At 45.1% G+C, this 288358-nt stretch overlaps 2 protein-coding genes across 2 annotated transcripts in view; one reads left to right on the top strand and one right to left on the bottom strand.

Annotated features, from left to right (window-relative positions):
* Positions 1 to 63681, top strand: part of LOC135898411 (uncharacterized) — a 379518-nt gene extending 315837 nt beyond the window's left edge. Inside the window, exons 3-4 of the mRNA XM_065427330.2 lie at positions 15720 to 15796; positions 63482 to 63681. Of these exons, the coding sequence (XP_065283402.1) occupies positions 15720 to 15796; positions 63482 to 63623 (219 nt within the window). The 3' untranslated portion in view covers positions 63624 to 63681. The remainder of the gene's footprint in view (positions 1 to 15719; positions 15797 to 63481) is intronic.
* A 97930-nt stretch (positions 63682 to 161611) lies between these two features.
* On the bottom strand, positions 161612 to 260165 carry LOC135898344 (uncharacterized). The gene is made up of 6 exons (XM_065427228.1): positions 259111 to 260165; positions 177879 to 178244; positions 168937 to 169362; positions 166162 to 166179; positions 163088 to 163192; positions 161612 to 162197 (listed from the first exon to the last, which is right to left on the bottom strand). Exons 1-5 carry the CDS (start codon positions 259172 to 259174, stop codon positions 163101 to 163103), a joined length of 966 nt encoding a protein of 321 aa, XP_065283300.1. The 5' UTR covers positions 259175 to 260165; the 3' UTR covers positions 161612 to 162197; positions 163088 to 163100.
* Positions 260166 to 288358: the final 28193 nt, after the last annotated feature.

The following is a 288358-nucleotide window of genomic DNA, read 5'->3' as shown; positions in this document are numbered from 1 at the left end:
CAGATGTGGCAAAAAGCAGTCAGCGCATAAACAAGACAGATGCGAGCAACGCACTTCTAGATACACGAGAAGGCGCGCACGAAGCTGTTCCGATACGCCGTTCTTCTAACAAGTATAGGATGCACGTTCCTTTCAATTTTCGTTGCTCTCGATGTCAAATTTCCGCTCGCTCGTAGCACTCAAAAGAAGCGCAATGGTTTCCACATTCGCTCTGTGTAGCTCGTCTTTCTCCAGCAAATGGCTTTTCTGCTATCGCTGCTTTTGGGCGCAAGTGCTGCTTCCTCGTTCACATAAGTTTCAGAAAAGAAAGTCATCTTTCCACGCTGCGAAGAAAAAAATGGCCTCAGGGTAATGCATTCCAGCACGAAGTTTCTCCTGCTACATTAAGACAACCTCTTCGTGACGACAAAAAAATATGAATACAAAAAGCGATAAATTATTGTGCGTGAGTGACGTCTTGCATACTTCTCATCTAACTTTAATTCTGGTTCGAGTAGTTTGCGCCAGAAGTTTCTAGACATTAGAAATTGTCATCTGCGAAGTTATTGCCTTGCCAGAATGGTGCTGAACGCGGTTGCTTGCGTATGCAAGCTACAGTACAGCTGTATTCGTTGCCTTCCGTAGGTGACCTTTCCTATATGAACCACTTTATGTATTATTTCCTTTATTTCAAATCATCTGTCACTTCCACATTTCTCTTAAAGTAATCCCCACGAAGCTAAGAACAGAGAACTTACCAGAGATAGTCATCCTCCAGTTACCAATGAGTTATGACACTAAAATATCTAGAGGTAGCCTTCATAATAAAGCATTGCGGCAACATTATCTAGAAGAATACAATCGTTTAAAAGTATTTTCATAGTGGTAACAGTGCGAAAGAAGATAACACTACGGTTAGAACAGACGCGTGACAAATATGACCGTTGGTAATTCGAAAAGCCCATGAAGAAGCATCATTATGTTGTGAAATGCTGCAGGATCTCATGCCAGCAGTGTTGTTTTTCACGACTACTGCAACAGAGCATGCGCAGGCTTTCTCGGAGCTATAATTTTATTTCTATTGTAAGTGGCGTGGAACTTACAGCACCACTATAGGAGAGTGGTATCAGTTCTTTTAGGTCCAATAAATAATTATTCGCATAAACTTCATGCAGTGGAGATAACAACGAATGAAAGTCGCTGAAGATGGCCTTCTTCGGGTTTTTTTTTTCGATCTTGGGGAGCCTTCTTCATTGACTTGAACTGCAGCATTTTGCGTGCAATATTTTCAGCGCCCTTGTTGCCTGCTGCTCTGATCTAGCAAAAGATTTACAATCATGTTCCCACTGGAGCACTATAGTAAATCTGATTCCCTGTAATCGTAAGCGCAGCGGCGTCCGTGATACCATCTTTCAATATCTCCTGAATGTCTCGTGGACTGTCAGGCTTGACCGCGTCGTGTCTTCTACAGCATGGGAAAGTGCCGCCAGTGCAGATGCCTTGCGGAAACTGAATTCCTGTCAACCTCAGTCCGTTGTCTTTTCAAACAGGAAGGCTGTGCTACAGCAAATAATACGCGGATTCCTCTTAGACAAGTGCATTTAGCGTGTATTACATGTGTTGTTTTCCTTACTGATGCTTTCTTTTTGTTACGCATTATTATGCTGCAACTTCTCAACTTATAGTTTCAAGTAGCTGGTTACATTCTGACGAAAGTGGCTGAATTTCGTTGTGTCGCAGCAAAGTACAAACGTCAATCTTAATTTAAGAAAGAAAGTATTACATGCAGTGAAACCTGGGGCGCCTTTACATGCGTAACGGCTGTCGCACTTGTCCAGGCGGCGCCAAACCAAACTCAATAACACGAGAATCAGATTGTTTGCACAAGGCCACTCGCATAGATCCCCTGTCAGGGAATACCGACCGCTTGTTTCGATTACACGCGAAGCGAACGAAGGTAGCCCACCAACAGAAGCGTGTGTCCTTCTACTCGGAAAGAGAACAAAACGGAGGCACACCTCTCGCATACAGCGCTATGTCATCCTGTAGGCACACAGACCTTTCATCTACAACGGCAGCCGTACATTATGGCGCGCCCTACATCCGCTTTTCTGTCTGACTTGCGTGTCTTCTCCTTGCATGACGGCATCCGTATACGTACCGCTTATTTGCGTAGGCACATTGCGCTTGGGTCGATATACCGGCTGCGCTGATCCTTGAAGAGATGCGCGTTACGCGTATGCTGAAGCGATGGAATATCGTGCCGGACCTGCCCGCCGTGCTTACCTCACGTATTTACAGTGGGGATTGGCTTTCAGACAAGAGGCGAGACGCCGTAAGAAGACGTGGCCGCTGCCGCCGCCTCATAATCCATGAGCTTGCACGCCCAAGGGTCATTGTTCGGCACATGCAGCAACCAATCAGGCCACGCCACGGAAGAGGATTTCTCGCTTGTCTCTCGACATACATGTGAAGAAAGTATAGCACGCTTACGTGAATAGCCCCTCCTAAAGAAGGACAGGGCGGCTGCTGCACTCATAAAGACTTGATATAACCATCGAAGCCTATACAGTGTATGCGTACATGCGCACAATGTGCCAAGTAGTATACAACAGATTCCAAACACGAATATAGGCCAAGGAGAAGTCAGAAATGAACAAGGAATCTTTAAATGGGATGTAATCTGCATGTCGTTACAATGCAGTCTGCTGCGGCTCATAAGGCATCCAAAATTCAGCGCTCCCTCATATTTCCGTTTATTTGTTGAGATAAATTACTTGTGAAGTTCTCTACGAGCCGTTTCCTCAGCCAAGAAACGCATGCACCATTAAGACGTGCAATCGAAATATGTTGTTCCCAGAACGCTACATTACGAACACGGTGTTAACTTATCAATAATGGTGTCGCAGATATCTTTAGGCATTATAATTTCATCTGTGAAAGCAATCACTACGTACGTGTGTCCTGAAAGCAATCACTAGGGTGGCGCTTGCAAAAAAGATAATGACGAAGAATATTGTATGTCTTTAAGTTCGCTGCAAGTAATGCATTTGTACTATTCGTTACAAACATTCTAAAATGCTTATTTTAGAACGAAGCCGCATAAAAGCAGCTACCCACTTATGTTGGGATGCAGCAGGCCATCGTCACCGTTGTCCCATTGTGCCAACCATGTCTATAGAAGAACAATAATTGAGATAAAAACTATTATTCATTAGTTAAGTTGCACTACGCTGCAGATGTTTTCTCCTGCGGTATAAGCGATAGAGCTTTTAGAACGCATGCACGAAACAACGCAAGCGAAGCGCTCTACCTTTGCGAATACGTACACCTCTTGAAGTGACATGTCTAATAACAGGCACCGTTCGCGTTAATAGTACTTGCGCAACGTGAAGCCGAGATGGTGTCTTTAAGCAGTGGTGAATTGTAAACTGACATGTAGCACTGTGGAATCTGTTGTCGCAACACGAAGTGATCTGGTATTTCTCAGGCTCAGCCTCACGAACAGACGCTTTCGAGGCACATTACATAGGTGATGGCGAGGTGGTTGGTCCGTATTCGTTTACTGTCGACCTTCCTAAATAAAATCAGTGTTGAAGCTCTGCACTTCAGGCTCTGCTGCGTGTAAGTACAGTGCGAAACACAGCCCCCACTGGTGGAAGCTCCTCAGGTATTGATTGTTACAATATGAATTCCACATTTAATTTGAAGAGACCACTATGCAGTGTATTTTAAATTTTTTTCGTTATTTATAGGCGGGCTACCTTAATGCATATACAAAACTGTAAAACGAATGTAACCCTACATACTGCAGGAAGTCCCTATAACTCCGTAATCACCGTTATCTTGAATCTAGACCATAAGACGCTAAGCGCTATTGGTACGTTCAAACCAACAGACAAATTGGATGCAAAAAAAGGTGCCATTTCGGTTATTTTATCTATAGAAGATTTGTTCCATAAAATAAATAGTGTTCATTAGTTTGCGCGTGTTTGCTTGAGAGAAGAGTATATAGAAAGAGGACAGCAAGAAACGTGCGGAATTCTTGATACGCGAGAGTACAAAAAACAACAAATATCAACAAGGGAGCTGGGACGAGGAAGAAGATACAAGCCAATGCGAGGTCTATTTAACGCTATTCTTTCAGTGAAAAGAGAAAGGCGGTGGCATTATTAAGCAAAAGGTCAACATGCATCTGACGGAATATGTCAATGTTCTCACAGATTTTTGAAGTCGCAGGATATACTGGGTGCAGTGATGACAATCCATGAGTAGGAAAGTTTCCACATGCAAGCAGCCCTTGTTCGCAAAAGGTTAAAGGGCATCGAAATATCGGCTTCGTTACGGTTCGCTTCCATCGGACATCTGGCACGTGCAAATGCGTGAGACATTTATTGTATTTTTTTTAAATCGTGCGCGAGTTCTACTTTCCCTATAGTGGTGATACACTCTCTCTTCTTTCACACGTTATCCCATTTCTCACTCCCACATTTTCGGATAACTAACCGAATTCGTACATCTTGTTAACCTACGTGTTTCTTTGTTGTGGTTGGTTTTTTTTTTCTTTTGCCGTGCACTTGTATAACCCCAATTTTTTTTTTCAATGATAACTGTTATGGGCTTGCTTCCCTGGTCACTTTGACGTTCGTCGCTGTCTTCACTGAAATCCCAAAATCTTTTGCGACAATATTAAAAGAAAGAAAACAAAGAAAGAAGTCTTGTTGTGCTGCAAGCTGCATCAGGTGCATAAACTGACTGAAATATACATTTCAGGGAGCTACTGTTACTACATTTCAGTCTTGTGTAGGAGTATTTTATAAGCTATGCAATCCTGGCAGCAAAAACATATAAAGTAGTACGTGGTCACATTGTACAATATATCGGAGACTGTGAGAGTTAGGATGAAATTCTTGCTGCAAAGTTTTGCTGAGCAGCTCCAAGAACAAAACGGCAACTTCAATGTTATTGAAGCAGCGTTCGATAGTTTCAGACTCACTACAAAGGTGAGAGTCAACAGACGAAATGAAAATACCCTTTATCCAAGTCCATGTTCTAAGTGGCAAGTTTTTGGTGTCGAGAAAAACAAGAACAACGTGAAAGCCGGAGCCAACGTGATGCCAAGTGGAGTTGTCCTTTTCAAGGCGACCTTGTTCTCGTTTTGCTCATCGTCTTGAATGTCCATCTCCCGCCTTCCCCGTGTTTTTCCCAAGGTTTTGATGTTTAATTTGCAAGAGAAATTTTTGTAGAACGCGAAGCTGAACTTTTGCGAAGTTTCGCAACGGTACAATATGAACTAGTAGTCCGATAGGTATTGATCGATACAACGGCGACGTCAGCAGCGTCGATAATATACCTTTGTAAAAAGATTTGGCCACACAGGGAACCAGGAATCGTTTCGCAAAATGGACAATCAGAAAAGCCACTGAAAGATAAACCTCGCCCACGAACCCCCACGAAGAAGCTTGAGAGACGAAATGGGAAAACGCCACGTAATCTGGCATGGCCAGATTAATCTACAGTAAAGCTCGCAATATCAGAAATTAACCATATTTCGGAGAAACGAAGAAGCTTGCAACTAACTGCCTCACATGCGAAAGTACAAAAAACCAAGCCCTCCATCACTATCTGCTCAGAAACGTTGTCGCGTTATGCCCGTGCTACAGCAATGGAGAAAACGGATCCTGGGGAGCGAGTTCGCCCCGGCCCCTGCCATGATTTGCCTTACGCTGTCTCCACATCTCTGCACTATATATATAGCAGGCGCCCACGCATTGTTCGTGTTTTAGTGCATTGCCTTCGCAGATACGCAGACAATGCTACATTAAATTTTTAATTTACACGTTATGAAAATAACTGAGCGTGTATGCTTCGTCTTCATTAGTCTTCACTCGCCGCGCTGGCCTAGTGGCTATGGCGTTACGCTGCTATGGCCAAGGACGGGCGAAATGCAGAAAACGCCCGTGTACTGGGTGTACGTTAAAGATCCCCTGGTGATCAAAATTAATCCGGAGTTCCTCACTACGGCGTGCCTCATAATCAGATCATGCTTTCGGGGCGTAAAATACCAGTATTCAATTGAATATAAATATATTAGTCTTCTTCTAGCGCTTGGCTTCTTGTCATGCTTACTGGATGGCACTGACATCGTCTTGTTTTCTTGAAGGATAACGTGAGGCCTATAGATAGGGTATCCCTAATATAGATTTGTGAAAATCTGAATGAATCCATCAGTAAAAGAACTAAAGGGCTGTTTTCGTAGAAACCATTGGCTAAATCTCGGTATTTCAGAGGAGGAAGCAAAGCCAAGCCTTTCCACTTGCACAACCGGAAGGTGCAAGTTCCACAAACAGTTACAACTAACACTTTTACTTCTCGAAAAGAGATTGCTTGCTCGCACTTGCGAATGTTCCCTCCAACACACACTAAAAGAAACAATTTAAGGCTTATACTGCGCATTATATTTCACCATCTGTCGCGTCACTGGTTCGCGTTACGGGCGAAACTCTCATTTTTCGTTGGTTTGTCGTGCACTCCAGAGATTATCGAATTGTGGCGAAATTAACAAACTCCCTTGTGTGCTGTGACTAGGGCTGTTTATCTCGAGGTATGTATGTTTTTTTTAATACGTTAACATTAGGAGTGTTAATGTGGGAATAAGTGTATGTGAAGGGGCAGAAGCCGGTTACGTGGTAGATAGATATATATCATATGAACAAAATGAAAGGGGATTAACCAAGGGGCCTGGTTTTTATTTCTCATATCATAAGATGCCAACAAACAAAGACACCAAGGACAAGACAATGGAAATTACTTGTGCTCCCTAAATGAATTAAAGAAACGATAAATAATGGAAATGAGAGAGGATGAGAAGACGACTTTCCGCAGGTGGGAAACGATCCCACGTCTTCGCATTACGCAGACGATGGGCATTACGCAGACGAGGGCTACCGCGGCGCCGTTTTTCCCATCCACTTTCTGGGGTATTTATACGTTATATTACAGCTAACCATGGGAGTGTTGGCCAGCGCCACCAGTCACAAACTTTGGTGGTGGTGCGGAAAGCAAGATAGTTGACGTCAACAACGTTTTGTCAATGACATGCCCTGGGGAGATACCACAATGTCCTCAGGACGCCATAATTAGGCGTGACTCCGCTCAATATCAATGCAGGAGATGCAGCGCTAGCCTCCGCGCTCGCGTGCAACAGCAGGAACTGTCCAGGGAGTACGCAGGGAAAATATTGAAGAGGATGTAAAGAGAGAGGAGGCAGGGAATGGGTACAAACGGATCCCGTACCGACGCGATCAGGAAACGGATGATTAACATTAACCCCTCTTAGCTCGGGGCAGTTCACCTAACATGACATGAGAGAAAAAAAAATGCATCGTCAGAAAGGATTGCTCATTTGGGCTCTCTTCAGTGTGTTCTGTGTACTACGTGGCCAAACTCTATTACTGCAGGCAAGGTAACGTTTAAATTTACATCACGACTGTCGTATGCCGTCAACAACATCGCAAATACGTCAATGAGCACAAACAGCCCAGAAAGCTTCGCTGACATCGATTTCCACAGTGCGTGGGATCTGCATATTTTTTAAAGGTTGTCCTCTGCAAAATTAAGTCCCTAGAGGCGAGGCATTTCCTAGTGATCAATCACAGCAATGTTAGACAAGTTAGTAAGCTTGCCGGAGGCAATGAAAAGTACAGAAAAAGAAATCACGAACTATTCTCAGTGAGTGAGCGACCTAACGACAACATGCAACCATGCAGAAGGGATGTGTGGCCAAAGAACAAAGCGTTGAAAGTGAAGCTTCTGATAGCCGAAGCTGTTTAAACTTGCATAGCAGGACAGAGCAATGACTCCTGAAACCTGGAGGTTCATTAGCATTGATGTCTCTTTGAATTGTTGGTTTGTCATCTAAAATGCGTTCAATGTAATCCGACTAGCACACAGAGACGCAATGAGAACAAAGCATGCATGCTGCGCTGTTTGTTTTTGTGTGAGCGCATGCGCCACAATAACATTTGCAAAGCCTAGGTAGTCGCCCTTGCCTGCAGGTCCAGTCCACGACTGAGGACATGAAAATCTTATCAACACTCTTTCTCTCTACATATGATTCGTAAGGGTTCATAACACTTTAGTCCGCACATGTATAAATTGTGCAGTTTCAACAAACACCGAGATGCGCAGTTTGTCGAAAACGAGTGCGCGCTGATTACAGTGATTTGCTTTCTCTGAGAAACTGCATTGAGAAGCTAATAAATCTCTCGGGGGGTCCAGGACCGACGAATTTATGCCTTTAAGCTACTCACAGAAATGACGGTGTCACCTGTGGCGCGTGCTAACGCCGCCTTCTATGGTGTGCGTTTTGGACTTAGCAACTGCGCGTTATGGACATGTATATGTGCGAAGCACTTTGCGCGAGAGCTTATCATGCTGGTGTTCTTGCTCGAAAGAAAGATCAGATCAGCTGACTAAAGTTTGATTACGGTCGAAGGAGACACAGAGAAAACGACATGGCATTTTTTTTGCTTGTGCAAACGCGATGCAAACGGAACAAATGACTGCTTAGTTCACATGTAAACCACTGCTGAAACCATAGGCCATATCCATTTCGCGTCAGGCACACAACAGTCTACAATAACAAATGTGAGAAAAGAAACCGTGAGAAAGGATCCGATGACACCTATACTCACGGAGAACCTTTTGTGGAAACGAAAGGAAAGCTACGGGCACGTGGCTGCTGCACAGTGTGTTACGCCGCCAAGTAGTCCGCCAGCGTTTGACAGCGCTTTTGGTTGTTTGAAGCATAAACTGAATCGACGCAACTTCGCTCAAGACGGTTTCGCGTTTGCCCACACGTGGAAGGGAAAGGCAGCAAAATAAGTAAACTTTTTCATTCAGTGGCGTGATTTATGTTATTCAACTGTTGCTAATTAAGTGTTTGTGTTTTCTGTTGCCCGGCGTAATCTGACGTGGACGAAAACGCAGGACTCTTTCCAGAAGCGCTCTCACTCGTGCGTGCTTTGCCTCTGTAGCTTTCCCTTCATTGCCACAGAAAGTTGTCCGCGAGGTTTTTTTCTTGTTTGTTAATGGGTGGCGGAGCAAGGATGGCGTTGTACCTTGAGACTGGCTAACGCTCCAGCCGCACCGCATGCCTGCCGCGCGCGTGCGGTCATGCTGTAGAAACTACATATCTCGCACGCTGGTGCCCAAATTTCGGTTTACGCTCCAGGCTCAGACCCAGTGTAAACGAAAATTTAATAAAATCGCCCTTCCCGCTGCTGGTGCGAGCGTTCTGCTCTCGCAAACTGTAAGCGCACTAACGCGTAGCAAATTTTTATAAACTGCCATTTTTTTTTAGAACGTAGACGTTTCCTGATAGCGCTGATACTGAACTCGCTGGAGCAAAATTCTTCTACGCAGATCTGTAATCCTACCGGAGAAACAAGAAACGACATGGCTGGTGGTTCAAGAAGAACTGGAACTATTGCAGCTGGCGCATAAGCACCAAAGCCACGAAACATTACAAGAAATAAGTGATGAGCATACAGGGAAGCAAGCGTCGAGAAGCGTCATACAGGGAAGCAAGCGCCGGCTTCTCTACGTGCCTGCAGTGTTGTTCAGGCATTGCTGTTTGCTTACTTATTCATTGGCAGCCCCTGCTCAGCGCTGGCTCAAACTTCATAATTAAGCTTTCGCTTGCGCAGGAACTGATATAATACTGTTGTTTAGACGAGAACGCACCTTCCTCACAAATAAAAAAAGCAAAAATGCGACCGGTGGACGGATGAAGTTCCGGCTGCATCTAAACCGTCTTTCGCATGTCGGGGACCTCTAAGGCGCAGCCGCAAATTTTGGTAACTTCTGCTTGTCGTTTGCATTTGTACGTGTTTGTCTACCGTAACAATGCCATAGGAAGTTGCGACTACTTCGTAGAATAATAAATATTTCACGAATGTGCTCTTGTGAAATCAGCTTTATATTGCGTGTTTTGCGGCTAAACCGGGCAGAATACTCGTGGTCACGCCGAGTGGCGTGAAGCACTTCCTCACGCACAATTCATTCAGCATTTAGTGCCTTCCATAGAAAGCTATAATTGCAGATGCTGTACGAATACTTCGTACAGTACACCTTCTCCCGGTCTTCTAGCCCGCGTGACAGTCTGAGATTGTGATGTTTGCCACCTCATAATTCCGCGCGCCAATTAAGCTTTTCTTGCTCATTCTTTCTCTTTTGCCATCGTTTGAAATGTGTCTTCTCTATATTCCTGTGAAGGGTAGCAAACTAGACTTTTTCTGGTCAAACTACTTTTTCCTTTTCTTTGTTTCTCTCTCTGACTGATTGTCTTTTTTTCCTTTTACACAGGCATATATAGTTCTCGTGCGGCCTATTACAAATTTATATCCTGCAAATTTCTCCTCCATGTTCATTCAAGAAGCGCGTTAATGATTTTCTTGCACATTACCCACGAAAATTTCGGGGTTGACGTCTACGTTTCCCCTTTTCTTATGCGAACTGAATTTCGAAAACATGGTCGGTCGGTCGGTCGGTCGGTCGGTCGGTCGGTCGGTCGGTCGGTCGGTCGGTCGGTCGGTCGGTCGGTCGGTCGGTCGGTCGGTCGGTCGGTCGGTCGGTCGGTCGGTCGGTCGGTCGGTCGGTCGGTCGGTCGGTCGGTCGGTCGGTCGGTCGGTCGGTCGGTCGGTCGGTCGGTCGGTCGGTCGGTCGGTCGGTCGGTCGGTCGGTCGGTCGGTCGGACGGACGGACGGACGGACGGACGGACGGACGGACGGACGGACGGACGGTAGATCGGACGGGCGGACGGACGGACGGTCGGTAGATCGGACGGACGGTAAGAAAATGCCTAGAGTGGGCAAAGAATGCTGATCGCATTCAAAAGAGGACCTTCGTCTTCATAATAGCGTCCTTTATTATGCGATATTCCCCTATGCATTCGAGTAAATAGATTTCTTTAACTGCACACGCTCGATGTCCAGAGGTAATTTTAGAAAGTCTGGAGGTTCGCCATAGCTTCTTCAGCAGTCGACATTGTGCCGCCTTCCGCAGGTGCACTGCATCGTTTTAGGGCACTTATTTCAAACTGATATGACATAAAAAAAGCATTTTCATTTTAAAATTATCACTTCCAGAGAAAAAAAAACATATTTTGAAGAGCGTCCTACTAAAACTCCTCAATATTTGCTGGTCGCCGCATGGGTTCAGGATTTCATTAGCCTGCTTGCTAAACCCCCCAAATATTTCGTACTTGCTCTTCAAAGGTACATTCGTAAATCGATCGCGACTTTGCGAGAACGTTTCTTTCAACATGCCTCGTACGACTGAAATGGCAAAAACAGGCTTATAATAAGGTGAACTCCGCGCGCGGTGCCCAACGGCGCATGCGTCTTATACTTCCTTTAAATCCTTCTAATGCTCTCATAGCATCTGTTCAACTTGTATTGCCACATTTCCGTCTCCTCATTCTGCATTTAATCTGTTCGGTTCACCGACCCTCCTAATAATCTCTTCACTTTGATCACCCGTACTTCTGTTTTCGACTACTTGATTCGATCGTTGTGCTGCAGACCATAATAGTAGACGTTGTCCTCAGCGCGGGAAACAGACAAGAGCTCTGCTGCTGAAGTGAGCGCTCTCTCTCGGCTTTTCGAAGCACCCGAGACATCTCGGCTAGTAATTGGCCTCCAGCATAGTTTTCCATCTTATTATTGGTGCAAGGACATCATATAAACAGCCACCAGGATATATCGAATCACTGCGTCCCCATATGTTTCCTGGAGAATGTCGGCAATAGGACGACTCTATTATTGTTTTTTGAACTCTTTCTCCTCGACCTACGTTTTGTCGTCTTGGAAGACAAATAAATGTAGGTATGTTTGTTCGTGCTGTGCATCTCAACTCTCAGACTTATTGACTACAGTACTTGCAACCGTAAAGAGTTTATGCTGGTTGTTTGGAAAGGCCTACGCAATCGCTGCTTTTACACTTGCATGTACTCTTGAAAGGGTTTATTCTTTGTGTTAGAGAAAGCCTATCTAAATATTGTTTTCCATGGCAACCTATAATTGTATTAATCTTTCTAACGCCATAGATAACTGCATATATCGGCTTAATAAATGAGGACGTGCACTTTGACCTTTTAATCAAATGCCGTGAGGCTCCAAATCTGAGTTATTCTAAGTACTGTACGGCAGTGCGTTCCCAGTACTCTTCACAAGGTATATCATGAAACAAACAGGCAATGTTTGTTGTGCCTAAATATTCTGAGGGCGAAATGTAACAGAGCCAACCAAGGTGGTCTTTCGAAAGCGGAGAGAAACATATATATATATATATATATATATATATATATATATATATATATATATATATATATATATATACACATCAGCCTGGCTACGCCCACTGCAGGGCGAAGGCCTCTCCCATACTTCTCCAATCCCCGGTCATGGCCTAATTGTGGCCGTCTTGTCCGTGCAAATTGTGTCCACCTACCGTTCTGCCGCCCCCCGCTACGCTTCCCTTCTCCTGGAATCCAGTCCGTAACCTTTAATGACCATCGGTTACCTTCCCTCCTCATTACATGTCCTGTCCATGCCTATTGATTTTTCTTGAATTCAACTAAGATGTCATTAACTCGCGTTTGTTCCCTCACCCAATCTGCTCTTTTCTTATCCCTTAACGTTACATCCATCATTCTTCTTTCCATAGCTCATTGCGTCGTCCTCAATTTAGGTAGAACCCTTTCCGTAAGCCTCCAGGTTTCTGCCCCGTAGGTGAGTACTGGTAAGACACAGCTGTTATACACTTTTGTTTTGAGGGATAATGCCAACCTGCTGTTCATGATCTGAGAATGCCTGCCGAACGCACACCAGCCCATTCGTATTCTGCTTATTTCAGTATCATGATCCGGATCAGCAGTCACTACCTGCCCTAAGTAGATGTATTCCCTTACCACTTCCGATGCCTCGCTACCTGTCGTAAACTGCTGTTCTCTTCCGACACTGTTACACATTACTTTAGTTTTCTGCAGATTAATTTTTAGACCCACCCTCCTGCTTCGCCTCTCCAGGTGAGTGAGCATGCATTGCAATTGATCTCCTGAGTTACTAAGCAAAGCAGTATCACCAGCCAATCGCAAGTTACTAAGGTATTCTTCATTAGCTCTTATCCCCAATTCTTCCCAATCCAAGTCTCTGAATAGCTCCTGTAAGCACGCTGGGAATAGCATTGGAGAGATCGTATCTCCCTGCCTGACGCTCTTTATTGCGATTTTGTTGCTTTCTTTATGGAGGACTACGGTGGCTGTGGAGCCGCTTGCAAGAACCAGTCTCTTATGTAGACGGCATTTTCATTCGTAAGACTTTCGTCTCGTCGCGGCGACGCAGTTTTCGGTCGACCAAACAAAGCTTGGGAGAGCACGTTGTTGGGCGAGTCGGTCGTACATACTTAAAGAAGGGAATTGCGCTAAAAAAGACACGGACGAGACACGGTCGTCCATGTCCTTACTCGTCCGTGTCTTTTTTAGCGCAATTACCTTCTTTAAGTAAAAACAAAGCTTGCCTCGTCGGATCGAGCAGCAACACGTGCTGATTACGACAACAACGTAGATCACCGTCACGCTCAAAAACACTTTTTTCCCGTAGCGTCATGCTAGGAAACAAATTTTCTGTCGCCGCTGTGATCCGCACAATAACGAGGTAGGAAGGTTTCAAGTCGGATAACGGGATTCCACGCGTAATATTTCAGCGCCAGTTCGTTGCTTCACTAAGCATGGTATTAAAAATGGCTAACGAGAAAGAAAGTGAATACGATTGAAGCTGTGGTGATCACAGAAAAGACATCCCATCAAGCAGATGTGTCCCTAGAAGAGCAGTGTTTCACTTCTCGTCGTGACGCAGATGCACAAACAGAACATGTAAGAGTGCGAACACAGTTCGGAGATTGCAGAGCGTTCAGGTACTCTATCAATTTCTCTCACCTCAGCATTCAGACACTCTCTCATTTCATGACGCGCACTTGCACTTAATTGTACAGATCCTTCACGCTTTCATACGTACACTTCGCGATATATTTCTTTCATGCTAACGCGAGGAAGACTTTCCTGCGGTTCTCATTACGGTGACGGTGTGGCGGGGTGGCGAACTTTACCCTCGTTGCTCTCATCAGCGCGTAATGATATGCCGAAAGTACAGCGTGGGCGGATTAACACAGCAAGCAGCTTTTGAAGGGGTGCTTTTCACTTAAACTTTCTGCCTCCCGACTACGCGCAGAGGTCTTTGCCGCTTGAACAGTAGGGGGCGCTTCCGCCAAGTCGTTAGCGAAATTCGCTCATGCGTGTGCGCGATTATTGGTCCCCGCTTCACTTTGAACATGTGGAGTGCATGGGGCACGTGTCTTGAGAACCACGATGCTCGCTTGAGAAGTACGCGCTTAAAATTACGCATGAGAAATCCGCCCACCTCGACTCTGAGTGGCACTCGCTCACAAATCTAGGGCTAGATCTAGTAAGCATATAACTACATAACTATATAACTACTATACTATATAACTAGTAAGCTATAACAGTAAGTATCCGAGTTAGTGGACGAAATCACAGCGGTCGCCGTAACACAGCTGGTAGTGTAACGCACGCGTAATGCGGAAGGTTGTGGGTTCGGCTCCCCCCAGCGACAAGTTATCTTTTCGTCCACTTTCATTTCACTTCTCTTCACTATTTTTTACATTTCAATTAAAACCATAGTTAATTTCCCCGATGTTTCCTTGGCTTCATCGTCTGTTGACGTTACGCAGTCGCACGCATTCTGTGGGACAAGAAGTTCTGCTGCTTGAATGCAGGGAATGTGCTCATGGAGAGAGATTGTTTGGGCGTGTGTTTGCGCGGGCGTCACATGCTGAAAATACAGATATTTATACGTATATGCCTGCAATATATGGCAAAGCGCATAGCAAATATTTCCCGTTCACCATTTTTTCGCAAGACGCAGAAATCTTAGCTGGAACACTAACGTATTTGGTCGCACTTATGAATGTGTATTTCTTGAAAGCGGTGCGAGCACAAGATCTTTAGAAAACAGGTATCATTTCCGTGCCAATGGCTTAAATTTTGCAATGAACAGATGTTCTCTCATACCGACGAATAAAAAGATTAATTGTAGCCTTTCATAAAATATTTTTCTGTTGTAAAGATATTCTACATGGATCATGATGTCCGAAGTAATCAATGCCCTTATACCTGCTATATTCTTTTCTTATTCTAATTACCATCTTCCTAACCAACACAGTAAAGTTCTGCATATATACAGTGTGTTCTTTTTAGTATATACAGATTTTTTGTAAAGCGTAATAAGCGCAGCGAAGGTGGGCCCTTTGCAGACAAGTTCCTAGGCGAGGTGGATATACTTCGCCACTAATAACATGAGCTTCAGGAGAACAGTTAATAAAATTTAATTAACTTTCGTATAGCTGCCTTGGGAGGAGTGGCCCAAATGGAAAATTTGGAAGCAGTGACATTTTCAGGCACACCCCTTTTAAAAAAAACACCGCCCAAGCACTCCGTACAGATGGTTAAACAATGAAGCTGAAACGTGCGGCACTGGTGTTTATCACTGGGTTAATCCCAACGGTTAATTAAACTATGGTATGGTAGGCTGCCAGATTCTCGGTACGCAGTTGCTGCTTGTGCTCAGTTGCACGAGCTTGTTCTTGTTCTCGGGTTGCAGCATCGGCATGGCGTAGACGAGCTCGTTCCCGGTTCTGCTGGCGGCGTTGCTGATCGAGAGCTACCTGCTGCTCAAAAGTACGTATGACGCGTGCCTTACCCATTTTGGAGCCGGAGAGAAACTGCTGCGCGCGCGCTCGGCTGCGACGCAGAGCAACGACGTCACTACAGGCGCAGCTAATCCAGCGCCACCTAAATAGCAAAAAGGCCTTTTCACTTCGATCCAGACGTCATGTTACCTGGCCCGACTGGCACAGAATCTAATGTGGATGCCCCCGACTAGGCCAGAGTAATTTTGACGTCACCGCTGTGATCACGTCAGCCTTGTCAATGGAAATTTTGGGCCGGGTAGCGTGACGTCATGGATCAGTGTAAACAGGCCTTGCGCTATATATGTCGTGTTGGATAATCGCGTGTCTCTCTAGCTCTCTCTTCCTTTTCGCGCATGCGCATGGGGCTGCGCCGGAGGAGTCCTTTAGTTTACTAAGATCGTTCTTGATGAATACATACATCAGTACAAGCCCCAACGATGTCAATTTCCCTAGTTGTTCTCTGCGAAACTTAGAACTGCTATAAACCATTAAGAAGCGTGCCCAATAAAAGGCAAAAATCTTCAGTCTCACAAATGAATTGGATGATTCCACCTCTTGTGCTCCCTCTGTAATCACCGGTATAAGTAGTATTCCAAGTCTACCATTGAGTCACTGGATAAGACCGTCTCTAACTGGCTGGCGGTGTTTTGGCGACACTTTGGTATGCGCTCCAGCAAACAAGGACGTCGTATCCGGGTGCTCCGCTCCTAGTGGTGGAGCCGGATAAGTGCAAGCAAGCAATCGTTCATTTTTTCGCTGGACATTTCTCCTCTGCATTTGAACCGTCCCCTGATAGCACTATCCACCAGGCGCGCTCTTTTGCTGAAACTTCCTGCTCCTCGACGAGAATCTCATCTGCGAATGCCTTAAGCGTCTGAGTTAATCTTTGACTTATGGCCAAGATAGCATCCCAGTCGCTATTATCAACGCCTGCAGTAGTGCGGTAGTATCTAAGCGCCTGTGGTGACATCAATCATTAATAACTCTGAATAATTCCTGCGTGCCTGAAAAGTCACTCGCACCTTAAACCCGGCGGCAAAACTGATGTCGCAAACTATCCATGTCGCAAACTGAATGTCGCAAAACGGATGTCGCAAACTGTTGTCCAATTTTTCTTCTCCCTGCCATATCCAACCTTTCGAATTGGCTGTTCACAGTGTATTGTCCTTCAGTGTAAAAATGGTCTCGTCGCAAATCAGCATAGATTTGTTTCAGGTCGGTCAAGGACCACCAACCCTGACACCCTTCTCAGGCAGGTTTCCATGCCCATCACGCAAAGGAGGCAAGTTGATGCTCCATACTGCGCCCTCGGCAAAACCTTTAACGTAGCCAATTAATCATCCCCTACTGCTCCAGAAGCTTGCTCACTATGGTCTTGAAGCTTCTATAGTAGCTAAACTATACGTAGCAATCTCCACGATAGGTCCTGCTTCGTGAGCGTCAATGATCAATCGTCTGTTATCTATACTGTATGCAGTGGTGAGCCCGAAGGTTCCATGTTATATCTGCTGCTCTTCCTAATTTTCATGAATGACGTTTTCACAGCAATCCAGAAGTGTTAATTTCTTCTTTGTGCTGACATGCATCAAAATATTTAAGGGGATACACAATATTGAGGACTGCCGCGCTCTGCATTCCGACCTATCCTTATTCTCCGAATGGGGCCCAGTATACGGGCTCAATCTAAATTCATCTAAAACCAGGCTTATGACATGTTCGCTTAAAACTAAAAAAATTTTCGTCCAATATATTGCGAGGTACCAGACACCTTCCAACACATGGTGTTGGTGTGCCCACCACGCGAGAACAACAGTCAAGATGATGCCTCAGAACCGCTTCAAGCGATCGAAGAAACGTGGGAGGCAATGTTAAAGGCACAGAGCCTGGAAGATCAGCGAAGTCTGGTGGACCGTGCCCGGGCTGCGGCATTAGCCAACGGCTTTCTGGACTAAGAGAGCCGCCCACCTATGGCGCAGAAAGAATACTTTCTCGCTGTTTCACCCAATAAACGTTCATTCCTCCTGCTCCTCCTCCTCCAATATTTTGTTGATCGTACAGTGCGAACTAGAGTTGTTTAATTAAGCGATCTCGATATGCTTTTTTGACAGCACGTATAAAGCTTCTCCGCCCACTCTCAGCGCGTAGCATCACGAGGTGTGCACAAGCGTGGTTCCATCTGCAGACTTCCATAAAAGTTTCGAACCCCACTTGCCTTCCTCAAATTGATCGCATCCGTGTGTATTTTATTACTCAGTGGTGCGGAATGCCACAAGCAATTCTAATAGCATAATAAACGAGCATGTGCCACAAAAGTTCATGAATATGTGTAATGATCATTTTCTCAGTTCGCGCACCACGACCAACTTTCGATATCCTACACTGCCGTCACTTAGCTGGAGGCGTAGTTCGCTTTCTATACAACATCACCTATGCATAAAAGCATGACATGTTCGAATCCAGTAGCTTCTGTTTCACTGTGGCAAAACACTACCAGGAAAAATAGTTTTCCATGTTCCTTGCTTTTTCAGCAAACAATTATCAGTCCACATAATGGAAAGTCTGAATAACTTTAATTTTCTCCGTTTTGATGTCTTTCAAAGCCTGCAGTCTCTTTTCCTTTCCGAGCTCCACACATTCTCTCGAGCCTTGTATCTAGATGTACCTTTCTCCTGACTTCACATAGTTTCTCTCGCCTTGCGCATGTGTACTCCGTCCCCCAATTGTGTGTTATTGCTGTATTGTTGCATATTATATAACTGTTTATGGCAGTTGTTCTTGGTTTTTGTTTTTCGTCCAATTTCTGTATCTCATAACATTGTTTAGTTGTTTTACATTTGTACAGTTTTTCTTTCACTGTGTACCAGCACTCAGACCACACTGCTGTTCCCGGGCACGTTAATTGATTGATTGATTTATACAATTTGTTCTCCATAGTGCGAAAAATTATCTGACACGTCCTATATAAGAAAATAAAGGCGTATTGTTTCGACTACTATGAAAATATAATCGCTGAAGGAGCCTGTGTTGTCACCTTAAGCAGAATAAGTTGTCCCACCGCTTGAAAAAAAAAAATGGCCGGGAAATGAGAAACCTGGGTCTTCGCACAAATGCGGCACGCATGTGATGTGCTGTGAACTTTGCTCGCACATAATAAACCATCACGGCAACCAAGCCAAAAAGTACCCATACTGTAAGCAAGTGAGCAAGTTGACACAGCCATTACTAAGCATAAACATAAAGTGCTTCTACGGATTAAGGGCGTGAAAAGAGTGCGGGAAAATGTACTCGTGATGTTGTTGTCTGATTTTACTTTACGCGTATAGTGCTGTGACGCCTTCTTTTTTTTACCATATAGGAGAGAAAACTAACGGCAACACTATAATAAATCGACGGATAGACTGCGCAAGAATAAAATTAGTTTCCACCAAAAATAGATATTGCAAATGACATTCAGGCGCAACCAAGAGAGTCTATTTCGGGAAAAATAAGCTGCAGTGTTCTATTTCCACTTGTCTTTTTTAAATTTCTTCTAACTCATCGTATACGTACACTGTGTTCCTCAACAAACATATCTGATTTTCTGCTCTCTATGGATATTCTTACCTCTGTTTTATAAAATCCGTAAAATCGCACCTTAGGCCACTTTTGAGCTTCCTTATTGCTTCTCCAGACGAGTATAGACCGAGGATACTGAAGGAAAAACTTAACACGGAAAGCAAAAAAAGGGGTGCCAGAATGTAACAAAATGATATTTTTTCGGCGACATTCAAAAGCCTTCTTCCATTCCATCCTCAGGCACGCTATTCGCATGCATTGCAATCCACGCACGTAAATGCGCACGCCAGGAAATTTCCAGCGGTGAAGCGTGCAAGTGTGCCGTGGGGTAGTAGACAGAGACGCGCTCAGGCTATAGAAAAAAGGAGACAAAACAAAGCAGAAAGGCACGAAGATGCAGCCAAGCGTTTTGGCTTTGAAACTCCAAAGCTGAATGCCTGCTCGCGCAAGCAGATAAACGTAGGCGGAGGAAAGGACATGCTATAGCTGGAGCAAACACAGACCGTACTCTTTTCGCCGGTGGAGCGTTCCAATCTTCTTCCCGGGCTCTATTATATTCCAGCTGTCGGAAGGGCACCGACTACTGGCCCAGCGGTTTTCTGTCCTTACAACGCATTTTCTTTCTTTTCACGGGAGAAAAAGTTGCGTATACCAATCGGTATTTTTTCACTCCTGGCTCTTTGCTGGCTGTCAAATACGCTATGATCCAGAAACCACACTTGCTCCATGGTTGCCAAGAGCAATGGAATGAGTAAGGTGCACTTTTGCTATTAGGGCAAAAGCCTTAGATGGCTCATGGGTAGAAAATTTGACGGTTCATGGCTATGGCGCCAAAATTCAATGGCGCCAAAATTGGAGGTCGAACACTCGACCTGTGGTGGGAGTCGAGCCCACAACACTTGGTGTACCAAAATTCAATGGCTCCAGAGTTGGGGTTCAAAACCTTAACCATTGGCTGGAGTTGCACCCATGACCTGTGGTGTTAATTAGGGCGAATTAAGGCATAGGTAATTAGGATAGAATTAAGTTACTCGAACCCACGACATTTGGTCGAAGTCGAACCCCCAACGTTTGCTGGGAGGCGAACCCACGTAATAGGATGTAACGCATTCGAATGACAATGTCAACTAATTTAATGAATGTCTGGCGAGTACACAGGCTTTCGCCTGCATCGGCTTTAACGTATGCTAAAGTGACTCAATTTTATTTCGTCGAAGATTGCTTCCTGAATGAACAAGTGACCAATACGTGGTGAGAAAAAAGAGAACAGACGATTTTTAAAAAATTTCTTTTCATCTTTCTTGCACACTCTTTGCAGTGCGAGTTTATTTCATTTTAGCGATGTTAATACACTACTAAACAATGCGCAAAAGATATCATATGCCAAGCTTTGTTGGCTGGTCCTAAACACCTTCTCACTAATAATAAATTATGGGTAATTTTCACTATATATTTACCTAGTATGTTATATAGTTGGTCAGATTACGCCTGTGAATATTTATCGTATTGATGTCGCTAGAAGACTAGTGTTGACGAAAACTGATTAGTAAACTATTTTAGTATCGAAGATACACTTGGAAATTGACGATTAATTTAGGTATTTCTTATTTGCGTGTGTTCCGAAGACTTATAGGGCAGTCGAGTGAAATGATGGGCAATGCGTAGACTTTTGGCGGCCTCAAAGCGCTTGCACTCCTGGATGATGGGATCGGCGGTGTCGCAGTCTTTGCAGATTAGCAGGTTGAAGGCATTATCTGCTAGCACTAGAATTCAAGTTTACATGTAGTGATCTGTCATTGGTGTTCTCATGTACCACCTTAAAATTGTGTTGTTCAAGCACACCTATTAGTGCGGCTATAGGGAAATTCAACTGTCGTTCAGGAGTCAGCCTTCGGGCTGTCTGCTTACTTCATTTTGTTCTTTTTCGCACTGTTCTGTTTGTTTCTTTTTTCGCAAACTTATTCTTAAAAATATAATCTTCAGCACGAAGTCTTCAATTAGTGAATATGACCGAGTGGTCAATGACATTAATAGAAGAAAGCAAATAAAATGTGGCTGTGTGGCTCTGCCTCTTTCTTCTTTTCTTCCCTGTCACTTGCTTTGTTTTCAAGAGAACCGAAAGCCTCTGCAACAAAAAATTGCGTCAAGCACGCCCGTGGAATCACTTGACAGAAGCATGGCAGGTCATTGGCTTTTCATTAAGGGGATGTCGCAAGAGAGCTGCGCATCGGCGTCGTCGATAAATAACTCACTGGCCGAATGTTGGCGGCTACGCAGCGCTGCTGTTCGGAGAGTGGTGCAAGGATAAATCTAGTTTCCGATTCTGAGCTCCTCTGAGAGACGCACGCAAACAGTGCAACGAACCACTGGTGGGCGCTGATGCTTTGCTTGAGGTACTCAGTGCGTGGTGAGGCTTCGTCATCCGGCTGCTCCCAGCTCATTACTTATGTGAGGGTCTCCCGAGAGCATTACTGACGTCACGCTTGCCCGCGAAGCCTGCTCCGATTCGGATCGATGTTCATCCCGTCTCCTCACCTATTCTCGAGCAGTTATTTATTTCTTGGTTTCCATAGTCACTGTAGCAGATATGAATTTCTTCATACTCTTCATCGGGTTTCTTCTTGTGCTTTCTTTCGCACCCACGCCGTTTGTTAGCTTTCCGTGCCTCCTTGATGCCATCTGTACTTTGCATCGGTATACTCGGCATGCGGTGAGGCCTAAGGAGGAAAGACGGTATGCATATGCGTGTTTCATAAAGATTGAGTCGACCGTCTTTGTGAATGGCAATTTCTTGTTGCCCGAATGCTTTCTGTGGGAAAGAAAATGCGGGTTCCTGTGGAAAGAAATGCGTGAAAATACCGGTTATTTTTATTTGTGCGAAAATAACACATGAAGTACTTTTCACTTCGTACATAAAGTTCGACAAAGTTTACGTAAGTTTATTCGTAGAGCGAGTTGAGGTGTTCTGTGAACAAACTAAAAAGAAAACTAAACCCAAGTGTAACTAAGATTCGAAAAATGCCACGTGGCTCATATGATCACATGGCGCCAAGGTCAATGAAGGAAGCTGCGTATACAACAGCGTGTGTGCATATATATATATATATATATATATATATATATATATATATATATATATATATATATATATATATATATATATATATATATATATATATATATATATATATATATATATATATATATGTCTGTTAGGCTGCGGTGTGTAGGTGTTGTGACAACAGTGTGCAGGGAACTAAGCTATTATTGTGCAGCTAGGAGTTAAGAGGCAAGAAACTCCAGTGTATGCCCTTACATTTCCCTTACGGCATTTTCTATCTATCCGAAAATGTATTGAGTGCAAAGGAAAGTGAACAAACAACATCCATAATTCTTAAATCAAGACTGCAAGGAGCTGTTTACAAAGTGCGGCCTGCAGAACTTTTGGCTGTTTACACAGCAAAAACACTATTTCAAAGCTTCATGTTGACGGCTCGCTCAGAGATACAATATTTGCGTTGGCCTTCCATCGGTGCAAGCTAAATAAATCCTTGTGGCGAGTCCGATATGTCTCCACTGCCACTGACTGTAAACATCTTAGCAGCGAACATAAGGATAGAAAATAAATCTTGATATTTCGTTTGTGGCTCTGAAGAAAACCATTTTCCCCACTCAGAACACTTTGGAAGATGCGTACCTGTGTAAAGATCAGACGGTTCTGTTGAATCTGTGGGCATTCAAGCAGCAAGATGAACCAGTGAAATAAAGGAATTGTCTCGCTGAATGAAAAATAGCAAATACTGGGCGCGCGGAAGGCTGTTGACGGTGTCTTAGGCTTTGAAAAGAGTTACGAGTCTAAATGTGCGCTGTTCGCTATTGATTCGGTACGCTTGCTTTCAAGACTTGTTCATCTGCTTAGCCCCCACATACGTTGGGTTGTCAACAAAGCTTGGTACGCGTATCTGAAGAAGCATGCGCACGCAAAAGGGATAGGTACGACTGGTGCTCTTATAGTAGACAAAAATAGACAAGAGTAAATAACTGCTGCTACTGCCTATTCGGTTCTTTTACCCAACATTCATGTTTCGAAGAATAAAGACAGTTCTCAATGTTCCTGTCAAAGGGACTAGTTCTCATTTTCACGAGCGCGAAATCACACTAGGCGTCGCATCCATTGACAATGTAAGCTTAGGCAATCGATTGAAGCCTACATGAACTACTTTGACGCCCATCCTTCCTGAATAATAAGGTATATACTGTCCTTCCTCTCCATTTAAAACTTGACAGAGGAAATCGAAAATTAATTCACACTACTTCAACAAAATATCCACCATTGTCATTTCAAGAATAAGTTCTCTAACTTTATGAGTTTGCCTTAATTTAGATTCGACGTGACAACGGGCGATTACGTATACGTCCCAAAAGCAATTTTTTTGTCTATGCCTTCTAGAAACACATGCGACCCTAAATGGATATGGGTTACGAGAAACACTGTATCAATTTATGTTGTTGAAGCATTCTCTCAAAGGTTATTTTTGCTTCAACTGCGCTGTAAAATATTCGCCATCAGAAGAGAAAATAAAGGAGAAACCTTTATTCTTTTACTATTGTGCCGAAACACCAGCACTGGCATTGGCGTCACTGATATCAGTGTACATCATGGTATCAATTGGGTTATTGTGGCTCGCTAAATCTCGTTAAAACTTCCTGATAACTGTGTTACGCTCCCTAAATTCGAATGCGATGCATTCTAGTTTCACCAATTGGGCCCAAGCAGAAGGCACCAAAATCCATGATGTCACAAAGAGCTAATGCGGCAACTTCAACGCTGTGTCGCATGTACCGGTCTTTCGCTTTTCAGCATTTTCTGGCTCATTAAGCCTTCCCTGATGGTAGCAGTGTCGTTATTCTTTTTTCCGTTGAAGAATGATAATTTCTTAACGCAAATCAACCGATTTTTTTTCTACTTCCAGTCTCTGCAACTATCATGGAGCTAATAATAATCCAATTTGTTGCTACGTTGCATGCGACCACTGATGGCATGGTCGTGGGTTTTCTACAACCCGTGAGCGAGCTGGAATGTTAGGCCGTTGCCTTCTACATAGAAGCGGGCCTGAACGCTCTCGTTGGGAGGTCGGCCATCATTTATTGTGCCACTGAAAGTTATGGTTACCAAGGAACTCAACCATTTCAAGATTCCCTCCCGTCTCGGATCGAAACATTGCGTAATGGTTCCATGCAGGCAGCACTGTCATTTAGGAAAGGTATTACATAAAACTAAAACTAAAGTAAAGTAAAACTAAAGCGAAACTGAAAGTAAAACTTAAGTAAAACTTAATTTAGCCATTAGTTAATTGTTCCCGAAGTTAAGATAGATGTTCGGCTTTCTGTTGTGGAAAAGATGACGCTGCCGAGTAGTTGGCAACAGTGGACTTTCTTGTGGCCGCTCATGCGTGATAGAGTCACGAGCGGGGCAAACCGTTTCATTAAATCTTTTGTGCAGGATTTGGTAGCTTCAAAGTTCTATGGCACTACGTCATGGAATGACATGAAAAAAATTGAAACTCTCAGAACTGCATTTTCTACAAGTCATGTGCGATAGCACAGCCCATTTCAGCTCTTATGACAGCGAATTACTGAACCCACCATTACATTCCCTATCTCACCATTGCTTTGCAAACAAGTTTTCCATGGGGAGTGTTAACCCTTGTACTTTTTGACGCGCACAGTCTAGTAATTTCATGCGCATCCAAAAACTTCTTGCTAGGTCAATTCGTTTGATATGATTACGAGAAGCGTACTAAGGCAAGAAAAATAGTAATACCATCGCCATGTAAGAAATAAAATTTTGTCTTGTTCTTCTTATCCTTTGCTTTTGTTATAACGTGTGGCTGTGGTTATTTGCCGTGCAAGACCTCATTTTCAAGAGCGGGTGCAAAAATTGTCTCTACACAGCCCTTTAGTTACGACTCACACCTCTCTCTGCGAAGCCAGCTTAGCTTTTTCTCTCCATTTTCATTCGAGGCGGAAACTCGAGTGGTGTAATTTCCGGCCCCTTTCACAAGGATATATCTGATTGCAGCCATCATCATCATCGTCGTCGTCGTCATCGTCGTCGTCGTCGTCGTCGTTGTCATCGTCGTCTTTGATTAATTCATTATTTTGTGGAGTTTAACGTCTCAAAGCTACATATAGGGCGATGAGCGACGCCGTGTCTGAGGATGCCGGATAATTTTCACGAGCTGGAGATGGTTAACGGGCACCTTAGTTGAAGTATACGAGAGTTTTCGCATTCCACTCCCGTAGTAATGGGGCGGCCATGGCGGGGAACTCAAGCTCCGCCCTCTTCTGCAGCCACAGATACTACATTTGGTCTTAGCCGCAGAATGCCGTATACATTTACCGAGGCCGTGATGGCTGGCAGTCGTCATCGTCATCGTCATCTTAAACATAATCATTTTTTCTATTTCTTCTCCACGTCCTCTGTGCCCAACACTAAGCGATAAATTAGCTCAGAACGTAGTACGAGTATACCAGGCACCACCTCAGTAAATGAGACCTATCTGTAACTTCCATCTACAGCGTGTTTCCTGTGTTGCCCGATGAGAAGCCATGTCTACGTAACTTAAGCTTTGAATTTCGGTGAGAATACGGAGGCAAATCATTCTTTTTTACGCGATGTTCAGAAAACTCCTAATTTTGGCTATGTCTTGCGTAATCGTTTCAGATCTTCCCCCATTGCCTTCTACCTTCAGCGAAGGCATTTTTGTTGTTATGGGGGTACGCTTTGCAGCTTTTGCTTTTGTTCGCCGTCCGTAGCACAAGCGGTAAGCGCGGCCAGGTTATTGAGTGGAGGGGGCTTACATCCATTCATTCTGTATAACACGGAGAGGGGCTAATTGGGCGTGCCTTTCGAAAGCCGGGAGCTGTGGCGCAAGAGGACATAGTGGCCAAAAAAAGGGTCTTGAGTAACACTGTGTCATGCAAAAATGTGTGCATGTTAAGCATATATCTAGGAAAAAGGACATGCTCCTGCGTTTATTGCGTATGCGTAGAGAAGTCACCCCCGCAGCAACATCGTGCTACATGTTTGCCTTGCCCAGCTTAGTTTTATGTACAAGACCTCCCGGGTAGGATTAAGGCACTCCACCTCCTCGTCGACGCGTGTGCGTGATATGGCGTGCGCGTTATCCTGCTGCTATTGGAAACGACTCGTTAATGTTGCAGAGTTGGCCAGGGCCTGGGAGAAGGGCAAGGCGGGTGATTAGGAGCGCCGAGCTCAATTAATTACGCAAAACGGATTATAATGTCCGTGTCATGACATGTGGGTGGCGTTGCTGAGGCAATTAACGTGGGAAGATTTGTTACTACCTTCGTCATTGGCATGCATTAGCGCTGCCGAAATCTCGGCAAGCGCTATTCTTAATCGTTGTCGAACCTTGGACACAAATTTGTCATTTCTTGATGAAACGCAATATGACGTAAGCAAATTTCGTTGGTTGATGACACAGCTATAGTATTTAATAATCATTCCGACAAAGAAAATAAAAATATCGGTCGTAATGACCTCTAACTTACACCGATGCAAGAGTAGCTAATCTTTGATTTGTAGAATCGCTCTTATCGATTCCGATACTTTGATGTTAATATGGTCAAAATCTTTAGATGGGTACCTGCTGTCGTTCGTACTGTAATAAGAATGTTTGAGAAATGCACAAAGGGACTTTCCCTGTTTCAGTCAACTTTTCAGTGACTTTCTCATCAGTCAAAATGAAACGGTAGTGTGCGGTCTTAAGCCTGTCGATTTGTCTAAATCGCAATTTATGTCATCCTGGCATAACAGCCTTTTGAACAAAGCTGCTATCATCGTGACAATATATAGGCCACAGAAACATATGTCACTGCAGCAAAAATTCATGATGCACTGGGAGCGAGGCCATTACTTCTCATGTCAGCTGTCCAAACTCCGAACTGTGAAGTTGATGTGGGAGCGAATGTTGTACGAAAATATAACTTTCTTGTTCCTGAAATGAAGGTGCGCTACACAATTTGGAAGAATGCCTATGCATCACACGAGTGCATCGTCCACCCACTCAAAGCGATATCTAATAAAGGGAAAACTAGACATCCACCCGTGCGTAGCAATTGCTACAAAGCAAACCCATACGGGTTCCTCAAAAGAAAAGCCTCACAGTTGAAGAAAAATTCGTCCTTGTCCGGGACTCGAATCCTGGACCACCGCCTTTCCGGAGCATCCGCTCTACCATCGGAGCTAACCAGGCGGCTAGCAGTTGGTAGGGCGAAATCGAGTTTGTCGACAACGCGAAGCAAAGGCAAGAGAGTGACGTAACTGATCTGCGGAAACCCGCAAGGTGGATATATTACACGTGGAAAATATACGCGTGGATAAATTGATGGCGTCTCAGATTTTATTTGCCTTCTCCCAAATGCACTTAAAGCAAACAATCTAGGGTGCGCTGACTATTGCCAAGATGACCAAATGAACACTTAGAAATTGCAGTTTCGCCCATTTCGGTACGAGCGGGTCGATGTCTGATTTTTCCTTTATTAATTACTTCTCTCCATCTTGCGGGTGTCCGCAGAACTATTACGTCAAAGCGATATCTACCACCAATGCTTGTTATAAATGCTTTTGCCTTGAGAGTCGTAAAATGCGCGATTGAAGTGCATTCCCCCTTCTAGCTGATAGCCTCCACTGCGTGCAACCCTTGTGCAACCGCTGAATTTTGTTTTTGCTCATGAAAAACCTATTTAGACCCTTTCTTTAATTCTGAGTAACTACAAGCAAAACAAGCTGCGGCAGATTTAGGATCTGTGGTGATAAGGGGCGTGGTGCCTTTTATGTGTCACCTATGAACAGGGAAAGACCACAAAATGAGAGAAGCTTACGTAAAATGTGGTCTGTATCTTGCGCCGGTAAATATGGCATTGCTCTCTTCGAGCGCGATGATGCCAATAACTACGACAATCATTCTGATTCTGGGAGACATAAATGGTGTGTGGGCTGGTATTCATTTGTTGAATGATTTGATCGGGCAATTAAGGTAACAGGCAAACAGTGTACCTCATCGTTTTAGAAAAACTGCCGACAGCAACCATGTTTTCGACCAAATGGTCTTGCGCTTTCTTCGCGTGCTGTACAATGTAAGCCTTGCAAGGCCGCATAAGGATTAAGTCGAATATAAAGCGAAAGGACGGATGGAAGGCTTTGTTTCTCAATATTTTGTACACGTGAATAAATTGATGGCGTGTAAGATTTTATTCGCCTTCTCCTAACTGCACTTCAAGCAGCCTTGGGTGCGCTGACTATTGCCAAGATTACCAAATGAACCCTTAGAAATTGCAGTTTCGGCCATAATGCGAAGCACCAACGCCATAGCTGGCGTAATATTATACGCAGTAAGTCTTCCACTCTCTTCTACTCCCAGTCGTAGTCAACATTCGCAGATGTAAGTGATCAAATTGTGTTTATGAACAAGGAAACGTTCTCCAGTGTCGATGGTAGTTTGCCGCAATGAGCTTGTTCAGATCTTCGAATGCCCTTCGTACTTCCTCGCAAACATGATCCAGCCCATTAGTCAGGCACGAGACATGTAGCATTTGTGGGTAGAAAACTTTTCAGAAGTGGGGCCACCTTAATTGCGTACCTAAAGTGTCGCAACAGTGTACAGAAGCTGCCAGTATAGTTGCCGTTATAAATTCAAGATTGATAAAGCAATTTCAACGAGGAGTTGATAAATTACACCATTCTTTGTCTGTTTTCTCTATACACTCACAGCTAACAAAAAAGGTCTAATTCTTTTCGTCTTCGACAAAGGTAAACCCCCACAAAAGAGGGAAAGGGACATTCGTAGGCCTGGAAATTGAAGTTAAGCGCGAAAGCTGAAATAAGCACTGATAGGCTCCAACCGGTTAGAATGATTTAATTCGTGCGTATACCTATATCAACTAAGCATGATAATAACGTAACAATAAAATGACTCTTTCCTAATCTGGCCTCTAGTTTTGATACTTCCTTTTTCTCGCTTCAAGACATTCTTTAGTTCCTTCAGGGACTTTCCTCTTTCTCTAATCGTATTAGGATGCAAAAGCTTCCTATCCGTCCATGCCTCGACGCACTGCACACTCCTTTGTGGAGCGTGAAGTCCCCTCACGTCTGTTTCTCTGGAACTCACTCTGGAGCGTTCACTGTAAACTATTGCACGCTGAAGCATTGTTCTCGTGGTTTATTTTGTGGTTCATTTTCCCCTATACCTTCTAGTCGACTTGAGATGCGCGCTACGAGTCTAGCTTATAAACAAGCCCTCTTTCCCTTGCCAAAACATTTCTTTCCCCTTAGTGTCTCAACACGCGTGTAGCCGGCCTGTTTGTTATGCCAAATTTGAACACTTTAGTGTCACTGACTTACTATTCCAGGTTCTTGCAATTCTGCTCACCATGGCAACCTTCACGTCCAATTGTGTCAGCTCCTTGTTCCCTTTTCCGTAGAAAATAAAGTCTCTGTAGCAGTCATTCTTCATGTTGTTTTCGATGAAGCGGTCGCCTATATAGTGCTGCACTTGGTTATGGGGTTCGCCAACTTCGTGTGGGAAAGGACGCGTTCTTCTTTTTCTTTTCTTTACCTTAGCATGTTTGCATTTGCCCCACCTGTTCCATAGAAAGAAGCAAGGCTCCGCTGTAGGATAAACGCAAGCCTGTTTTCGCATTGAGACGACGAGAGGCGCGGGTTTATTTGCATTTCTTGAGTGTCTCAGCTGAGATAACTAGGAGCGCGTTTCACACAGACCATCAATACTGTGGGAATAAATTCACATTAGTCTACCAAACTCTTGTATGTTACGAGATTCCTGTTCTTCTTTCTGGATGAACACAATGTAGCAACGCTAAAATGAAAGACTGTGTGGAACGTGTGTAAATAAGTTTCGCAACTGCGCAAATTTGTGCGCTTCAGCATATCATATCAAGTCAGATTTTTATTCCTATCTGGGACCTGTAAGCTTCTTCTTGAGGACCAGCAAGCAAGTGTTCGTAATTCTAGTGCTTCGAATTAGTGCCTTATATATTTCAAAGGCAATTTACACACTAAAGATATATGCTTCTTACTACTTCCTCGCATTAGAGCAATGATGTAATGTGTACCTGTAAACTAAACTAATGCCTGCAAGTACTTTGGAAAACATTATTTGAACTAATGCTTTTATTTGATTCCATTTTATCGTGATATGCACGTTATACGTCCCCACAGTGTCCAAAGAATTTTATTTCCAAGGTGAGGTACCGTTATTACAACTTTATTTTAGCTACTATTTGTCGACAAATATAATTTTATTTCTTTATTCTTTATCCGGCCAAAATTTTTCGTTTGCTACTAATGTCGCTGCTCGTGCCAAACTATCAATAGTTCGACCTCTCGAATTAAGTATCCGGTAAAAGCCTGGTGGCTTACAGGTAGAGCACAATTTGGTTCCCAAAATCAATTCGTTTTTCTTTTTGTTTCTGAGCTCACTAGCGTTGCGTTCTTACCCATAATTTTACAAGGCCGGTACAAAGGAGAGGTCACGTGAAAAGAAAATATAAAAAACATCATGATTGCCCCTGTGAGGTGTAATCCCCATTAATCCTTCATATGTGTCAGAAAGAAATCAACGAAATGAACTTCAATATTATCTTTTTTTTAATGCACGTACTTATAGAGAGCTCCGGTAGAAAAAAAACGTAAGCTGTTTATCACAGCGCGTTTGATATCACGTGTATTTGCCAAAATAGAATAGCGCGTCAGTCGTCCTAGGCGCATCCAAGTTGTTTATACGTAATCGTCGCGGCGGTGTTATAAAGCAAAAAAATAAAAATAAAAAATGGCAAGATTTTTTTTTGGCACCGGCCGAGCGAGAGAGAGAGAGAGGGAGAGACAACTTTATTCGTCAGATGTGGGAGCTAACTCATGGGCTCGTCAGGAAGGCCAGATGGGCGTCAGGCGATGCGTGGCGGGGACCTCTCCGGCTCGCTCAACGGCTCGAAGTTGCACGTCCGGGTTGGAGCTAAGCAGCACTTCCTCCCACGATGAACGTGAGGGAGAGGCCAGGAGATCGAGGGGAGGGGGCCCTCCTCGCAGTCCCAAAGGATGTGAGTGAGTAGAGGTAGCTCGCCACACAGGTGACAGCATGGACTTACTCTGTCCGGGTAAATGTGGGAGTACACGTAGAGGTTCGGGCATGAGTGTGTCTGTAACATGCGACAGGTGATCGCGTGAAGCTTGTTTAGCTTATCGTGTGGTGCGGGCCTAGTGTGCCGTGTAAGACGGTAATACTGGCTTATGTCGTGATATCAGTGTAGGACTTCGTTTGAGGCCTCCGGTTCCGACAGGCCCTCCGCTCGACTGACAAATCTTCGAGAATATTGGTGGGTCGCTTCGTTCCCTGGATTCGCCGCGTGAGCATGGACCCCATATCAATTTTATCGAGCGTGGTTCCCTTCTGTTGTATAGTGAATGCACGAGCTTTGGTGTGGTGTATGCTGCTAGTCATCGCGTAAACTTTGTTATGGCGGTTCTGGAGTTGCTCATAACTATACAGGCGTCTATCAAGGCCGAGGTCAACGCAATGGCAGCTTCTTCTGCTTCGGTGAGGGTGGCAGTGCGTAGAGAGCTCGAAGCTCTCTGTGCCTTGGGTTCTGGGGCTGGAACAGCACAAATGGCGTACGTGTGGGGTCGATCAGAGTACTGGTTTGCATAAACGCACATCACGACGGAGTTGGTCCCGTACGTTTTGAGTAGGGCCTGGGCCCTGGCTCTTCTTCTGCCATCGTGGTGGGCGGCGAGTGTGTTTAGGGCAACAGTTTGATGACGAATATGCTCCTTATGTGAGCTTAGCCGGCTTACATTCCGGCGAACGAACCTACAACTATATCAGGTCGTTTGTCACACACAGGATGGTCGAGCTCGCGGTCCAGGACCTGCGCTCTCCTGTAACCCGGCTCGGGGACAGAGGCACGCCGCAAGGCGCAGTCTTGTCACCATTTCTATTCGACCTAGCAATGCTCACCCTGCCTCCTAAACTGAATGAAGTCCCGGGACTCAGACACACGCTATACGCCGGTGACATCACACTCTGGACGTGTGAAGGGACGGACGGTACAGTTGTAGAAACGCTCCAACATGCCAGCGACATCGTCGTGCAACACGTGAACGCAGTGGCACTAGAGGGCTCCCAGCACAAGTAGGAATCCCTCCTGATCCGGCCGCCCAATCGAAGCAAGCACAAGTCACCCTAACCTCCCATTACCATACGCACAAACCAGCACACACACGTCGAGGCATGCGAGTACTAGGCATCATACTACAGCAGAGACGATGGAATGGCCTCGGCATTGACCGGCTCCAGATGACGGTTAACCAGACCACGAGACTGCTACACAGAGTGAGCACGCGCAAGCGAGGCATGAATGAGAAGGACCTGCTCCAACTCGTCCAGGCCAGTCTCACCTATGCACTACCATACCTACCGTTACAGAAGACAGAATGAGGCAGCCTCGACTGCGTTGTACGACACGTATGCAAGATAGCCCTCAGCTTACCAAGGCACACATCCACCGATAAGCTTCTTGAACTGGGAGTTCACAACATCATCGATGAGCTCATTGAAGCACACCGCACATCACAGATTCACTGTCACCACACTCTTAGCACGGCATCATTTAATAAAGGGAATATTCTCAGAAAATTGTGCACCTATATATATAAATGACGTAGTAATTTTGACTCAAGTAACGTTTAATACAGGGACATCTTCTCGCAACTTTGTGCACCTATATATTAAACGTTCTATAGTACCTTTTAGTATAGGTACAGGCAGTTTTTTTATGGCAATCGTTCGTATAAGCATACAGCCTTGGAACTCTTCACCTGCGCGTCATTATGCGCATACCCATGAATTTAGGAGAACTGGCTCTTCCACCATCCGTCAAACTTCACCGCAATGCAGAAGCCTAACTCACTGAGCAGAACTTTCTAAAAGCTATATTTCAAAGGATCAGCCGAATTTCAACAACTTTCAGTTAGCAACGTCAGAAGGATACTCTCCTGAAAATATAGGCATTTAAGCCTTATACTCGCAAGTACGACTAAGTGCCGTTAAAGCGTATGTTATCAGAAAAAAGTATCTTTTCGACGCAGGTAAGGGAAAGTTCTTGATCTTCGGCTGACCTTCTGAAATACCATTGTTCGGAAGCATTCCTCAATGAGTTGCACTAGTGCACTGCAGTGAAGTTCAATGGATGGCCGAAGGAATCATGTACAGGATTAATGGACATGCGCAGAAGTACCCGCGTGTGAAAACGTGCAAGACTCTATGCCTACACAAAGGATAAAAAAAAAGGTTGACAAAAATGGCCGGAGGGGCTATGGCCAAGAATCTTGGACATGATGCTGTCTAAAATTAATGAATATTCATGTCTGAAGACAACATGATATTTTATTGATGTGAAAGCTTCATAGCGGCAACAGATATCCGAATTTGAGCGATAGACAATGGAGTTATTCAGGGATAAAATTTTACGAATTCGTTAGTTTTTTTTTTCATTTCTTTAGGAGACATGCCACAGCATATTGAAGGCAGCCAGTACCGAAAGCATACCAATCCGCCATAAATTGTGCCTGAAACGAGTTTCCAGAAATTGAAGGCCAGAATCTGCAGTAAAGTGTGTTGCTGTTTCAGTTATTGTTTCTGCACACCTTGCAGCAACATCCTGTGCATAAATATCTCAACTGAAACAGTAATACATATTATGGCACGTATGCGGTATGTGTTATTGAGACTATTTTGCGGCAGAATTCGTCCAGCAACCCGATATGGAGCGCTCATTGAACAGCTTTGCCGTTAACGACAACTGGTTATTTACATGATAATCAGTGAGATATTGGTAACGTTTGTACTAACGATTATTTCGGAAATTCTGTTGCGATTGCTATAAAACCTGTTCAGCAGAAATCAACATTTCAACTAAATTATCTATTTTTGATATTGAAAGACAGTCCAGATCACAGCGTATAAGTCACATTTGCGGCCTTGTTATTTTTTCAGCACAGGTAATTTACAGAAGGCAGCTTGCAGCAATTATTATAGAAGGCACGATGTACAAATGGAGAGCACATCTGGAAAGGTGGCACGTTTCAGAATCACTACGCATTTCTGCATGCAACATTGCCTGTATCAAAACGAAATTGATGGAGGTATGAGGCGGAAACATCCACATTATGCAAATGATGTGTGTAGCAGCTGTGAGAAGAGAAGCTGACACAAGATATTTAATGAAAATGTCATGATTACTTTAATTGCATAGACAAAAAAGGCAACTCAAAGTTTTCCTATCACAGGCGAAAATGCATATTTCCTTGCTCTGTTGTTTTTTTTTCTTAATAAGCAATAATGAAAATACCTTCGAGCACAGCGCTGCGTGGCAGCACAAATTTCTACAGCAGCACCAGGAATAGTGCAAAAAGATATATATGTTTGAGGTTCATATACAAGCTTTACACTATCATAAGGAAGACGATCTCATCCATGTTGCGAGCATATTCATGTCTGTTTGCGGCTAGTTTGTCAGTTGCTAATTCTCCGATCTCCTTGCTAAGCAGTGGAGCCTACAAGGAGAGAATAGTAATCTTACAATCTTATTGTTACTTGTTTAAGTCGTAGTGAGCTAATGGCATGTAATAAAAGGGGAATAAATGTACTGTAAACCTATAAAAAATTACCACCGAACATATAATCAAACTCACAACATTTGAGTATGCACTTATGTCTAAAAAATTGCAGTAACAATAAAAGTTCTAGATTATTAATTTTTAAAAATATTATTAAATGCAAACTAATAAACGTCAATTCCCATGTCAGTTCGTACTCCACTCAACCACAAAAAGACAACACCACAAAAATGGAATAGTTTAACAGTAAAACGCAATATAAAGTGAATGCGAACTGAATTACTGCAATTAATAAGTTTCAAGTATAGCTTACAATTCATTTGTAAGCGTATGACCCTATCAGCACAAAACACCAGTTCCGTGCATGAGGTCTGATGCTGTGCGTACACACAAAAGTGCTAAATATACTCGTGCTTTAAGGATAACCGACATGGTTACTGATAGAGATAAAAAAACTGTGTTTATGAAGGGCGAAAGTAGCTCGCTTCAATAAAACTAACTAGCGTAAGCGTCAGCATAAATTGACGGAGAAGTATACGACTCACCAGCAAATAAATAATTGAACAAGAAGCATTGCTTACCTAGATCACATCTATTGCTGTCTTCGGAATTTGTTACGGCAGTCTTAACATAAGCGATGCTCATCACTCTCACGTAAGCGAAGAACGTCTACCATTGTCAATCGGCAATGCGTCTCGTCGCAGCGGCCACGCAGCGCACCTAGCATGTTCGTGCTTCATGGCGTCATGGCTTCTTTTCAGCGGCTTGCGCAACTTTACGAGTCTTTCTGGTAACTGTATACGACGCATCCCGAAGGACTCAGGCACACAACACGCTTCTTAAGCGCACGCTACTAAATCGAGAGCGTTCAAGCGTGCTTAAAGCGATGAAACAAAGCGCGACACGACCACTACAAAAAAAAAAATACCGCACCGGCGATATTCTTCCCGGCATGGTTCTAGAGAGCTACACAACACAGAGGACATGTGGCTGCACTGATGTTTGACTGAAGCGCGTTTGATTATGGCATCCATCTGCAGAACGCAACTAAAACTAATAATCAAAATACAGTTTCCTCAAAGTGACACATAATTCTATATCAATATTCTAATAATCTATAGTTTACAGATGTTACTGTTTGTTTGTATTTGTACATTTTCTCACTCCTCATGGTGGCCTCACAGCGTGAGCACCCGTTCATCTCTCTGCGAGATTTTACTAGAGCGGCTGTCGCTCTTTTCATGTGAAGTGTAGCTGCGTCTTTTTCGCGTGTTAGTGAGCGGGCAAAAGTGGTGCGTGTCTGGCGTTCTCTAAGGAACCCGAAGTTTACTACAATTTAGGAACCACTCCCTCTTACGCGTCAAAAATGCACAAACACATGCACGCACACACAGCGGCATTTTACATTCCGCTGCAGTGTACAGTAACCCCGTATTCGGAAGTTCACCTTAACTTGAAGCCCACGCTTGACTTGATTTAAATGACGCCTGTCGTGAACGCACCAAACGAAACGCAATGAGCGTCCTGTGCGCGTTCACAGCAGGCGTCATTTATATCAAGTCAAGCATGGGCTTCAAGTTAATATGCATTTCTGAATACAGGGGTAAGTCTTATTACAATGCGTCTTTTCTCGCCTACAGAATTGTTATTTGGCCTGCTCGGCATTTTTATTCTGTCGGTCGTAGAGTTTTCACAGTACTCCAGTACGCAACTACCTGTGCCCTTCAATGCGCGTTTGCTGTCAAAGGGTGTCGCGATTCAGAAGATGCAACAAACGCGACTAAAGGAAGCATTGCTAGACAAGGAAATAAAAAATGGCTGTGGCTTAGGTAAGGTTAAGCCCAGGATGCGAAGCATACTAGCCTTTATTTTAGTTGTTGAACCACTGTTTAGCCTGGTGAACTGCTGTTGCTTGGCTATATTTGGTTCGGCTAGACGAAGAAACAACTCATGCATTACTTCTTCGCCTTCAAGAGTGGAACGCGACAGCGTTCCCGTCGACCAGCCAAGGGGTGTAAGACAATGGGCTGCAGGGCAGCGACTACGGGCCCCGCATTGGACGCGGTGAGCGTCGAGCAAAGCAGCGTTCGGCGCGGCAACGAAATGTGCGCCTGAGCAAGAGACGCACGCCTTAGAAACAGCTCGTTTCTAAGGCAACACCGCATTCACTAGAGGCGTTTTGTACCGCTTTGAAGCATCGTACTCGTGGCTCAGTGGTAGCGTCTCCGTCCCACACTCCGGAGACCGTGGTTCGATTCCCACCCAGCCCGTCTTGCAAGAGTTGAGCCAAAGCCACTTCTCCTCTGTCGTGACGTCACGGTGTCACGTGATTTCACGGCGACACCGCCGCGCCTGAGGAGCTGGGTTGAGCTCTCGTAATATGCTTCGCATAAAAGAAATTATTGGGTACACATGTGTATTCAATCACTATAATGCATCCGCGTTTAGTTTTCGTGCACGTAGGTTTTATACCACAGCCTAAAATGCCTGCAGTGGTAGCGGGGGGTTTTCCTACCACACTGAACCGTAGTTATACTATACGCCACAATATTCTCCGCTGTACGTTCATTGTTTCTGTGGCTTGCTTTCAGATTATTATGACACGTATGCAGTATAGATCATTCACCAGTCAATTGCTGCTTGTTGAAGTGAGCATGCGCTCGTGCCAGATATAAGCTTCTGTTTTCTTTTTTTATGCGAAGCATATTACGAGGGCTCAACCCAGCTCCTCAGGCGCGGCGGTGACCATGAAATCACGTGACACCGTGACGTCACGACAGAGGAGAAGTGGCTTTGGCTCAACTCTTGCAAGACGGGCTGGGTGGGAATCGAACCAGGGTCTCCGGAGTGTGGGACGGAGACGCTACCACTGAGCCACGAGTACAACGCTTCAAAGCGGTACAAAAGCGCCTCTAGTGAATGCGGTGTTGCCTTAGAAACGCGCTGTTTCTAAGGCGTGCGTCTCTTGCTCAGGCGCACATTTCGTTGCCGCGCCGAACGCTGCTTTGCTCGACGCTCACCGCGTCCAATGCGGGGCGCGTAGTCGCTGCCCTGTAGCCCATTGTCTTACACCCCTTGGCGGGTCGACGGGAACGCTGTCGCGTTCCACTCTTGAAGGCGAAGAAGTAATGCATGAGTTGTTTCTTCGTCTAGCCGAACCAAATATAGCCAAGCAACAGCAGTTCACCAGGCTAAACAGTGGTTCAACAACTAAAATAAAGGCTAGTATGCTTCGCATCCTGGGCTTAACCTTACCTAAGCCACAGCCATTTTTTTACATTGCGAAAGTAAACGTTCAGAATGGCACCAATAAAATGTTAATTTAGTCTAACCTGCCTCCGTCCCCAGGCCATACACCATATTTTACATGTTAGTGTGCGTACATTTTTGACATATATCATCAAAGCCATGAAAAGGGACATAACATAATCTTTCAGTGGCTTCCAGGACATTGTAACATCAGCGGGAATGACCACGCCGACGAAGCCGCCCGATCTGCGCATGAAAGTGGTCAACGAGCCTTCATTCCGCTTTCGCGAACAGACGCCGCGGCTGGGCTGCGATTGATGTCCCGTGACTGTACTTTGCCCCTGTGGGACTCAAATGTTTTCACCATGTGTCGGTTGCGTTCGTTGTCTCCGAACATACGGATTCACCTCCCACCTGGGTTACCACGACGTAAACAGACCATGCTCTACCGTCTGTGGCTAGGCGTTGCCTTTACTAACTCATATGCTTTCCTCATTGGAATGGCCAACAGCCCCACGTGTGACACATGCAACATCGACGAGACACTCGCACATATTATCTGTGTCTGCCCGCGTTATAGTGCTCAGAGACAAGTGATGTGCAGAGTACTGGACCAGTTGGACAATCGTCCACTATCAGAACTAAAAGCTTTAGGTCAATGCTCCGAAAAAACATCCGCGTTGAAGGCCTTACTCGCGTTATTAAGGTTCCTGCAGTCTACGGGGCTTCACGACAGACTCTAAGAATGCCGCCCCCCACCGCTCTTTACTGCACGCGCTTTGTTCGTGCTTGTCTCTCTTTCTTTCTATCTTCCTCTTCCGCTATGTTTCTCTTTTTATCCCCTTTAACCCGACCCCTGCGCAGGGTAGCCAACCAGAACTACCTCTGGTTAACCTCCCTGCCTTTCTCTGCATTATCTTATCTCTCTCTCTCTAGTGCTGGCTGAAAACATCATATCAGGATCGCAATAAGACACAATATTCAGCAAACTTCCAATCCATACAATAGGTCCCTTGAGCCACGAATTACAACTTTTTATAGGTTACAGTCTAAACGTTACAAAACATTAATGTTGCAGTAACCTTTAAAGTAGCTACTTCGACACACGTAACCTCTAGCCGTGACGGAAATGAACAAAAACACAAATATCAAGTTGTTTTAGTAACCCAGTAACCTTTATGTTATGGGTTACTTGCAACTATTGGTAAACTTAAATGTTACCGTGCTAAGAGTAGCAAGACCGGCCGCTGGATCCTCGCTCGAATGGGCCTCAGAGCGTGCCCGACAGCCACTGACCCCGCCACTATCCCAGCTGAGCAAAGCTCTTTGCTGTTGGTCTTACTGCAATAACTATTCTGTTTTCACAATGACTAACCATTCAAAATAAGCACTGATACAGTCACCGAGATAAAAAACAAACTAACTGTTGAAACCCAAACTCGTTCGTTGACGACAGAGAAGTGAAAGCTCGTAGAACCGTGCTTTACTGCGACATCGTGTGTATTTCTACTACTTCCTCTCCGTATGGATGGCGTCCCAATGTGCCTTTCTATCAAAATATTGCTTCTTGCTGTTCACGGAAGAGAAACAATGTTGAATGTGGCATCCCGCTTCTGGAGCACGCACCGAGATAGCGTGTCAGCCATCCGTGGCCAACGCACGCCGGCACATCATGGCTCGAGAGCACGACATCGGACATTTCCGTACGCCGACGAAAGAAAAGGAGCGAAAGAAAGGGCCGGCGCAAAGACCGAGCCTCTCATCACAAACGTTTCCATTACCCGACATTCCGGAACAAATGCGCAACAACTCCCCCATTGCGGGCTCCACGTTTGCGTGGACTGCGTCGCTCTAGTTTCGTGCAAGATCGCTTCCCGCGCTGCCGGGGACAGAGACGAACGTTCGAGAAGCGGAGGCCCGTGGAAAGTACACCTCGTCAGGCTCCTTGACCTTGCGCTTCTTTCAGCATCTCTTTCATGTTAGTTTGCTGTACCGAATGAATCTTTTCGCTGGCAAACTATGGAACAACATGGGCACCAACGAGTTCCACGAACAACGTTGCTGCACTGCCGTGTTCTCCCAACGCGGGAAAGGAGCGGCCGTACGTTTTCCAGCGCTGTTCTGCACTGTATCAAAAAAGGACGGTGCGAGGTCACACGGTTAGAGCCAGCTTTTTTCGCGCAAGCCAAAGATTCCATTGTGTCCTCTTTCGGTCGCTTATTTGCTCGGCGTGTCAGCGCCTGCGCTGCGTGTGGCTGTATATATTCGCGTGTGGCCTTCAGCTTATAGCGCTCTTTTGTTTCCGTGTTACAAGCTCCTTTCATACTTGCCCGTTCTTCGTCGTTATCGCCAAGTAAAACAGCTGACGGCGCGGCCGCTTTTGTCCGCCTGGTGCTTGGAAGATCAAAGTTCCCCGTTAATCGTCTCTTCCTTTTTTTCGCCCGTGCTCGTCTTTTCAGACGCCCGCCGCGTGCGCCAAGCCACATCGAGGCAATAATGCGCCCTCGCGAGACCCATAACCGAGCTCTCTCTGCTCGTTGCATTCCGGGCATCGCCTAACTTTCGTTGCACGCTTCTGTCTCTGTTTGTTCCGTGTGGCTTCCACAACCCATGTGACTCACCCTCTTCGCTCGTGTTAGCCACCACTGCGTCGCCTTTGCGGAGTAGGGTGTCACGTGCGCAGAGCCTCCATCAGGCGGCCATGCTGCGGACAGTCTGGGTAACTTTGGTTGCCCTTTGAGGCCAACATTCTGGCAGCGTTTGCGTCCAGTCCGGCCGTTAATTGCGTCCTCTTCGTTTTCTATCGATTCTTTTTCTTTTCCATCCTCCGCATATTGCCCTGGCAGCCGGAACCACTTTGTATGTTTGCACGAAATGCGCAAGCACGTTGATTTAAACATTGAGCTTAACGTGTCTCACAATATGCCTCACAAAAGTGCCTCACAAAATTTTCACATAGTTTTGTTCTGGTGTGCACACACAGGGGCAGCCTTTGAGTGTCAACACTGCGGTCGCTGGAACTGTACAGGTGATGAGACATTAACATCAGGCCGAGTAATATTGCAATTCGCAAATTATATTGTTGCATACCTTTGCAAAAACAAGATTAGTGAGTCTATGAGATTCATGCATTTTGCTCTTCAATATTTTTTTTCTGTGCTCCGCTCTGCAATTCGTGTATTTTAAAGACGTATAGCCTAAATTCAATTAGTTGCTTAACATAGAGAAACTTAAGCTGGTGCACTTTTTAGTGGATTGCAAACCTCTGTAGAGTCGGCAGTCAGCACCACGTGAAAGTCCTTCTTCCACGTGATGGCAGGCAAGTCGATATTTAGGAGGATGAATTGATGTGTGTTGGATCTGGGTACCACTGGGTAGAACATTCCATCCCTCGCCGAAGAAAGAAGCTTGTCAAGCAAATGAGCTTGCCATTGTTTTTTTCATCTACATTGCTTTACTATGTTGTGGCCATCCACATCGCCAGCGGGAGAATAAAGAGAAGACGACGAGGTTAGCCGGAGAAATGAAGCAATAAATGGGTTCCACTGGCAGTACTCTCATGAAATCTTTACATTGGTGCAGTCGAAAACTGGAACCTGGGGAGAAGATGAACGTAGCGTTCAATGAAGGACGAACCACTCTGGAAGGCTACAAAGCAAGTGACGAAAGACATGCCGGGCCGCTGGGTATGTCACCACACCTGATGTTTTGTGGAGCGTTCCAAGTGCCTCTAGGTTTACGGCTGACGACACAGTCACTAAAAGCACTATTCCTGCTTCCAATAAACAAGAAGAGCCTGAAACTTGTTTTAAAGGAACCCTCTTTACTTATGAAACTCAGCAAGCTGTAACACCGTAAGATAGTGATATAACTTTTCTGAACGTACTGCTTGACCTTGAGAAATGCCAGTTGAAGTAACAGCAGCAGCTGGTAGACCTTCTTGTTAGGCTGTCAAGATCTGGAAACAAGAGAGAACAGCCTTTCGTAAAACAAGACATATTTGATGGCAAGTCATCCGGTGTACATACCTGGCTTCATTTTTATGAGTATGCTTGCTCCACGAACCAATGGTTGAGTGACGCGGATCGCATACAAAACATGCAGGAATTTCTGCGTGGCAACGCACGGATATGCTACGATCTTCGGTTAAGCTCGCAGTTGCATGAACTGTGGAATGAGTGGAGAAAGAGTTTCTCTGGATCATTCAAAAAGAATCCTGTGGAACGTTGGAATAATGCCAAATTATACAGGCAGAAAGCAATAAACATCAGATAGTATGAGTTGGAAAAGTTGCATTTAATTTGGGCAGCCGAGCCGAAACTTCCAGATTCGTCAAATGTCGCCCTCGTTATACACTGTATGACAAGAGAGTGCCAGAAACAAGTTCTAGCTAGGTCGCCAAGCACAATGGACCAACTGCTTCTGTCAATAGCGCACGTCATGACGACAGATTTTAATGTGCCATCAAAAGAGACAAGAGTCACAACTCTAGACCGAGCGACAAATCCACGTGAGGCTCTGTACTTCACAACCAGCCATACCTCCAAAAGTCCAGGCCCTACAGAATCTCACCAAATGCTGAAGAATTGGTGTTCCTTGTTAAATCAGGCGTTGTGACAGTGCCGATGCTTGTAAACAACCGAAACATGTCAGCATTAATTGACACTGGTGCTTCCGTGAGCCTAATTAATGAAACTATAGTTGAGTCAACAAGCATCATATCCGGAAAGCCTATTCGTGTGTGTAGCTACGATGGTTCATCTCAAGATTACCATAAATGGACAACGGCAGCTCTTCAGTTTGAAGGTCATAAGTTCAAGGTGGAAGCGCTCGTCGTGTCAACGGTGAACTTCGCCTTTCTTTTACGCGACCTTACATGAAGAATATGAAGACCAACCTGCTATGGAATGACGAGGTGACTATTGAAAAAACTGAGCAAGAGATGTGTTTGACCGGAAAACCCGACGAACAAAAGCCATCATGCGCAGAAGACGTGCCGCTGAAGTTCCCCGAGTTAATCTGCATTGGCCATATCCCGAACCCACAACCACGATTGAGGTGCCATTCTTGCTGCGCGACAGCACAGTCGTCTGAAGAAAGCCGTATAGTCTCAGTCATGAAAGGAAACTATGGCTAAGACAAGAACTTCAAGGCATGTTATAAGTTGGGATCATAAGGCCATCGACATCCTGTTTTGCTTCCCCTATTGCCATTGTACCAAAGGACGATGGATCATTCCGACTGTGCACTGATTACTGAATGATAAGCAAGCAGACCAATCTTTTTCCGTCCCCGATGCCTAGGATAGATGACATCATTTACGAGGCTGGAGGATGCGAATGGTTTTCACGTGTAGACTTACGCAAGGGGTACTGGCAAGTACCGCTGAAAGAGGAGACTCAAAAGTTTACGGCATTTGTCACGCCATTCGACATCTACGAGTATAGTCGGTTACCATTTGCTGAAAGGATTCTGGGTTGTGGTTCCAGATGATGATGAAACAAACGTTGAGCAAATTCATTGGAAAATGTTGCAATGCATATGTGGATGATATCATTGTCTTCTCCAGGACAAGGGAAAAAACCACGAGGCACATTTCTGTAATGTGCTTAAGGCACTAAGCACCGCACGACTTAAAATTATTATGAAGAAAAGTTAGTGTTTTTTTTTTAATAAGGTGGTTTTCCTCGGGAGGGTGTTTGATGGTGAAACGAAAAGCACCAAGGAAGAAAGTGTTCAACGCATCAATAAACTGGTGAAAACGCATGATGTTCGTTCCCTCGAAGTTTTTTTGGCACTGGCGGGCCATTTACGTGCATTCATAAGAGACTATGCCAGAAAAACCAAATGCCTCACCGCACTGACCCAAAAGGGCATGCCATTTATGTGGTCAGAAGAGTGTGAGAATAGCTACACTTAGCTTGTCCGCATCATTTAATCGGACCTTGTATTAATAACCCCCGGCTTCAAGCTGCCCTTTGAGCTCTATAACGATGTATCTTATTATGGAGTAGGCGCCATACTCTACCAACGCGATGCTACAAAGAAAAGACGCAGAGGGTAGTGGGTTACTGCTCTTCCACTTTTAAGAAGACACAAGAAAATTATGCAACTATGGAGAAGGAAGCACTAGTGGTGGGTATTAGCCTTGCGATATTTCATAAGCTACCTAGAAGGCAACCACTTTAAGCTCTTCACAGACAACCAGGCATTGACGTACCTGTTAGAGCTATCGAAGCTGAAGGGCAGAATAGCTCGATGGGTTAGTGAAGTACAATTCAGTTTTGACGTCATACATCGCCCGGCACAGAAACATCAAGATGCCGATGCGCTATCTCGACTCCAAGTGCCGCATGAAGCCCCAACTAGAAATATAAACCTGTTACAGCTTTGGGAAGGCGCGCAGGAAATGGAAGTGAACAATGGCAAAATTTACATTCCAGAGACCAACGTGCCAACAGTCCTGAAGCTTTACCACACTAGTCCAGAGTCAGGAGGAGATGACGGATTCTGGAAGACATACCATAATATAGCCCAGCGCTTCACTTGCAGCAACATAAAGAAGACATCAGAAATTATATGAAAACTTGTCATGACTGTCAGCTTGTTAAAGCCAAATACAAGTCTAGAGGCAACAGGGTGGTGTTGCCAGAGTATTGCGATATCCCCATCGAGGTTGTGCATCTTGATTGCGCTGAGATCAAGAAGGGTGAGGAAGTTAGGAGGACGCAAGCATTCCTTGTCGCCTTGGACGAGTGCGCACGTTTTGTAGCTGCCAAAGCTGGAAAGGAGGATGCGAACTGCGTGATATTATTACTGGAACGAGAACTTTTCAAGAACGTCAGATTCGTCGTCGCAGACAGTGCCCCAGCCTTTAAAAGCAAGAACTACGACTGTGGGCTGAGAAAAATATCGCCCTTCGCTTCCCAGCACCTTACCATCCGGAAGCGAATTCCGTTGCAGAGCGAGTGATAAGTGACTTTGATAAGGGCATTGATAAGGGACAATGCAAAGGCGGGTGGAAATGCGCCTGGGAAGCCGCTGTTGCACGTCACCACATACAGCAGGCCTGGGATGCAGCCCCCATTTTGCGGCATTTGGAACAATCTCATGGCTGCCAGCGGACCACGAATTGTGCTTAGTGAAACAAATTGATTTAAAGAAACATCCCAAGACTTCTCATCAGCTACAAAAATATAGAGCGACAACGAAAAAGAATTTTGACCGCAGACACTGCACGAAGATGCCGGAGATTGGCGGATTCGGGCCCGAAAGCGACTTGATTCGAAAACGCCGTTTACAGGACCTTACTACGTCATCAGGACAGCTAGACAACAACGACTGCTGAAGACAATATCGTATGGAATGACGAGGTGACTATTGAAAAACCTGAGCAAGATATGTGTTTGACGGGAAAACCCGACGAACGAAAGCCATCATGCGCGGAAGACGTGGCGCTGAAGTTCTCCGAGTTAATCTGCGTTGGGCCATATCCCATATCCCGTTGGGCCATATTTTATGGAAATTAACTTTTAAACATCTTCTACGCACATTGTAAGTGCAATAGACAGAGTAGCACGGTTACATGAGACAAATAAAGCAGTCACAAGCGATGAGCGTATATATACAGTATATATGCACACACACACACACACACACACACACACGCGCGCGCACACGCACGCACACACACACACACACACACACACACACGCACACACACGCACACACACGCACACACACGCACACACACACACACACGCACGCACGCACGCACGCACACACACACACACACACACACACACACACACACACACACACATGCACAAACGTACACACACACAGGCACACACGTACACACACACACGCACACACGCACACGCACGCGCGCACACGCGCACACGCGCACGCACACGCACAGGTAAGCAGCAAGCCAGCTATTTTGCGCCTTTTCTGTTCCTTTTTATTGCATGGCTTCTGCTTGCATAGATACCGCTGGTTTATTGCCTGCATAAGAAAACATGAGCGAGTATAACAGTTAGCTACAGTGTCACCTTACGAAAATATGTCTTAAGAGAAGGCATGTGCTGACGTGTTCAGACAGCTTCAAAGAAGGTGGGAAACATTCAGAGAAGAGCAATAAGCCTACAGGGGTGACCTGTAGTTGTTACCTGTTTTACTAATCTAATGTTGTAAATGATGATGAAACCTTCGCGCGCTTTTATTAATTTGTGGTGATCTTGTTAACTTGCACAATTATATGTGATTGTGATCACGTGCGCTAGGTTATATTTCATGCTCCTTTTTAATAAACGCCTGTTGAATGTTAGCGCTTGTCCTTGTCGCTTCTCTTTGTATTTTGTTTTACTGTCGTGCTGGTCATATCATGATGGAATACCAACTAGCCCGGTTTCACACCTTGCTTCAGTCATGAAACCCTCATTAAGAAAACGTAATTATGCAAACATGCAACTTGATGCTGTTTCGTGTTTCTTTTTTTTTTCGTTACGTGCTCATTATATTAAAACACAGCGTAATCTGCGTACGCTTACACCTTCACTCTCACTTGACACGAACGAAAAGAAATTCACAACTTGTTTTGCAAACGGTCACGCAACTTCGCTTAAACAACGGAAGAATGAAAAACAATTAAAGTATAAAATCCGTCATTTCTCCGTGTATTTGAATTCGTTGTATTTTTATTTTTCAGCGATTAGATGCCACATCGGTTTTTAATGTTTTAAATTATGAAGCAACGTCTTCCTGGCACTGGGTTTATAAGATCTGTGAAACTCATCAGCAGCTTTCTGAGGCTTCACCTGCTTTAGGTGCTCAGAGCAGACGCAAGGATGAAAAATAATTCTGTGAAATAATGTACCTCGCAAAGCACAAAAGCAGGCTTCTCGCCAGCGAGATCAGGCGATCAGCCTATAGTATTCATTCAATTTCTTTCATAATATCCTTTAGCTGAATAGCAATCCAAATAAAATGTAAATACATAGAACTGTTTAACAGATTCACCTATAGCAAACATTTTATTCTATATGTAGGCTCCTTTTTCATGTAACAGAGCTCACTTCCGTGTCAATCTACTAAATACAAAAGCCGTCGCCTTCATTATTCTCGTCTTTTCAACCGTAAGCCCAAAGTCGCCCAACCTAGCCTGCTTTCCTTTAAAGTCTAAAGGGTAACTTAGGCTTCCTGACTCGACAGAGCGGTAAGAAACATTAAAGTGAGCTCTATTGAGCAAGAAGCCGAGCATTATCTTCTCCACGCTCGAAGGGCTCCACAGATGAGCGGAAGAAGAAGACGAAGATGAAAACTCGAATTAAAATAGTGGCCGAAGTTTTGTGGACTATACGTTATTTAGGTGGAAGTAGTATGTCTCTACTGGATAACGGTTAGGTAGCTGCCTTTTCGCCTAAGCTTACCAGTGATATCAGAACTGCGTCAATGAGTGTAAGCGGGCTCATCTGAATAAAATTCTAAATGCATTACACATAAACAAGTGTAAGAAGTACCTGTCGCAAATTGTTTGTTCCTTGAATGGGCAGAAAGAAATGAAAAGAAATTTAAGTTTAATTAAGTTTAACTGAATTTCACGTAAATTGTGATTGCTCGATTATAGAAAGTAAGCTTCCACACCATATAAAGGTACGTTCGAGCGACTTCGTCGAAGCTGTGTCGTCGTCTGTAAATCAAGCGTCCACGACCCAGTATGCAGAAGCTGAAGGTGACTGTCGACCGCGCTATGTTGACATGCCCGAACACCACAAGTGCTAATCTCATCAACGCAACGCTGCTGGCAGGCCGTTTGCGTTGTTATGCGAGCCTGCAACTCATTTACTTGAGTGCATGGTTCCCCGTGTGAAGTGGTGCTGTTGCGGAGTTCTGTGTTTGCTCCATCGCGTTCCAATCAACACAACCCACGTGGACGAACCGTCGTCGTCCCTTCGCTTTCGCAATTAGGCCAGCCGATAATGTAAATAAACACGAGTGAATGAGCAGCTCGCTGCCCAAACTAGCTTCTTCGTGGAAACAGCGGAGTCCACGAGTAGCCTGCGTTTGGGATGAGTTTGGCTTTCTTTAAAACGGACGCTAATTAGGCCTGTCACACTTCGACTAACTGCTAGCTCAATATTTCGAGAACTCGATAGTATTCGGACAAGGGACCATTCCATCATAAAAACACAAAAGAAAAGGTACATTACAAGTTACAATTTGCGATTTTCAGTGCAACAAACCACGATATGAATATGAGGCACGCCGTAGTGGGGCACGCCGTAATAATGAATATGAATATGAGGCACGCCGTAATTTTGATCCCCGCGGCTATTGTGGACCAAATAAAGTTGTTTCGCTCGCTCGCTCGCTGACTGACTCACTCACTCACTCACTCACTCACTCACTCACTCACTCACTCACTCACTCACTCACTCACTCACTCACTCACTCACTCACTCACTCACTCACTCACTCACTCACTCACTCACTCACTCACTCACTCACTCACTCACTCACTCACTCACTCACTCACTCACTCACTCACTCACTCACTCACTCACTCACTCACTCACTCACTCACTCACTCACTCACTAACGCACCGTGCACGTGGGTTTTTGTATTTCACCCCCGTCGCGATGTGGCCCCGGTTGCCAGGATGGGATTCTGCGCTCTCCCGCTAAGCAGCGCAACGCCAAAGCCACTATGTCACCTCAGCGGGCCACGAACAAAATTTACAGGGCTCCAGTATTTTTCAGCTTTTGTCTTTCTCTTGCTGCTGCACATTATCAGCGTTTATGTTAGTATGATGTTGCGATGCACTACCTTAATACTGCGAAACATGCTCAACAATGCTCCAGAATATGCCAAAATAAGGTCTTCCTAATGTAGGTGAGTTCCTACAGCCTGTAATTCGTTCAACATCTAGGTGTACTGGTGAAGTATTCTGTAAGAGTCCACCTAGTGGACAAGTCCATTTCGTTTGCTGTTGAAGTACTTGCTGATTGGCTGGAGCACCTGCCTCCTTCTGGCGCGTACCCCAGCCCAGCCAATCAACACTGCAGCAAACGAAACGGACATGTCCACTAGGTGGACGCTTACAGAGTACCCCCCTAGCAAAGGCTTTCGTAACTACACAGCTCTGTGAACATTTTGCTATAGACGCACCATAATTTGCAACCCAGAATTAACAAACTATCCTCACTGTGGAGCCTTAATGTACTTCATGATACCACAAATGCCTTTTTTAATGTTTTGGTATTAAGGTTATCAACAAGGATAAGGTATCTCAGAAAGGCTGGCCAACGTTTCTATAGGAGGACCTATCTTCGTCAAAGGTTCATAATACATGGTGCAGCTATTTTGTTTCATTCGAATTTCGAGGCAGTGGCGGCTACATTAAGGACGATATTGCGTGGTGTAAGCCTCAGACTGCTTTTGACAGTGTTGTTTACATAATATAATGTCAGCACCTCTTAAAAAATCTGCACCAAAAGACCAGGCTCTCACGTTCTTCCCCTTCTCTGTGCTTTCTCTTTCTTATTACAGTCGGCACGTTTTACAAGTTTTCACGTCGCTGATACTTTACTAATACCTTCCACAGCCTCCCTTTTCCCCTCCCCCGGTACAGGGTAGCCAACCGGAGATAATCTCCGATTAACCTCCCTGTCTTTCCTTTGCATTTCTCTCTCTCTCTTCCACAGCATAGCGTGCGTCCAACCACTGCTGCTGAAAAATTCTGCTGCTATATCATTCGTGGTTTCTGGATGTCCTGGTTTTGTAATTTCTAAGTTTTGGCAGGTAGATCTTTGAAAGATTTGCTTACAAATACGTAGCTTACGGGGGGGGGGGGGGGTATAGTAAGCCATTTACAGGACGCCAAGTATTTTAGTGATTTTCTCAGTTTTCTCGGAACTTGAATTTATAAAATATTGCGATCCTTAGCCAATGCAGTTGTCATTATTGATACCAAGTCACATCTAAATATTGAGATCTGTAGGATTTATAAGCTTTCATATTTATACATTTTTGTACATTATTGAATGAACTTCGCATAAGTATATGATGCAATTAGACCGTTTACACTTCTGTCAAATATTGCTCACAGAGTGAGCTTTTGACTGAACTAAAATAACAACATTACCATTGTTATTTCGCTTCAAAATATAATTTTAGAAATTGACATTCACCTACAAGGACAACTTGGCAAGGACTTTTGTTTTATTAAGTAGAATTGTCTCGACTTAACATGACTGTTTTACTTCAGTATATGCGTCAAACAAAAAGCAATTGGATGAAAGCTCGCTCTAAGAAATTTGTTTATGTGTTTAGTCGTAAACCATTGAGAAAAAATTCACCAGGGACATAATTTCTCACTTCATTTAACTTCATTTAGTGAAGTTAGGAGCCCATTTAGTCTGGGCTCCTGGGCACGCCTGTCTCCATGGTAATGAACGCGCTAATGCAGTAGCCCGAGAGCTTGCTAACCGGGCTCCATTGGAAGAGCCGTCCAACCCAGACGACGCAGCACCAGAACCACTGAACTACACTGAAACTCTACAATATTACAGAGATGCCAGGAGACACTTCCCTCCACCACATAATTGCCTTAACCGAGAAGGAGCCGTCGTGTGGTGGCAGCTTCAAACTAATTCATTTCCCTGCCTCTTTTATCTTCGCCCCTTTCACCCCACACAATATCCCTCTATTGTGGAGCAAAGCCCACAGTATATCATTGCACCTGGGAGTGCCCACACCCTCCAGGTTACTCCCCTATTCCTTCACCTTCACCTTCCTCCCGGGAGACTGCGCTGACCAGCTCAGACCCGCAAGAGCAGCGACGGCTGATCCAGCGGGCACGCGGAGTGGCGCAAGTCAATGGGGCCCGGAACTAAGGGCTGTACCCTAGCAGGATGTCAATGTTTTCTCTCTCCGTTTCTCTCTCTCTCTTGTCATGTACTCTTGAACCCTGTATGTTGTAGGCTAGACCCATTCAAGCGCTAAGGAATAGCCGACGCCTTAAATGAAAAAGCAAGGCATTGTATCCCACGTCACAAGCCAGGCAATGGGGAATTTGAGAACATCACCAAAACCTTAAAGTTGAAAGAGAGTTGACCGGTAGTTTCCAGTTTCCTCCCATCTCGAAAAGCAAGGCGCACGAACAGTACGAAATGCTTAAGAGTCTCTCACAGCATGAAGAGAGTGTGCATTTGTCAAGCTCGCGAAGAACCATCTTGACAATCGTGCCAGCTCGCAAGCTCAGCGAGAATGCTTTTTTGTTTTGCTGAAAAGTCATTCTGACACGCCGGGAAGACTTGACGAAGGTGCACCGAAGAACGTAGAAGCAAAGAAAACGATGGATAGCTGCGCAGATGTGACATCATTCCGGCCACGGTAATCCTTGGGCAAATCCGCTGGCCACCCTCGTGCTCACGTTGGCCTGATACCGGCCGTACATTAGTGACTCGCGGATTTTCTCTGGTGTATTGGAATTAGCTAGGGCGAATCCGGGAATGGGGGTGGCGTAAATGGGTGCCTGACGGCGGCCGCCAATTGTCACGTCACCGCTGAAAGATGGGCTAAGGACTTAACAACGCTTCAACGTGGTCCACCAAGGCAACAGCGTCTGCTGCCGTAATCCTGGCGCTACGACGCAAGGTGGGGGGATGTGTTTCGTACGTCTTTTTTGGCGCTGAGATACAATTTGGATCGACTCTTTTCCCCATTATATACGTTACTTTTGCCGTGACATCAAACCTTCGCCGGGAGTGACGCCACTGTCTGCAGCGCCAACGCAATAAAGCTTGGCGTACCGCACAGGGCGAAAGCCCAGTTTGTCATGGCGCTTTAAGCAATTCTTGATTTCTTGTTTAAAGATACATCTTGGAACATATGTAAACCATAAACATGCAGACAAGTAATAGGAATGCAGATATTACATTTAGAAGCTATATACATTCAAATATTACATTCAGGGGTGAAAAAACTGTCGGTATTAAAGGCGCGATTACTTTCCATTAGCTTATTCTGTTTAACGTCTTTAACAAAAGACGAAGGAAACGTAAGGTGTTCCTATGCACTGCTTGTTTCGAAGAAGATTTTGACGTTCCTGCAGTTATCAACATGGCAGACCAACGCATGCGCGGGCGATCTGAGAATATCATTATTTCCCTCTCCAAAGAATCAAGGCTGAAGGTTTCATATTGTGGCTTCCTCTTCGTCGTCTCGCCAGGTACATTTTGGAACTAAGATGCCTGTGGAGCGAGGATTTCGAAAGAGGCTTTGGAGGATTAGACTTAACATGCCATCTGTAAGCAACAGATACAATACTGCCAGAAATAGAATGTCACGAAAATAAAATGGAGAGGAATGAACTATAGGGACAGCACTTTATTAATGCTAAATATCAGAAAATATATTTAGATTTGATATGTCATTTTTTTTCTTACTCGATAATTCTTTCATAAATCCGCAGATAGCCAAATAGGTTGTCGTTGAAAATTTTTGTGATCTACCGAATCTGTACGGCGTGTTAAAATGTAAGAAGAGCCGTAAGCGTTCACGAAGAGATCTTGACAACAGAAAATGAACTTCATCAAAAGCCGAGTAATGTGCTGCATGATTATAGCTCAGTTGTTGCAGTCTATAAAAATGATTACATTCGTAAAAAAGCATATGGTGCTCAAGCAAGTAAGCAAAATAATAGTTTTACGCTGCTAGCTGTTCTAAGTCTGCAACAATTAATCGAAAGCTAAGGCAGGTAGGCATCGTAGAGCCTAAGTAATAGAGAAGTACGTTATGTACGCGCTATTTATTTCCAGAAAAGGCGAAAAACATTTTTGCGCAAGCTTATGTACCATCTCTGTACTCGACACGTCGTCATCCGACATCCGAACGTAACGGGTTTATGACAGACCACACCATCAACGGCCATCGATGGAACGCAATAAGAACTTGTTAAGAAAGCCTCTTCTAATGCGTAGAAAACTTGTCTGATGACGCTCGATATGCTGTAGTAATGAACTCATCGTCAAAGCTAACGATTACAAAGGACCGATACTCAAATAATCACAATTTTGATTCCCTTTAAGGAGCCGATAGAAGCCTTCAGCGAAACTTGTTGCAGGCCACATGTTACATGCTAAGTAGCAGTGCGAATGAGCGACGAGTTAGGAATGCGTTGATGCAAACACTAGCTTTTTTCGCACAACAATTGTTTATACGTTGATGGTGACGTCGGACGTGTAATAACGAATATTGCTAGTAAATATAATGCATCTAACCAGGCACACACCATTATTTCTTTCGAAGCTATCGATGCGGTAGCGTGCAATTGGAATAGAGCATAATCCTTAAATGAGGAAACCGTTTATTTCAGTGGAAGAAATGCTGCAGTTAGTTGGGCTTGTGCTTTTAGTGGCGAAAATCTACCAGTATAACAAAAACGCCAGACAAGAAATAATATTTTTCTGGCATATTGAGGAGGAATAGAAGAATTGGTGTTAATGTAGTGGAATGCATGCGGCAAGTCCCAATAGCCACGAATGCAATCAGTCTGCCATGCAGTATTCTGTCTGACGCAACGTAAATTACGTGATAAACAGATAAAGTGATTATTATTATTATTATTATTATTATTATTATTATTATTATTATTATTATTATTATTATTATTATTATTATTATTATTATTATTATTATTATTATTAGATGAGTGGCCTTAAGCAGTAGAAATAAGAAATGTTAATGACCAAGTCACGACATTCATGAATATCATTCCCGATGGAATGAACAACTTTACACCACTAAAAGGTGCTAAATGCTCCAAACTTTCCCCCTGGTTTTCTGTTGAACGAAAGACAGCCTTGAAGCTTAAAGACCACGCTCACAGGAAGGCAAAGCGTATGCATCGGGAACACTGACATATAAATTTTAAAATGTACAGGCAGTACATCATTCCATCGATATAGCACATGTGGAAGCTAGTACTTCTAAAGATTTACATTTTTTATGAAGACACGTTCTTGAATAGTCATCCAACTATACAAAACAAGCTTTCTCTCTACTTAGAGGCGACAGCAAGCCTGTTCCAGATGTCGCAGGCGCCTTGGCTCTACACTTCGGGTCTGTAAATGGGGAAGGGTACATTGACGGAGTTAATGAGCTCCCCAATCACCCTTCCCTTGACTCAAGTCTATCGGTTCCAGAACAACTCGTTTTTTAAGAGAATCAGACACTTAAAACCGTCCTTTTTGTGCGCTCCTGATGACATCCCAGCTGATTTGATTAAGTCGTACCGGGCCTTGTTCGTTCTAGTGCTTACTTCTATTTTTAATTCTGCTTTAAAGATGAACAGACTCCCACAGGCGTGGAAAACAGCGCGGGTTGTTCCGGTCTGTAAGAAACTGTTGCGAGTAACTACAGGCCTATTTAACTCCTATGCATAGCATGCAAATTATTCGAGTCAACTCTGCACTCAGTAATTTCACCTTCTATTAAAGGTACTTTCATTCATCAACAGCATGGTTTCATATCGGGACGCCCCACAACTACCAACCTGGGTAGCTTCATGCATGGTGCATGCCTCTAAGCAGTGTATCAGACAATACGCTGGATGTCATTTATTTTGAGCTCAGTATAGCGTTTAATGTTGTATGCCACAAAATACTACTTCCAAAGTTGACACACCTTGATCTGCAGCACTCTGTCACGACGCTAATAAGAAGCTACCCGCGCGGACCAGTACTGCTACGTTAGCATAAATGGTCAGTCGTTAGAACTTAAAACAGTGATAAGTGGAGTTCCTAAAGGGTCTGTCCTGGGTTCTTTTCTTTTCTCGCTGTTTGTTAACGACATTTTGGCAGTCTATCAAAACGCTACAATTTTGTTAAATGCTGATGAGGCGAAAAATTTGAAAGCAGTAAAAAATTTTATTGATTACGCCGATCTTCAGAAGGACATTGCGAATTTTGCGCCGTGGTGCGTTGGAAATAAGCTGGTCATAAATGCATCAAAAATGAAAATTGTAAGCTTCACGCGGAAGACTAACAGGACCTTATTACCCTAAAGCGATAAAGACGTTTTCTTGCCAAGAGCTCAGAGAACAAAGGACCTTGAGGTATACTTCGATAGCTCTATTAGTTTCTCACCCAACTCTCAACGGACGAGGCGGCATGCACTTCGAACGCTCGGCGCAGTATTTCGGGTGACGAGAGGCTTCAACAAACAACCTGGGCCATTCGTAACTTTATATGAGAGTGTATACCATCCAGTTTTCAGTAAGCCTCCGTCGTTTGTTGCGGTACTTGTAGGTCAAATTGTGAACTTCTCAAAAGTGCGCAAAAAATTCACATGTATATTTACATGTCCATTCTGCCAAAAGCCTTTCATCTCCAAAGAGCTAACAGAGACACTCACGTTACCTACTCGCATCTGTCGACACAACAAATGGTATGCTCTTTTTCTTAACAAATTGTACGTGGAAAAATGTGCTGCTTGCAACTTGCTTTGTAATGTGCGCTTATGCGCTTCGCAGGAAGGCACAAGGAAACAGCGCGCCTTTCAGCCCTCAGAATTTTGTGACCCACTATCTAGAGGGCCGGTGACATATAATGCTCATTCAGAGTGCCTGGGTATCTTCATGCCTAATTTTATTATTTTCCTGAAAGGAGTTGCAGAGGAATTTCAATAGCTGAACAAAAACCCTCATATCTGTTGCGTGTTCTGCCATTCTGTATTCCTTTCTCTGTTTCTTCACTTTTCCTTTGTATTCTCTTCGTGTACACATTTTAGGCTCTATTAAAATCTGTATTCGCGAAATTATATTTTTGTGTGTACGCGCGTGTGTATACGTGTATGTGTGTGTGGACATGTACTGTTTTTCTTGTGCATTGTTTTGCCGAAAGGAAGGAAGTGACCGTCGCGAGCAGCTTTAGCTTCGAGGTCACTGCGTTTTCTATACTCTCTTCTGTGATTTCTGTAGTGACAAGAACACTGGGGGACGTCATCCTTTGGAATGGGGCACCCAAACCCCACCATCGATTTGGTGCTGAAAATTTGTTCTTTATTGCCGCCGACGTGTGTGACCGCTTCGACCCCAGCATGGTCCCGATTGAGTCATCTGATGGCTCCTCTAGTGATGATATGGGCTCGGACAGTGATCTTACCTTCTCGTCAAGCCGACGTCTCAAGAGAAAGATAAGAAGGACATCACCGACCAGTTGTCAGGCGACGAAAAAGCAAGTGGCAAACAGCCGTACACTATTGGATACGTACCAACAACGACAACAGACAACCTTAACTCGCTGAATAGGCAGAGCCTATCGGAATATTTCGAAGGAACTGCCCATGGTCAAACTGAAGAAATATTTATAAACGCTCGGAAGAGCATCCTGCCGGTGGAAGTAAATACACAGACAATACTGGAAACACTGAAACACGTCACTCAGTTGGGAAGCATCCCGTGTTCGTGCATTCCCCACATGCGGCGAGGAAGCTGTGACAGGCGTCATCCACGACACGGACATTGAAATTACAGACACCGACCTCGCGAAACTGCTGTCATCATCGTCTTCTGTGCTCAGCTTTTCAAATTTCCTTCAAATGAATTTTAATTCATTTGAAGGAACACAACACAACACAACAAAATAATATGAAATGGTGCAGGATTATGCATTGAGAATGCATAAAAATCTCCTAAATGGGCGCCACATGCGCAAGAAGGGTAGATTTCGTGTTTTGCTTGGAGTCCTCACGTCATTCTTCTTTCTTAATTCAATCCCCATAGCATCGCGCATTTACTACGTACGTGCATGCTTTATACTGTTCCGTGCGCTTGTTTCGTCTTCTGCTGTGTTCCTATTGCGCTAAACTAACAAACCCATTCACTCAGCTAACGAAAATTTATCACGCCGTTGCACTTTGTATTCACGTCGCCATCTGCGTTACCTGCACAATTTATTACCTCAGAATTATAAATTCTAGTCTCGCAAAAGCTACTTCAACATATTTTTCCAGAACTTGATAAAGCTGCGTCGTTAGGCACATGTGTTGTTACTTAGAAATGATGTGCGGCGTCTCTGTCGCCTCCTAACAGTTCATGACACAGTCTCAGCGAAAGGGCGCCTGGCGCACCGTAAACTGCTGAATTAATGACCAGAAGCGTTTCCCTCTCCCCTGTCTGGCTCTTAAAACAAGCGCGGCAGCGTAACACGGCTAGCTTGTAGTCGACTGCGAACGTCGGAAAGGCACAGAGGTACCTCCCGCACGTGCGCTGTAGCGAAACATAGTGAACTATGCGGTCATTAAACGGGATTCAAGACGCACTACAGGAACCCTGCTTTTACGGTTTGCACGCTACTGCGCCGTTAAGGCTATAAACCGGAGTGCATTTCTCTGCACTGCTGTACTACTAACGCAGTATAGCGCACCTTAATGTCGGGAAACAGTAATGCCGCCGCGCTTTAAGCTTTATTATCCTCAATAAACAACCGAGGCCGGTTGTCCAAACGAGCCGCTTCGTTGTCCATCAGTCGATTACTACAATATTGCGCTTTGCTAGCAATAATTCTATCGCAAAACGCCGTACCTTTGTTCCTCTCGCAATAACCAGAGACGAAGACTAAAATAATTGACAAGAGCGCACAGAAAATACTTGCTGACATTTATGCCTGCCAGACACGTGCCCTATTGACGGTATTTGATGTCAGGCCCAGTTCGTGAATAACACGTGCGCGTCCGCCACATTGTCTTCTCAGCCTGTTTCAACGATGGCCGCCAAGTTGGCACTGACTACTTCACGTTTATTAACGTCGACCCAATTTGTCAAGCTAGCACCTGAGTAATTGGCGTCAGCTGTAGCACGCTATCAGCTACATCTACAAAATGTAGAGGCCTGCGCCTCCTCTTTGATTGATTGATTTTCTTATTTTACGATATCATAATCGTTGGAAGCTTTCGTCACTGGCTTTCTTTCAACATTTGATGAATATATACAGCATTGATTCAAGGAAATAAGCAAATAAAATGCGCCCGAGCGCACGCACGCGCACTGACGAACACTTAGCATCGACGCACTTGCATTGATGAGTATACTGTGCTCGGCGCGACAAGACACTTCGCAGAGGGAGAAACTTACTGAAAAAAGCGCTGATTAAAATGATTCGATTTGATTACGTACTACCGAGACCACATCATGGTAAATGCAGAACATCGCCTAAAGTGATCGCGTCCAAACATCCTGTACAGGTTGAAGGATCTGACACGCCTTACCAGCCTTGTTTTCAATAAGTTTCCGGCATGCTTTTAGGCGAAGCAAGGACTCTATCAGAATAGTCTACCGTCAAGATTTTCTCCCCCCTATATTCCGAGAATACCCCCGTGGGTCCTACCAAAACCTATCGTTAATCTGCAGATCCCTGCAACTACAAACAAGTCATCTGTTGCATCTGTTGGCCCCAAGCAACTTAGCCTGCTTGACATTTATGCAGGGTACGTATATACTGTGCACGTGTATACCGATGGCTGTGTCGCACCACATGCCTCCACTGTAGCCTTCGTCATCCCATATATTACCGTCGCGTGGCGTTTTAAACTAGACCATAGATCAACACCAACTGCAGCATAACTTTTTGCCATCCGGGAGGCACTTCAGATTGCTTTCCGGGGAGTCTCCTCATGCGTGGACAATGTTCTGTGATTCTAAGCCAGCTCTTCATACCATTGACTGTGTTCTCTGACGGAGCCCATATTATTCGACATGCCTCACAAGTTCAAAAGAAGCCAAAAAGGCATGGTGCTCTGGATTCTCCTTGGTGTCGCATTCATTCAGCGTTATAGACGCATCATAGGTTGTACTGATACTAGCCCAAAATGTAAATATTGTCAGGTACCAGAAGCACCTGTATATTGCGTTTGTCCCGCGTACGTGCAAGAAAGACAGTAACGTGTCTCTTCGATTGCAAATATCGATAAGAGGTCGGTATCAGGCGGATTTATTTTAGGGCCTTAGCCGAATGCAAACAGCGCAGCCTTGATGACGTGCCGCTATAGCCTTTCTTCAAGCCACTGGCCTGCACGCACGGATTTAGAGGTGCCACATGGTTCTGAACTTGCATATAAGCACCTCCATCATTCATCATCCCTTTTCCTCCCCGTCCTTTTTCTCAGGTGCTGAGTAGTAGGCCAGAGTAAGTTACAGCTCAGGCTCACCTCTCTGCTTTTCTGTAAATCTCTCTCTCTTTTACGTGATGCAAATTTATAGAGCCGCTTTTTACGTTCATAGAGAATATTTATTACAGAAAACTGTAAAAGTACTAGCGCCTAGTCATTCAAAATTTAAATATTTTGTTTTAAAATAATTGAAAATATTTAGCGTAATGACACGCCCTTGCTATGTCGACGCATGATATCATGCAGATACGCGTACTCAAATTTGAGACTCGTAGCATTTCATGGAAAAATACGCCTGTTTTCATCTCCTCCGGCTTTTGATTCACTGCATTTCAAATGCAAAAATTTTCTGTAGAGCTTAAGTAAAAAATTGGACTTCTTTCCATCCTTCCTCCGCAAGATAACACCATAGCTGAAGCTAATGCAAAAAACAGACCTAATCATTCCAGCGCTGTTGAAATGATGCGCTGTTTATTTTCTTCTCAAAGCTGTGTCTCCGCTCAAGCATTTCACAAAAGAATGAGGAATACGAATGATGGGGCAGTCGTTCATTTCTTGTTCTTTTTGGCTATGCTTTTTCCAGCCTAATTCGAAGCGTATAGCCTTTTTGATTCGAGCTATGTCCTCCTTTTGCTTCATGGAGGCGATAACTTTTGATGCCCTTCTAGCACGAGAGCAAAAAGAGAAAAGACAAGGAAATGGCTTTCGGAAAAACGTCACGCCTTTTACTCGTTCACAGGAAACACCGCTGAGAATGTCATCTGAGCCTCACCCAATTTAAGTGCACTCGGAGTGGAGAGCTTGTCCCTGCCATCTTTGTCACCAACTGTTTCTTTCATTTATTGCTTTCTTTGTAACGACATGCATCACTGCTCCAGAAAGAAGCCGAGAAATTCTCGTTCCAAAAGAAAAAAAGACGTACGTCAGTTCATCCTGAGCCAGAAAGTGTGAATTCATCAGTAAAGGGAGTCGACTGCAACTATCGAAGACTTTCAGGATTTGTATACGAAATGCTGCCTAGCCAACGCCATATGCACTAGAGAGCACTTAGCTTGAGCCACGCTGGTGGCCGGTGTTTTGTTCCAGTGGCCTATTAGAGACTATAGTTCTCGCGGACGTTCCCCGCATCCTCTGTTCATTTTTTTTGTGCCTTTGCTTTATACCTCCGCGATTCTTTCTGTCTTTCGTATCCCCTAATCCTTCCCCCATTGTAGGTAACAAACCGTAATCTCGTCCTATTAATCTCCTTGCCTTTCCCTTTCTCTCTCTCTCTCTCTCTCTCTCTCTCTCTGAGAAAGAAATCCGTGTAAAATGTAGCGCGTGGTGATAGCAAAATATATCCAGATAAATGCAAACTCTCAATAGGCGAAAACAGCACCAGCTCATTTGCGAATTCCTAAGTGTCGGCAACGAATTCGAAATTCAATTTTTATGCTATGCTGCAGTATTCACAGAGAAAACTAAAACGGGCAGATGTTTGCATGAAGATTGTTATCACGTTTGAAAATACTCCATGAAGGATGAAGGAACCTTGATTATTATAATCGGTGTCCGGGCTATCAACAGTACGTAGATGACATCTATCCGGCTTTAGCAAAGTTTGGTGTTACACGTATTGTCGTGTGTGCGATTACATTTTAAATTTAACTTGGAGGCTTCTGCTCCATGAGGGCGCATTAGCTATTGAGAATATGTATGCACGAGACACGTGGCATTAAAGTGAGGAGCCAGAACACGCGACGATATGGTAGACTTTCGTTGAAACTGTTCACAAAAGGCGTTGAAGTTGTGTCTGTTCTTGATTTATCTAGATGAGTTTACTAATATTACCACGACTACCAACGAGCGAAATTTCGAGGTTATGAATATGAGGCGAAAAAAAAAATCAGACGTCATCCCATATTTCTCCTGCTGTCTTTCAGGTGAAAGGTCCATTGGACAAGACGGTCGCAGCAGTCTGTGACAGCGGCTGCTTTGAACCAGTAAACCAAGCCAGCAATTTACATCTTCAATTTTTTTTATAAAGCCTTGGGGCACATTCACTACAAACTGGAACACGCAGAATCACGAACACGGGCAAAGCGATACAAACAAGTGCTCTCTTGCGACGCAATTTATTTCCGGAAAAGGAAAATCACCACAGGAAAGGGAAAAGCACACAAACATAACGCCGCAAATGCGCATGCCAATTCAACCGTCGCACCAGCACACAATGCCAAGACAAATTAGAATTTTACTCGGTTGCATTTATGGGTGATGTGCTGACGTATTTCAGCGTCTCGTGCCATTTCTTATGTCTCGAATATTTCTTGTGAGCACTTATTTTCATTTCTATTTATGCGACGGCAATGCTTTCAAGCTCAACACAAAAAGAACAAGCCCGGCTGTTGCGAAGTGCGGCGCAACACATTTCTAACCCTCTTCGCACGTCACAATCCTGTTCCGAAATAGTCACTTTTATAGCGGGTGTCTGACATGCCTGCTGCCACATGTTATTAGAATGCCGTCAAGTACACCTTGACTGCACTCAACGAAGTGACGATGATGGTTTATGGTGCTTCTTAACCTATTACTGACACGAGGACGAGTCTTACTACGCATGTGTGGCAGCTTCCCTCACAGATGCATAAGCATTTTGACGTCGATAACCCCTCAGCTCTCTTTAAGGTGTTGAGGTAACTCATTGCTGAATAGGTGCGTCTGACATCACTTGTGGTTTATTCTATTCTCTCTTCGTTTCTTCTGCAACAATGTAAAAGAGGGAACAAGTTCGCATTAATAAGTTATATGGTAATTTCCTCTTCTGCACAGCCGCCGTTTTTCTTAATCTTCATTCGCTCATTCTTTTGAATAGTTTCTGCACCCGTCGCGGTGGATTAATTAGCGGCTATGCTGTTGCTTTGTTAAAAACGAGCTCACGAGGTCCAATCCCGTCCGCAGCGACCGCATTTAGATGAGGGCGAAATGCAAAAACTCTCGTGTGCCACGCACTGGGGCACGTTGACGATCCCTTGGTAGTCAAAGTTAATCCGGAGTCCTCTACTGTGGCGGGCCTCATATTCAAATCGTGGTTTTAGCCCATAATACCCCAGAATCCATTTCAACAGTTTCTGCGTTCCCGGAGGTTTCTTGTCTTTTGTCTTTGTTGTTTATTTTTCAACATTAGTTTGAGTAGATTGAATTTATCCGACAGGAACTACTTTTCTGATCCAAGGTGGGAACAAGAAAATGAAGAGTTGTCCAAATTATACATTTGCAAGAAGAGGTAATATCTGTAGACAATAAACGATCACGGTCTCATCAACCTTCACAAGACGTGATAATTTGACAGTGTAGCCACATTACAACTGATATTTTTCCGGCCTTTCGTCCCTTAGTTCTCTACTTCAATTCTTGATTTATTTATTTTTTAACTTGTTATGCCCTATCGCTTCTTTCCTTGCTTTTTTCTCTACTTTTGTTTGCTTCATCGATCAGCTATTCATTCATTCATTCATTCATTGCCAGCAAACTTGTCTGTCATATCTTACCTTACATGTGATTATTCTAGCCCATCGTCACAGTCACAATCACAGTCAACATGCCCACCTGGTTTTTTTTCAGGCGTACGGATATCCTTGTGGCACCTAAAAAGCCTTTAATGCTTGCTCTTGGTGATTATTTTTTGCGTGAGCGTTTCCTGTTGCTCATCAGTGTCAGAAGAAACAGGAAAACATATTAATTTAATGGATTCGCACATTTACGTTGTGCATTCCGTCCTCTGATTCTCCAAGTGTATTCTCGAGCAGTTCCTCTTTGTTTAACGTATTTTTGTGCAAGCCTTCTTATGTGCCCGTATTTCTACCGGTCTCTTTATTTTCTACAAACGTCTTAGGACATTGTGCTCTCTTTCGCCTCTTCGGCTTCATTTTTATTTAACACCGCGAACTATGCTCTTCAGGCCCCTTACATGTCTGTATTTCTTTTTCTTGCAGAAAATACGTGAGAACAAAACAAAACAGACGCCTCAATTTGATACGAACATTTCGACGGAAGGACTTATTCGGGAGCAAATGCTACAGCTGTTACCCCCGGTGGGGCTTAGTCCTCTCCCCGACCAAGGAGCACACGGGATAGCGGGCAGGTGTCAGTGTTCGGGGAAAACGGAGGCGGCATCACTTAGCCGAATGAATAATAAAACGTTGGCACCAAACTGAAGCGTTCCTCTGATTTCAATGTACACCGTTTCACAGTTTTGCATATTTCAAATACCGGTTTCCCTTCTGTTATTCCGTATTTTTGTATGCTTTTTGCAAACCCTATTCTCTTTTGCGTAGCCTGAGTGCAAACGTTGTGAGGTCACATTCTGGCACCCATCTATTGTGATTGTATTCTCTTTCCGTGAGAGAACTTAAAGGCGGAAGCAAAGTATAGCGGAACTACACGCAGGAAACCAGACTTTCGGCTAGCTTTGATCATATGGGTTCTCACAAAACAAAAAACGAAAACTACTTGGCTATCACCGGCATCAAACGAGCCGACCCCTTAAGCAAATTCACGTTTATTTCTTTATTATTCCAGAATGATCGCCCTCCTCATTCTCACCGTCTCTCTCCTATTCGTATGACAACCACTTCCGCTACAGGTGTTACTTCGCTTCAGAATTTGTGTTCCAAGGTTCATAAAAAAGTAACTCATTTGTTTCACTTTACAAACAGAAATTTGCGGACGCAAGTCGGAATCAGCTAGCGCAAGGCCAGAGTAATTGGAGATCACTGGTAGAGGCCTTCGTCCTGGAGTTTAAATAACAGTATGATGATAATGACAATGATGATGACGATGATTATGATAAATGGATATCTTCGTTCTCTAACATGGCTGTGAAAGGGCTCTGTATTTCTGAGCTTCTTAACTCTTTTGCTGTTGCTTTGCTCAAGTCCTGAGTAGAACAGCACACTTTGGATGATTGCGGAGCTGCCTGCTACGTCTTTTTGTTTAGTATATGTCCTATATGTTCTGTTGTTATACGTTCAGTAGAGACAACGCTTACGGGATTTGGACATGATTTTTTTCTCTCTCTCTCTATTGCGCTGAATCATGTCGCTCTTTTTTTGCCCTTCCTTATTAAATGACAAGTTTCAGCAAAATGGAATCATTGGACGGAATCAATTGACCATATCGTCACGAGAGGAAAAGCCAGTCAGACAGTTCTAAGCGAACGGCCGTTTACAGTTCGTTTTCGCAGCAGCTACCACGCACACTTCTTCTTCCTCGACAGCTCGCGTAACTAGCGCGTGCCATTACCCCTCCCTCCAAAAAAAGAAAAAAAAACAAATAAATAAATAAATAAAGTTGGGGAGATGTTAAATGCCACATGGAAAAAATAAAAGAAATGAGAAAGACAACGGACGAGACGACAGGGGCCGAATCACAAAGTTTGTGGATGAGATTCAGCGCGAATGGTAGGGCTTCATCCTGGTAACGTGAACAATGTCAGAGGAACGTGGTCTACGGGAGTGGTGCGAACTGTCGGCTGGAATAACTTCGTAGTTGACAGGACTTAGACGACGCAAAACAATGTAGGGTCCAAAGTATCGGCGCAATAATTTTTCTGACCGGCCTCTTTGACGTATAGGGGTCCAAACCCATACAAGATCTCCCGGGTTGTATGTGACGTCTCGATGACATAGGTTGTATCGACGAGCATCTTGACGTTGTCGGGATAGAATTCGTTGCCGCGCAAGGTGCCGCGCTGCTTCGGCACGCTGAACAAAGGCGTCTGTATCTGGTGCGGTATGTTGCGACGAAGTTGGTAGGAGCATCACGTCGAGCATAGTGGTGACGTCGCGTCCGTAGACCAGACGAAAAGGAGGAAACCCGGTGGTTTCTTGTAGGGCAGTGTTGTACGCGAATGTCACATACGGGAGCAGTTCGTCCCAATTTTTATGGTCCGTAGCAACATACATGGAAAGCATATCCGCGATCGTTTTGTTGAGACGCTCAGTTAAACCGTTAGTCTGCGGGTGATACGCAGTTGCCGTACGGTGCGTTGTCCCGCTCAGCTGCAGGATATTTCGGACCAACTGGGCAGTGAAGGCCGTTCCACGGTCTGTGATGACGACAGCGGGAGCACCATGTCGAAGGACGATATTTTTGATGAAGAAGTTAGCAACATCTGAAGCAGTAGCTCGCTGAACGGCTTGTGTTTCGCAGTATCGAGTGAGGTAATCGGTGGCGACGACGATCCAGCGGTTATCAGCCGAAGACTTGGGAAATGGGCCGAGTAAATCCATCCCAACTTGTTCAAAAGGTGAGCAAGGAGGTCGGACAGGCTGAAGCAGACCGGCTGGTTTCAGAGGTGGAACTTTGCGACGCTGGCAATCTCGACAACTTCTGACGTACTGCTTCACGGTTTTTGTGAGTTTTTGCCAATAGTAATTCTGCTTGATCCTCGCGAGAGTACGCGTGAAACCAAGATGCCCAGACGTTGGTTCGTCGTGGCATGCACGTATAACGTCGTCGCGGAGAGTAGCGGGAACAACGAGCAGGAAAGCGGTTGCCGTAGGGTGAAAGTTCTGCTTGTATAGGATGTCGCCACGTAGGCAGAAAGATGACAAGTGACGCGCGAACTGCCGTGGGGGTTGTGGGCGGCTTCCTTCAAGGTATTCAATCAAAGGCTGGAGCTCGGAATCTTGGCGTTGCTGTTGAGCAAGGTTTAAAGACGGAAGAGTACAAAGAAAACCCGAATCGTCGTCAGTATCTAGTGGTGCGGGTTCGACGGGGGCGCGAGAGAGACAGTCGGCGTCAGTGTGTTTCTGGCCAGACTTATAGACGATGGTCACATCAAATTCCTGCAACCGAAGGCTCCATCTTGCGAGACGGCCTGAAGGATCTTTGAGATTCGCCAGCCAGCAGAGAGAGTGGTGGTCGCTGACGACATGGAAGGGGCGTCCGTACAGGTATGGGCGGAACTTCTGGAGAGACCATATGACTGCCAGACATTCTTTTTCAGTTGCTGAGTAGTTTTTTTCAGCAGCAGACAAGGTTCGGCTGGCATACGCAATAACGCGCTCAACACCAGCTTGAAACTGTACGAGTGTCGCTCCGAGACCAACGTTACTAGCATCAGTATGCACTTCTGTGTCAGCCTCGGTGTCAAAGTGACCAAGGATCGGTGGTGTCTGTAGACATTGCTGAAGGTCGTGGAAGGCGTCGGATTGTGCCGGGCCCCAAACAAATGTGACGTCGTTCTTGATGAGTCGTTGCAAAGGTTCGGCAATTTCACAAAAATTGGGTACAAAACGCCGGTAATACGCGCAAAGCCCTAAAAATCAGCGGACATCGTGTTTTGTCTTCGGTATCGGGAACAGAGCGACTGCCATGGCTTTGTCAGGGTCAGGGCGCACACCGGTGCTGCTGACAATATGACCTAGAAATTTGAGCTCCTCGTAGCCAAAGTGACATTTTTCGGGCTTCAGGGAGAGGCCGGCGGTGCGGATAGCTTGAAGAACCGCCTCAAGCCGCTGGATGTGTTGTTCAAACGTGGTGGAAAAAACAACTACATCGTCTAAGTAGACTAAACACGAGTTCCACTTGAGGTCAGATAAAACTGTGTCCATCATGCGTTGAAATGTGGCCGGAGCGGAACACAATCCAAAAGGGAGGACCTTAAATTGATAGAGACCGTCGGGTGTTATAAACGCCGTTTTTTCCTGGTCCCGTTCGTCAACTTCAATTTGCCAGTACCCACTACGCAGATCCATTGAAGAAAAGTAACGGGCATGTCGCAGGCGATCCAAGGAGTCGTCAATTCGAGGAAGTGGGTAAACGTCTTTTTTCGTGACCTTGTTCAGTTTGCGGTAATCGACACAGAAGCGTAGTGAACCATCTTTCTTTTTAACTAACACAACAGGTGAAGACCAAGGACTTGTCGATGGTTGAATGACATCATCGTCGAGCATTTGTTTAACTTGATGACGAATAGCATCCTGTTCTCTTTGCGACACGCGATAAGCGTGTTGGCGAACAGGTTGGACCGTCGGTTCAGTGATGATTCTGTGTTTGATTAAACGAGTCTGTTTGACCTTCGAAGTGGTGGCGAAACAGTCGCTAAATGACGATAGAAGAGTGAGGAGCCTCTGCTTCTCATTTTGGTCTAGCTGTGGGTTGACGTTGATGTGACTGGTCAAGTCCACATCGCTGGGTTCCGAAATCGAGATTGTCGTTACCGAAGCACAGGCGTTGGAATCGGCCACCGTTTCAAAGTAGGCCATGGTGGTATGCCTCGCAAAGTGCTTGTATTCGCCACTGAAGTTGGTAACTAGAATCGTGGTTTGCCTATGTTGGAGCTCTACGAGACCTCGTGCGACGCCGACTTCGCGATCCATCAATATGGCGAGGTTACCTTCGGCAATGCCTATTCCTAGTTGTTCTTGGGGGCATTCAACGAGGACGAAGATGCTACTTCGAGGCGGTAACGTCACGCAGTCATCGACCACACGTAAAGCCGCGCAGTGATGTTCATCCTCCACACTCGAATCCGAAGAAACGTAGTTAGAAAAAGTCACGAACAAGTCACGAAGGTTAATGATCGCCCCATACTCCTGGAGAAAATCCATGCCCAGTATAACTAGTCGAGAACACTTGGGCAGCACAAGGAAAGACGCTACGAAAGTCGAAGTAGAAATTGCAAGTCGGGCGGTGCATCGTCCAATGGGTGACACGAGGTGTCCTCCGGCCGTAATCAGATGTGGGCCGTCCCACGCTGTCAGCACCTTGCGTAGCCGAGTGGCCAGTGAGGCACTCATAACCGAGTAGTCAGCTCCCGTATCGACAAGTGCAGTTACCAGATAACCGTCGATTGAAGCAGTAATAACAGCAGAAGTTCTTTTTGCAGTTTCGAATGAAGGCGTCAGCGGTACGTCGCGAGGGGATGGCGTCGGCGGAGGATATTTGACGGTTCGCATGACAGCGGCCTCACCCCCGGAGGTCGCCGTTTTCAGTTTCCCCGGCGCGGGCTTCCACCGTTGACTCCAGCGGAATCAAAGGCGGGTCGAGCACGGTTTGGTGATGCGTACCGACGAGGTGAAGGCGACCGTGACTGTCTTCGCTGTTGGGCAGGAGGAAGCCGGTTACTTTCTAAGTATTGCTCGATGTCGTGCGGGCGTTCGCCATAGCGCGGGCAACGGGCGTCCGGATGGTATCCCCGCAGACCAATCCGTCGGTACTGGCAGTCGCGATACATGTGACCAGCCTCCCCGAAGTGATAGCACAACCGACTGTTGTCGGGGGCGCGCCATACTGTAGATTTGCGCGGACCAGGATGAAAAGGTGCTTGCGGGTTCGTGCGGTGGATCGGACTTGGGGAGCGTCGAGAAATCCCAGCAGGCGGCTGCGAAAAACGGCCCGTCGACGGCGCGGAAGCCCGAAGAGCATCCGCGTACGAGAACGTGGGAGGTTCGGGTCGTGTTGGTGGCGAGGGATGAACCACTTTGCCGATTTCTTCCCGAATGACATCCGTAAGAACCGCGGCACTGGGAGGTGCCGGAGCTGATGCATAGGACTTCTGCAGTTCTTCTCGAACGATTTGTCGTATTAGCTCGGTCAGGGACTCCCTGTCATCATTTGCAGGTACGAGAGAGCATGCAGCAGTCATGGTGGTCTGGCGTTCATACTGCGAGAGCCGCTGCCGAAGCATACGTTCCATGACTGTTGCCTCACGAATGAACTGAGAGACTGTTGTAGGAGGATTGCGCACGAGGCCCGCGAAAAGCTGTTCTTTTACGCCTCGCATTAACAGACGCACCTTCTTGTCTTCTGGCATTAGTGGATCGGCCCGACGGAACAATCGCGTCATGTCTTCGACGAACATGGCGACGGTTTCGTTTGGCATTTGGAACCTCGAAGACAGTGCCTGTTCGGCTCTTTCTTTCCTTTCGGGAGTGCTGAAGGCTTCGCAAAGCAGTCGGTAAAACTCCTGCCAGCTGGTAAACGAGGCTTCGTGGTTTTCGTACCATACTCTCGCCGCGTCTAAAAGGGAAAAGTAGACGTTCTTCAACTTACGGCGATCGTCCCAGTCGTTAAAGGCGGCGACCCGGTTGAAATGGTCCAACCAGTCTTCAACGTCCTCAAAGGCGTCGCCATGGAACGGGTTAGGCGTGCGAGGCGCGTTGAGAATGCATGGTACGGCAGCATTTGGCATCCCCTCGGTTTGGCTTGCGGTAGTTGTTGACATCTTCCTCACGGAGCTTGCCAGGGGGCTGTATTGCGGTGGAAGACCTTGGAGGCGACGGCTGCTTCGATAGATTTCTGCCGTCCCCGAGGTACTGGCGTCGGTAGCTTCTGGTTGAGGACCCGTAGGCATACGATGGATGCGTACCCAGCACGTCCACCAGTTTGTCACGAGAGGAAAAGCCAGTCAGACAGTTCTAAGCGAACGGCCGTTTACAGTTCGTTTTCGCAGCAGCTACCACGCACACTTCTTCTTCCTCGACAGCTCGCGTAACTAGCGCGTGCCAATATTTTGTGCGCCTGCCCGCAGTACAGGCCACAGAGGGAATGCTTTCGCCACGAACTTCACCAGCTGGACGACCAACCGCTATCAGAAAAGAGAAGTTTACACCATCGAAAGGATCTACCGTCATAGAAGAAGGCCGTGAAAGCACTATTGCGCTTTTTTCGATCTACCGGCCGGTGTGAACGACTTTAACTGGAACGCCTCTTGTGTGTGTGTGCCTCCGTGTGTGCGTGTTTTCTTTTTTTAACGTTTGCATCTCTGTCCGCTTTATAACCCCTGTCTCCCATCCCCATTGTAGGGTAGCAAACCGGAGACCGATATCTGGTTGATCTCCCTGCCTTTCCTTTCTCTCTCTCTCTCTCTCTCAGCAAAATCTGTAGCATTACTTTTTTCTGCGCATTTTCTTTGAATTGAAAAGTACACGACGACACTGTGGGACCTGGATAAACAAGAAAAATGTTTTGGCATTACAAACTTTACAACGAAGAAACTGGAAACATAGGCTGGAATAAGTAATATGCGTATTCCTATATGATTTGTAGCCACCCATCTGATTTCTATCTCATTTTGCTGCTACCAGCGGAAGTGTTCATCAAATATTAGACGGAAAGTCATGCAGTTTCATCCACCCACGAGCTTTGTCTTCCCTACGTTGAGAACGGTTTTTATAACCTGTAGAATAGAAATTTCTAAAGGAACTGTTTACTTGTGTACTAGGAGCGAACAGCGCTCGATATGGGGAACACAGAAAAAGACGGCACGCGTCACTGCTCTGTACAACCAATTGAGAGGTTTGAGAAGCGGCTTATAAATTTTATAGGAGAAAAAGAAGCTGGAACACACAAAAGTTCGAGGAACAAGAGAGAGAGAAGCAGGTTAAGACAGAGAAGTAACTGTAGACGTTCGTTCGATTTGCTAACCTGCACTGTGGGAGAGAAACATAGGAGCGAACAAAGTTGAAAGTAAGAGAGAGGGACAAACCACAAGTCGTGCGCACACTTTGTACAGTTGTACAGCAAGTCTATAAACGGCCGTGGAGACCTCTCGACTTCTAGTAATGTAGCAACGCCCTCGTTGCTTTCCGCGCCAGCGACGTTCATCGCCACGTTTCAGGGATCTTGGCTTCTCAAAATGGTCTTGATTCCAGCTGGTTTAATGCTGTCCGGAAATGATGTCGTGGGGCGGCGCAACATCGGCACGCGTGGCAATATTTAAAAAATTTCTTTACCACTGAAGCCGGGGAGGGAAGAAGAAGAAGCAGAAGAAAGCGGATGTGCCCCGCATCGGCTCCGTCTTTTTGAATGATTCTGCAGGCACTTTTGGCAGGACCACGCATTGAAGCTTATCATCGGATTCGTGAGGCTAACCCGAATCGGTGGATACCTTTGGACAAGGCGGGCCAGCATTTTTTGGACTTCTACAGCCTCTTTTCTGTGCATCGCGCGTGGGCGCCACGCTGGGCCTAACGCCACGTAGGTCTCGCGAGCCCGCCAAGCCGGCATGTTCGATATGCGCATGGACGACGAACCCTCCTCGGAGACAGAAGACGGCGAGGAAAGAATGGGTTGGCAGGTGGTCACCAACCGAAGATCGCGATCTGCGAAAAAGACCTGGGCAGCTGGTGGAGCCGCCAATTCGTTCCGAGAATCACAAGGAAAGGAGATCGCCAACAAAGGTGCTGCCGGGGCCGACAAGCTCAAGCGCCGGATTGTGAAGGCGTCAAGAATGCCGCAACTGCCGGAGGAGCACAGGAAAATCATCGTTAGGCCTCGGGGAGGCCTCAACCTGAACAAGGTCAGCACAGCTATTGGAGAAGCGATCGTCGAGGCAGCCGGACTTACAGCAGATCAAGCGAGGGAAGACATCGTCTGCCCCAACTTCACACAGAATATTGTGGTGGTTAGTACACCGGACTCCTCTCATGCTGAAAGGTATGTGAGAATCAAGTCCATTACGATCATGGAGGCAGAATATGAAGTGAGCGCTTATGAAACCGCCCCCCACTCTACGTGCAAGGGGGTTATTAGAAGAGTGAACCTCAATGACAGTCAGAGTGTGATCACGAAAAAGATTGTGCATGAATACAACCCAACAGCGTTGGCTGCACAACGTATCAAAGCTACGGGATCGGTTATTGTCCTTTTCGACGGATTCAGGGTGCCCAACTTCATCAAATATGGGTCAACCCTCGTGAGGTGCTATCTGTACAGGAAGCAATTTGACGTATGTTACGCATGTGGAAGAATCGGACACAGATCAGACGTTTGTCCAACACCTGATGTTGTGCAGTGCAGGGGATGTGGTATGCAAGACCCAGGGGAGGCTCATATCTGCTCTCCCAAATGCAAGTTCTGCGGTGAAGATCACCCCACAGGTGACAGGGCGTGCAAGCAGCGGTACCAAATACCATATGTAGTAAGAGTAAGAAGAAGACAACGCTCCAAAGTGGAGACAGAGATGGAATCGGCCCAACCTACAAAGGAAACCCCTCCAGGCGCCGGAAGGCGCTCACGCTCGAGAAGCACATCAAGATCAAGACAGCGCTCAACATCGAGGGGAAGAAACCGTTCCAGGTCTCGGGAGGCGCAGGTGCGCTTCGAGGAGCAGGAGCTGAAGATAAACAAGAAAAAGGAGCCAGGAGCGACCTGGGCCGAGAAAGTCAAAGGTACTGTGAAAGTCACAGGTGCGCTAGCCTCGCAGGAACAGAGTAATGATGCCAGAGTAGAACAGCTGATCAGAGAGGTTATATCACTAAAGAAAGCAAATGAAGAACTTAAGCAGCAGATTCAGGAAATGAAAAAAGGGTTGAGGACAGAAAGCGACAGTGTGGCAATAGCTAAGCCGGTGTGTATAAGGAACAGCCAGGAAGAAGACACACCGGCGCCCAAAAAGAGAGCTGTAGTTCCGGAGGCAGAATCGATGTGCTCGGTTCTGGAGGAGATTAGGAATGCGATTAGGGACCTAAAGGACACGGTAGACAGCGTTAACCTTAAGGTGGATAAAACATGGAAGTGGAAGTTAATAGCCGAGAAAAGGTTGAAAAAGCTAGAGGCCCAAGGAGAAGATGAAGAATATATGCCCTTGGAAGCCGAAAGCGCAAGAACACCCCCAGGAGCGGCAGGTGGTACAGTCAAGCGAACAGTGACAGGGGGTAGCAAGTCAGGAGGCAACGACAATAATAATGGATAACAGAAATAGACTTAGTGTGTGGCAGTGGAACTGCAGAGGATTTCAGCAAAAAAGAGCGTCACTAGCACAAATAATCAAAACGGTTGAAAATAGGCCAAAATTAATAATGTTGCAGGAAACTCTAGCGGAGGAGATCGGGCTGTCCGGCTTCAACTCGGTCTGCAAAGGCAAAGAACCAGGCAGAGGAATTGCCACCCTAATTGACAAGAAAATTCCTTACATAGAGCACGATCTAAAATTAGGGGCGAGTAAAATTGAATACATATTTATAGAATTGGTCCTAAAACGGCACAGAGGTAAAGCGCAAAGCTTGTTCTGCCTCAACATATATAGCAGTCCCAGAGAGATGAGACAGAGCTTCAGAGCCATCTTTAATAAGACCATGAGGGTAGCCAGAACTGCGCCACTCATAATAGGAGGGGATTTCAACGCCCCACACCAATCTTGGGGTTACCGCTGGAGTAGTAAGAAAGGGGATGGAATCTGGCATCTCGCCACAGATTTAGGCCTTTCTCTTATCACGGACCCAGCCTTTCCTACCAGGTGTGGCAGTTCCACGTGTAGGGACACTACCCCGGACTTATCCTTTACTTATAACTTACCCAGGGCAGACTGGATAAACTCTGGCACGGACCTAGGAAGCGACCATTACATACTACACATAATGGTAGAAACGACGGGGGTGGATGTAAAGCATTTCACTTACATAGACTGGGATCACTTTAGAAAAATCAGAAAAGACAGAGCAGACACAGATAGAAAGGGGCGCATCAGACTACAAGAGTGGGTAGCTCAGCTTAGGGACGACTTGAATGCAGCAACTAAGGCTATAGAGACAGAGGAAGAGGTCGAACAAATTGATAGTAGATTGGCGCATTTGATCGAAGCCAAGCAATCGATTTTACAAAGATGGAAATCACAACGCTTAAACAGGAGACTTAGGAAGCGAATTGCTCAGCTCAATAAGAATATAGAGGAACACGCACGATACTTGCAGAAACAAAAATGGGATGAGGTTTGTAATTGTGTAGACGGAAGGATAAAACGTGGAGGCAATTGGAGTCTGCTCAGGCATCTGCTCAACGAAAAAGGCACTAAATCGAATAGACGCACGGCAGTGGCGAAACTGGTACACCAGGAAAGTCAGACTGCAAGCGCAGAGAACATAATGGAGCGACTGGCTACTAAATACTTGCCTCTCAGGAAAGATCAGGATGTGAGTTATCCCGATTACTTAGGGTTAGAATGCAAATATATGGATCAGGAATTCACCGAAAGTGAGGTACGCACGGCACTGTATGATCTGAATAGTAGGTCAGCAGCTGGCCCGGATGGAATCTCTAACAGATTGCTTAAGAATTTGGACGACGAATCAATAAAATATCTGACCACATACATTAATGACCTATGGAAAGATGGGGTATATCCAGAAGAATGGAGGACGGCCAGTACTATCTTAATACCAAAGCCGGGCAAGCAACTCAACTTGGATAATCTGAGGCCAATTTCTTTAACATCATGTCTAGGGAAGACAATGGAGCATGTCATATTGAACAGGCTAACGAAATATGTGGAGGACAATGACATCCTACCGTACAATCTGATTGGTTTCAGATCAGGCTTGTCCACACAAGATGCCATGTTGTTAATCAAACATCAACTGCTATTGGCTAAACCAACAAACACTCGAGCTCTCTTGGGGTTGGATGTCGAAAAAGCTTTTGACAGAATTAAGCATAGAGCAATACTTGAAGTGATTTCCGAACTGGGATTGGGGAGAAAACTCTATGAAGTGATTAAAGCCTTTCTTGGCAATCGTTCAGCTCATCTTAGATTCGGGGATATTATATCAAAGAAGATGGATCTCGGTGACAGAGGGACGCCACAAGGGTCGGTCTTGTCACCTATGCTTTTCAACCTGGCCATGTCAAAAGTGGCAAAGGGACTAAAAAGGATAGAGGGCATTCACTTTACCATTTATGCAGACGATGTGACGATATGGACCGCTGAAGGAAGTATGGGACATGCGGAAAGCAGACTTCAGAAGAGCATTTATGAGGTAGAGTCTATTTTAGAAGACATGGGACTCAAATGCTCTGCTAGTAAGTCTGAACTCCTTGTACTCAAGAACAGAAGAAGGGGTAGAAAACCGAGGGGATACGTTCCCGAAGAAGAACCCCGGTTAGTACTAACCACGAAGGCAGGCAAATCTATTAAGCAAGTAGAATCCATAAGAGTCTTAGGGTTATTCCTGGAAGCAAATGGGGCAAATGGAAGAACAATACGACACATCACAAGCAAGACTGTGGAGGTAATAAGACTGCTAAGGAGAATCACTAACAGACAAAGAGGGCTGGGAGAGGAGAGCGCCATGAGACTGGTCCACGCTTTCGCCTTGTGCCACTTCTCATATGTAGCTGGGATGCTCATTTGGACACAGACAGAGCTAAACAAGTTGAACAGATTAATTAAAAGGCTTGTCAAAACAACAGTGGGGCTACCGATTAACACCCCGGATAACAAATTAATGAAACTGGGGCTCCACAACACAATAGACGAGATAATTGAAGCTCAGCAAATTGCCCACAGAGAGAGGCTCTCTGGAACAAGGCCAGGTAGAACAATACTAGAAGAGGTAGGATGGTGCCCAACCGAATCCAAAATTTCAGGTGAAGGCACAGTAGAACTAAAAGATAGCATAAGAGAGATAATCAAGACGACTCCTTTCCCCAGAAATATGCACCCAGTGCACAACCTGGAAAGACGAAAGGCAAGGGCCAAAGCTCTCCTGCAAGAGATAGAACACGACAGAGAACATGCGGCATTTGTAGATGCTGCGTGGGTCAGAGGAAAGAAAGCCTTTACGGCAGTAGTAGTAGATGCAGATGGTCTCACTCGGGATGCTATTACAATCATGACTAAAGACACGACAGTCGCGGAACAAGTAGCGATAGCATTGGCTTTAAGGAATAATAAGTGGACGAAGATTTACAGCGATTCTAAGATGGCTATTAGACACTTTACCAATGGCTTTGTAACCAAAAGGGCTGCCCAGCTGATCGGTGAGTTGGACAGCCAAGAGATCGAAATCCGCTGGTTTCCTGCGCACATGGGGTCTGTCGATCCATCTCGGAAGAATTTAAACGAGATGGCTAACGCAGCTGCACGAGGGCTTACTATCCGTGCACTACGCGACCAGGACCTTAATAATATACAGGTGGAGAACAGGGACCAATTACTTACATATAATGAAATCACAAGGCATTACTACATGAACAGAAGGGAATTCCCAGTGCCACACGCTAAGCTCAATAGAGCTCAAGCGGTGACTCTGAGATTGCTGCAAACAAGAACTTATCCAAGTCCAAACTTTATTAACAAGATATATCCTGAAAGAGAGATACCAATCAATTGCGAGAAGTGTAATGGCATCATTACTCTGGATCACATGCTTTGGCAGTGTCCTGTGACTTTCACAGACTGTGACAAGGAGAGAGACTGGTGGCAGCGAGTCCTACACAGTGGAGTTCTTTCCGATCAAGTACAGGCCGTCCAGAAGGCCCATGATACGGCGGTAAGGTTAAACCTTACTGTCCCGACGTGGGAGCCGCCTGCGTCAACCTAAGGGTTGATCTTCAGGACATTAATAAAGTTCATCATACCATACCATACCACTGAAGCCAACAAAAGGAACGCTGACACACAGTGACCAATACTGCTCCATCCTGCGACCTATTACAGAGGCTCGTGCCTTTAGCGTTGTTTGCTATCAAAAGAGAGGGGCGTTGCATGCGCCAAGCAGAACAAAATAAAACGAGGATGGAAAACGGTGCTGTACTATCAGCCGAAAGGCTTAATCGAAGAAACCATCACTCTAGTGATGTGTGCGCAAAAGTACTCGACATAGGCAATAAAGGAGGTGCAAAGAAGATTAACATACCTTCGAAAAGTTCTCCTTAGCGGGCGTGATCTGAACATAAAAGTGATCAATGTGTCTTAAATCCGCTTTTGCGAACAGATGCTGCGGCTGGGCTGTGATTGATGTCCCGTGAGTGTACCTTGCCCCTGCGGGACTCGAATGTTTGTCTCTTTTACTAATATGTTTTTTTTAAACGGCCACATTTTCATATATGTAGTACTTTTTGTCTAAGCAAGAAGTATAGAAGATTCACCCACGACGCCAACCTCTCCCGCAAGCGTCTTTGTTGAAAAAAGAGACAGTTACGAAATAGCCGGCGTGCAGTAATGTCTAGGCTTGTCAGCATGAAATGGCGATATTCTCTAACAGTCAGAATTAATGCAACGACGATTGAATCGTATGCACTGAATGCAATGAGTCATCAACCTGAACACTGTTGGTGTTGCTGAGTGTGTATTTTGTTTTCATTTTTCTCCCATGACCGACAATAAAGCAATTTAATTTCTCTTATACGTAAATGATGTAGTTGTGGCCATCTGAAGTTAAACACAGAATTTCGCCCCTTACATATGTTGCGTGTTACAGAGATTTCCGGCTTTATGTTGATTAAAATACGCACTGTCTTCAATAAATATTGCGAAAACGCACTGCTCTGCATTGTTAAGCAATAACGGACAGAATGAGCGCGAGTATGGAAAGTCCTGCTTTTGTCTTCCCTCAAACACCTTTGTTTGTTTGTTTGTTTGTTTGTTTGTTTAGAACTGAGGTGAAACAGCGCGAAAAAGACGAGGACACAAGGAAACAAATACCACAGACAGCGCTTGTCTGTGGTATTTGTTTCCTTGTGTCCTCGTCTTTTTCGCGCTGTTTCACCTCAGTTCTAAGTATGAACCAACTAGCCTAATCAAGATCTTACTAATGCAAATTTGTTTGTTTGTTTGTTTCTTTGTTTGTTCCAGAGCAAGAAATATTTTCTACCGCAGTCTCTTCCCTATGCGCACGCGGTTGTGTTCTCTTTCCCTCCATACGTTGCCCATTTATATTTCTTCGGCTAGGCAGTGTTTATGTCCCTTCTGAACTAAAGTTCGCAGTGCCATGTTCGTACCCGTTCCTCAGCTACCGAGCGCGGACACCTGTTAGCATTGCTGTGTGTTCTCATTTTGTTCGCAAACAACTGAAAAACCTGAGGCATTGCGCTATCCTCAACTACGTCGTGTCACAAAGTTAAGCCACTTCAGTCTCTTCGCCATGATGGCCGTTATCGTTCCCCTGTCCTCTTTTCCCGGAGTTTTCTTAGGCACTGTTCGAGCCCCATCTGTGCTAATGGGCTCTCTCGGGAAACAACATGACTCGACTGGCTCGCATTCTCGGCGCATGCGCATGCCGTATTATCTCTGTAGTGTGTTTTTTGTAGTGATGGTGGTCACGGCTCTTGACTTGCTTGTATGTATTCATAGTCCTTGTGGGCGGCGCTGTCAAATAGCGTCGCAATATATTGAATACATGTCCGATGAATATATACCGCTTGGCATGGTAAATTGCCGTGGCAACATTGCAACTCTGTGCCGTTCACGGCAGCACGAGGACATCACTTGTACGAAGCATTCTGACTGACGTTAGTGTTTATTTGTGTGAGTGTTTTTTGGCAAATTTTACTGTAGTAGCAGTGCGCACGTATGACATCCTGTTTGGTGTGACACATCCACACACGCCGGAAATAAACAAGGGACTTAAAGGGAAATAAACAAGGGAAATAACAAGGGAAATAAACAAGCGCAGTAACACATATGATCGGCTAAGGCCTGTATTAACTCTGAAACTTGTTGTAAGTGAATCAGCCAAAAGCTTTATTGCCACCCAAGAATTCGCGTGGATCGAACCCTCTTGATATCTGGAGGTCGTAACTTTGTGTGCGACAATATTCGATCCATGTGAGAAACTTCTTATGGATCCTCTGGCCTCAGGCATGCGCTAAAAGACCACTCGATTAGCTTCGTTTCCTATTGACTCTGTGAGAAATGTAATTAGCTTGTTTTCCTTTAATTAGGCCAGCTCTTCAAGCCCGAGCACCATGGTAGCTTCGGACAGCAATAAGAATGGTCTTCTGTCCACGTTTCTTCGATCGTCTTAGAGCTGACGGTGGGGGCTATAGGCAAACAGCGCCAGGGATCGTTATGTTTGCCTTCTTCGTTACCTCTTTCTGCTGTCTTGATTCTGGTGCAGGCTCAGCGACGTTCTTTACACGAGCACGAATATTCAAAAGGCGGAACTCCTTGTTGATTCGATAGTTTTGGGCCTGTCTTCATCCCGGTTCTCAATTGTGATAGTGTCATTCATAATTTGCAATATCATTGTAGGTTCCAGATGGCTTCAAGTCGTAATGGTCCTGTGCTCTCTCTGTAACAGTCTTAGTTCTTTCAAATTGCACTGAGGAAACGGTTGCTGACGCACTATTTCTTGAAGCTGCATTTTGGGCCCCCTCTTCTCCCTTCCTCTCTATTAATATCGATCGTGTAGGGTGCCACAGGCGAGGTCTGCAAGCGAAGATGCCAACAGTGTTGAGCTGCCTGTTGACTTTTGATTGATGACATTTCTTATTCTCTATTTTGATGGTGTGGTCATGGTCATATACTTCTGTCAGCCATTGCTGAAGAGAAGCGCAGACGGGTACAATCTCGGTGAATGCAAGCACTTTATGAGGGAAAAGTTTTTTTATGGGTCCTTTACGAGGTATACGAACACCGCTAAAATCAAGCGGTCAACTTCTGGCTCTCAGCCCAGCGCTATGCTCAAGGATAAAATGACAATTCAGTGGCAAAAGGCAATAAGCATAGCTGTCCTTTTGCCAGTGCCAGCATACAGGGTGGTTAGACGCAGCTGAATGAAACCAATGACATATGGTTTGCCGTCATGTGGCACTCCTTAGGGTATTCACTTGCGTTGTAGAGGGGATTCAGAAACGACTGGTTCAATCTTTTGCGGCAGCGCATATGCTACTGGGTGATTTTTTTCAACGTTTAAAGAATGCCGGCGAAATAATAAATAAAACAACGTAACTGCGCTCAGGCGCTATCGTAATGTTAAACTTTGCATTCCCATATACGTGTGTCTTTCCTCACCAACCCACAATCTGCACACACAGGCGTCTTCAAGACGTATGAGCGCCTGCAGCACCGTTACTACTGGCGAGGAATATTTAGCCTTGTCCAAAAATGTGTACCCTCGCGCCCGCAATGTGAACGTCGCAAATACCCGCCTCATCCGACCTACGGAGTATTACAGCCGCTTCCGTGCCCTCCTCGTGCCTTCGACCGTGTGGGAATTGAGCTGTACGGTCCCCTACCAGTAACATCCGCTGGCAAACGACAGATCATTATCGCAGTCGATCACCTTACACGGTATGCCGAAACCACCGCTCTTCTGGCAGTCACGGCTAGTGAGGTTTCATCTTTTCTGCTCCATCGTTTCATTCTTCATCATGGCCCACCTCTGGAACCACTGAGCGATATAGGCCGTGTGTTTTTCTCGCAGGTGACTTAAGCTCTGCTTGCTCAATGCCGCGTTGTTAACTGAACCATCACGGCGTGCCTTCCTCAAACTAGTGGACTTACAGAGCGTTTTATTTGAACCCTTGTTGACATGCTCACCATGTACGTTTTGTCGGATCATACAAACCGGGACATCACTCTCCCATTTGTCCCGTAAGCACATACTATGGCTACTCAACATAATGCAGGATTTTCCGCATACTTTCTCCTCAATGGCCGCAATCCTTTCCATAACCTATCAACCCGGCGCGTCAGAATGTGTTCCCATTTCGGCGGTTGCAAGATATGCCGAGAAATTCCGTGAGTTAGTCTGAAATTTCACTTCTGGCGACCAACAGCGACAGATCTTCAATTATGATGGCGGAAGTACCAACCTGAACTTCGTACGCGAAACACTAGTCTTGTCCGTGCCTTGGCACGTCTGGACTTTCGAGAAAACATCTCTGAAAGTATGACGGACCATACCGCATTGTCGAACGCACCTCTCCGGTCAACTATGTCATAGAGCCGCTTACCTGTGCACCAACATCCGACATGCGCTGTCATGGACGGGATGTGGTTCACCTTTACCGCCTGAAACAATACTATGACCCACTCGTCGAAACGTCGTAAGTCACTAAGTTGGCTCCACGTGTGCACCAGGGGTAATTGTACTAAAGAATAGCGCACGAACAAGGCCAGCCAGATCGTGTATTTGACGCCATCTGTGGAACCCCTGATCCAACCGGATAACCTGTGCTTGGCATGAGTGTGAGCTTCTCGGGCTTCCAACTGTTGCTGGTCTACGTCTGTCTTCTTTTCTTGCCACACGTGATTTTCGCCGTTCTCTACATGCCACAAAACACTTAGAAACCTCGACGATGTATCCATCAGAGCTCTCACGGACTACATGAATAACTGCTGGGAGCAAGGCAGCATTCCAAGTCAATGGAAATCAGCCCAAATTATTTTTATACCAAAGACTGGAAAGAAACCACAACTGACGAAGTTAAGGCCCATATCCCTGACATCCTGCGTCGGGAAACTCATGGAACATGTGGTTCTCACACGTCTCACGAGATACATGGATGATGGAGGACTTTACCCACATACCATGGTTGGATTTCGACCAAAGTTATCGACGCAGGATATTATGCTCAAACTAAAACATCAGATCATAGATGCGGGTGAGAAAAGTCTAGACACTAAGGCCATACTAGGTCTCGATCTAACTAAGGCCTTCGACACCGTCACGCACAAGGCCATACTACAAAATCTCCAAAAACTGGATGTAGGACGTAAAACATACGCGTACATCAAAGACTTCTTGACAGATCGTACCGCAAAGATTTCAATTGGAGAATCCAAATAGGACGCACTCAAGCTAGGTAATAGGGGTACCCTGCAGGGTTCAGTCCTATCTCCCTTTCTATTCAACGTGGCAATGATTGGTCTTCCTGCGAGACTCGAAAAGATAGAAGGACTCGGACACAGCCTCTACACGGACGACATCACCCTTTGGGTGGCGGGTGGAAGCGATGGGCATGTGGAAGAGATCCTTCAAACCGCAGTAAACACGGTAGAAGACTACATCAAAAACAAGGGACGGAGATGCTCCTCGCAAAAATCAGAACTTCTGCTCTATAGGCCCACATGCCGCGGTCGAAAAAGCATTAGGGAAAGGCCGGGCATTGTGGTCACAGTAGAAGGCACCACAATACCGATAGTGGAGAGCCTGAGAATACTGGGACTCCGCATATCCGAAAACGGTCATAACGGAGAAACCATTAGACTACTTGACAATAGTGTTCAACAAACAATCAGACTAATAAAGCGGATATCCAACAGGCACTATGGCATGAAAGAGCACAATCTCATCCGATTAATAGAAACATTCGTAATCAGTCGTATTGTATATGTGGTTCCTTACCTCAAGCTCTACGCTGCGGAGAAAGCCAAGATAGACTGCATTATTAGAAGGGCCTATAAGCAAGCCTTGGGACTTCCGGCAAATACGTCAAACGAGAAATTCTTGGCGCTCGGCGTGCACAATACATTAGACGAACTTATTGAGGCACAGAGAGTAGCGCAGTATGAAAGGCTTACGCAGAGTTTGACGGGGAGACACATCTTAGATGACATCGGAATAACCTACGAAGCACAGCACGGAGTGCGGAGAGACATCCTAAGGAAAATAAGGGAACATCTATCAATACCCCCACTCCCCAGAAACATGCACCTGGAGTTTCACCAAGATAGAAGAAACGCACGAGCGAGAGCTCTCCACAAAAGATTCCGTGATGCCAGGGACGTGGTCTATGTGGACGTGGCGGAGTACGCAAATGGACAGAGTATGCCGATAGTTGCTACGAGTCTAGAGGGTGACTGCAGAGTTAGTGGGACGGTGAAAACATGGAAGGCAGAGGTGGCGGAGGAAGCTGCCTTAGCACTGGCAATAGCCTCCACGGAAGCCAACATCGTAGTAAGCGACTGCAAGACAGCAGTCAAGAACTATGTAAAGGGAAGAATCTCGCCGGAAGCACTCAGAATTTTAAACAACTTTCGTGAAGATCGCGACATTCACATTATATGGGCACCCGCACACTCCTCCCTTCCCGGGAACGAAATAGCGCACAACCTGGCTCGAGAACTGACAGGCCGAGCAGGTGACACGCAACAAATACTGGGAACGGAGAGAGACCGGATGACCAGCTTTAACGAGATCACCAAACACTATAAATTGGGAAAGGCCCATTTCCCCCCAGCACACTCCTCGTTAAATAAACGGCAAGCGACGGCATGGCGCCTTTTACAAACAGATACATATCCGAACCCGGTGGCCTACCACCGCTACTACCCGGACCTTTACACGGATAGATGTAGATTCTGTGAAGAAAGGGCGGACCTACAACACATGGTATGGGCTTGTCCTCGTACACCCATACAGAATAAAATAATTAAAACCAGAGAGCAGTGGGAGACCGCGTTGCTCAGCTGTGCACCGGAAGACCAACGCAAGGCAATCCAGCAGGCCGAAGATGCCGCCAGGGCCCAAGGGCTCGAGGCCGTCATTTAGGTAGAGGCCTAGGTCTCAAATCTGCTGTGCACAAATAAAGTTTATTCCTCCTCCTCCTCTACATGCCACAGATTTGGCGTGGCACTATACATATTTAAATGACAAGTTACCGTTTCTAGCAACTGTATCGGTATTTGCGTGAATCCCCGTTGAATGAAAGAAGTGTTTGAGTGGACGTTCCGGCCGGGTACTTGACATTATCCCGGTGCTGCTTGATAGAGGCCGGTACCTAGTCGCACCGTCGAAATAAACTTCTTGTTAAAATAAAAAATAATTAAGTTAGGGGGTTTACGATCTGATCATGAGACACGCCGTAGCGGGGACTTCGAAATAATTACGCGGGTGTTTTTGCATTTCGCCCCCATCACAATGTGGCCACTTGATTATGAGACACGCCGTAGTGGTGGACTCTGGAATAATTACACGGGTGTTGTCGCATTTCGCACCCATCGCAATGTGACCACTGGTGGCCACGTTGCGATGGGGGCGAAATTCAAAAACACCCGTGTAATTATTCCGGAGTCCTCCCCCACTACGGCGTGTCTCATAATCAGATCGGAAACTCCCTAACTTAATTTTTTTTTATTTTAACGAGAACTTTATTAGAAGTGTCAACGTTTTTTTTTTTAGCCCGGATCTTTTCGTTTATTGCATTTTAGAAAGAAAGCGTGTGCATGGTCACGCGAAATCTAATTAAAGGTACCACACGATTGTCTGCGAAAAGAAGCGCAATTCGTTGAAAATTTTCACCGTTACTACAAATGGTAGCAAGCCGCGTTCGTTCGTTTGCTAAACGTCAATAAGCAGATAGCTGGAGTCGTAAAGCGATAGCCCAAAATTTTGAACTAAACGTGAGATCGGCTTGTACAACATTCACATAAGTGTTCTGAAAAAAGTCGTTCAGTGAACAAGACCGTGCTAACAATGACAACGTATAAAAATTGTACTACACACCTTCCTGACAGCCAGTTACGCATAGCGTCCTGTAAAATGTGCCCATCTATTTCTACTTTACTGTTTAGCTTATACTGCTATGTTTGCAGCTTTTCTGTCGCGCGTTCTCGCTTTTAATTAGGTCAACAAAGAGGCATATCCAAGGCTGTCTTGTACAAAATTTAGAATCACACCTATTCCAGAAGCACTTCCTCGGACACCACTGAAAAGAATACTGTTGAAAGGATACTTGCAGCTTTCAGTCGCCATGCTCCATATAACAAATAATAAAGGGGTTCTAGAAAGAAAAAAAAAACTCATGTGCAACAGGCGAGGACACTATAGAAGAAGAAAATAATTCGGTGCTTCGCAAAGCGCACACGCCCTAAATACACAGAAAAGCTGTCGGACAATTACGATTGGCATTCCAGCGCTAAATCTATTTAGTGCACAGAGCATAATTACGTGCTTCCTTTGTGTTTTTTAACCTGTAGTCCCGCTCAGCATTTTCTCCGTGTTGTAGTTCTCCGTCCACAAAATGAGCATGAGGCAAGGAACAGGGGGCTACTGCCCTCATTTCTATATTTTTTTTTCATTCTTTTTTTTTCTTTTTTGCTTTCTGGTCTTGTTGTGCACACGCCCAATTTGCAAAGCTGACGCAAAAGCAGACGCAGACTGCATGCCTCCTGCGGTGCGTGTAATTAAACCTCCCACCCAGCAACACTCGCATTCCTTATTCTCTCGTAGACTGCTCAGCACACAGGCCAATTGCTTTCTGCACGCTTGCTTCTGGAAGAGGAAAACAGTAGTACTGTGTGTCTGCATGCGTAAGCTAAACCCTATACGCCCATTCGCGGCCCGTTTGTTTTACGTGCAATGTTTTTTTTTTTATTTGAGTAGAACTTGTTTGAGCCCCCCATTATTGAGAATAGTGAATCCTGCTCTTACACTTCCTCGGTTAAGGTCCTCAGTCATTTGTCGCACTTCATCCCCAGTGTTGCTGAAAAGGACAATGTCATCTGCGAAACGAAGGTTGTTGAGCTATTTGCCATTGATCCTCAATCCTAAGACTTTGCAGTCTAATAGCTTGAATACTACTAAGCATGTAGTGAATCGCATTGGAGAGATTGTGTCTCCTCGCCTGAGCCCTTTCATGGTAGGTAATTTTCTACTTTTCTTGTGGAGAAACAAGCTATCTGTGGAACCTCTGTGGATGTTCCTGAAGGTGTTCTGTGCTATTTCTTCCCCACCGTGAATGGAGGTTGGCGCGTAAGCTCGTACTACCTTTAACCTTTATTATTCTAAATCTCCAATCTAGCTTTATTATGACGACTGCGTCTCCCTAATTAATGCTGTAGAATTCACCAACGTGCCGCTGTGCCCTTTTGAATAAGAAGTCTTAATCCGTATTCTCCCTTTTCTAGACGACCTCTGTAGCAGATGTGGCCACTAGTGAGCACTGTACAACCTCCCCGGTTCTTCTAACCTCACTAATCATTGCTAGAAGAGCCTGCTAAGCTAACATCACTCTAAAGTTGTCACGTGTTGCGCGTTGCCCGGTTATATATGCATAGGACGAAGGAAAGTTCAGTGGTAACATATTGGATGAAAAAAAAAACTTTTATTGTCTAATGATTCAGATGTGCCACGTCTCATACGCGAAGAAATTAAAGTGGCTTCTTCACACATGTGACCAATTCCTCCGATATATATATATATATATATATATATATATATATATATATATATATATATATATATATATATATATATATATATATATATATATAATCAGTTCATTTCACTTGTTATTTTTTGTTGTAAGCACCACGACCGCTTTTTCTAAGTAAGATATAGCGTGCCTCACTCATAATTAGATCATGGTTTTGGCAAGTACAACTCTATAATTTAATTTTTAAGTTGGCTATCAGCTACGAAGCTTTAGTATAGCTAAGAAGATATTTTGATTTAACATTTAAAGTCTATCGGATTAACGAGCAGAATGCCCCTCCTTGAGCTTTGATTGGATCCTCATTCAAGGTATGCTGAATATGTACGCGTGTATTTGTCTTGAACCAGTCCAATAGGTAAACACAAGCTGTTCGCAGTATTAAGTTTACGAAGTTGCCGCCTCAGAGGTCTTGAAACATGTGAATATTGGAAATGACAACCCGTTAGTTAATTTCTTCCTCCAGGTACATGGGCCGCTTTTTTTCACAACGTAGACGCAGTGCTGATATTATGACATAGGAAATGTTTCTTCAACAAATCTATGACCCTATGGATGTATTTCTTAAATCGAGAATGGCTAACTCTATCAGTTAGTATGTAAACCGCTTCGAAAATCGACAGTTTGACCTTGCAAAGGAGTTAAAATGACAGCTATGACTATAACGTCAAACAAAATGATGGTCCTACATTCGCATGATGCCATTTCCATATTATATCGGCGTCGTATATATATATATATATATATATATATATATATATATATATATATATATATATATATATATATATATATATATATATATATATATATAACGGACTGTCTGTGATTTCTATAACATTTCATCATGAATTAGCCGGCAGAAAAGAAAACTATGAGGCTGCGCGGGGATTGCAAACGAAAGTGCGAGAAGACACTTTGCTAATCATAAAGGAAATAAAACCAGTGCGAAAACACAATAATATAGAGAAAGAAAAAAACGCGTACTCCGGCTAATAATACTTTTTATCCCAGGGTGCTCACAGTCAGGAGAAGACCGAAAATCAAATCAGCAGCAAACGGGTTGTCCTGATTGCTTCACTCGTCCCGCAAGCCAGAAAGCACGCCGCTGCTTATTACGGCGCTTGGAACTGCGGAGAGGGCGCTGTTTGCTTGCTAGGGGACCAAACCCCATAAACGAACGTCGACAATCGCGCGGCCTCAGCACACGGCAATCACTCCGCCACTTCAGTGCGGGTTGCTCACTTTGCTTCTATAGTGCGGCAGTCGTTCCTCCCTTCACGTGTTCCCTGATGGTACGCGTTGCCTTCGTAGCAGCTCCCGCTATACGGAGGTTTTATCTTAAGACGAATCTTGTGATCAAGCAGCTTGATGTCCCAATCAGCTCATGTGGTCTGTAACGAGTCGGAACGCCGGAGAAAACGAATGGTAATAGCTCTTGGCGTTTCTATTTAACGGACCTCATTGCCTAGTAAAGCAAGTTCATCGTGCGAAAGCAGAAACCTGGAGGGTGACTTAGTTGCCCTCTCATTCACTCTCCCGTTCGGGCTTTATATCTTATCTCCTCCCTTGCTCTCGAGCTTGATATCGCAAACGAGGAAGTTAATATCTTATTTTTATGATCAACGTGTAAGGCGACGTTCACGAAGCGACGTTAAAGGACAGGATAACCTCCGCGTGGCAAGGATAATGTTGAACTCATCACAGACTTCAGGCGAAGGAGTTTTCTTGCCACCGGGGCAACCTGTGGGACATAAATGTGTGCGTGGCTAACTGCTCAATGTTTTTGCTGTTTCTTTTGACTTACAAAGCACACTTTCCTGGAGCACAGACGTACACTCGGGGGCTGTCAAGCCTCGTATCAAAACAGGATATATATATATATATATATATATATATATATATATATATATATATATATATATATATATATATATATATATATATACACGTCCTTCCTCTCAATTAGGTCAGTTGTTAATCAGCACGATATGTTTACGTTGATGTGTGCCTCTTCAATCTACTGCTACTAGCTTTTCGCGGTGTTCCCTAGTTTAGGATGCTCAACTATCCAGTTGACTGGTTCACTTGATTAGGTTTGTTTAAATTCAATGTTTTTTTAACGCTATCCTTCATCATTTCTGAAAGGGGTTCCGATCTCATATGTATAAAGCTACAAACGTATTACAAGCTGCTCAGTTCATTAAGTATAATATTTCAAGCGTATCTGCATCCACAGGGAAGATATTAGAGCTCAGGCTGCTTCTAGATACAAGAGCAAAAACATAGCAAGCACTCGATTGGTCATGCCGATATCGCATCTATTTATTTTTTGAACTTATCAGGAAATAAGATCACCATAGAGATAACTTTATCCAGACAATATTTTCACATCATTAAAAATATAATCCCCATGTTTTTGTTTCGCGGCTTTATAGGGCTAACCTCACTTAGATTTCACATTTGCTTACGTTGACTTCGCGTTGTCTGGAGCTCTGAAAATTTCACTCCGTTCATTTTAATTTATTTCACCCTAAATATTACCTAAAGGAAGTGTATATTTGTGCTTGATGTGACTAAGCAGCAATAAGAAATAAAGTACACCCAAAAAATGACGTACGCAGGTGTCTAACATAACTATCAACAGAAGAAGGGGGACAAAAAGAACGAAAATCCAAGTTGAAAAATAAACATATGAAGACAGCATCCAAGGCGAAAGCCAGTTTGGTTAGCATTTCCTGCACGTGGGCGGAATAATGGAGGCAAGGGAGAATGGGGGGCATTGTTATGAAAAGGTTGTGTTAGCTTTTTGCGGAAAGCTATGCGGTCTGTGCATGTCGCTATGCACTCTTGTTCCAATGTTTCATCGCATGTTGAAGAAATTAACTTTAATGCTTAAGTGTGTCCGCCTACACTTGCAATCATATGACTATGATTTAAGCAGGAAGACACCCTCTTAGGCACCTTATTAAAGCATGGCTTGATATGGGATGATAGTAGAACGAATGCAGGAACCAGAGGCGTGATATGATGCGGTGAGGCGAAAGTGTTGGGAGGGAGATGGACTTATTTCACTGGGTTAGGCTGGTTGCCTTTGAATACTATGAGATAGTAAAACATGCAGCGACGTTTAAGATAGCTTCGACATCATGAGCGAGATATGCTTGTGAGAAATACCAGGATGCCAGGTGGAAGATGCGTACTCAAGTTCTGGTCTAAAGTGTGTCTGATATGCCAGGTTGTTTACGCCGGTGATGCAGATTTTAGAGTGCGCTGAAGGTATCCATGAGTTCGGAAAGCCTGTAAACAAATGTTTTCTGTATGGATGATTCATAAAATGGACAGAGTGCAAACCAAGGTACATATAAGAATTCTGTTCTGTACTTGCAGTGTATTACATGTGCTGTGTGTTTTGGCTGTTCGATATATCTGACTTTCTTTATGCGTACGTGTACTGAACTCATGCACAAGACTTTGCGATTCATGTACTCTTGGACTGTATATTTTTTATTCGTCCAGTGTTCTACTGAGTGTCATATTTTGTGTAACTATTCTCCCTTTCTACGCAAATTTGTTTCCTTTTCCAAGTGACAAGGAGTAGCAGGTGCCACCACAAAGGCGCCAACCTCTCTTAATATTCATTTCAATAAAAAAATAAGGATCTCTGCTTATCAGACTGAAACGATGCGCCATGTGCAGCGAAGAGTGGTGCGTTTTCGGGTACTTGAGAGATACTTGCATTCGGTGAGTTTGAGTGGCATGTGCCATTTGCAGCACCATGTTGCGGCCGCATTGATGTTTGTGCTGTGACGCTGTCCTCGGGATTAGTAGTGGGAATACAGCTGATGCAATCATATGCGACAGTTTTAGTTAAGCTTTAATACGCAATGGCAAATCGTTAATATGAAATCAATATAGTAGGAGTGATAAGCCCGTACTATGATTAACTTGAGATGTAACACTGCTGTGGTTAGAACTTTTCCTTTGATAGAGGTGAACTGAACACGCCCTGTAAGAAAACGTTCGAGCTAATGAATTAAACTACGCGGAAGATCTAGCGATGACAGCTTTATTAGAAGGTGGTTATCTTATTGCGGTCGAATGCCTTTAGAAGTCTAAAAAAACACTATCAATCCTAAAGATTAGCTTCCATCCACATTAGCACGTCATGCGTGAATTTCGATTGTCGTATCTCGCACGAAATGTGCTTGCGGAAGCCATGAAGTTCGGGATAAAATAAGTTGATTGATTCTAGATACGTCATCATGTTGCTTGATATAATGTGCTCGAGCAGCTTGGAAGGAATGCTGTTGAGAGAAGCGAGACGATAGTGAGATGCAAGCGCTCGGTTACCTGATTTCAAGATGGGATAACTTGAAGCTGTTTTCAGTCATTAGGAACGTCTCTATTTGCCAAGTACTACGTGAGTATTAACTTTAATATCTCTCTTGAAAGGGAAACAGTCTAGCATCTATTTCGTTGCAGCCAGCACATTCAGAGAACCTAAGGGAGTTGATTAAATTGGATATGGCTGCGATGCTTATCTCAATCTCGGACATTATATTCGCGCAAACGTCTGGCGAAACAGCAACACCATGGTCTTTAATGGGGAGAAACCTATTAGGAAATAGTCGTGGAATACAGCAGCACATTCCTCAGCGTGGATGGCTTCCTCTCGCGCATTAATAGTAGGCTCTAGTTGACTGAACTGCGACTGTGGGGTTAAAGATCGCAAACTTTGCTGGGGTTTGTTTTTAGGATTGTTAGTACGTCGGACACGAGTAGAGCTTTGGCTTCGAAAATAGCTAAGACGAAGGGGATGTTTGATTGTTCTGAATACGTCCTGAGGTATAATGGAGAATCCGGAAACATACTCGTGCGCACGTCGGCATACCATTTTCATGTGCCCGTTATCACTAATTTTAGAAGAGTTGACTGTTGGGCTAGTTGGTCGTCCATATTTGAATTAGTACCTTAGCGCAAATAAAGTCACGGACACAAGGAAGACAGACAAGGACAAAGAGTTGACTGTTGGGCTAGTTGGTCGTCCATATTTGAAGTAGTAGCTTAGCGCAAATAAAACCACGGACACAAGGAAGACAGACAAGGACGAAGAGTTGACTGTTGGGCTAGTTGGTCGTCCATATTTGAAGTAGTAGCTTAGCGCAAATAAAACCACGGACCATGGTTGTGTCCGTGGTTTTATTTGCGCTAAGCTACTATTTCAAATCACTCATTTTGGTCGCATAAATGGAAAGTAACACATTTCTTTTTCTTTTGCCGTAAGCATGCACATAGATATGCATAATAACAGTCCTCTTTGCGTGACCGATGTAAATGTAGCCAAGTTAATACTTCTGAATTCTTGGAGATTATCACGCGTGACTAGTTACAACGTAAAACCATAAGCATGGTGTCATTGTACTTCACAAGCATAGATACGTATTAAGTTGGGTAAATACATGCGATTTTTCAAGTGGTAGAAACCTTGCGACAGGTTCTGCAGACGTGCCAGCCTCAAGATCGCATGAGACGCACTTCACCACTACGCATGCAGATAGGCCTATAAACAATGCTTCTATTCCCGAGAAAAAAAAAATGAGTATCATTTAAACATGTAATTTTCATTCATACCTTGTTTCCTTAGTGACATCGTATTTCTGTACTTGAAAGATTATGGAGATCAAACCAGAGATCGCTTGTGTTTATCTGCTGTTTCATTTCTCTCGAAAGTCATTAACGGTGTTTTTTTTACAGTGTTTTCTAACAGGCTAGCGCTTTAGGCTGTTACTGTTAATCTATATTGAAGAGATAATGCCGAAACGCAATTAATAGCGCATTACAATAAAAAATGGCCCACTAGCTCCAGTGTGGTTGGTTTGTAATTTTATTTTACTACGGGGATCAATCGAGGACTCTGTGTACAGGGCGGCTGTGTAGATAAGGCTACTACCGTCATGTCCACGGATAATGATCGCAGGGACCTCCATTGCTAGCCTTAAAATATGTAAGTTCCAAAACCAAATAGGCTGAGTGAGCGAATGGCACGGGTGCGATTTTCGAAGCAGAAAAAGTGAAAAAGTGAGCAAGTTAGAAAGTGAAAAAGCTCACAAAACGTCACAAGAAGACCCTCAGACTGCTTCGACGTTTTGATCCAGCAGCAAACTTGGAGCTCGTTTGGCATACTTCTCCTGGGTGACTAAGGAAGAAAATAAGTAGCGCGTAAACTTGTTGGCATATCTCCAAGAGGCAGTCATTGTGCCGGCACTTTGTATTGATTGTCTCTACTTTGAGTTAGCTAGTTATATCTGTTAGGGTTATAAAGCTTTTACTTGTTCTTAGCTCTCTTCATCTACTGCCCTGTAATAATTCAAGCAGCTTATAAAAAATTGCCATTTTTTCATGGAACACCATCTCAGAGGTTCAAAGTAAGTAAAAAAAAATTCAATAAATGTTGAACTATGATCAATCAGTTTCCTGAAAGCGAGAAATTTCGCTTCACATGGCTTTATTAGGTATGTTCTGCGATGCAAGATAAGCGAATACAACGGAGTGATCGAATTTTTTATATTATCACTGGTTTACACTACTAACGCGGTGTTCAGCGCAACAAAATCGCGGCTACTTGACGTTCGAACTCCTACAGCTTTTGTGTTGTGTTTGAATCCAAGTGCACCTTGTCACTACTGTTTTGCTAATACTCCGAGTGACATACTTTGGTGAAAGTTAAATTATACAACAGCTACTATACTAAATTCGGAAGTACCCTCAGGGGACAAACCTTTCATCCCGCGAGATTGTCTGGGCACACTGCGTAATCCAAGCTGGATTCGTCACATGTCATACGTCCACACCAGCATGATCAGGGCGCTTTCTGCGGATGCGAAGGAACCGGTGTGGAAGGTTGGTTCACATTATCTGAGCTTGGTGCCAGCAAACACATCAAGTGCAAAGAGACGCTCGTCCTCACCAATTAAGAACACCTCAGAATGCGTCTTCAAACATAGGCTGCGAAATTCGCTTGAAAACAACCCGAACAATGTCCCGATGACTTAATCAATTCTCGTGTCATGCAATTCATGAAGTAATTAGTAAACAGGAATCAGCTCACAAGAAATGACTTGTACAAAGATTGTGAACGAAACCGTTGCCATTGATAGGATTTATTAAAGTGATCTGTACAGCGTTCATTCGAGGACGTGGCACGCCTAACAAAAGCCTCCCTCAATGAAAAAAAGAAAACGAACGGCTGCCGTTTATCAAAATGCACGTGCTGCTGAAGAAACACACCCACTCATTCTCTGCAAGTTTTGACTCCTGCCATAAAGCGATCTTTTAGTGAGTAATTATAATGCCGAGAATGCACTTTAGGTACTAAAACGTTGCTTAGTCACTATTGAAGACAAAGTAAATTAGCCCTTGCAGCACTTTCTTTAAAGTTCTAAGATATGTAGAGAAACGGAGAAATCAGCCATTCTCGACCTTTATTTGTAAGACGCAGTACAACTGTGCACAACATTGCTTCCGCGGCCCACTATGCAAAGCGGGCTTCACGAGTTGGTTAGGAGCCAGTAGAAGCATCCGCGAATGTTTGAGTTTCCTCTTACCTCCTTGCTTCTTGAGTGACGAAAACCCGAAAGGCTGTTTGCACTGGAAGAGGAAACTATGCTAAGCAACCTCGATGTTGTCAGCAAGCAAATAACAACGACAAGTCCGCGCTTGCGCATTGAGCCCTAGGAGTTGACTGCTTAGATCTTTTCCTTAAGTACCGGGCGCAACCGATTCCCAGCAACACAGTTCTATAGTACGTCAGTCGCAAATTCTGCCGGCTATTGGGGGCGAGGACTTATGCAGTCGCCATCTGTAGGAAACAACGTGCTTACGTAGTATGAGGGATAACGTGGTGCAATCCTCAAGGGTTTGGCTGTCGGCGCTCAATAAAAAATATACAGTTGCACCTTAAAGGCAAAGCACCGATTGCGATCGAACATTAGTAGATAGCTGTATGAAGTAATGATTGTAGTTTTGTCGGCAGTATGAACTTGTAAACATTCGCTTACTATAAAAATTAACAGTGATAGAATGTGTAAGCGTGACTCAACGAGGACGCAGAAAGAAACGGACACACGGAGACAGCGCTGTCTTTGTGTGCCTGCTTTTTTCTACGTCCTTGTTCAGTCGCGCTAACACATTCTACCATGAATTCAAACCAATTAGCCCGCCAACGTGCTTTAACTAAATTACCTCACGCGCACACAGGTAAACATGAACACACATCACTCGATAACAGCGTAAACTGTCTGCGAAAACGCTGGAGTTAGGAATCACCGCAGCAACGGCGAGCCAATGCGCGCATCTCCACTCCGTGCATCTGTCACTTGAAGGTGTACGAAACGTCGAAAGCACAGTGCATACGAAGCCACCGGCACTATACTCGCGCTCTGCAAACGCCACAGATCGCTTTGAAGATGAGGCCTGCGCGGGCGCGCACTTTAGCCACGTCGCAGACCGCTTTCAATACACACGGGCGCTGGCAACGCGTCCCTACGGCATCCGCCAAAGGCGTCTACCATGGAGTCCGCGATTCTCGTGGCCAACGCTGTAGTAAACGCCGTGGTTGTCTCCATTCTGTAAGGAGCGGTGGGCGAAGAGGACATCGAAGGACATCGAGACACCCTAGCAGCCGCAGGAGAAGAACTCCGCTCCTCCCTCGCCTCAACCTTCTGTCTCGCCCGCTTATCCCCGGCTCACCCTCAAACGCTTTCACTCATACGAAACCTCACGGCGACAGCGACGGCAGAAATGCGCCTGGAGTGCCCACACAATCGCTATCGCAATAAAATAATGTAATAATGTCCTTTCCACTCAGGCCAGTGTAAGCAGCATGGTGCGGTATGCACGCAGCAGCTCAGCGGGAGCGCTGATGTGTCGGTGCACAATGTGCTTGCGAGCACGGAATAAAGAACCCTTCCCTGGCTCCGGCAGTTCCGACTGAGCGGAGAGCGACGGCGCCTTGCCGCTCGGCTTCGTCGCTTTCGCACGAAAATGCACTGTGTGTCGCTCATTACGAGATACATCTGCGCTCTTCTATTTCTCCATGCGCGGGCTGCTCGAAAGAAAAAGAGCTTCGCACAGGAGATACCTGGGGTGCTATGCAGGATGCCCCGAGTTTCTCGTTCACCCGAGTTTTGCCCGAGTTTGCTCGACGGCAGTCAGTGAACGGAGATAGCGCGCAACGGGCCGAAGGTGCAGGCAAAAAATATGTAGACAGAAAGTCGCGTATGACAACATGAGCGCACCCTGCGCGGCACGCTGCTTCCACGTTTCAAGCGCAGAAGGCTGCACAACGAAACGCGCCAGCGCCGCGTATTGTTATCAACGGATTATCGCAACTTAGCGATACCGTGACTGCCCCGCTGTCTGTCAGCACACTTGCCGTGAGCCGTTTGCCACGCCTTTACCGGGCGCGTCAAGGGCGTGCCTCATCTTTCGGGCGCTATCTATCTATCCTCCATCGAATGCGAACGGGGTACATGCGGCGCATTCTTGCACCTACACTTTCACTCAAACGAATACGTTAAAATGCGACAAATAAAATAACGCACATTTTTATTTCTTTAGGTATCTGTTTTTCGTTTTCAATGCTAGAAATTTGTGATGATAAACGGAGATCGAGCAAATTATTAAATTTTGCACATCTTGCCGTGAGTGGCGACAGGGAGGCGAAAGCTTAGAAGCGGTACATTGAAACGGGTCGCACGCACGAGGGCGTTCATACGGTGATAAGTCGCCTAGGGGCGCTGCAGTGCTATTCTCAATAAAGTCGGTCATGATCCATGGAGGGTCATGGCCACTCTTTCTCTATTAGGGGAATAGAAACGCAGCGCCGCGGTACGGCTGTTCATCGCAGGCGCTTCACTAGGCTATTAAGGCCCCCGCTTTACCAACTAAAAACGACACAACAGCTGTCGCTGTAAAATGGCGGTATGTTATTTTAGAGTGCGTAGTGTCGCAGCTCAGTGAAAATGTACCAGTTTATCTTTGTGCGCGAAGCCTTTGCGATACATTGCGAAACGTGCGTGCTTCCCCAGCGACAGAATTCATCGCTTGTCATCGCTTGCCCAGTGAAGGCGCCTCTGAGCGCACGTACGCAGTATATGAGTGTGTTGTGCAGTCGAAGGTGCTTGCGGATTACCTCTGCTGGAGCCAGCAGCGATCGCAGATGGATATCGTAACGACACCGCAGCACTCGCATTTTGGCAGGTGAGGACTCTTGTGTGCAGTTATGAAATCAGATTTCGAACGGAGAGATGTGTTGGAACTGTTGAGTGCGCAGTGCTTGTGATGAAGAAATGTCATTGCACTGGGCCTAGAAGAGCGAGCGATTCTCGGACGCTGATCGTGTTTACGACGTTGTGGCTCCGTTTCATCACCGATGACAGAGCAGCTATCTGAAACGACTGCTGCAATAAGCCCTCCTCAGCACCGTCGTCCCCCTCGACGCCTTGCAAGCACCTACAGTGACGTGCCGATAATTATTTACTGTGCGCTACGCGCCGCAATGCAGGCAATGAAACCGTGTTGTGCGGCCATCTCAGCCCGAGAAGATGTGTGCCAGCGACAGTCAACGCTTTGTTTTCGATAGTGGTGCTCAGTACATCACCGATGACAGTGCGTTGTGCGTGTTTTATGTCGGCGGTCAAGATTGTTGATGCCTCTCAGCTCGACACCGCGTCGCTGTTGCCGGCAGATAAGTTGGGCGTGGCCCAACTGTAGTGGGTGCGCGCGCAATAGTTACATGCCTCGCGCGGGGCGTGACCTCTGGTTTTGATTGACAGGCGAACTCGTGCTAAACTCGTACATCGCGAAACCCCCTCCGAGTTCAACTCGGGAACATGGCGGCGGCAGCAGCAGCGGCAGCGGCATTGCATCCAGCGGCAGCAAGCGTCAGTATGACCGTCCGGACCCGTTCACCTGCATGACCGGCGGGGAGTTTCAGCGTCATTTTCGCCTGTCGAAGACATCAGTGTGCTGGCTGTGTGACGAGCGAGGCGAAGACTCTCGTCTGCGGTGACAGCGTGGCGGGCTTCATTCGCTCACCGTCTTAGAGCAAGTCATCTGTGCCCTCCGTTTCTACGGGACTGGGAGTTTTCAGGGAAGCGTCGGCGCCGAGCGTTACATCGGACGCCATCAAACTACTGTTAGCCACTGTGTCAGAGATGTGTCTGACGCGCTTATCGATGCGGCAGTGCGTAAGCGGTGGCTAGCTTTCCAGAATACTGCGGCGGAGCGGGCATATATAAAAGAATGCTTCCCACTTCGTGGGAACATTACGAACGTAGTCGGGTGTGTCGAAGGAACGTACGTAGGAATTAAGGCGCCTTCAATGTCAGCGTTACTGTGATTAACAGACTTTTTCGCTGGTTGATCACTTTTTGTCGATTGTTCTATTTATCTGTCAGGGTGCCTTCCAAATGGCTCACTTTCTTGGGAAAGGGGTTAAGTATAAATAGATAAATGGATATCACTAATTGTGTGAAGTAACCTATGAATCCTAATCTCATAAAGATCTTGGGGTTCTTCATTGGTGAAGTTGCTAAGTATGCACAATGCTGAATTTTGGTCATGCGTAATCTATCGGCCGCACTATGAAACAGCGAGGCATTGCACAATTTGTTGCAGCGCGAGATGTGGATGTTGCGCCAAGCCGGTTGTGCCTATGCATTTGTGGCGAAATGAAAATGCATTGAGAATCTTAGTGTGTTGGCTTGCATGAAGAAAATACTTCAGATTGTTTGCTCTGTTCACTGTCGATGCATGTGCCAGAGGTTCAGTGCATCTTCTTTTTTTTTTGGGGGGGGGGGGCTGCGTTATTTTGGATGGATAAATTGTATATTTTCGTCTCATAATGGGGCTCTAATTCTTAAGCATTAGAACAATGCACATCCGATATTCTGCAGAACTCTCTGTACTTGAAGATGTCATGAACCACCAAGGCATTATTACATATCGGGAGAAATGTGGTGCAGATGCCAATGAAAAGTGGGTCTTTAACCTACCATGATAAAAATAAAACTTGCAGAGCAAATAGACCATTTGTACAGCTTTAGAGCAATAACTACACAAAACGTGATATGCCCAAACGAGTAAACACTTGCCGCATTGCCAAAGTAGGCTGAGCGACATGCAGCATATGTTGGCATTGAACATGTCTCGTAACTGTTATTTTTATTGTAAGCCCTCGCTGTCACACCTTTCCCTCCAGCACTCCCTTTACTGAAACGTGGCACTGTCTTTCCATTGGTGTCATGATGATAATGGTAACGGCGGCAGCAAGGCTCGTTAATGCTTGCCTCTTTGATTCCTGTGAGTTTAGTGGTAAAGAATATGGCACGTTCATACATACAGCTGTGCTGCAAAATTTAACATTTGTGATTTTTTGGAGAACTAATTTGTGTTGGGAAATTTCAAAGATGTGCACCATTGTGGCCTAATAACTAGAGCATTGGTGAGGTTGAAGACGGTGTATTGGTATAGAAGCTTGAAGTTTAATTGCACAACAATTCGACGGGGCACAAAGAGAAATACACACAGCAGAATGCTTTGCTGTGTTTGTTACACTCCTTTGTGTGCCGTTGAATTGTTGTGCGATCCAACTTAAAATAGAGCATTGGGCTTCTTTGGTGCAGGACCGAGGAAGTGTGAGCTATTCGACAACATGCCAGTGCCTTGCCACACACTTATGGAAGTCGGAAGGTTTGCAAACAAAGCTTTGCTTTCAAATCCACCTGCTCATGTAATACAAGCGCTGATTGAAAGAACCATCACACAAAAATAATGGTGAAATCAATGGCCTGTGAAAAGTGTAATTTGTATATAGATACTGTTGACATAATAGGTGCCATACCGGTGCCATAATAGGTGCCATACCGGCCTCAAAATTGTACTGGACAGAGCAGTTTGTTTCCTATGTGAAGCTCGACCTCCCATTACATGCTGTGCAAATAAGCAAGCTCAGTTTGTTTTGACGTGCTATACAAGATTCAGTGTAATCTGTTTTTGATTCTAAAGAAGTGCCAAACACCACCTCTTTTTCAAGGACGTCATGGGAATATTTGGCGAGACCTTTTTCAGCCCCTCATAATGGAAGTGTGGCCAGCCAGCTTTGCTTGGATGCCTTTATAGATTTCTGCTCCTGATCATTGTGTGCTATCAAATTGCAGAAGCCTATGCAACTGGTGCAAGGCATTACGTGTTTCTATAGTCGGATACAACTTTAGGAGGCTGCGGAATCTGCACTTTAAGGCAGGTGAACACAAGCCTGCACCAATGGGCACGCACTCGAGACTGATATCGTGCCGCCAGACAGACTAATATTGCTCGTTGGAGAGGGACTATTTCTTTAGACGTGTAGGCAATCGGCTGCTGCGCTTTGGTCATCTGGGTGGGGCCTCTCCTGTCTTCTGAAGTTTTATCCGACTGTAAAGGATGCTGCTTTTCATACAACACAAAAGGACAAAGTGTACAATTATTTGGCCTATGAAATGGATACATCAGAAGTGTGCTATGCAAGGGCTTAAGATGTGTGAAATATGGTACATGCAATTATAAGACAATGTTAAAGAATATGTGGTATCGAACATGCATGTAATTTGTAAATGCATAGCACATTTGAATTGGGGAGTGTTGCAGTCATATGCACAGTCTATAGGTGATAGCATTATTAAGCTCCTGCTGTTTCCTTTCTTCATTGTGAATTACACACACCGTTCATCTTGTGGCTAATGAACACGCACTGTATTCTTGCACATAGAAAGAACAAACAGCATGATGACGTGTATGCTGCATTAGTGTATTTTTTATTTACATGGTCCAAGAGTGGCACAGGTTGTCTTACGTTTTTGCCTATTTTGAAGGGACACAAAGTGCATGTTATAAGTCTCCTAATATGCACAGCACAATGTTTACTGCAATAATTTTATTCATGTTCCTGAATAATAAACAAAATATTAAATTGAAAGCTCCTTTATAAGGTGCCTTCTGTGGGCTCGACAGGAGAGCAGTGAGGGCACCGATACTACTGTTGCGGAGCAGCCCTCTGGACCTTTGCCACACTCTCAAGAGCACGTGCCTGGCGCTCGCCTACTGCCACCAGGCGGTTGAGTGGCTCCAGCAGCAGAATGTTTTGCTGCAAAAAAGTGTATTGGAATGAATCAGCCACGTACAAGCCATTATTTACAAAGAAAAATGCTCGTTGCACTATTAGTACCAAGTGCCCTTAAATGTGGAAGCCTCTAGTGTAGTATGCATAGTAAAACAATGCGTTGGGACAACATTGCTTTATTTTTCAAAACTGGGGTTTTCTTTTTCAGAGCCAATTGTCATGTTGATTAGTGTGCCAGCAGCTGAGGTGGCCCTGCACCTTCACGAGTCTCTACTGTCAGCACCACAAACCTATTTTTGTTCGCTGCAAAACAAATGCCTCACCCTACAATCCCGTCTTATACGAGCTGATTGCATCCTATGCCTACAAACATCATATTCTTGTCCCATTACGCAATTTTCTACCATCCTTGGCTGTAGTTCTCTCTCCTTGACATTCATTCTGTAATGCTTATGTAATCACCTGATATGAATTGGCAACAAGTGATCGAATACGTGCATGGCCTGCCTGCCGATTCCTTTCTTTTTTAATCTCAACTAGCATATCAGTTGCCACGGTTTACTACGCTACTGTCTTCCTGCCTTAATGCTATCTGCAACAATTTTTGTTACTTCTTTTTCTACACAGTCCTTGACATCTCAAGTTTCTTTGTTAACCTCCAGGTTTATGTCCCATATTGCATAACCGGTGGAATGCAATGATTCTAGACTTTTTTCAAGGATATCGGTAACGTGGCGATCACGATTCGGTAATGCCTTCGATGTGCTGTTCAACCCATGAAATTTTTGTATAAGTTTCCTGCTTTATATCAGTACTTGCTATTGATATTTCACTTGGACAAAGATACTCTTCCATAAATTTTCTAGCTTAATGTCACTCATGAATTTCTGTTGCCTTACCAAGTTAGCGGAGGTTACCTTCATCTATTCCATATTTTCGCGGGCCCACTTGCACGTAAAAGCACGAACACTCATTGGTTCTCACTGCCTTCTTTAAACTGCTGGACATTCAGTTCGTTACTACGAAAGTGACTTAATCCGTGCACTCTTATTATGCTAAATATGAAACAGTAGAAATATACTTATCTGCAGTTTGTCGAAGTCTCCTTCACTGTGTTGGTAGCGAGATCCATCGTCGGTACCACCTCGTCGCTTCGTAGCTATATAGGATGTCTACCTTTTGCCCACACAATGTAATGTTCGTGACGCTCGCAGTCACGCAGAGTGGAGGAACTCGGCGCACTCGCAGAAGCAGCACCGGACAAGTTGTTTCTTCAGCACTTCGCCGTGAACAGTAGGTGCGCGTTGCGATCTGTAAAATCGCCGAAGCTATTGGCAGTCTTACCGGGTGCACGGGAAGATTGCCCACGGAGGAACAGAACTATCCAAGAAATAGTGGCCTTCGTCGAGCCTGATCACTACGTCGCGCACTGCAAGCTCGTTGTACGGGTTTGTTTACACTGGGCCTCCCTGATGCTTAGCCGCCATGCTTGCCCGGTGAATGGATGTGATGACGCCACTACAGCGCTCCCTCGTGGTATAATGCGAAGCGTACTAAATTACAAATTAGTCTAAGACGCATTCAGTGCACATCTCGTAAGCTTCAAAATGCTTCTAAACCACGTTAAAGTAACTAATAATATTGTACTAAATGCATTTGTTTTACAACTTGCTTCTGCATGTAATGCACTCGGTGGAACGACAAACAAGTGAAAGAAGGCACGACCATGCACCGACGGTATGATCACGTGAGCCCCAGTTTGTCGACCGCCCAGAAGGCAACGCCCAAGAAATGATAGCCAGCCAGAGTGAATCTAGATAAACCAATGAAACTGGAGGCTTGTCGAAAGATAAACTGTGTCTCGGTACCATTCGTGCTTTCATTTTGGGGTGTCGCCAGAGCTCGTGAAGATCCCGAGTTTCGCCAAACTCGGCGCATCCTGCATAGCGCCCCTGGTCCGTGTTAAAAGGTACCGTCAGCGTGCAGTGAAATGCCATGGCCACAGTTCGTATAGCGCTCTTTTATTGCGCTTCTTAGGGTATAGGAATGATGGGTGGAACCGCAGCACGTGCAAGATAAATTCGTAGTGAATTCCATTCCATATGAAAAAACTAAATTTGTTCTCGCTGCTATTCGTTCCCACAAATTTTTTTTTATGTGGATCCTGAAAAATAAAATAAGAAGAACGTTGTTCGTTGGCAAGGCGTATCCCTCCTTTGGGAGCTTCTCATTATTCTTGGTTTCTCTACCGTGAAATGTTCGAACAGGACGGGACCTTCTATAATGTGAAACTAGCGCATTGGAACATTGTCTTGTGCTAATCCTCCAAGTTGTGTGCTCATACTTAATGTATAATAATGTAACCTTTTTTGTTTGTTTACACTTTATTTGCCTTTGCTGTGCAGCGACCTTATGGCCGCATGATTTAAAGAGGACAGGCGCCAGCAATTTAAACCGAACAGCTCCCACTTTTGGTGTCCTCGACTCGCTGTCTGGGTCTTGCCGTGTTTCTTTTCTTCAATTTCGCGGAGCTAAATTAGCTCATTTTGGCGGGGGCACGAAAGTATGCTTGTCGCCCTAGAGCCGTAACAGTAGAATGTTATCCCCCGAGAATCATTCAATAACAGATTCGCTCTTGAAACAAAAAAAAAAAAACGTAGTCGATCCTTTCGACTTTATGTGGTAGACAAACAGAAACAATGTGCACTACATGACCACTGCATTGTCTAAAGAACGTTCACAATAGTTATCTAGAGCTGAAGTAGCAATATTACATGCATGCGCAAAGTCCTATGTATATCTGAAACGTTTACGTACCTGCAAGCATAATATATATCAATATTTCCCCGGTTTAAGACACACTGGTATTTCCCGAACACAAGGCGTACCACGACAACCTTCTACATAGAGGGAAATTAAACCACAAAATTGAACCTAACCACAGGCATGCAGTGCATTATATCGCATTTTAACATCAGTAGCTTCTCTTCACTTCGCATTGAACGCTTCAAGTAGATACTTGGCTAGTGTATCAGCCGCAGGCTTTAAGTCCACAGAATGCGCCGATGTCGTAGAACATAGGTGACTTGCATTTGTTGTGATTTATTTGTCGCTAAAGGCACTTTCTCGGAGCCTAAGAAAAGAATGTGAGAAATTTGTATAAGAACATACATATCTGTTGAAATATTAAACTATCATTCGCTTTCCAGACGTTTCTAACCAATTCAATGCTGTCCTGTAACCTCTAATTTTTTTTACCCGACCAACTACATAATCTCGAAAGGGTCTCGCTGCAATCATTTCAATATTTTATGGTACCTGACATAATCTTTTCATTATATGATTGTTATATATAGCTTTCTATATCTATACATACTTTCATTAAACATAGAGCTGACTAGTCGATGGTGATTCGGCGGCGACAGAGATTATATTGGATTATACAGAATGCAATTAAGGTAATTTTTCCTGATCCACCCGCACTTTAGCACGCTACTAGTTTGCTGACCTGCATGTCTGCCTTCATGAAACTGTTGCTTTAATATACAAAAACTGCAGCACATACAGTATTAGGCACCGTTGCGTGCCCCTACAAATTTGCACCGCGGAACTATATATCGCGTCAGCCAAAACCGCTGACCATCCTCCACCTATACATGTTTGCGCGTGGTTTGTCCCGACGCCAGGTGGTAGTGCGCCGAAAGTGGCTGGAGTAGGAAGGGCTGAGCGAGAGCACGTCTAGTAGTTAAGACCACCGAGGTCTATTAATTACCTTGAGTGGATTATAATGTCCTTCTTACGTGCATGTGACAGCGCCGCTAAGGAAGCTTACGCTAGGCCACTTTCCTTCCTGAGTACCATCCGTGTTCACCAGTGTAGGACTAGGACAAAAACGCGCCGCCCACGCTATACTCTTTCATTATGGTTCTCCTTTGATGTACATAATTTTGTAGAAGCACCGGATGCTAAACAACATTCTTCTTCTTGTTGAAAGTTCTTTTGGAATGGACGAGAAGACACAGGCACCCTTTAAAGTTTTGCACGCCACGGATAGTTTGGCTCACTGAGAGACGAAGACCTATGCTTCACGTTGGGTCATTTCGCATAGACTTCACTTTTTTTCTTCTTAGTGTGTCTCTGCGCATAACTAAGACTGGATGAATAAAAAAATGACAAAGCATTTGGCAACCAATGTATAGACCACTTAAATCAGCACGTCGGCCAGCACTCCCCTCCTAAGTTTGCAATCCAAGCTAACACAGCTTGTGTGAAGAGAAAACAAATTGCCTGTATTGAGGTGTCATGAAAGCGTCATCAGAAGGAGCAAATCTAGTGAACCGTGTCAGGGGCAACACTGGCGAAGATTTTACTGTCTTAAATGTCGATATCTTAAAAATGGTACCAAGCTGAAATTCTTATTAGTTGGTGAAGCAAATCCCACTTATGATAATTAGATAACGTGTTTCTACCTGAGAATAGCCTAAGAATGATTCCCGTTGCCTTTCTGTTGAGATGCTGACAAAGCTATTGTAGAACTGACCCTGCATTTTATAGAACGCTGCAATAACAAAAAATATTAGACGATTCAAGCCCAGTTGGCGGGAAAGGTTCCAAAAGAGTCACGCTGCATTATCTCTTCAATTTTAGTGCAATGTGATCGTCGAGCATGTTAATAATCCTTACTTTAATTTTAATTATTGTAGCAACGTTCAATGAACGCAAAGGAATTGTTTTGGCAATTTTTGTTTTGCATGCGTACTCTTGATGCGTGTGAGATAATTACCAACGACCGACTTCAGATGCTGCATGTGCAGATAAACTGCTGATCGTATTTCCTGTCGGGGAAATTAAAAAAAGGCGCATTAAGGCGCTGCGCCGTCCACCATCTGTGATGTTCATTTTACATTGAGGTTCATTGCATGGTGCTCGTATTTATTATGGCAATGTTATGGCGTGGTGAGTAAAAGTGTTTTTGTAGAATTATACATTGTTAAAGGAAGAGAAAGCGAGAGGCTGCTGGTGGGCTCGCAAAGGCTATGAAATGAGCAGCCTTGATAAGGTGTCCCAACAATGAGTTCGATACTGCGCCTATACATTGACCGCTTTGTGCAGGTTTGGTTTTATACATTGCCTACATTTACCAGACACGACAATGACACAAGTGTCTCTGGATTTGAGGCGAATTTGTTTACCAAAGCTCCGTAACCCGATTGCTCGGTAGTTCTTTTTGTGTGCCAGTGTTTCTCACGCAATTTTCCATGAGCGGACATAAGCGACTAAGACTGCCTAATACTCTCGCCAGTGTCTCGATTACCACACTACTTAAGCTACTTAAGCCTTTTCTCGCTCTGTTCAGCTCTACTAAGTGTCAGCCGGGACTGGAAAAATGCCGTATTGTAAGGTCGACAAACGCTTAAACTAGCTGCCCTTTATGCGCATCAGGATGCGTGGCCTAAAAGAGCGCTCGAAGCAAACGTCGGCTAACAATAGACGCTTCAGGCAGAACCGCTCGCTAGACCCTCAGTAATGTCTGTAAGTGTGGTACCTATAGTTTCTTCTCGCTTTAGGGGACGCGCTTTCTTGTTCTGCAAAAGCCGCCGACCGGTCTCTAGGTCTTATAAAAACAACTATTTTCCTCTATGGTTTAATGACGATACGTAATGTATGCTGCTTCCCCGGCCCATAATGCGAACGACTAAGCGGCTACCCGCACGTCGGAGCGGACGACCATTCTTATGATACTTAGCTTCGGCAAGCGCCTGAATACCGCAAACAATGATGATAAAAACCTCGAAGAGCAGATTCGTGTTCTTCCGAATGGCGCTGTCGATCCGGTCCGGACGATATGCAGTTTTCACGGTTGTCTCGAATTGCGTTGTTGGAGGGGTCGTAAAGGCGTAGATTTATGTGCAGAGCCAGCACCGGCCTATACCACATCGGCCAGGCAGCCACGTTTCGTCTCAGTGATTCTGTGCAGCACTAAAACTGCATTACTGTAGAAAGCAGTCATAGGAGGAACGGGTAAACAACCAGACCGTATAGTTGAATTGAACAACACCAAGTGACTGATTGCCTTAAGATTTATGCAATGCAGGGACCTTAGCCGAGAGTGATTATGGTAGCTTTCACCCCTGGTACTTCAAAGCTGGAGCCAATTATTGGCGGAGAACGAGCAGTGTCAATGCAGTGAAAGAAATTGTTCCCCCCTGCGACTGGGAAGGCTACACGCACCGCTTCTCACGTGCTGCACACAACTGACGAGAGCGGGCATAAATTCTCTGGCTTCGAGGCCTCGCAAAGCCACCCAGGCATCCCGCACACGCACGCTGCACTACACGGCTCCGTGCCCAGGCATTTATCGCAAGCCACTACACGGGACACCAACGGGGTCGTAATGGTCGCGCCTAGCCACGTCGTTAGAGCCGCGTGCTTAAATAAATTAAACCCCAAGGTAGTACCGCACACACTCCTCTACAGCATACATAATGCAAGATTAGTGTGCTTTCAGTTATCGCTTGAAAAATGGAAAGAATAATGCTTGGCGACCACGATACAAAGTCAACAAAATTTTGCGTCATGTGGTCATGCAGGTTCTCCGTTCTTGACGGGTCGCCTTAGCTATTTCAAGGGCTGACGGGACATCAGGGCTGCGCACATGAATTATTTCTTTTTGTCTTATTGTTCACTTCTTCATTTCTTGTGGCTGCAGATAAATTAGAAATAGATTTAGGCCTCATAATTACTACATCGTCCGCATCGAGGCCTGCGTACTATAGTGTAATTATAACTACAGCCATATGTACGAGCGGAGAACCAGGCAAGCAACCTTGTTGGGTAATAAAATCTCCTCCTTCACCCACCTCCCCCTAAAAATAATAGCAATACAATATTAACCGCGGATAACGTTTTGAGTAGCTTTTGTTTGTCATTATGCCCAGCACGTACAGTAACTACACTTTTACAGAAATATTTATTTCTGTATTTACAATAATTTTGCTTCCTATTATGTTCGCATGGTGACGGAAGCGAGCTATAAAAGCTCCTAGCGTAATCAGAAGCTTTTACTGCTCGCTTCCGGCAGCTTCGCGTAGCATACCACGTAGCGCGCCGTCTATAAAAATGAGGTGACAGGCTCTGCGGTTCTTTTTTTAGAGAATTAACATTAAAGCGCTTCTCCGAGCTTTCTGCTGTCCACATACTGCTTAGCAGTCGTGGTAAAAATGTTTTTAATGCGAAGCATTTTGTTCTCAGTGCAGCCACTTTCTTGTGGGCGATTGGGCAGGCAGATGAACGGGGTATCTCACTGTTTTGGTGGGCTAAGCCCAGCGATAGTGCAGCCTAAAATAATGTGCCACTGGGTATATTCCTGTGGGCATGTGCTCTTGTGTTCTCAGGGAATGGGCCACTACACTTTAGTTTGATTTTTTTTCCTATAGCTTGCATTAGAAATATTGTCTTATTTCAGATACAAACACCACAACATTTAATCTCTGCTTAGCTGTTCGCTGTTCGCTATCCAGCAGGCAGATTATTCATGTAACTGTCATCTGCAAAACACGAATTACCCAGGAAGCGAATCCCTATTGACAATACCAAGTTTTTTTTTTTTTAGTGTTGGTAGTGGCCCTTGCGCTCCGGAGGAGGTCGGAGGCAATACAGCAATTTCCGTCTCGGAACAGAAAGCCAAATTTACCCCTCCCCCTTCTTTGTGAAGGAAGCAGCGTTTTAAGCAAGTGTCCATTTATCTATTTTGGCAGGCTATTTTACTCTTGAGCACAGAGCCCGGCTTTCGCAATGCGGAGACATGTATAGCAATAGCGGTTGCCGAGCTCAGCAAGTTGGTGTGTCCCCCAGTTCAGCATTGTGACAGTAAAAGAGCGAAGCCTTGCTCTGCGGGTCAGGTTATGTCCTCCTGTTCGTGATGTGATAAACTAGTGTGTCACCGAAATTGTCTCCGAAAGGTCTTCTCTTTCTTGATGAAGCCACGTGTAATGCTCCCAGGGCACAGGGGTTTACTGCACAGGTGTGCATCTGGGATAGCGGCGGGATGTGTGATTGAATATATTACTTCGACTGATGGCGGTTTCGCTCGTGGGTGTCGCATCATGTGCAGGCATTCAATCAGCATGCTTCTTAAGTTGAAATATGGAGTTGAGTCGATGAATTAATTGAGATTCGCGCAGTGTTTAATGGACACGTTCTAGTTCAGTGACAGCTTGCATGTAACATATTCTGAGGACTATTGCCTCGTTTCTCTTGAAGGGCCACATCGAAAGGCCATGAGCTCGAAGCATGTCGGCATGTTCTCTTATCAAAGCGAAGCTTTCTTTCTCTCTGTCGTCGACATTTTCTCTGCTGATGTTGTCTTGCACGCCGCATCGGAGGGGGGGGGGGGGGGGCGTAGAGGTCGTTTATGTAGATGAGATCAGAAACTCGTTTCCACTTTTTCATCGTGTTGTCGAAATGCCCTCTGGAGCTCCCTGGGCATCGCCACAATACCTTCTCGAGCGCTATAATTGTCCCCGAGACCGCCGCAAAAGCATCGCAGAAGCTGTAGCGCTTACCTACGTACAACGCGAAACAGTCCAGAGGGCGGGCAGCGCGGAGACGTGTGGTCATGCAGAATAGACAGAATGGCAGAGAGCAGGTAAAGAGAGGGAGCGCGTAGAACCGACACAGTCACGAAACGAGTACAAATTTGTCAAGCGGACATTTGTCGCAGGGCGTGCAGACGCAAAGCCGCATTAAATCACCGTAACGTCTAGACGGCATAGAAACCTCGGCCGCCCATCAAATCAACATTTAATTCGGTGCCTGCGGCGGTAGCTTTGTCACTATGGCATTGGTCGAGGTCTCAGGCTGACTCACAAGTGCGGCAGCCGCGTTTCAATAGTGGCGAAATGAAAAAAAAAATATGCTTGTCTAATTAGATTTAGGAGCTGGTTAAATATTCCCAGGTGGTAAAATGTTAAACCGCAGTCCCCCACTTCCGCGTGTTTCATGATCATATTGTGGATTTGGCACGTAAAGCCTCTTACTTAATTTTAAATCAAGTTTAACACTTCTGCCACACTGCGATGCACCGTTTGAGACAATGATAACGTTAATCTTCTCGCAGGATATGAACGATGGCGCCAAACAACGCCTCAAAAAAACACGTCTCATTGTGTGTTATGTGTACTACGTAGACAAACATAAGTAGTGCCCGCAAGATAACTTTTAGCATCACCTCACCACTCTCGCACTGCACTAAACGCTGAAGAACTTAAACATTTACCGTCAAAAACACCGCTAATTAGCATCGCTGAACGCAAACAGCGCAGAAACCTTTGCTTACTTCGATTCTCCCAGTGCGTGGGACCTGCATAATTTTTTAGTATTCCGATGAAACTTGGCGCTCTGATTGGCATATGTGAGGCTTCCAAAAGCAATACTGGGGTGTTCGAATTGTCACTTAGAACGTTTTGTTAACGCTGTGTAAGTCCTTCTTTATTAATTGTTATTTATTCATTATTTTGTCCTCTTTAACAACAAGTACTAACTGAATATGTCTGCCTTATTTTTCAATACATGAGCGACGCATGCCCTAATTGTACTGGACACTTATGCATCTATATCTTTCAGACGGATTTTGACATAAGGTTGTTGACCATGCCTATCTACTCATTATCAGATGAATGTTTCGCCTCTCCCGAATAGCTGCCGAATTTTGCAGATGCGGATTGTTCATATCACCTACAGAGTAGAATAACATTACTCTAAGCTTCTGAAAGCCGCGATGGCTAACTTGATAATAGATTATCGCAAAAGGGATTGCCTGCCGCATTCGATAAAAAATTCAGTGCTTCTCTCCGAACGAACATTACAAACGTTACTAGTTGCAATAACATGGTAGGTGATGGTTCGAATTGTGCTCATGTAGCAGCACTGTATCTCGTCATGGTCGTAGTAGCCATGAGATATCTAAGATCACCAAACTCTCCATGATGCTCTAGGAAGAACTCATTGAAATAGTTCTGTGCAGCTGCGGAATAGCCGAAATTTTTCACTTCATTGAACATCGTTCTTCATTCACTTTTTAACGTTATGGATAAGCTGGTCGAAAATTTGCTTGTTGTCAGCATGTCATAATAATAAATAAATAAATAAATAAATAAATAAATAAATAAATAAATAAATAAATAAATAAATAAATAAATGAGACGGTTGAAGAAAGAACTGCTGCGTGGCTTAATGAACCGCTCCTATCGTGTTTGCTTCGTTCCGCTTACTTGCTTGGCATACGATCATGTCTGAGTGTATAGCTGTGCCGGTATCTTAGCATCTTCTGTACACACCTGCCAGATTTTCTTGCGACGTCTTCTTTGTTTCCACGTTTGTCATGAGAAGAGCAGCCTGTGCTCACTGCTGTTGCTGGTGGTTTGGTCACGAAGCTTTTGCGTGCGCGGTCGCAGTTTGGCGTTAATCATAGGTTTCTCTTATATTTGCTGAGCACACTTCCCAGCGGACATTAGCTATCCTGTTGCTGCCTTACGGCAGAGCAATACCAGGACCTCCGGAGACTCATAAGAACGCTCCGTTTTCTGTGGGTGAGATACAGGTTACGCGTGCTTTCCTCTTGTTGCTCTCTGTTTTTTTTTTTCTGGAGGTTCCACTCTTAGATGTACGTTCCTTCCCCTCGTAAAAGAGCTCCCCTGTATACTGTTCCCCAAAGAGGAGTGCTTGGCGTGCCACCGAGGCCCCTCTTAGTCGGACATGTTGCAGAGCCATTTCGTAATATCGTTGCCCTTTCATTCCTGCAGGGATCATTACAGCATCCGTGTTCTTCACTTTGGTTTATTGCCTCGTTATTGTTTGTTGCGAGTTTTATGTAAGCGCTGCTCGCACGCTAGCGCTCTGCAGCGAAAGGTGGGCTGCGTCGGTCGCTTACGCCAACCGGTTTACTTGGAACGTGTTGCCTTTATGGCTACAATGACGCTTACGACTCCGCCGTGTCGCTGACTCAGAGTACCCAACCATAACTTTTTTAAGGAGAAGCTTTCCTTGCCTCTTCCTTCAACTTTCCCGCTGCTGCTGCTGCTCATAAGCATAAGCATAAACAGCAGCAGCAGTAGCATAAACCGGATCTAACCGGTCTATGTTCGTTTGCATAACCTGACAATAATCACAGAAAGACATATACTCATCTTGTATAAAAACTCAATGACGCTCCTGAGTTGCAAGGAACGGCTCAAGGACAAGGTACATATCCTTTTTTCCAGGCAGCAAGTGGTTAAAACTACAAGTTGGGTGCATGACTCACAAATAAGTGATTTATACCACATCTACTTCCACTTACATACCAGCAGGAGCAAAAGCGACCGTCCAAATAAAGGTTGCTTCATTTCAGCGATTATATGTAACCTCGGGAAAGTTATTTGAAATTCACGAATTTAAAATACTTACGAATGTATTACTGACATTCCTGCCTGTTTACACTACACGTGGAAAACCGCACTAACTGGGCTGCCACTTCTAAAGTGAAAGCGAAAACGTGTGTATTTACAAATGTGTAAGCTTTGTTGAGCGACAAGTACATACAATAAATGAATGGATAAAGAACGCCAGAGAAGGTAGACAACCTGAAGAAAAAAAGCATGACTTTTTGTGTTTGGTTGCGTTCCGAAGTGAAAAATGTTGTAACGTTCCGATTCAGTTTCATTTCGCACAGACATAACGTTTATTTTTTTTTCACGGTTTTTAGTTCAGTTGTCTGATGCCCTGGTCATTGTAAATATTAAGGGGCCATCCTTGACGCCTCGGTCATCCTGTGGCCATCCTTGACACCACATTAACAACGCAGTTTCAGCCACTTTCGCAACAATTAAACAGGACAATATCTACATTTTGTCTTTCCTGATTTGCAACACGTTGATTTCAACTATCTTTTTCCAGTCGCGACTATGCGCCATCTCGTTGGAAATTGACATATGAGGGAAATGTAAAAGGTGGAAACCCGCAAAGTGGATGTGGAGTTGGTTGGTTGGTAAAACTTTTATTGAGTGTCCTGCAGATTGATGACCCGGCCTCAGGCCTTCCACATCGGGACGTCCAGGCTTTGCCTAGACGCCGTTTCGCGGGCCTGCTGCACGGCACAGATTTGGTCAGTGAGGGAACATCGGGATTAATGCCTTTAATGTTTGCCACACATTCCCAGAGCATGTGCTTTAGTGTAGCAGGTTCTAAATCGCAGACTCTTTAGGTGTTGTGATAGGTCTCAGGGAAGAATCTATGATACGCTAGCGGGTTTGGATAAGTATCAGTCTGTAGTTGCTGCCGCTGGTGGCTTGGGCTTTGCATAACTTGCGGTTAAGCGAAGCGAAAGTCGTCGCATCAGATAGGAAACCTTAGCTATTTCATTGTAGCTCCTTAGCCCATCCTTGCCTGCGTCAACTTCGAGGGCTGTTCAGTGACGGTCAATTATGTCACGTGCAGAGGAGTGCGCCTTCTCGTTAAGGTTGGCAAGTTTAGGACAGACTGCGCCCATGTGGGAGGGGAACCTGATCCCGGTGATCGGGGTTTCCCGAGCTTCAGTTTCGCTTTGGAGAGTTTTGAAAGCTTCCGGCGAAATCCTTCCCTTGGGGTAATTTCGGACTGCTGTGCGCGAATCGCTGAGGATCACTTGCGTTTCTTTGTCAGCCACAGCAAGGGAAATGGCCACTTCCTCGGCCGTTTCGGGTTGTTTGGTCTAGATAGTGTCTGTGTGCGTAGCTTTGCCGTCAGTGTTGACAATTGCCGCTGCGAATCGTCGGCCGTCCGGGTAGCCTGTGAATCTTGCCTCTTTATCATTGCGATATTTCCGTAGCAGTGTTATGGCCCTGGCGTTGCTGCGTCCCTGGTTGTAAGATGGATTGCATGTTCGTTGGTATCGGGGCTACGCAGGTCTTGTCTCATATCTCTCTTGACATGTCGATTTTTTCGCCGTGTTGACAGCAGTACGTGATGTTTAGCGTTTGTAAAATGTACTTGTTCTCCTGTGCTAGTGGTGGTGAGTATTTCGAGGCGCGAGATAATCTGTGCTTCTGCTATCTTATCTAGAGTATTGTGTAATCCAAGCTGTAGTAGTTTCCTAAGCATCCCTATGGATGTATATATTTATCTTATCCCTGTCGCATCTCTACCAGTTGTGTACAGCTGCCACGTATGCAGTATGGCAAATGAAGAAGGAGTGCATCAGCGTGATAAGGCTGTCTTCCCTATGACACTCCTCTTGTGAGTGACTCGTCTAAGGGGTCTGACAGCGTTTGTAGCCTTATGCATAAGTGTTTTAATGGTCTGTCCGTTAACCTCATTTTTTTTTTCTATGAGCATGCCGAGGACTCGAATGTGATCGGCACTGGGGATAGTGCCCTTGTTACTCATGCTGAGCTTGATTTCTTCATACTCTTTCTCTCTAGTGCAGACCTTGGGTGGTCTCCGATTGAATGTGGGTCGATATAGTAATAATTCTAATTTCTATGGCGAGCATCTGAGCCCCCTGTCAGCCAGATGTTTCTCCACTGTGTTGATAGCTTCCTGCAGTTCTGTCTCGATCTGTCCGTCGCTGCCACAAACGAACTAGATCGTGTTGTCCTCTGCATAAATTGTATAAGTGATGCGGAGTCGTTCCTGGACTTTCGCCTAGCGCAAGAACACGTCGTATTATACTTTCTACTTTCTACACAATATAGATGCGTAGCAGCACCTCAAAAGTAGCATCGAGAGCTTTCTCATCAAAATGTCGTTCCTCTGCGTTTCACAAAACGCTGTATGTGGTACACTACTGGTCGAACTTCCGGTCCTGAAACTACTTCCGCAGTTACTCTGTGCAGATTTTCTATGTTCCTCGAGCCTATCCCACAAAGAATTCTCCTGACGAAGTCATTCTACAATAGCATATCTGATGATCATGTTTGATTTGGGTTAATAGTAATAGGACGAATACATTCGTCATTTTTTCTTTGTGCTCATTAGTTATTGATTAGGGTAAGCTTTGAGGCCTACAGTGTGGCTAATCCCACATACGTTGGATTAACTAACACTGTGGTATGCAAATTACTACTAACATTAGCATTAGTAAATAAATACTGTCACTTAGCTTATGCTATATTTCCTGAAACGCTGCAGCTCTTTAAGGAAGGACGCCATAGCCAGCCTATCATTTCCGCTGATTTCCATTCATTACAGCACCTTCACGACAAAATGTGATAACTTAAAGGGGAATAAGCGGAGGCAACGAAAAGGTAGCGGTCTTATAGAAGCACTTTCATTTTCTTGAAACCACTTCGCCTTTTGTATAACAAGCCTCTGTGTTACGGCTCGGTGTACAAAACGCGCATGCAAAAAAAATAGCCTCATTATTCTCGGCTTTTAGACTACGATGCAGGCAAAGCCGGGAAGCTCGTTCCACCATGAACCTTAGATGGTGCTACAGAATCTGTGGCCGCTCACGTTGTTAGGAACACGTGGGAAGAGGAATTTCGTCCTTTCTTTTTTTTTTTCACTGGGCGTTTTCTTCACCTTTCTGGGATTTCAGAACGACGCGGGTGAACGAACATAATCTGGAGACGAGGACGACGAGAAGGTTACAGAAGAATTTTCTGCATTAATCATTTCGAGTGTAATACCTGCCTTATATGAGTAGTTTTCTGACTAGATGATAATGACATATTTTAATGGTGAAAGTCAATCGTGTATAAGAAAGGAAGTGCTTAATGAAATAAATTACGACTGTTGTTTCTTTGAGAATAATATATTATGGGCTCGTAACATTGGCAAAAAGTGCAGTATGTCACTGACTTCGCCACAACGTTATATTGCTAAATGAGAGAAGGATGCTGAGAGGAGAAGTGAAACCTTCCACAAACTTAGCATTTTGCTACCGAACACGCGCCAGTTTTTTGACAATGGAGGAACGCCTGAAAGGCTAATAGAATCTGATTCCTCACATTCTGAGATATGGACTGTAGAAAACATTATTGTAGGGTTCACCGACATTTCACAAACACTTCCTAGATAGTCGCTTCAAGCAGGAGAATAAATATGATGAGGTCTCGTGGAGACCATACGAAAAACAAGAGACACCATTAAAGCCAAATCGCACATAACACGGGAGAGGCATGTTATATTTGCATCCTTGCAATTTTTTAATAATATCGCTCGAGCGCCAACCGCGCTGCATGTCAGCTGCCTTGTAGCGGCGAGGGGTACTGCTGAAGTGAACAGAACGCATTCGAACTGCAAATCATCTTGTCTGCCCACGCATACTGTCGCTAATCCCGCCACCTCTCGCCATTACAAGGCCGCTGACACGCCGTATGGTCGACGCTCGCGTGAAAATGCGCACCCGTGCGTCAGAAAACAGCACGGGTGTGCATAAAATCACGGCGGCATGAAACGCGAATAGCACGACGCGCGGTTTCTGATAGATGCTGCGCCGGATGACCGCACCGACGGTGGACTGCTGCATATGCGCGGTGAAAGTGCAGCTGGCGGCAACAAGGACGATTACTAACTCAGCACATGCTTGTCTTTTCCAGCGAGAACTACAGGCCGATGGCTTTGCACCAAGAATCAGTCACGTCTAGAATCTCTCATAAAGTGCCATATGCTGAGACAGTAATTAATAATAATAATATTTGGGGTTTTACGTGCCAAAACCACTTTCTGATTATGAGGCACGCCGTAGTGGAGGACTCCGGAAATTTTGACCACCTGGGGTTCTTTAACGTGCACCTAAATCTAAGCACACGGATGTTTTCGCATTTCGCCCCCATCGAAATGCGGCCGCCGTGGCCGGGATTCGATCCCGCGACCTCGTGCTCAGCAGCCCAACACCATAGCCACTGAGCAACCACGGCGGGTAGACAGTAATTAGGTGTTTCATACAGGCCCATCCACGAAGGCTACTGCCCTGTGAGTCACATTTCGGGTTACCGACTAAGCAAATCCATTCTTCGGAAACACTATCGTAAAGCAACCAAAAATTTTAAAAAACCATTGATTGCGGTAGGGCAAGAGTAAGGCCTATACAACAGTCACACCAGCAGCATCGAAACTGACCGACTGTTACTGAATAATAGAGAAGCTGAAATGAAAGGATCCCATTCATATCAGATTTTTTTTTATGCAGGGTGCAATGGAAATACTTGAAGTTAGGTCACAGTGCCACTGCGTTGTATTTCGCAAGAAACAGAACATATAGCGCAAGTTATAACACTGAAGATGATACGCACCTTTGGGGAACGTGGCCCTCAAGCTATGAAACCATTCAGGCACAACTGTGGATCCAACCTAACGCTCAAGATACCCTCTGACACAATATATGCCGGTAGTATCGTGTTTATTTTGTCCTTCGTATCTGCGAAGTTCGAGTTCTCCCTTTTAGCGATTTGGAAGCGTCATTCATACAAGTGATATCGGCGCGACTCCTAATCTCACCAACTACAGGCCGGCGGCACATGTATAGCAAAGGCCAGAGCTCAGCAACGAGAGCCTGCCACTCATTTGGTTGAGTGGTTTCCGTGCGATGGGTCAACAAAGTTGCGTGTTTGCCCTGTCACGTTCCAATCAACACCAGCGTGCGGCCGCTTCTCCGCATCCAGAATTAGGCCAGCGGACAAAGCAAATAAACACGCGCGCGTGAGCGGGTCCTCTCATGCGAAACTAGGCTTCGTCGTTCTGGCCCGCTACTGCCGTCCAAACAGTGGTGCCGGCTCATTGCATCGCGAATGAGTTCACTACGAAGTCTGCCTTTGACTCTCTAATAACTCCTCGCTTTCCGTACCTCCATTTTCGCACGAATAACCCTACAGCAGCTACATTACTAGAGGCCCCATCATGACTAGCAAAATACTCTCATGTAATTGAGAAAATTCACACCATTCTTTGAAGTGTGTTTACATAACTTTATATTGATTTCTTTCCTCTTTGTTCTTTTTTTCTTCTAAGGAGCACGACGCCATTTAGATTGAGTAACACTGTAAATATTTACGTTGAAATGCATATTGGTATTCTTGTGCCGTACGCCATCGATATGCCGTCTACAGCTCAAGTTTTGACATTATGTGCGCTTTGGTGAATGTGAATGATATGCGCTGAGTAGCCGTATTCAATGCCAAAATATATTTTAGGTGTTTCACAGGGGTATTGTGTGACCGTATAACTCGCTCTAAGTGAACATTTCATTGTGTTGAGTGTTGAAGGCTGGCACTTGCCATTCACATGATAACGGCAAAGGAAGAATTCCAATATGTAGCCCTTTCTGTCTGAACTACCATGCTCACGCTGTTTTTCTTTCATGCCATAAAGAGAAGCTCGCAAGCGAGAAAAGCCGCCCTTGGACCCGTAAAGCGAAGCGTTGGTAGCGATAGAAAAGCATTAAACAACTACACGAAGTAAGGTTTGAAGTTTTACTGACCGTATAAACTTCAGTAAATATTCTCTTGCCGACAAAACAAACATGGTGTCACGCGCACACTGACATACATTAAGAGATTTCACTCGATGTTTGTGAGCACCCTCTATCACAACGTTCGTGTGACGAGGAGCGCTGGCAGCCAGCGCTTCGTTGTGCCAGTCGCTTCACTACGTTTCCGAAACTTATACGCGACTTCCAAATTAGGTTCGCGGGAAGACAGTGCCCATGAAGACACCAGAAATCTCGGCTCGGCCTTAGTCCTGGCATCTGCCACATGTAGCCGGCTTCAAATGAACGGCGCGCAGGCCATGCATGCATGCACTCAGCTACGCGCACAGTAGCGCGCAGCCACGGCTGGGCCAGAGGAGGAGACGTGCGCTCTCCTCACCTAGCGCCCACTCAATTCCGTGACGTCCGGCAATGAGCACACAGGAAAACGGTGCGCATCAAGCCGTCATCCTTGTCGCCGCCCCCTCGCACACTTGCCCTTACACCCGCACCATACGGTTCGCGGGCCGCTCAATCTGATCACATTTGGTGATTATATGGAAAATTATGACCACGGTGAAAATTCGCCTGAAGTGTTCATATTACTTCCTGTCGCAATAAATCAAATAAAAAATCACCTCCCAAGCACTGCACAGAGATAGATCGTTAACCAGCGAAGCTGAAACGAGTGGCCCGTGTTTATAACTGGGTTGATCCCGACGGTTCACTGAGCGACGGCTTGGTAGGCTGCTCGGATCCTCGGTACACAGTTGCTGCTAGCGCTCGACAACACAAACCTGTTCTTGTGCCCAGGCTACAGCATCGGCATGGCGTAAACGACCTGGTTCCCGGTTGTGCTCGCGGCGTTGCTGATCGAAAGCAGCCTGCTCATCAGGAGTACGTATGATGCGTACCTTACCAATTTCGGAGCCGGAGAGAAACTGCTGCACGCACGCTCGGCTACGACGCAGAGCGATGACGTCCGTACGGGCGCAGCTAATCCAGCGCAACCTAAATATCACAAGGCCTTTTCACTCCGATCCAGACGTCATGTTACCTGGCCCAGCTGGCACGGAATCTAATGGAGATGCTCCCGAGTACGCAACAGTGATTTTGACATCACCGCTTTTACCACGCTAGCCTCTTCAGTGGAAATTTCGGTCCAGGTAGCGTGACGTCATGGATCGGAGCAAACAGGTCTTGTGCTAGCTAGGTGGTGTTGGCCAACGGCGTGCCTCTCTTTCTCTCTTCTTTTCTTCTTTTTTCGCGCATGCGCATGGGGTTGCGGCGGAGGAGTTTTCGTCGTACAGGCGATCGACAGACGGACGGATGGACAAATCGGCTAGAGATATACAGCTTGGCTGTAAAATGGAAAGTTGCAGCTTCGCCTATGACTTGAAGCGATGGCTGGCAGATATCGTTCGCAGTAAGCTTACGTGTCTTCGCGTGGTACCGGCTGGAGTAAACATTCACAGATGTACGTGGATCATTTTCCTATAGAAAAGTAGGTACAGACTGGTCATTTGTTTATTGCTTTTGGGACGCCCATCACCAGAACACGTCGACAAAAACATTAATTCATTGTCGAAGTCACGATCCTCATTTGTTGTGAAATCAAGAGACACTACCGGCTTATTTCTTCCTTTCTTTCAAATCCTGCGTTTCACATCTTACTACTGGTTTCGTTTAGATTCTATTACCTCGGTGCTAGTTCCTAGGTAATCTGCAGGATGTGACGTCAAACAGTCGTAGCAGCTAGCGGCGCGACGGAGCTCTCCAGGCGCTATATTCTGCTCTGTTCTAGCATAGCTGTAGCGGCTGAAAGGTGCAACCTCTCACAGGCATTTAGTGGGGACCAAGCCTTAGTCCACGTAGGACGCCTGCACCCTTTTCTTTCTTTATTAATTAGCCGCAAAGTGTTTCGTGCAACGGACGCCGGTAGATTTCGGCGAATGTCTGAACGACCAGGAAAGTGAGCCCATAACAGATATTACTTTATTAGAAACATAGAAAACATACTCTTCATTGTTATCGTCATTGGAGAGTTTAGTGCAAATTACAGCTGTGACCTGACAGACACACGGCTTTTTGGCACCATACTAAATATTTATCGTTCTTCAAATCGTCACACCCGTCTCCAGAAGCAATAGATGGCTTGAGACCAATGTGCATGTATTTCAGAGCTCATATTAGAATTATGGCTAGGCGTAGTCCGTAACCACAAGTATTGTATCGACCGCTTCTGAATACTCTTTAACCAGCATTCTAAAGACTATTTATCCAGCATACTATGGTCCACGTTGCTGATTTGTTCTTGCCGCACTCGTGTAACAGAGATGGTTCTAGTATCACTATAGTCACCTCAAAGACTCCTGGCCGCCAAATGAAGGACGACGAATAGTCAGCTAAAATAAATGATCAAGCAAAATGAAAATTGCTGGCTTGAAAATTCGTTTGAAGGTGTAGCTAGTGACACTAGTTGCGCCTTCTTAACGCTGTTGGCGTGTCTTGTGTTCAGTCTTTATATCATTGGCCGTCTGACAAAATAGGATAGATATAAAGCGTAGAGGCATTTTTGCTGCTTGCATTTTGTTTTCTTTTTTGATCGTTTCCACCTCCTGTGTATAGTGCCTTGAGGAGTACTTAACGGAAGGAAACGCAATGAATGTTTACTTTTGCCCAAAAAGTATGCATCTGGGGACTATGTGACAACAGACAATGAACAGAGCACAACAATCTCATATGAGCAGCACTTGCAGTGCCGGAGACACCGCGGAACTGGTGGCCACTTGACAGTGACGCAGGACGGACGAAAAGCCTGGCATCCTTCAAGAGCTGCCTCTATTCCCCGTTATCCCCTCGAGGGCAATCCATGCGGCTGAAACAACGGAACTGTGGGCTCCCGCTTCTATGCGTCTCTTGGTAGAACGCTCGGCACACCCATCTGTAAGTGAAGTGCGCTTCCTCAACAAAACGCGCCCAGAAGGAGTATGTAGTCACGCAGCCAGACCAAGGGGCGTGCATAGGGAATGTGGTCGTTTGATTGACGCCAGCGCTTCTTTTCTAATTAAATGTTTTATGTACACACCTGCATATGTGTCTAACGTTATGACATAGTTCTCACGCAGTGCGGCATTTTTAACGCCCATAGGATAAGCTAAGGCACAGGCTTCGCTGAATTAGAGTGCTAATCGCAAATTACGTTAAATCACATTTAATTCAAATCAACTTTTAACAGGAGACACTTTGGCGCAGTCTGTTGGAAAATATCGCTCAGACCAAAGCATTTCGGGTAACGACGCTCGCTATTATGTTTACAATAGTCTCAAGCTTTTACATATGTGCCATCTCGCTATTGTATCGTAGTCGAGAGGACAGCGATTGTGCTATGGCGATGGCGCAATCAGTGGTGCAAAGCACGAGTAATTTGGAGCTTGTGGGTTCCGCTCCCACTGGCGAGACGTTATCTTTTCGACGACTTTCATTTCCCTTTCTTTATTTTCTACATTTCAATTTCGACGACATCTAATTTCCCCGATGCTATCCTTGGCTTCATTACCTCGACTTTGTATGGCCGTGCCTAACAAAATTGAGGTCCATAATTCCCCTTGTTCTCTCGCTTATGTCCAATTTGGCCACTCCGAATGCTACATCAGGTCCAGTTTACAGAACTACGACAACTGCGTTCGGTAGCAGAGTCATAAATTGGTAAACTCAGTGTATTTTAGTTGCCGCGCTAAGCTTACCAATTTCTATCAACTTTTGCAGAATATTTGAGACTCTAAATAAACATTTTTCTGTTCACAGTCACTATAGAATGGTGCATCCTCTCTTTATTGCAACGAACTTTGATAATTTGTTCAACAGTTGTTTAATTAGAGCACTTCTGGTGTTTTACATACATTTAAATAGAGGAATTTGAATAGGCCCAGTTGTGGAAATTTCTTTAAGAGAGGCTGTTTGTTTCAGCAAAAGCTTTCTTTTTTCGTCATCTCACGTTTGTACGGCCCGCTACTGTGTACTGAAGTGTGGCTCTGGCTCTTGCTTAGATTTATTTTTATGCACTGCTTGTCTATTTCTTCCGAAGCCGTCATGCATTTGTGCTAATGTTTAATTTCCTCGCTAAGTGGCCCCAAGTAGACCAAAGCATGATGATTCGCTCAACCCCTTCCCGCTCTTAATTTCTCTCCGGATTGGCTTCGCCAATTTATGTCGCACATATCTGTGAGTGAGAATGCATGTAATCTAATTCACCCTAAAGCGTTGGCTACCGTTTCAGAGGAGCCACCACCGCCATCTGCCCGTATATAGGAACGTGATTACAGCACTTTCAGCGTGACCTTTGTTCTTATTTCGTGGGTGGCAGTACTGACAAGTGAATAAATTCAATGTCGACGCGTACGCCATGTACGCGTACTCGAAACTCGTAGCGAGCAGAAAGCTGTCGCCCTTAATTGACACCTTGATCACCGCATCCCCGTGCTCCTAGGGAATGCCGATTCAGCACTTGCATTTCCCTTGTATAGCTTGCGTCCCGATTTCGACTACCGTGTAGTCATATTTGCACACGCGATTTCCTTTTGTATGTCTTGTATTTTATCTTCTCTCTCGCGCTGTGTCCGCATTCTTTACTTGTACTGCTGCTGCGACCCTTGCGTATTCTTACGTACAAGCTACTTGTTTTCGGAAGTTTTTACCGTCACCTTTTAGTTTGCGGCGTTCACTACATTTGGCATGATTCCGTAATAGCGCGAGATTTCTTTTATTGTGTGCGCACCACTAGAACGAAGAGTCCCGTTGAAAAGCAACGTAATCGACATTAGTGCTGTTTCTCGATTTTCCCATTTTATTGTCATGACATCTCGTGGCCCAAATTTTTCAGCAATGCAGCTCGTGTAATGATTTAATCAACGGTAAACAAAAGGACTCACAAGGGTGTGTTCCTGCCGCAAGCACAACCATTGTCGCCGGCACGACGTGCCATACAGTAAAGAATATTTTTAGAAGCAAATATCCTCGGTCCATGGCCAATTAGGAGCTTCGCTGGTACAGGAAACAACGAGTGCGTTGCCATGGTGTCTTAAATCAGCTGGCCTCTGCTACCATTCATAAGCTTGTAGCGCACCTTCAAGTTGGCGCGCTACTGGTGTTCTCTCTCTTCCCTTCTTTCTCTCTTTTCAACCGTTTATTTCCTTTCACCCTGTGCAGGGTAGGAAACAGGACGTGTGTCTGGTTAACCGCCCTGCCTATCCTTGCTTCTCTTTATTCCTTCAGGTCTGGACAACCTTCAACGATGAGCGAATGTCATCGTTGAAGGTTGACACCACGCAGAGAGCTTAAAACGGCAATGCTAGCTGGACTGGCGCTTCAAACTGTACAATCATTTCATATTGTTTGTTGTACATTGTCTTTTTCGTTAACGTGTCTTTCACTGTGACCGGCAATAAAAAAAATTTACAAAGAATTGATGGTCGCACCTACACTACGCTGCTGTAACCATCTGTGGCTTTTTAGGTATTTACAGCTTCTTTTTTTTTTTCAAACAGCAAAAATGTAATGAGAGCTCGGTTGTTAATGTCCCTACTACCCAAATGGTGCGCTAAGAATACAACGCAGTACAATACAAATGTTATTGAAGCTGCACAATGTAACCGCAAATGTGACGACAGGGAATTCATTCATTGTTGTAAGGATGGGTGTTTTCAAGAAAAACATTTAAAGCAGTTGTGTTCATATTAAATTTAGGTATGCTTCTGAACTACGGTGTATGAACTCTTGGACGGTAAGTGAATCGCTAAATGACGGTATGCCCAACGCTTATTTTCCCGAACCCGAGCTCCATTTGCCTTGCCAATTTGTACCAATATCGCCGAGTTCGAGTCCTACCCTTCCACGCCGCTGTTTTTGTCGCGTCAATCACCGTGAACAAGTCGTGCAGCTGCTACCTAGATTGACCACCCATGCACATTGATTCGTAGTTTACATTTGTATTGCTGCCATGTGTTGAGCGAGTATTACTGAAGGCCTTTGTGTATCGTGAGGCAAGCTGCGTTTATCCAAGCGTGATTTGCAATTGAATGTTTTCATTCAGTACAACAAATTAAGCACATAAGTAACATATTTCAATGAACACACTACCTGCAAGACATAAAAGAGGTAATAAAGGTAGATTCTGAAATGCTTTCGCAGTTCTTCCGGAAAGATTTTGACAATGAAAAGTTTAATAATGTGAGAAATCTTCTTACGTGCATACCTTTGTCATCGCCATTGTTCGCTCTATAAGCGCAATAGGTCGCCTTGGTCCTTGTGACATCGCTGCGTCGAGGTATCGACGTCTCACAGCATGCATCGTCGTAAATTGGGTATGGATTTACACACAGCTTGCGAACGGCATCCGGCTATCGCCTGCTTACGCTCTGCCGCGGCCGCCCGCGTAGGAATTACACTTTGGCCACTCAACTTATAGGTCGCATAGCCATCGGGTGTCGTTAATTTTGGCAAGTTTCAAACACTCAGCTAGCCTCGAACTACGTCAAACTTAAGGTCAGACCACACGCACGCGCTTGCCAGCGCGCGCTCACTGTTGACTTCGCTTCGTAATAATCGAGCTATTGAATGCGCTTCAAAACGCGCAAGTTGGATATGGCTACTATTCGTCGGTCAAGCTGGTGCAGGACAAAGCTGGTCCGCGCCACGTAGCACGGCCAGACAGGAGCATATGAGCGAGAGTGCACACTCTAGCTATGCCATGCACAAAACAAATGTTGCTGTTGCATGTAGCTTGGGGTGTGCTACGTAGCATAGGTACTGCGGGCGCCACGGAGTTCAGCGACGAGTCCACTGGCTAAGCGCACGGCGGCTCGCTGAGGACGACCGCGTTTGGCACGTTGGGCTACGTTTGGTGCGTCGCAGGCCCCGAAGTAGGAAATAGTGGCGTCTCCGTGAACATACAAAATCAAGTTTGAACTGCGCGCCAAGGTGAGATTGGTATTAAAACGGAAAGTTGGGCGAGTTGGTATACATTAATAATGGAAACAGAGCGAACAAGACGACGACGGTCTTGTGTCTTTTCACTCGGTTGTCTTGTTCGCGCTGTTAACATTATGAATGACATTGGTAGGCGGAGCGTTGTGGGCATGTCCCGCTCTGCAGTAGCCTTCCCTGTACAAGGCATTGAAGAAGGAGCGGAAGCACTGCGAAGGGCTTCTTTGATTCCGAATACCTCAACTTCTGCTGGACGTATTGAAGTACTTTTTTGCGGCAAAGTATTTCTGAAATATCCTAATTTAACTTGGAATGCATTCCTCCACTTCGATAAAAAGAGGCTCAAGGCCCCTTTAAGCTCCCACTGTGAGCCTTTTTCTCAAGGTGCAGTGTTTTCCCGTGCACTCTCGGGAAAGCCTCATAAACCAGGTTGTGAAATTATTTGCGTGAATAATATCAGCGGCAATCCTGGCATGCAATTCATTCGTCTACTATCAAAACACAGAACACCAGACGAGAAAGTATGGGGGTTCCGTCAGTGCACTAGCGAGTTTCTCTAATATAATATATGTGCTGAAGTTAAGAAAAAAAGGAACGCCATGTTGCAAGGACTATCGAACTTCTTCCGGCGCATTTTCATCGAAATTTTCTTTTCGTATAGTCCGTAGCTTAAATTCATCCTTCACTAAGTTCTTTCCGCCCGCTTAGTTTCGATCGCAGACGCACGCCCGATTCGGCTCACGTTCGCATTCTTTCGTAGCCCTGTTGAGCCCGCATTCGACGAAGCAAGCAGCCTTGCCCGCTTGTTCATTTTTGTCGAGCCGCGGCTCGTTTCAAACCGAGCTCCTGCGTGCCTCAGACGTCATCTGCAGTCTCCTGAGGAGCGAAAAGCGATGAGCCTGAGAATATGACTGTCCCTTTTTTTTCGAGAGAGAGAGAGAGATAAAAAAATACACAGCAGTCATTCCTTTGTACGAGTTTCTTGAGAGTCTCGTCCCATCGTTTTCAATAGTATGGCGCGCTTCTTTTCCGTTTAACCTCGCTCCACTCAGCGCAACCCGCCATGTGCTAAATTTGCGCACGCAGAGTTTCTGCTTCAACTGTTTTTTTTTCTCTGACTTTCGTTTTCTTTGCATGCCGAATTGGTTGATTTAAAGAACGGGGTCGTGCAGGTGCAAACGTTATCATAATTGAAAGCGCCGTAGCTTGCGTTCGTCTATAGAATTCGTTCTTTCTTACTGGATGCTCTCATGCGTGACAGCTTTTTTAAGCGCTTAGTCTGCGGTATAATACACGAAAACATGCTTCTTACTCGGCCCTAATATAACGATTGCACGTAATATCGAGCGCGCATACAGTAAACATCTCATATATGACACAACCCAATGCGTTATAACGTCGCTATTTTTTTGAAGTTGCTATAGCAATTTGCTATAGGAATGTCACTGCTAACGGTGGCGTAATTCACTGTCCGGGCGCATTTTCTATGCCAAGATCAACAGTATCGTGTCGCTAGCAACCTACTAATGTACCCATGCGCAATTTAATTGTAAGAGTAATGAGGGTAATAGCGGCGGTCAAAGACTATACCAGGGCGTTTGTACGGCGTACACATGTGTTGTGGGAAACATAAACATTTAATTACGGGTGATTTTTAAAAATCACTATTAACAACAGAACATATTCAGCAGCAACAAACTATTTTTAGATTCAGCGACCTTGCTGTTTCTAATTTCACTTGCTTCAGGAACTTTTCTGAACAAAGTTGCTCGAAGCCGGTACCCCTCTAGTATATGGCGTATTCTGCTGTCACAAAACGGTAACAAAGGACCGTCAAGTTTTCTTTACTGTGTCCATTTTTTTTCTTTGTACACCTTTAACATTTTTGCGCACACAAAGTGTACTTTCTGTAAAACTTGAAGCAAGATTCGTGAATTTGTCATTGTGTTAGCACGGCGTCCTTGATGCTAACAAAAACGAACTTGGGCTTTTGCAAGTGCAATCATTATCTTGAGTGCGAAAAAGTGCGCGTTTCACATGATGTGCAATTACATGTTTGTGTCACTGGTGGGCAAATGTGTAAGAAGCCGTGTTTCTTTCAAGTTAACGTTGTTGGAAGTCAGCGCCTGTGGTTTCGTCTTCTCATCTCGTGTCCCTTCTACGTTTTGCGCAGTTAACACCAGGATATTCGTTAAATCATACAATTAGCGAAATTTCGTACACCTTACAAAAAACTCGGGACGGTTGGCAGGTATGCGCCTAGATCTTTTATTTGTACTTTCATTTTTTGAATTACATTAGGACAGCAAGACAACTCAACCTAAACAGGGACTCCGATTGATCAGTCGCGCCTCGTCTAACTAGAAACGACATTGCAATTCACTTTCCTTGTCCTTTAGTGCACAAAATACTTAATAGGAACAAAGCTTTGTTAACCCAGTCCTGGATGAGGAGGTAATGTAGGAGCGCTCTTGCACCAATCTTTAGGTCACGTTGAAGAAGCCCCACTTGGTTTAAATTGTTAAACACTTTAAAAACCGGAATACACACCGCGCTGAAAGAATAGAATGAAATACACGAGCGCTAACATCCACATGAAGGTTGCAAGTTATCACTTCTGCGGGCGGAGGGCTTTCATTAAACTTTCAGTTGAAATTTATCGCTTGTATGTTCTGTTCTATTTCTTTAGTTTCAGGCACATCGCGGTATTTTAACTTTCTTTAACAAGGTACTGACTGACCCGAAAACCTACCATTCTGAAGCAAATAAATCCATATCTTTCCAATGTGGAAGCCTTCGTAGCCTACAGTCTGCTGTTAGGCTTTAAACAGAATAAATTATCACGTTTGACTTAGACTAAAGTTTATAATTTATTCTTCAAGATTACTGAAAGGTCCCTATTCGTCCTACTGTTTACGGTTATATGAGAAAGCGTTTTTGAGGATATCTGTGTAATTTTTTTTGTGTGTTTGCTGGTGAATATATAGAAGAGGCCCAACTTGCCCAGTTGTCCTCTGTGGAACGTGTGAGCCGGTGGTTCTTGAAGATATATGTTGTCTCTTCTTCATACTCAGTGATTCACCGTAACCATGTGAATACTAGAAAAAGAATAAAAGGTAGTCTCTCTACGCTGATTTCATTCGGCAGTGTAAGACAAGAGGGAAGGAATTCTAATGCCGAAGAGGCTGAGCGTATATGGTAACTTCTTATTAACATGCAAAAGTACCAACCCTTCCGCTTTCTGAAGTTGCCCGATTTTGTTATTTAGCGCGCCTTTTTTTTTAGTCACTTCCAGAACATCACTGAACTATGGAGAAAAATGCTCGTGAAATAATTTTCCGTCTTTCATGTCCTTTTGAGTCTGCTTTTTCTTTGGTTTTTCTTTTTTGTCGTGCATCACACCAAGTACCCTTTTTTTTTGTCCTTTCCGAACCAGAGAAGCTTTCGTGGTGTCATATTGAGCAACGAAGTTTCAGCTGAAAAGACCCCTTCTCACTTCTCTCCTTGAATGTGCACAACCACTCGGACATGCACTTTTATAAATGCATAAGATATACTACTCTCAACTCAGGCGACTTTTTCCCTGGCAAGTTTTTCACGCTGCAATTTTCTTGTAACGTAATACCGAGCGCTGATATAACATTCCATAGCAAACCCCTCTGCTTCTGCAAGAAACTATGTTTGCTCTATGGGGACAAGAAGAGGCTTATGCGGAGACGTTCCGCCTATGAAGTTCCGCAGATGGATTTAGCGTATAAGCCGAGAGAGCCTCCCCAATTTGAAGGGCCGAACGAACTCGAGCCTGCTTCTTTCATGCTCCTTCTTCTGTCTTTCTCTTTTTAACTTGTAGTTATTCTTTGTTTCTTTGTTGTTTTTTTTTGCTTTAACCTCATGGCTTTAAGAAGCAACGTTTAACATTTGATGAACTGGTTAGATTAACTAGTTTCTAGAAATTCTCGTAGTCTGCCCGCTACCGTTATTCCTTGGAGAAGTTAATCTTATAATCTGTCTTATTTTATGGTGTCCTGTCTCAAAATAGGCAGTGTCTCGAACGAGACGAACAGCTGCCATAGGTCATTTAATTTAAAGTAATTTGTGAACGAAGCGAACACAAATGAATACGATAAAGCATCAAAAGTGCGAGAAGGAAAATGTTGTAGTTATAGGGCGCAGCTGCAAGAACTGTACCATTAGGTACAAATGAGCTCCTTTACCGTTTACCATTGCTTGGTAATATTCTTAGATTTTAGACTTAAATTGTAGATCAGTCAGCGAGGCTTCCTTTACTACGGATACTGATGAAAAGCGGGAAGCACAGATGGACCATATCTGCGATTAGAGTTTGTCCATTTGAAACAACGAAGTCTCTAATTCATAGGTTCTTGGTGGTCGTCCACAGAGAACTAATTCTAAACGGTCATCGAACACAGTCGAATAAACTGTTTTTACCAGCTCGAGCCCTCGAGCTGGTCTACTGATTGCGCACATCCTCACGTGTAGTAGCAAATTTCTTCGATTTGCGCTTAAAGGTCAATGCCTCCTACGGCTACCCGTGTCAAGGAGTGTGTGTGCTTCTCATATTTAGCCGCAGCATATGCCAGAGCATTGCCACTTTCCTGCTCGAGCTATGTTGTTTTCAGAATGAGCATTAGGGTTTTCAAGGGGGAAATGGATACTGATGACACTAAAATGAGTGGTCTCTCTGGTGAGGTCAATGCTTAAAGTAAAAATTACTCCACCAGTTGACGCGGCGCACAGATAGATAGGAACCGGTGTAAATGTGAACTTCAAAACAATTTCGTTAGCGATTTACAGTTCATAAGAACAAGTGACCTTACTCAGTTTTTTTTTATGTTCAAGTAAGTTTTGTCGTGTGTGAACAGACTCAGTTCCCTAAAGGCTCCTGCTGAAGCCAAGAAGGGCCTTCAAGATAAATGCAACTTGAGTGCTTGAGGCCCAGTGAGGCTGACTTCTGATCATTCCGTCAGCATTATTGCCTTACAAACGTGATTGTTCGTACTCATTTCGATTGTCGGAGAGCAGCAGTATCTGCGCAAGAAGAACCGAAATTGTTCGTCCCCATAAAACAACTTTTATGGTGCACTTCAGCCCGCCCGCGTACGTGTTGCAATGGCACGTACTTGCACCAAACGGGCTGACTTTATTCGAGGGCATCCATCTCATCCTTGGTGACGACCCGAAAATGCGCCTTACCACTTGGAGCGAATTCGATTCCATGTAAACGTTTTATGACTTGCCTTACTGCAATCCACTGTCTACGATTCGGAAAAGCGCACGCAGGTTTTATGGCCGAACGTTATCGTTGATTCGCCGCGTGCTTTTTCACGAGCCTTCTTGAAAACAAATACATGCGCATCACGTATTGCTTGTCTACGTGTCTCCATATAGTAAGTGGGCACTGGTGATCGTCCGACAATATTTCGGTATTATAAGGTATGATCGTACATTGCGTGTACACATTGAACATGTGACTGATGCCTTATTTAAAAACGATATGTCGCATTCTTCAGGTATAAGAAAGGGCTAGTAGGTGATCGCTAATGAAAGTGAATACACCGCAGAAACAAAGTACGGATAACAGGGACTGTCCCTGTTTTTCGGCAGGAGGTAAAAATGTCATATTGCTGTGGGATTTTCTGCTGCTAGGTTCTGGCTTCTCTTCCCTCTTATGAAAGGTCAAAAATGATTTAATTCGGACTTCCTTGAATTTGAGCTTTCGTTTGCCTTCGATACCCTTTATTCGTTTCCTTCATTAAGTCTGATCATTCACTTCCTGTATATGCAAAGTACACAGTAATACTTGTCATCTTTCCGAGAACTAGGTGGCATATTGGCCTTTATGCTTAGAAGTTCAAGTTTCAGTTTCTGCTAATTACGAGGTGGATGGATGGGTAGAATAACTTTACTGAAAGGTCCTGAGAGCTACGGGACGCAAGGCCAAATAGACCGGGCTACTGCCACATTGGGACCGGGAGTTGTAACTCGCTGGCCGCATCGTGGGCTCGCTGGACGACCCAGAGCTGCTCCGCCAGGCCCCTGCTGTGTAATGCTTCTTCTAGCCTGGCGGAGTCTTGATTCTTGTTTGTGTAAGTCCGACCACACGGCCAGAGCAAGTGATATACGTCTAGTGTGCTACGGCAATTTTCGCAACATGACGTTGTGTATAGGTCAGGCATGTAGTGATGTAGTCTGTTCTGTGTGGGGTGCGTGTTGGTTTGAAGCATTCTGAACGTGAGGACTTGAGGCCTGGTGAGCTAGTGTGAGGTGTGCTGTGTATTCTGCGGTCTACATAAAAGCGCTTTGTGATCTCGTTTTATGTAGAGGCAGGGTCCCGATTCTCGCTGGGATGGTCACGACCAGAATAGGTGGCGTCGCGGAGGGTTAGGTCTCGCACGCTCCTGTGAGCCATCTCACTGAGATTGGGAGGGGCGTTCTCGATCTCTCCTAGGTGTGCCGGGAACCCGCAGATGGTGTGATGCTGCAGCGGTGGGGATGTATTCACTTTTTGTAGTGCTTGTCTTGCAACGGCTCCTTTCTGAAAGGCTTTGACGGCCGAGCGTGAATCGCTGTAGACGTGGGTGGTGGTCGGGTCTGTGAGCGCGAGCGCGCTGGTGCCCTGTTCTGCTATCTCAGACTTGTAGGACTTGACTGGGAGAGCGTTTGAGACTCGACCTTGCTTATTGACCGTGGTGGCAACCTGGACGGGTACTGTGCCGCGTCTACGAAACAGGCTAGGATCTTCTTATCACGTATTTCGCGCAGCATGAATGATTCGCGTTCCAGCCTTCTGGGTTGATGGTGTGCGTGGTTCCTGTTCCGCGGGAGTGGGCGAACCGTGTAGAAGTTTCGAGTGCCTGTCGGAACGCTTTGGTATAGATTCTCGATTGCTGTGGTCTCATGACCTAGTTTGGCTAGGATTTCTCTACCCGGTTTGGTTCCAGAGAGTCTTATCAATTGAGCCCGTCCTTGAGCTTCGGCGTTTTCTCCAGGTGCATTGTCTACCTCCAGTTGCAGCAGGAGCTCTGCCTCGGTGTTCTTGGGGATTCCCAGCGCTAGTTTGACCAGTGCTGGGAGTGCCAGTTTTTTAATGCGAACGCATGATTTGCCGAATAAAGTAAAAAATCCGGCTCCCGTTGTCATCATACGATCTTACCCAAACCCACGTGACCAAGTTATGATGCCACGTTCGCGGCGCTGGGCCTGCTGTACGTGGTTCGCACTGTGAAATCCTATGATGAATAGCCACGGCGTCTCACCTAGCCCACTTCCAAGAACAGATTAGGGAGTATTAAAGTGAATTAAGGTGGATGGAAGAAAGGCGAATTAAGGTTGGTACAAATTAAAGCGAGGTGGATTAAAGTGTATTAAGGTGAATTGAAGTGGCGTCTTATTGTAAATGGTAATTTAGACAAGTCCTAATGCTTTCGCATTCAAATCACTTAAGGATAATTAAGTGACTGCGAATTTTTAATGTCATTGTGGCTTGATCAACTCGAACATTTTGCCACTACTTTACCTTTATTTGTTCATCTTACGATTTCCTTTTGTTCTTTCTTTATTCACACCGGAGCATACTCGACCACATTTGTATTATACAAATGTTTTTTGTTGACTGGGCTCTATACAATATATATTTCTCGCTCATGTCATGATCCTGCAATAATTATCTTTCTAATTGCATAAGCTTCCTAACTCCGCAAAACTCAAGCACTGTACCACGTAAAAAAATATTAATTATTAGTTTGCTTTTATATGTGGCTATAGGGAGTGCATTCGTACAAAAAACAACTGAATGTTATTTAGGTTAGAAAAACGCATTAGTGTAGCGATTAAATAATACAGTATTGCTTCAACTATCCCTCACTGAAGACTAGCTTTAGCATATTAAAAATTTTAGCCATGGGCTTTAACGTCTCCAGGCTTGAACCATAATTTCGAGACAGCAACGTGAGCATACCGAAAAGTGATGTGTTTGGCTATGCGGGGTTAAAGATAGATGACATCTCAGTTTGTCAGCATCGGACAGTGATAGCCCAGTAACTGACGCAGCTCTGCTCGCTTATCTATGGTACGCTGGCCTTCTGTGTGTCGGGCTATTTCCACCCGCCATGCTGGTTCAGGAGCTGCGGTGTTCTACATACTGAACAACATCGCAAACAGGAAAATTGTTGAATCATAAAAGCAGTATTACCATCGACTGCTATGAATAAGGGCTGCAGAACTTAGATTCAAATGGAAAACGCTGAAGTCACAGATTGGTCAGCTTGAAGATGTCTTCGTCACGTTGTAGTCAGAAGATTACATTACGTCAAATAGGAATGAATCAGCCCTAAATGGGGGATAGCACAGAAGACTCAACCGAATTTATTTTTATTTAGACTTCTATTTTCTGTCCCCTACACATTCACTCATCCCTCAAATCGAGAATATAAAAAATCTGTAAAGAATTGCTGGTGGCTAAGATATTTCAACTCGATTTGATGCAGTGGGACTCGCGCCGTGAAGTTGAAAATGAACCAATAAAACAAATATTTCGATACGATGTTCAGCCGACTGATGTCCTTTAGTCCGGGTAGGCTTGCTACATAAGCTTGTACTATATTTCACATACTCTTCACAGTTAATTGAAGTTCCTCTAGATGTTACAGGGTTTTTGTCAATTCCACAGTCCGCAACCTCGCACTTTGGAATGGTGTCGTACAGTCGATAATACATGTATGCAAAATGCAACAGCTTTATTTTTAGTTCTTTAGATCTTATACCTCATAGTAGTCTGCTGGACCAGTTGGTGCAACATATCGTAAACGTATGAGCTCATACGTTTATGATATCTTATAATTGCCTTCTGCTGTCACACTGACAGGAAAGCGTAGCAACATCCGAAGTCCATTGCAGCTATCATGCTGCAATAGAGTGACATAAATATTTAAGATTCTAATACATTTTTAGGAGGAATTGAATGTTCCTGTACTTCATTTCTCTGTAATTGGTATCGCAAATGACATAACAATTTTTGTTGCATTTTGTGTTTTAGTTCACTGCCTAAAGGTTCACGTGCCATCGTTTCCCGTTGTCATTGATTTATTGTGAAACAGGTGCAATCATAAATCAGACACGCAGTTCTTTGCTTGGCAGTGAATCCCCGCACATCCGAACACACCTAGATGCCATTGGAAACTTTAGATTGAATTTGTTGTATAGCAGCACAACAAAAATCTCAAAAATTATATACATATTTATAGCCGTAATACGTTGCAAAGGCAACGCAGGGACAACTTATTGATTTTATAAAAAACAATAACTTTGGAATGTCACACACCTTCATTGGTTTTCATCGCCTTATTTCTGAATGTTAGGCTAGCGACCCATTACGGCGCTCTCGAAGAGTAAGCAAAATAACAACATGCCTGTCTAGTGCGCAGATTCCTTCCTTTCACATATGTTTGCTATTTCAAGCTATTTCAAGAAGTAGCGCATTGCTCGCTGTGTAATAAACGTTAGATATGAAACGCCCGTGCTAGAAATTCTCTTCGCACAGTAACTTCAGCTTAGTTACATTCTTCGCATAGTTTTTCCCCAGTTTGTCTCCTGGCTTTCGAAAAGTCTAAAGCACTTCAAGGTGAGCCATCATATTTTGTTGGGCACTGTACACTCGAAAGCATGCGCTCCCGCATACCCCAACACCCGAATTTCAACGGGAACGTATATATGGGCAGGGGAAGCGAAGCGTATCCAAATCTTCTTATATGTTCTGACGGTTAGACCCTTCCTACTTTCGTATGTGTCACAATATTTGTCGCCAGCAAACTTTTACTCGCATTCTTTCGTGGAAATTGCATTGCGAAAATGTTTCGTCGCGAGGTTCCCATTCGTGCTTCGTTTGCTACAAATTGATAACGAATGAACTGCTGCGAATCGTGCGAAAGCTTTCCGGGAATCGAAGCAGGTTATATATAATGTAGACCGACAATAAATCATTAAGAAAGTACAGTTTTGTGAGCTTCTCCTGAAATTTCAGTAGCATTGTGTTGCCTTATTTCCAGGCCTGCAAGATGGCGTGTTCATTTCACTGCTCGCAGAATGCATGATTTATTGGTATAACATTGGTAATATGAGAGAATCGATCCATTACAAAACGTAAACTGTAACTAGTTAAGTCACTTTGAAACAGTTGCGATAATTCATTTGGGTACAAATAAGGTTGTTAATAGGTTCTTAGATACAGCGCCGGCCTAGAAAGACTAGTATAGAGGTCAATAAGGAAAGACGGTACTGAGTGAAAAAGAAACAGAAAGAACAAAATTGCGCCATTTTGACATTGTGACCTCATCGGCAGTTTCACGTGCCTTCAGGCATGGCCTGGCTTTCATCGACGGGGTCACTGCCAGGTTTACTTCTGGCGTGGTCTTCGTGAAGGCGGGGAAGGAACAGACTTCCTTCTTCATAGAGCCGAGTGAACGAATTAGCCCAACTCTCAATTTCAGTGTCCGTTTGTCCAAATAAGAGCACCTGGACGCCTTCTATTGCGCCGAATGTTGCAGCTACTGTAACAATGGGTATAAATAACGTGTATATTATAATGAGGGAAACTTGCTCACTTCTCTGTAACTATTTCTTTCTCCTTGAAAGCCAGTTCCTAATTACAGAGGTACATCAATACTAATGTTCACGTTAATTAATGTTAACGTAGTACTCATCATACAGGTTTACTGGTGAGCACGCTGTATAGAACAAATTTCACAAGGACATGCTAAGCGTGTCTTCATGTGCGGAAATTAGGCACCTGTTGCCGTGTGGGACAAAATTGTTCTGTACAATTAGCTTTTCTTCAACGTGGGCCTTTTTTTCCTGTTTTATCTCCGGCAACTGCACGACGGACACGCTCTTTAATAGTATTGCTGTTTCTACGTCAGAAAAGTAATGAAAGAAAATTATGGGCGCTGTGCTAGACCTTCAGATATATTTTTCGTTATCACGCCTATTACTTTTTAATTGTTTATCAACTTCCCTCTGAAAATGTCGTTTTATAAATTCGTCCTAAACTTAGTTATTCCCGTTCAGACACAGCTCGCAATCGCAAGAAGCACAGAAAAACTCTGCAGCTGTTAAAAAACGATGAATAGGAATACCGTTTGACTGATGTGTACGCACAGTCTATTGTAACAAACCTTGCCTTGCTAAAGATGCGTTTCTAACAATTCAAATTCTTGAAGATTAAGCACGAAATGCACCTAAGCTGTCTGTTGTTGTTCGTTATTCTAAGCGAAACACATCTTTGGTTACTGGCACGGCATCCTCCTAAAAACAGTCGCTTCTCATTCTCAAACATTTTATTTTTTTTTCATCTGGGCAACCCCTTATTTGTTATGCTTTCTATAGTGCAGACGGCTGATCATTTTTTTCTCTTTTCTTAGCTGTTCAGAAGAAATGCGCAATGTGCTTGTGCTCCTATGTGGGTCGCTATTATGGCAAAGTAACTGCTTGCATCCTCTGGTCAGTGAATAAAATTGAGTCCCTTTTGTTCCCATGCCTTGCATGAGCGCTTCGAGCTCGTCTTTTTGTGTTCGCATGCCTGGCTAACGGACTGAGTGTGAGGCATTCATGCCTGCGGTAAAGGCTATACGGGTGCGATGCATAAGAAGTGAACGCTGCTGTCAGATTGCTTTTCTTTAGAGCTTTTCTTTTCATGTTCCACCCCCACCTTCTCTTCCGATGCAATGTCAGTCGTAGGCTCGACATACCTTTTTTGGCAGGCGTTTATTTCAAATTATAAATAAAGTCAGCACAGAAATTGCACCCTTACAAAAAAAGAAAAACGAAAAGAACAGATTCCGATTTACTGGTTCTTTCTCTCCGATGACCGTTTTTAAGTGGCTCTTTTCCTTCTGTGTGGCAAGAGCAGTTAGAAACCTTTACTACTTTTTATTTACCCTTATTCATCTTTGTTCATAACGGCCTCTCTTATTTGCCGGATGTTCCAGAGACTTCAGCTAGTCATTCTTTCTAAGCCCGTCAAGCGTAATTGCAATGAGGGCCCCAAAGAAACAGAGAGAGAAGAATAGGCGGAGAGGTTAACCGTGGTCACGCTTTGTTATCTATCCAACAAATTGGGTAGGAGGAAATGGAAAAGATAGTTAGGAAGGAAGAAAGAGAGGCAGTGTGCACACAAATGCAGACGAATATTCCCTCACCGATAGTCACAAGCCGTCGTATAATCCAGTTGGCTACAAAAGTGTATTAGCACTTTGGTGGCTTTGCACAACACCATAGAACTTACTTTTCTGCCAAAGACCCACAGTCTTCACTTCCACGAATGTTGGGTCGTGTAAGAGGCTGAAAATAGTAAGCAAAATTAGTTAAGAAATGGTTATCGTTGTACAAACTCCTTTCAGTTTGTTACTTCGCTAAAAAATGTCTTTCACAGACTAAGACCTAAAATTCCTACTTGCGTGCGTGGTGATGTCGAAAACTAATAGATGGTTATCCTTTGTGCAACGCGTGGGAACTTTATGCAATTTTGTTTCCTCTGACTTAAGAACTTGCCGGAACAGTTTCGGCAGCGTTCTCTGAACGTAAAGACCATGTATGAAATTCGACTTGTTTCTAATTTTGGTCATATCTGCTCTTCTTTTTATTTTGTTACATTTTTGAAGTTAGAAGCTTATTGTAGACTTATAGGTAAACAGAACAAATACACTTTATGCACTTTCCTGGTCTTTACAGACTTTATTTATTCTTTATTGAGGCAACTGAATGTAAATTTACGAATACATGTAATAATTTAGGCGGGTTAGTTTTTCTGGGTGTTATCTTATAGGATCAATTCATATGGAAGTGTAAATAGAAAAAAATGTTGGAAGCCATAACATAGTGTAGGACACGTTCCACCATGAAAAGAACATGTGAGTGTACAGCGTGTGTGTAGTCTTGCAGTGTTAGTAGTTTTGTGGAGAAGAACAAGCGGCTGGTGGTGCTGCTATTTTTCTACACAACGTTAAGACGTTGTATACACAATGTTAAGGGTAGATAAAGACGACTGCAGAGTAGTGAATTAGGTTTTGGTCTTTTTAGTATTCGTAATGGGCAAAAGGTGAAGCAGAAGGTCGCTGAACTGGTTTATGAAGAAGATATAGTGCTACTAGAAAACTGTGCAAGAGATTTGCAGAGACTTAGAAATATATGCGGAAATGCAGTGACAGCTTCAGGCCTTAAGCTTAGCGGATAGAAATCGCGAATTATGATCTTTATGGAAGAGACTAGTGGTGATGGGCTGTCAATTCAACAGAAAGTCATAGCCATAGTCAAGCAATACATATAACTAGTTGTATACATAAACAAGAGAAATACCTACTCAAGCGTCCTCCAAGATAATCTAAATGTGAAAGGGAATTGGGAAGCGGAATGGCAGCAATAAAGAAAGAGCACTTTGGGTCTACGATAAATATGAGGTGGTGCGAGAAAACTGGTAAAGCGTAGTGGTGCCTTTGCTAGCGTTCGTAATCGAAATCAGAAATCTGAAATCATGTCGGGGTTGGAGGTTAACCAGAGGCTGACCGGCTTTGGGGACCCACGATAATATCATAAATGAAGCAGTGCAAGGTGATATGGGCATGGTTTCTTTTAAACTCATGAAGCGCGAAGCAAGATAAGTTTGAAGAAAGATTATGGAACATGGATGAAAAGAAACATCGGCTAAAGTGCGCAAATATCTGTACCTCAACAGCGTGGACATGGAAGGGAGAACGAGGTGAAGAAATTTGGCACCCACGAGCAGGGTAATTGAAATTGCAAATAGAAAAGCAGGAGACATAAAAAATAAAGTGAGAGAGACAGACGCGGTAAACGGGATGCAAAAGATGGAAACATAAAAAAAAAGACTATGGCAATATACAAACCCGGCAAGAAAGAAGTTGGGAAGGAAAGTCTGTATGATAGCGCAAAGGGGAGTGCCTTCTTATTTTAGGCCCGAGCTAGCTGTCTAAGGACAAAAACATACCAGAGCAAATATGTTCCACAGGATGAGGCATGTGTGCGCTTCAAAAAACAGACAAAAAATCACGGAAAAGACTCAGTTTATCCTAATAAAATGTCAAGATCCACCTTCCAGAACCATTGTGATTTAAAGATAGTGGGATGATCAACTGGTCAGCAGTAAATGAGTGAAAGATGCTTAGGTGAATATTTAAGCGCAGTTACAGACAAGTACACGCACACATAGGAAGGACATACACCCGCGCCTGTGTATGTCCCTTCGATGTGTGCGTGTACGCGTCGGATATAAGTGCGCTGCTTCAATATCATGGCTCACCAACAAGCCCAACAGTATCTTTTAAGTTTAGGTGGAACAAAATCAGATAAGAGACTGATATAACCGGAGTGATCGCAAGCGTAAGTAATGGTACAATGTAGGGAGAGAGGTTTTTAAATGCAAATGTTCAAGTCGATATCAGATATTCAAAAGGCCGTATAGCGATAGATGCAGTAAAACCGGATTATATCAAGCAGGCTAGGTGGCTCCTTGTCTCCACCTCGTTCCAAAGGGGATGCAAATAAACATGATCATCAGTATCATGATTAGCATCATCATTATCACCCCTGCGCAGCAGACATAAGTTTGGTGGCCATTTGGAGCGGCATTGCAATCAAGGGGAGGCAAATATATTGCCATGCTAGTTTCACAAAGAACTGCGCTGTACCTGGTATATATAGACTTCAAATGCATGGGGCTATATAAATATTTCCACAATCTAATTTCACGCCTTAGTGATGAGATACACGAAAGGAATGTGGCATATCCAACGCACTTGTTGAAATCAACGTTAACCAAAGCCTTCTTGCAACGCACCAAATGTTATGCTAAGAGACACATCATGCATGCAATTGACGCAGATCCGACGGAGAGGCTGCAATCAGCGTGAAGCGACGCGTTAGGGAGAAGGATAAATAAATGTTGTATACTTAGTTCGATGCATCCAACTTATTTACCTAATTATTATTTTTGTATTTTATTTTCAGTTAGTCGACGTACATAACACCTAACGAACACCTAACTAAAGTGCAACAGAGTATGTCGAAGTCTCTGATTACATGTTTACATGATAGTGCGGTAACCGCAAGGGGGCCTCACCGCCCGTCCTTCGCTTTTCACTCTTTCCTGGCTTAAAAATCCTGCTGTCATAGTGAAAGTTGTTGTTTTGATACTGTATAATTGTAATATACTAATACAGGGTAACTTAATATTCGTTTTTTGTGTTGCTTTAAAGCACAATTCACGCATTTTCGTTGATGATTCTGATGTCCCCACATTGTGACAATGGAAGCAGTTTATGTTCACGAATGGAGTCGTCCTTTTGTAAGCTCTCTATTGTTGAGTGCTTTAATATCCCTTGCTTGAATATCACGAAAGCGAAAGGCTGCATTGTACCCTTTGATTATGAGCTCCACTCACGAAGTTTTGAGCACTATGCACTTGTATTGTTGAAAAGCTTCAATCTGCTATAAGGTCACTTTCCTAACAACTCCAACTCAATTTTAATGCCATTGGGATTATTAGCCGGCTGATTGATCTATCTATCTATCTATCTATCTATCTATCTATCTATCTATCTATCTATCTATCTATCTATCTATCTATCTATCTATCTATCTATCTATCTATCTATCTATCTATCTATCTATCTATCTATCTATCTATCTATCTATCTATCTATCTATCTATCTATCTATCTATCTATCTATCTATCTATCTATCTATCTATTTATCTATTTATTTATCTATTTATCTATCTATCTATCTATCTATCTATCTATCTATCTATCTATCTATCTATCTATCTATCTATCTATCTATCTATCTATCTATCTATCTATCTATCTATCTATCTATCTATCTATCTATCTATATTTTTGCGCAAATGCCGTGGCCAAAGTATTCTACCAGCCTGATACACTAGATGGGTACTTGTGGTCGTGAGGCCATCATGGTCGTTCCATCGTTGTTATAACTAGCTTCGTTATGTAACTCTCCTGATGCCGTTGTCAGTTGTCAGTGGCCCACTCGGGTTGTCCTCACGCCTTCTACGCCAACCGAGTGGGCCAAGTTGTGTAACCGCTTGGGCCACTATATTTGTACTGGTGGTCGTGATGGGCGTGTTGGTTGCTACACCGTCATGATTCAAATGACCATCGCCTTGATGCCATCGTAGTCATTCCATTGTGGGCATTGCAGCTTCGTCGTCCGACTCTCGTCATGCCGTTGTCTTCAGGTCGGATTCCGGAATAGGAATCCGACCACCCTTCTCCTAACTCCCCTTTCCCTTTTTTTCCCTTTAAATAAAACGTTTTCATCATCATCATCGACGAGCCCAGAGACCCAAGTTGTCTACTACACTGAGGCACTTGGTATCTATCTGCTCGTGGTCATGATGCCTTTGTGGTTGTTGTATCATCGTCATTCCATCTTTCTTATCCAGCTCTCGTCCTGCCTTCGTCTTTACACCGTCTTCGTCATGCATTCGTTGTCATACGCACCATCGTCGTGGTAAAGTCGTGGTCCTACCGTCGGTCCTTCCACAGTCTGCATGCTAATCTCATGACCTGACTCATCTCGTGCCGTTGTCGTCACATAATCGTTGTCATACTAATGTCGTCATGTCGTTACCTTCGCGCGGTCTTTTTACCATCGCCATCGCTTCAGAAATCTCATCCTACGGTCGTCATATTGCCTTCTTCGTTTTTACGACGGCATTCCTTATTCGTTTTGTTACCGCACTCATACTGTCGTCATCAAATCGTCTTTATGCCGCCATTGTCCCGCCATTATCGTGACAGGTGATTTTGAATCCTGATACGCTTCCAGTTAACTACACGAACTATTTGCGTATTTAACTACGCAAACTATTGTTCAAAAGTAGTATTCGCCGACGGCTGTACGCCCAAAACGCAAATAAAAGAATAATGAAAGCCTTGTTACGTATTGAAATCGCGAAATCCGCGCGGACTTCTACATCTAACTTTCTGCGAAAACGAGGATCTACAGTTAGTAGTACTTTCAATTTCGTGTTTTTGTCGTTAGGAAAGGATGATCATCACAATTAGTATAATGGCAGCAGTTAGGTGTTCTCAATAGTCTAGGGAAGTCAGTTCTGGCCTATGTTTGTTAACGTCACTATCTGCGAAGAAGTATCTGCATTATGCGTAAGTTTAGTTAATGAATACATAAAGAAAGACACAAGAGAGGTTTGTGTAAACGAGCATCGAAATACTCAGATAATGAGGACGTCTAACAGGCAAAACATTTTTTTTCTCTCGCCTTGTACAAAGATGTATATCAAAAGAAAAAAAAACTAATCAACAATTGGAGCGAACAGGCGTGGTGTAATTATGCCTCGCAGTCTTTTTCCAAAAACATTGATTGCCTGAGCTGTCCCTTATAATAATATTTTTATTGTCTCTTCTGCATCTATAATTATTGTCTCTTCTGCATCCAGAATACTAGTATTAGGTATGCACGAAGGCTATCTTTTTTTCTTTCTTTTGGTATACTTATTGAAGAGGGCTACACAAGGCGTACTCAGATATAGCCCATGTGCCTGCTCCAGAGGCTTTAATTATAATGCTAATCAAGCGTGTAGTGACGCTACCTTCGTATTCATCCTATGCCTTATATAGTTGAAGTCTGTTGACTGTATCCTGGTGATCTGTGTTGTTTCAATCAGAAAAAGAAATACCACCCACGACGCAAAATAACCTCAATTAGTGTGACTGATGCTACCAAAGAGCTTTGTTCCCCCAGTTTGTTCTTATAGACCTTGTTGTTTACGGCGCATTTCACATTACAACAATTTTATTTGTCTGTGGTGCAGAACAGCTCCATGTGTTCGGAAAGCTCCTTACGGTACTCCAAAGTTAACGCACTACCTGGGTAACTTGTTAACCAACTATTCAGTTCAGTTCTGCTCATTTCTTTAACTCTCAACAGTGAACTGCATGTCTCTGAATTCTAGCATTTAACGATATGAGAAAGAGAAAAAGAATGGTTCCTTTTAGCCATGTTGAAGTTCCTGAACAGCGTCGCACTGGTACGTAAGCTTCACTTTTTAATCCGAGGCATTGTTGAGCTCGATTCGTGATTTTCTTAGTATAGCGAGCCAGGTACCGAGGTCTAATCAGTCTACTAATATAGTACGAGTCACAGCAACTTTGTTATGCGTAATGAAACAAGAAATCGCGAAACGAAACCTGCAGATATAATGTCAAATCAAAGATACCTCGAAGTCACATACAGCTCCTAATAGAATGCTTATTTAACTTTATTAACATACTCATATTTGTGTCAACCTGCTCCGGAGCCATTGGATCAGGAATCGGCTTGCCATACCAGTTCCTCTGCTATCATACTCGTCTGTCTGATAACGCTTTGCGAATACCCAAACGATGCTTGATCCCCATACCTGCAAGATGCTTCGCGTAGCATCAATTTACACAGTGAGTGGGGCCCTAAAAGAATTGTTTTTGTCTCGCTAAAACGGGTCTGAGATGCAGAATTTCCAATGTTAGAGCTTTATCATCCGTGTCCATTTACGTATTCCAATAGTGTCGTAAAACTAGAGTGCAGGCATACAGCTTCGTGTAACATTATCGTTGATAGATGTTTTTCTAGTCGAAACAAATAACAGAAGTATTATAGGAAAGTTGTCATATATATATATATATATATATATATATATATATATATATATATATATATATATATATATATATATATATATATATATATATATATATATATATATATATATATATATATATATATATACATGAAAGAAAACACTCCTCCTTGTCCTAAAATATATTATTCGTGCATTCAAAATATAAGAATACGGTCTTCTGTACTCCCCGCATACATGCAACAATGGCAATGATGTGCTGCAGCACTTATCGGTGGTCCAGTAAGTGGGCGCCTGCGCCAGCGCTTCGAGAATAGGCTCTTCCTTGTTTGGAAGTTATCTTACAAATATGCTGTTGGGCAACACTGTCCTTAAATGGCAGACGTCATATTCACAATCCGTGATCTCCCATTAAAAAAACATGAATTGATGCATATTTAAATGCATGGACGCCCATAACATGATAGATAGGATAGGATGCTCTTTAGCGGCATATCTGCATTGAAATTCTACGGCTCTATCGTTTTCTTCTTTTTCTTTACGTTTCACGCTTTGTTTCCGTGACCCAGATTTTACGCAGGGTCATTAGAAGTGCGGGTGATGCTAAGTTTTCTGTGTTTCTCAGAAACTCTTTTTGGGGAAATAGCGCAGAAACTCCGGGCAGGCGGCCGAGCAGTAATACAAGACTTGATGGCAAGCACGCGCGGCTTAATACGAGCGCAGTATGAGATGCGCGGAGAACAGTGCGTCGAATAGCGCATTTGTAGTTGCATCTCGTTGTTTACGGTATGAGGCCGCAGCGGAAGACAGCGCATTTCCTCGAGGCTATTACACTAGCGAAAGCCGCGTCCATCTACAAGACAGCGGCTGTCAGGCGCGCCGAGAAAACTTGGCCGACTTCGGGCGCCAATTTTCATGGGACTCCCCGTGCTCTGCTCGTCGCCTATTAGTGAAGCTGCTTTCTTATCTTTATCATTGCTTTCTTCTTCAAGTTTTGCATTCCGTAGCAGCAGTGGAGCCCGGCGCCGCAAGAACGAGTTTGTCGCTTGGCATTTTTCGCCGTGCCATGCAGATTACGCCTATGAATACTGAATGATGAATTGGTGCATGCGATATCTCTACTGCAGCATTTCATGTTCTCGAAGAGGGCTTTGTAAACTTAGATCAGCAAAACAAAAACGAAATAAAACATTTTGGTGGTGGAAACTTTATTGCCGCACGCGTGCTCACGAGCTAACTACGGGATCATCCTCATTGCCGTTTACATTTTATTTGTCTTTTATTTTTTTGCAATATCTACTTTCTCACAACCTTCATTTGCTTTTGTGTTGTCTATTACCACTTGAGTTCTGGTTTCTTTTCGTTGGTCTTGTTCCTTGTTTGCCGACAATAATACCCCATCGCCACGCCAGATTTGCAATCTGCAGGCGGGCTATTCACTGGCGGCAGTCAAAAATGAAGTGTAAGGCAACAAACTTACAAAAACAAACAACAATCTGGGCAAAAAAAAAAGGAGCAGAGGTCTTTATATCAGGATACATGAATACTAGAATTGGGGACGTCGGTTTGTTAAATATATTCCTCGAGTGGTACGCCCTTTTCTTCATTCGTGCTCCTCCCTCTTTCTGTTTCTATATCTTGCTTCCTATTTTGTGGAGTATATAGCCAACAGGAAATTACGTCCACCTACTCTCCCTGCGTTTCTGTATCCTGAACTGACGTTGCAAAAAATTTACTTTATTTACTGGCTAAAACGTACTTATATAACTTCACCTAATCTTTCGAACTGCCGTCTGCGTACGCTGTTTCCTTGCTTAAAGTTGCAAATGCCATCAAAAGTTTTACGCTTCCTTGCGACATTACGGTGCCAATCCCTGCCTCTGGGTCAACCTTACAAAGGTTTACTCGTTCCTCATGGAAAATAGGTCAACACGCACTTGTAACTCTTGCGGTAGGACTGAACCTCTTGAAATCATTTTCTATCTTTGTTCCCAGTACGACGTTGAGCGTGAACCTATCCCAATACTGTTAAAGCGACTGGTCTCTAGACATTTCTTCAAACGAAGGCCCTTGGATAGTGGCCGCGGGAGTCGCTGGCGAAGAAAGCAACGAAATCATTGCTGCAACATTCTAAGTCGACAGGTCACTGCGATCGCGTGTAGACTTGATGTGCATCTTCACGTATTCGCACTGAAGTCAGAACGGCCGGGGTTCAGCTTAAATCTATACTGCCACGCACTGCAACGTACTGCTGACGCCCACCGGATCCTTGGTCTTCTCTGGTGACTTCAACGTGCATCACTGCAGCCATGAACCACCAAGATTGACGGAAGCCTATCGTATCGACGGATCACTTTCTTTGACTTGACTGATTTTCAAGCACTTTGCTGCGTACACAGACAGTGTTCCCTCTATCCCACTTTCCTCTTTCTGTTACCCCCTTTCCCTTCCCCCAGAGTAGGGTAGCAAACCGGACGCTCGTCTGGTTGACCTCCATGCCTTTTCTCTCTTTGCTATCCCTCTCCTGCTCTTCACGTGAGTGCGGAACTAGTCATTTTTCTCTTGATGATTTCTGTCTGTTCATTCCAATAATTTGTTCCGCAAGTGCAGGATAGCCTTCTCTCTCTCTCTCTCTCTCTCTCTCTCTCTATATATATATATATATATATATATATATATATATATATATATATATATATATATATATATATATATATATATATATATATATATATATATATATATGTTCGCGTGGACTAAACAGGTGCGTAGGCTGCTTACCGCCGGCGCGACATTTTTTCTAAGTCAAATCATTATTTACTTTTGTTTCGTCAGAGAGGTCTTCCACAGGGCCGTTCTTGTGTTACTGATCAGCAATGATGTCCTTTCATTCGAGAGCCATCGCTCTGCAGCATTTACTTAGTATCTCTTTTCGATGCAGGCAAAAGGTAGAAGAAAAAAAAAAGAACGATCGCGCGCTTGCATATAGGCGCAGATCAGTGAAGTACAGGCGGTCGGAAAAAAAACTATGCATTACCAATTTAAATCTTGGTATCTAGGAGAAGCGTAGCTTTCATGCAAGGGGCAATCAAATGTTATTAATTTGTGCCTTTCATTCCCACGTCCTTGGCGTAAAGGAAAGTGGCGCGAGGGCTTCCGCTCTCGTGCACCCGTGCTACGTAATATGACACGCGCGGCGATCATCTCAAAGAGCTGGTTGGAGTTGGCACGATATAATTATATACGCGCGCCATCGTGGCGTAATGGTTGGAGCAGCGGGTGCCGTGCGGAGTGACTGAGGTTCGATTTGCAGCATCGGCCTCGTAATTCATTTTTTTTTAACCATGAGCTGTGTTTTAGTATGAGCTGTCCCAACACCAGCAGCACCCAGCAGCCACGGTCAGGAAAGTTCCCTAAGGTTTGGTACTGTGTCTTTTCTAGCACTGGTATTACGTAAGGACGTTAAACCCTAGTTGACCCGACTTTTTATTTTGTTCTCTCGTCTTCACAACCAAGCGTTTTTTTTTTTTTCGTTTGAGACGTTTTGAGATGTACACTATAAGTTCGGGCAGCAGTCTCAGAAAATGCGACTAAGGGCGTCAATTTGTCTCAATGGACACCATCACGCAAGTACATTTCACGCTGCACCCGGGGAAGGTTGAAATGGTGTGGAGTAAATACAAAATGCAAAATTGTGCTTCATATACAATTGCATACGCGGGCAGTAGCAAGACTGGGGTGTCTACAGAATGCGAGATGCAGCTATTACAAATCACACCTGCATTTAAGAATTGTGCGCTACCATGCACACAAAATTATGAGACAAATAATCGAAGTTGCTCACATGGTGCTTGCGTGTTGAGCAAAGGTCAGAGGCTGCTCATCATGATTGTCCTTGTTGTCCCTTTAAAGGCACAAGCCGCAAAGCCTGCCTGCAGTATTTCCAGTAGCAACAAATTAGTGTTTTTTTAAAGAGGCAATTTGAAAGACTATATAGTGTTTGCGTTGCGTAGTTGGGACGAGCAGTGTTATTCAGCTTTTCTTGTTTACGAGATTGAAACAAATATTGTTGTTGAAATTTTGTCTCTGTACTTTCCTTGCCTGCTTCTCACTTGCACTGTATTCATTGTAAAAGGGAATAAATATGTAGAAAAAAGTGATTCTAAATAACCTATCGCTATCTTTTTATCATTATGTTCTTTTGGGATGGTGAAAAACCACATATAATTTCGAAGTTCTGTGCCCCTTTTGTCGTGTTATGCTGCTGTATCAACATCTTTCAGTACATCTCGCGTTGGCTGGGATGTACGGGGATTTTAGCCATTCATTTTCTTTACTTATTTGAATGGAACCATTTACAGTCCAGCTAATACGAACAAAGTATTATCCAGTATGAAGATATGTGCATTTTGCCGCGCCTTCCGTAGAGCTTCTCTCGACCTCATTGCAAAGAAAATACAGAAAAAGTTAAAAAGAAAGAAAAACACGGTTACATCCGATGGGAGGATATCTCTGCGGAAAAGAAAAAAAAGGGTGTACAACAACGATTTGGGCAACAATAGGCGCATAAAATGCAAAGTGACCATACTGGACAACGGTCCGTACACTCGTACGCGGGCAACGGTTTTGTCTCAGCTTTGTACAGTCCGAATTTTCATGGATGTTTAGAACTATGTGGGTGATGCCGGAATGGAATATCCGTGTGTTCATTTTGATGTTATGCTGTATACGTGTTTTTTTTTCTTGGTTTTGGTAGCCGGAGCGCACTTCCTCCTTTCAGTTACCCCCTAAGCCGCAATGGCTAGTATCGTTCATCGATCTATATTTATGTATATATTAACCACGCTGGATACAATAACCAAAGGTCAACAACCTATTTTCGTATTTTGTGTCTTCAGTTCACCTGCACCTTCTCCGTGCGACGTAATCCGAACGTAGCGAGAAATGTCTCCGTAGCGCACCATTCTAATTTCTTATGCTAATTATGAGTATCTGACCAGCGGCACTTTTATTGATTTTCTGGAGTACTGCTGGCAGTGAAAATATGGGCGGAGAACATAAAATATGGAATCATATAAGGTGATTGTCGCCTCGCCTTCTCCTTCAGTGACCTTAACGGCTTACTGCGCATATTAACAGACTCTCTTTCTCGTAATCTCGCTGAGGTATTCTATTTTATTTATGAATTTCCATTTTAATCCATGACTTGGAGTTCTTTCATTCAATATTTGGGTCTTGGGCTGCGTTTTATGAGCCGTAAAAGTTTCAGGCGCACTAAACTAACTTGTGGCAGGATCTTCGTCGGAAACCCAGGGGATTTAATTAGGGCTTTCTTATGCGTTACAACGAAGTTAAAGCGTTGATGTTCAAAAGGGACGTCATTTCTTGGCGTATGCTAAGCTTGGATCGTTCCTGTGGCTTCTGACGGCTGTTTTTATATAGCATTTTCCGCAAATGTTATCGCCAGGGGTGACACAGGCGAAGTGAATAATGTAATATGTCGTAAAATTAATGGTTCTAGCGTGACGAAAACCGTATTTTTTTGGACAATGGCACTACCGTAGTACTCCGATTTTATTATTCTTTGTTTTGTTTCCTTTGTAATTCGTTTTCTTGAAAAGCTACGCAGTTGGCGCTGCGCTATACCAACGTTTTATGCAGTGACACTTTACATGCGCTTCACATCATCTAACACCCCTTTACATTCGAACCGAAATCAAGTAGTATTCAAATGAACAAATGTACGCGCACGAGAAATTCTTTGGTGAAGTAGCGCAGCGCCATTGCAAACTTGAACATGGCATACTGAACTATGCGAGTATACTTGGGAACACATCTGCAATACATGTGAGGACAGCTTTGTGTGAAGGTCTTACACCTGTTTTTCTTGCCCTTTGACTTAATAAACTCGTAACAGGTAACGTCGTAAGGTACAGTTGCGTTTCTTTTCCTGTATACAGTTCTACGTGGATTTATGTCAGGCAAGCTTGCTACACGTACCATTGTTATTGTATTGTACATTTTTCGTATTCCGTTGTATTACGTCATTCTACAACACCATACTTCCATAAGTGATCCTCGGTCACATTATTGCGGTTTTTATACATGCAAAATATAGTGCTGAAACACTGCTACTGTATTGTCATTCGCACTGTGTTGACAAATTCAATAACGTTTTTTTTTTTTTGCGAAAATGAAAAATGAAAGCACGAAATGTAATCATATTTCTTAGCTTTTTGTTATGTGACTTCTGCGGAAATTCGGATAAAACGTACGGGCTTGTGCACTGCCCAAGGCTCGTTAAGAGAACCGGTAGCCCGCATTTCTCCTTCCTAAAGCAAAAGCACCACGTGAACATTAACTGAATAATGCCTCCAGAGCAAACGGTGGTTCCACTTGTGTTCAGTACGGGAGTGGGAGTGCGTCTGAATGCGGCCATCTCTCCTCGCTGAGAGCTCCCACCGCTGACGCTGCAGGCCGCTCTCGGAGTCCACCGCATTGATTCCACCTGTTCCTAATGGAGCGGCGCCTAATTCGGCCTAATTCTCCTGGGCTCCTTCACCGTTTCCACTGGACATGAGGCAGCACCGAGGCGCGGCTTTTCCACGGCCCGGAAACTCGCTTCGAGAGGCACGAGCCGCACCATTCTTGCACGAAGCGCCCGGGTGGAACTCTCTCTGCACGCGGGCAACTCTTAAGGTGTGCTGTGTGCTGCCCTGCGAAGGCCTTCTCGGACGCCCCATTACTTTGTCGACTTGTACCCTGCAGCTGTGTTCTTGCATGCAAGGTGTGGGCTAGTTGGCATTCCATGATGATGTAACCAGCGTACAGGGGGGGGGGGGGGGGGGGGGGGGGGGGTCAGAAAGCACATGAAACGCGACAAGCACTAGCGCGGACTTCCAGCTGGTGTTCATTACAAAAAGGCATGAATATATAACCTGGCGCACCTGATCACAACCATATATGTTTGTCAGCGCTTGTCCTTATCGCCTTTCTTCTGTTTTTTGTCCCCTTTTGCGCTGGTTATGTTATTCTGTTCTTGCAAACTTTCACATCGGGCTGAGCGCTTTGTTGCATCTATTGAAAACACTGTTTAAACAATACGTTAATTACTACCGTTATTCTCTCTATTGCGGTAGTTGGCAATGTAGTTCAGGAGTGCAGATTGCTTGCGATTAAGGACCATCATCATCAGCAGCATCACTACTATCATCATCGTCGTCATCTGTTCACTGAGGCCTTTCTCAGCGATTTCCATTTTCCCCTGTCTTGCGCTAGCTGATCCCATCCTCTGCCTGCGAATTTACTAATTTTAATTCATCACCTAATTCTCTGCCATTCTTGGGCATGTTTTTCTCCACTTCGCATGCATTTTGTAACTCTAATAAACCACACCATTATCTGCCTACTCCCTACACGTCCTGCCAGGCACCACATCTTGCACTTATTGTCAAGTATAAAGTGTCGTTTAACCCCTTTTGCTCAGCGACCTACACCGCTGTCTTCTTGTCCTTGACTCTTCCTGCCTGTCATTTTTCGTTCCATCCCTCGTTGTGTAGTCCTTAGATTCATCTGAAGCTAATAAGATAATGGTAAGCCGCCGGTCATAACTTTGTAATGCCTAACGTTTAAGCTCCAACACATTTTTATTATTTTGGAAATTTCCTTCTTATAATAAAGTTCCCCTGTGAGCAACTGATGTAGATAGGGAACTATTGCACAGATTACAGACGCCGGCAGCTCATCGCCAATCCTGGTTCTCTTGCCATAACAGACGAAGGTTAAGATGAACTAGTTGCCGCAGCTAGTTCATCTTCCTCTACTTCTGATGAAGTGGCTATGCGGATTGCTAGAGCATTGTGTGTTTGAAAGGACACAGTTTATCTTGTATCCCTTAAGCACTTGAATTAAGCTGATTGTTTTCCGAGCTACCAGAGATAGTAGATACAGTAGCCGAATCACTAACTGTTAAGTAGTTCGTAGCAACACCTGTCGCGTGGAGTTTTTGAGCCACCGCGCTTCAGTGACGAGAGCTAAGCCTGTGAAATGGGAACGGAGGCACACATAGTGGGCTAATTATTCCAGAGGTTTCGAGACTGTACCTCAGAACTTGGCAACGAATGTGTGTTCAAGGCCCTGCTGTACTCATGCACCCTATGCGTTAATGTCTTCCTTATCAGTGAGGCGGCGTCCCCAAGGGCAGGTTCTTTGGTTTTCTCCGCGAGATCCGTATTAACTGTAAGTTACGTTTAACGTACGTTGCTGGAAATGAAGAAAAACATAACGCCGACCAAAATAAGGTTGTCTAAAAATTTTTCGAGAATTTTTAGAACACCCCATTTTGGTCGGCGTTCTATTTTTCTTCCTATTAAGCCGTTACTTCCCAGACAGAAGAGATTTCTTCAAACTCTTGATTTCGTACGTGGCTGGCGTGGGGAGGACAGAAGGTGCCATATTAAAGGACACTAAATTAATTTTGCCTATAGCTATGATATATGACGTAGAATTAGAACCCATAGAAGCGCATGCGCGAACAGAGGGGACCTATCGAAACTTGTTAGAGCTGCCGATTCTGTCCCGCACCTCTGCGGGAAGTAGACCTTCACCCCACCTTACGTCGTAGCTTACTGGTGAAGCAGCGCACTGACACGGACACAGTGAAGACACACAAGAAAAGACGACACTCGCTTTACAACGATACCACAGTTTTATCGCACCATAAGGATCAGCTAACCAGGGAAATAATCGAAGCCTTTCATATTCACAAGAGGGGGGAGGGTAGTATCAGTCAGCCATCTGTGCATCTAAACAATGGTGAGGTTGCCTTTTTCGAAGTACATTAAAAGAAAAAATATAAAATAATTGCGTAATAAAAAGGGTTGTTAGGGTTGCAACAAATACGACAGAGCAGCGAGTGTCATCTTTTCTTGTGTGTCTTCACTGTGTCCGTGTCATTGCGCTGCTTCACCAGTAAGGTACGATGATTAATCACCAACTAGCCCAACTTCCCACTTTACTGAACCACCTTACGGGTATATTCTCCATAGCTGCAGACCATTCAGCGACGTCAAGTGCACCGTGCGGATCTACATCCCAACCTGTCGGCAAACTTGCTCCTCTAGAAGAACCACATTTTCGCGCTATTTTTCTTTTCTTTTCGGTTCATTCATTGCCGGAGGCAGTGCTTCACGATCACGTGCAGCCATCTTTTTTTTTTCTTTTTTTTAGGTCGAAGAGCAAAGTAAAGAAAGAAAACGGCGCTAATGCCCCCGGTATGTGCTACCATGATCTCGTGTTCATCGTCGGCGTACCGTAATCACAGGGGAGAGTCGGTTAGTATAGACAAAATGGCGTGCTAAAGAAAAAAAAGAATGAAAGGGAGGAATAAAATAACGCAGAATGGGAGCAACATTATGCTACTGTGTTATGCGGTGTGTTCAAATGTGTTCTTAATATGTGGCGTGTCAGGATGCAACATCTGTGTGGCTCCAAAGATCACACTTCTTTCATTTTCCTCTCTTTCTTTCTTTCTTTCTTTGCAGCGGTCATCTTAGTATTGCGGCTGCTGCGAAACCTTAGTCAGTATTTATTGTGCGTACTTCCAGCTGCTGACACACACAGTTTCACTCGGCAACGTTAAAGAAAAAAATATCATCGGCTGCGTCTTGCTTCGGTAAAGCATTGGGAATAGAAACCTTTAAGATTGATCCCAATTCCAAAAACCTAAAATCATGCGATAACAGATCGCGCAGAATCGACTGCTGCGGAACGTTTTCCTCGGGCTTCTGCCCTGGACGGCTCCTGCTGTCCCCGCTAATTAGCTTTTCCGTGTGTTTTCGGTTAAGCCAAATCTCCTTCCTTCTCATGCGTATGCCTCTTGCTTTGCACGGCCGACCGGAACTTTGAGCTGTCATTTCATGTTATGCGTTTATTCTTCCCGCGCCGCTGGCCGATATTTGTCGAGGGAAGAATTAATTACGCAGATTGCCTAATCTGGTCTGAACATGGCACCCTAATTAAATCCCTGCCTCCTGCACCTATCCATATCAAAATGGAGGACAAGAAAATAAGATAGCCGTGTTCGTAGGACACTTTCTAGTTTAAAAAAAAATGTTCTTCTTTTTCCAGTTAAGAACTTTACGTTCAAGACGTAGTCGTTTCTGCTTGATAAAAAAAGGAAAAGTTATGCGGACCTTCCTTCTCAACGAAAGTTGTTCGATTAATTACTTTATGCCTCCTTCAGAGCAAAAGTAGGCCAGCGCTCTGCTTGGACATTTATTGAAATGCTCACGGTTTCCTGCTGCTTCCAGATACGAGTGATATTTCTTTAAAAAACTAGCCAGTCTATGCTGTTAACAATGACCGTTCCTGCTTTCACGATGCAACATCGACGTCTAAGAGTTCTCTCAGCTGTTATTTCACTGTACGTTAAAGGCAAAATATAAATTGCCGCACCATTTGGCAAGTTCGATTATGAAAAGGCAGCTTTAAATCGCATTGTAACATTTATACAGGGTGTCCCAACTATCATGCACCATGATTAAAGAATATGCAAATGCGTCGTAGCTAGACAGAACCAAGGTAATGTTGCTTGCCGTCGCTTGCAGATACCCAGATTATCATTTCCATTCCGTCTAATTAAATAATTAGTCATATTTATTTAATCAACTTCTCAAATTTTATAATTATATGAAGATTATCTATGAGAAAATCGTAGAGAAACTTGAAAAACTCCCGATACAGCTTTCTGTTGCTCAATACGCGTTACATAAAAGTGTTTTTTCGAGCTTGAAAGAATCCCGCGAATACGCGCAATGTGCCCGAGCTGGCAGTCGCGCGGCTATTTTTCGTGCATTCACGGTTTTTTTTTTATTTTACGCTCGGAAAAATGCTTTTATGTAGGTTGTATTCAGCAAGGGAAAGCTTTATCGGGAGTTTTTCATGCACGGCGTTGGTAATACCTTGCAGTTAGGTGGCGACTGCTGCTTCGTTCACACCATCACGATTGAGAGACCTGAGATAATGCTCTAATTGCCTGCTCTGGAGAGACAGCTTACTATAATAACGAAGACGTTCGTGGTGAAGACGGTGCTTCCAGTGAAGAATACATAAATACTCGTGTCCCAGTGCGCGTTACTCCTAAATAATACAATTGTTGATTATTTTTGTTGGTGTCTTTGTTTTGTTGTTTGTAGGTGTGTTCCGCTTGAATGAAACTTCAGATGAAAGGAAGGCTTTTTGTTTTAAGTGCCTTCGAATAGCGTTTACTCGCAGTCTACTCTATTGTTAAAGAAAACGCGTACGAATGCTCGTCTGCGAACCTTTCCTTGTTCATTTCAGTACCTTTGATCTTGCGTATTTGCTGGGTTGTAATCTTGTGGCTTGTAAATTGACGCCGCTCTTTCATATATATATATATATATATATATATATATATATATATATATATATATATATATATATATATATATATATATATATATATATATATATATATATATATATATATATATATTGTGCGCCTGCGCGTGTGTGTGGACGAGAGAGAGAGAGAGAGAGAGGCTGTTGGAAGTTAGAACGAGATCCTTTACTGAAGATTTGACTTGTAGTGGCTCATGACTACTACTTTCAAGTTGCGTAAAAGCTGAATATGTTGTTTTCGAGAATGTTGATCACCTAAAATGTGGCTATTGACCAACCAATTGTGTGTGCCTCTTTGCGAGTGTTTCATCATTCGCATATCCGGGAGTGCTTTGAGAACGTCTCTTGCTTTGTTACTTGTTATGCAGCACATTAAGCTTCAGGGAGACTTGCTTAAGCGCGGTGACATTCCACAAGACACCAGCATGGCTTGGACCTGTTCGCGCACGAGCAAATAACCAAGATATATATACATGAACGAAAAGAAAGGAAACCGTGGGGCCCGAATAGTATTGGCCAAATATATGTTTTGCTTTCGAGAGTCTAGGTGTTAGAATAGCGAATCTGGTAGCCATGGAATGTGCGCGCTCTTTCATTAGATTGTGCACGTACATATGATAATTTATTGATTATTTGGGGAAGTTGCCGCAAGAAAACATGAAACATGAAGAAAGGGATAACACGAAGTGGTTGTTGTTTCTTAAAGTCTTGTGTTTTCTTGTAGTAACTTCTGAAAATCATGAATAACCAACAGGCCTACACCCACACTCTGATATATGTGAAATTTATTGGTTAAACCGTTGATTCGGATGTCTTCTCAAGCCTCTTTCATATGATAGATTATTTAACCAGGGCTCGCGTATGATTTTGGCGTTCTGATAGCCTATAATTTTTTTTTATCTGGATGTTTGGCATAGCTGATACTTTATAAAAATATCTATGTGCGAAATAGTAAGCTAATCGTTTCTTGTAATCCGTGTTGAACTCGTCTTTCCACATTTTACAGATATCTGCTATATATACCATGTGCAAATTAAAGTGTGCTCTGTGATCAAAGTTGAAATTCAGCAATATCGGATGTTTACCAAGGTTCATAACTGCGGTCTTAAAAAATTAGGACATTAAGTGAAGGTCAGGGTGATTTCAAAAAGAAAAAAAAGAATTAAATACACAATCTCGTCCTGTGTTCATCATTATTTGTGTATTTTTGCCCTCTCATATGGGCGTAGAGGAAATATAAATCGGGCAAATGACATTTTGGCTGAAGTTAGGCGGACGAGGTTAACTTAGGCAGGCCATGTAATCTGCAGAATGTATTGTCGATGGTATACCTAAGTAAAAAAAAAAGAAAGTTGATGCCAAGGACAGGGATACAGATCCGAAAGCAACCGCATGAATTTTGCCATAGGATTTAGAAAATTGTAAGTGTAAGCTATGTTCCCTTTGCAACACGGCAGGGATTCACTGAATTTCTTGCAGTCTGAGCCATGACCGTCGCATTTCGATAGGGATCAAATGCAACAACATCCGTACTGGGTGACCGATAGAGAACCGTAGCTGGCCAAAATTAAACCGGAGCCCTTCACCACGGCGTACCTTATAATCAAATCGCGGATTTAGTACGTGAAACGGCCGAATGTAATTTCAATTATATGTCATAAAAAGATAGTCTAAAGGTGGCACTTAAGCAATGTAACACCACTTATGAGCGGGATAACCGGAGACGGCATACGCACGCGGTCTTGTGTGTCGTTTCATCTTGTCCCCTTCAAAACCGCTGTTTCATCGATCAAGTAGGTACCGAGTTGTGCAAATTAGTACAAATTTGATAGCGATGACTCCATTTGCGATCGTGTCGCAGCAATATTGGTGTTTAATAGTTCCACGAGGTGCGTGTAAAATAGTAAGGCCACCAATGCTGCTTAGACTATTATTTCCCCACCGTGACCGCCATTCAGTGCTGCCAACATTCGAAGCTTGTATTACCGTACTTCCAATAAATAAATATTGCAGCGGTTTCTAGATTTTGTTGTAAATTTTGTCGATACGAGAGGTTTCCGTAGTGATAATGTTCTGTTATGCAAATGGTCTGCAAATTCACAGTTTAGATTTATTTCTTACGTTGTTTTGATATATTTGGCAAATGAAGTCGATCGATATACTCAAGCTAAATTTATGTCGCATTACAAGTTGTGCTCATAACACAGCCTACGGTGTGAAGCCATTTTCACAGATGAAGACGTCGATACCTTTCTACTTTGCTCTACATACTAAACAATTTTGGACATCCTGCAACTGTGAAGGTTGACAAGGAACTTCATTCAGATTGTAAGAAATATGGGTGCTGGACCATTCTTACATATTTTAGCAGTGTTATAACTGTGTTTCACTTCACGGCGTTAATTTAAAGTATGTGCAATGATTTTTTTCTTGCACGCCGTGACGTACTGACGTGGCACCACGAAGCTTACACACATACGCACTTACGCGTCGGCTGGATGAATGAATGCTATGAGCGTCCCCTTTGAAATGGGGCGGTAGGTTGCGCCACCACACTCGTTTTCTTATGTAGCTTAATGTCTTGTTTACCTAACTTGTTTAACAGGCCTAGAATTCCCGCCATGGAACTTTCTGAACATTTCTGTCATTGTCAGTGAAGCACGGAGCTACTCGGCCAATTTGTTTGCTTTCCTCTTTGCCAAAACTCATCCAAACGCGTGACCACTCGGACTATACAACGCAACCCTGCCGAAGATTGCTTGGCTTATTTTTCACCTCTTCAGTGCCATGACCACCTTGTTCTGCTCACCTTCTCAACGCTAAGTACATGCATCCTCTTATGCCAAGATTTGTCTGTATTGCTTTGGTTGATCTTGCAGCATACATTTCTTTGCCGGTTACAGATACATACTTATTTCAAAGGGCACATAAATGGACAGCACGGCTGCTAGCGGTACTAATGGCAACAGCGCAGTATCTGCGCTCCGTTAACACGCCCACGGGATCCGCACGCTGTCGTTTCCTTGGCTAGATGGGTTCATCGGGCTGCAGTACGGTCAGAATTCGCGCTTCGCAAGCTAGTGCGAAAGTTATTTGCGGTCACTAAAATCAACACTTGCAGTCAGGGCAGCAGTTCCACGCATTGGTCATCGCGGCAGCGATTTCTGGCGTCGCTGAGGTTTTCTTTCCTCCATGTCCTGGCGGAAATTTTTCCTGGCGTTGGCAACACTGCCTCCATTACACTAAAGCAGGAGTCAGTAGAGCTATAAGGACATGAACATTACGATGAAAATTTACTGCTTCGTCACTTAGATAAATGCATGTATGATAGACACTGTTTAATTTAAGGTTCGTGGCTTTCAGTCTATGGTATAATACAGACCTCCTTCGAACAAGAAACAGCTGAGGAAGTCGATAGTGATTCATGCCTTTTCGTATCTTGAAATCTCATATTGTTCTTACTATGCAACAATTTTCTTTACTGTGAGTGTCAAAATTGAAGAAATTCAAGAAAGCTTCAATGTATTCAGCGCATGCTGCTTCCGAGTTTTCCAAGCTTTTTTTCAAATGAACAGAGCCTGTACTGCGTTTCACTTGTGTAGTGTATGAAAAAAAATGAGCTCGCTAGCAGAGATCAGCCTGAATTATGCGGTCTGTTTCAGCACAAAAAGCAATTTTAAGCTTCGTGCACACCCTACGTACCAAGTATATCAATGTAGACACTTTGGTGTCGCAGTGCTCGTGGAATATTCACATCTTCATGTCATTTAACACACATTCACACATACTGACACACATTGACACACTTTAACACACATTGACACACTTTGGCGCATAGGCAGTACTTACGTGCTGTTTTGTTGGATCCGAAATTGTACACTGAAATATAATACTACACGGGCTAATTTACATCGCAAGTTGTTACGGCAACAGCGCTGAGAAACGAGGACTGAGACACCTTTTATGTGGTGTGTGTCAGCACTGGCGTACGAGTTTCATTCCTCGTTGCTCAACGCTGCGCCTACTACAACATCGTATAGTACATGATGATAACACCGTTCAGGGTGTCTACAAACTGTGAAAACCGGGAATTCTCGGGGATCTTGAGTAGTCTCGAAAAACACAGGGAAAGCTCAGGGAATGTGTGCCTCTATCAGAGAAAATTACCTGTAATTTTATTGAAAGGGTCGAAAGTCGCGGTAATGCTGGCTCGAGTAACAAACAGGAATCATGATGAATCGTCTTTGGTGCCCTGTGGTCGGCTGGAGGCGTTGCCAGTGTGCAGTTAACGACCGACTTTCCGGATGCCCGATAATTTGCACGGCTTCGTGGCACTGCCACGTGCCCGATAAAGTCAATGTATCAGAACGTCTGAAATTTCGGACGCAAAAGCCCTTTGCCGTCTAATTTTCCGGACTTTTTTCTATGACCGCAGGTCCAAAACGGCATTAATCAAAGCCACCACCACTGCCGTTTTGATTACCTCGCCGTCTCAAACCGGCGCTCCGCTGGCAGCCGTAGCCACCACTGCGGCAACGCTATATCTAGCTGCTTCGACGTTCACTAATAAGTTTCTTGCCATTTTGTGCCACGTTTTTCATTGAAAGAATTTGCTGCTGCCAGCAATGGCACCGACTCCGCCTTTGTGGTCCTCGTGATTGGCTTAGAAGCTTGGAAAGCATGGTGCGTTGCATAATGCCGGTTTTCGAAAGTCAGCTTCGTCTATTTACAGAAAATGTTACTTGGTGAAGCATAACAATCATGGGAAGGAGCTATTGCCACGGGACACAGTATATATTCCTTAATTATACACGCGTGCACCCGGTATCTCATGTCATAGTACGGGCACCGATATGCCTAATAGGTGTACCGACAGGCCTTCAGAGCGTTTTCGAATGTGCCTGTGGTGGTTTGAGCCCTTAAGGGCAATAAATGACATGCATTTACTTTTTCCAACTGGACGTTTTTTCAGACGTTTTCGCGGCCCCTAGGGAGTTCGAAAAATCGGGCTTGGGCTGTGCAACTGACCAAGAAGATGCTCCAGATGGTCCGTGGGGTGAACGAGTGGCGCAAGGAGTACAAGAACAGAAAGGACCTATGCATTGAGGAAGGAACGGGAAAGGAAGCGCGCTGCCTCCGTTTTGAAGGAGCTTAAGCTGTCTAATGTGCTGGCTAATTCCGAGATGCAGGTGTCCCTCATCCAAACCAAAATAAACTATTTAAATCAGTGAACGACAACACTGAGGCGTCGTGCGAGGGCAAAGAATATGTCAGGACAGTTGAGGTTGACTTACCCCTTGTTGAGAGAAAATCTCAATTGTGACAAAGTTCAGGCCTCATACCAGTGAGATTTCTATCAGCTGATAGAAACAGCTCATATTCGAAAATATTTGCTTCTGTATGCATCTCCTTTTTATTCGTATTTGAGAATGTCTGACTCTATTTGCAATTTTCTTTCGAAGACATATTATTTGCTGTGCATTTTACTAACCCCTGCCTTCTATTCTCTTTTTGAATAACATAAACACTACTCCTCAGTGTTCAAACTAGATTAAGGCGTTGTATTAGTTTATTTTCATACGCTTACCAGAGAGTGACAGCATCGCGCGACATGGTTTCAGCCCGTCTTGACATAACACATAATTCTGCGTCACTCAGGGAATTTCGCAAACGCACTCAGGGAAAACCTAGAAAACTCAGAGAATTTGGAAATGCCAACTTGGTAGACACACTAGCGCTTCCACTACAATACTCAACCTGTATGCCTCCAGTCCCCTTGCGAGCAGTGTGCATCTAGTACACTACGTTACCGAGCGAGACGCTCAGTAGTAGATCAAGAAAACAGAGATGCAATAATGGAGACAAATATGCTCATTCTCTGAGTACCCTCGTTTCACTGTCCCGTCCCCAAAGAAGAGCGTCAAGTCTCCAGTAAAACTCTCTTTTTCAGTAGTCACAGTCAGTCGTCACTTTCACTTCCTTGCTCAAAAATCGCGACACCTTTAGCGTAGTGCCGAGCTACAGACGCACTGTTCGTTTCCTTCATTTCAAGCATACGTTTGCTGCCTGAAGCAACCGGAGCTACCACTTCGCTCTTAGCTCACTCTTAGCTTTGAATGCTAAGAGTGATTTATGCAACAAAATAACAATTTATCATCTATTTTCTACGTGTAACCAGTGTGTTGCTAGGAGTTAGCACCTGAAGGACTTAGTACTGCTGTTATCTATACATCTGTAACAATCTTGACTGTTTGTCATACAATAAAAAATGGAAACAATACCGGAGATGAGGTCGCTGATGAATGAAACTCAAGACGGCAGTTAATTATTGCTCTGGCACTACCACAAGAAATATTTCTGTGCACATCAAGGAAAATGATATTAGCACCAAAATGCAACATTGTCATTACAAAAACACCTCCGATGAGTTGTTCAGCCAGGCATGGCCTTTCAGCGAGAAATGTGGATATTGATATCTTCTCCATACTGTAAGAAAGACAGCTTTTTGGTGGATAACAACACAACGGGAATCGACGCAATACTGCCAATCGTGTTGGTTTCATAAAAATATTTATTATTTGTTTGTCGCGATTGCGGTAGTTCCCCAAGCCATCCCGGCCTTCAAAATCGGCACTGCATGCTTTGTCCATGACATGTCCATACGCCAAAACAGTCGACCGATGTGCTCCAAGAGATACGTGCCTGTAGAAATAACCGTTGCATTCTTCTTTGGTATGCGCTCTTGGTCTCTGCTTCGGGTTAGCATAGAGTAGTCCACACAGCTAAGCAGCCATAAAAAGGAAGTAGTTATTTTGTCTTTGGTATTTGAACGAATGTTGACTACACAATGCGGGGCTGTTAAACATGTAGTGGGCTTCAACAAAAAACATAGTTCATCACAGTAAATGGACGATAACAACGAAGGAAAGCCACCATAAGTGTGGGGCTTCCTCTTAAAGGAATGCGGGCGAAACAAAGAAAGCTGTAACCATGTGCCGCCTTTCTGTCTTATATCGTTCTTCTCCAAGAGAGGATACCAGATAATTACAAATATATGTGCGTATGTACATCTTAATTACAAAACTTTGAACGTCTGACTAGGCGTCCTTCAAGCTTCTGGCACAGCTTCTTCAACAAACCTGCAACAGAGGTACGAACCAAGTGAGAAAGCAACAAAATTGCCACATAGCGCGCTGTGACAAGGATGTCAGAAATGACCGAGCCAGTGATTGCGAACAAGGTCTGTCGTTAGCCTTTGGGCTGGTATACTGTACTATGCCTAATACGCCGAATATCACGTATATCAAGGACACATAAGTGTTCTTAACTTCTGGAGCTTTGGAGCAAATGAAGGCTTACAAGGAGCTCGACACACAGCTCCCTAGTAGGGCTTGTCAAGCACGCAGTGGCTTGAAGTCTTTTCACAACGAATGCACGCATGGTTGCAAAACTAATATGCGGCCGTGATATCACTTAGTGAAGACGGCTTATCGGTTCTAACAAAGTGCTGCTAAAGTTAGCACAGTGGCTGAACTATTGAATTTGGAGGAACGTCTAAGCCGCCCTTTGTGTGTACTTAGATGTGAAAGGAGGCCTACCGAAACACTGCAATTTGTTGGAAGATAGTAAGAAGTAAGGATCTCATATGCGTTGCTTAAGGGCCATGAGCAGTAAGCTTCTTGCCAAGCAATAACGTGAAGAAAAAGAAAGCATAAGAGAATAGAGAACAATAATGTCTCATCTTATGACGGGTAAAATTTTGTTTCATTTATCCTTTGTCGTGCCATAAAATATAAAAACTGCTTTTCTTTTCATAAAACTGCAGTATAAGATTTTTTTTTACTGTGCTGCTCAGCAGTAGGGAAAGTAAGAACATATTGCACCGCAAAGAGCGCGTTGCATATGGATTTGGCCGTATTAGCAAAATTCGCCTTAGTTACATCATCGCTAAGGAAGCTTTATTACATGGAGCAATCATCTGTCGACACAGACTTAACGACAGACTTACGTCCCAAAGTCTAGCACCCACCTGAGACTAGTCTTCAACTCGTAGAGGTATAGGTATCCTTTAAAAGCGTGAGAGCAAACATCAGGACCAGTAAGCTCTTTGTTGTAGTGATTTCTGGGGAAGCACCTGAAAGTCAGAGTAATTTTTAAGACAAAATATTTATATACAAATATGTAAAAATTACAAATTCTGGTATAGATATCCGCGGCAGAGACGCTTTCGCCGGTTGCGGAACATTCATATTAGACAAGAAGCCAATGGCAAACGTATGTGAAATAGGATACGCAGCCTGAGTGCCATACAATTTCATTTTAATACACGCACACGACAACAAAACATGTTGACAAATAAGATAATCGTTGATGGAAAAAATTTTGCAGATACCGTACACAAGTTGGAATCTGTGTATCGAAGCTTTATAGAGAAGCGGTTCATTAATGGCTGCACAACTAACGGTTATGTGAAAATTATATTTACTTTCATACTATGCAAGGTAACGTGTAATCTCGAACAAGTGTTTTAGTTTGTCCACCACACAGGTCACAGCTTTAACTTCATGTAATGTTTATGCTTATGAACTACACCACCCACAAGCCATGTCTAAATACAAGCACTAAATCAGCTGTGTGTATATATATATATATATATATATATATATATGGTAGCATTCACTGAACCACCAACCGACCTAGCAGCAGCGAGCAGTCGCACAAATCAGGCAAATGCGGGAAAGTAGGCGAAGAATGGTTCGCTTTCAAAACCATATATTGGCGACAGAGCCCCCAGGGTACAAGAAAAGAACTGACACGACGTCATTTATATGTTGGCGACACCAACAAGTGAACACAACATCAAGACGCCTAAAGGTCGCTATTGAGAAGGAGCCAAGAAGGCCATGCGCATTCATATTTTTTTTTTAAAGAGAAAGAAGCAGAAGTATTAGGCAAGCTGTTAGTTTCATTTAGTAAGCCAAATTGCTCCTTCTGCAAGAGCACATCCTTCCTAATTCCTGCTCCAAGAGGACGTCTGCGTTTCTTTCTTTTTTTTTTTTTGCTCCGTGTATCGTTTCTTTTTTTCTATACATGAGGGCCGTGCTGCTTATGTGCGGTTGTTTTATGTGGGCAGCCTTTTTCTCCATCTGCTTCATATACGGGTTCTTTTTTATTAACAAACGTGCAGCTTTGAGTAAGTGCTCGAGTTGTGTATGTTAGTTTGCCGTCATCAGTTTTCGCGCTGTTCATTGGGTATGCGCATGCATATTACAGCGCAGCTACTAGCATCTCGGTGGTCGGCAGTTTTGGCCCATGCGGCCCTAAGCAAGCAAAAATGGAAGGACTCGTCCCCCTCGTATGCCGAGACGACAAGCACTCGGCAAAGTGAACCGAGCAGTGCATACATTCATTAGAATCATGCATACAACGTACGGAACATCCTACGCTTGGATAAAGAACAAGCTCAAAACAATCATCCAAACCATCAAAAATTGGGCGGCATGTTACACTCCTGGAACACGTAAAGGCGAAAGCCTGCTGCCCGAATGGTAATGCGTTAAGTCATGCGATCGGAGGAGCCAGACTTCTTGCAAGACATAACAAGCTGCAGTGTGCAGCAAACGTATTGCGCTGTAGGTCAACCTCCTCAACTACGCATGCGAGCACCTAATGCACTACCTAAATGTTCTTTTCTTCTTTCTTTCGTTCGTTCTTTCTTTCGTTCGTTCTTTCTTCCTTTCTTTCTTTTGGTCGTTCTTTTTTTTCTTTCTTTTATTCGTTAAATCTTTCTTTCATTTGTTCATTCATATTCAGCCATTGCATATTTGCTTGCTTACGCAGGCATGAGCCATTCCAGTTCATATTTTTTGCATCACTAGACTAGATGCTGCTTTTTTCGTGTATGAGCCATTGCTGATGATGATTTTTTTGTTTCACTTGTATACTTTTTTTATCACTGGACTGGACGCAGCTTTTTCTTTAGTATGAGCCATTGCAACGAGCCACTTAAGGCTTTCGCCTTGATAAAGCATTGCATGCCCGCCTCTGCAGTTGTAGGGATGGTTTTCCAACAGCTTCGCTGGAGATCCAATTTCGCAGGACCAGGATGGCGACTGACTTTTTTTCCATTTATATATTAAGACTTGCCTCCAATCAATTAGTCTACCTGGCAAGTACTTTAATACGAGCCAAGGGCATGCTTGCAGCTGCAGTTTTCCGTAACACAGTATATGCAGTAAGCTTTATTGTCAGAAAACCTGTGTTGTTTGTCCATAGTTACATGTTTTATCTTTGCACCAGCCAGTTGTGGCTTGACCCTTACTAGTAACTTGTTCGTTAGCCCAGAAAGCCATTCCAGCGCTTGTTCAGTACCTGAAGGCAACCGACTTGAGTGCCCGACTGTAGACATCCTGCACCTAACTTCGTGCATGTGAAAGTGCGGTATAGACTCATGCTTTCTCTCTCTCTCTTTAACCCCCATCCCCCTCTCTACGTGTAGGGTACTGAACTGGACCCAGTCTAGTTAACCTCCCTGCCTTTCCTTCCTCTTTTCTCCCTCCCTCTTTCTCTCTCTCTCTCTCTACGCTACTACAGACGCCACCAAGGTGCACTGCAACAGACGCCCGGAGAGTGCAGTGTCTAAAAGCAAACACAAAAGCGCCCTTATCTGGTTGTTACTACTCTAGTAAAAATATTGTATTGGCAAGGCTTCACAAAACTCAGAAAGGATTTGCAGTTGAGGCTACTATCATGAGAACTTAATGTCAAATCCTCCTGTTGGTCTTCCTCTGACTGCACTGAAGCCTTCGAATACATTGGGTAATGTTGACCCGTGATACAATCGGGCCTATGGCTCTGGCTCTGTAGAATAGCCTGTTTAGCTCTAACTATCCATCCTCCAGCGAAGATACTCATGCTTTACTCATGCTCATGCTTCAGTACTCATGGTCATGATTGAATGCTATAATTCCAATTGTGTCATGGTTTTCTCAACATCTGACCAGATTTCGCACCACTGTCAAAGAATGAACGAGTTTGAGTACCCTTTGTTACACAAGCAAATATTGTATACTGATGAGGAGTAAAACGAAATAATGTACTTACCCGTCAAGTAAAGGTACCCTGGAAAGAAAAGAAAGTGTAATGATTAAAAATAGGTCAACGGGTGCTCTTGCACAGTAACAAGCACAAAACACTCTATAACTCTGTATAAAAAATAAACCATGGCTTCCAAAATCAATATGGATGTGGTGAAGTGGACGAGAAAACAAGGCCCTCAGCAAAAACGCATAAATTTATACATACACTTACCGGAATCAATTTTAAAGAAATCTTTCAGATAAAAACATAACTGTTGGTTTATTACATTTACTGCTTTTCAGAGAACAAAGTATGTGGCTTCGCTTTATGCATAACTTGCCCTGAAGTCACTTCGAATGCGAATTTATCGCTCTTGCAGGAAACTACGTTGGCGACCACGTTTCATCTTCACTGAGGTTCAAAAATATCTAAAACAGTTACAATATGCTGCGAGTTGGTGAAGCGTGAAATTACTCTTGAGTGCTGCCTTGCCTTTTTAGTCGAGCAAGTAAATGACATAAATGAATCTCATGGTGTCATATTCTTAGATTGCTCTTCAAGCCTTATACCGTCATTGGACAGAAAAACTAAAGCGCTGACACTTCCATTACTGGCGCGTCACTCTCACGTTCACTTACTGTTTTTTCTTCACACACATATGACTTAAGCTTTCGTACTCTCCGTCCCAATAGTTTTTTTATTGGATTCTAATTATATTGACCGGCCATGAATCTTTGTGATGGCATTTTAAATAACCTCATGGCATGTCGCCTTCATGGTTATAGCGCATCTTTAACTAAGGAATGAATATATGCAACAATCAACAAAAGACACAGCTGTCTTTTTATCCTTAATTGGCGGTATTGGGGAAGTATTCTGTAAAAGTCCACCTAATGGACTGTCGATTTCAGCCGTTCCTGATTGTCTAGGACCACTCGTCTCCTCCTCCCTCGTACAGCTGCATCCAATCAGCAGCGGCCGAAATGGAGACTCCTTTCGGTGGACTCTACAGAATACCCCTCCTGCTCTCGCATCCCCTATTGGCTCTTTACATAATGGGTGTTTCAAGAAATTAGTCCGAAAATCCTCAAAAATAATGAAAACACGATATTTGCTCGCTAACTTTGACATTACTTTTTCTGTGGCGGCAAACATCCTAAGATGAGTGGAAGCATGAATTAATTGCAGTAATAGTTATAGAAATTAAAATAATCAATTTTTTAACCAGACGAGGCCTACGGTCGGGTCAAATGGGTAAATCGAAGCACTTTCTGCAATAAGTCCATAGCCATTTTGAGATATTCCAAAAAGCGCCCGCTGGCAATTTTTGCAGAGTGATGAAATCCGACCAATTTAACCTGCGAAACCGAAACCGAAGTGCCGAAAGGTGCCTGTCACTAGTTCCGACAGCAGATCCCGGCACTTGCGGATTGACTTTGTAACGTTTCGTAATGGCTACGTTGTCCATACATGCGCACACACTCCACTGTTTATTGCGTGTTCGGGCATGCACATGTTTGTATTTATGATGCATAAGAATCGCAAAAAAAAAAATATCTGTGCTATTCCACTCTGTGAAGGTAGATGACCAGCAAAGCTGCGTATAGTGATCACTATATTGATTTAATATGTGGTGATTACTGTTTTTATTGAAGAAACACCCATACATGTGACTTTTGGATTCTACCATCTTTTATTGTATTTTGTTACCATAGGGATCATTGCTTTATGGTCGCTATGGTAGAGACCATAGGCTGAACAACGATGCTGGAAATATTTTTAGCAAACGTCAAGTCTCTACATGACCGATGACGCGTAGTTGGTACATTGACATGCGTATATCATTGAATACCGAACCTATCTAGCCGGAACGACACTTATCACTTTCCGCCCGGTCACGTCAGATCGATGTTGAAATCAGCTACAATGACGATGGACATAGTCTACCGGAGTGATCCAACCGAACACGTCGGCTAGAAACGTCCCAATGTCCCTCTCGGGCACAGCTGGTGGGATAGCATATATATAATGATTTCTTCGTCTACGCGAACCTCTTCTACGCACGCAAAAATGAACGGAAAACTAGCCATATACAGCTTCGCTGTAAAATAACGTGAGCAATACGAAGGGGGCGAAACGCAGCGCTGCTTCCTGTCATCTGTATCTTTCTCTGATTTCCGCGCTGTTTTTTCTATCTTGAAACCAGACCAGTCACCATCGGTTATTATGATGCTACGTGCATGTGCTAGCAAACGATTAAAATATCCCTTAGTTATAGAACCATTCAGTAAATGCATCCTATAAAAATATTATTATTTCTTTACTTTCAAGGTAAAAATTCGAGGACACCCAGTCACTTACGATTTGTGAATGAGCAAGCATCAATGTCCGATTGAACGCCGCTGAACTGTTCGCGGGATAGCGAGCGCCATGAGACGCTTGGCAAGTTTTGATTTCACCCTACCGAGGCGCAGTTAGAACGCAGGCGAAAGCTTGCGCGGGCAAGGAACGCGCGGATAACGCAGCCTTCCGAGAGCGAGAGCGAGGGTGACCTGGTATGGCGGTGACTCCCTCTCCCCTCACGCAATAACGCGGCAGTAGATGCGCCCTTTCGCCCTTTCTGCTTCGTCGAGACCCGAGCCAGCAAGCGTACGCCAGCGTCACGAGCGCACCTCTCGCGCGCTTGTGACGTGGCGTCGCATCTCAAGGGAAGTTAGGAGCCGTTTCACTGGTACAGACGCCGCCCGCTTGTTCGCTCAACGTGCCACTTGAGGCTTTCGCATTAACAAATAGGCTCACCGGGATTGTAGACAGTTCGCCGGCGCACCTCGTAGTCGGTGCCCGGTATCTCGAGCACGCACTCGAAGGTCACTGCGGGCGGCAGCTGCTCGGCGCTGAACGAGCGAGACAGCTCGATGTCGTACGTGCCGTTGGTTTTCCGTGTCCGAGGCCTTCCGCGCTGGACCTCGGTGCGGCGCATGTCCGGTGTGATGCTGAACAGCCGCAGTGTGGGACGCGGGTGCAGCCCCAGGGCGCCGCAGTGAACCTCCACCATTGTGCCAGTGCCACTGAAGCTGCCCGTGCTCGAACTCGGTCCAGCGGAACTGGTGTCAGTTGGAACTCCCACGCGTGCGTGCGCGGCGGTTCCAAGGTATGGGGCGGCAGCGGGTGGCACAGCGGGCGCTGGTGTGGTCACGTAGGTCAGAGTGAAGTTTTTCGCTGGTACTGCGAGATGGCAAGAATGGTAGGTGCACAGCTTGAAAGAGTGAGCATAATGGGACAAAATTACTCAGTTACCTCGTATCTTTGATTGCACCAGAATCTTCCCTCCAGTTCTTTCACTTAAGCGGGATACTTTACGTATACGAAAAGTTTGCGGTGGTTTAACATGAACGAGATGCATAATTCCCAGCGCCGCCTTGTCTACAGGAAAATGCGTAGTGTCGGCAAATTCAACTACGTGATTCAACGAAATCTAGTGGGGATTGTAAGATCTGTTTGACAAAGTTTGAGCAGGTGATCTTTAAAAGTCAGTAATACGCTATACAGCTTGATTTTCGGGAAAGGAAGCAAACCATTTATATTTTCTCGATACAGCGGCACATAGAGCCAGTATGTGGCTCCCCCAGACGCGTTGTCAGCTAAAAGAAACAGAGCATTGTGGTCAGGAAGGTCAATATTTCAATTAAAACAATTTTCCTAGCCTCAAAACAATGAATCTTTAATTTGTACGCACCCCGAACATGCCCGGTTTCTCATGAAAGTGCATAACTGGAAGGAAACACGGGCTCTGCAATAAATACGAACTTTCATAGATCACTTTCAGAACGGACAATATCTGTCCGGCGCATCGGTACCCAATGTTTAGGCACGCCTATCAGGCTGAATTATTGCGTACACTCCACAGCATGAAATGTCGTTTCGGGAAATGTGCTTTAACTGACACTACAAAAAATTTACAAGGGAAGGGAAAGAAGACGAAGTGTTACAGGATGGCAGCTTGGCCATGCGCACGAACTCTGTCCAAACAGGGGCGTCTGGCGATGGACTACGCAGTGGGTCTCAGATTCATTCGACCCGCAAGCACCCGTGTCGGGGTCCCCATGCATGAAGCTCGCGGGGCCGCCTTCGCTACGAAACCGAGCAAAAAAGAAGCTCTCCTCTACAAACGACGCGGAGAAAACGGATGTGCGCCGTTCCAAGCCTCCTGTCGGCACGTACGCTCAGGCGTGCTGGTTGACAGCGAACACGCCCAAAGGTAGGGACGGTGCCTGTGCCAGTGTTGAACGTGTCAGCGCTACCGCACGGCATTTCGCTTTCACTTTGTATTCCTGCTTCCATACTTGGGACCCCTCAAACGGGAGCGCCTGAATGACTTTCCGCACCTCGTGTGGAGGCCTCCAGCCTTCTTTTCGTTTTTTTTCTTTTTCCTTTTTTTTGTGTGTCGCCTCATCGAGCAAACGTGGTTCACGAGGCGTGAGGGTCGGAGAACCACGACGCGCTGTGGCAAGAGTCTCATGTGTATAAAAGCAGGACGTGTAATTATTCCTTGCAGACGGACGAAGACAATAGCGCTGAGCAATACGCTATATGTGTGTGTTGTTACTTGTAGATTTTAGTTCTCTCTTTCGTTCACTTCGCCCTTGATGATGATACTAGCTGACATGAGGTTGCTTTTTCATGTGGGTATTGCCACCCGAGGCTGCAAACAGAAAGTGCCTCGCCGTCTGCCCCAGAACTAAAGGTATATCTGTGTGTCCCTTAAGGGCGACAGGAACTGGACGGGGGAGGGAGGAAGGTGGAGGCTGAAGCGGCTCAGGAGGATGAAGCAAACATAACAGTGCACAAGTAGCGAGTAGCGGGTCTTTCGAGAGGCGTAGAAATAATAAATGAGAAGGTGACAGCAACTTGCAAACGTCCAGACGTTCTCGGGAAGTGTGGCGAATGTCGTTACGCGTAGATGGCTTTCTCCTACACGTGTCTCATCTTGAGCAGTCTATGCGCACTGGTCCTGAAACTGCTGGCAGCGTCATGCTTTATGCATTGGGAGTAGGCACCATCCTTGTCTCTCAGCAGACAGCGTAATTACTGGGCCAAGTATCCCCTACGAAACTGCTCTACGCAGACTTCTTTAGTGATAGATTCTACTAAGCCCTCCCCTTCAAAGCTGTGCTTCCAAATAAAAAGAAGGGTACCATATATAAAACCAACGGAACGCTTGGAAACAGATGCGGGCATCGTCGTAATGTGGTATTTAAACGCAAATGTGCACATTATTTGAATATTTCATGACATCTAGAATTGTGCCAATGTTCTATGAAGTGCGGTACCTATTTTGTGTTTCCCACTTTGCGATACAATAGCCACATTCCATGAACCTAACAGCGCTGATTTACATTTGAAAGCACCAGAATAGCGATTTGTAATGAAACAGGAAAAGGCTCAGAGGACTGGGCAGAAGCGACTCTACGCGACTCCGCCGATGAACGCTGATGCTGCTTGGCCTCCGAAAACCTGCAATAATTTCAAATCTCGTTTACATGTTCAAGCACGCACATTTAACCGTTGGTCAATGTGAAAGACGGAGAAAAAATTTGCGATAGTAAAGGCGGTGAGCAAAATACAGCGATCTATCGCTTACATCGGTACCAGCGAGCTAAGCAGTGTGAAGAAAAAGAAAATATATAATGAGTTTGACGTGGTGGAGCGACTGTGGTACAAGGACGTTATGCCTTCGTAGCAGTGCTTTCGAGAACAGCAGCTGGCCATGGTTCAATGGCGGACAGCCGACGACACACCGGCATATCTCCTGCGTGTGCAAAGGCACCCTATCCAGTGCTTTGGCTGAAGAGCCCACTCATTGCAGTGTTCTCCTCTTACGTCCCAGCAGCCAGATCTAACATGTATTCACATGTGCACACAAAGCTGTCTTCCTAGAATCATATTTGCAAAAATTTTAATTATCTCGGATAATTTTGTTGAGCTGTGTCCTAATCGAAGTTGTTGTCAAAGAAGCTCTTTATGGGGGTCTACTTCGTCTAAGTATTGCAGCGCTGCATGGCCACCGTTTTAATGTTCTCTTAATGAATAAGCGTTTTGTTGACCCTTCAGCCCACGCTTTCGCCCGCAAGTAGAAGACGAAGGCATAGGGTTCAAGAAAACCTAGTTTCTAAGCAACATAGCACCTTCATTTGCTTCACCTTATGCATGCCCAACGCACCACTTTACTACTGCGTCTTTGCTTGCTGTACCTCAAACTCTCGTAAGTTCTCCGATCTTCCTCTGAGGAATGATACCGAACATAGCACAAACCAAAAACGTTATCCTGTTTACCGCGGCCCACTCATGTTACTCACACGCATCCTGAAAGAGTAACTATGCCAAGCAGCTTCTATTTTTGGCACCTCCGTACCACCTAACACTCTTCGTCGCCCATTAGAGATTCTAAAGTTCTAGTTTCACTCAGCCTTACTTTTATAAGTAAAAGCAGACCCCATTCATATTAAATGCGTGAGTTGAACTTCACTACATTAGCTTTCATTTTCCGCTTCTTCATCCACAGCTTGCTAATCCTTTTTCGTGAGGCTAATGCGAGCCAGTGCGCTTCACTTAGTCCGTCCATCCAGGACGGGTGTGTCATAGTCTGAGCCCAAACATGGCCGCGCAGACTCCTTCTTACGCTTGTTTCTTAAGATCTTCGCATCTGCCCATCTATAATTCACGTAGTTCGCATCTCTCGGTGCTCAGGTTGAGAGCCTCTTGCAGCATGTATTACTTTTTGCTTTGCTTGTGACATGCTGACGCCTCGGGCGCAGCCATTCGCGGCACCGTGGAGCTTATACGAGGGGATTATGCGGTTTCGTCGAGCCAGGGAGTGACTGGTAATGAGCTATGAGAGGGGCTTATGACGGGTCGATAAGCTTAATAAGTGCTGCCAGGATAAGCATCATGCATAACACGTGCGGGAGTAGAAACGGCGAGACAGAATTTAAAGAAGAAAAACAGAGAGAGCCCTTTGACGTAGTTTAAAAGTTCTTTCCTTTCAAACTAGCGGTTTAGTGAAAAGGCAGAAGAGAACGGAAACAAGAGTGCCACTTGTTTACCACCACAGTGGTTTCATGCGTCATTTTGAGGTGCCTCATCTGTATAGCCATGGTCTGACATCGCCCCCACTGCAATATATTCAAAGCAAAAGCATACGCATTGGATCTTGAAGACTTGAAGTGATAGACAGTGGTAGAACAAGGGAGGTTTTAGGATACAAAGAATACGTTCAGCAAGAATTTGTTCATTTGAGGGCTTCCACGAGCTTTGGCGTCAATACAGCCAACCACAGTGATTAATTTATCATTTGCACACACAAGTTCGGAATAAAAAAAGACAAAAATGCGGGGTCCCCATTTAGGAAGTAGTTATCGTGCATTACTTGGTTGTAATCCAAGGGTATTATCGCTATTATTCTTTAGGCCCTCATGATTGCCCAGCTCCTACTTTTACTGAAACGGTACTCTGCTTTCCCTTGACTCTACGAAGTGGCCCTACTCTACAGTGGCTCAAGAAAACTTAGATAACCAAATGACAATCTATGTCAGCAAGTCGTACAATGTACAGGGCCACGCAAACATTGATTGATTCGTAGGGTTTATCTTCCCGAGGCAGCGCAGAAGCTTCAGAAATGCCGTAATGGACGATCCCAGACAAATTTCAATATTGTGATTCTTGTGAGCGTGGACTTAACGTTAACGTACCCGCACGAACTCTTTCTTTTCCATCCCACTTTTATTGGAATCCTAAAACATTGGCTGAGAGCTGAAATGGTGACCTGGCACGCATCAGCAGATCAGCTACAGGTAGTACGCTACCGCGACCGGTAAATAGTCACGGGAACGAAAAACGCCGCCTTAACGCAGCTTTGACTACAAAGGCTGCAAGGGACAGTGCGCAACATTTCGGCTAAAAGTAGAGAAGGCATTCGCACGAGGAAGTGTAAGACTGAGCTCAGCACAAGAAAAGTATGGCATTCAGAGAGCCCAAAACCGAGAAATAAAGTAACTACAATGAACAAAATCTCAACAAAATTGACCCAACTTGTTCCTAGAGGGACACTACCAATTGCAAACAAGATTGAAGCTCACTAGCGTAGGATATTCTCCATGCAGTAGCGAATGCGAAAGAAAAGTTTAATTTCGCTCGAACTTTCCGCGTTTATCTGAACCATCTCAGAGTGGCCCTTCGCGTGTTTGCGCAGTCCTGTCGTAGGCGTGTCCCAACCGAGCTCCTCGCTGCATAGATTGAGACCGAACGCAAAACAATAACAAACATCCGAAGAGAATTCAATATCAGCGTGAGAGTTGCCAGCTGTCGAAAGCTAGCGGCCGCTTAGGTTAAAGTCAGGCCAAGGAATTATTGATGTCTCAAGGAAAGCCACAAAACCGGCAGAACGTTGCACGAAAAGCAAAGAATGCACTCGTTGGCGGAAAGCGCTGGTGGTAGAATGGACGGAGCAGCTGTTTCAACAATTGGTCGGCTCCTCTTTCGCAACGGCGACGTTGTAGCGTCCACGCATTTGAATTGCACCGCAACGCCTCTACAAGGGCAGCTCGCTGGATTTGGCGTATACATTGGAAACCTATAGCTTTCTCTCGCGTTGAACGCCCAGGCTTTTATTACCGCGAGAAGACTGCGCCCACAAACAACGCTTCAACGCACCATCTTGCCTCGTTCCCCGACTTCCTCCCTCACCTTTATGTCCTTCCTTTCTCCTTTTTTTTCTTTTTTACTGCTTCATGCCTACGAGCATGTTGCGTAACACGCTACACTTTTCTTATTTTCATCGTTTTACTAAAAAATGTCTCGTCTTTCGGAGGGCTCTTGTAACTTGCTTGCCCCTTTTGCATTGTTCGGCTACGTTTGTTTCCTGTCAGCCCTTTATATTTTCGGGCAAAGTTTCGGACATGTTCACATCTTTAGTTTCTTTTTTTTTCCTTTCCCTGTTACATCCTCTCACCTCTGTGCTACTATACGGGATGGTAAATTTAAAGTTTTATGGTATATTGAAAAATAGCCTCTTACAGATCAAATAGTTCCACTCCCTGAGCTGGATAATCCATCGAGGGCGACATTCCTTGCACGAGAAATCGAAGCGCATATTCAATTAATAAAAATATGCACTAATTATTATATTTTGAATTATTTACTTTTCGGTAGGTATTGCAATTTAGGAAATGTTCCGGTGAGTCTGCACTGCGTATCCACTTGGAACTAATTTAGAGAATGTCGCTAGTTTTGATATATGCGCCATCAAACTTGCCGTAATAAAAATGCACTGTTGCACTTACCTTTTAACAGAACACTCTTTTATGCATTGAAGCACAGGAGTAACTGGAACGCCCATGTATTTCGTTCTGCACTTTGGCAAATGATACCGCGAAACTGGTGTGATCCTAGAATTTAAGTTCAAGTGGATACATTTTGCAAGCTCCCCGGCTACAATTCCTAAATTGCAACATGTGCCTTAAAGTAATTAATCATGAAGTTTATTTGTGAATTTTTCTCAGTTAGTTGAACACGGGTTTCTCTTCGAATAATTTAGCCGAAATACAAAAATCATACTATCTGTCACAGGCAATCTTTAAAAATTCCATAACAACTATAAATGACTACCCCGTGGACTCGTTTTTACTTGCTTCTATCTTAACATGGCTAGCGCGTACTTGCCCGCAGTTCTTGCTTGATTCCTGCAGAAAGTTCACATGTCGCTTCACCTCAGCCAACTTCTACAGATCGCGTCCTGCGTTCTTACCCTTTTCGCTTGCTTTTCGCCAGTGTGTCTCAAACGGAAGAAGCAGGAACTGACGACTATGGGGACGGATCGGATTCAACATATGGGCTGAAACGCTGCCCTCCAATAGTAGTGCTCGTTTTCTTTTGCTGTGACAAGGGGAGGGCGCCTTACTTTGCATTCACTTTTTTTTTACAACATCATTATGTTTTCCTTTAATTTGTTCTGACTGAACCCGCAGCAAATAGGACCTGTGCCACCATGAAATAGTTATAAAATAAGGCGACATATAACACACACACACACACACACACACACACACACACACACACACACACACACACACACACACACACACACACACACACACACACACACACACACACACACACACACACACACACACACACACACACACACACACACATATATATATATATATATATATATATATATATATATATATATATATATATATATATATATAGATCAAAGGCAGTGGACCTCTTGAACAGTTGTAGGTGTTTTGAAGTGAAGTGGTAGCATGCTGCACCCCCTAACAGATCAGACGTAGACGTTGCTGTTGAATAAAGATATTACTTGTTTCCTGAGGAATACCTTACTGAATGCAGCTTGTCTCAGACAGTCACATTTAGCTGCAACGCAGCTGTCGCCAAGGAGCTGCAGCGAAGGCGACACTGCCTGCTTTGCATTAGTCGGGGATGTCAAAAATAAATCGGTCACCAAACCACTTAAGTTCACCGAAAGCATGCAGCTTAACTCTTTCCCGCATATTTTACTTGCCCGGCTGTTCAAAAGCTAGAGGTAACGACAAAATAAGGCGGTACGTATACGGGCTTTACTTATGGGCACTAGGAGAAAAATCCGAAAAGAACAGTGAGATCCCCATTGTGCGTTCAGGTTTAATCACAAGGGAATGCTCCCAACACCTTATCATTTGTTTCTGTTGAAAATCCGCTCCCAAACTGATAATGCGCTCTATCGCATAGTATCCCGCCGTCGGAATTCGCCGAGTCACTATTATTCACGTAATCTTACATATGGCTCCTCCCAAAAGACACTAGAAAATCCATTGCTGGCGTACGTTTTTCTAGACAATTCGTGCTAGGGCTCGCGCACTGTCTTTGAAATAAAAATGCGCGGCATCCTGGTCGGTTTCCATCTTTCACATATATATATATATATATATATATATATATATATATATATATATATATATATATATATATGTGAAAGATGGAAACCGACCAGGATGCCCCGCATTTTTATTTCAAAGACAGTGCGCGAGCCCTAGCACGAATTGTCTAGAAAAACGTACGCCAGCAATGGATTTTCTAGTGTCTTTTGGGAGGAGCCATATGTAAGATTACGTGAATAATAGTGACTCGGCGAATTCCGACGGCGGGATACTATGCGATAGAGCGCATTATCAGTTTGGGAGCGGATTTTCAACAGAAACAAATGATAAGGTGTTGGGAGCATTCCCTTGTGATTAAACCTGAACGCACAATGGGGATCTCACTGTTCTTTTCGGATTTTTCTCCTAGTGCCCATAAGTAAAGCCCGTATACGTACCGCCTTATTTTGTCGTTACCTCTAGCTTTTGAACAGCCGGGCAAGTAAAATATGCGGGAAAGAGTTAAGCTGCATGCTTTCGGTGAACTTAAGTGGTTTGGTGACCGATTTATTTTTGACATCCCCGACTAATGCAAAGCAGGCAGTGTCGCCTTCGCTGCAGCTCCTTGGCGACAGCTGCGTTGCAGCTAAATGTGACTGTCTGAGACAAGCTGCATTCAGTAAGGTATTCCTCAGGAAACAAGTAATATCTTTATTCAACAGCAACGTCTACGTCTGATCTGTTAGGGGGTGCAGCATGCTACCACTTCACTTCAAAACACCTACAACTGTTCAAGAGGTCCATTTTCCCAGATGCACTCACCATAGACCATCATAGACTGCTGCCTCGAGTCGATTCCGGCCAGTGACGAGACGACACACGTGTATAGACCACTCATCTCGGTGGTGGGCCTGATGATCCGCAGCGCCCGGTACTGTGAGTCCCGGGGACCGCCCACAGTGAACGAGTCGTCAAGGCGGCCTGTGAGAATGCCGCTCGTCTGCCGCGAGTTCAGCTCCGGTATCCATTGGTACACCGGCTCCAACAGGTCATTGAAGAACCACTTGACCACGAGACGAACATCGTGCTCATTGTACACGTACTCGCAGTCCAGCAGCACGGGCTCCTCGGTGCCATTCTGGACCCAGCGAGGCACCGATAACTTCCAGATTGCCACGCACCGAACGCCTGCAATCGTTAAAAAGAATGAAAGAAACAAACAAAGAAACCATAGCGTCAATGCTTTTTAGCAAAAGAAAAATAACGCTAGACAGAGACAACAACAAAAATAAAATAATATCTGCGAGAAGCACTGTGAAATAAGCCAATAAACTGCGCACCATAACTTGGCACACATTCTTCTAAATATGGTGTGTCAATTGTGAGCGTCACGTGAACAAAATTATGTACCTCCCTACATGAGTAATTTTGCAGTAGTAAAAGTGAAGCTTCTGACTATTATGTTTAGTGAGGATTATGTTTAATTGCTTTCGTTTGAAGCTAGGTCAACACATCACTCGCTTTGAACATGCTTTCAGAATATATACAGAAAGCTCATCGAGCATCATCTTCATGATACCACTAGTGTGACACAAGATACTTTACGCCGCCAGCAGTCGTCGTATTTTTTCGGTCCTTTGGGCCTTACATGGAAATCGGAATGAATTCTATGACCAGTTCATTTTGTTACAGTCGATGCATCTTGCATTAGGCGGTTGAGTCGTGCCGCATCTGCACTTTAAGCTTACGATAGGTTCTGACTCAGGCACGGGACATCATGTACTCACCATTGCGCGTATGAGTCTGCATATAATTAAATTCAGATTACGTTATACCCACTTTTCGCATTACACGCCATTCCTTGTATCTCTTATGCAGTCGGAGACCGCATCCTAGTCAATAATTAGTCTGAGATTACTTTCTCCGTATGCTGCTCCCCCTCTACTTCATAGCTCACTGCACTTCCGGCAAGAGCCTTGCAAGTATATACTATGAAAATTGCTGCATAGCATGGTCGTCCTATCAAAAATACAGGGCTTAGGAAACTGACTAGAAGGACGCAGATTCGCTGTATGTCAGGGTTGCCTGCGGAATACAGTGTTGCGGCAGCTGAGATATCCCGTGTCATTGATGGCTAGAGACCAGGACGTGCATCACTAGGTTATCGTGCAAAGACAACTTAGTGCTTTGAAAATCGTTCCGTGTTTCCTAATTCTGGCTTTTCCGCCTATTTCTAGCACCACGATGGGGGATAGAAATGTCGCAGCGTTGAGAAACCCCTACTTCATGGTTGGCTAATCCAAACCAAACAAGCAGAGTTATGTAGGCAAGCCGTGCGCGTAGCCCAACCTCTGCGCCACTTTCTTTCGAGGAGCGCGTTGCCAGAGTTTGAAGGACCAACCACATTGAGCTGCCTTCCTGTTCCTGTCCAAGCATTGTGCTCGCATGATACCATACGCACATAGTCTCCTGCGGGAATCAGCCTTTAAATGGGCCTCCTGCGATCCCTATCCCTGGGAAGATTGATTGGCCCATGGTTCAAATAAAGGCAAGAAAAAAGAATGACAGCGCGAGTTTCTACACACTTCCGGGTTTCCGGAAGGCAGTCGCACTACAGCTTCCGGGCACAAGGCCGTCCGGTAATTATGGCGTGCTTGGTGCCACAGAGAGTGCTATATAGGCGGCCTGCATGTGTGGGTGAGGGCTCTTCTTGCTAGACAGGAAGGCACGCCACTTCCCTGCAGGCTTATTCGTAGCCTCAGCTCCTTCTCCAAGCAACGATCATATTTTATATTCTATAGGCACACCTCCCCATCTAAAAGCCAGCTGTGCAGTCAATGCAAGGTAGTGGAAAGTAGTGGACCCAACCTCCTACCCCACAGCATTTTTCAAACCGTGATATGCCTGAAGAACATCCTCAAATTAAAAAAATAGCAACATCTATGCTAGCTGAAGCGAAAATTGAGCTCAGATCCAAAATGGGGCATTGCATCTGGCGTTCATTAACCCACGTCGACACCATATTGTATTGCTGTGATGCAGCTGAAAATGTTATTGCCGCATAGGAACATGTCTTAGCGGATTTTTCTTGTTCAGAAGGGCCCAGTGGCTTGCCGGCGCGCACCTCGGTGAGGCTCCAAGCTCAGGCGGGCAGATATCCAATGTCTATGCGTTCAGTGAACTGTGCTTCATTCAGCAACTTCTAAAGCTTAGGTAACCACTGTTGTAAATAAAGGATTGCCGGCAGGTGGTTTCCTCGCTTGCGCGAGCGCTGTAAAAGTCTGAGCCGTACAACATTGGGATTGGAGAGGAATAAATGCTTGACTGGTTAGCTTCTGCATGCACTAATGATGCACAAATGAAAAGCCGAAATGCTTCCCCTTTGCTATCACTCAGCACACCCTGAACTATAAATTTAAGAGTAATGTTCATCTCTGGTGACTGCTCAGAGGTGAGTATTTAGAGTCCTAACTATTCGATTCCCGAAAAAACAGCAAATGAAAAAAAAAATATAGCCTCGTGCCTACAACTTCGGAATCCCACGACAGAAACAAGTATGGTTATTCTGTAAATTTTTTTCTGTTATAATTTTTTGGGAGAACACAACCTAACAAGTATAGCGCTCATTACCTCAAGAAAAATAATCTTTCATGATGCTTCAATTTGTGTATGTCTAGCAAATAAAAATTCGTTGTATGAGCTTCGTGCATGCATTAAACATGCTAGAAAAACTAATATAGGCTAATATGTAGGTAAGCTGTTCCTAATAAAATTTAATAGTGGGCTACAACTTGTCCTGTGTCTGTCTTTCTTCCAATCCCATTTAAAGTTTAGGTTTTCCTTTATCCCACTTAACAGAAGACGCGTTCTTCACCTCGCGGATTACAATAGTAGTGGTACAAACACTATGTGCATGCGGTCCCTTCTTCGTGCCGTTCGTATACGCGCAGAAACGTTAACGCGATGTTCTTCTGCAACTAAGCATTGACAGTTTACCAGTCATATATGCAGCTGCGTTAAGTTTTAATTGCGTGCCCTTAAGTTAAATCAAACAAAAATGACGCATAACGTAGCATGGAAGACTTGCACTGGAGCGTCAGGTTCTATCTTTCAGTCGCGGAGAGGTGTTACGTTCACACGGGTAACACAGAGCCGATTTTCCGCATCGAGTAAGCTCCCCAGCGGGTGCGTTTCAGTACGCACCGGGCCATGCTCATCGTTTGCAGGCTTACCGAGTACCAAACGGGTTAGCGTGAAGTGAATCTACAGCCCCTAGCTGGCCCTACACATTTCTGACTCGTGCTTGAAACTTGCTCGCAAGCTCCCCGCATAAGTTGCATCGCTCGGCTGCCTTAATTGGAAGGCTTTTAGAACATTGAGCCGGGGATTATCTGCGTACTTCCTAGAGGCTAAAGCCATGTTTGAGAGGATTTAAAGCGTTCGCCCGTATCCGTGTTCTCTGCCTTAACAAGACCGAGTCGCAAGCTGTGGCTCGTTTCTAAAAAATCCGTATAGTAATAAACTAAAGTGACCTGTTCGTTGTTATCTCTACAGTTCTGTGTCAGAAATGTTTGCGTGAGTTACATAAAGTTGATGCGTTCAGGTAATGGGCTTTTTTTGAAATGATTCCTCATAGTAAGCGACGCTTTAATTGGTATAAGCAACACGTTTTCTTTAGTTGGTGGCACTCTGACACTTTAAGGCAACCCTTTGAGAGTAAAGCGACCAGCTGCTTCAGCGCGTCGTCTTTCTACATATAGCGAGGGTAACTTTTGTGACGTATCCGTGCATCCACAGCCCTTGAATGTATTTAAACTATTTTCGCCAGATATGACAGCCTCAATTATTTAACGTACTTGAACATCTTTTTTCAAAAATCAGGCGCATTTAACGTGCACTAGGTGCCGTATTTTGTAGAGTTATGCAGCAGAAACTCGCTTTCGCAGCTGTTATTTATGTTCGGTTGTCTATGTTGATTATTATACGCATCCTTTAGCGTCTTGCATGATGAAGCCCGATTTTGACTGTTGTGTCTACGTGCATGCATCATGTCATCTGTACATGTTCATTCCCTGTGGGCCCGTTCATCTAAGACCACATCGCGGTCTCGCGCACGTGTTCGGAACTAGATTTATACCAATTGTCGAGACTGAGAATAGCGTGTCCTTGCATGTTGGAGTGTAAGATTGTATCCGGACTTCATTTTCTCTCATAACTACCTCTCCTCTAGATCTCCTGAACCTATTATGTTCTGAATCTTCTAAGAATATTTCGTTATTATTATTATTATTATTAATAATAATATTATTATTATTATTATTGTTATTATTATTATTATTATTATTATTATTATTATTATTATTATTATTATTATTATTATTATTATTATTATTATTATTATTATTATTATTATTATTATTATTATTATTATTATTATTATTATTATTATTATAACGAAAACGAGTAGACGTGAACATTATGCGGTTACTTAATACCGTTGATTTACTTTTTTAATAATAAAAATATGGTCGATGACGATGTCCGAATGCTTTAGGTATAGTTTTGGCATTCTCGTTGCGACATTCTTGTTGCGATGTAATTAATGTTCGTTGTCACTTTGTTGGTGCAAACTGAAAATAAAACGCAACTTTTTAAGTCGCTATGCTATAGAGAACCTCGCGTAAAGTTTCTCTTCACCGACGCCAGTGGTGGTCTTTCCCTTATACCGGAACGAGGCGAACCCACACAGGTGCTCACGCCCGTCCCTTCCCCATCTCCCTTCATTACTCTGCTCGCGTTGCGCGTGGCCGCTTCTTTGTCAAATTTTGGTGAAAATATGAGCAGTTGTGGAACAAGAGATGTCTTTCGAGCCAGCCTTTCAACAACGGGATTTGCCTTCATCGTGCCAAAATCTGCCACGGATGCTAGATGGAAGCATGCAGCCGTGAAATTGCTAAGTGCGTGTTGTCAGGATTGGGGGCTCAATCCCTTCGTCCGTGGTCCTTTGCCAAGATTGGAGTACGGCATGAATTCGAAGGTAGCTGGCCCATGCCGTCGTCCAACTTATTTACGCTGAGATCGCTGATGACGTGAAGAACTGCTTCTCATCGAGAACGAGGGAAAAGGGGTTTATTTACAGAAATTAACTCAGTCTAACATGACTGCTCAAGAGAAGTGCACCCAACAATCGCGCAACCACAGTTTTTATACACTCGATCCGCCCGTCCACGACGCGGCGGATACACTCGATCCGCCCGTCCACGACGCGGCGGCTGTTCGTTTACACATCACCATCTCGCAGCTGCTCTGAAGACCAGTTTACAGACACAAAGGCACACACATTCCGAAGCCCAAGCGACGGCGTTGAAGGTGGTGCCGTTCCGGAAAATCGACGTTGTCGATCGCGCGTCGCTCATTGTTCCGAGCCACTCCAAACCGTGAGAAGCACAAAAATAAGTCTTCCCGCGGTAGCTTCTCCAGGCGTGTCAAATCAGCCCCGCGTTGAGGAACTCTGGAATCATTGTCCCCACACCGAATTCGTCCCGTCACCATGTCGAAGGGGCTGGAGGAAGGCGGCGGGTTCCAGCGCAAAGGTCGCTTCTTTGAACGCCTCGCAGCTGCAGCACGGAGAGGTGGAGAGCGGGAGGTGCGCGTCTTGCACCCCTTGTCGTAATCGGGTGGCAAGGTGACAATCTTGTTGTGCAACCCGCCGTTCTTTACAGCGCCTCCATGGCCCCAAAAGTCTCGACTGTCTAGCGCTGACAACCGCTAGGCAGGAAGAGAACGGCTGCTGGTAAGGGGGGGATTGATGTCTTGGCTCGCAGCGACCACTTGTGCATTGATGTCACCGCCCCAAAACATCCAACAAGGACAGGCAACTGCAAAATGAACCCCACAACACGGCTCTGCGCCGAGATGACGTGCATTGGCTCTCACTTTAGACTCGCTAGGCTTCAAAAAAACAACAACAACATAAGTGCAGAAACAAAAAAAATGCTGCATTTCACTATGCCAATTTCTGAAGCAAATTCCTGCTGACAAATTCAGCAATCATGGAGGGAATCCTGCTAAACGAGAGGGGATCTTCTTCGCTTAATAAAATTAACACTAGTAACCCTAAAATTTAGGCGGGACCCCCAAACGCAGAATTCAAATTAGCCTGCTCAAACCATCCGCATTGCTATGCAACTTTCCCTTCTTATATCTAACGGAGAAGTTGTACTCTTGGAGAGTGAGGCTCCATCGGAGCAAGCGGCCGTTTTTGTGTGACATTTGATTGAGCCACGTCAGAGGACAGTGGTCGGTCTCGAAGATGAACTTCGCTCCGTACAAATAACACGACAACTTCTGGGCGGCCCAAACCAAACAAGCGCATTCCTTCTCTGAAGCGCTGTAGGCTTCCTCTCTTACATTTAGTTTACGGCTGGCGTAGAGGATAGGATGCTCCTCGTTATCGTCGCCGACCTGACTAAGTACCACGCCCATACCTCTGTCGCTTGCGTCGCATTGAACTATGAATTCCTTTGTGTAGTCTGGCGCGCGAAGCACAGGGCGAGAAACCAATAGCGTTTTCAAACTTTGGAAAGCGTTCTCTTTGTCCTTATCCCAGAGTACGTTACTCGGTGCTCCCTTTCGGAGGGCGTCTGTTAATGGACTTGCCAATTGCGAGTAATTCGGAATGTACCGTTGATAGTACCCCACAAGTCCCAAAAATGAACGAACGTCCGTTTTTGTGTGCGGCTGAGAAAAATCTCTAATCGTAGCTATTTTCAGCTCAGCCGGCCGTCTCATGTCCTGACCGACAACATGGCCCAGATAGGTAACCTGCGAACAACCAAACCTACACTTTTCTGCTTTCATCGTTAAGTCGACTTTAAACGTACGAAGCCTCGCATTCTTGTCGTAATAGAATTTGGCGTTCCTTTGAGCTATTTCCATGTTCTTTCCGACTAGTTTTTGGTTTGCGCTTAGCCGTTCCAGTAAATTTAGCACGTATTCAACCACTGTCGGAATCTCCCCTCTTTCCTCCCACATCTCTCTTAACATTCTCAGTGGAGACCGGAGTGTCCTCCCATACACTAGTTCTGCTGGTGAGAACCCTGTCGCTTCATGTGGAACCGTTCGCAAAGCAAACAAAGTTGCCGGCAGACAGTTCTCCCAGTCCTCCTTGTGCTCGTAACAGAGCGCACGCAAAACTCGCTTAAGCACCGAATGCCACCTCTCTACACTGTTTGACTGAGGGTGATAGACAGAACTGTGAATTAACTTTACCCCGCACTTTTGCAAGAATGTGGAAGTCAGTGCGCTCGTGAATACTGACCCTTGATCTGCCTGAATTTCGGCTGGAAACCCAACTCGTGCAAACACTGTCAAAAGCGCGTCTACTACTTCGGTGGAGCTGAGCTCTTTCAAAGGGATTGCTTCTGGAAACTTGGTGGCCGGACACAGCATGGTAAACAAGTACCTGTAGCCTGATTTTGTTTTTGGAAGAGGCCCTACCGTGTCTATTACAAGTCGTCTGAAAGGCTCTGTTATTAAGGGCACTACCTTCAGTGGAGCTTTCCAAGTCTCTCCTGGTTTACCAGAACGCTGGCAGGCGTCGCATGATCTTACAAAGTTTTCTACATCTTTGAAACAGCCAGGCCAGTAGTATTCCATAAGCAATCTTTCCTTTGATTTGTTTATGCCTAGGTGGCCGGACCACCCATTTCCATGACAAAGACTCAAAAGGTCCTCCCTATACTTAGTAGGTATGACTAACTGATCTAAAATCTTACCCTTTCGATCTCTGTAATGCCGATACAACAATCCTCCTTTCTCATGTATCGTTACGTTGCGCCTAGCAATGCCTTCTTTAGCTGTGTCACGTAATTTAGCTAAGCTCTCATCATTCTTTTGCTCAGCTGCCAGTGACTCTCTATCCACGCGTAAGAGTTGATCAAAGTTCTTTGAGGCCGGTGATAACAACGACCCTGTCTCGTTTGTGAGCGCGTCTGCTTGCTCTTCCTGCAGGCTAGAACTCTGACACTCTAGTGCTACGCTCTCATTGAGCTGGTCAACTGGCAGGCTCTCCTCAACTGTTCTTTTGTCCCCCGGGCCTAGCTCGGATTCGGGTATTGAAGCTATCCCCTTTTCTGCTTCAGCTGGAGGAGCTTGAGCATTTTCAGCCGAAAGCGCCGCGATCTTACGAGCTTGGCCTCGGGTCAATGCCTGTACTATGCCCTCTCCCAGTTTGAGCCCTCTGTCACGCAGTAACTGATTCGAGCGATTCGAAAAGATGTAGGGATACTGCAGTGACAAAAATTTGGAAACTGCAGCCTCAGTCTCTAGCTCCCCGAATGGTCCACTGATTTTGACTTTGGCCATGGGCAGACACACGCTGTGTTCTTCTACAACCTGTTTTATCCATGCTACTTCTCCGGTGAAGTCATCTACCATCACGTAAGACGGATGGACAATGTCCAGCGTGGCGGCACTGTCTCTTAGCACTCGGCATGGTTTTCCATTAACTTGCAGGTTGTGGAGATACGGACTTAAAAGTTCCATATTCTCATCCTTTTCCTCCACGTAGGAAAAAACTACACTAGGCTTCTCGCAGTTTACAGCTATATGTCCCAGTTTGTGGCATTTGTAACAGCGAATTGGTCTAACAGATTCGAATTTTCTTTTCTGTTCTTTTTGTGTGGTTTCTCCGTTAAGTTTCTCCTCGATCTTTTCTGCGGGCTTTTCCGCCATGTCTACAGGCTCTGATCGTCTCGTTTGCGCACCCTTTTTGAACGGAAATGGTTTCCGCGGTCCATTTCGACCGTCCCAGTTTCCCTCCTCGGCGTTCAACTTTCTACGGGTTGCGTACTCTTCGGCTAATTCAGCCGCCCTTTCCACAGTGTTTACATTACCTCTGTCTTGCACCCACAGTTTCACAGCTTGGGGGATGGTTTTGTAAAACTGCTCTAGACACATGCATTCAATGATCATGTCTCTGCTGTCGTACGCTTCCGCGCTTTTAAGCCACTCGACTAGGTTGGCCTTTAAGCTATATGCAAACTCCGGATAGCCCTCGCTATCTTTCTTGCCTGTGCTCCTAAACCTTTGCCGAAAAGCTTCGGCTGAAAGGCGGTATTTCTTCAGGAGACTAGCCTTAACTTTCGCATAATCATATGCATCCTGCACACTCAATCTGGCGATTACTTCCGCCGCCTCACACGGCAACATAGACAGCAACCGCTGTGGCCATGTACTCGGGCCGAAGTTCATCTTTTCGCAAGTCCTTTCAAAATTGCTTAGGAACAAGCCTATGTCGGTCCCGACCTCAAATGGCTTTAATAGCCTGTCCATGCGGTACGATTCTGCCTCACTTGATCGACCCAGAGCGCCTTCACTTCCTTGAGACATCTCCAAACGTTTGCTTTCAAGTTCAAGTTGCATTTTCCTTAACTGAAACTCGCGATCTTTATCGCGTTCCTCTCTCTCTTGCTTTTCTCTGTCCCGTTCTTCTCTTTCTTTTTCCCGTTTCTCTCTCTTTTTGAGAAGTTCCAATCCCATTTCAATATCTTGCTCACTGGCCTGATTGGAAATTAGCTCCAATAATTCCGATTTGAGCATTTCCTTGCGTACATTTAGGCCCAGTTCCTCACCAACAATCAACAACTCGTCTCTCAGCAATGTCCTTAACTCCATGACTGCTGCTTTACTGCCTTGATTCTGCTCTCTAAATCTAGCTAGTAAAACACAACCTAGCTAACACACAACAATCTAGCTTCCCTACTGTTCTAAACAGAACAACCACAAAATGAAGCCTAGAAAGTCAAAGCAAAAACCAAGCACTCACCGCAGATACAGCACCATGTCGCAAAGTCCATCCCACCGCTGTCAGCCAGTTGTCAGGATTGGGGGCTCAATCCCTTCGTCCGTGGTCCTTTGCCAAGATTGGAGTACGGCATGAATTCGAAGGTAGCTGGCCCATGCCGTCGTCCAACTTATTTACGCTGAGATCGCTGATGACGTGAAGAACTGCTTCTCATCGAGAACGAGGGAAAAGGGGTTTATTTACAGAAATTAACTCAGTCTAACATGACTGCTCAAGAGAAGTGCACCCAACAATCGCGCAACCACAGTTTTTATACACTCGATCCGCCCGTCCACGACGCGGCGGATACACTCGATCCGCCCGTCCACGACGCGGCGGCTGTTCGTTTACACATCACCATCTCGCAGCTGCTCTGAAGACCAGTTTACAGACACAAAGGCACACACATTCCGAAGCCCAAGCGACGGCGTTGAAGGTGGTGCCGTTCCGGAAAATCGACGTTGTCGATCGCGCGTCGCTCATTGTTCCGAGCCACTCCAAACCGTGAGAAGCACAAAAATAAGTCTTCCCGCGGTAGCTTCTCCAGGCGTGTCAAATCAGCCCCGCGTTGAGGAACTCTGGAATCATTGTCCCCACACCGAATTCGTCCCGTCACCATGTCGAAGGGGCTGGAGGAAGGCGGCGGGTTCCAGCGCAAAGGTCGCTTCTTTGAACGCCTCGCAGCTGCAGCACGGAGAGGTGGAGAGCGGGAGGTGCGCGTCTTGCACCCCTTGTCGTAATCGGGTGGCAAGGTGACAATCTTGTTGTGCAACCCGCCGTTCTTTACAGTGTGTAGAGTAAGATGATAGCAGTGGAGCTGTTAAAAAACCAAAGTACGTAGTTGTGTTTGCGAGGGAAGTGGGGGGGTGCATCTGATTCTTTCATGTGGTAGCGAGAACACAAAATTGACAAGGATCTTTAGGTGTAAGTCGGCCCTGTCAATCCTAGAGTTCAATTTTTGTTTGAAAGAACAGAATGAAGAGATATACTGTTTGGAAAGTTTAAAAAACAAGCAATAAAAAAATTGAGAAAGAAGTTAACAATAAAATGCGCTGGCACGTAACCTTCTTCACTGTTCTGTGTTTGAAGTAAGAATCTATGATAGTAGGTAGAGCAATGATTTGCACGGACACTAAACAAAGAAATCAAACCACCACAAGCACTCATAACCTCATTAGCTTCCAAACGCTTGTTCTGAAATAAGGAAGCGGCATGTGCAGGCTGCACTCACGTTGACATTCGTTGCCTTACCTCGACATTTTACTGTCCGCTGCTTTCGTGCATTCCGCGCTGACTTTTTTCCCTGACTGCCGTCGAGAAAATTGCGGCGAGTGAGAAACTCGGAGTATCCTGCATTGCAACTCAAGGTCCGAAGTCGTTGCTTTCGTTTCTCATTTGGTGTACTTGCTCAATCCCCGTTGCTTAGCACAAGGCCGTGGGTGCTATTCCCAGCCACAGGGGCCAAATTCCGATGGAAATTAAATGCGAAAACGCTTGTGCACCACGCTTTTTGTTCACAGTCAAGAACCTCAGGTGGTCGAAATAATCCAGAGGCCTCGAATGCGGTGTCTTTAATAGCCCACGTTTAAGCTTCTGGGCGTTAAACACGACAAGTTCTTATAAAAAAACGCTTCTCACAGTGCAGTGAAATGAAAGAACAACAGATCTTTATGAATATTTATCACATGCAGTATAACAGGGAAAATAGTGTGAATTATCAGTTCATATTGTGTTGACATATATATATATATATATATATATATATATATATATATATATATATATATATATATATATATCGTAAAAATAAACGCAGTATGCGGAGGGACAATCATCAAATCACCGCCTTCCTGCATTGAAAGTGTGGACTGTAAATTTAACAGAACGCATAATAAAGCAATACATACCTACACTTGCTGCAGGCTCCTGAGAGTGAACATAACATCCTGCTGACCCAACGAATATTATTTTGAAGCATTAGGTTACCCTGATTGCTTAAAGACAAGGACTTAGACACCAGGAAACCTGAGATGCGCGTTGGTACTGTATGTGTTTATAAACGTCTCTGACAAAATAACTTTCGTTATCGTGTTCTACATGCATGTTATACTTGCGTCACGTTCACTCACTTCTATAGCTGGGGGATGCATCAATATGAAATCACCAACGTTCTAAACAAACATGTCCTAACCAGAGTATCTTGTCTTCTCTTTTCCCACACCTCATTTAGGTAAACTGAGCTGTGAAGAAGAGTGGGTGGAAAAGCTTGGTCTCTGCAGCTTCATTTAACTTCTGAATACAGGCAAAAAATATAATTCTTTTAAGCAGACAAAGTACATGCTACACCTTGAGAAGGTGAAGCCATATCTCTGCCATTGCTTCCTGCCTGGCTCTGCGAAAGGAATCCTAAACGACGTTAGATTTGAATCACACGTCGTTTAGTGTTATTTTCGTTGCTCCAGAAAGAACATACCACTGCGATTGAACACTTTTCATACGAGGGCCTTTAGTAATCAGAAACTTGGAGGCAGAGACTTTACCGGCTTTTTTTTCTTCTCTTTCTCGTATAGCAGTGCTAACGTACAGGTGTTGAAAACAGTCATTAATGAAGCAGCAAATTACACAATAACATTCCTCCAATCTTACTTCGTTTACCGTGCGTCATTTAGGTTACCGCATTACATTAAGGCTTGCGTTAATAATCAGCCGAGTTTTTTAAAGGCGAGAAACGTATCACTGTGCAAATGAATGTGGTACGTTTCTTTTATATTTATTTTCTGCTCATAAGCGTAAGAGGCCTCCCCACAGTTACGGCCAAGAGCGATGTACAAGAGCCGGAGAATAGAATATCGCCATGGAAAGTGACCTGTAAAATAAACAGCTTATCTGAAAACGCAATGAGCAGGCAAAAAGAAAAGAAAAGAGGGAGAAAAACGACGGGGAGAGCATAGACAGAAAGAATAGACGAGCGAGCTGTAGTCGTAAACTTGTTTAGGGCAAACTACACAGCAACTATCTCGGTTCGTCAAATGAGATTCCGGCGAAAGCACCGAGTTCCTGATCACGCAACTGCTTCCGCCTTGACGTCGCGAGCTCGTTATGCGGCCATTTCGAGCGGCTTTCGCTCGTCAACCAAACTGATCTTCCGATCCTTCTTGCGAACGAGCTTTCCCGGCAAATAAAGCGCGGTAGAGAAGCGCGCAACACAAAACGAGAACAAAGGAACATCGTTGCGGTGAAGCTACCAGGAAATGGGAACTACAGCAAGAAAGAAAAAAAAGGGGGGGGGCAACTTGTAGATGGGATCTAAGGTCCACTATAGAACGAAACAGTAAAAGCCAATCAAAACGCTCAATTTTCCTCCCAATTTGCTGCGGTCTTAGTAACAACTACAATCTGAGTCATCTATGTTGGCTCAATAAAAGACGTCGCATTATTCTGCGCTCTGTTTGAGCGCCTTATGCGTCTCTTGGTTTCTCTTGTTCATTTTGGTTTCTCTCGTTTTCTTCATCTTGCTGTGCACTTCTAAAGAGGAAGAGACGTCGCGCTTATTTGTAAATCACATCGATACTGGTAGGGCATTACTTTCAGGTGGTGCTCATGGGCTGCGCTTGTCGCCCACCTGATGATGTCCGCAGTAAAAGTTCTAAATGAAGTCATCAAAGACCAAAACGGCATCAAGGTCCACACGCCACACTAATCGGCGTTCCGTTGTATCCTGCGTTGCTCTATTATTTTGAGGTAAAATCTAGACAGCGACATCCTGTGCGTTATCGTGCCCAATGAAGAAACATAGAATGAATGATCCATTTCGAATGCCAGGAAGTGCAATTGTTACGTTTAACCGAAATGCAGAAGTAAAGGGAAGAGAAAAGAAATTATAGGAAAAGGCATCCTGCCGAATATGGCATCAGAACCCACATGCACTGCAACCTCGCATTCAGTTACCTCGAGTTCTCCAGTAATTGCTGACCGACCAGTTTCAGTCATACGAACGTCTGAAACATGCCGATATGTTTATCGCATCTTAACTCAAAAGGAGAAGCATTCATTAAACCTCGCACTTAGCGAACAAGAGCAGAAGTCACGATGTTGTTCCGCAACATACATCATTATTACCAAGCTTTTAATTATGCAAAGTGAATTTTAGCAACCCTCCTTCGATATTAACAAGTTCTAGAATATAGTTATCGGTCGAGGCACTAATATCTAAGAGAGACATAGTCATGTAACCGCGCAGCAACTGGCACTATTCAAAATTTACTCGTTTATATCCGCAGTACATGCACGTGTGTACAGACGGTTCGTGTCATTCAAATCCTCTGCTTCAGCATTCGTCGTTCCATATTTGACGCTAGAGCAAACATTTAAATTATCCCGAGATACATCTTCATCCACGGCAGAACTGTTTGAAGTCCTGGGTGCTTTGTATTCCATAACATTAGTGAAAAAGGCGCTAAAAATGGGTTACTTTCAGCGATTCACAAGCAGCTCTCACTTTACTACAATGCAATAAGAAATATTTTTTGAACGCTTTGCTATTGTATGAGAGGCTCAAAGAATACACAGAAGCAGACGCTATGAATCACATAATTGCTGCAATATTCCTGGTAACACTGCAGAGGACATAGCTGCGAATCGGGCGCACAATAAGGCATAGACAATCAATCTTCCTCTTTTGCAGAGTGAAGGCCGTCTGCTTCCAAGACATATATCCTGTCGTCTTAGCAAAACTGCCTATAGTTTAAGCAGCAATCTAAGGACTCGGAATTATACTTTATAGACCAATGTATTCACCTATAATTTTCGTTAAATCTGAGAGACAATAGAAAATTCGAAACATTAGTGCACGACCTGCGGCTTGGTGCTGCATTTACGTGACACATTTTGTACAGGATAAAACCTGCCTCTAGTCCGCAGTGTTCTTTGCCCATCCAGACGAAGATGTATATCAGCTCCTCCTCGAGTGCATAAAATATGATTCACACACGCAGGGGATTGAAAGCAAATTTGTTGCTTTTAGATAGAAGACCCTTCACACCAGAAAAGATACTTGGCCCATGGTCAACAGCTGGGCTCCAGAAAAGAGCACTTCTCTCTTTGAAAAAGCTTTTTGGAAGAGACAAACATTTTGGGGAAATACTAAACCTCAGTTTATCCTAGTGAGCTAAATGAGTGATATAAATGTTGTTGTGTGTCCAAAATTATAGTTTGTTGTGATCGCGCTTTTCACGCAATGTGTAATCGCTTGCGTTCTGAGTTTTGCAGCGTAAGTACTTGTGTTCCGTGACTTGGCCATTCGAAATGTTTGACTTTATATATGCAGCTGCGTATTGAAGTAATGCACAAAACTTTGTGATTCATGTACTGTTAAACTGTATTGTATTCATATATCTTATGTTCTACTGAGTCTAATATTTCGTGACACCATTCGCGCATTTTGCGCATATCTGTTTCCTTCACTAAGTTTAATAATAGTTTACTATACTCATGCTGAAGTCATTCAGCTCAATGCAAAGCGCATGAAAAGACACCAATGGAGAGAAGTTATCACAATCCATTTACATATGCGCTTTGGCGTAGAGTGTTCTTTTTTTAATCTCAATTTTTTTTATCTCAAAGATCTCGTGGAGCATTCCATCGGCCAAGTCGTCATGGTTCAGCGCCCTCTTTCGTCGCTGAGGTATTACCTCAAGCACCAAAAATGAAGTACAGTTCCTGAAAGAAACTTTCTTTTTTTTTTTCTTCGCCTCACAGCTCCATGGAATTATTCTTACTGTTTGCTTCTCTTTTGTTCACTGTCTCGAACTCGCGACTTCTCTCGCCAAGTTAACGGTCGCGGCTCGACACCTTTTATATAGGAACGCACAGTTTGAACTGAGGGCGCGATGGCATTGCGCTGTCGCACAAAGGAAATAGAGGGCCCAGCGAAAAGATAACAAAACGTGTTTTGAGAGCCCCTTTGCGCCCCAGTTCCTTTTTTGACTTCATGCGCTTTTCCGAAGAAGATCCCCGCGGGCGGTTCCCAATGAGCCACCTCGCTCCTTGCTCTCGTAGAGAGTTTGAGAGCCCTGAATCTGATTTCATTCCACGTGATCATCACTCACGAGCACACGGTGACGTCTTCCCCGTCGTTCGCGAATCCGACCTTACGCCCCTGCGTTCGGATTAGCACCGCCTGCGCTGATAGCCTCGGGGTCTCGAGACAGCGAGATGGCTCAATATAAGGTGGAATGGCACGGCCCCACCGCTACGGCTTACCACATTGTTTACTTCTCTGAGAGGAGAAGGTGGGATTTTCATTGCACGAGGCGTAGCTGCGGTTCGTAAAGCACGAGGTGACGGTTGTAGCGGGTGCCAAGGCGGTTGCAACGGTGAAGGTTGCACGCATTTTTGTTTGTTTTGAGAACGGGAAAGAAATAAGGTCCGTCAATGTGCTTCACTTCACCAAGTTATAAACGTAGCCAAAGGATTCAAGTACGCGAGCAGCAAAGAATGTACACAATACCAAGCCTTGCAGGTCTCTTTACTTTTCTCTGTCGTCTTACTTATTTTTTTTGCATAACTGTTATGGTGTGTGTGTGGGGGTGGGGGGGGGGTTATTGGTTTTAACTCGATCGCGCTATCAGTGTGTTTGTGCTAGAATAAACAATGAATTTTAATTTGTGTAGGCAGAACTTTGTATGAAAGCCAAGACTGGCGCCTGAGTGGAATTGATAGCCAGAAGGATTATTTGACATTTTATCTGCTTGTTACACAGAAATGCCCATTCTGCATGTGTTCTAATGCGACACTTTCTGTCGGTTAGATACATATCCTTGCGGCATTGATAAGACTCTCCATCGTAACCCCAGTGATTTAGCCCTGAGGTTATTTAGTTATGTTGACAATTACTTTGTTATTAGTGTATGTGGATAGGTCTTACCATAAAATAGCAGTTGTAGATGCACTTAAACTTTTAGAAGGATGCGATAAAACGCTTTGTTTTATATTATAGCTACCTATTAAAAGACATCTGCATTTTTTTAGAATGTTGACTTTACACAGGGTGCCCCAGCTAACTTTAGCCAGAGTTTAAAAATATACCGATGCACTCTAAGACGACGCGACCAAATGCATGCTGCTAACTATTGTACGGAGTACGTCACACCATTCTTTGTATTCTGTTTATTTGCATAAACCTAGGGTGTGATCAGCCGCGCTGCACCTTCGTTTTAGTTATTCCTGTTTTTTTCCTTCTTTTTTTTTCTTTGGCTCTTGCTGTCTTTGGGTGGTTTATATACGTTTGCATTAATATTACTAAGCATAATAATTTGGTGAACTGTCCCTGTAATGTGGAAGCTTAAGCATAATGATTAGCATGAACTTCAGTACTTTCTAGACGAAACAACAGATAACCCTGGTAGTAGCTGTGAATTTATGAGATGTGCAAACGCCTTCTCATTACTCGCCGCGTGCCAATAACTATTATTATTGTTCATTCAATGTTGTGCCAAGAATCAGACGCAACGCTCTAAAAATTGCAGTTCATGTCCCAAGCCTCCACCAATGTACAGTCAGCGCTAATTTTACGTGCTGCGGTATCGAACAGAAAAAAGAAAGAACGAATATTTCTACAGCTGCGGCACGCAGCCTAATAGTCGCATGTTCAGTTTCCGTGGTAGTATATGCAAGAATCACAATATTCCACAGCTTTTCAGAGGCTGCTATTACAAACTGTTCGGCAATTCAACGTTTTCCAGCTCCCAGCGCGAGGTTTTGACGCTGACAGCGCAAGTAAGGCGGCCTCCTGTGCAAGCATGCACATTTCGCGCGCCAAGAACAAATAAAAAGGAAGATCTATATATCGAGCCACACCGTCCAGCCGACAAGCTTAGCTTTTTTGTTTTAGAAACATGTCTTATCGCTTCTTGCTTCTCACGAAATGTGCCGGCACTGATTTGGCCGTGCTATGCAAACCCGGTTCATGGTAAATACTTGCGTTGCACGCCATATTCTTTTTTGCTCTTGTTTCGAACGCAAACAAGCAGACATGGAGACGATGGCAAGCCCGATTAATGACAGCACATTTTGCTCTCTCATACTGTTTGCACATGCTCTTATCACGGCAAACTTTAAACAGGCGCAACTTTTCCAATTTCTTAGTCAATAGCTGCACTCTTATCTTAAGTAATGGTAATAGCCGGATCTGTACTGGGGCGCTATGCAGGATGCGCCGAGTTTGGCGAAACTCGGGATCTTCACGAGCTCTGGCGACACCCCAAAATGAAAGCACGAATGGTACCGAGACACAGTTTATCTTTCGACAAGCCTCCAGTTTCATTGGTTTATCTAGATTCACTCTGGCTGGCTATCATTTCTTGGGCGTTGCCTTCTGGGCGGTCGACAAACTGGGGCTCACGTGATCATACCGTCGGTGCATGGTCGTGCCTTCTTTCACTTGTTTGTCGTTCCACCGAGTGCATTACATGCAGAAGCAAGTTGTAAAACAAATGCATTTAGTACAATATTATTAGTTACTTTAACGTGGTTTAGAAGCATTTTGAAGCTTACGAGATGTGCACTGAATGCGTCTTAGACTAATTTGTAATTTAGTACGCTTCACATTATACCACGAGGGAGCGCTGTAGTGGCGTCATCACATCCATTCACCGGGCAAGCATGGCGGCTAAGCATCAGGGAGGCCCAGTGTAAACAAACCCGTACAACGAGCTTGCAGTGCGCGACGTAGTGATCAGGCTCGACGAAGGCCACTATTTCTTGGATAGTTCTGTTCCTCCGTGGGCAATCTTCCCGTGCACCCGGTAAGACTGCCAATAGCTTCGGCGATTTTACAGATCGCAACGCGCACCTACTGTTCACGGCGAAGTGCTGAAGAAACAACTTGTCCGGTGCTGCTTCTGCGAGTGCGCCGAGTTCCTCCACTCTGCGTGACTGCGAGCGTCACGAACATTACATTGTGTGGGCAAAAGGTAGACATCCTATATAGCTACGAAGCGACGAGGTGGTACCGACGATGGATCTCGCTACCAACACAGTGAAGGAGACTTCGACAAACTGCAGATAAGTATATTTCTACTGTTTCATATTTAGCATAATAAGAGTGCACGGATTAAGTCACTTTCGTAGTAACGAACTGAATGTCCAGCAGTTTAAAGAAGGCAGTGAGAACCAATGAGTGTTCGTGCTTTTACGTGCAAGTGGGCCCGCGAAAATATGGAATAGATGAAGGTAACCTCCACTAACTTGGTAAGGCAACAGAAATTCATGAGTGACATTAAGCTAGAAAATTTATGGAAGAGTATCTTTATCCAAGTGAAATATCAATAGCAAGTACTGATATAAAGCAGGAAACTTATACAAAAATTTCATGGGTTGAACAGCACATGGAAGGCATTACCGAATCGTGATCGCCACGTTACCGATATCCTTGAAAAAAGTCTAGAATCATTGCATTCCACCGGTTATGCAAGATGGGACATAAACCTGGAGGTTAACAAAGAAACTTGAGATGTCAAGGACTGTGTAGAAAGCGAAGTAACAAAAATTGTTGCAGATAGCATTAAGGCAGGAAGACAGTGGCGTAGTAAACCGTGGCAACTGATATGCTAGTTGAGATTAAAAAAGAAAGGAATCGGCAGGCAGGCCATGCACGTATTCGATCACTTGTTGCCAATTCATATCAGGTGATTACATAAGCATTACAGAATGAATGTCAAGGAGAGAGAACTACAGCCAAGGATGGTAGAAAATTGCGTAATGGGACAAGAATATGATGTTTGTAGGCATAGGATGCAATCAGCTCGTATAAGACGGGATTGTAGGGTGAGGCATTTGTTTTGCAGCGAACAAAAATAGGTTTGTGGTGCTGACAGTAGAGACTCGTGAAGGTGCAGGGCCACCTCAGCTGCTGGCACACTAATCAACATGACAATTGGCTCTGAAAAAGAAAACCCCAGTTTTGAAAAATAAAGCAATGTTGTCCCAACGCATTGTTTTACTATGCATACTACACTAGAGGCTTCCACATTTAAGGGCACTTGGTACTAATAGTGCAACGAGCATTTTTCTTTGTAAATAATGGTTTGTACGTGGCTGATTCATTCCAATACACTTTTTTGCAGCAAAACATTCTGCTGCTGGAGCCACTCAACCACCTGGTGGCAGTAGGCGAGCGCCAGGCACGTGCTCTTGAGAGTGTGGCAAAGGTCCAGAGGGCTGCTCCGCAACAGTAGTATCGGTGCCCTCACTGCTCTCCTGTCGAGCCCACAGAAGGCACCTTATAAAGGAGCTTTCAGTTTAATATTTTGTTTATTATTCAGGAACATGAATAAAATTATTGCAGTAAACATTGTGCTGTGCATATTAGGAGACTTATAACATGCACTTTGTGTCCCTTCAAAATAGGCAAAAACGTAAGACAACCTGTGCCACTCTTGGACCATGTAAATAAAAAATACACTAATGCATCATACACGTCATCATGCTGTTTGTTCTTTCTATGTGCAAGAATACAGTGCGTGTTCATTAGCCACAAGATGAACGGTGTGTGTAATTCACAATGAAGAAAGGAAACAGCAGGAGCTTAATAATGCTATCACCTATAGACTGTGCATATGACTGCAACACTCCCCAATTCAAATGTGCCATGCATTTACAAATTACATGCATGTTCGATACCACATATTCTTTAACATTGTCTTATAATTGCATGTACCATATTTCACACATCTTAAGCCCTTGCATAGCACACTTCTGATGTATCCATTTCATAGGCCAAATAATTGTACACTTTGTCTTTTTGTGTTGTATGAAAAGCAGCATCCTTTACAGTCGGATAAAACTTCAGAAGACAGGAGAGGCCCCACCCAGATGACCAAAGCGCAGCAGCCGATTGCCTACACGTCTAAAGAAATAGTCCCTCTCCAACGAGCAATATTAGTCTGTCTGGCGGCACGATATCAGTCTCGAGTGCGTGCCCATTGGTGCAGGCTTGTGTTCACCTGCCTTAAAGTGCAGATTCCGCAGCCTCCTAAAGTTGTATCCGACTATAGAAACACGTAATGCCTTGCACCAGTTGCATAGGCTTCTGCAATTTGGTAGCACACAATGATCAGGAGCAGAAATCTATAAAGGCATCAGAGCAAAGCTGGCTGGCCACACTTCCATTATGAGGGGCTGAAAAAGGTCTCGCCAAATATTCCCATGACGTCCTTGAAAAAGAGGTGGTGTTTGGCACTTCTTTAGAATCAAAAACAGATTACACTGAATGTTGTGTAGCACGTCAAAACAAACTGAGCTTGGTTATTTGCACAGCATGTAATGGGAGGTCGAGCTTCACATAGGAAACAAACTGCTCTGTCCAGTACAATTTTGAGGCCGGTATGGCACCTATTATGGCACCGGTATGGCACCTATTATGTCAACAGTATCTATATACAAATTACACTTTTCACAGGCCATTGATTTCACCATTATTTTTGTGTGATGGTTCTTTCAATCAGCGCTTGTATTACATGAGCAGGTGGATTTGAAAGCAAAGCTTTGTTTGCAAACCTTCCGACTTCCATAAGTGTGTGGCAAGGCACTGGCATGTTGTCGAATAGCTCACACTTCCTCGGTCCTGCACCAAAGAAGCCCAATGCTCTATTTTAAGTTGGATCGCACAACAATTCAACGGCACACAAAGGAGTGTAACACACACAGCAAAGCATTCTGCTGTGTGTATTTCTCTTTGTGCCCCGTCGAATTGTTGTGCAATTAAACTTCAAGCTTCTATACCAATACACCGTCTTCAACCTCACCAATGCTCTAGTTATTAGGCCACAATGGTGCACATCTTTGAAATTTCCCAACACAAATTAGTTCTCCAAAAAATCACAAATGTTAAATTTTGCAGCACAGCTGTATGTATGAACGTGCCATATTCTTTACCACTAAACTCACAGGAATCAAAGAGGCAAGCATTAACGAGCCTTGCTGCCGCCGTTACCATTATCATCATGACACCAATGGAAAGACAGTGCCACGTTTCAGTAAAGGGAATGCTGGAGGGAAAGGTGTGACAGCGAGGGCTTACAATAAAAATAACAGTTACGAGACATGTTCAATGCCAACATATGCTGCATGTCGCTCAGCCTACTTTGGCAATGCGGCAAGTGTTTACTCGTTTGGGCATATCACGTTTTGTGTAGTTATTGCTCTAAAGCTGTACAAATGGTCTATTTGCTCTGCAAGTTTTATTTTTATCATGGTAGGTTAAAGACCCACTTTTCATTGGCATCTGCACCACATTTCTCCCGATATGTAATAATGCCTTGGTGGTTCATGACATCTTCACGTACAGAGAGTTCTGCAGAGTATCGGATGTGCATTATTCTAATGCTTAAGAATTAAAGAGCCCCATTATGAGACGAAAATATACAATTTATCCATCCAGAATAACGCCTACCCCCCCCCCCCCAAAAAAAAAAGAAGATGCACTGAACCTCTGGCACATGCATCGACAGTGAACAGAGCAAACAATCTGAAGTATTTTCTTCATGCAAGCCAACACACTAAGATTCTCAATGCATTTTCATTTCACCACAAATGCATAGGCACAACCGGCTTGGCGCAACATCCACATCTCGCGCTGCAACAAATTGTGCAATGCCTCGCTGTTTCATAGTGCGGCCGATAGATTACGCATGACCAAAATTCAGCATTGTGCATACTTAGTAACTTCACCAATGAAGAACCCCAAGTTCTTTATGAGATTAGGATTCATAGGTTACTTCACACAATTAGTGATATCCATTTATCTATTTATACTTAACCCCTTTCCCAAGAAAGTGAGCCATTTGGAAGGCACCCTGACAGATAAATAGAACAATCGACAAAAAGTGATCAACCAGCGAAAAAGTCTGTTAATCACAGTAACGCTGACATTGAAGGCGCCTTAATTCCTACGTACGTTCCTTCGACACACCCGACTACGTTCGTAATGTTCCCACGAAGTGGGAAGCATTCTTTTATATATGCCCGCTCCGCCGCAGTATTCTGGAAAGCTAGCCACCGCTTACGCACTGCCGCATCGATAAGCGCGTCAGACACATCTCTGACACAGTGGCTAACAGTAGTTTGATGGCGTCCGATGTAACGCTCGGCGCCGACGCTTCCCTGAAAACTCCCAGTCCCGTAGAAACGGAGGGCACAGATGACTTGCTCTAAGACGGTGAGCGAATGAAGCCCGCCACGCTGTCACCGCAGACGAGAGTCTTCGCCTCGCTCGTCACACAGCCAGCACACTGATGTCTTCGACAGGCGAAAATGACGCTGAAACTCCCCGCCGGTCATGCAGGTGAACGGGTCCGGACGGTCATACTGACGCTTGCTGCCGCTGGATGCAATGCCGCTGCCGCTGCTGCTGCCGCCGCCATGTTCCCGAGTTGAACTCGGAGGGGGTTTCGCGATGTACGAGTTTAGCACGAGTTCGCCTGTCAATCAAAACCAGAGGTCACGCCCCGCGCGAGGCATGTAACTATTGCGCGCGCACCCACTACAGTTGGGCCACGCCCAACTTATCTGCCGGCAACAGCGACGCGGTGTCGAGCTGAGAGGCATCAACAATCTTGACCGCCGACATAAAACACGCACAACGCACTGTCATCGGTGATGTACTGAGCACCACTATCGAAAACAAAGCGTTGACTGTCGCTGGCACACATCTTCTCGGGCTGAGATGGCCGCACAACACGGTTTCATTGCCTGCATTGCGGCGCGTAGCGCACAGTAAATAATTATCGGCACGTCACTGTAGGTGCTTGCAAGGCGTCGAGGGGGACGACGATGCTGAGGAGGGCTTATTGCAGCAGTCGTTTCAGATAGCTGCTCTGTCATCGGTGATGAAACGGAGCCACAACGTCGTAAACACGATCAGCGTCCGAGAATCGCTCGCTCTTCTAGGCCCAGTGCAATGACATTTCTTCATCACAAGCACTGCGCACTCAACAGTTCCAACACATCTCTCCGTTCGAAATCTGATTTCATAACTGCACACAAGAGTCCTCACCTGCCAAAATGCGAGTGCTGCGGTGTCGTTACGATATCCATCTGCGATCGCTGCTGGCTCCAGCAGAGGTAATCCGCAAGCACCTTCGACTGCACAACACACTCATATACTGCGTACGTGCGCTCAGAGGCGCCTTCACTGGGCAAGCGATGACAAGCGATGAATTCTGTCGCTGGGGAAGCACGCACGTTTCGCAATGTATCGCAAAGGCTTCGCGCACAAAGATAAACTGGTACATTTTCACTGAACTGCGACACTACGCACTCTAAAATAACATACCGCCATTTTACAGCGACAGCTGTTGTGTCGTTTTTAGTTGGTAAAGCGGGGGCCTTAATAGCCTAGTGAAGCGCCTGCGATGAACAGCCGTACCGCGGCGCTGCGTTTCTATTCCCCTAATAGAGAAAGAGTGGCCATGACCCTCCATGGATCATGACCGACTTTATTGAGAATAGCACTGCAGCGCCCCTAGGCGACTTATCACCGTATGAACGCCCTCGTGCGTGCGACCCGTTTCAATGTACCGCTTCTAAGCTTTCGCCTCCCTGTCGCCACTCACGGCAAGATGTGCAAAATTTAATAATTTGCTCGATCTCCGTTTATCATCACAAATTTCTAGCATTGAAAACGAAAAACAGATACCTAAAGAAATAAAAATGTGCGTTATTTTATTTGTCGCATTTTAACGTATTCGTTTGAGTGAAAGTGTAGGTGCAAGAATGCGCCGCATGTACCCCGTTCGCATTCGATGGAGGATAGATAGATAGCGCCCGAAAGATGAGGCACGCCCTTGACGCGCCCGGGAAAGGCGTGGCAAACGGCTCACGGCAAGTGTGCTGACAGACAGCGGGGCAGTCACGGTATCGCTAAGTTGCGATAATCCGTTGATAACAATACGCGGCGCTGGCGCGTTTCGTTGTGCAGCCTTCTGCGCTTGAAACGTGGAAGCAGCGTGCCGCGCAGGGTGCGCTCATGTTGTCATACGCGACTTTCTGTCTACATATTTTTTGCCTGCACCTTCGGCCCGTTGCGCGCTATCTCCGTTCACTGACTGCCGTCGAGCAAACTCGGGCAAAACTCGGGTGAACGAGAAACTCGGGGCATCCTGCATAGCACCCCTGGTTTATTTTTTTCTGTTGAATCTGATGGTGGCATTGACCGAAGTAAATAAAATACAAATGCAACGTATCTGTCCGCAAATTTGTGCCAATAATGCGCTTTCGGGGATTAAACTTTCAGTGAACTTATTTAAAGGCTACATAACCCATGAAAATTAGGTTCGCATGCTTTTCATTCATTTGCGAATACACTGTACGGTGTAATTTATAGGCACAAGATTAAAGTTAAGAGTAATAACAATGTATACAATTATAAAGGCGTACAAATAAGTATACCTCAGCAAGCTTCGACACAGTCACTTCCTAAGGTGCTTCGTTTGTTTTTACAAGGTTCATCTACCAAAGTTTCATACATGAAAATTGGCTGTGGTAATTTCGCATTCTTAGAGCGCGGATATGGTACGGCGTTCCCAACATGCCAGACAGCAGCCGGCGAAGTCGAATACGTTATGCTAACGACACCAGGATCTCCGATGTTTTGGCTTCTGTATAATCGGGAGCATAGAACGTGGCCCGCAGTAGTGCGGCACTCAGCTGTTAGCGCAGCGCATGCGCATGAATGAGCGGCGAGCGAACACTTTTCATCTGGCGAAGGCGCAAACTCCGCACGCTCTCTTCAGTGCGCCCGAAACGTAGGCCAGCACGCCAGCCAGATAATCCGACGGCCAGCCAAGATATCCATAGATGGCGTGCAATGCACTCCGGTCTTACGGCTCCGGTGTGAGATACGACATGTTCTATTCCCGCGCTGTCCACGCCAAAGCACGCCACTTAGCACACTGGCTGTGCAGTGACGCTATGCGGTGCCGTAGCGTAACCAGCACAACAGTGCAGCCGGGTTATATTCATGCTAAGTGTATACGTGGTAGCGATGCTTCCATAGAAGCTCATGCATTCCGAAACGGCAATTCATCAGAGGTTTATGGGGCTTAGCGCCATCTGTGTGAGGGCGGGACACTTCCGGTGGAAGAAAAAATAAAGCGGAAATGACGCCATATCCAGTAAGAAAATGAGTGAAGTCATTTTTGCTAGAGGCACTTTTCTTCTTTTTTCTAGGTGCGTTATTAGGGCGGCATCTTTAAACATCCTGTAACTCGACACGAGTTGGCTTTGAACTGGGCAACAACATTTTCAAACTCCGCTCAATGGGTACGCATTAGGCCAATGACGGCTTTTTAGATCTAAAGCCTCATCAAATGCGAATTCGTGTCATGTGGCAAGTTAATGAAATTTCGCCATGCGGCCATTCCGCCTTGGTTTTGTAGCGAGAATTAGTACTCTGCGTGTTGGTGACCTTGCCATTGCCTTGGCCCTTGGTCAATATTGATTTTACAACCCGCCAAGCACACCCGGTCACGTACCGTATGTTGTTTACAGCGAAGCTGTTAAGGGCTAGTCCCAAAGGATCATGCCCGTGTGTAGACACAAAACACCCATACGTGGGCCGATCCCGAAGTTAGCGCAATACCGGGTCGACCAACAGTGGAGGTGACGCAGGCGTTAAGCACTTCCCATACGGGGGCCGATTTCGAAAATAGTGCAATGCCGGGCCGACCCGCGGTGGAGGTGAATCAGGCGTAAAGCACTCCCCATACATGAGCCGATCTCGAAGATAATGCAATGCCGGGCCGAGCCGCAGTGGAGGTGGCGCAAGCATTAAACACTCCAGATACGTGGGCCGATCCTCAAGAATTTTGTTTCAATCAATCAATCAATCAATCAATCAATCAATCAATCAATCAATCAATCAATCAATCAATCAATCAATCAATCGATCAATCAATCAATCAATCAATCAATCAATGGGGCAATCAACCAACTCATGAAATGTATCATGACAAGCACTGAAAACAGTGATCGTACGAGAAAACAGCGAATTTTTTACTCTTCATCAGAACGTGCCCCTTGCGTACACTGAGTAACCTCACGTGCTGCTCAGATGCGAGTCCGTCCGTCACAGCATTCGCACGGAACCGCTGAGGCCGACACTTCTCCGGTGTTCCTTACTTAATTCACGTGAAAACTATTCACTCAACACTTTGACTGATGGTGTAACACACCTCGCAAACACCGAGCTCAGCAAGCGTTGCAAGAAATAATGCGCCGGAGCAAAACAGAAAAACATTTGAGTGGGCTGTATCGTAGCAGACGAACTTTACGAGCACGCTTTTCCAAAAGGCGCGAACGCCCCCGTTTTCCTGCAGGGGCACTAATAAAAATATATTGCTCATTAATACTAAAATAAAAGGCGATCGTCCTTTCTTTGTTCATCACATCTATTTGAAACTAAATAAGAATGGCAGTTTGTCTGAATAAAATTAAGCTTGCCATGTTTTTTGTTCTTATTTCAAAACATTATCTTTGTTCTTAATAATGTTTTCCTCCTCACATAGCCGCACCTCAATCACGACTCCCATAACCCCCCTTGTGGATGTCGCTGACAATTGGCACTGAACCACTTTTCGTCCTAAGCTTTGCGACCACGTAAATTTACTTGCTATACCCTCTGCTTTAGATTAGATATTAACGCCAGAGCAATGGTGCGGCTCAAAGTGATACAACTTTTCACTTATTGCCAGGCAGTCTGAAAGCAGGTTGCAGGCACTAACAGTCGCACTATCGCTGTCGCCTAACGAAGATAATAAACAACTAGACGCCAAGCTACGCTATTCTGGCTGCCCGTCATAGGGAGAAAAGGACCACAAGGAGTGCGTACACATAGCGCTGCCCATCACATCTGCACTCGGCGATTGAGGCCAATCGATGTATGCACACAGCCGGAAGGTCAGGATTTATATTACTACATGGCGCATTAGTTCTGCTTTACGGCTACGTGGGTTCCGGTAAAAAGGTTGACATTAAGCAAAATGTTTCTTTGGACAAGAAAATAAAATAACCTCAGGAATGCAACAGAGAGAGAGAGAGAGGTAATAAGGGAAAGGCAGGGAGGTTAACCAGGCTGAGAAGTTAGTTATACAGGTGTACAAGATGAAATACGACTCCCAACCACTACGGCACTTACAATTCAGCCACTCAGCATTCCCTAATAAAACAGCCGCAACTGCTGTCCGTGTGGCTAGTTCTCCCCGCACCAACTTATCTTCCCCTCCTTAGCGTGCGTTACATTTATATTGTCATTAATAGTCAGGTGCCATCTGGTAACACATCCTAAGCAATACGTATAGTGACAGAAGGCGTCACCTGCCAGAAATTTATGCAACAGCATATAAGCTCAAACCTATAAGTTGGGGCTCTAAATTCATGCCTCAGAAACGTTAGCCCCACATGCACAAAACAAACCAAAACATCGAAGCCTGTCTACCTACGGCCACAAATGTGCAAATGTTGGTGCCTGTAATGGCTGACGTGATAAGAGTGCATGCATAATTTCCCGCGCTGTCAGGACGGCACCAGAAACTCTTACTGATATGGGTACACAGGCGATCACGACTGTCCAGTAAACGTGCTTATTCTGTAGTTCTAACCAAGTAAAACAGCAAACAGTTACCGGCTCTCGTGCAAACGAAAAGCACTACCCTGCTCTGTACGTGGGCGCTATATAAGGTCGCATTCGCGTGTGTACAGTGTGCAAACTCTCGTGTTGCCTGAGCCGCCGTGGTCGCTGATGGTTGTTTAGGGGGAGCGGGACAGCGAGTCAAGCCAGCTACTTGCCCCGCAGTCTCGATAGCGAGCCGCGTACATTATGTAGCGCACATAAATCAAGCCACTGACCTAAAGGGCAACGCACGCAGGCGCGCAAAGCGTTTTGCTAATAGCGCCTCGCCGTCAGCGAGACGCGGAGCCCCGAGTTCAGGCGGCAACGAAGGGCGCACGCGGCCGAAGCAAAGGAAGGAAGGAAAGCTCGGTCTTGTCGTTAAGCGAAAGGCAGCCTCCCTCCTGCCATCAACCCACCCCACCCTTTACCCATCAGCTTGATAGCCGTTGCGCTTGATCCCCGAGCCCCATCCAAGCGCTTGCTATTAAGAGCGAAGGGCACAAGCTATAACAAAAAGCGAACCAACAAATGCATCCACGTTTCCCGGGCTCCGATGGCTTTGACGAGCCTTGCCGGGAAACGAGACGGCAGGGTGGCGGCGCGAGCGTCTGCTTTAATTACCGAAGCGAAAAGTGAAAACGCGGGAGCAGCGAGTCTTGATTAGAGAAAGGGCGAGAAACATCTCAAAGAAATGAAATACGTATAAAGAGGCGTTCTGAAAGCGGCCTTCTATATGTTCTCGTGGCGGCGTACGCAACTAAATCTGAGCGCCATCTTTGTTTTCTTTCCCATATATTTGTTTTTTTTTATTATTCTTTTGTTTTTTTTTTCTTCTGTTCCGCGCCACGCAACCTCGTCTCCCAAACATTCCCGACTCTGCCAGCCTCTTGGTTCCTACTTTGCTCCGCAATTCGTTTCTTCACGTCGAGTGCGTTTTTCTCGACATTTATTCAGGAGGCTGAATTCTTTGTTGCCTTTCGCCTTTTTCTCGTCTTTCGCATTTCCTTATTCTTCGCTTTCTTTGAGTTCCACAAAATGTCCCTGCTCTTCGCACACGCATATACCGAACCTAGCTGTGCTGCTGATTACTTCTCGCCTTTGTTTTCAGATCACCATTTTTTCTTCCCACAGTGCGGGAACTCCACCGGCCCTTTTCCTCCTCTTTTATCCGAGCGCTGCGAAGAAAATCATTTGTATCTCTTCCGCTAATGACCGGAACGGTGAAAGAAAACTGCACAGGACCACGGCCCATTCTTTGATTCGCAAATCCCACGAAGCTTTCTTGTGCGCACGCTGACTTCTTGTTTGCTTCTTCTGTTTCACTGTTTTCCTCCTCGACCTTGAGCAGGAAAGATGGTTGTGCTATCTTCTGAGCTGTTTATTCATTTAGCACACTGATCCTGTTGTGCGAATTTGTAACTTTGTACCTTGAAAGAGCCAACCTTTAAAAGCGAGAGACGCGTCGCAGTAATTTAACTAGCGATTCACTAGACACTTAAGTTATGGGTGCAAACATCTGCACAAAATCTCCATAATCACGTAATAAAATTTCCTCTGATTGACTGATTTATTCCTCGTCTTAAAATAACAATGATGATAACAGTTTAAATAACAAAAAATATTGCAGGGTGCGGAGCGCAGGGTGACCAATAGCCAGCACTTGAGGGGCAGGGAGAATAATTCAAGCAGCTGTTGTTCTTAGCCCCGCTTCAAAGAAAACTCAACTAGCTTACGCAAAGAGAAACTGGCAATAACAAGCGATGTATACGCAGTAAACAACTTATTAACCGCTGATCACAAATCGGTGCGTTCAGCCAATTGTAGCCTTCTTTTAGGGGTGGCTCTGACCAATATGTTTTCCTTATTTTTCAATGCGTTTTCCGCATCTCTCTGTATTTAAAATGAATTCTGACTGAAGTTTAACAAATATCTCCAAGAATGCAACTTGTCGTACGGCGAAGATGTAAGAGCATGCAAGTTACATTGATTGCCATGTAATATGTGCTTACCACTGGTCTTCACTCTTTAGCTTGTGGTTATGTCTCGCGCTACGCAATGCCACCAACTTGGAAACTTCTCTCGCTACATAATACTTGCAAAAGGATAGACAGTTGGGCGAGTTGGTACGGTAACATGGTCTTGGCTTGTAGCGCGAAGTGAACACGGACACAGAAAGGAGCAGACAGGACTAGCGCTCGTCCTGTCTGCTCCTTTCTGTGTCCGTGTTCACTTCGCGCTACAAGCCAAGACCATGTTACCCTACCAACTCGCCCAACTGTCTATCCTTTTGCATTACATTTCTTGTACACAGGGCTCTTTTCAATGTGATAGTGCTCGTCCTGTCCGCTCCTTTCTCTGTCCGTGTTCACTTCGCGCTACAAGCCAAGACTAATACTTGCGTTTCTCCAACGACAGGTAGCCATCCACGATGCCGCCAACAGTATATTTAACCCCTTAACGCTAATATAGTTTAATGTGCTGAAAATTTAGTTTTCAAACATTTCTTCAAACGTTACCATCATTGAAACACACAAATCTAGACCATATCCTGAGCCTAAAATTTTCAGTGAGTTGTGTTTCGTCAGTCCGAACGCTGACGTGAACGACAGTCGCCAATGCTGTTTAAACATGGACCCTGGCTGTGCTTTACAGCTCGTGCGAGGAAACACATTTGAGCATTTCACGCGCGGTGTACTTGAACCATGAATAACTATGAAAATGTATTAGGATGGTTGCCTGAGGTAATTCCTAACTGTAAGAAAAAACAACATGATCCACGACATAACGACACACTGGCCGCCGAAACGCCCATACGTCTACGTTCAAGCTTTTCCTTTTTCCTTATTGTACTGGTGGTGTTTGAGCAACTTAAATCATTTGACCTCCCCCTCCCTCCCCCCCCCTCGCCGAAGAACATGTTCAATAACATTGCTTTAAGGTGTGCTTATCACGTCTTTAATGTCAATATTGAGCATTATTAATGACGTGCATGGCAGTGCATGAAGATTGCAGGGCGTCATTCGCCGCTACCATCTTCAACAACAAAAAAAAATAAAATAAAATAAACTTTTCTCAAGGATCTCAAACCGCGTAAGATCGTTTGAGCTGCTGAAATCTGCCTACGGTAAACTCAACACCTCGCTGCGGAAGTACTAATGTGGTCGAATTATAGAGTGGCGTAATCCCGCATTCGGCAGATCTCAAAGGATTGCGGCTCCTCAACTTTTCAGAGACAGCAAACTTTCGATAAGCGGCCGCTTCGGTGTGAGAAGACGGCGCCTGCATGATGTGGGAGTTATATTTAAGGTAGAGTTCTTCCTAAAATAGGCTTATGACCTTTTGCGAACTGCGGCCTAATTACAATCATTCTGATCATTGCATGTCGACCGTAAGGTCATTCCGACTATAGATCCCAATGAAGGAGAGAGAGGTCGCTTCGCGCGGCAGCGCGAGTTCCACCGGTGTGAGCGCATGGGTTTTATGAAATTTAGTCGAACGCACGTCTCCCTCGCCTGCTTGGATTTGCATGCTTTTGTTTGCCGCAGAAATCATAAGTCGTTTTCCCACATCTCTCTCCCCTCGATTCCGCTGAGAAAAAACACCACGCGCACTTCTCCGTGGGACGTTGAAAACTGTTACTTCACCTGTTCGATCGATGAATGCTACATGTTGATTTTTTCATGAAATATTCAGAAAAGTCACGTAATCTGAATTTTGCTTTTCATAGAAAACCACGATAAAAAACGCTCTTCGTGGTCAGTGTCTGCTAAGCTATGCCATTTTACAGTTTACGTTGCTAGTTTGCCGCATTGCTGCGACCGTAAATGCAATGCAAATACTATAATGTAACCGTTTCCGGTATTACTTCGGTTTGATAATCAGCGGATAACGTGAAAATATTGTCAGCACAATATTCGAATCTTAACTTCCTCATCTGTGCATATCATGATCACCACGAGCCACGACTTCTTTATCATCGTGGTGCGGCATCTTCGAGTATACATACTATTCTAGTTATTGCATCATCTCCGTTTTTTGTATTTCTTTTACTTTGCCTTTATTGTCTTCAAAGAATTTCCTTTAGCTGCCTCCTTCCGCCTGATTCTTGGCCTATCCCCCTTAGTGGGTGCGAGCAATGGCAGAGGTTTATAATCATCATCATCATCATGCAGAAGTTCCTTGGAAGTGGTGGTGGCACGTTCGTTTACTGCGTGCGTTTACAATTGTCTCTATATTTCATTGTAGCCGTGAGCGGCAAATGAAAGCACTGGCGCTAACTTGTGAATGTTGGTGAAACGGGATATTTATGACGTTTCCGCTACACTAGAATCTAAATAAAGAAGAAGTTACTGAGAAAAGTAAGAAGAAAAGTACATCTTTCAGGAATCGGACCAACACTTTAAGCGCAGGGGAAGGAGGTGGTGTTAGTACAGTAAAGTCAAATTGTTTTTTTCTTTATTGCATGTAAATATGACTAATACTTTGCGAACATTATTTACCTTAGAGGTAGACACACACACGATGAACAAACGCAAACATGTTACGCAGTACAATGAAAGCTCAGAAATCGGGTAAACATCCACCAAGGTCTAACTCAATATGGCGGCTTTCTGACGGTTGTTATGAAACATTGTAGGGCACGTTTAGGTTCCTTTGGAACGCTTTCTTTTCTTTTTTTTCTGGCTCTCTGCTTGTTATACTATTTTTCTGCAATCATTGAGCCCAAATAATATGCAAAAGTTGGCGCTCTTATAAATGCGGAACCTGAGGTTACCGCCGAAAGCGCCTGTCCCATTAAGATTGCGGGTAACCGCTGTGTTGACCAATAGATTAATGTTGACATTGACGTACAGCGCTCACATCTGCCACAACGTGTAGTCGCTGCAGTTTGCTCCCTGCACACACCTGCAGTGCAAGACGGGCGTAATACAGCGCTGGTGCCATACACAATCCTGCCGACAAAGAAGACATCGCTACTTGTATTTTCATGTCAGAACCCCTTCGCGTGCCATCGACCGCCATTGCCAGATCTGTAGCAGACGACCCGCATTCTCAGGCAGAAGTGGGTCATTGGTTTGAAGAAACACACCAATTACTATGCATATGTATGCTATTAAAATAAGAATAATGCAACGGCATGCTTCAAGCATTCCCAACGACGAAACGTGGGTAGACATTCGCGGCTGAAAACTCCGGGGAGCGCCACCTCTGCGATGGCTAACGATACGGATCTTTAAAGCTTTATAATAGTTTACACTATTTATGCGGAGTGCTTCAATTTTTCACTTAATGAACAAAAGGACCTATCCTAGCGACTCAGTACGCCTGTACGAAATTGTCAAAATTGTTACAGCTTCTCTTTAAAGGAGTACTCGCATGGCATTTGGGTATTTTTTCTGTTGTAGGGAAGTCTCGGATCAAAAAAAAAAAAAACGTTAACGAAAACACTTGAGAGAAAAAGGTCATGATATTTTTTTGCAATGGATACCAGGTCATTGCGGTATGATTGGAAATGATGACGCAGATAAGGAAGCTGGGACGTCAAAGAAGACCGCTGCGTCCTCATTCCTCTCTCAAGGACCGACGCTGCGAGACCACTTCGCATTCTAGCACACACACTCTCCTTAGCAGAGTAGAATACCGCTCATACAAGGCGCCACAAGACTGTACAGACTTAAGCCTTCACTGCAACTCCGGGCTCCGGCCGGACTGCACCGACGCGAAGCGTCTCTTCTGTATCGGTTGTATCTGGGAGTAGCCTTCACGAAGGCTAACTCAGCATTAATTGGAATAACTGATAGTCCTGCCTGTAATGTTTGCGGTTGCTAGGAGAACATTGACCACGGATTGTGCCATTGTTCTCAATTTCAAGCACAAGCACAACCTTTGTCCAACACATTGAAGAAACTAGATGATCGTCCTCTGAGTGAACAGACATTACTAGAGCACCGTCCCCACCGATCATCGGCTCAGAGGGCAGTGAAGGCACTTTTGTGCTTTCTCAGAACGTCTGATTCGCACGAGCGGCTTTGACTCAATGACTCTCTGTGCACGTCTTTATACCCTCTCTCTCTTCCTTCTCTCTCTCTCTCTCTTTCCCTTCTCTCTTCCCCCCAGCGTAGGGTAGCCAACCAGACACTTGACTGTTTAACATCCCTGCCTTCCTTGTATCCCTCTTTCTTTCTCTCTCTCTCTTAACAAAAAAAAGAAAGCAAAACAAAGCTATGGCAAGCCTCAGAGCGTCGTAAATAGAGTACCAAATAGATTTTCTACGATATAATTTTGCTTCGTTTTCCACCAGGTGCATGTGTCGTCATGCCATGACGCAAAAGGTGATCACGTGGGATCATACCATGGCGAAGTTTTAACGCGATAGCGTTAAGGAGCTCGTGTCGCAGAAAAGCCGGTGTCGTCGGCGTCGGCGTCGGCGGCGTTGACCGTGAGCGATAAATCACGGCAGGCGCTTCATAAATAAAAAGCAACTTCCAAGATTGGCCCGGTGGGAATCGAACCCGGGTCTCCGGAGTGTGAGACAGAGACGCTACCACTCAGCCACGAGTTCGATGCTTCCAAGCGGTGCAAACGCGCCTCTAGTGAATGCGGTGTTGCCTTCGAAACCAGCCGTGGAAAGTTATACTGCGGTGTATATCGGTAATTATGAACATGTAACGTACAGAAGTCACAATTACACGAGTTGCGAAGTGCGTTTCCGCTGCATTTCTTTTGCGCTTTCCGCACACGCAGAGCCATCTTGCGGCAAACACAGAAGACCCCCTCCTCTCAATGTACGGCGCTGCCCCGACAGGAGGCGCGCCGCGCGCGCATTGGGACCGCTGCCAGGCGCGTCGCGGGACTCCCTCTCCCCTGACGACGCTTCGCCGTGCTTCCGGTTTAGATTACTATCTATCTCTCTGCCCGTGCCGATCACGACGTTTGGCTGGTGTAGATCGTTTCCCCTCCGAGACACCGAGTTCTTTGGTTCGTTTCGTTCGCTCAGGCGCACGTTTCGTTGTCGCGCCGAACGCTGCGTTGCTCGACGTTCACCGCGTGATAGGTGGGCGCCAAGTCCGATGCGGGGCGCATCGTAAGTGATTGCTGTGCCGTAGCGCATTGTCTTATACCCCTTGGCGGGTCGACGGGAACGCTGTCACGTCCCACTCTTGAAGGCGAAGCTTAAGCGTCCTCCAATTTTTTTGGTGCTCACCCTGCCTAGCTCGCTTGGTCGTCAGTTATGCTGCCACACTGAGCCGCGCAAAAAAGTATCAGCCTAGCCGACGACCAAACGAGTCGGCGTGGATGTCATAACCACACTATGTTCTGCTCCCATATGACAAGCTTCCGTGTCATGGCGTCACAACACATACAATTCTCGACAAACGATGCCAAGAAATGTCTGCAGAGAAGCTATAACTGCAAATTATTTACATCGAAGCTGTTAGCCTCTAGTTGGTCGGCATTATTGTGTCCGCGTCGGAAAGTAAAAATGTGGGCCGATCCTGCCGGCCGTGCAGAGCCAGGAGCAGTGGCTCGTACCCCCGTAAGGCAGAGGCTTCAAGCAGTACGTGAAGCGAACACTTCATACATTCTTTGGAATCACCCTTGCAACATACAGAACAGCATACCCATCTAAAAAAATAGACGCTTATCTAAGCGTACGTTTGCCGTTTTTTTTTACCCACTTTATCTAATCGTGATAATTCTCCACGCTTACCGATCACGCCTGCTAGGAGGATCAGCAACCAGTCTTCACGCTTAGCAAACGTGATAGGGACCCCTGTTCCCACACTTATCATGGCGTGACCAACCTCCACGCTTAGAGAGGGTTCCCGAGGGGGCAAGGAGGTTGGAGTTAGCAGCATGCCCAATGCCCCCTCGCGCCTTCTCTGCATGCGTTGGAAGCAACGAAAAAGCACCGGTCTTTGTCGGCTTGGGCGCTTGTCTCGCTTCTCTGAAGCGAGCGTTGCTCACCAAGCTCTTCGCAGTCCTCTTCTTTAACTTCTGCTTCAACAGCGCATACGACAAACCAAGACGCTATGACAGTGGCAGCAAGTAGAAGCTGAGTATGCTGCAGAGAGATTGCGCAAGACCTTCCCGCCGGTGACAATGAAACTAATCCACTAAGAAGGGGCTTTGCAAAGCCCTGGCACGTTTCAACGACGCCAAGAATGTAAAACTTAAATAAGCCCCTTGGTATCTTCTTGCACAAAAGGACAAATGCCCTCTCAACCGTGCTCTGCGGCGCCGTGTGTTCGAAGATAGCAAGCCGTGTGTGGGATGGAGACGTCAGGACAGAATTTCCAGCATGCTATTGCACTCCTTCTGCGACTGTTGGCCCAAAATACCTGATCCAATTCTTTTTCACAGGCCTCTTTCTCTAGAAAAGACGAATATTCAAGGCAGCGAAAAACGTATTATACACATATTTCTTCCTGCGGTAAATCTTTTATTCATTCCAAGAAAATATGATACAATGAAACGTTGATTCTTAGAAACAAGTCTTACAGAGTTAAAGCATTTTAATACTTGAAAGCCTGTGTAGCAAGCACGCTTCTAAAGCGACTATGAAGGCTCACGAAATTTGAGTATTTGCGATAGGATCAGAAGGAACATTTTCAATTGTTGTTCATTTTCATCAATCCTGCATTCAAACCTTTATTCCCTTTCAAATAAGACCTGAAAAACACAAGACCAATTTGCAATACGCATTTAGATGAGACGTATAGAAATGTTTTGACTTGCTAAAAGTCAAAACAAGTTCGGACTTTTAACAAGTCATAACTTGTTAAAAAATGACGACGCTGATTGCTCTCCATTTTAATCGACGCGACTTCTCCCGTAAAAGGTTCTCGCTTTCCAATGAATGCACCATTACGGCAAATTTCGCACCGTACATCATGCAGCCACATACCGGAAATCATGACAAATTAGCAGTTAGCCACTATTTCATAAAGGCGAACCATAACTAATGCTTTTACCCGTATATTTAAATCATCCATGAATAGCACGTGAATGACCGCAAGCTATCCATTATCCATATGGAAATGCTGCTCTGCAGCCGTTAGACCATGGTGGATTCTCTCTCGTAAACTCGACACAGTGCACAATGCATGCATACACCACCCGCGTTGTACGGCATGAATTTCTGTAGATGTGAACATGGCAATACACACCAACTCTGACAATGAGACCGGAGGCTCTGCGCTGCAATGAACGAACGTCGCTCGTGGCAGTCCGCGGAAAAATGCACACCAAAGTTGATACTCGAGCGCTGCCTTCAAAACCCCACAGTTTCCTTCAGCCTCCCCAAGAAAAGTTTCGCATTCCCCGCAGGGCAATGAGATGATGCAGAGCGTTGCTCTTCCTCGCCCACGCTACGCGCAGATCACGTGATATAGCACGGACCCCCTATTTCGATTTTTATAACCGTGATGGAGAGTTCCCGCGCGAGCGCTCTGAGGGATGTTAAGCGCGTGATTTGCGTTTCCACACGCGTACGCGGCTCGCTCACGCTTGTACAAGACAACCATGGCAGGCTGTCTTGCCCTCACACTTACATGAAAGAATGTAACGCTTATTTTCGGTCACGTCATGCTTGAAACGTCATCCACGCCTCATTTACATGCGTGTCACGCTTAAACTTACAGTTTAGCGTGAGATTAAGCCTGTAATTTTTTAGAGTGTGCGTTTCAATAAAGAACAAGCACAAAACAATCATCCGAACCACAAAATTGATGATAAGGGGCTCCAGAGAGCAATGCGAAGCACGTAGCGCTCCCGTATACGTATTCCAGTAAAGATTACTGTTGCGAAAACTGCCGTGCCCAAGGCAGCTTGCGCCGTGGGTAGTGAGGTCCCTAGGCTTTCCTATATGAAAGAACCAGCCTATAGCAACTGATTTCTATGTTGTTACATTATCGCTATGGGCGGCGGCGTGCTGTCAAAATTATCATTACTGCCATTACTACCACTACTCTAAATTACCATTACTTCCATTACTCTGAAGCGACAGCGCATTGTATACCACATCAGCACTTGTAGTGGTGGTCTTCAACTGCTTCACTGGACGTACACTTCCTCAGGGCCGGGATGGCGAGTAAATTTTTAGCCCCTCTGAAAGTGGTTAGTATGTTTATGAAGTTAGTAGCTTTATGAGGTATCTTTTGAAGTTGACGCGCCATGCAAAAGCAAAGAGAGCAGCAGGCTGCAGAGCTTAAATGAAGCTCGCGACTTGAACTGCGGCAAGGGAAGTATTATGAAGGGGAAAAGATTCTTGAATGTCAGCAATTTTCGGTAAATCTAACGAACAGAAAAAACAAAGAAAGAACGAAATTGAACCTGTCATACCCACGCCTAATCTCTGTGAACAAATTCCAATTAAGAGGGAATATTGTGCGCGTAGCCTTTCATGTGCCCTTAGCTAGCTTTGTATTGCTTTTGTTTTCGTTCCACCTAACCCTATTTATCGTCCTTCGCTTCTTGAAGGGGGCCTAAGAAAAGAAACAGACTTTTCCTTCGTATAGAAGGACTTCCAACAACACACTTCAATACGACGTATTTCTGTTCTGTACTGCAAATTAACATCAATTTGCCGTCTAATTCATTCTGTTAGCGTAGTTACGTTGGTTTCAAGGCACTGTATTAAAGACAGTTCACACATTGAAGTGGTGTTAAGCTCCCTTCCAAAGCAAAACGAGAGAATTCCTAACATGTTCCATGTTACTGAAAGGCCTTTTAGAATGCATCCAAATATTACGTAAATGCTAAGCCAAGCATTAAGGCGCTGATGTGTGAAAAAGTCCATTCTGGTAAACTGCTAGAACAAGTGCGACACTTGAAACCAGGGAGCCAGTTTCTTGTATAGATGTTCTTCTGGGCTATATGGACTGATTCATGTGGTTTTCTAGACCCTAGTAGAAGGGGAGCACGATAATATGTTTCATGTTTAAAATTCCTGTCACTGCACCGCAAAACCACTTGCAACCATCCAACACAACATAGTTAAAAAAGGGCTTCACACAAATACATTTGTGCTCATATATAAAAACTATAAATTGCGGCGAATAAAAAGCAGTGCTGCGCAATCGCCGTGTAAACAAAATGAGTTCCCTTTGGACTTAACCCCTAGTCGACTTCAATTCCCGCCGTGCTCGTTTTCACAGCGTATTAATCTATATATTTAATTTCTGGCTGCGCAAGAAGGATTGCACGCGTTATTGAATATTAGGTTTTACTAATAAATCGGCGCGGCTACTTCCCCATGTTCTAACACCGCCCACGGCCTGCCCTTCACTTAACTATGAATAACAAACGGACAAAATAATGTTCTGAGAAAATATAACAAGATCGCCAATCTGCCAACACCGCTTCCGCGTTTCCCTTTCCTTCAGGTGGAGAATAGTAGGGAGGTTTTGCGTGTACTCACAGAAGGAAAACAAATAAAAAGAAAAGGAAACTCGTAACAACGGGAGAGCGAGCACGGTTGTACATACGCGAAATAAGATCGCATGATAAAGGGAAATGGAAATAATTTCGACGATAATTCTCCCGCTCTTCCGCGCGCTACCACGTCTCCCCTTTACGGTGCCATTTTCCCCGACCACCTTTCGTTTTTGTACCGGCCACGCTTCCCCTTTTCCCCTGCCTTTGTCCTCCCTCGGCCGTCCCGCGCCAACAGCGTGAAACGGCGTCAGAGATTAATGGCTCGGCGCCACAATTTTAGTTTCCTCATTCCCTCTCGCTTTCCTTCACTCTGTCTTTCTCTCTCTCTCACTCACATACGCGTGAACAAGGGCACGTGTGCTCACGTAGACGGGAGGGCGCAAAATAACAGTGACAACATCCTGCGAGAGGGACGCGAAACTGCCGGCAGCGCCGCCTGGTGGCCGCTGCTATGGCTGCCGCTTCACCCCCATCGAGCGCAGTTAATCCCTCAACTCTTTTGTTCGTCCTTTTCTGTTTCCTTTTCGCTGTTGTTTACTGTTCCTTTCTTGCTTCGTTTAGTACGTTTCGTCTATCGATGGCGTCGTTATGGACCTAGAAAGGCCAAGCGCCTCCTCGTCCTCTATACACACGGGTCCAACGGCGAACCGTTGCCCTGTTGTGATGGAAGCTGAGGAAAATTAGTCATCGCGCTTTTGAAGGATGCTAAGGAAGAAGGCTTCAGTGGAAGGATGCTCCTTCCTGAAAAGCTGTTTACCCCGGCACTTCGCCATGAAGAATGTCGCAGATTTCTAATTTCTTTTTCTTTCTCTCAGACCTTCTTTCTAGCTCTTCTGTGATGAACGACCGTGGCCAGGCACACGTTTCTTCTGACAAGCGTCGGTGGTGAGGAAAACGACAGAAGCGCAGCGTTGGGTATTTGTATCTCTTTTGTGAGTACGCGCGTAGAAGTACGTGCACGTTGAAGCCGCGAGACGTGTATAACTATGCAGTACGAGATAAAAATGCATTCGCTGGCTTCGTCGTAATTTCGTTTTGGTTCCAGCGCATGCATTAAAGAAGTCCATCGAAGTCCATCGACAGATCACTTACAGGCGTGTGCGTTTCAGCAAGTCCGAGTAATTAACAGTTTGAAGAACATGTTGTGGGACTCTCAATACATTATTAGCATTCTTTCCAGAAATATATAACGACTATGCGTAATTCACGCGTACAGCAGTTAGTCAAGTACTACTCCAACTATATTGTCCTGACTCCCTACGCAAAAAAAAAAAAAGTTGCAACTCTGCGAAGCTTTTAAACGAGCAGGTTTCTATAAAAGGCTGCACAGAGGGGGCTGAATGAGAAACTTTGTGTCAGCGTAGGTCGCCACGAGAAGCAGATTCTGAAGGCCATATTCCGTGACTTTAAAGTTACAGACCTAACTGCAGGTAAAACGCAGATGTCAGAAAAGCAGCGCTGACGAGAGCATTTAGCTTGCTTTTCAAGAAATTGTTTGCAAGATGTTACAAAGTTGCCCACGCTGTTCCTAAGGACATTTGTTTTCCGATTTCTGGTACCGGCAGGATTGGAAAGGCGCGTCAGCAATATGATAAGGTTGGCGACAGCGGTAGGGCGGTAAAAGCGCTGGCAAGGTGGTGCCGGAAGAATGGTCCAAGACCGCGGGATTCGATCCGCGACCACGGTGGTCGCATTTTGATGGGCAGAAAAAGTTCTTGTGTTTCGTGCTTTGGGTGCATGTTAATGAACTCCAGACTGCCCAAATTATCGGAACCCTGCCCCGCCCCCACCTAAATGATAGCTCTCTTAGTACGTGTGTTCCCATACGAAGTTATACCTCGCCATCTTCTTTTTTCCCCTCTGTATTAGCTTTCTTGTTGAATTTAGTGAATGAAGTAAATAATGACAGAAAGATGTTATTGAGCAGCCAAGAAAACACCGTGTGAACACCGGGGCCAAAGATGTCGGCAGTAGTAATGAGTAGGCAGAATTATCGTCAGATGGCCATTAACAAACAAAATTTGGTGAAAATAATTTCCTTTCATTCACTCCAGAAACGTGGTTTAATGCTCTGCAAGATTCGCAACTAATGCTTATAGTAAACGCTAAAGCGTTATTGTATATTTTTTTTCAAGCACTTTCCTAAATTCACTGTGACCGAAAAACTGGGTATTCGGACTGGTATTTTACCCACTTATATTGTAGTATTTCATAGGTATCATAGGCCAACTACGAGGTGATGATAAAAGTTAGTAAAAAATAATTCCGATTATACTACAGGTTTTCCCGCTCAATTTAATCCAAGCGCCAGTCCATTTAATCCGAGCGCCAGTTAATTTAATCTAAGCGCCAGTCAATTTAACGCAAGTGCCAGTGATTTTAATCCGAGCGCCACTTAATTTAATCGAAACGCCACTCAATTTAATCCGAACGCCAGTGGAAATAATCCAAACGCCAGTGAATTTAATCCAGACACAACGGAATTCAAGAACCTTTGGATTTCAAGAGTTCTGTAAATTTGTGAACATATTATGAGTTAACACCTTGAAAATGAAAGAGCAAGGTGGTAGACCAGTAGCTATCCTGCCAGGGGACTAACGGCAACATTTGGAGGTTTTGAAGCGAAAAGCTTCAGCCGGCGTATGTCTGAATTGGCTCCGTAAGCATGTTCGGAGTGTAATTGGCTCCGTAAGCGTGTTCGGAGGCGGCGCAGGTGGCCACTGCCGCGCGCTTGGCGTCATCGTTTGACGTTCGCCGCAAGCGCGTGTTTATCGTATAGGCCGACTATATAACCGCTTGCCGGAGAATAGACGTGCGCATTCAACATCGAGCAGTGTGGTATTTACTCATCCCGATTATTATTATTATTATTATTATTATTATTATTATTATTATTATTATTATTATTATTATTATTATTATTATTATTATTATTATTATTATTATTATTATTATTTATTTATTTATTTATTTATTTATTTATGTTGAACACATATATAAACAATTAACAGGAAAGGGAAAGCGAGGAGTAGGCTGGCAACTGCCACTGGAAGGGGCACAACACCCGCTTACTCTTCAGAAGGGAGGTGACAGCAACGAAGAAATGGAAGATAAAAAGGAGGGGAGGAAAGAGGAAAGGAAGAGCAACAGGACAAATCTAAAGAATAGAGCAGAAAACAGTACACATCACACACAGTAGGGCCGGTCACTGAACGTCACGCTACTACAGAATGTTGAACAAAATAGTTTCGACGCTACAAACGTGAACCTAAGTTAGTTAACTCTAGAAAAGTAAGTAGAGCGCGATGAGCCTGATCACGTGTAGACGCACAACCTATGGGGCACAAACATTCGTCGAGTGTCGTACACCGCAGGCCAAGGAGATGATAGTCTCTCACTAGCGACATGCGCTGCGCACTTAAAGCGGGACACTCAAATATAAGATGGTGAGGTGTCTCGCAGCGACCACAAGACGTACACAATGGACTCGCCACACGTCCTTGTCTGTATAAACGTTCGTGCACGTTCACGCAACCAACTCTCCGCTTGAGTTGTGCTCTAGCGCGTCGAGGCAAGCCTCGACCGCGAACAGGGGGCGGGAACGTTCCATTTGCGATGCGCTGGTCTGGAAGCTGTTTGAGTAGGTGGCGACGAATCAGCAGACGAGCGTCATCAAGCTTGCACAAAATGTCTGGGTAGTCATAGTTGTTATGCACGTAAGTTGAAGCGAGCCGATCAGCCTCTTCCTTTCCGACGATTACTAGGCGTGAAGGTATTCATTGAGCAACGAGAGATACCCCACGTGATGAAATTTCGCTCGCAGAGTCAGTAATGCTGCGCACAAGTGGACAATCAATCTCACTGCTTTGTAACCTGCGAAGGGCAGCGCGGGAGTCCCTAAATATGACAATCTTCGATGTAGTCAACTCCTCTTGCACGTATTTCAGTGCAACGTTAATCGCTGCTAGCTCAGCAATTGTTGACGAAGTTGGATGAGGTATTTGAAAGATACGCCGTACTCGAGTCGAAGGGCAGAAAAAAGCTGCAAAGGCGCCTTGACCGTCGCTGTGTACAGATGCATCTGCGAATACTTGAAGATAATCTGGAAACTTTTTGAACATGTGCGACTGAGTCAATTGGAATAGTGCCGAAACAGGCATATCGGACTTTTCGTGCATGTCAGGGATTGTGAGGTAAATGGTTAATACGTGTTTCGTGACATCTTTTGAAGGCGGAGGCGTAACTGAAGAAGCATGTTAAGAAATTTCAGTGATATCCATAAATAATGCCGCCATTTTTCTCATGCGAGATAATGGGCGGTGAATCAGACGATCAAGGAGCGACTGACCATTCGATGCGCGGTGCAGACGCTCAATATGATATAGAGCTCTCTGATCTGCTTGCAGCCTCAGGGGTAACTGATGCGCTTCAGTAAATAATGCAATAGATTGCGCCTCACGAGGTAATCCAAGCATTAGTCGAAGGGCAACACGATGATCTCATTCCAGTTGGGCCATCAAACTAGGTGGTATGTTTAGGACTGGCAACGCCTACATCATGCCTGAGAGTACATATGACTGGTATCCTTGGAGAGCCGTTGTTTGGTCGCAGCCAGCACCTATAGCAGTCAAGGCGGCCACATATTTGAGGAGGTAGTGCAATTTGCGTCGTGCACATTTAAGGCAGGACGCCAAGAGATGAGATGATCTATAATTAACCCCAAATAACGGTGTTGTCACACCCAGTTTATAGGCGTTTCGCCAAGGTACAGTCGCCTCATTGTTCTACGAGCGCGCTGTCTATAGGGTTATATTCTATTGCAGCCGACTTAGCAGGTGGTAGCAGCAGGCCAACTTCCCCCAAGTACTCCGAAGTAGCGTTTAGAGCTATTTGCAGGCTAGTACGAAGCCGCGGACCAAGGTGCGAAGGGCCGCTTAAATCCACAGAGCAATGTCATCTGCGTAGACAGCTACGCTCACAGGGAAGTCACTGTCATCCCGAGGCAAATGACTTGGAAGCGCGGCGAGTACGGTATTAAACAAAAGCGGCGATAATACGCTGCCCTGTGGGACACCGCACTTCACATTTTGTTATTCACTAGTTACTCCTCCGACACGCACTTTCATTCGGCGCTTTGATAGAAAATTATGCACAAAGCGGAGCAGATGACCTGAGATTCCTGCGGTTGCAAGAGCGAAAATAATCGCCTTATGCGTAACTGAATCGGAAGCTTGCTGTATGTCTAGGAAGAGCATGTAGGCGGAATGCTTGTTTCCTTTAGCAAATTAGAGTGCTGAGACGAGGTCTGATATGCTGTCCAGAGCTGAACGGCGGCGATGGAAGCCACGTCAGGGAAAAAATTCAGCTCCCCTAGCCTGACATCTAAGCTAAACAAGACCATTCGCTCCATTAACTTGATGACATTTGAAGTTAGGGATATTGGCCGGTAGGACTTGAGGTGTCCTGCAAAATGCCCTGCCTTTAAAATTGTTATCACCACGGACGATTTCCATTCAGCAGGGATTATACCGCTTCTCCATACTTCATTATACTCGTCCAATATACGGTCATGAAAACTCTTATCAACGTTCCACAATGCTTGATAAGTCACACCATCTTCACCTGGAGCAGTGCGGCGTTTGGAAAGGCTAAGCTCGTGTCGCAGCTCCTCAAGAGTGAAATCTGTCTCGTCCATCTTGCAGGTTGGACCGTAGGAAGCGGTTATGGTGTTGTGACCTCTCAAAGAAGGAAGGTCAGATTTGTGGTGTCACTCGATGCAGGAGAGACGAAAATGTCTGCAAATTTCCCCGCTATAACCTTCGGTAACTGGCCAGTCGCTCTGCTCAATGCAGCCGTAGGATTCTTGCAGATTTCAGGAGTGCGAATAGGCTTCAATATGCCCCATACACTTCCAAAACCACATCTAGTATGCAACGAACTACACAAAGCTTCCCAGCTCTTGCGACGAAGCTCTTTTGTATGCCGCCGTAAGGCTGCATCAATGCGATTATATATAGTCCAGTCGGTGCGTCGTTTAGAGCGCTGTGCCTGTCTATAAGCGCGCCATCGACATGCGCGCAGCCGCAAGAGCTTTAGGTCAGGGTTTGTTTACCGATACTCCGTCGTCGTTGTACTGTAGCATCTCGTTAGCACTCACTCATAAGTTTAAACAGGCTGTCTTGACTTTCGATGGGGGCGAAATGCGAAAACACCCGTGTACTTAGATTTAGGTGCACGTTAAAGAACCCCAGGTGGTCAAAATTTCCGGAGTCCCCCACTACGGCGTGCCCCATAATCAGAAAGTGGTTTTGGCACGTAAAACCCCATATTTTTTTTTTTTGAGATGGTGCCTTTGAGATCAGCCGACGGAACTTGTCCCAGTTAGTCACTGTATAAAGGACATCGTGGCGACCCGCAGTATGTGTTGGTGTTAACCAAATGGGTAAGTGATCTGAGCGCCACGGGTCAGGTTCACATGACCAGGCTAAACACACATCTGTCGTTGATGTCGCAAGGTCTATAGTGGAATACATGCCACTTGCATGCCAACTTTTTTTGGAGAACAAACTGTTGTCCATTCTTGTTCATGGATCGACAAGAATCCTGCTTTGTATGGCCGTCGTGGCGTCGAAAGCAGACGTCGAATGGCAGGACGTAAAGCGGGAAAGCTTTTAACTGTTGCGCAGAGTGACGACGGGACAGGAGTCGAGCGAAAAAACAACACACGACACCTGAGCGCAAACTTTCAATTAGTTTATTTTTCCGAATTTTCCGGATAAATTTGATAGTGAGAAAATTGGTGGCATGCTAACGTCATACTTACTTACTACGATAACTATTAATCACACAACAAGGCCAAGTATATGGATGCTGTTTCAGAAAAAGTTTGTTCTCAAAAAGGAAAGGAAAACACGGTACTAAACATTTTTATCTATTCATTCCTGCGCTACGATATGTATCCGGAGATTCTGTTGGCAGTAAATCACATCGCATAGAAGCCGTCCGCGGTTGACCATAATTTATTTCCTGCGGTTTTTCTTTCTGTTTCTGTCTTCTCCTTGAAACGAGGAAGAAAAGCCCCTGACAGATAATTCAATGTAATACCAAAGCAGTCTCTGCATGTGTTCCTTTTCTTTTAACTTTCGAGTAGAAGTGCAGGCCTTGAATGGCTGCAAAGCCCTTTCTTTCCCCTTTCATTGCTCTCCTTCTTTCTTTTTTTCTGTGACAGTGAGACCTTGAATCACAATGCGTATGGGAGCGCGAAGCTTGTAGGAAAGAGGCATCAATTCCATGGCGCCATGAATAAGCTACGTCTGGCGCCAGCTTTATGTTGTCCACTCGTTACTGGGTGATGTTAAGAAGAGCAACTGCCTCTCAAAAAAGATTGTCAAGACATAGCTGGATTATTACTTTTAGCAAAATAGGCTACTAAAGAGCTGATCTCTGCAATGTCGAAGACAGGTTCCAGCGCGAAAGAAAAATGGAAAGATGTGCGGAGAAAATAAAGACGACAGAAAAGCCAGAGCGCTGGACTCTAGGACTCTTTCCTGTAATGACGCGTACCCACATGGCTCTAGTAAGTTTTCTATGCCAAAAGGACGATCATTAAGAGTCAGCATTTTCGTTCTCAAAGCGTATCCTTGCTTTTAAAACTTAGGACAGCGCATGACAACATGTTCTACGTTCTTCAAAGAACGGCCGCATGTGCAAGAAGCCATAACTGAACGACGTATACGATACAAATAGCTGCCGGTGTAAACCCCTTTCGACCTGAGACAATAAATCTGATGAGCGCAATCTGATGTATCTGATGAAACAAAGTGACATTGTATATATGTAATAATTTGTATGTCCTTAATCAAGAATGGATCCGACAGATGGAGTGGCACACTGTGGTATGGAAGTTACATCCCTGTTCATCTAAGTTCTCTACCACACTATGTCCTTCTGCGTTTATTCATTTATATTGTATTATCCGATTTACTTCGTCGACTGACTTTTGTTTAGTTGCAGACAGAATCCAATGTGCCTTTTTATTGCTGTACTTTTTTATACAGGCTGTTAAGCATGATTAGAAATGAGCTTTATTGCGGGGACCTTTTTTATGCCACCTAATGTTATCATCATCATCATCATCATCATCAGCCTGGTTACGCCCACTGCAGGGCAAAGGCCTCTCCCATATTTCTCCAACAACCCCGGTCATGTACTAATTGTGGCCATGCCGTCCCTGCAAATTTCTTAATCTCATCCGCCCACCTAACTTTCTGCCGTCCCCTGCTACGCTTCCCTTCCCTTGGAATCCAGTCCGTAACCCTTAATGACCATCGGTTATCTTCCCTCCTCATTACATGTCCTGCCCATGCCCATTTCTTTTTCTTGATTTCAACTAAGATGTCATTAACTCGCGTTTGTTCCCTCACGCAATCTGCTCTTTTCTTATCCCTTAACGTTACACCTATCATTCTTGTTTCCATAGCTCGTTGCGTCGTCCTCAATTTGAGTAGAACCCTTTTCGTAAGCCTCCAGGTTTCTGCCCCGTAGGTGAGTACTGGTAAGACACAGCTATTATATACTTTTCTCTTGAGTGATAATGGCAACCTGCTGTTCATGATCAGAGAATGCCTGCCGAACGCACTCCAGCCCATTCTTATTCTTCTGATTATTTCCGTCTCATGATCCGGATCCGCAGTCACTACCTGCCCTAAGTAGATGTATTGCCTTACGACTTCCAGTGCCTCGCTGCCTATTGTAAACTGCTGTTCTCTTCCGAGACTGTCAAACATTACTTTAGTTTTCTGCAGATTAATTTTTAGACCCACTCTTCTGCTTTGCCTCTCCAGGTCAGTGAGCATGCATTGCAGTTGGTCCCCTGAGTTACTAACAAGGCAATATCATCATCGAATCGCAAGTTACTAAGGTATTCTCCATTAACCTTTATCCCCATTTCTTCCCAATCCAGTTCTCTGAATACCTCCTGTAAACACGCTGTGAATAGCATTGGAGAGATCGTATCTCCCTGCCTGACGCCTTTCTTTATTGGGATTTTGTTGCTTTCTTTATGGAGGACTACGGTGGCTGTGGAGCCGCTATAGATATTTTTCAGTATTTTTACATATTGCTTGTCTACACCCTGATTCCGTAATGCCTCCATGACTGCTGAGGTTTCGACAGAATCAAATGCTTTCTCGTAATCAATGAAAGCTATATATAAGGGTTGGTTATATTCCGCACATTTCTCTATCACCCGATTGATAGTGTGAATATGATCTATTGTTGAGTAGCCTTTACGGAATCCTGCCTGGTCCTTTGCTTGACAGAAGTCTAATGTGTTCCTGATTCTATTTGCGATTACCTTAGTAAATAGTTTGTAGGCAACGGACAGTAAGCTGATCGGTCTATAATTTTTCAAGTCTTTGGCGTCCCCTTTGTTATGGATTAGGATTATGTTAGCGTTTTTCCAAGATTCCGGTACGCTCGACATTATGAGGCATTGCGTATACAGGGTGGCCAGTTTCTCTAGAACAATCTGCCCACCATCCTTCAGTAAATCTGCTGATACCTGATCCTCCCCAGCTGCCTTCCCCCTTTGGATATCTCCCAAGGCTTTCTTTACTTCTTCCGGCGTTACCTGTGGGATTTCGAATTCCTCTAGACTATTTTCTCTTTCATTATCGTCATGGGTGGCACTGGCACTGTATAAATCTCTATAGAACTCCTCAGCCACTTGTACTATCTCATCCATATTAGTAATGATATTGCCGGCTTTGTCTCTTAACGCATGCATCTGATTCTTGCCAATTCCTAACTTCTTCTTCACTGTTTTTAGGCTTCCTCCGTTCCTGAGAGCATGTTCAATTCTATCCATATTATACTTCCTTATGTCAGCTGTCTTACGCTTGTTGATTAACTTCGAATGTTATCCTAATTAACCTAATGTTATCTTCCCCCTTGATTTCTGAGCAATTTATTTTTGTGGGGAAGCTGGCGGCACAATAATTACCAGCATTTTCAGCTTCAGCCAAATAAATCATTCACTCGTAGGTTATGGTCATCGGCGTGTAGGAGGACGAAAAGAAGAGGGGTAAGACAGGGAAGTTAGCGAGTTGTTAAGATGTGGTTCGGGGGGCAGGTTTAAAATTCTGTGAGTCAGAAACGCCTCCGAGGGCAGCAGGGAACGAACGACATCACCGCACACAAAAAGTATTAAAACATTCAGAGGACAAATATACAGGCACGAAGCATGGGGGCAAGCAACATCCGCGTCCGTATACAGCGTTCATCGCGACTTCTCCCGCGCACTCACATTTTGGGGTTGCGTCGCTCGGCGAACGGTAAGGCTGGAGGCGGCAGCCGGGCTCTCGAAGACAGGTTGGTTAGCTGGTTGACGGCGGCGGAAGACGTGTCGATGAGAGGTCCACTCGTGTGTTGACGCTCGACCGGGTCCCTCCGACAGCGGTTGGCCTCCTGAAAGTTGACGCCCGACTCAAGCCAATGCGTCTTCCTGGCTCCTCTTCTCAGCTTCGTCTTCCTGACGACGGGGTCTCTTCACCTTCTCTAGGCTGCCTGAGCCACGCGTTTCTTGTCGATTCGCTGAGCGCTATGTTCTTGTACTTGCCTAGTCGTCGGCGTTTTGCTTCTTTATTTTCCTTCTTCTTCTTCTTCTTCTTCTTCATGATTTGGGAGAGGGAAAATACGCTCAGTTCTGCAGCCCATATGGGAGCACGGCGCAGTGTAATGGAAATGGGGGCGGGGAAAGAACGATGAGAGGATAGAGGGGGAAATGGAGAGTGGTTTCTTCACTGCACGTGCGACACCGGTCATTTCACACTTCCACGCTCGAGCCCGTGCGCAACCACGCGCAAGGAAGGAAGAAAGGAGGGAAGGAAAAAGTTGAGAAGGAAAGGCAGGGAGGTTAACCAGTTTAGCTTAACCGGTTTGCTACCCTACACATTGGAGCGGGATGGGGGGGATGGAAGATGGAGAAAGGGGAGGCAAGGTTCACTCCTGCGGGTATGCCGTGAGACGAGGTCCAGTTTATGGCGTCGACTCGGCCGGCGCGCTAGCTATTTCATCACACCAGTATAAGTACCTGCTGGCTACCCTATGCTGGGGAAATGGTTAAAGGGGATGAAAAAGAAAACGGGGACAAAAGTTAAAAGAAATATAGATAAAAAATGTCGGTCCACAGCAGTGTCCTAGGACTCTCCCCTTCGTCAAGGGCCGATCTTCCAGTTTGTCAAGCACGGTTGAGAGCGCTTTTCTTTTTTGCCACACTGTCATGGACACAATCACAGAGAAGGTGCTCGATCATCTCCTCGCAGCCGCAGTTGTCGCAAGTAGGGTTGTCGGCCACTCCAATGCGGAAGGAATAGGCGTTCGTGAACGCCACGCCGTACCACAGGAGGCACAGAAGTGTTTCTTCAGCTCGCGATATCCTTGGTGGAAGACGGAGTTGCAGAAATGGGCGTGGGCAGAGGAGCCGCGTTGGGAAATTCGTTTAAGTTCCCCTGAATAAATGCAAGCTCGCGCGCAAGCAAGCGAAGCCCCGAGGCTGCATCTGTTTTCGACAGTGGCAGTGGTATACAGTGGGCGCCATCAAAAGCGGCATGAGGCGGCTAAACTTCCATGCAGTGGCGACTTATCCTTCACGCCAGGTATTGTTATAAACATCCAGAAGAGCCCGCCGGGCTTTTTGGACCGAGAATGCCACGAGCTGCGTATCTAATCCCGTAAGACCAGGACGAGGAGGAACGTCTGAACGTTGCCAGCTCTACTTGCAACTTCTCTATGCGTAACAGATTCTCCATACGAGAATACCGCGCAATTGGAGCGTCACGTGGGTTGTATGGGATGCGAAGAAACATGGGCGCGATTGGTGAAGTTGCAATACCACTTCTCTCAAAAGCAAAGGCATCCTTGTAGTTAATGAAAGCTGGTAGGAACAGAATCGTAACCTGTCATCAGATAGCCAAAAAGACAAAAACAAAGTAGACTGAAGCAGTCATTGAAAAACAATATCCGCGCCGTCATTCTTTCTGGAGGAGGCGTCATTTAAAACAGTGAAAGCGCATTTTTGTTTAATATCTTGATGCATTGACTCATGTAAGACAATTCTCTTTGTGTTTTGCGGAACTTGTACTTGAGCTAGTATAGTTTCGTACTTAAGGCAATAATTTCAGCTTTAACGCTACATAACACAGAGAAATGGCGTAGCGGAGTCTCTTAACTTCGGTCTCCCCACAGCCACCTTACTTTACTATGGCGGTGGAAGTTGCTTTTCGGAGACTTCAGAACAGGGTCTCCCTACACCGACTGTTCCATATGCATGGAACTGGCCGCACTTCCCGCTGGGTGCACCGTGTTCATATTGTCCCTTTTCAGTGACGGAAGCATATGCTTATCATTTATTATGGATTTGTCCCGGCTTGCACGCGGAACGAACCCGTCTCCTACTGCAAGCTAGCCTACTGTACAGTACCACTACCAGCTATGATGACTGGATACGTGAAAACAGATACCGCAAAACACTGCTTGAATTCACACACAAGAGAGACCTTACAGCACACATATTTTAACAGCATACATTATAATTTCATGCAAATAGTGATCTAAAAAGAAAGACAGACCAGTACTCACGACGGTCACACAAAATTTGCGAGGAGGAATGCTACAGGACACTACAGAACCAATTTTTTCATGCAATCCGCTCAAACAGAATAAGTAGTGCCATGACGCTGGCTTAGTGCACTGAATGGGAAGCGTAGGTGCTCTTATTAAAGGCGACGAGCGTGTGCCAAAGACCGAGTCAAACTTCGAACGTTACCGAAAAGTTACCTTTCCTGTGTTACCAAAATATGTTACCAAAATGTGTTACAAAAAGAAATTTGAAAATGGAGCGACAAGCACGAGTGCCAGTGCTCATCCTGTCAGGTCCAATTGTCGCCAATCTGGCGGCAAAAAAAATTGGATGTACATTTCCTCCCTGATAATTGAAAAACAATAAATGTGTTGCTGTCTTCCTTACTTTATTTTCTATTGCACTCCTTATTTCTTTTCTGATACATTTGTGCGTGTAGCCAGGAAAAGCCTACATAACTTTTTGTTCGTCCGGCCGAAAATACGTAATTTGCTGCTCTTCAGCCAGTTCGTTGCTGCTGAAGTGATGTGTATACTACATATTTGGAAGAAGCATGCTGAAAAGTGATGAACATTCTCGGCATTGGTTTCCAGTTTCCCCACTCACCAGAAATGTTAAGCATTCAAAGTGTATACGCCACTCCTAGGAAGCGACACACTTTCTTGCGGCTGTGCCGGTCATATCCGCTTCTGCAATGTCGCTGTAACATGGCCATTAGTAATAATATTTTTTCCTCAAATCGGTCAGATCACACAAATTATTAATTTCACCGACAGTTTTTCCACGAAATACTACGCATGCCCTCGCGAAATAGTAAAATGGATAAAGTGTTGGCCACGAATAGTAAAAAGGCTAACGCTCTGGTCAAGCGAATCAAGCTCTACACGTGCTAAACCAATTTTTTCAAGCTCACGTGGATGTACGAGTAGCAGGCGCATGTATCAAAATCAGCCTTTCTCCATAAGCTCACGCAAACACAAATGCCTGAGCCCGCACATGCGCGTATTCTCCCCAAGCCCACAAAAAAAAAAAAAAACGCACGCACACAGGCATGCACGCATTCATGCGCATCCTTTGCACACTTCCAAAAGAAGCACAACCCCTCAAATAAGATTAGTACCGAGGAGGGAATCAGAGCAGGCCGCATGGTATAAAAGGAAAAAATAAAATGATCCGTCAAGAGCACAACACATGCGATATAACAACTGAAAAAGTATTGAAGGGAAGTCAAGGCAAGCAAACGGGGGTTTTGTGAGCAGGCAAGCCCGCCAGCAAGCAGTCATAGGAAAGCCGCCGCCTGCAAGGAAGCGATGTCGGAATTGCCGAGTCTCGCTGTCGGCGTGAGTTGCGTGTTTTGAGGAGAAGCGCCACGCTGAGCGGATTCATGTGAGGAACTGCCCAATCATGACCAGAAATTCGTTTCGCGTCTCTGGTGAACGGTAGATACATACTGTATTCTCGCAATAATGCGGTGCAGAGCTGAACAGCCACACAGGCTGGTGAGAAAGAGGCGAATGAGGGCAATTGCTGGTGTGGAATGTAGGATGTGGAAGGCACAGGAAAACCGGCTTAATGTTTAGCGGAATCTAGGACACTTTCATGCTGCTGCCAGAGCGAGTACTTCAACACATTCGGTTTGACGCCTGGAAGTTTGTCGAGAGTACTAGGACGAGATGAACATAGGGGGAAAAAAAGAAAAGAAAAACAACGCTAGAAGAAGGCTACTGTGTGGATAAATCGCTATTTCGAATCGGCGAAAGATAAAATAATTTTATTGCCTCCTCAAAGCACGCTCTTCTGGCTTAAAACTATAATAAGCCGAGGATTTCACGAGATATAAACGCTGAATCGCCCGCCCGTGTTTACAGCTTTAATTGAATCTCGTATTGCTCAGCTCCGAATGTGCGCCCTCAGTACTCTCAATTTATTATTTATTATTTTTGGACCCTTAGCCTCCTCCTCCCCACGCAGGCTTGCAAACCGCACGTGTGCTTCGCTGCACTTCCGAGTTTACTTCCCGGAGCTTCTATCTCTGTCTCTACAACTGCAGTCAGACCGTCTCAGATGTCGTCGTCTCGTTCAGAAATCTCGATTATATGCAAATGAAATTCGATTGTGACTCGACTGTGATATCAGAGACGATGACTATCCCTGGTTACGGTAGCTAACCCGATGCTGTGGTTCCTCAACGTTTCGACTACCAACCGGCCAATTTCGACCCACCAACGCGTCACTACGAGTTGACTGAGAGCACGTGGGTTGTGCGTTACTCAAAACTTGAGGTTATCTGACCTTTGTGCATCCTTGTGCAGGCTGCCCTAGTTTACTTTTTTATGTGTCAGTTCTTAGAAACTCTCAGACTCCTCTTTCTAAAGGCCGCTTAGTCTTATCATAGGTAAAGTTCCGACTCGCATGTTCAGGTTTTGTTCTTTCTTTTTCTTTTTTCAGTTCTTGTGTTCTCTTACATGTCTCGCCCAACTATTCTCTCTCTTCCATAGTCTGCAATATACCAGACATGTTAGCGCAACGCATGACTATCTTTAGTGTGTCGGTCATGCGACAAAATTGCTATGCTCAAAGAATGAGCCAACTCAAATACAGGGTAAGGAAGACGTGTTGTCGTCAATACAGAAAGTTTGGCGATGTTTCGACAGAGGCTAACCTAGCGACATGCCTGGCATGCTAGCATCAAAGGTTAGAATTCAAGCTATCCCCAAGTAGTGTGTTTTCATAGCATATGCGTTCCCCTCTACATACTGCGTGCTGTAATAAATCACCGTTCGCTTCACTCACCCCTCCCCCCCTCCCCCCGCGCACATTTTTTGCCTATTACGTTTGCTGCAAGTGCAGCGTCCAGCTACGCGTGTAAGCAAAGAAATATATTTCCATGTAGCCAGAATAACATTCTTCTTTATAGTCACTGACGCAAAAGAAACAATTTTATCGCTTGTGGCATTCTTTTCATCTCTCCCAGCAAGAACTGCACGCGGTGTTCTGCAACTAATTGAAATTCAGGCCGTGCCATGGCCGTATTGCTCAAGCTATCGGTCCCTCCTGGGTTATCGCGCGATTCGGGAGTTTCTGATCCTCACAGTGACAAGAATATAATTTACTGTTTTCCCAGTGAATTTCACCATAGCCATTGTAGTACACGTAATCTCACCACACGAAGAAGCACAAGCGTCACCGCGTCACCAGAAAAGGATGGTATAACAAAAATCAGAAAACTGAGTCAGAGCAAGCCAACTGCCTGATGAAACCGCGAATCAGCGACGAAGGTTTGGGTGGGAAGAGGCACGGTTGGTGGGAGCGTCTTTGATTGCGCAAACAATAACTTCTTGTTGGTCTTGCACCATCTGCGAAACGCTCTTTTTGCAAACGTAGCTTTTTTCTTCCTATTATACGAGTTTTTTGCCTGTTTATTTTCTCGCAGTGACGTATATCTCTTTTCGAACGTAAACAAAAATAAAGCAGGAAATTAGAATTCCTCGGGCTAAAAACAACGGCTCAAATATTGTTGTTGCGTCCACAGCATTACATCAGTTGTGAGCAATAAGTCTCAGTTTTCTTCCTGGTGACCAAACTGCAATAAATTGTTGAACATTTCTGGCTTCTTGGTAAACGGCAGGTTTGGGTGTGTAAACTAACTCACAGAACAAGCACGTACATTATGACCGGTTCATTTCCTTTCGGGCGTGACATCTAGGACAGGAAGAACTTCTGTTAGTGCGCTTCGACAGGTATGTTACCTAAGCAAGGTTGTTCGTGCGGATTAGGAAACTGTTATGTTAATTAATTGTGTACAATTATCACGGTCTGCAGCGTTTACCTGACATTGGCTTTGTGCAACGATAAGTGCAGCATTATATGAACCACGACGGAAAGCGGACAGGGAAGCACACACAAACTTTGTGTTCTCTTTCACAATTTTTCACAGCTCATTTGTGCTTAAGTCGTTGTGGCTGTAGGTTTCCGAAATCAAGGTCGATCAGTGCGCCTGCGGTTTATTTATTATTGCGTTATATAACCCTTTCGTTGAGCGTTTTAAGAAATATATGCACGCATGTTTGGGCTGAGATGAAGATTACATTTTTGTTGGCTTCTGTAGGAATACAGAAACTGGGCGCGAACGAAGAGCGGGAAGCGTAGGGTCTAAGATGGACCTCACAACGCACGTAAGAGCACCCGCATGCAAGCAGCCAAACACAATTCTGCATTGCGTGGACGCGAGCAGCGCATTCCAATCTTGTCTTCTACATAGACCGGTAGCCGAATCCAGGCCATGTCTTGGAGAAGAGCTTGCTTCCATTTCCGTGCCTCTGTTTTAGACCTGTTTCTTGCCTTCATGCGGAAGGAAGTAATGAGAAAAAAGGCACTCGCTGCCCACCACGAACCCTCCAGCAACTTTCTTCTATGTGGCGTATCAAGTAGGAACTTCACTCGGAGAAGACGGCTCGATGCGCAGCCGCTATCAGCGACGAAGCAAGGATCTCTCGCGGATTGAAGGCGCCATGCATGTTTGCTTGGCGAGAAAGGAAGGAAAGGCGAGGCGCTGGAGCGCCTAAGAAAGAAGAGAAGCTAATGCAGAGGCACAAGTCGAGGAGCAATGCGCTCTGCTCACGGAGAGAATGGAAAGAAATTTATGCAGCGCGGCTTTGGGTAAACCGTGCCCCGAGGATTGGTCCGGCCTTGCGGCGGATCTTCTTGCCTCTGCTCAGCCTCTGCCATTCTCTTTTAAGCACTTTTCTTCTCGCGTTGTTGTGCCCTCTCTTGTTTTTGCGGTTTCTATATTTATCTTCAGCTCCCCGAGTTCTGTCACTAGCTGCTTCCTTCTGGTTGTTTCAACTTTTGTTTTTTCAATTTCCTTCTCCTACACAACGTAGTTTGTGTTCCTACATTGGGAGGCTCTGTGGGCTTCTCTGAATTTCAGCTGTGCATTCCGCTGCAAATGTTTTCCTTGATTCGGCCATTGTCTTCAGTTTCCTGTTCATTTCATTACTGTTGTTGTACCGCTACTGTGAGTCTCATGCTCAGAACAGTAATCCAGCGCCTAGTATATTCAAGTAGTCAAATATTTTTTTAAGTCCTGCAATTGTAAACTTATAGTATTATCCGTCTACTGAAAATTTCCGTTTTGGTTATGCCTCAGTTTTGCGAGGGGAAGTGGTGACTAACGTCATGGGTAATAGAGAGACGAGCCCTCGATGTGAAGCTAACACATAGAAGCTACAAACTCCTGCCTTAACGGGAACATGGCGGGAAAGAAAGGTGAAGACCAGCGAAGAGCAGCAAGGCGGCGTTCAACTCACAGATTGGCTGTTTGTTCATTGTTTATTCACCCAGTGAGACCCGTAGGTCACGCGAACCTTACAGAAGTGCTTGAAGTTAAATATGGACGGAAGTATCAATCGGTCAGCAATTGGAATAAGCAAGATACATTTATATTATTGGTGCAAGAAATAGCAGGAAATAGATTGATACGATCGGATCCGTTACAGGAATAGCTAGCGGTATACAAGGTAGATGAAGTTATGAAGAAGAAAAACAAAATAATTAAACCTATGTATATAAAATTGCTAGAATGAAAAGCATATATAGTATACCTGATTATCTCAAGCAGGTTAGGTGTCTATTTGTCACCACTCCGTTTCAAACTGGATGCCAATAAACCATCAACATCATCATCATAATCATCATCATCATCGGCTGGTTTGGCCACGTTTGCCTTCCACATACGTCTGTTGACGCGTGAGGCGACGTTATGACAGCGTATTCGGTTTCTACAGATAAGATAACAACAATCAGGAAAGCCTTCGCTGCCGTATGCGGCGAACGGATGACGCTTATTTTCGCCGTTTACTCTTATTCAGCAGAGAAGTTCGACAAGAGTAAAGCAATTGAAAAAGTTGCTGTCGAAAGCTGCCAGATGTTGCAGCGCTTGGAAGGCGCGCAAACTCGGCAAAAGCTGAATCAGCAGGTGCCACCTCTCACGACCTTTGAAAGCCTGTTTCATGTTGCTTGCGATTTTCGGCACATCGGATTTCACGGAAGAATGAAAGCTGGCTCTTTTGATTATCGCGCCGATGCTCGCAAGATTAAAATTCTGTTTTTGACATTTTATACTTTGTTTCTTGTCTCTTAGTTATTGCTGCGAATAGGATTCTTAAAAACTGATATAAACTATGAGACCTTACATCGTATTCTTTTGCTTATTCAGTATTTAGGCTTTAGAAGTCAAGCCACAGCTAGTTCAATTTTAGTACTTGAAAACCAGTCAACTAAGGTATTTCTAGTGAACTGCTGCTTGCATTTCGATAAGCGATTGTGGGCTTAATTTCTCAGCTGAGAGGCCACGCGGCGCTGATTACGGCAGTAATTTCACCCGTGAACTATAGGGCTGCCATTACAGAGCCCAAGCCGTAACACCTAGGCGCACACAAAAACTGTTCTATTATTCACCTGCACAAATGAAGGAATGTCATAACAGTGCAGACAGGAACATTATTTGTAAAGCTTCCAAAAAGGAGATATGCACGCTTGAACATATGCCCTGAACATAAGCTTTGGGAGTGTGGTTGGCTCGGCCCTAGAATTTCCCGGAATCGATTTTCAGGAATGAACAAATCCCACGATCCTATACCTCAAGTCCTCGCTGTCCAGTACGCCTGTGATATGGCTGGGAGGCTTGACCTCCCAGTCCCAACACGGGACTAGCCAGGCAGGTGACAAGACCTTGCCCAGGGCCTGAATAAATGTTTTCTTCCTCTCCCTCCTCGTTATGCGAAGACCTATCGTGGCTTATTAAACCCAAGGGATAGTGTTGTGTTGTACCCAAGGAGGTCTTAATATGATTCCGTCCCGCTGCACATCTCGGCACAGTATTGTCTAGAATGTCTGCGTTGTGCCTGATATGAATACGTGACCACGTTAAAGCCTAAGATAAACTGATAAGTGGCATGCTATAAAGGGTGGGGGACATTTCTGCGAGTATACCACCACCGCAACTCATTGTTTCTTTATTAACGAGAGGAACAGGCATTGGCACCCATATTATGACGCCAGGCACACTTCACTCCTTACGTTTCAAGGCGCAGTGCTCAGCATGCATGAAATGAAAACCTTGCCCAAGAAACAGCCTATTTCTGCACCGTTGATACATTCACACCTAGATACTTTGTAGTTTCCGCTCAAGGGTACACATTTATGCATGCGAATGTGTTTTGGGGAAGGAGCGAGACACAGAAGGAAGGAAGGCAGGGAGGTAATCTACGCTTTGTCCAGTTTGCAACCCAACGCGTGGAGATGGTGATGGGGGCGTGAAAGAGAGAGAGAGAAAGAGAGAGAGGGAGACCTCATATAACTTCGTGCTCATTCACACGTGCTTACCTGGATACATCATTCCAACTGCAGTTGCTATCGAATCATTCACAATGATGTTTTTAAACTCTTATGTGTTCATGCAGGTGAATTTACACTTAGCTACCCCCTTCTCCCCCCCCCCCGCGCTCCCTGCATAGGGCCGAAACGGTAACTGCGTGCTTCAAACTCGTTGACAACACAAGGTCATATTGCTTTTCACTGAAAATTCAGTGTATGCTGCACGTGATATTTCCAAACAACATCTTTATACACATGAATATGAATGGAGTAGTAGCTGCCGCCTTTCGCTGGTGACGTGTACTCCTTTTCACTTGGGTTATTCACTTTATATATAATGACGTTAACTGGAGAGTTATCGTGCCTTTGCTAGTGCCAGTGAACTAACTGTTGCTTGTGAAAGCACCAGACAAACACAGAAGATGCGTGCTTGTATATATGTAGCAACTGCAGTTTGTAGAACTGGTGCAAAATGTGACTTCTGTCAAATGAACGCAGTCAAATATAGATTACAGAACAGATCACACCGCCACTGAAGCCCACAGTATGGCTACGAAAGAAAAGAAAGTTGTTGCGTGACTGTCATACACAGAACGATGAACATATGTCAGACCACTCACCGTTCCTCTTTGAACCCAAAAACTCCAAGCTACATGTGTCACTATTTGTTATATACGCCGTACAAAGCTCGGTTTTCAGCTAAGCTGTATGAAATTAAGTTCTCAAAGCTGCGGCCACGTTGCGAGTTCCTCGCAGAGGTACAGCTGGAGAGCTTAAATGTTTCTCACGTGGAACTTCCGGAAGTAAAACTGCAGTTCCACGTCAAGCCCACCCAGCATATCGACCTGAAAACTTCTGGAAAGTTAGAAAATCATACACAATGTGTATAATCAGACATAACAAAAAACCAGGCACCGATTATATTGATTAATGTGACGGAAGTTCTTCACGTGGGAAGCGAACCGTTATCGATCTTTTGGGAATAGCGGCGGCTTTTTATACACTATGCCAACGCCGAATACAAACGTCCATGTCGATCTATCTACGCGCCCATCCACACGCCACTTTCCTTGTGGGCAGAGCCTACCTCGTGAACGTGTAGAAGTATAAGACAAGTTACTGGGATTGGCGTCACTACAGAAGACGAAGAATTGCATGTCTGCTCTCTTCACCTCTTTGTTACCATACCAAATAGAAGGTTTTCTTTTTTAATCGTAATATCAACGTAAATGCTAGAACTACGACTACTACCTAAAAATTTTGGCAATGTATTCAGGATCAGACCAATTTCATAACTGTATGGAATAATGAAACTCAGGAAGTGTGGTGCTGCTTTTGTTTCATCGTGACTGCCATTCCTAAACTCCGTAAGTGTAGATATTCGGACTTGGTGTAACATTTTGCAGTTTCTTCCTGTAGGGCAAATAGCATAAGGACGTCCTCGTGCTATTTGCGCTACAGGAAAAAAAACTGCAAAACGCTATTCGTAGCCTACTGCGCCGACTTTGGCTGGTTGCTGCTTCTGATATCTCTAGTCCCTGAAACGTCCCTCTCGCTAGTGGCACAGAAATTAAATTGCGTGCCCGAGTCACGAAAGTGAGAACGCACGCTAATCTAGCGCACCATGAACATAAGACTTACACTTGAAAAAGGCGTCAGCTATGCAATCGCGCTAAAGTTCACTTGGAGTAAGTGTCAGCGGGACAAGACTGCCGCGGCGGTTGGGAGGCCTTGTTTAGAGCAGCTTTCTTTGTGGCGTCCCAAGTTGTAGACGCTGTCGTCTGTGGTGACATTGTGGCTCATGAGTGTATCATTGCGATTAGCCTTGTGAGCCTACGTCCTCCACTGCACATTGTAAATAAAGATGTCATTAGCAATACAGTGTGTATTGCTGACTTGCAATGTACACCGGTGTGTACATTGATTTAATGCTAAGTTCATTGTGTGATGTGTCTGCCGGATTTTTTTTTTAGCCATTAACAAGTGCTGCAGACTTCATGTGCGCGAAGTATGTGCCGAGCCCATTTCGTGCTACAACTACGCACGGTCTTACGCCTATTAAAAGCATCAGAGGAAACAGAGATAGCTCTCTTTGATCTTTCTTGAAAGTAGACATAGTGTAGAAGTAATCGGCGCTTTTCTTGAAAACTCGAGCCTCGAATGTTTTCGTTGAATGCACTGCATTGTCAGTTCAACAGACCAGCACTGCGCAATAAGACTTCTTTTTTTTCTTTCATGCTTACCCCGTCTAATGGGCTGTGATCATCGTTTACGCATGACTATAGCATAAAATGCAGCAGGTGGATTCGAGAAATACTGCGATAATGTGCCATTCTAATTCAGCCACGTCGTTCAGCAACCAGTTCGAACACGTTTGCCCTGTTTTGCTGGGCTCATTCTCCATGTGAAACCAGCACGCGCCTCACCCAGGGGGCTTCACGTCGGCGCTGTTTACATCCATGAAATATCTTGATTCTGCCCAGTAAGGACTCTAGCATGCCCTGACGTCAAAGGGAAGTGGTGCTCTGGTCGTGTGACATATAGGTGGGAACCGAGTGTTTCGGCTGTGGAGTGTCGGCACATCTTATTCTTCGCCGTAGCGGTATTCCGCGCAGAATTAATTTACTCGCATTAACTGAATTTTTATGCCCCAAGTGAATAATTTCAGCTGTCAAATAGGTATTCGTATTCAAGCTATATCATGCAAAATTAGGTTCACGTCAATTCGAGTTTAAGGCAAGATCTGTACGCTTTACACAAAAAAAATGAAAGAAATGTCTAGTGCAAAAACCATTATCTGCATGCGCTCTAAGCGCACGTCCTTCGATTTGATAGCCGGACAGCCTGCCATCCTATGGCATCGTGTAAGGCAGTTGGTGCTTTAGTAATTAGTGAATTTTGTTTCATATTTTGCTGAGTGTTCAGTTGCATTGAGTGCTCAGGCTCCACAAAAAATACTTAAGCAGTCACATCCATTTGGAGACAAGAGAAAATGAAGCCAATAATATCATAGCGAAAATTAACTGCGGTTTTAATAGAAATGTAGAAATGGTAAGAAAAATGGGAAATGAAAGTGTACAAAAAGACAACTTGCCGCCAGTGAGGGTCGAACCCACAACATCCGCATAGAGCATGTGATGCTCAAGCAAGTCAGCTATAACGACGGCTATCCTCCCGTCCACTTTTTCGGTATTCATGTATGTGTACCATAGATGTGGCCCTGCGAGGGTTAGTCAGCGCCACTTATGACCACGGTAGTGCATGGGGCGTGCCATTTTACTACAGGCGCCACGTAATACGCAGCTGTAGGAACAGGCATCTCGCGTAGAAACCCTCATATAAGCTAATGAAGGCCGACACGATTTTGTTATAATACGTTCGCGGGGTGGCGATGACTGGCTAGAAGTTAATCACCTCCAAAGTAAGGTGCGCCTCTTCACGTACTCCAGCGCCATGCACGCCTTTGGCATTCCGAGAATCCGAGCATCTGCTACTACCTTTCTGTAAACAAGCATTCCGCGGGGATGCTCTCATTTCCAAATTAATTAACGAGAAGCTGTGAGTTCCCAGCGTAACCCGTATCCAAACTGCACGTGCAGTTTCATAATCCCTATCGTACTGGGCGCTTGCAATACCATCCTAACCCTTCCGTTCCGTCCGGTATTCCCCTCGTTTCCCCTGACACACGCATTTCGATATTCGTAGTTAACAATCCGTCAATTAAAGCGGGACTGTACGCAGCTACTTCTCTAAAGGCGTAAGCAATGCGGGAGTCCGCTGAACACCCATCTGCATTAGCCAGCAATGTTCGCTTCTAGGTGCGGCATCACCCTCACTCACACTTTCTTGCAGAGTCGTTGCCCGACGGAGACTCGCCCTTATTGAATCGGCCCGGGTTGGCGGCAGAAGCGATTGCTCAGCATCAGACGCTTGCAGCGCGGAATAGGCATGAGCTGAGGCCGCGCTCTCTTCGCCGCTTAGGCTGTTTCTTGTACAACTTCAGCCTCCATCTTGGGCTGCCGGAGGCTGACTTCATTATCATTCCTTTCTTGGAGTTGCGTATACGGCGTCAGCGTCAAGGAACCGCTGTTGTGTCGTAATGACCGAATAGTGCAGAGTGCAACGTCGTGAGCTAGCTGTGTGCAGAGTGCCGCTTTGTGCAGCGCAGCACGGCGTACGCGCACTTTATTTCAACATCGTGTCCCCGCATCGCGGCAGCTCTTGGCGGTTCTCCTAAGGCAAACCAATAGGAAATACCGTTGAGCGCGCTGCCGGCAACAGAAGAAACCAGCCGAACGTTGTCTAAGCAAGAGGCACGAACTGTTGGATATTTAGTTGTTCTTGCGTAACTCTTGAGAACAATTAGCGCTAAAAGAAACGCACATGTAGAAAGGGGCCGAACACTGGAAACATAACTCCTTTTGCGGGACAAGCTTCGCAATTATGTGCAGTGAGAACACTGCCGTGAGATTACGAGTCTCTAAACTTTGCCTCCCCTTGCAGGAAAATGCCTGCTGCATCTGTGGAAAAAAGATATGCGTACGCGCATGTGAATTGTCGATATTATCGCAATATAATGATGAGAAAACATTACGACAGGGACAGCTAACGCATGTAATTTATAAATTGCTCAACACGTAACATTAATGCGTGTACTATACCTCGGCATAGCTTCCTGTAATACAGCGCACGCCGTGCGACCCCTATGCTCGCTATACAATCGCGACCATTTCGTGCTATGCGTTCGATACTAGCTAGGCCGTAGTATAATCTATTTATATAGCTTACACTTTGCAGGTTAGATTATATAATCTAAATTGAACTATGTGTGAAGGTGTATGCTGCACATACGAGGCGTCGCGGCATATTTGGGCGCGACAGCAGATGCTTGAACTCACAGGCGATTTTCATTACCTGCAGCTGCACACCGATTTCCCTTTCATATATTAGGGATACAGAGGAAGGCTGGGGGGGGGGGGCGGAGGGGAAAGTGTTGGTGAGCCCGTGCAGCAACATACGCAGCTAGCGTGCGCCCCTTCAAAGCACACCGCCAACGTCTGTCTCGTCGTGAGCCACATGGTTGCAAACTCACGTATGCGACGCATCTCGAAGTAGCCTTAGAAAAAACTGTGCGATAGGAGAGGATGCGATAACCGCTCACGGGCGAGCCGGCGAGAAGTTTAGACAAACAGGGAAAGACGGAGAGGCATTTACTTCACAGAAGTGCGAGTACCCAACGCATTCGCAGGCTGATCGCTTCACATGGGCAAAAATATTGAATTTCTCACTTCCTTTCCCTTTCTCCCATTCCATTCTTGGGGAAATGATAGTGATAAAGAAACAAAACAGCGTTCAGAAAGTACACATTTGACCGACATTCGAGTGACTGGGAAAAAGTAGCATGAAATGAGAGAAGCTAAAGGCAGCGATTATGTCTGCGGTGAGTAGCTGGCGTTTTCATTGCCGTTCAACGCAGAATCATTCGTCTCCCCGAGACTTTCTCACTTAACCTGCGCAGGGCAAGGAATCAATAAGTACCAGGCAATGGGCTCTTACTCCCTTGAGCACGTGCACATCAGCCACATTTCTTAGTTCCTGTTTCGTTTTTATCTTTTTTTCAGCCCACTTCTCACTACTTTCCACTATGCTTCCCCAGTACGCCTGGGACGACCAAAGAGCCGATGAGGCCGATCGCAAATCGCGGAGAAAAAAAAAAGAGTAAGAAGAAAGAGGAAGCCGTGGAGATCGGTGCCACGCCCCAGCCATTAGGCAGCGTGGGGTCTATACCACTGCTCCATGTTGGGCTGCCCAAACACTGCGACGGTGTGCGTTGTACGCTGGCTAAACTGCAGGCACCTGCCCCACGCTCCTTACGCTCGCGATTCTATTTCCAGTCGTGTGTTTCGCCTTATCTTCCCCCTCGTTTATTTCTGCCCTTAAATCGAAGTGCGGGGGTCGCGAGGAAAGAATGCTATTGCTTCGTAGTCGCGCAAACGAAGCCGCAAAACAACGGGACAAAAAGGAAAGACAAAAAAAGAAAAATACGCGTATTCGCGTGAGAAAAAAGCATAGTGGAAGAGTTCATTCCGGCTACCGCAACTGTTCGCCATGCTGCGTTCACTGAAAAGGAGAGCACAGAATGTAGATTGTGCGCACTCTTTCTTTTTTAACGCCTGTGCGTGTCCTTCAGTCTTCCCTCTGGTTTTGTGCTTTCTATATTTCTACAGCAAATCCTTATCTCCCCTTCCCCATGCGCTCCCGGCAGCCCTGCGGCTCGTTCGCGCAGCGAGGTTGCATGACACTGCCCCTCCCTGAAGTCCCTATGTGGCTACCCATTTTTTAAGTGAGTATGGGCCTAGCCGTGACGGCCAGAATAGCCGCCGGCTGATACCGACGATGTAGCTACGAGGTGGGGGCAACAACCTCGGCGGTGACGACCTGCTGCGAGCAGCACGGTAAAAAAAAATGAAGAACACGTAAAGGGCTGGAAAGCCCCGTTCTACGCCGGGCAGTGTTCAGGACGTAAGGAGGCGGTGCGGAATAAGCACAGCCATGGATCCAGCTGTGCGCCTATATTGCTTTGAGCGTGTAAGAAAATGTGTACTAAGAGGCAAAATTTCAACGTATCTGCGAGGCGAACTCTCCTCAAAATTGATACTTAAATGTACCGATTGAATAAAGCGCACATTGTGACTGTTGACATCGAATGCACAACGGAAACAGATAAATTAGTCGTTTATTCTAAAGATTTGTTCGCAGAGTCCAAACGCATGAGCTTGTCTTTATGCATGTAAAGGAACCTTTCTCTTGTATTGCATCATCAGCGATTCTTGTAATAAAAAAATAAGAAATAACGGCGCCATATCGCTAACCACCGAGAACGACCTGCATAGTTTCACGGTGGGAAATGCTGTGTAAATTTGGTAATGTAATAATGTTCTCTATGCACGTAAATTTGGAATTTACGAAAACTAAATTACAGAGAATCGTAGTCCTATATTAAGGGACGCGCAGAAGAAATGCATAAAATGGACGGCTGCGTAATTGTAGATCTATAGTTAAAACGTGTAATCATAATCGCCTAACAGGAAGTGAGTGAATATAACTGCTCTTATTTGTGTATGGAACAAGACTGGTGTATTGGCAACACGATTTTCAATGAAATCAAACTAGATTTTCTAATAATGCTTGCGTATCGCTCCTTATGGTCATATTAGGTCTAGCATGGGCATGTGTTCACGGTTACGTTGTTCAGAAGCATTGTGCAAACTACCTGCAAATGCTTGTAGATTTCAGGAGAGAGACCAAAAATAAAGAAATTAGGTAAGAAAATTAGCTAACTTCTCCGTATTTTGTTCTACTATACAATGGTGACTGTGGAGAGATTAGGGCATGGAGTAGTTCGACTACTCCACCATGTTTACGTTCTAGGGGGAAAAAACACAAAGATATCAGTTTACAAAATTACAAAGACAGGAAATATATTTCTGGCTTAATTTTTATGCGCTTCTGTTTCTTTTTTTTATTTTGCGAGGTTTGACGAAGTTTAGCGTTTTGTTGAGGTGGTCAGGGAAGTAGCTGGTCCTTCATGCACAGAACAAGACAATCTGAAGTTGATATAAAGCGCATTAAACATTTATAAAGTCCAACACAACCTCGTTTTTGTTTGAGCGCAGTTTGGTCTAGGTGATGAGTTGTTTCTTTTATGGTGCATTGCCGGTGAGTCATGGTGTCTTCCGCAATGCCAAGGTATCACACTTGAGAAATGTTCGGGGATGGCAAATGCTACCGTACTCATTGTGCAAGTGTGACAGGCAAAGGTTCACTGAATAAGACATTTATTACGAGATGTAAAAAGGTGTAACTTTCTTCTAACATATTATAACGAGCAACCCTTCCTCTTGTCTTTACGCCTACTATCCAGATGCACTGAAGCTTGAATATTCTTAAAATTTCTCCGCGTCTATGTACAGGTACCGCTACGCCAAAAAAAAAGAAAAAAAATGAACGCTTTAGTGACGCACACGCCATTTTTCATCCGTTGAGGGTGCTTTCGAGAACTTTAAAAAGCTGTACGAAGAGAAATTTTCCATGGAGCTTTTAAGCTATTGCCATAGCATCATCTAGTTCATTGAGCTTTGGATGATATCGAAATGGTAATCGTATTACTTTCAACCTCAGATTACTTTATTTTTATCTCTATTTCGTATGACGCATCACATCTGCCTTATACAGTAATACCAGTACAAGACCTTGACCAGCACTTCTAAGAACACCAACGAGTGTTAGCTGAGGCGTAGCCGCAAGCAACGCCGCGTTCACTACAGCTACGACGTCGGACTGTGCCGTCGCATCCTGGGAAAACGTCGGCGTCACCATAAAGTTTATGCCGCATTAACTCTCCCCCTGGTTCTAAATTAGCGCCATTTTATGTCCCATTCCCACGACTGCGCTGTCCGCGACGGCTCTCGCCAGTAAACCACCCTTTGTCTCCTGCTCGGTGCAGCGGATGCCGCAAGGAGCCCGGTACTACGAAAATCCCCCTTCGCTGTCGTCTTCTTCCACGACTGCTTTCTTGCCAGCCGTGTCCGGCTATATAACGCCGCAGTGGCGTGTCCCTCATTCTACTGCAGGCATTGTGCCGCCCCTGCCTAGCACTCTCCCTTCCTCTGCTTCCTCGAGACGCGTCCGCGAGGCTATCGACTCTGTTTAATCTTGTTTCTCCGAGACCCCAGGAATGGCGACGCTGGGTCCGAGGCCGCTGGGGTGAGGCGGAGCGCGCTGCGATATTGGCTCGGGGGGTTAAGGCTGTCTCCTCTCCATCTTCCCTGATTTTCTTGCTTCGCAACCCCAGCTTTCAGTGACAACCGAGACACGCAGATGCGTGCCCCGTCCCGTCTCGACCGACGCACCCTTAAACCTTCGCCCGAGGAAGAGAACGGGCTTACACGAGGCTCCGGTCCCTTTGTTCTTATTTCCTGTCGGCACTCGGGGCTTTAACAGGGGATGCGAGGTGCGTAGCACGTGGTCGTTTTTAAATCTAGCTGCAAAATATGCGAAAAGCTGTCTTTTGCAACACATTCGTCGGCGTCCTTCTTCGGTAAGCGTGGTCTCCTTTTTCTTTTCTGTTCCTCTCTTATGTATATATTTTTTTGCCATTGTGTTTGAAGCAGCTTCCCTGGTCGTGTTTATGACACAGCACAAAATTAATATTTTTCCAAACATTGAAAGAGAAAGTAAACTGTGAATACATTCCGTATGCGGAATGAGGATAAGTTTAACGTTACTCTGGCACGCAAGCTAGCAGAGGTGACTGCAGAGAGTCGGTAACTCTCTAACTGCATGCAGGAGAAGCAAATGAAGCGAGCCATGTGAGTTTAACAATTTTAAAAGACTACAAGACACTGAAAGTAGCTTCAGGTTGCCTTCTTTCTTTTGCCCGCAAGCACGGCCCCAAGCATTTCGCACCACCGCCTGAAACACCACCGCCATGTTGTTAGCCCCACATGTTCATAGCGGGTCCTCTCTTCAGAGGATGCCGCTGTGATAGCTCTTTTGTATAGCACATGCCTCTAGGCCCTTGTGTTTCAAGGGCTCTGGCGAGGCAGCAGTGCTCCAAGTAATTTTACCATCTTATATATTTTATATTTTGCATCATTCTTTTACGATGGATTTTAATGTTCATAGTATTCGTCATTAGTCATCGCCATAATATTATAGCACGTAGATTTTACGCACTTTACAGCGAATATTTTTAGGCCACTTTACAGCCGAGTCACATCTTCCATAATATATCGTCAACATTACCACGTGTCATAGCGTTCTTTGGCCAAACACCACACATCATCATCATCATGAAACTGTGAGCAAAAAGAGGCGGTGGTAAAATTGACTACCACGTCACTATTTTGTCTTTATGCATAAACATTTTGAGCGGCTTTCTTAATCTGTCTGGCCAGAGTCCTTCCATGTCCTTCCATGTTTCCATGTTTCCATGTGGCACAGTGGCGCCGCGTCGCGGCACCTTTGGGCAGCATATGAACCTCTCCCATAGCGTGACGGCGGAGTTTCGTGACCAGAAAAACATGGAAGGACTCTGGTCTGGCAGTCGCAATGTCACACAGTAATAGGTATTGCTGTTACTTAGTTGTTTTCCGCAGCTGACTGTTCCAATAACCAGTGCACATGTATACAAATCGACAAAAAAAGGTGCACCAAGAAATCATTCTTTTGAAGGACCCCTCAAATGCTTATAGCATTGTAAACGCGCAATAAATAAAAATGCATGTCGTGTACATAATTAGTTGATGATCATCTTTCTTACAAAAATGGCAGCTCTACGCGCCCTTGAAAAGCCACACATATTCAGAAATCAATCCTCTCCTCCTCTTCGGGCTTTTCCGCTCCAGAGCGTAGTGACAGCTGCCACCATAGAATAAATTTTATAGGTTAGAGGGGTCTAGGTGCTGATAGGGACGGCTGATCGCAACGATTTATTACAAGGCTGCCTTGTCACACATTGGAAGTTTTGCACACTTTCGCACACTAAAATCGTTGCGATCCTAGCCGAGTTGAGCCTAAAGAGTTTATCCGTTGGCTGGTGGCGCATAGACGTAGCGGGAAATTCCTAGCTAACTTCTGCTCAATCTTGCCTTACACTTTAAATTTCGATGGTATTAACAATAATTTGTGACTTGTATCAAATGATGCGTCTTATCGTTTTTCTTTTTCCCGTGTGCTAGCGTTTTTTTTTTTTTTCGAAACTAGGTTCCAAGTGTACACTACAGCAGGGAATGCTCCCCTGGCTCCAACACATAGGTTATTAAATTGCAAGTAAAGGTTCATCGCACTTCTTTCCTCTAGCTACGTACATTGCGGTCTATGTGTTTTATACAAATCAATGATTACATACATCTGTAATGTGGGTGATACCCATTTAGTCTTCAGCATTCCTTTTTTTTTTACCAATAAACGGACATCTGAAATATTCCTTCCAGTGTATTCTAAAGACACTATGTCTTTTGAAACAACTAAACGCAAAAGGAGGCTTAGAATTACGCTTCTAACGCCTCAGTGCCTATAGGAGCTCATGAGAAGACGCAGGTACCATATTTCTGCCCTTTCCAGCTCCAAGTTCAGTCTGTTTTATAAAAATAAATAGCTAAGTTTACAGCTATACATTACCGTGCATAGATCATTGCTGTGAAAATGTAACAAAATAGACTTTCACCTGAAAGACGACCCAGTGAAAGCACTAGCAAAGTATTAGGCAACTACACTAAGTTCCTAGTTTTATCTGCTGTATAGGTTGCAGTGAACATTCTAGTACTAAGAAAATTAAGAATCCTTGTGTCACGCATGCATACAGAAACATGAACACATCTCCCACGTTTACCACTCGCGCTTGCTGTCACAGCACTCACGTGATGAAGAGCGCCGACAGCGGGGAGCGAACGCTTCGTGCTACCTCGCGCTTCGCCGCGTCTCCGAAATATTAAATTACGCGACCTTCAACACTAGGCGCATGGGAAGACAGTGCGCGTGAGGCCACCAGCCATCTCGGCTCACCTTTACACCCAGCGCAGGTTATCTACAAGAGAAGGTGGGAAGGCCGCGTATTTACTCAATCGCGCGGAGGGCCTTTGCAGCTACGGCCAGGCTATAGAACACGCGCGCTCTCCACCCATGGCGCACGCTTGATCACGTGACCTTTAACACTGTGCACGAAGAAACACGACGCGCCTGAAACGGGCATGCCTTTCCGATCTCCATGGCAAGCTTTCTCTCGCACCCACAGCACTGGCGCGCAGAGCGCTATCTTAACGCACTTGTATTTTAAGCGGAACATCAAAGCGATTCCAAAAATTTCTCTGGTGGGTCCATATAACTACTACCGCAGTGATATGCAAGAACTAGTAGAATATCCTGTAATTTGAGCGGAACAGCTGTCTAAGTAAGGTATCGTTGATAACTATGTTATTTAACTGCGTGTGTCGTCTCTGACTTTCCAATACTTTGCGAAGTTAAATACCAAAAAAAAAAGAAGTCGCAGTTTCGCTTGGAAGGCCAACCAGTGATAGCGTTACCAAATTATGAAGCAACAACACGAAGTAAGGAGCGTCAGCCATGTGAATTTCAGTGCACATTCGCTTATTAATTAAATTAACAGGAACTCTGTCACGCACGCACAGGCGAAAGTGAGCAGACGTGACTCGATCACCCTGAATACTTAGAGCCGCAGCAGCAGCGAGCTAACGCTTCGTACTGCCTCTCTCCTCAACGCGTCTCGGAAATTGGAGATTGCGCGGCCTCCAATACTACAACAAGGCGCCCATCTTAGCTCGCCATCTTGCACTCGCCGGAGATTAGCTCCAAGGTAGGGCACATGGGGCGTGACGGCCAGGCTAGAACAAGAGATGTGCTCTCAGTTACCCCCTTCCCCGCGCCCAACTTGAGCGCACAACACTCGTCGAGCGGCAAGACGGAGCGCATCATGCCAACGCCCCTTAGATAGCACAATGCCGTTGCATTTAGACCCATGACGTCTTGCTACCTAGTCAGACTTCCGTAATATCCAATGAGAATGCTCTGGAGTTTTGGAGTAAGCCGCGAGTATTTTGATGTCCCCTATTTCGTCACGCTGGGATCGGCAACGAGAATTTCGGTCCAAGTAGCGTGGCGTCATAAAGCAGCGTGCACAGGCATGCTGTATAGGAGGCTTTGATCATGCCACCATCCTTCTTTTTTAAAAATTCCTGATAGATGTGATCCAGGGAAAACACGGGGAAGGCGGGAGATGGAAATCCAAGACGATGCGCAAAACTAGAACAAGGTAAAAGCGGGAGCTAATGTTTCGATAAGTGGCGTGGTCGAAACGTTGGCTCCAGCTTTTACCACGACAGAAAGCTGAGCTAGTTGGTAAGGATTCATTATGCAAAAAAGAAGTGAGACGTGCAGACAAGACACAGGACACGGCTTTCGTGTTGTTCACTTCTCTACTCTTGTGTCCTCTCTGCACGCCTCACTTCTTTTTTGCATAAGGACCAGCTTTTACCTTGTTCTAGTTTTGCTCATCAGATAGATGTAGTGTCAGCCGTGCCTGTGTAGCTCTGGGAGGCTAGGAAGCGAAATAGTTTTAGAAAAAAACGCCGTTAACGATCTTGCCAGTTCGCCAGAATTCAATAAACTATACACGACTGATTTCACGCCTTCCAGCAAAGACAGAGATCATCGCAATCAGTAATCACAAAATACTTTGCTTTGTTTCTTTCCAAAAATGTTTCGATAGTGACGATGACTCTACGACGCTGGTCTTCTTATGAGGGACATCTCGGGCGTAGCGGATAACGTTGCGAAACTACAACAACCATCCTAAACACGCTCAATTACTCCTTTGGCTTCCGAATTCTCCCGTTGTGACATGACAATAACGTTTGTGACAGACGCGATGCAAAGCGGTGATGGTTTTTTTAGTAGTTGTCGCTTTAATACGTCGCATACCACGAATTTGCACAGTGAGCTTATTATCACTGGTTTTATCCTCATATAGGCAAAAGCAGAGCGCTTGCATATACCTAATATTTAAGTGCTGCATAAGTTGAACGCGCCTGAATAAGCGGCAAGAGAAAAGCTGCTGAAAGGTAATCCTCATGAAACAAATGTACTGAGGACGTGGAAAGGGAAGCGTGAAGACAATATCGAGCGTGCCGAGAGCAGGCCTTTCCGCTTGAACGGCGCTACCTGAATGCGGCACTTGGCCTCAGCGAACCGTGGAAAAGGCGCTGTGCGTGTCTTTAATAGCCTTTGCTTAAATAATGGAAACAATCGAACGGAGAGAAGAGCATGAAGCTTCCTGAAGTGGATGCTTCCAAGAAAACTATAAGACGGAGCACGAAAGGAGAAGGTGCCCGGCGTTTAACCGAGAAACCTTTTAGCTTTTCGAAAAGGTTGAAGAGGGTGTAGCGGTTCTGCCGACAACGGCGGCCCAGGAAAAGAAATAGAACGTAATGGTGCGTAGGAGCGCCTCGCCAGGATGTAATCACTTAAATTTTCTCTCGTGGCGACCAAGACGACGAGCGAAGCTTGCGCTTCTCCTGGCAGCGTGAACTGGCGTATCTATGAGGGCGGAAGGCGTGGAAGCTACAGAGGAAATGTTTTTGCGAAGGGTAGCTCGGTCGCCTGAAAAGAGCCGCCGCGCCTGTTCCACGATCTTGCTGCATTTGCCAGTGCAGCTTGCGTTGTAGCTATTGCAGTAGTTGCGGCCCAGACTAGCTGCCCCCCCCCACCCCCTTTTTTTAGTGTTTAGTCGGGTTTCTTTTTATTTTATTTTCAGAAAAGTAAGTAAACTTTAGCTTTGAACAGCCGAATTTTTTCGCACCTTCCTGTGCACTTTCTTGCTTAACGTATCCTTTGCTGCTGTTTCTGCTGCTCCTACCGTTCTATTCGATTTCCTCTCTTTTCGAGCAACCAAGAGGAAGTCATGAGGCGCAAATAATAGGCACGCTGTACTTGACTGATGTAGTTCGTGGCCGCTTGATATATTGCAGCTGGGCTTCATTGTCAGTATCTCGGCGCTGATGCAAGATCTCTAAATAGACCGCGCCCACGGTAGCTTTCTTCTTTTTGGCAGTTTTCTCGACACACTAGTACAACGGCAGGCCAAGAGGGAACTTCGTTATTATTCTAGCCTTTCCGTGGCTTATAAAGGATGATATATATATTGTTAAACAAACAATGAGGCAAGACAAAAAGCGGAAAGAAAATAAGTGCTTTTAGGTATGAAAAAAAGCATTCAGAGATGAGGATTTGCTTCACCGAAGGATGTATTCATCTGCTGAAAAAGGTGGCACGTATATGGAAAGAAACATGGGCCCTTAGCGTATATTCTTAGACGTATAGCGCAATAACATACAGTCGCGTACTGTTGAAAGCTTTGCGTCCAATGGGTGGATGAAATAAGCAATATCTCTGTTGTCAGTGTCAAACATCGTGCATTTTCAAGTTTACTTATTTGATTTAACTGTGTGTAAGTCACCTGTGACCTCACGTTATCCTATACCACCTTCATTCTGAGAGACGTGCGTTTTATCAGTGCAAGAATATGTTTTGATATGTTTGATACAATTATTTAGTTCAATTTCTACAGAATTCGCAAAGATGCAGCGAACAAGGACAAAAAACTCGTAACATGCCAGCTTATCAAATTATAAGAAGTCATAGAAGTTCGCGGGGCACCGAAAGCAGCAAACATGCTTGCATTGGCCGGGGCAGGTTATTAGGCTTATCTTTCATACAAGCTTAGCGAAACATAAAACAGTCGAGCGATCCCGAATCATAGGGCAGTGTTAAACACCACCAGAAGACGCAGATGCTAAAAAATTGAGTGAGCATTGAATTCTCAAAACTACCCGCAAGACAAATGACCGCAAGAAGTCACATGATATAAACAAAACGCAGCCTACCAAAGCAAAACTCGAGAAGTCCGACGACTCAAAAGCGCATTCGTCTGGACGAGCTGGCGTAATTCATATCTCCACTTACATCCGCGGGTTTATGACGCTATGACAGCGACGAGGACGCAGTATATGAACACAGCCGCTAACATGATTCGACCAGAACCATAACGAGACAAATAAACGACGCTGGTTTAAGTTCTCATTCAAGAACACGTTGAATCGCTGACTTAGCTTTTCACTTTCATAGCAAGTTCTCACTGGGGAATGCTGCGGCATTTTAAACTGTCTCACAGCCTTGAGCAAGGCATCAAGCATGCCAGTCCCCCCCCCCCCCCCCCTATTAACTATCTTCCTTATGCATACGCGCCACTTTAGTGCTCTGTTTTGGTTTTTTCTTGAATGATAATAAATGCCCGTGAGTAATCCCTCACGTCTTGCGCCCATACTTGTAGCACGGGGAGGGGGTGACACCGGATGGTGGATGTATTCTGGCTCCATTGCGGACCGTGGTCACTCGGTTTCTTGAACTTCCCAGTGTGGATGGACGCCAGTGAAACATAAAGGTTGAAGCCCTCGTGCGAATCAGAGACATCCGTGAGCTCTTGTTAACTACCTGGATAAACTGCTAACCTTTATTTTAGCGCAGGAAAGATTTAGGGCCTGCAATGGTTACTTCTTGCCCCCGCAGCCTCTATGTGGAAGCATGACTCCTTGAGAAATAGTAAACACGGCAATAGTCACTTTTGTAACAAAAAATCTAAATTAATAATGATTGTTTATTTTGTTCAATGCGAGAATATGTCAACGTAGATGTTATTATTTCCCCGCAACGTGTGATTAAGTAAAACATGTTTTCTGTTTCTTTTTTTGTGCTAGTACCTAGTTCTGGATCAAAATGTTCGATGTACTTAAGTAGGTCGCTGCCTGCCTAATCCTTCACATTAAAATTTTACAAACTGTACTTACCAACCTTATCTTGCTGATGTGAAAGACCGCTAGAAAATGAACGTAAATTCAAGAGAGACTTTGTAACTGAAGATTGTAGCATAAATTGGGACGCTGGTTAAAGAAAGAGTTCAGAACAATAGGAACTAATCTGTGCTCTTTAGGTATTATTCTTAGACCATGGCCTTCTACAGACCTTGCAAGGAAAGCTCTACTATGCGTTGATCAATTTTATTTGTTTTTTGCAGCCTAGATTCGAAATACCGAGTCTGTGTGGGCTTGAACTTTTATTTATTTATTTATTTATTTATTTATTTTGACCTAGCTTTTCAGTGTGACGTCATGTCGTTTAACATTTGTTTCTTTTTAATATTATTCAGATATTCATTTTTGAGTAATTTTCATCCTTCATAGCGCCCTAGCCCATAGACAAGCGAAATAAATTAGCAAAAAGCCCATGCTTCCATCCTTTCTAACATGATCCCTTGCCAAAAATCTAACACTCTTTTATTTACATCTCCACATCCTACCTCCACTGCTCTGGAGATAACAGTGTAGTTCACCCCAATTTTCTGAAGCATTCAGTCTGTAGCATCCAGCTTCTCGAGGCATTAAATAATGCGGAAGATGCCTTTCGCACGTCTTACTTTACACCAAGCAGCGCAGATCTTTATTCGAAAACTTATTGCGAACTGAGAAGGGACGCATTGATTCCCAAACAATTGTATTCTTGGTATAGAGTCCCTCTGCATATTGAACAAAGGGGCATGCAGTTTGACTGCTAGAAACAAAAAATCGGAACCGAAGTGCTAAGAAGAGCGCAAGTGCATATGCACCCAATTTCATCCGTTACCCTTGAGCAAAGCATCTGAAATATAGTTGAGATTGGCGCCTTGAAACATGTTCTACAGTCATAAGTTCAGGAGGCAGATAGGTCGAAGCGTCTTTGCATGCCAGTATGTTTAGTGTTTCTGAGGATATTCTTGTGTCATGTCTTGAAGAGCCTGCACAAACAGCCTTAGCATTTAGTGGTGTTCATTGTACTGCGCGTTATTCTGCGCTTTGATAGCGCCCGGTGTTCGTGACCGGCTAAGATTGTGTGTCTGCTCTCTCTCTCTCTCTCTCTCTCTCTCTCTCTCTCTCTCTCTCTGTCTCTCTCTTTTCTTCGTATGTTTCTGCCTCCCCCGTTTCCCAGTGCAGGGTAGCAAGCCGCAATTTCCTTTTCGTCAACCTACCCTCTTTCCTGCTTTCTTTCGTTCCTCTCTTCTGAGGATTTCCCCCGTAACAGTGAATTGAAAGACGCGTTATCCCTTTCGTTTATTTGCTTTTCTTCCAGCTTATCTCTCCTCCCGCATAGCGTAGCAAATCAAGTGCAACCTGGTTATCCTCCCCGACTTAACGTTTTACCTCTTTTCTCTTGCCGTTTTCTGTCTGGTAACAACGCGGCATCACTGCTAGAAAAGCAAAACAATGTGTTTTCAACAGTACTAAAAGCAATTTGGCGCAGCCTTGGGAGAGTGCACCCCAAGAAGTTATTCTGTTCACAAATTCAATCTCGTCACATGTTCTCTTTCGCTGGCATATAAACGTAGCTTAGTTATTCATTTTATCATTCTCAGGACAACTTTCCACAGAATCTTTCATTTTCGATTTCCTTGCTCGCAAGTGGACTTGTTCTCTCATTGTAAATCAAAAATATAGGTCGTCATTACAACTGTCAGAAGTGGTATGATGGTTAGCAAGCAACAAGGAGAAGGAAAATTTACGACATCGTCGTCAGAGCGGACGTTCGTTCGGTTCTCAGCCATTTTCGTGCGGCGCTAACGAATAAAGAAAAATAGAAGGAAGAAAAGAAACTCGTATGCCTAAGCTCGTAATCAAATTCGAAGTCTTCCGTCCGCGCTTACATTTCTGGCCTGTGTTTTGTCAAATCCCAACATCCAGGAAGCGTACGACCGCTTGCTTCTACAAACATTGACAGCTGGCTTCGGAAAGTGGTGACAGAACGTTTTCTACGAAAATTAAATTACGTTTAGGCACCGTGTTTCTTCATTTCTCACAGTAAGAATGACTTTCCCTTTCGTTGTCAAAATCATCAAGCCCTAGTACATCCATTTGGATGATAAATGCCTTTGCAGTGAGGCCTGATAGAATTTATATTAAATGTCAGGTTTTCATGTCTTGTCGTGAATAAAAGAAACCATGCTCTCCTAATGCTGAATTTGGTTTCGTTGTAAAATGTATTTTTCAATGTCCATCCATACGAAAACAACATGGTGCAAAAGGAACATTCTTTTGCAGATTCACACGAGCTTAGATGGTCGATGTTATTTTGTAATTTTGTTCACGACGTGAAAGGTTCGAGACAAGCATTGGGGATTCCTTTTATCTTTTACATTCGAAGTGTTAACAAGGTTTAGGTGTCCTGCCACCCAATGTAAATAAACAATGTTTTTTGTCTACACTATATAATCTTGTTGAAAAATAAAATCGAGCACATCCTCCTCGCCCACATCCCTCTTCACCTCTCCACCTTAAGAGGAAGCTTTAGCTCGGGTGCACTTTTTTTTTTTTTGAGATGAATATTAGGAGAGGTTGGCGCCTTTATGGTGGCACCGCACTTTTCTAAATACACCTAAAAGGTTCATTCTTTTTCTCGGCAAACACTCCATCGAATTTGACGAGGTTTGTTGCATCTAAAAGAAAAACTTAAAATCTAGTTACAGCTGGTTACGAATTTTTCACTTAGGTCGTCCACTTTTTTATGAAAAATTGACAAGGAATTCAAATTTTCAGAAAACGAAACTATCAAGTGTACAACTCTGTAACTCAGAAACGATGAACGATGTCCCAAATCTCTCAATTGCAACTAATCGTACATCTAAAGCGGACAAAATTAATATGTTACGCATTAATCTCAATAACATTATTAATTTGTAAATACAGCTTTTGCAGAACCCTCGTACACAACGTAACGTGTTCACGTAAGATATAAATTGACATAATCAATTCGTTCGCTTTATATGATCTAATGGCCGGGTGCTGTTTAAAGAAATACGATATCAGCACTTGATGCAGAGCAATTCAATGGCGAACTTCGTATTTCTAGTTTTTTTTTTCGAACTTCCAAATTTTTTAGAATGCTTTTAACAACACCTAGGCCCAAATTCGAGTTCCGCTTCAAACAGTCACTAGAATTTACCTTTCTCTCTCAATTGCAAGGAATTTCAATAAAAATGCGCAAGGGCTTATCTCACAATTGCGTTTCTGCGTGTCACATGCATTTGAATAGGCCGCTTCGAATTTGGGCCCGAGCCAAAGCTCCCCCTCCCCTCTCTCTCTCTCTCTCTCTCTCTCTCTCTCTCTCTATATATATATATATATATATATATATATATATATATATATATATATATATATATTTCTTTGCGGGAGGAAACGAAATGGGAACATCGCAGTAAATCATTATTTTTATTCATGCACTCTTACTTTCCTTTCGCTCAGGTTACAGCAATAAGTAGAAAATATTTGCAAAATATTTCCAATTAGAGCTAATACGCTCAATTATAGATTGAGCGTACTATAGCTTTGCTGTCCTGTGACGACTTCACGAGGTCGCTTTTCAGTGTTATTCATCAATACCTTTTACTTCATTGTACGTCTCCATGACAGACGTCAGCGAAAATGATTATTTTCTTCCACGTGGACAATACGACTCCTCTGAAAGGACAACCACATAGGCCACACGTTTTCGCTGATAGCGATGCCTTAAATTCAATAAAGACTTGCGGTCGCGCTTATTTTCTTTCTACATCTTAGAGAAAGAATGCTTATATCAAAGAACATTTATCAGAGTCCTTAAAATGATATTTCATTTCCCTAACATCAAAAGTGGTATATGTGCACCCAATTAACTCATTTACTATATATGAATAGTGCATATGTAGCGTGTACGGTCTACTTTTCAATTTCTGTGAAAATTTATGGTAACATGTTCATGGCTTGTAGAGCGAAGTGAACACGGACACAGAAAGGAGCGGACAGGACGAGCGCTCGTCCTGTCTGCTCCTTTCTGTGTCCGTGTTCACTTCGTGCTACAAGCCAAGAACATGTTACCGTACCAACTCGCCCAACTGTCTATCATTTTGCTAAATGTATGGTGTTTTGCACATGTGCTCACTATGTCTTTAGTGTTTTTTGTTCACATTCGACGAGTCTATGATGTGCTTTTGTGTGTCATTGACATTTTACAGATCTTCTGCTTGCTTTTATTGATGTTATTTACGTTCCATCAGTATTCAATTCTTACGCTTACTAGGGTGTTTCGTGGACAGTGGCATGCACGTTTATGAGCATGCGTCCTTGATGAAAACACAATGTTGTGTCTGATGATTAATATAACTCACTTGCATAGGAGAAAAAGAAACACTCTGCTTGGTTCTGGCTTATTTCGCTTGCCTTGATCCTAACACTTGCGTACTTACATATTCCTTATTTTTCCCTTTGTTTCCTGCTTTCTATTATTTCTTTTGTTGTGAGGAAGCTAGTCTAATATTGATTGTGGTGACGTATCCCTGTGGCCAGTAGCATAACTTCTCACCTCGTCATCACCCAAATCGCCAGCAACCAAACAACTCGTAATAATATAGAAACACAGCCTCTACTAAATGCCTGAACACGCTTACCTTGAAGCGACAGGCAGCCTAAAGTCCAGCACAGTAGCCACCAGAATGCTCTTGAGACGGACATAATCCGTTCTGCGCAGGAGAGGCCTTTCACGCACGCGCACGACAGAGCGCGGCTCTTGTACGGTCAGCCAGTGCAATCACCCTGCAGTGACAGCAGACACTTTCGGGAACTGGGCGCTCAGCGGCGTTGCCGCACTTCAGACGAGACGGCTCACGCCGGGCCAGCCAGCGCGAATACAACGACGACGTGTGAGGGCGTACGTCCTAAGCGACCAGGCGTTTCACGGCGCCAACATAAACTGTCTGTCTTGTCCTCCCGTATCGATGACAAGAAAAGAAAACGCGCGCACGCGCGCGCCCGCCGACAACAAGGAAAAGTGTGAAGAAAGAGGGCGTTGGTCAGTTCAATAACACAGCTGTCCGGCAGCGATAGGCGAAGCGTCGGCTCTGCTGTCTGCACTTCAAGGAAGGTCTTCTAGTAGTCGCAAACTAAACTTGTCGATACTCCGGCGAGAATTGTTTTCTTTGACTCTAAAAGTAGCACTGGGCGATTCGTCCGTGCAAGTTTGCGACCGTCAAACCGTAGCGAACCGTAGCTGCCTCGGCAGACCGGACAGGAATTCCGGCAACTATGGAATCTTCCGTCAATAATTTGTTCCAACTTATTTCTGCACTCCAAGCGCAGCGGAGGGCCAAACGCTGGCGGGACGAGCGCGAAGTGAACGAAAAGATCAATTCCGGGCTCTTTGGGAGAAGCCGCCCGGGGGTTGTTCTCGAGAGAAGAAGTTGCGGAGACCACGCCGCGGCGAATTTCAGGCTTCCGAGGAGAGCCGACGACACTGGCTGGCCCGGTACGCAGTGGCTTCGGCGTCTTCGTCCGGGGAGCGAGAAGGCATCGCGCCGCCGACACGTTTCGGGAGCTGCGAACCGCGCGCTGGTGCCGGGGGTGAAGCTATCGCTCCACTGGCTGCGACCCGAGGAGAGCGCGACGCAGGCCGCGAGGCGAATTCGCTACACACGGCCGTTGACGCCGCTAGCCACCACGCGGGCGGTTAGGGGTGGGGCCGGGAGAGAGAGAGAGGAGTGCGCCGACGTCACCGCGAGCTCGGAGTTTGGGCCGGCGCTTCTGCCGCCATCTGCCGGATAGCTAGTGCAGTTCGCGAAGCCAGGACCCTGGTCCGCTGCGCACTGTTTCAAAACGTGTACTATTGAGTGCGCGTAGATGACGTGAAATGATCTATAGACGAAGCCATAGTAATTGGAGTTAGCACAATTGTGAGTGCATATCGCTAGGTGGGAAAAATAAGCAAAAATTAAGAAAGCAAGAAGGGCATCAACAGCAGTAATACGACCAACGTTAGGCTGCACACAGAAGTTCTCGAGTTTAATAAACTGCAATAAGTTCGAGTAGTTCGCGGTCGAAACGCGCAGTTGACGTAGTAGTTAGCGTAGTTAACAAGACTACCGCGTAGGCCTAGTAATCAAGTGCCAAAATCGTTTCTAAACCGCAGCCCGTGGGATCCCCGGGCAACAAGTATTGGAGATACAGATACAAGTTCTATATAATCTATATCTATATAATCTAGCAGTAAACGCGTATGCAAAATTTTACCAGCCGTGGTTGCTTAGTGTCTATGGTGTTGGGCTCTTAAGGCCAAGGTCATCGGATCGAATCCCGGCCACGGCGGACGCATTTCGATGGACCACCGTAATTTCTTGTTCCAGTGCTGGGCAGTATCGAAGATACTACTGCGCAGCACCTGAACAACTGACCTCAGAAATTTGAGAGAGAGATCATCGCAACCGTGTGAAGGAACCTGACAACGTTTCAATGGCTTCCGGGACATTACAACTTGAAAGGTAATGACCACACCGATGAAGCCACCCGTTCTACAGATGAAACCGGTCAATGGCTTTGGATCGCAAACAGACGCTGCCGCTAGGCTGCGGTTGACGTACCGTGAAGGTATACGTTGCCCCTGTGGGCCTCGAGCGTTGGTACCATGTGTCGTTTACGTTCGTTGTCTCTGGATAGGCAGGCATATCAGCCACTTGGGTTACCTCGACGTGAACAGACCATGCTGTACCGTTTGTGGCTAGGAGTGGCATTTGCAAACTCTCATGATTTGCTCGTTGAAATGTCCAACCTCCCCACGTTCGACCCCAATAAGACACTCACAAACGTTATCTGCGCCTTCCTGTGCTATAGTACGGAGAGGGAAGTGATGTGTTGAGTGCTGGGCCAATTGGACAATCGCGTACTATCGGAAGTAAATATTCTAGGTCAGTTCTCCCACAGGAACTCCGAGTAGAAGGCTTTATTCGCTCTACTATGGTTCCTGAGGTTCACGGACGTTCATGATAGACTTTAAGAACGCCGCCCGCTTCCAGTCTATAGTGTAGGCGGTTTGTTTGTTCTTCTCTCTTTCTTTTATGCGAAGCATATTACGAGAGCGCAACCCAGCTCCTCAGGCGCGGCGGTGTCGCCTTCAATACCACGTCACACCGTGACGTCACGACAGAGGAGAAGTGGCTTTGGCTCAACTCTTGCAAGATGGGCTGGGTGGGAATCGAACCAGGGTCTCCCGAGTGTGAGACGGAGACGCTACCACTTGGCCACGAGTACGATGCTTCAAAGCGGTACAAAAGCGCCTCTAGTGAATGCGGTGTTGCCTTAGAAACGAGCTGTTTCTAAGGCTCAGGCGTGCGTCGCTTGCTCAGGCGCACATTTCGTTGCCGCGCCGAACGCTGCGTTGCTCGACGCTCACCGCGTCCAATGCGGGGCGCGTAGTCGCTGCGCCGTAGCCCATTGTCTTACACCCTTTGGCGGGTCGACGGGAACGCTGTCGCGTTCCACTCTTGAAGGCGAAGCAGAGTAACGCATGAGTTGTTTCTTCGTCTAGCCGAACCAAATATAGCCAAGCAAAAGCAGTTCACCAGGCTAAACAGTGGTTCAACAACTAAAATAAAGGCTAGTATGGTTCGCATCCTGGGCTTAACCTTACCTAAGCCACAGCCATTTTTTCTCTCACCTTCCGCTATTTTTGTCTATTTATACCCCTGCCCCCTTTTCCCCGTGCAGGGTAGCCTACCAGAACAACAGGTCAACCTCCCTTTCATTCTATGTATCCCTTGCATCTTCTCTCTGTATGTTTTTCGTAATACTTGACTTCGAAAACTTTTCCGCGAAGTCTACATTATTTTCATCGCAAAGAATCGTCGGTGTGGAATTGTCAGTGATTATATGTTACTTTAGTCAAAACAGAAGATGTCTCAGAAGATATGTAAACATACTTGTATAAATGTGCAGTCGAATGCCCCGACAACAAACTGACCTGTATAACGAAGGATTGGTTATGTCCCGGCCGCATTCCTGTTTTATATGCATTGCCAACATCTCTACAACGAAGACCACTACGATGAATGTGTCTGTACAACGAAGAAATTTACGTGTCTCCGAATGTTGATTTGTTGCTTAACAACAAGCGCGACGTAGCAGGATCGTCACTATCCTGCGCAGACGCCACTGCGCTGCAGCCTGCGCGCGCGATCACAGCAGAGCTAGCGACGCACTTGACGAGCGTGCCGATGTCAGCCAGAGCTTGTCTTGTTGCAGCGCTCCAGGAATTGCTTAAATCATGCGCTGGCTGTCGTAATACACAAGTGGGTGCATTGGCTGACGAATATCATGCAGTTGATACCGACGTTGCAATGTAATCATAACTGACGACGCCTTCAAAACAACCTAGGACAAAATGGACGCGAATGTAAACAAAAGTAACAGTGATGAAGAGCCCGTAAACAAACCGAAAATTTTGATGGTATATTGTGACAGTGACCGACTGTGATTGCATGCCTATGCTCCTTTCTTTCTTTATCTCGACTTTGCTATCAATTTACCTCCCCTCCTCTCTCTCCCCAGCGTAGGGTAGCAAACCGGATATTCACATCTGGTTAACCTCCCTGTCCCCTTTCTTCTGTCTCCGTCTCTTTACAGCAAGGGAGGGGATAGCGTAATTTGACGATATCCAGCTCTTCCATGTGTCGCCCACATGTTTTTCTGTTGCGCATGCCGTGAACCTCGGTGCAGTCCACTCTATCCCCACTGCTATCCCCACTGCTATCCCCACTCTTTCCGAGCGATGGGAGATCATGCTGTCCAGCCCCGCCCTGGAAGACCAGCTCCGACTGATCCACAGGGGCCAGGCGGCCCTGGAAGCATATGGAGCCCGCGAAGAGGGAGCCACCCCATCAGACCCTTAACGCATTTCAGTTCACAATGAACCAGTAAAGTTGTTTCTCTCTCTCTCTCGGTGCAGTAAGGGCGATTGCAGTCGCCGTTAGACGAAGCTTGCGCAAAAAAAAAACGTTTACTGTTTTGACAAGTTCTCTCCAATTTAGCATAAATAAGTGTTTCTGATTGTTGAACTTTCTTTGAGCGATCTTTACAATGAAGTGATCGTTATAACGAAGGAATTTGTAGCCCCCAAGCACTTCGTCTTAAAGAAGTTCGACTGTATACCGTTCGGCTCGTCCACCGCTATACAACTGAGCCTGTGAAGTTCTGAAGTGGAAACGTAACCAGACAAGGTTAAAGGAGCAGGCTAAAAAAAATTGGCTGTGGCTTAGCTAAGGTTAAGCCCAGGATGCGAAGCATACTAGCCTTTATTTTAGTTGTTGAACCACTGTTTAGCCTGGTGAACTGCTGTTGCTTGGCTATATTTGGTTCGGCTAGACGAAGAAACAACTCATGCGTTACTCTGCTTCGCCTTCAAGAGTGGAACGCGACAGCGTTCCCGTCGACCCGCCAAGGGGTGTAAGACAATAGGCTACGGCGCAGCGACTACGCACCCCGCATTGGACGCGGTGAGCGTCGAGCAACGCAGCGTTCGGCGCGGCAACGAAATGTGCGCCTGAGCAAGCGACGCACGCCTGAGCCTTAGGAACAGCTAGTTTCTAAGGCAACACCGCATTCACTAGAGGCGCTTTTGTACCGCTTTGAAGCATCGTACTCGTGGCTCAGTGGTAGCGCCTCCGTCTCACACTCCGGAGACCCTGGTTCGATTCCCACCCAGCCCATCTTGCAAGAGTTGAGCCAAAGCCACCTAAAAAATCAGTCTCTGTAGCACGCCACAACCTTCGCTTCTCATTCCAACGAGCAGCTCTCTCTCCACGAGGCATCTCACCTCGTGAGTGTCTAGCAGAGGCAAGCGCAGCTGCTTATATACCGCCGCGACGCCGCGAGCGACGGCGCGAGTTGGAGCCCCGTTTCTCCTCTGTCGTGACGTCATGGTGTCACGTGGTATTGAAGGCGACACCGCCGCGCCTGAGAAGCTGCGTTGAGCTCTCGTAATATGCTTCGCATAAAACCACTTTGGCTGTAACCAAACAATAGTGTGGAAGAGTAGTTAATTTGCGCTGGGAATCTGGGGAAAATCTCCGGCGGATATGGTACTCCCTAATGCGAAATTTGACCGCAGCATTTTTCATTTCGCGATATATTGAGGCAAAGAATTTGAGACCTAAATCACCGCACCGAACCGACTGGCCACTGAGTAGGTCAGTGCCGTCAGCGCTTCAGCAGAGGTGCAGGGGCAGTATGGGAATGCTGGCACGATGAGCGGCATCGGAGCCAGCTGTGCTAGAATACTACGATGAACGCACGAGCAGGAGCACGCGCGCGTTCGTGCGGTTACGCGGACGCCCAACCGAGGAACGGTCGCCTAGGGGCTGCGTTGTAAAACAAGCCAAGTGAGCAGCAATGGTTCACAAGAAAAACACTATCGCAGGCCACAATGCTGCTGCATTACAAGCGGCCCACGGATGCCCAACAGTTCCTGTTTGCCGCAAACTGAAATTCGGTAAACAAGTGTTGCCACAACACACGCGTAAGCTTAGACATACCTGCGCTTGAGAAATGATATCAGTTTCTTTCATTGTATTACATGAATTTGGACGCTCCGCCCACGTAAAGCAAAAGGAAACGAAGTTCATTGTGACCACGCGTTCGCCTTTGCCGCGCCATGTGTGAAAGCACCGTGCACAAACCATTGACAATGATCGTCAACGTAAGCAAATAGCCGAACGCTTCAAGAATCCGCTTTACTGAAGCAAGAATGCCCTTGATGACATATATGTGTGGCAGCGAAGATATTTACGTAGCATTCGGTAGTTATTGCGCCACTCCAGTGAGGATTTATTAGTGTATGTATGATCTTTCACATCTCTAGCGTAAAACATTTCTAATATTTCCCCCTTCATTGCAATCGAGATGAATACAACCAACCGCTGACTACTAAAACAATGTCTCCTCTACAGCTTCTTTGCTTTCTCGATGAGAATCAAAGCGACAAGCATAACACAATAGAGATTCAGTCTACTGAAATTCATAAAATGATTGAAGTAAAATCATAGCGACAATCATGGCGACAATTAATCGCATATATGACTTGACGAACGCTTTGCCTATATGCAGGTTCAAATGGTGCACAGTGGAGCTGCATGACTTCTTCGAATCTTTCCAAGGCACTAAAACACGGACCAATACGTTTCTCTTCTGATAACCTTACTCAGCCGACATCGTAAGTCAGTCACGTGAGTATAGTTGATTTTGTTTATGGCGCTCTCACGAAGCAACCACTCAATGCGGCGTTCGTATTGGTAAGTTTCAGTTCAAAATCAGGCAGTATCATGCTATACCTCATTATACGCCCCTATTTTCTGTCTCTCTTTATTTTTTTTTATTGATCGAGGACTGTATAGGCGTACCCTTTCTTTTCTCCAACTGCCCTTGTCCCGTATATTATGCCGGTGCTCGTGTGTCGGCTTTGCCGCACAGACAGTCGCCGTCCGCGAAGGGTTGCTGTTATGCGTCGCGCCTTTCCGACCACTTTCCTTTCTCTCCGCTTTCGTCCTTCCACTTCCAATTTATTTTCTTCGTGTTGCTTGCACGTTACACGGCCTCTTTCCTCGTTTTACGCTTATTTCTTCCGGCGCACGCCAGTCGTAACTCTTCCCCGTAAGACTCAGCTCGCCATTTCGCCAGTCTCTCCCCCTTCTTTCGCGCTGCTTTTGTCATCCTGCTTTTATTAGTCCTTTATTTCTTTTTCCGCGATGCGTTTTGGGATCGATAAATCTTCTCCGGCTGCCGAACGCGCGACAGGGAAAATTTTTCAGCGTGGCAACGGCCACACGGACAACGAAGAAAGAAAGAAAAAAAAGAAATGGACACGGACACAGTACACCAGGGACGCCGTCTGAAACGGAAAATGAAAGCCTTCGGACGCTACGACGTACGACAACCAGCACACAGCCGAGGATACGGAAAAGTCGTAGCTGTTTAAAAGACGGACGCAATGGCAGATCGTATACAGTGAGGGTGAAAGTATAGCGTGGAGCTGCTCGTTTCCTTCTATACCCTGTTCCTTCGTGTTGGCGAGTGTTCCAAGTGTCCCCAAAGCGCCTGTCTCGTCTTCTCTCTGTTTTTCAGTTTTTCATGAGATGTTCTCATGCTTTTTGCATTGACACTGAGTCATATTACTCCCCGCTGCCCTCGCACATAGCCCGGCATTAGTCACGTATTTGTCGTTTGCATGTTGCAAAGGTTTGTTTGGTAGTGACGTAGAGAATTTGTAGACACCTTTCTATGAGGCCTGCAGACTATTTATAGATTTCATATGGACCTGCGGCCTTACACTTTTTGTCTTTGAACATGCTACACAGAAGTATGAGGTAGACGAAAGTCCTTTTTCGCGGCTATATTGTCGATATATACTTAAGTAGTTTTGTAAGATCAAAAAAAGGATATACCTTTACAAATGGCTCACGAAGAGAAATATACCAATGGAAAGCAAGGCAGCCTATAAGATGCGGATCTCGAGCTTACAGTTTACGGAACTATAGTTTACAATTTGAGTGCATACGTGAACACGTAACAGCTCGCACTACTCCCCCTTCCCTGAATAGCGTGCCTTTCCGATATTGGACAAGTATATGTACATGCGAAGCATTCTATGACTAGTGTTTATGCAGCTCATAGACTTCACAAATCGCTCTTCAGATATATAAGTCTATGAATCTGTCTATGTAACAAGCTGCGTCACATTTCTATCTCACTCTAGTGGGTCTATCCATCACCACTTGGTCTACCCACGCGCCATCCACTCACCACAACGCACTTCCCTCAGCCCTTCCAGCACCCCCCCCCCCCTCTTTGTCTTTATTGAACTACGAACATCCCTATCCGTTCTCCTGTTCCTGTGAAGTATAGCAACGTACATTCACACTCCCAGCTTCCCTGACGCCATTACTACGTTTACTTATTATATTATTATAACTTGCGCACTGCACACGGCTCGGCCAAAGTGGCTAGCCGCGAAACCCGAGTCGCCTCGGAATGAGGAAGCATAGGAGCGTTAGTAATGGGAGACGGAAAACCCATGCAAGCCGAGTCCTGCATGCAGAGCTCTGGTGACACTTTTCATCAAGGCTGCACGTAACACTGCGTTTTCGGGACCCTCTTCTACGTGTGAGAGTATTCCCGCTTCAGTCTCTTGTTCTGAATATTTGTCGCGCTATGAACGTCATTTCACGGCGCCCTACGTTGCCACGGCGACCCTAGGTGAATCGCAATGCGACACGCCGGGAGAGGTGGTACAAAGTAGCGAGAGAAGAAAGGGGAGTCAGAAAAAATATGACGTTAAGATGAGTTGTAGCAACCTTTTTTCCTTTCGCGTCAACGCTGCGATAAAAACGCGAATACCTTTTCTTTTTTTCTGTGGGGCTTATTCTTCAAAAACCTATGTGCACTGCTCGCATGCGCATCGTAAGAAACTCGGTGCTGAGGTTATTTGGCTTCTTTGTAACATTTCTTCATATATCCGTTAGCAAGCTTCTATCATTTACTTGTTTCCTTTTTTTTTAGATAAAGGGTTGCATCCTCCTACACTTGCATTTCTTCTTACGATGTTGCTTTCGTAAGGGTGAAGAAAACGCCGTACGACCCCACTGTTTCGCCGGGCGAAACACGAAAAGCGTTTCTTACGGCATTATCCCAGAAGGCCGGAGGTGACAAAGTCGTTCCTGAGAACATTGTTCTCTCGGCGTGTCGCGAGCGCGCGGGAACAATTTTGGCGGGAGTTGCAGCGTCGTCGCCACCGCCTCCGCCCGAGCTGCCGAGCTGCGAGAACACGATCACTTCGCCGTCGCCCAGTTTCCGGCTGTCGTTCTCACTTCGGCGGCATTTGCCATTTGCGCAAAACGGATTTGAAGTTGTTCGAATACCTTGTGCAACTGCGCACACGTGCGCCCAGAATGGCAGGCCTGTTTGCATGCTTTTTGTTAACCTGTTACATTTTTTTTTCGCTCTACGATGCACTTAGTTCTATATGCATAACGAAAGATAGGGAACGTGAAGCAATTGTGAACTGACGTCGTAAAATAAAGACCTAGTACATTTATTTCTTTTTCAGCTGGGTTTGTTTCAGAAGGAGTGCCTTTATGAGTCAGTTGTCTTTTTTTATTTTTATGTTAGATTAGCCGTTTTCTCTATTCTTCGTGTCAAAGGAAAACTACAATTTCATGCAAAGTCTTCTAGTACGTGTGAACACTAGCTCGTTACCGTATGGCTTACGGAAGATTAAAGGTATTCATCATACCTTGCTGGTGAAGCAGCGCATTGACACGCACACAGTGAAGACCCACAAGACGACACTCGCGGCACTCGCAATTATGTCGTTTCAGAACACATACTTAATATTTATATACATGCGCACCCTCAGGTGTCAAAGAAAATCACAGGAAGATTAAAGGCATTTTTTAAAAAATCATTTGCCCGCGCATACTCGGGCGTCAAAGATATGGCACCTATCTATCATGGTGTGCAATACTATCGTATTTGTTGAGTGCTGGACTGGATCACAGAGTTTCAACAAAAATAAAAGTAAATGGTCGTAAGTGCACGGTCAAGCATAAGGAAAAGCTTGTCGACTGCAGGTCGTCCGTTGTCTACTGTTTGCCCATATCATGTAGAAAAGTATACGTCGGCCAAACAGGTCGGTGTGTAAACACAAGATTTTTGGAGCACATAAGGTCACTGGGGGAAACACTCATTCCCACATTAAAGGGCACTGCTCACAACATGGGTGCTGGCCGTTTTACAATGACACTACAGTTTTATCGCACCATAAGGATCAGCTGGCCAGGGAAATAGTCGAAGCCTTTCGCATTCACAAGAGGCGAGAGGGTTTTATCAGTTAGCCATCTGTACATCTAAGCCATGGTGAGGTTGCCTTTTTGGAAGAAGAATAAAGGAAGAAAAATAGTGTAATAAAAGTGTTTGTTAGGGGCGCAACAAATGAAAGGCCTCTGAAAGGCCTGTCGTCTAACTGCTCTAATGCTGTTCGAAGGGCAATCGTCCCATCTTCGTATGTTGGGCAGTCGCACAGAAGATGTTTGCTGGTTTCTTCTACACCACATGCGTTACAATCGGCACTGTGTGTCATTCCAGTTAGTAGAGAATAGGCTTACAAGAAAGAAACTCCTAGGCGCAAGCCCGTAGTCGGGAGACCGCATGCAAGGTTAGAGCTTCGGTATATAAGACGGCAGAAAGCATACAATATACAATGCGTTGTTGGGTTGCACTATTTCGTTAGGTGAGTTTCGTAAGTTAGATAATGAAAGCAAAAGTAGTGATTTCAGACGCAGCCTGAAGACACAGACATGATATTATGCTTAAATGATGGCCCTAAGCCTATTAGTGGAAGTAGGGAAGAGTAAAAAAGGTAGGTGCGGCTCATGACTACGGAAGCTTCACCCGCGAAACTCCAAAGTGAGGACCCAGGACATTGCGGAAAAAGTAGCGAACCATGGAGGTGACGTCGTTTGATTACCGGGTCCGATCGTGGGCTAATGCCAAATAGGCACTTAGCTCCCTATGTATAGTTGAAAGACACGTAGGGCGTCGCGGCTCTCCAAGGACATGCTTCCTCCAAAGTTCACGTCTCCAGAAAAGAAAAAGGGAAATAGCAGTGAAAAGACATGAACTCTCGTTAGCTTCGCCTAAGTTGTTGCATAAGTTAAAATTAATGTTAAGACTGTCTGCTGCACACGTAAGTAGATGGGTTTTGCTGCGAGCAACTGCAAGAAATAGCTTCGCTTGATAGTGGCTTACGAAACAGGCGGCGACAGGTGGAGGTACTCGTGAACTTATTGAAAGAAAAGGAGGTCTTTCTAAGCAATCAAAGAAAGTCTTTACCCTTTCCTTGCGTAATGCGCGAAATCCGTCTGATAAGGTTACTCGGAAAATCGATTTATACTTATTACGTATTCTCCCATAGTTGCATAATCTTCATTCATATAGGGGGCCAGACGGAGCAGACGTGCCTCACATCGGCTCCACCGAAACCCGATTTACGCCCGTTCTAATGACCGTAGGACAACAGCCAAGATATCGACTGGACTATACTCGACGAGATCTACACCCAGACATCATTTTCAAACCGGTAGGTGAATTTTCTACCTCAATATCGAAGTTTGAAGATCCGAAGCGGGCGCAGCTGCGTCGGGTAACAAACGCGGCAAAAACGCTCACAGAAACGCACGGCGTTCGCTACGCCTAGGCGTGATCTATGAGACCGCCGCCGCCTCAACGATAGAGAAAATGTCTGAGAAGGCATCTCAAGAGCCAACGACGGCTACCGGCACAACACCGGCACCAATGTGCTCCGCCTCAGGGCAATCACTGAATGATTATAACGAACAATCTTCATCCACTGAGATGGAACACGAGTTAGACAAGAACCTCACCGAAACCGACCAGACAAAGGCCGACCGCACTGGCGGTAGTTGGCACATTGTGGAATCACAAAGAGCTAAGAAACTACGTAAGAAGAACGAAAAAGGCAAGGAAGCCCCATCTCAGCAGCAACGCGGCTCACCTAGTCAGGCAAACTTCGCGAGAGGGGAACGCGACGACCATCCATATGGTGTTGCTGAGAACCAGGGAAATCGCTTCCACCATCCAAAGCGCAAACCTCTGCCAGCACTACCAAAGGATGATGTAAAAATCATCATGCGTCCCACAAAGGGATTAACTATCAAAGACATACTAATACCAACCTTGGCGAGTGCCATTCTCAAGGCAAGCCAACCAATCCAAGACCATCTCTGTCGAACTCAAGATGGACCCGTGAAGCGAGAGAGAATCACAGGAATGGATTTCATCCTCCGCACTCGCCCCGGATCGAACATTATAATTCTATCGGTGAGCAGCACGGAAGTGGCCAACGTACTCCGCCGCATCACGCTACTCGAATTGAGCGGACGCGTGCACCAATTCAACACATACGTTGCTGACCCCGACAACTGCTATCGAGGTGTGGTTCATGGCATTCCAGCGGACACACCCATGGAACATTTACTAGCCAACATGCGAGTACGGACACACGGAGTTCAAATCGAACGAGCTCGGATGCTAGGCAAGTCATCCACGGCGCTCATCACGTTCACCGGTGGCTCCCTTCCCAAATGTATTTATTACATGGGAGGAGAGATGCGACTCCATCCATACAAGCCCACTGTTCAAATATGCACGGAATGTTTCCAAGCGGGACACCGACCGGATGTGTGCCCCCACCCGATCAACATCTGCAAAAAATGCGGCCTGAAGGATCCCCCCGCCCTTGGACACGAGTGTGTGCTCAAATGCGCCGTGTGCGGGGCGGCAGGCCACGAGACTGGCAGCAACCAGTGTCCACAGAAACTAAAGAACATTCGTTCCAAGAACACCAATCGTCAGTCCCGCTCACGAGAGCGAGTGGGCCAGAAGAAACTGCGATGGTTCAGCTCAGAGAACGAGGAAGAGAGCCTTCGCCACAAATCCACATCTCCTAACGGCAAAAGAAGTAGGAGCCCATCCGGGGAGCTGACCAGGGCCGCACAAGCGCCAGTGCCCCCGCAGCACCAGCAGTCACAAAAGCCTCAGGTGAGCTGGGCGACGGTTGTATCTCCCAATGCTCCGCAACACACACCAAACACACAGCGAGATCCCGGTTATGAAATACTTAAACAGGAAAACGCTCAGCTACGCGCACAACTTCGAGACGAGGAACGCAAACGACAGCGATCCGACGAGAAAATTAAGGAGTTAGAGGAACGCCTCACACGAAAAATACAACAGCTTGAATCAGATCGTAGACAATCGGCCACAGAATCGACGCAAATCACCTCATATACGCACACTCTCGCACGTAGTGAACCAAAATCACCAACACCACAAACACCGAATACCGAAGCGCCACCCGCAATGGCCCAAATCCAACTATTATTGGCAGAAACCTCTAAATCACTAATGCACGAGATGATAACCCTTGTGAATCAGAAACTCCTCGATTTCCAATCACAAATGCTGGTAGAATTCGAGAAGCACAAACAACAAGTGACGGAGCAGCTAAAGACCGCAGCCAAAACCACAACCACTAAGAAACGCGCCATAGCAGTCGGCGCCGGATCGGCCAAGACCAAGACGGCCCACCGCATAATTGATACGGACGGCTCGGACACCGAGATGTCAAAAGCATAAATAACGAGTGGGAACCATGGCTACTACACTTAAAGATAAAACAAAACCAAACAACCCGGAACGATTAGAGATCTGGCAATGGAACTGCCGATCCTTTGCTAGAAAGGCGGCAGCCCTCCAGCAATTTATTAAAAGCTCTCAGGTAGCTCCGGACATAATATGCCTTCAGGAGGTTGGGCCCAAACCGGCACGACTACAGGGCTATTATGTTCTGAGCGACCCCCAAAATCCTAAAGTTGCCACGCTGGTGAGCAAGACAATCACGGCACAAATGATATTCCTCCCCCAACGTACCGGGGAAACAAATTCCGTAACTATCAGCGTGCTACCGCGGAAAAGAGGCAAAGCACACAGCATCATAACAAACATTTACAGCCCCCCTAAAAGCAAAGGTCTGGACCTACCCCAAATTTTATCGGACACTAAGACCATAGCGGGAACCAAAGACAGGACGGTGATATTGGGCGATTTCAACGCGCCACATACAATGTGGGGCTACGCGTCCACATCCCCTAAAGGAGCCCTACTTGAGCAATCGGTTGAGAACCTCGGCATGCAGACAGCAAACCACATAGGCACGCCCACACGCACAGGTAACAGCGTGAGCAGGGACACAACACCCGATCGCGCGTACACGCTAAACATCAAAGACGCACAGTGGGCATCGCTAAACGAAAACTTGGGAAGTGATCATGATCTGATTCGTATTTCACTCTCGACCCCCAAATTACGTAGAACGATTGGCACAACGAAATTAACCGACTGGTCAAAATACAGGGAGCTCCAACGGAACCTGGACACAGCAACGACTCCCGACAACATACAAGAATGGACAAAACTCATCCAGTCAACACACAAGGACACTACCAAAACCATCGAGCGTACGTCGGACGCCCCCGTGGTCGATTCCCACCTAGTAAACTTGTGGGACGAAAGACACAGATTAGTTAAGCGTTGGAAAAAGCTACGCCTTAACAAACAGCTACGTGCCCGCATAACACTTCTGGCGGAGGAGGCGCAACGACACGCTGACGAATTAGCGAAAAACGAGTGGGCTACGTTCTGCGGGTCCCTCTCGGGGACCTTGGGAACGGCTGGCACGTGGCGCATCCTTCGTGGAATGCTTGACCCGGATAGCACACGCACGGAAAACAATAAAGGACTCCAAATCATATCGGACAGTTTTCCAGGCACAGACGCGGAACTACTAGAGAAACTGAAAGAACGATACATAGGACCACCATTAAACACAGACGCCCCAAACGAGACGCGACCATACCTTGGAAAGGCGAATTCCAAATTAGATGAACCTTTCACATATGCAGAAGTCTTTGAGGCAGCTCAAGCAGCCGCCAAAAACTCGGCTCCTGGCCCTGATGCCATCACGAACGCGATGCTTCGGAACCTGGATGCTAGAGTCCTGACTAAAATCACAGAAGTATTCAACGGCGAGAGCTGGCTCAAAGGCCAATTGCCCCCGGAATGGAAACACGCTAAAATTATCATGATCCCCAAACCTAAAAAGACCCCCTCAATAGGCGCTCTGAGACCCATTTCTCTCACGTCCTGCCTGGGTAAACTGTACGAACGAGTAGTACAAACAAGACTGCAGCGGTACCTCGAAGAAATAAGATGGTTTCCAAACACCATGATAGGGTTCCGTACGGGGCTATCCTGTCAAGACGCATTCTTACTGATCAGAGAAGAAGTTATCGCTAACATCGCCCGCGGAGAAGAAAGACTAGTGCTCGCACTAGACCTCAAGGGCGCATTTGATAACGTTTCACACAAAACAATATTGGAGGAACTCGAATTGACGGGATGTGGAGAACGAACGTACAACTACGTGCGGGCTTTTCTCGCCAACCGCACCGCCACGATAGGAATCGGTCAAATCACTTCCCAAAAGTTCAATATGCCCGGTAGAGGAACACCCCAAGGGGCAATAATCTCACCTTTGCTGTTCAATATGGCGATGTGTCGCCTGGCGCGACAGCTGGACCAAATCCCCGATTTGGGTTACACACTGTACGCAGACGACATAACGCTATGGGCAGCAGGGGGCTCTCTGGGACACAAAGAACAAGTGCTACAGCAAGCAGCCGAGGAAGTAGACAAATTCTCGAGGAGTAGTGGCCTCAAATGTGCCCCCGAAAAATCGCAGGTCATTCGGGTACACTCGAGGGGCTACATATCCAACGGACCTGTCAACATAGTTGTGGAAGGACACACGGTCCAAGAAGTTAAGGCGATGCGTATTTTTTGGGTTTCTGGCTCCAAAGCAGCGGAAACGCATCCCACACCATCAAAACATTGAAAACCACCGTAAATAACATTGCGCAAATGATCCGTCGTGTAACTTATAGGAAAGTGGGCATGCAAGAACACGACACGCTGAGGCTCGTCCAAGCACTAGTAATAAGCCGAGTCACGTACGGCCTGCCCTACCACTTCCTTAGTCGCGAGGAGGAAAGGCAGGTCGACATCATAATAAGATCAGCATATAAAGCGGCCCTCGGACTACCCAAGGGGACGCCCACAGATCGCCTGCTGGCCTTAGGAGTACACAACACATTCGAAGAACTAAAACAAGCCACACTTATCTCCCAGAGGGAACGCTTGAGCTACACTCACGCAGGACGGGCCCTGCTGACAAGGGTACGTATTTCCCCACACCCACAATTTATCAGCGAACAGTTATTACCACTACCACCCTCAACACGAGCTCGAATAACAGTGGCACCCATACCCAAAAACATGCACCCTGAATACAATAAAGCTAGGCGAAAAGCACGTGTACAACATATTAGAAAAATGTATGAAAATAATACCACGTACAACACAATATACACAGACGCAGCCGCGTATTCGAACGTGCACTCGAACGCCAGTGATGCCCCAATGAACATCAGGAGGTACGCAGTGGCAATCATCGACACGAAAGCACGGCAACAATTTACGGCTTCCGTTAGGGCAGGCACTCCCGCGGCTGCCGAAACTTTCGCCGTGGCAATGGCCCTCGCTCACGCGGAACGCACGCAAAAGAGCGTCACCATAATAACAGATTCACAAGAAGCATGTCGCCTTTTTCTCAAGGGCCACGTGACCAAAACATGTCACTCAATAATACCGACGAAATTCGCCCATCATCACCGGATCCTATGGTGTCCAGGTCATACAGGCCTTGAGGGGAACGAACTGGCCGATTCGCTAGCCCGAGGTATTATTAACCGGGCCGACTCGACTGGGACGGTCCCAGGTAGCCACTGTAATGACCCCAATCCAACGAATGCCCGGGAGATTCTCGCTCATCAGCGTGCAACCAGAAAAAAGTACCCTCCCCCTCATCCACAACTCAGTGGAGAGGAAGCCGCCAGCTGGCGCAAAATTCAGACTGGGGTATTCCCCCACCTTAAATTACAGAATGCCATGTTCCCCACTCGCTACAGGCCCGACTGCCCGTGGTGCGGAGGCATACCAACACTACAACACATTACTTGGGATTGTGATTCACACCCGTTTGATACAACACACCACACAATGGAGCAATGGGAGGCACAGCTAACCAGCTCAGACCTGGCGGGACAACAGTCCTTCATAACACAGGTCAAGCGGGCGGCCGAGGCCAGCGGGGCCTTGGACTAAAGGGTCTCCGACCACTGCACGTCAATCGTTTATAAATAAAAGTTTCTCTCTCTCTCTCTCTCATTCATATATCTTTGTCAAGTCTGACATTTAAAACACCTGTTTCGTAAAGAATCAACTATCGTCCGCGTCCTGTTTTCGAAGGCTCTTCTTCATCGAATATTTCATATGAAGTTTAGCTAGGTTGGAAAACGAATTTATATTGCTTTCACCTTTCATTTGCTTGAACGTCCTTTAATACATGTCGTGGCACAATCTTTGAAATACCTATTCATTTTCTACACTGTTTACAGCGACATTTTTAACATTGGCCTCTCAAAAGCGATACATCTTGAAGCGTTTTTTTTTTTTTCTAGCAAATACGTGAAAGAAAAGTTCGACTGACTTCATCACCTTCACGAACTGCCTTCTATTTATGTATGCAGGCTCTGCAAGAAGCTCTTGTTTAATTGGGAACTTTTGCTCGGGGGCTCCTATCAGATTTATGATAAAGGAGAAATCGTCTTTTTCTGCAGTGTCTGCATCAAATGTGATGAGCTTTGTTGCATTAAAAAGAACGTTAAACTCAAGTGACCGTAGCAAGCGTATTTTTGATTCAGGTCGTTGATTACTTGACAAAAATTGTTGAAAATCGCAAGTTTTCATAAAAGAAGCAACTATCAAGTTTAGAACTCCAAGTCAGCAACGAAAAACGACATCACGATTCTGTGAAGTTTATGTAGTAGTACACTTAAAGCGTACCAAAATGCACAATTAATGCATGTCGGGAGCGTAGGACTTTTGCAACATCGTTGCAAACTTTATAACAAATTCCCGTAAGATGTATATTGATACATAAATGTTTTTATGTTCTAACGAGTGCAGTTTCTAGAACTATGATATCTGTTCACGGTGACCAGTTAGGGACTTTTAAACTTAGTGTTCTTTTTTTCGATCTTATCAATTTATGGCGATTCTTGTAAAACAATTCAGGTCCTAGATAAAACTTTCTATTGCAACAGTCACTAGAATTTGACTTTGTCTCTCAAATGCAAAAAAAAAATTGTTAAGTTCGGTCACGCGGTTATTCATTTAAAAAGAATATTATTACAATATCAAAGGAGCGATGCTCAAGAGACGAGCCGCCGCGAGAACGACGATGAAGTCGGTCGGTGCCCTTGGCGCGAGCGAGTGTCGGCCTGGCTGCCTGGCTCCCATGTAAATAGCCTGTAAATAGCCTCTTTCGTCTGTGTCTTTCCTCACGTAACAATATTTCTTTGTTTTGCATGTACTTGAATAGGTGGCGTTGCGGTTGCGCCCGAGATGAAGCTTCCTCTGGAGCTTTTATTTTTTTTTCTGCCAGGCACAGAGGAAGAAGAAGAAGTGCAGCGTCCATAGCTTGTGTTTACATCGGCTCCATCTTTTCGAGATGTTTTCGCCGCGATTTTCTGTGCATACCAGCTCTAATTTTGTACAATTCGAACCGTGAGACCACCAGGACTCTGTAGATACCAAGTTATCAGGTGGGACGTTTATTTTTCCGGGACTGCGACCACTTTTGTGTTACGATCAAGCCGTCGCCGCGCTAAGGCTAAGCGCGTGCGCCAGGTGCTCGGCCTACCAGGCTACCTGGCACGTTCCCGCGCGCGTCCGTGCGAGCTCTGCTACGACGCACAAGCCCCTGGCCAAATCTGTGAAGCATGGAAGTCCAAGTATGTGGCAAAGTTATTTCCCCAGAAGAGTTAACCGCCGAGATGGGCTGGTGTACCACCCGTTCCCGTCGGTGTACCGCCCGTCGCCCAGATGAGCAGCGGAGCCGAAAACTATCCCAAGACCAGCAACCTAGGACGCAAGACTCTCGCTCTCGCTATAGACCCAGGCAGCAAGTTAGAACTCAGGTTCTCAAGGCCGGGCGCATGCTCCCACAACCAGCAAATGAGATCAAGATCATCGTCAGACCCAAAGGAGCACTCAATATTACCAAGGTCGGCAGCCCTACAGTGACTGCAGCTATTCTTCAAGCAGCGCAACTTAGCTCAGAAGTCAGTCAAAACGACACAATATGCTCGAACAACCAGCAAAACATCATGGTGATCAGCACGCCCAGCCCGCAAAATGCGGACCGGTACGTAAGAATCAAGTCCATTCAAGTCAACGGGGTAACCCACGAGGTCAGCGCGTACGAAGCCGCCCCAGATAATACCACCAAAGGAGTCATCAGAGGCATCCCTCTCACCGATGTCGCCAGACAAGTCGATGCTAACATCATAAATGAGCGTAATCCTCTAGCCCTGGCCGCAAAGCGAATCGGTTCCACCACGACCATCGTCATTGCCTTCGACGGACCTGACGTACCATACATGGTTCGGTATGGCGCAACATTAATCCCATGCTCCCTGTACCGCAAACAGATCGACATCTGTTACCACTGCGGCCGTCTCGGGCACCGCATGGACGTTTGCCCGTTCCCTAATAACAAGATCTGCCGGGGCTGCGGAGCTCGCAACCCAGATCAAGATCACCAGTGTACACCCAAGTGCATGTTGTGTGGTGGACCCCACTCCACAGCGGACAAAGCTTGTACTGCCAGATACAAAACGCCGTACATTATACGAAGACGCCTCGGAGAACGCCGAGTAGCACGGCATTCAGCCCTTCAGTCAGAAGATTTCCCCTCCATGGAGACCAAGCACCGGTCCCGGTCCCGCTCCCTCTCCAGACCGAGGTCGGACCGAGGTCGGTCCAGATCAAGATCCACGTCGACTCCAGGAGCCAGATATACCTCAAAAAAGGTGAGCTTCGCAGAGGCCTTGAAGGGCGTCTCGCGAGAGGGTCACGTAAAATCCCCCCCACTGCCTAAACCCAACACAGAAAACACAGACATTGAACACCTTAAGAAAGAAAACGCAATTATGCGTGATTTAATCCAAAAGCTTACCCAGGAGGTTCACAGCCTCAAACAACCCAAAACCCAACCCACACCTAACATCCCAGAACCCGCTACCAGCAGCCAAACCGAAGAACTCTCAAGACCAGCCCCAAAAAAGCGAGCCCTCCAAGAAGGAGCTCAGGGCCAAGTACGCTCCGAGGTCAAGGATATGCTCGTGACACTCCAAAGCACGGTGGAAACTTTACAGAATTCTCTAATCGCCGTTATACACAGAGTCACCACCATGGAAGCTAATATTCAAACCCTTTTCACGCACACCGCTTCCACCGCTCAAACCGTAGCCATGGACACCACAGGAACCGTCGCCGCCACCCTGCCACCTGTGGCATCCCCTATCCTTCATCATGGCCCACACTAAAACTGACACAACATTGTGGCAGTGGAACTGCCGAGGCTACCTCCATAAACAACCCGTTCTCCGTCAACACCTCCGTACTACTGCATGTCAACCCGACGTAATCTTGCTCCAGGAAACGCACAATAATCCGGTCAGCCTTCCAGGATATCACTCTTTCACTGCGAACAACGCTCCGCACGGAGTCTCCACACTCGTTCGAAAAAGAATTACCGCAATCGAACACGACCTGAACGATCGGCGCACCGAACACCTCTTCATTGAGCTCATCCCGCACAGAAAACGAAAGGAAGGAATATTTATCCTCAATATCTACAATACTCCATCTCAACGCCATAGCCGATTTCTAACCCTCTTCAAAAAGGCCCTTAACACCGCAGGCAGCAGCCCCCTTATCATCGGAGGTGACTTCAATCTCCCGCACACAGGATGGGGTTACAGACACAGCTCTGCTGCAGGTCGTAACTTATGGCAAGACTCCCATGATCTCGGGCTTACACTCATTACTGACCCAGCCTTCCCCACTCGCCTCGGCACTTCTACTGAACGAGACACGGCGCCAGATCTCACTTTCACCAAAAACGCAGACAACGCCCATTGGCGCAACACCCAACACGACCTCGGGAGTGATCACTCTATCATCGAAATTACTCTCCCACACCTACAAGCCGTTATGAGAAGAACAAGGGACTTTACTTGGACGGACTGGGATGCGTTCCGTAAACGCCGTATAACAGCAACGACGGACACTCCCATTACCGACATAGAATCATGGTCATGCGATCTACTGTCTGACACTAAATCGGCCACCCGCATTATCACAACAGACGCCCCGACTGAGCGCATGGACAGTAGACTCGCTCACCTTATCGAGGCCAAATCATCCATCCTCTCTAGATGGAAGGGACAACGGCTCAATAGAAGACTCAGACTGAAGGTCGCACTTCTCAACAAGGAAATTGAAGCTCACTGCCGCGTTCTAAATCAACAGCAATGGACAGAGCTCTGTCACTCTCTAGACGGGCAACTCCACCACCCCCGATCATGGAAAATCCTCAAACATTTGATTGATAGCACCACCACCCGCTCATATCAACAAGATCGCCTCACCAAGCTTTTATTCACAGAAAGCAAGACGCATGGCCAGGACCACGTTAAGAAGGGCTTATGTCAAAAGTACATCCCATCTGGGCCCACTCAACCTCACGGCCCATACACAGGGACCTCCAACCCTGCCCTTGATGAAGACTTCAGCGTGGCAGAGATTCATGCTGCCCTACATAAGCTGAACAGCCGTTCGGCGCCAGGCCCAGATGGTGTTACGAATAAAACACTAAGAAATCTAGATGACCCCTCGGTGCAACAGCTCACCGAATACATCAACAACTGCTGGCGCCAGGGATCCATTCCCTCGACATGGAAAACGGCCAAAGTAATTCTCATCCCCAAACCCGGTAAGCCATCTAGCCTCGCCAATCTCCGGCCCATATCGCTAACTTCATGTGTAGGCAAGGTCATGGAGCACGCACTCCTAACCCGTGTAAACACTCACCTCGAAGACACATGCGCTTACCCCCACTCGATAATTGGCTTTAGACAGCATCTTTCCACCCAAGACGCTATGCTCCAACTTCAGCATCAAATCCTAGATGGCAAATCTCGTCACACGAAGGCGATCTTGGGCCTCGACCTCGAGCGCGCCTTCGATAATATAAGGCACTCCACCATCCTCGAGCGTATCTCCTTGCTCAACCTTGGAGAACGCACTTACAACTACGTAAGAGACTTTCTATCCAATCGGAAGGCCTTCCTGTCGGTCGGAGACATCCGATCGGAGGAACTCTCCCTCGGCAGCACGGGCACACCGCAAGGCTCTGTCATTTCCCCAATACTGTTTAATCTGGTTATGCTCGGATTAGCACAGGAACTACAAAAACTCGACGGCATTGAACACACCATATACGCCGACGACATTACAATCTGGGCTGCAAAGGGCAGTGACGGCCAAATCGAAACTGCCCTACAGGACGCCATTGACATCGTAGAAAATTATCTTGAAGGCACGGGACTCCGCTGTTCCCCTGAAAAGTCGGAGGTTCTCCTATACCGCCCCACACTCCGTGGACGACCCCCGCGGGGCTCCACGACTAAACGCCAATACGAGGAAATCGAACTCCACTTGAGGGATGGCAGACTCATACCCGTGGTCCCTTGCATCCGCGTTCTTGGTATGACCATAGAAGCCAACGGAGCTAACTCTACGGCTATCTCAAAGATCCTTCGACAGACCGCCAATACATCCAGACTGCTGAAACGAGTGACCAACCGGCGAGGGGGTATGAAGGAAGAAAGCCTCATCCGCCTTGTCCAATCTTTTATCGTCTGTCACATTACTTACGTTGCGCCCTTTCTCAACTTGTACAAAGCTGAAAAGACTAAACTGGGCATCATCATTAGAGGAGCCTATAAGCAGGCCTTAGGACTACCCAACCACACCAGCACGGAACTTCTATTACAATTAGGTATCCATAACACGCTAGACGAGTTAATCGAGGCCCAACGTCGATCTCAGCTAGAGCGGCTTACTCTCACGGAAACGGGCCGTAGCATTCTAAACAAGCTTAATATCACCTACCACCGTCAACATGGAGACAAACATCCAATACCACGCGACATTCGGCAATGGATACACGCCGACCCTATTCCGAAAAACATGCACCCAGACTACAACAAAGAACGTAGGAAGGCACGAGCTACTTCCCTCATCAAAGCTTACGCCAACACCGCGGGCGTCACCTTCGTCGACGCAGCTGAGTACCAAGATGGACGGCGCTTTGCGGCGCTTACCACAGTAGGCGGCTTGCTCCGACATGCTGCCAGCATCATTACCAAAAATGCCGAGACGGCCGAGGAAGTGGCCATCGCTCTGGCCACTCTTGACCCAGCCTGTCACACTATACTGAGTGATTCTCGCACAGCAGTCAACAACTACATCAAAGGTCGTATTTCTCATCAATCACTCCGTATCTTACGACAAGCCCCGCACTCGCCTGAAAATCAAATCACACTCGTCTGGATCCCAGCACACGCCGGCGTTGTCCACCCGCACCTCACCAACCTCAACGAGGTTACACACTCCGTAGCACGAGGACTAGTCAACCGTGCCGGAGACGGTGCAGGTGCACCCGCAGGACGCGACCGCCTTACAAGGTACAACGACCTTGTAAAGTCATTTTACCTTGCAAGAAGAACCTTCCCCACCCCTCACCGCAAGTTAAACAGATCCCAGGCAACCACCCTTCGCCTGTTACAGACGAATACATACCCCTCCCTCACACGCTATCACACTATATACCCCGACATCTACCCGAGCCAGACGTGCAAGGTCTGTCAAACTGAATCGGCAACACTCCCTCACATGCTATGGGAGTGCAAACATCAATACCCAGACCTTAATCCCGTGACCCTCTCGTCGAGATGGCACGCCGCCCTGCGCAGCTCCCATCTCGACGGCCAACTCTGGGCGACCCAGCAGGCCTACGAAGCGGCGAAGAGGCAAGACCTCGACGTCCCATCGTGGGAGGCCTAGGCCCAGCCGACTGAACTGCTGGTGCTCATTAAAGTTTACTCTCTCTCTCTCTGCCAGGCACATACACGCACTTGGGAAATAAGTACACTTAATCTTCAGCTAGATTCACCTTAGTGGTCCTTTCTTATAGTTCCTTCTAAAGGCTCCGTGCTGATAGTTTGGTTTTGCCTATCCTTGCGCAGTTATTTATTTTATGTGTTCGCCATGAGTATGCTACTGAGAGTCATGAGAACAGTTTGTTTTTGCGTGCAGAGTGGTTCTTAATTTTTTTTCAAGCTCTTTCGTGGCCAACGGGGAAAGAGGAGGATTGTTTTTTGCTGCAGACGAACCTCCAGCCTTCCAAAAGACAAGTACTGCGCCTGAGCCTGACTTAACAAGTCTGCTAGGGCACGTCTGCTCCACATCACATTAGAACTGGTAACACAATGCAGCTGGTAAATAAAACCGGAACCTCTGGTAATGCAAGGGCAGACGAGCATCGGTTACGTATACCTTACTTTGGAAATGGTGTATTCTGAGTTTTGGTAAGAGCATTTTCCTTTGTTAAATAACCATTGTGCACCAGTGAACTTTTGTAAAGCACAGCCTATATGTATGATTGTTTTTGAAACATTATTGACCCCGAAATTACCCGGAGAATTGAATTGACAGTGTCAAAAGAAAGAAAGAAAGAAAGAAAGAAAGAAAGAAAGAAAGAAAGAAAGAAAGAAAGAAAGAAAGAAAGAAAGAAAGAAAGAAAGAAAGAAAGAAAGAAAGAAAGAAAGAAAGAAAGAAAGAAAGAAAGAAAGGCGCGGACGAATTTATATCGGGGCGCTAAAGACTGGGCGACATCCCTTCCCTGTTGCCCTGGTGTCCCACAGACACGGTTCGTCATCCACATTTCAGCTCGGTATCAAGGAGGAATTCGAGATGGAGCCAGAACTCGGTATTTTTCTATGCCTTCTCTCGGGGTGCATTTTTCATGCTGAGGCACAGTCGGCCACTGTATATATACTGTGGTTTTGATGAGCGTTACCGGCAGGACCACAAGTGGTGCGTGGTTGACTTTGCTGCAAAAGGTAAGTGTAGGTAAATGTGCGCTATACTGCTTTTCACTTAGCTGTTCGACTGATATCGGCACATGCCCATCTCACCTTTTAGGGCAGCTTCATTGTGTCGTACTAGTGAAATATAAGGACCGCGCTAGAGCTTTTAGATGTGGCTGTGTGTCGATATTTGTTTTCAACACTGATTCCTTTTCAGTTCACATCCTAAATATCGCAGAACGCCTGCACCTGCTAGTCCCCCTCGGCACTCTTTTGCTCTTACAGTGACTTTTCTCCCGACTATTCCTATAATGAAGGAAGTCTCTTCTGAATAATATTTCTCACTACAAGGCAAAAGGAAAACCTGACTCTATTTTTTCATAGAATTCTCGAAGACATGTGTTCACGGCAGCCTAGCTTTCGAAGTTTTGCCGATTTTGAAGGTACAGTGGCATGTTCATTTACATAACAATTGCTACCAGTAAAGATTATCTTCTCGCGAGGCGGTGTAAGCGAAACATTTCTCGGCAGCATCAGGACAAGGAAACTGCTTCAGTGCAGCTCGAATGTTTTAGGCTTGAAGCGCGCACTCTTGTGGATCTGAGAAAGAATTTGTACGGAACTTCATCTTTACGTAGACGTTTTGTTAGGGCGGTCAGAAAAGCCTAGACAGCGCAGTTACCAATAACATCGCTCAGTGGCCTGTGCTACGTTACAGCGACGGCAAAATCCTTGCGCCTCAGGGTCGATATGCCCGATTACCCATGGGCCATCGTGGTGATCGAACGTTCGATCTTAACGTAACGCGTTCCTCATTCGTAATCGAGCGTTTGACAGGCGCTGCGCGATGTTATTACGCATGTGTCTGCTTAGAGCATGATAGGCCAAAATAAGCGAATAAAAACGGGAGTAGTCAGGGAAATGAGATACAAGCCCGGTGCCATGAGCTGGAACCACTCTTCCATCACCGGTTTCTTGACGTGCTGAACAATGAGCGATTGGAAGGTTGCCTCGTGCTTCCAATTCGAAGTGTGACGCACCTTCTTGCTCCCAGTACAGGCTTCTTGTACACCGGGCCCACTTGGTGTTCGTGGTGTAAATGTCACTTAAAGAAGTTCGATAATTGCCATTGCTGTCTGAGAAATATATAATTCAAAGATATCAGAAATGCATCTGTTGCACATATTTTTATTATTTCATCGTCGCCATCATCAGCAATATAATAAAGCTCACTATAGAGGAAAGACCTCTCTCAACTACCCCAATGAGGGCTTTCCTACGTGAACGGAAGGCAGCCTACGCCAGCCAGTTTTCCAATCTTGTCACCCTGTTTAATTTTCTGCACTCCACAGCTGAATTATTCTCCCTTCGACGGTCATTCTGCAAGTCTGAGAGATTATCTACTCTGCCTTCGCTTGACTCGCCTAACTACGTTTTCCTCCTGGTGCTTCTCCTAATGAACTTTCTTTCTTTCATTCTTTCTTTCTTTCTTTCTTTCTTTCTTTCTTTCTTTCTTTCTTTTTTTCTTTCTTTCTTTCTTTCCTTCCTTCCTTCCTTCCTTCTTTCTTTCTTTCTTTTTCCTTTACTTCTTCCTTTTCTTTCTTTCTTTTTCGTTATTCAAAATCAGTGTAAAATTTTATTGGGAGACATGACTAAAAGCTGAGGTAATGCTTGACTTGACCGTGCCGTCTACAGCCCTATAGGAAGCAAGAAAAAAGTACAAAACACAATATGACAAGCCAATAATTCTGCTAGACAAGTTATAAGAAATGGGAAAAGAAAAGCGATTTTTAGCTATGCATATCTTCAAATCATGAGAGAAGTGGCGGGACTACACAAAATGTTTGATACGCTATTACACAGTGAAATATGTGCAACGCTTTAAATTTATAGATGCCATGAAAAATTTTGGATTCAACAGCCACCAAAATTTAAAAATATTTTTATACAATATTTATGAAGCTCGACACTCTAGTAAATGTATTATGGAAGTGTATTGGTTGGTATTTGAGAAATTAATTGTTAGTCTCCATATTTGTGTATGTTCGAGGTTTGTACGCTCTTAAGGCTACTAACCGTTGGCAAATCAACCCCAGCAGATTTTGTAGGGCACGGTAAGAAATGCCTTCTGGAAGTCTTCTTCTACAACTGCCAGTTGAATAACTTTGCTGTGCAAATTCTTTTTCACATAACGCAAACTTCTGCGACGGAATGTTTCCCCATCCTTGTGCTACCCGCTCGTCAAACTTGCACACTTGGCCTGATAAATATGTTATGTGCTGTTCTGTGAACGCTTGCGCGGTAATGTAAAGTTAATTTTTTCAGGCAGTATTTTTCAAGACAACAAAATCCAACAGCCTAAGGAAGCGTGTGGAAGCCCGTGTTGAAATATCTAGTTGCAGTGCTGGAAATTATGAGCAGCATTAGATTTTCTTTAACAGTGAGAAGCTCACCTATCCTGAGTTGTGCTTTCTGTCTTTGCTTGAGTCTACTTTTAAGGCAGCATTCTAAACGAAGAACATCGTGGTGACGCAGGGCATGGCATTCCCATATGCTAGATTTCCTAGCTTCTTTTGGTAGTCCTGAAAAAGAAAGAGGAAAGCGCAGGGTGGAATCTTTTAACGGGCCTTACAAGCAGCTAATGTCAGAAACTCACTGTCACGTCAAATTCAACGTAATGGAATGCAAATCGCGACGCCAGTGCAAAAGATTGAGAGGTTGTCAAGATCAAAACAAGAAGCAATTTTGTGTGTATTTGTTTCCATGCGGCGTTGCGGGACAATCTTCGGATTCGAGGTTATAGATTTTGCAAAGGCAGTATCCTGCTTGGAAAACTGTTGCCCTGCTGCATTGCAAAACGTTTCTTTCGCGTGTATCTATACCGATCGGTAACGAAATCAGAAAAACTAGTGACCGGTATTCTTTGTACAGCACACAAGTAGTTTACCAACGGAAGGACTCACTGATTACTAGGCCTGGTTGTGAACACTATGTTTAAGTTTTATTTATCAGAGTGTATGCAATGACCTGAAGGTTTGCATTCCTCTCAGTTTAAATGAGTACGTAGTCAACTGCAATACAAATTTCGTCTGAAATAAAGGTTCTGCGTTCGAAACACACGGGCATATCGTTTCCTGTTCCTGTCATTCTGTACATTGTTCACGCGGCTAATGGTGAATGCAACTACCAGTACAATACACCAAGACTACGTAAGCAATCAGCAAACTTTTGTATCGTATTCTTGTGGTGATTGAGAAGCCGAATTTCCCGACGCAAATTGAGGGGTTGAATTCACTTATAATTTACTTCGTAAAAATTGCAAGCCATAGGTTATGTAAATCCGCCAACATTAGAATCATTCTCACAATGCCCGCTGCCTCACCTAGCGAGTTGATCTAGCGTACGAATTGCTATGTGAATTCGCTGCCACCTTTACCATCGCACTAACACGCATATTATGTTGGTCTTTTAGAGATCGCCTTGCTTTCTCAAGCATTGCAGAGCGATGCCTTGCGGCTGTTTTGGATGATGTGTTGAAGAATATGTGGGAACACATAGGAAAGAAAGCCTATTATTTTCAGGATCTGCAGTCTCTGAAGCATAGTCTCGCAATTTTTTTTTTTTGTGGCGAGGTGAAATATTCTTTGAGAAATGGAACATTATTCACTTGAAAGGATTAGAGCATTGCTCTACATTTGTTGGTCTGCGTGTGTTTCTCTTTCTTGTCTAAATGCTCATTTAGAATCGCAGCCCGACATTTGGCGCACTTCTACACTCCGAAAGAACCAAATAGGGATTTAAGTAAGCCTCACCGACTGTAGTTTGAGGATTACGGAGCAGACTGCTTGGTATATACATGACTGACGTGTTTTGGCACTCGACAGCAGCTGTCAGACACAGAGCAGCTGTGGATATTATGCGCTTGTGCTTTTTTTTTCTGTGCGTTTATATGTCCTCGCTACATTTTACCTAAAGATAGAGCAGGATGAAGAACTCTGTTATCACTTTCTGCATGCCACACTCTAAATGCATGATCGTCATGCGATGTACTCTGCTCGCCTAACCACATACGTCAGTCTTCGTTTACGCTGCTGCATTATCATCGCTGGCGTGCCCCGCGACA

The sequence above is a fragment of the Dermacentor albipictus genome, chromosome 4 (genome assembly GCF_038994185.2).
Source record: "Dermacentor albipictus isolate Rhodes 1998 colony chromosome 4, USDA_Dalb.pri_finalv2, whole genome shotgun sequence".
NCBI lineage: Eukaryota > Metazoa > Arthropoda > Arachnida > Ixodida > Ixodidae > Dermacentor > Dermacentor albipictus.
The sequence above is the reverse complement of the archived record's forward strand: the minus strand, read 5'-3'. Positions and strand labels throughout refer to the sequence as shown.

Excerpts from the sequence above, each read along its gene's own strand:
- LOC135898344 (XM_065427228.1), bottom strand. The coding sequence starts at position 259,174 with ATGTCCGTCTCAAGAGCATTCTGGTGGCTACTGTGCTGGACTTTAGGC. Across the intron at positions 178,245-259,110 it reads AGGCTGCCTGTCGCTTCAAG|GCGTTCGGTGCGTGGCAATC; the intron begins GTAAGCGTGTTC and ends TAACGATTGCAG. Across the intron at positions 169,363-177,878 it reads GCAGTCTATGATGGTCTATG|TACCAGCGAAAAACTTCACT; the intron begins GTGAGTGCATCT and ends GCCATCTCGCAG.